The sequence below is a fragment of the Calonectris borealis genome, chromosome 1 (assembly GCF_964195595.1).
Source record: "Calonectris borealis chromosome 1, bCalBor7.hap1.2, whole genome shotgun sequence".
Classification (NCBI taxonomy): domain Eukaryota; kingdom Metazoa; phylum Chordata; class Aves; order Procellariiformes; family Procellariidae; genus Calonectris; species Calonectris borealis.
Window position 1 is genome coordinate 82,514,230 of NC_134312.1, and position 288,358 is coordinate 82,802,587.

Here is a 288,358-nt window from a genome sequence, read left to right on the forward strand (position 1 = left end):
ATTCCCCACTTCAGACCTTAGTGACACACTGTGGGCTTTTAGGTTTTTGGGCTTTTTTTCTCCTCCAGTCAGGGAGTACAGTAATTACAGAGTAAGACTTCATAGTGAGAGAGTGATGTTCTTGGTACCCAAACAATACTGGTTATGGCCCAGGCAAACCAAGTATCTTCTGCAATGCATATACACGTTCCTCCTGAAGCTGAATGCAAAGAAATTGTGTGATGAGGACAGGTTGCGTCACTTCTGTAAGTCCTCAGTACTTGTTAATGGGGACAGCTCTTACCTATTTACTCCAGCACTTCCACAGACCAACTTGACGAGAAAGCTCATCAGTAATCTCCCTTATTTCCAGGTACCAGAACTAATACATCTATTGTATTAGCTACAACAGTTAGAGTTCTTTCAAATGCAGAATTGTAAGTGGCAAGTTTAATTTAGTTACTGCTGCCAGGGATAAATTTAGCAGGATTTAAATTCCACTTGGTCTGGTCAGGCCATGGAAGACAAAATATTTTCCAGAGGGTTGTTGGTCATGGTGGAATCGAGTGCTAGTCAAGCAGTTTCACTGGGAAGTAATAATTTCTCAAAAAATATGAGAGGGAAAACTGTTAATTCCATTTGAATTTTTGAAAGACAAGAAATATTTAAACTTCTTGTTGAATTGAGTTAGCTTTTTTTTAATAACATTTAAAATTCAGATATAGAAGGTGTATTAAAAATAAATAAAAAAGCAACCCCAAACTTTTCATATGTTTGTGATGAAATCAGCAAGGCTTAAGAATAGGTTATGGGTGAAAAAAGTCATAGTTTCTCCAGCCTTAGCAGAAGTGTTCTTGAATTAGTGAAAAGCATGTATAAAAGTCCTGAAGGGTAGAGTGCTCCTGAGAAACCTAGCAGAAAAGGTCAGGAAATCAGGTGATTCTTGTGCAGTTTTTAGGTTGGCATCTGTAGAAGTGGAAGGCATTTCAGAGGACGTGGTCGCCATTGCCCCTGGGTCACGGGGAGGATGAAGAGCTAATGCTCCTCACATGAATGTCCATGTCACATGATTAAACGGGTCAAAACACCTCTCCATCTGCATGAATGGCTCCGTTTGTGAGCAAACAAAAACTCCCTCTGTGCTTTCAACTAAAAAGGCAAGTTGTATTCCTTTTTGAGAGGAACCAGGCAGATCCCTGCTTCTTCTTTTTTGCCATTCAGCTGTGGATTCAATACATATTGAATTGTAGGCCCTTTTTTCCCTTATTATTCATTCAAGACATCCTCTATTGCTGCACAGTGCTAGAAGAGCAGGCCTTCTGTGCATCTCTGTTTCTTCCCCTGTGGGACCACAATAACCCCAGGGAGAGAAACCAAGTTTTAATTGGCACCAGCCCCACTTACTGCAGTAGATCTGTGCCACCAGTTTTCCTCCATCCTCGCACTAGCTCCTTGTTGTAGCTGCCTCCAGGTATTAAGCTTCCTGACAGATGGATTTGGGTCACCCAGGTAATCAGCTGCACAGTAGCTCATCTGAAGCTGCAGATAAGCAACTCCTGGAACAAAAGCCTGCAACATCGGAGAGGACCAAAGAAAAGGAATGGACAGGTGGTAAAAGGCAATGTCTTCCTCTTCCCCTTACCATCACTGACTGTCCCTTTGTTTCCATTGGTGCTTTCACCCAGACTGACCTTTCTTAGCTCATGAAAGCTGACAGGATTGCAGCCTAAGGCTTCATGGCTGCAAGCAGATCTTCTAATCAGATCATTGTATAAGCCAGGCACCAGCTTATCTGCATGAGGAGGACTCACAGGAGCATCCATAGGGCAGCAATGGAGCCACAGTTTTCTGAATTTCTGAAAAACAGACACGCACAGCTAGTATTTTCCACCAGCAACAAAGCGGATCTGACCAACAGAGGGGCAAACATTCCTGCTTTCATCACTTCTACCTCAATTAACAAGAAAAATCTTGTGGATCTAAGTGTCTTAAGAAAGAAACAGACTAAAATAAAGACAACGGCTTTCAGACTAGAGCAATTAGTATTTTTCCTAAGGAACTCTGGATTGTTCATTGGAAAACTGCTTGGTTATAGGACCAAACTCATAGCAGACGTAGCTCAGTGTAATTGGATAAGCATAACTGTATATTAAGACTTTACACCAGTTCAAGAATATGTCTTATACTGCATGGCTTTTCTTCACCTTCCTCGGTTGCAATTTTGCTTTCAGGCATCTATGCCCATATATGAACTGAAATGGGCATACAATACATCCCATGAGAACTTATTGGGTTTTCTTACAGAACAGAGTTCTCTGGACTTCTGTAGGGTCTATATGTTATTATCCAGGCCTAACTAGTACCTGTATGTTCCAAGCAAAGACAAGGCCCTGTTGTGCTCAAGACCAGAAGGAGCTTCTTCCTTGAAAATCCTGTTATAGAAACAGACAAGTGGGGAAGAGCAAGAGGCAGGGACTATTATAACACCTCCCTTAACAGACTGAGAAGGTACATAAATTTTTGGCCTTGACCCGCTGGCATGAGAATCAAGCTGCTTCAGGCAGCCTGTCCCAAAAGAGCTGTCTTTCATCATACTGGTGGTGCCAGTAAGGCAATGGGCTCAGACTTCCTCCGTGTAGGTTTCGATTGCCTTTCACACAGCCCAGTTTCACTTAGTGCACCAGGAAAGCATTCTTTCCTGGCAGAAGTGAAGAACAAAATCAGGCCCATAACTAAGTAGTAGAGAGCTGTGCACACAAAACACTAGTAGTGTGCCAGCACATCAGACAGTGCTGTACATCGGACTGCTCCATTAACATTCACCAGCAGAATCCAGGCTTTGAGGAACATTGTTTTTCAACATACTTTTTGTATGTTGAAAACATATTTTTGTACATACTGCTTGTGACTCTTGATGCTTTGAGCTACCTTAGTCTTTGCCTTTCCACCAATGATTCAGAAAGTGTCCCATCACTTCAGAAGACCAGCTGGATTGTTGAACATGCTACAGGATAGATTTACAGGAACATTAAATGGATTTGGGGAGGAGTCTTGTATAACTTCTTAATTATTAAAATCATCTAATCTCTCTGCTAACTTTTACAGACTTCCAAGCACCACTCCTCTACAGCAGGTGAAACAATCTGGTATACTGGCATTATTTGTCGCAGCTCTGCATTATCAACTAACGCCATACGCAGGTACTTCAGGAAATACAGTGATGCCCAGATATGATTTTCTCTATTGGAAAGTGTCCTTAAAAATAGACTACAGACCCAGCTCCATTTTAACCAGCTGGATATTGCTTCCTCCTCATATTGCCTCCTGTGTATATTATTTATTACCTGAGCTAACCGTATTACCTGTAATAGACCCATCCTTATGGCTTATAGGAGCTAGTAATTTGAACCTGTGCAGGCAGAGCTTTGTCCACAGGGATCCTGGCACAACCTGGCTCTACATTCCTATACTATTCCAAAAGGGTATGCCTTTCTGTTTTAGCATTTAATTGGTGCAGCATATAATATGGATATAAAATAGCATAATTTTCAACAAGTTTTCATTCCCCTCTCCCAGAGGTAAGTGTATACAAAGCAGTAGGTTTGCTATCTGTCTATTTAGGGAGCAGATTAATCGGTTATAAAACATCAAGGCAAAAAACAGTTCAACAGTTGCTTCCCTTGGAGTATTCTCTGATCCCACTTTATTAGCAAAAAGTTACCAGGAGCTCTATGTGATTGCACATTGCCCTCTGCCAAGTAAGCATGAACTACATTGAGATCTGTGCAGCTGTGGACATTGGAGCAAAGCAATCAAGCAAAGAGCAATTTGTTTGTTCAACTGAATGGGGTGGTTATGCCACCAAAAAACATTGCAGGCACACCACCTCAAAACTTGTGTGCATGGGCTAGCATGCAAACAAAAGCCTGTATGAAGTAGCAACTCCCCGGCTAGACAGCTTACACACATCAACTGAGAACATTTTTTTTTTAAATATTTTTTTTTTCTTTTAATTTCTGCAATCTAATAGTTTTTAGATTAGTCAGTCCAGAAGATGTGGCATCCAGGTTGTTCCCTCTTTTATAACTGAAGGCAGTTTCTAAATGAAGTTCTGAGATTAACATCAGATACTAGCAGGGTAGGAAGGACAAGTATTTGATACCTATTGATACATTACTTACTTAGAAATCAGGAAATGCCATTCCAAAGGAGGGACTAAGAAGAGTGGCGTGATTTAACCTTTCCTATCTGAAGACATTATTCTATGTGAATAATAAAGCAAGTGCTAAAAATTATTCTGTAACATTTAATGTACTCGTCTTCCCTATATGCACATAGACAGACCTTATCATTACTTTTCCCCTTTTGTCAGGAGTAAAACGTAGTGCAGAAAAGTTTGACTGACCTGTATAAAGCTGTTCAAGATGGAGTCAGGGCTCCTGACCCCTCTCCCTTTTAAGTAAAATCAGGCATATAACATTAGTGTAAGTTACACATAAAATCCTCGTGTGGCACTTCAGTTGAGCCAAAGTAAACAGATGAACACAATCTAATTTCATCTCATTCTCTTTGGTCTGCCTATAGCTGTTTCATTAAAAGGGCAACTACTCAGTGAACATTTGTCCAGAGTTTAAACCAGCACATGTATTTCTCAGCCTTGCTGGGAAGGTTTTACAGCACTCAGCCCAAGTTTTGGGACACAACAGCCACAGTGCTCCCTGTATAACCTCTGTATCTTTGATAGCTTAGCCACAGTGCATCAGTATATCTCTCTGTGATACACACAACTGCTATTCTTGCCGGTCATGACACAGTGTGTGACCCTAATTCACAAGCTAGTAGAAACACTGTACTTTATTCAGTCATTGAATAAATCCATTTCCCCCTCTCACACAAAAGAAACTGAAGTAGTGTCATAAATGGGCTAAAAGAAAAAAAAAAAAGATTTGAACTCCAAATAATTACACTTCCCTCCAATTATCATCAGCCTTTCTCAGATGGGCAACTAGTCATCAACAATTTTTCTTCCCAGTACATTGCTTAAATTGTAAGGTTGAAGGCTAAGCAGGATCCATCACCTGTTCTGATTAGACAGTTGATTACAAGATAATCCCCTGAATATTTCATGCAGGAATGACAGTGCAGCATCCAGGCAGTAAGGTAACTTGAGTAGTTGAGATAGAGCCTTATAAAAAGGTTTCTGCACTTACCTCCTACCTGGAAGCACTGTAAAGCTTTGCAGATAGAAAGACACTCTTCCCCACAGAAACCACCTCCAAGATAGTCTAATCCTTGAATAACGTTTTTTTTGGACAGAGCTGGCTCTGTTGTAGAGCCCTGGTTTTGCAGTAGCTTTTTTTCTTCCACTCCTCCACTCCCCCTCCACTGCCTTCTGGGGAGTTAGGACAAAATATGCCTGTTGTTATGTTGCTTGTTGAGGCATTATGGACCAGCATGAAGACAAGATGATGACGTTCCAGCAAAGAGTTGCCATGGCCTCTCAGGTCATGGGAGTTTTGCCGTTTTCCCTCTCTTTCCTCCGTGATGGTAATCACCAAAACAGAAGGTCTCGCTAATTAGCTTCAGTTTGTGGTTTGCTTAAAGCAGGATCAAGCCAGGATGGAAATAGCTGCTAGTGCTGTTCACTACTTAAGCCAGTGCAGAAGCAGATAGTGCACATGATCAGCGTAGCCACATCCTATTAGCACTGACGCAACTTCCAGCCAAACCTCCAGGCAACATGGAAGCACACACGCCCGGTAAGTTTATTCTCTGCTTCATTGTTAATTGCTGCCTATGAAGTTGAATAGGTGGAAAGGGGGTGGGGGACAGAGAAAGGAATACTTTGAAAGGACTTCTGTATCTTCTTTCAGGACATTTTCAAAAAAACAAATAAAAAAAAGAAAAATCTGTGGCCCAGGTTACATACAGACAGTTCAGAGATAAAACACGCCTCAGGAGTGCAGCTGTGGGTCAGCGTTGTGATCCATGTGGAAAAGACAATCACCAGGCAAATGCCTTGTGCTGGACTTCTGCTGTTTCCATCTGCATTTGCCTTATTGCAATGCAACTGGGGGGAGCAAGCAATACCCTTTTTCAGAAGACAATGTACAGCAGTGAGCTTTCAGTTCCCATATGCAAGGAACAAATCTGCTCAGTGCATAAAACCTTCTGTGTTTGAGTTCCCAGTGTACAAATTTAGAATAATGTTCAGTGCTAATACTGTGTCAGTAGTACTTTACTGCTACAGCCAAAAGCTCTGTGGTTGTTTCCATGTTATCTCATTGTTTCTAGGACTGTAGCTCTGCTGTGAACTCCGAACTATCATGCAGCTCACTGGATCCTGCTATTTTTGTGCTCTCCCATGCAGTCCCCTTCCTAAAATTATTTGCATAGCAGACCACAGTGTGCAAATAGCTATTAGATTTAATGCCTACTACTGATCTTTGTTGAGTTATTCCAGGGTCCTTTTTCTATCCCTGATACTTCACTGGAGTTAACCCTGATATATACTTTATGTTGGAAAAATCAGGTACTTCCTCTAATGTTTAGACTAGGATTAAAAAAAAAAAAAAAAAAAAGGAGGGGAGTCTGTGAAGTTATACACACAGTTGTATATATGTATAGGTACAGCTCCATTAAGTCTTCATTTAATGCAGCCATTCATAAGGCGGTTCAGGTTTTTTTTTTATACCGTGTGGTTCCCACATCTATCTCCACAGCTCTACTCTGTTTCCTTCATTCTTGACCATTCACGTTCATAGTCTTCCACCCTTTAAGAGACTCTCTGGCTCATGGCATGTGCCAGAGGTGAGTGAGCATCTCCATTAACTCAGGTACATTTTTCCTGCCCCTAATGCCGGAGGTGAGGACTCCTGTGTATGAGGGTTTACCAAAGGAGCACAACGACAGGTTTTTACACTTGTGTCTGTGACCATAGCTATTCAGGCCAGTCAAAGCCAGCAAGAAGACGTGCTCCCCCTTGCCTGCCCCTGTCTGTCTGAGGTCTGCAAAGCTGTTGTTTCTGGTAGAGTTCAGGGACAGGTTGTCAGGACCCAGAGCGCATCGCCCTGTCTAGGTGTTTAGTTGGTCACATTGAAGAGTTTAACTGGCTGAGTCCAAGGCCAGCTCCTTCGCCGACCAGAGCTGTTGTGAAGAAAGCTGGAAGTGAGTTGCCCTCCCTTCCTTTGGGAACTGCTTTTAACCTGAGGCTTTACTGCTCGCCCCCGCCTGCACTACATCACAGCTGAGCAGCAGCTACATCTGCGCCCGGTCTCGGACCATCGCCGATTTGGCCCTGACCCAGAGCCAGTGGCTCTGCTTCCCAGCTTGACCTCAGACCTACCTTGTCACTGCTGTCTTGCTGGGGGATCACTGAGCTGTGTCCAATCCTGATCACTGTCTCCAGCCTTGATCCTGACCTGGACTTGCTGCTCTGCATCTGGGCTCCCTGTCAGCGGGGTCACTTACTGCTCTGCTCTATCATGCTCTGCTCCAGGCTCACCTTCCCCTAGGCAGCAGATGACCATAGGCCTCCTTTTCCCTAAAATGACTGTATGAGGATTGTTATTATCCTTTGTGCCAGTAACTCTTACTTTAAAGAATCAGTGAATATGCATTCACACAAAGGGCCAGAGGGTTATGGATGAGTCGCTCTGTTGACTGCATATTAACAGCTTCTTGAATCATTATAGTCTCAAGTGCATGGTGATATGGGAAGAAGCTCACCTTGTGCCAGAATTACTTCTTCTGCACAGCTCCACCAAACTCAACACAGCTACAGCAGACTGTGATTTCCTCCACTGTGTCTTCAAGACTACCATTAGTGCCTTTTAAGAATCATAGGAATTAAAGACAGACAAGGCTTTTTGGATTGTCTCTAATGCTCTCTAATGCAGCACGGTACAAATTAAAGCAAATTTCAGATTAGAAGGTATGAAGCCTGCCATGGAGAGGAGGAACTTAGAGGAAGCTTCTGGGAAATGAAAGTACAGGTGTGGCTTGAAGGAAGTAGCAAGGGTTAAGACAAGATCAGAGATGGGACAGTCCTGCTAAGGCTTAAGGTAGGCAGCACAGCCCCAGACAATTCCCTGTCTACTTTCCATCTTCATCACATTGTCCCAGCCATATGCCCTGGGCTAGCAGACCTCCTGGGGAATGAAATTCCGGATGCAACCATAGGGAGGAAGAAGTGGATCTAGAAGCAGAAAACATCGTTTTTCAGGTTTGCCACTTCCTACCTGTTCCCCCACAGCTGAGTTTCCACCAAGAGACACGAGATCCAAATTTGCAGCCTGAGGTTTGAGTGCTGTCCTGGTTTTGGCTGGGATAGAGTTAAATTTCTTCCTAGTGCTGTGTTTTGGATTTAGTATGAGAAGAACGTTGATAACACACTGATGTTTTTAGTTGTTGCTAAGTACCCGGTAGTCAAGGACTTTTCAGCTTCCCATGCTCTGCCAGGTGCACAAGAAGCTGGGAGGAAGCATAGCTGGGACACCTAGCCCAACTGGCCAACGGGGTATTCCATACCATATGACATCATGCTCAATATATAAATAAGAGGTGTGGTCCAGGAAGTAGCGATCGCTGTTTGGGCATTGCTCGGCGGGTGGTGAACAATTGCATTGTACATCACTAATTTTCTATATTCTATCATTATTGTTATTATTATTGTTATTATCATTTTCCCTTCCTTTTCTGTTCTATTAAATTGTCTTTATCTCAATCCACGATTTTTACTTTTTTTTCCCGATTTGGGGCGGGGGGGCAGTGAGCGAGCAGCTGTGTGGTGTTTGACTGCCTGCCGGGTTAAACCACAAGTGCTCGTACAGTACCTCTCAGACTGCAGATGGGAAGGGCAAAACCACCTATGAGAAGTCCTGGCTAATGCCTTTGACAGTCTGGGTGCATCTGCCTGTCTGGACCCTGTTCCAACATTCATTTTGAAATGCCACATCCTGAGCCCCTGGGACACTCAGCAAGGAGAGCCTCTTGGGTAGGAATCAGTATCTCAGTTGTGTCCATTTACATTTGGCTGTACATAACACTGTTTCCTTCTTCCTTCCCAGCCTCACGAATATGATCAGAGAAGAAATACTCGTTATAGAGAGAACTGTCTAACGCTGAGTTTAGTTATGGGACTGATTTTAGCAGAAACAGTTAAGTAGTAGGTAGAACATCTAAATAGTTCTTAAACCATCCTGAAGAAAGAAATATCAGGTATTGGAAATTTAATGGTCAAAGACTGTCTTTTATTCAAATAAAGAGTTTGAGAACACTGCACTAATCTAAATTACCTTTAATGAAACCTAGTGGACCTTTTCCTTCAAGTAATATTGAATAAAGAATGGATTCCTATGTAAAAAATTATTCCTAGACATTTCCTCTGGTGGTCTGTTTCCTTTAAGTTTGACCAATGCTTATTTAATTAACATGCATTCCCTTGTGTCTGAAACCCTTTTAATTGAAATATTAAATAATAAGCGGTATTTTGAAGAGACAAGGGGTGACAGCTTAAAAAAGAAAATTGCAGTGCGATGAAAATACTTGCATACTTATACAGGTGTGACTGGCTGTATTGAAATCGGCAACTCTAGATGTGCATGTTCAGAACTGAGAAGTCATTAGCTTAGTGAGGACCTAAAGAACACATGTATAATCACGGTACATCTTTTTATTTCTATATATCTCCTTTAAAGAAGATATGTTTACATAGAAACAGTAAATTCAAGTAGTCCTTTTTCATACCTACTTGGAGGGTGGAAGGAATAACAAGTTTGCCAAACAATGCTCCTAAATTGCAGATGTTTTGAACAGCCTTGCAGAGGAGTCTGTGTGAGCAGAGGTATACTTCTGACTATGGTGTCTTTCAGAAATGCAGCCCATTTCTGATACTTAACTGGAAAGAGAGGAAGATAAATGAAAGCAGGCCAGTGTCTGTGCCCTGAGTGGCCAAACCGTTTACAATGTATTCTGCAGGTGGTTGTCCTATGATAATCTGACCATCTGCACCACTCAGATCAGATAATTGGCTGTTACTCAGGATTTAATACAGAGCTCCTAATTAGGTAGACTCCCTTAATGCATATTTCACAAGCAGTATGGTCCTTTAATACACCCTCTTAGTCCTTCCACTTTTGGCAGCTTCTTCATCATTGCACTTTAGACAAGGAATTGGAAACTCCAATGGTGAGGTCAATCGGCGCACATACAGCCAACCCTTAAGTTTACAAAATGCCGAAGCAAAGGAGTGCAGGGAGACTGAGTGAGCAAGTAGATGATTACTGGCTGTGAATTGGAGCTGGAACTAGATCTGGTCACGGATCTCTGTCCTTGTCCTTGGAAGCCATTTACAACTTTTTACAAGAAGTTTGACTAGAGGTATGGCTCGCAGGTTATTTTTCTAGAATGAGTGTAATTCTTGAGCATTTGCTTTCCAGGTTGAATTCAAGATTCACTCTACTGCTGTTCTCTGGGGATCTGTATATATGTGTGTGTGCGTGTGTGTATATATATATATACACCAAAGCTATGCATGTGTGCATGTATAAAAATTTTTATATATATATATATATGCACATACATACATACATACACACAGCTTGTTTCTATCGATACTAATTCCTCTAGAATATTTACAGAATGAGAACATGTAAGGCCAGATGTTGTAAAGGCTTACAGGGTAGAATGAGGTCAGGCAGCATCTGAAGCAGAAGCCCCTGAGGCGCTGCAGAACCACAGGCAAGCACTGTCAAATGTGGAACTCATTCAGAACAAAACGTTTTGGTTGTCGGTTTGATTTGGGAAGATGAAAAGCTTTTGGGAGAACAGGAGTCTTCCAAATTCAGACATGGAAATTGCATTTCCATCAAAAAACTTATTCTGACTGGAAGTCCCTGACTGCCTCACCTGCTTACCAGTGTTAACCTCAGGTTCGTGACACAGTTTCTGAAGGTTGGGAAGTATAATGGAAATGAAATAATTTTATTTTAAATGAACTGCAGATTTTTTTCCTAGGCCCAGATAAAAGGACTGGGAAGAAAAAAAGGTCTTTAATTGACTGTGCAAAGGCCTTGTGAGATATCCCAGGCTTAGTCTGAAAATACTGGAGAAATACTGTGTGTAGCCTTTGGGAATGAAACCTTCACTTATTAATTATTTTCCTTGGAGTTTCCCTTGTGGCATCATTATGTGCTTCATTAAAGTAAACCAAGTGCAAGTCTCCTTGAGAGATCAGAAAAGGAAGACTGGTGAGTCAATCTACTGCATTGTTCAAGTGCTGCAGGACCCTAATTTATTATTGGTAGGAAACATAAGAAAAATCATAACATTTAGGGGTAAGGTCTGAGCATTTCCTTCTTTAGCATTTTACTGGCTCCTCTCTTAGCACATGATTGTGGGTAAGTAGATTCAGCCTGTGTAGAGGGCATAGAAGATTAGCAGGAGGACACAATGTCTGCCTTAGACTCTTGAAAAAAAAAAAAAGAAGGGATTCAATTAAGTAAGGGGGAAATATGACTTCCAGATTTTAGCAATACACACCCCCCCAAAAAAGAAAAAAAGAAAAAGAGAGAGACAAAGTTTTGCTATCACCATCTATAAAATGGATTCTTTTAGATTTTCCTTGAATTATTTGAAGATGCTGATCACTGCACAACTCTATAGGTTTCCTGCACACAGCCACCTCCTTCAAAGCTCTGTCTTTTGAGATGCAATGCAAAGTATTTCTGCAACCAGTTGGCTGTTTCTGTCACCAGTTGGCTGTTTCAGCAATGTGGGAGAAACGCTCTTCAATCACATGAACGCTAAGCAAGAGACACTGCTGTTCCTGCCTTCCCTCTTCCCCTGACCCCATCACCACGAGGAAGTTGTGGAGGAAACTGCTCAAATTTTCCAGCACTTTCTTATGGCAGAGAAGGGTGAAATTGCTTTCTCCATAACACAGTGCGGTAAATCTCATAGGGCAGCGTCTCCCAGACTGGAAAGTAACTATACTATGCTGTTGAAGATTCTTGTTTCCTTAGACAGAAGGTAAAGGTGGGAGAAAAGAACTGCAGCATTACTAGGATTGCCAAGTAAGAAGGCAAGAAGAGATAGTATGGATGAAGTGTCTCCCTGGATATATGAGAACTGATGAATGTTCCAATTATTTCTTCTTCCTGGGGAAGACAAAAGTCCTGACTGGAGAGGCATGGTGCTTTGTCTCTTTAGTGGTAGCGGGGCTAACTATGTGGGCAGATGGGTCTGCTACACCTGTATTTTCTCTCTGGTAGAAAACACTAATACCTGAAGGACCAAACCATAGTTTTTCACCCCAACAAGCTTCTCAAAGAAACTACGGGTAAAGATCAATCAACCCCATTTCAGTTATGGCACCACTAGAGGGGGGAAGAGTATGAAACTTTTGTATGTCAGAAGAGTTTCTGTACCCATTACTTTTTATCATAATTTTTTTCACTGTGCTACTGACCGTATGGGATTGACTTTCTGCATTTGCTACCTGTGACCAAGCATTCTTCTCATATTCTACTGTTGCTGTACTCTGCGCTGTGGCAGGTATATAGCTAACCGATGGTGCTGGAGGTGAACAGGGGCTGGTATGTAAGTCCCCACTCCCTCATCCCCTCATTATGCTGCATTGTGACCATGTAATTTGTCAATACAAGAGATGGGAAACACAACTAAAACTAAAGGGTTCAAGACATTAGTCCCTCAAGCCAAAACATGTAGGCATAAACCTAGATGTACTTTATGAGAATTTCACACCATTACATGTCCAAAAGTCAAGAGTTCTTAGTGGAGAATGACCATTAGTGAGAAATTTCTATCTGCACTTGATCCCACCAGATTTGGTCACATCACACTAGAACCGAAACACTGTCCATTTCAGGCCGAGTTGTAAGCCGTAAGCCAGTGTCACTCAGTTCGTTTGTGGTGATTTGGGTTCCATCTGGCATGAATGTTGCACCCAGAGAACCACGGCGCAGTCATTTAAGACACACAGCATGCTCATGTCCTGGGGGGTGCTCTAACTGCAAAGCACAGACTTTCCAGCTCCGAACCTCGTGGCTGAAGTGCAGGAGTACAAATGCTATTGACCAACCAGGGTAGTGCTGAGCCAAGTGCAGTGTTCTATTGCTGTTCCCCCTTCCCCAGCAGTTCACACAGGAAAGTACCTGCTGTTCCTCTGCAGCTGTATACACCCCTCTCCATTTACTGAAGTGCAACATCTGAAGTTGAAGAGTGTCTGTTAACTACCGTATTTCCCGTTCCTTTAGGAAACTATCTGCACAAAACCTGCTTTATATAACAATAATTTTCTCCCATTCTCAGACTTTCCTCTAGCCTCCTCACATCCAACTCTGAACAGACAGAAGACAGCAAAAGCAGCAAGAGATTCTTTTTCTGCATACAACAGCAAATACCTCACAGTTCCTCAAAACCGCACTTCCTTGCACAGCAGCAGGATCAATGGAACTTTTGAAGCACCGAGCTGTATGGAGTCCTTCAGCAGTTCTGTAAGTAGGATTTTATGTTCATTGACTTACCTCTAATGCCTTTGAGATGAGGAAGAGGCTTGAAGCAGGGTGAGCAAAGCATGGTGCACTCCTCCTGTGTGTTGGGCAAATCCACGCTGTACTGGGAAAAGTGACTATGCAAGTAAACTGATACTACAGCCTTAGGTAGTTCAGTATGCTCTCTTAGTGTTCAGCAAGAACTAATTGGTACTCCAGTAGTCTCACCAAGCTTTTCTTAATTGTTTACTTTAGCCAAAATCCTTCAGAGCAGGAATAGGGGGGTTGCTATTACCCCTAGTGTAGGAAAAGATCTTCAGGTTGATGACTAAATTGGCTACCCCTGTGCAAACCCTGGGCCAGCATCTGCCCAAGTGTTAGTGTGGGGTGGATTGGAAGGTGGAAGTGTAGTGTGGCTACGATCTTCAGAGCAGAGCTGTTGTTAGAGGAGAGACCTCTTGGGATATGTTTGTAGTGGCTGTTAGAGGACTAGAATAAAATTGTCATGAAATGCTGATCCTAGCTTCCCTTTTTCTTATTGCTTGGTGCACTGGCTACTTGTCTTGGAAATGTCAAGAAGCAATGAATGTGGGACTGAAGACACTAATTTAAATCACTGATTCTGACTTTTACAATGGTTGTGAGAGGGGAGGAGAGAAAGATCTTCAGTGACGTTTTGCAAATTGCAACTTATTTGTGTTCCTCCCTAATAAGGTCTTCTTGTGCTAGAATGTCACATGGTGAGGAAAGCAGTGCAAATTTAGGGCCAGAAAATGTCCTTACTGAAATCTGTGGGAATTTTAATTTGTTTTCTGTGCAATAGACACCCATAATAACGGGGATGCCACTTTGCTGCCGAGAGTGAAGAAAAGAGTCAACAGAGAGGGAGGGAGAGAGAGGCATTGTTTTATCTCCTCATCCTTTTACTCTGTGTAACTCCAGCAACATCAAATGTTGCTATGGTGCTCTCTCAGGTGGCAGAGATGTGGCAGCTGGCTATGCACAGGTAGTAAACAGGAAAACCTTAGTGACTTTTCATGTTCTCCAACCTCCTTGTTCCCTCTCCTGTGTTTTGTTTGTGCTTCTCATTTCTGCCCACACTCTCCAGTAAGGGAGGAGAGGATGCTTAGAGCTCATCTTCTCTGGAGTGTCAGTGACCTGGCGGTGGTGACATCATTACTTCTGCGCTGTATAGTGTGAAACTCTCTGGAAGGGAGACTAAAAACTGCAAAGGGTTTTTCTTCACTGTGGCAGAGATGGATCCAGGAGATCCAGGAGGTTTGCATGGACTGCCTGTGAGTACTACATGAAAATGTATCTAACTAGGAAATGGGGAATTGCAATAAAATGCTATCTCCCAAGCAGTTTTATATTCTGCAAGAATGTAGTGCTGAGTGTAAGTTTAGATATGCCTAAAGGGATTGTATATACACTTTACACATGAAGTGTGTGATAAGTGAAATGTGCAGAACAGATTATTTGGTGATAATTTCATGAAAGAATGAAAGATGTAGTATGCATATAAAACCAAGATTTATTTAGTGATAGGGTGACTGAAAGCTACTTTGTGGGAAACTAAGTGAAGCAAAGCAATGAAAAACAAGAATTTGGGAGATGTTGGGGGAGATAATAATATGCACATTTATATAATAACTTCAAAAATTCGTGTTGTGTTAAATGAGAAAATTACCATAGAGCATGCTTGGTTAACTTTGCATTCAGGACTACCAGTGCATGTAATGGAAGGGGAGGTAGGGAGAGAAAGAAATCTGTAACTGGTACCTGTCAAGATTTTACTCGTATAGCTACCTGTGGGAACCAGAAATGTCTGAAATTAGGTTATGAGACAATTGCTTTGGATCAAGTTGACCCTATTTGTTTGCTTGTATGTCATTCCCCAGGCACTGGAGGGCTGGTGTCACTCTAATGAATGACTATGTAGAGAGCTCTGTGAAGGCTTTTAAGCTACAGCATTGAGCTGGAAATGGTGGTTAGTAACAGTTTTGGAAAATATATGGGCTATCTTAGTGAATGAGAAGTGAAAGTGAATGCCTTACATTTGGTATCAGAGTTCACGGGTGCTGCAGAATTGCCGTCCAGGCAGGGGCATGATGGTGGGGGTCAGTACTGGAGCAGCTTCACCCCAGAAGGGTTCGGAGAGTGGAGACGAGGAGGCAGAGATGGTCCGAGGGGGCGACTGAGAGCAACATAGGCGATTTGAATTATTTTAGTCATTGATTCCCTTTTGCAGCGTTACTGGTCAGTTGCACAGTCTTTTCATAATATACAGGTCAGCTAGCATTGTTAGCCATCCATGGGTCATATCCCCTCTAATCCCTGGTATTTTCCAAAGCATTTCTGTCCAGCCCTAGCCTTCTTGCCCTTGTACTACGCTGAGGATCCTTCTGTTCTGGCTCCGATCTGTTTCTTCCCTTTCTTCCCACACGTAGTTTTCTGCTTCCTTCCCCTGCCCAGCTTTCCTCCACAGCACATCCTTTCTTATATCTCAATCTATAATGCGATCCTTATTCCCACTCCTCAATCCCATTTCAAACTGCTGGTGTCTTCTCCTGTATGGTCTGTGTATGTGTAGGACAGAGAGACAGCGTTGGTGTGTGCTTCTGCACCAGCCCGTCAGGTAGGTATCCCACGCCTTGGGATAAAACCACTATCTTTAGCCACTCTCATTTGTTTATGGTCAGAGGAGGTCAGCGTGACTTAATCTGGTCTGCAGAGTGCACGTTTGTAGGTCATACCTACCCCCGGCTGACCTCTAATTTTGACTCTGTGCAGCTTTACGTGCTTGTGTGGAGAGAGACCCCAGGCCTGGCTTCTTCTTGGGCTTTTTGGCTTTGTTGTCTGTGATACTCGTGTGTTTCTCTCCCAGATTATAAACAACTACCTGGATGGGACGCAAGGAGGGCCCGTGGACAAGGCATCCCTGAGCGGCATGCATTTCAGGGACAGCAAGAGGAAGGTCGACTACGTGTTAGCCTACCACTACCGAAAACGCCTCACTCGGCACCTGCCCGGTGTGGGCTCACCGGAGTCGACGTGTGGATCTGCCTCCTCAGCCCTGGTTTCGAACGGAGGGACCGGGAAGAGCCGTGCTGAGCCGCGGCGGCAGGATGGTGGCCAGCATGCCCCCCAGGGGCCGCCGGGGGCGGAGGTGATCGAGCTCGGCCCGCTGGACACCCTGGAGGAGGAGAAGCGGCTGCAGCGGGAGGAGTACGAACGCAACCTGGTGGAAGCGGGGCTGGAGATAGAGAAAGACCCTGAGGTAAGAGGGGGAGAGTTGCTCCTCACACGCGGCGCTGGGTGCCCTGATGGGTAATGGCCGCTTCGGTGTCAGAGGTGGCTACATGGAGGATGTAACCATGGCCGGGCTGTGCTGGCAGGGCAGCCCGGTGGTGACTGGGTGCCCAGAGCATGGCTGCCCGCTCTCCCTGCCGGCGAGGCAAGGCGGGGAGGCCGGGAGCCTGGCTGTGGCCATGCGTTAGGGCCCGGCCCGGTCTGCTTTCATTCCTGCCCTGCATTAATGTTAGCTGAGGGGCAAATCACACCCATGCCGACTCTTAAAAATAAGAAAATATGCTGCTTTCCTTTCCTTTCTAACACAGCCCCGCTGACTGCCCCACTGTCGCTTCTGCGGCCGCAGCAAGTGTAGGATGTCCTGGAGGTATGTCTCACGGCCAGCTTGAGGAGCTAATCCTGCAGACAGCTTGTTCCTGCTGAACAGTAGTTCAGTACTGAACTTCCCTGGGTCAAATGCTGCCGCCGTGGCAACACCCAATTAGGGATCTGCAGAAATATGTTGTACAAGCTATTTTCGTACATGCCCAAAATATGGCGTGAAGCCAAAAAGAAGATGGCGGGGGTGTTTCTGTATTGCTTGGTTCTTATTGCATGGGAAATACGTGGTTGTTGTTGTTTAATGCACTATTGAGTAGCAATTTCCATCTTACTTCAGTAGAAAACTTACTTCTTTATCTAAATGTTCTTATGGCTTGCAGTGAACACACTTTTCTTACAAAAAATTGTGTTTACATTTTAATATTGGTAAAATGAGAAAAGCTCTCAAGTAATTTGCTGGAATACGAAGTGCTGTTAAGACATTTCATAGTTCCTCAGAATAACTCGGTGATTTTCGGTGTGACTCTTAGCTTTCTTCCCAGCCATACGTAAGCTTTGTGTCATTTTCTTTGTTCCACCTACAAAATGAACAGCTCCTATGCTGCAACAGGAGAACCTCCCAGGCTTTAATGTATTTATTCTCACCACATGTGCGTGATGTTGGAAAGTGCTATGGTCGTATCAGCTGGGAGCTGTGGTTAGGTTACTTGACTGCAGCCAGTCGGTCAATTGAGCACGGGTCTTCCAAATCCAATGTTGATGCACTAAGCGCTGTGCTATCCCTTTGGACCGCTTTGAAAGCCACAGATATTTATATCCGTTGAAGAGAAGTCCCCACTGGGTTCTAGTTTTAGGTGCTCTATTGTTTTTGACACCAAATTTAAGAAACTTAGGGCTTCTTTTCAGAGGTGCTGAGAACTTACAGCTCATATTGCTTTCAGTGCAACCAGTCAACACTTCCAAAATGTGGACCAAATTGCAAATTGCATCTGAAAATTTGAGTCTAGCTGACTTGGCATAGCGTACGCACGTTAAATCACTGGCAGGAATAGAAAGAAATAGAAAGGCCTTTTGACTCTTAACATTTTCCTTGCTTAGTTTGCTGAGTTGCAGGTGGCTATGGGTTGTATTTCACTGCACAGCCTGGCTGAGCCATCCTTGCACTGAACAGAAAAAAGTGATCTCAGATCCTGATTCTTTTATGCTAAGCATTGAGGTTAAGGTTCAATACTGCTAATACATGACTATCTTACTGCTATGATTTTTATAACCAAATTGCATAAGCGCCATGAGAACAGCTGTTTTCAGAGGCTTCTTTCAGTTCTGAATTTCATCAGAACCTGAAAAGTCTAGCAGGAGATTTGGATTTGATTATTCAACTCATTACTTACCCAAAGTCCAGCTGGATTCAAATTCTGGTTCGGACCCCTTCCAAGTGATGACGTGCGCTCTTAAATAATATACCAAGTAATAAATGATGTCATAGAGAGCTGATCAAGAAAAAGCTTTTTGTCATGGTTTTCCTCCTGAAGAGGAAAAGGCTTTTTGTAAATGAACTAGAAAGTTCTGAGGAAATTGTTTGGTGACCAATTCTTTTATGGGAAAAATTAATTGATTTTGAAAATTACAAAAAATGCAATCCCACCACTTCTCTCTCTGTATATGTGTATGTACATAGTCACTCCAGGTTCCACCCCCCCCCCCCCCCAACACACAAGCTGTCTAATCAAAAAGGGAGAGTGTTTTTCTCTCCAGAATCTCCTGAGAAACTAGAAGGGACTATGCATTATCCTTTTCCTTTCCTGCCCAAGACATGTGGCTTTTACTTCCTTTTCTTTTTCTTACTTGGCTGTTTTTTTTCTCCTGTTAGTTAAACTCCTGTTAAAACATGCTGAAGCTGCTGTCTTTGTTATCTTGCTGTGAATTTCATAGAACATGCTGATCAGGCACATGTGATGGGTACAGCTGGCCTTATATGTTGATTAAAATTGTGTGTTGAGCTGATATGAGAACTTCTGATTTTAGTCCTAGGAAAAATATGTGTCTATAGATTCATTAAAATCAGAACAGTCTTAATCACAGCATGCTAGATTCATTAAAATCAGAACAGTCTTAATCACAGCATGCTGTATTTTTGGTATATAACACAGTGGACTTTCAACTAGTACATTTCTAGTGGTTTATGCTGAACATGCATGTTTTGGTTTTTTTTTGTTTCAGTGCTAATATAACAAGTGGATCTTTTTCATATAGTATTATTGGAAGTTGAGACATATTCTCTAATACATATCTCACTCTTGCCATATGTTCTGAACCAGGTCCTAAGATGAGCCTGATCTCCTGCTTAGAGGGCTGGCTGCAGAGGTAACTCAGAACAGACCTCTGTGCTGCAGCTTCTGTATGAGGGATTCCACTTTTGGATCCTTGGATTAGAGCAGGCCTTGGTTTCTCCACCTTATGTCACCTACAGTGACGGTCATATACGGTCTGGCAAAGAAAAATATTTATTTAAGAACAATAGGATATCCTGAACACAATCTCTTTCCCAAAACAGCATCAGTTTTCACTTGAAGCAGTAGCAATAGAAAGGAAGAGGGCAAAAGGGTATCTGTTATGTCTATGGTCCTCAATGACCATCTCTGTGCTGTCCTTTCTAGGTGGCCTATAGTAGCTATACAGCTAAAAAAATTACCTTTGATAGGGCCTATGTAGTTCTGGTTCTTGTTAACCTCACTGCTTGAGCAAAAAAAAAAAAAATCAAACAAAAAAAAAGGAAATAAGCCATTGTCCTTTTTTTACTGATATTGTGGGAGTCATGAAGGCTATATTCACTGATTAATATAGCTGGTTCAGCATTTAATGACTTCTAAGGGCATCTGTTTTCTCGTGGCTGGAAAGTTGCTTAGTCTATGATCACGGTTAACCCTACTTTGTAAAGACTGTAAGCTTGATTAGCCTAAATGAACTAAGCACAGCATTTTTTGCATCGGCCTACTCAGTCTACTAACTTCACAGGATATTGGAGTTTCTCTAGAAGATGCTTTTGTAGGCTAAATTCTAAATTTTAGGGTTCATCTCTAGGAACACAGGATAACATTATGACAGTTTAAAGATCTTTATTTCTACAACTGTCTTTTTCAAAAAGTGGGATTTTCCATGATGTTAATATGTTTGTTAACATATGATGTTAATATGGCTGTTATATGCTGAATAACTAGGGACAAACACCTTTCTCATTTGTATTGCCAATTCATTGTGTAAAAGAATAGAGACAAGAAAATAAATTAAGGTATATAATTTGTATGTGGAGAGGGGAGTATTACTCTTTTTTGAATATGTGGAAAACAGGCAAAATTATGGTCTGTCTCCGTATCCACCCAGTTATTATTTGTCAATTAAGGAATTTTTGACTAATTTTCAACTTCCTGTAACTTTCTACCATTTGTTATTGCTGTCCTCCAGAGAAACTTTGTTCTCTCTTAATATGACCTTGGGTTTTTTTGTTTTCCTGTTTTTAAACAGAGATATTAATGTGCATGTCCAAGACAAAGTGCACAATGAAGGCACTGGGTATGAAGTTGAATGTTACAACTTTTTCCTCTCTAACGTGACATTGAGTACCCATAATGATGAGTGGTCGTACTGAGATTTTACAACCTTCTTATCATGCTCCCTGGTAAAGTCATATCTGATCCATAGCATGTATTCATGTGTTATAACAAATACTGCCACCCTCAACTTTCAATCTTGATGTTCCGTGTGTCAGAGACCGCAAGTGGCAGATCAGGTTTAAGGAGCTCTTTGGCTGGTTATCTTCTCTTCAAATCAAAACATTTGGGTGGTCCAGTGTAGCCTGTGCCCATGAAAACGACTGAATTAGCATAATTTAGGGTTATGTGGAAGTGATATTTGCTGGAAAGAATAAGACAGAATAAGAAACTCCCTATTCACATCTGATGACAGCAGCATAGCAAAACAGACTACTGTTTTGCATAGTTTGCTCTGAGTAAAAATAACGTTTGCACCTGTGACTGTTCTGTTTGACCAGTCTACGAAGTTACATAAAATAAGCCTGGTGTTGGCTCTTGCATGTGTATGTAGAATTAACTACCTTGTATTTTACAATATTACATAGTGACTAATATAGACCCCACTAATACAGATCCTGACTTATGCTAATCTGCATAGTGTTAAGCATTTGCGAGATTTACTTTCTCTGCTTCAAAATAACATAGTTAAAAGTACAGTAAAACTCTTCTTCCAAGATATCCATGCCAGAACCCAGATTCTTTGACATGTCTTTGTAAACTGTGAAGGAATGGCAGCAGGTCATGTTTACCTTTGTGAGCTAGCTGCCAAAGCCGTGACAGTCATCTCCAAATAAACCCTATTTAACACTAGTGGCAGAAGTCAAATTTTGCATTAGATACACAGAGAATTGCCTGAGATAGGGCCACCTTAAGGGTATCCTCAAATATTCCACCTTGATTCCCAAGAAAGGCAATAAATACCATTGACATTGCAGGCAATTCTTGGGGTTTAATTTTTTTCTTTTTTTTTTCGTCCTGGGGAAACTGATTGTTGTGTTTCACCTAATGTGGAGCATCAGTAGTTCACTTAAATTTGCATTGTACTGCTGCTTTAATGACTGCAAATGCAACATGTACTGTATTCAATCAGTATTATGTATGGCAAAGCATAATAGGAATAGAATAAGAAGACACTGGAGATGCACCTTGGCGTTCTGACAAAGTAGGATCATTTTCGAGCATATTGGAAATGAAATGTACTTTGCTAAATAGCCTTTAGGAGGTGAAAATATCTTTTAATGGGAAAATGATGACAATTTTAAAACCATATGTAAATTTCCTCCAAGAAGCTCATCTAACTTGAATTTTAGAGCTAGCATAGTTTTAAGGATGTCTTATTAAAGTCTGTTGGCTACATTACACTTTGAGGCAAGGAAGTCCTCAATGTATCAGTTTACACAGTACTGTTGATAACAATGCTACTGATGATGGTGGTTGTGACTGGATTTTTCTGCTTGATATTCCAAGGCATGTTTTTGAATTTTTGTGTTAAAAAATAAACCAGCCCACTCTCAAACCAACCAACCACCCCTGCACCAACCTGAACCAAAGCTTATGGTACTGCAGCTAGATTTTATCTATGGGATTAAATTGCACTGTTTTGTCACATTAAGGTGCTCCCCATTTGCCAGTGGGAGAAGGCTTTATCTTTTATCTTCTGTCAGCTGTAAAGGACAAGAGTAACTAAAATAATATCACGGTAAATTATTCAATGCAGAGGGGCTTTTTCTTTCTCTGTCTCCTCCTATCCCCACCACTAGCCGAGGATATTTCTGTTGAGCAGTGCCGTCCATGTTCTTGCTATATGAGTTGTTTTCTTGGATTTGCTATATTCCCTAACATCACATTTATGTCATACGTAGCTTATTTTAATGTTAATATTTTTCAGTGTGAAAAAGTGGAATTCCAATGGCCAAGAGTTTAATTTATTTGGATAGACTTTTTTTTCCTTGACAATTTTTTTTTTTGGTATAAAATATTTCAACTTTTAGTTACAAGGTTATGGATATTGCTTAATTTAGTAGTAAATAGCAGCCTGAAAAAATGATGTCTTTTTCCAAAATCCGTCAAAGTGATTTGCGGATAATTCCAAGAAAAGCAATCTCATGCCCTTAGTACATGTGAGACATCTTGCAGGTACTCAGTGTGAATGTTATAGTTGTCTCAAAATGTTCATTCATCTCAAGTGCAGAGGAAAGCTTAATAGCTAACATTAATTTTAAAAGGATAGGGAAATTTAATATGAGTCCAAGACCTTTATCCATGTTAATGAACTCCTCCTGAAGCCAATGAGAATGCGTGCAGAGTAACGCAGTATTGGAAGCAGGTTGGGGTCTTTTGTGCTCTAGGTCTTTGGACTTTGTATTTCACTCTCTCTTAGTACAGCACTCGGAACAAGGCAATACTTCTTTGGGGGCCTCTTAGTGTACCCATTATATAAATATTTGATGGTTATTTTTCAACGACTCTAGTTACAGAAGCATTAATTAGCTAAAACCTGTTCTTCTGTATGTTACTTATATGGGGCTGAAACGTAATACACAGCTTTTATAAAATTAAAGTTGAACAGGCAAGGCAAGGTTTTCAGTGATAGTGAAGTGAACATCATGAAAATATAGGAAAGTTAACTATTTAAGAGGAAATTATGTCTCCATTTTAGAGAGGATTTTGGAGTAGCCCCATGGACGTTAGGTGTGGTTCAATCAGTATTAAAATAATGATTGACGATACAGGTGGCTAGGTAGAATGGCTGTGCTGTCAAAGCTGAGAAGTCCATAATATGAATGCTGTTTTTTAATGATTGTGTTGTGACTTGAATAGATGAATGGGCAGACAGACTCACTCTGTGTATTTTAATTAACATCCAGACACTTAATGTTCAGCCATTAGGTACTTCAGTCAAAATGGCTTCCAAGGGATTTAGAGAAAATTGAGGAGATGTACAAAAATTGACCTGTATGTTATCAATAACATTTATAGAGCTCTTGGGCCAGCAATGATAAATCCCATCAATTGTCTGCAGGTAGGGAAATGGAGGCATCAATATCTTGAATTTCAGATAGTGGTAGATTTGGGGTGTGCATTCTGGTGATATTTACAATGGGAGCTGGGCAAGAAGCATCCTATTTTTACACATACTATTTTTACACAATGCTGTTTCTATCAGACTTGCCTGGAAGAAATGGCAAATAGCCTCTCGAATTCGTGTCCCCATTTCACTGTGTCCTGTGTTGAGTTCTGTTACCTGCTGGAGGAGCTACTTCCATTTCTACAAACTGCTAGACAGACAAGAAGCCCACAGAAATGCCTTATACATCTCTGCTAGGGCATAGCAGGGAGACAACCGGACACTTGTAGGATAGGGAATGAAAAGTAACAAAATCAGCTGCTTGGCTTGTTCACAGGTGAATCCATGAAAACATTTTTTAATTATCAGTGGTCTTGTTTGCAGCAGAAATTTTAATCTGCAAATTAAATCCATGGAGACAATTTGAAAAGCAATACAGGAAGCCTTGAGGGATGCTGCACTGCACTGGTGACGCTGCAGTAGCCAGAGTGCCTGCAGAGGAGACTTGGATGCTGAAGTAGTGATAATTTCTGTAATTTGTTTAGGCCAGTGCAGCTCCAATAGTAGTTTCACAAAATTAAAGTAGTAAAATATGAGATAGTTTGGGGATTTTGGTCCTGGGATTTGTTGCTTTTCTGACCTTTTAAAGGACAAAAAGCATGCTGCTGTTGATTGGGGTGAGGAAGCAGCTCTTACAGGTGCTGGGTGAGGACTGCCCCAACTGCAGTACCTGCTGCCTGATGCATCTCAACCCATTCTTTGCCAGAAGAAGAAATCCTGGATTTCAGAGTTTCTGTTGTAGGGGAAACGGGACCTTCTTTGCTTTGCTGTCTCCAGGCAATTGCCTACTTTGTCTATAGCAGCAAACAGCCCTACAGGTATCTCTGATACCAAGGAAGTGATCACTTCTGCATTCCTGCTGATTGAGTAGCTGACGTATGATTTGTTATTTTTGGGAGGAATTGCTTCTTAGTCAGGATTTCACACCTTATGCAAAGGAAAGCAGAGAGGTCTGTCTGAAACTCCTTTCCGTAAGTGAGAGACGCTGAGAATTCTACCTGGGAGTGGATGCAACACTTTAGATAAGTGCTCCCTGTTTTTAATATGTTCCTTTTATAAATATAAACATTCCTTTATATACTGTTTTATGTTATAAAAGACCTGAGCTAAGATGGTGCTTCACTGTTCTTCCCTTGTGCTTTTTGGCCTGTATGAAAGCAGATTAAAAAGCAGTTTCTGTCTGAAAACTCTGTAACTGACATACAGAAACTGAGAAACAAGGACAACAATGAGAAACAAATTCATTTTGCTTATGTTGATGGGAAAAATAGGGAATAGGGTTTGTCCTTGAGTCACTTCTTTCTCTATGGAAGAAAAGAGTGGGACACAACTTCCAGTGAGCAGAGATAGCATTCTCCTTCAGAGCCAGGGAGAGCAAACCAGAGGTGCCATGCCTTCTCACTACAGGACAAAAGAACAGTTTCAAGTGAACCAGTAAGCAGTTTCTTAAAAAGGGATCTTCCACCTCTGCTACTTCTGTTTTGGCCTCTAATGCAACTGGCTATGGAAAAGCCTTGACTATCCAGAGCTTCTGGATTGTCATAGTAAGCATCAGTCCAGAGTTATTTTTTTCTCAGCTCACAAATCAGAGCAAAATCCAGTCCATTTTTATGGAAGTGACAATGAATACTCTTGAACGGTTTAGCTGGGGGCAAGGATAGAGAAGCTGTTAGAAATTAAAACTGGAATGTCAGAGAGAGAGAGAGAGAGAAGAAGAATAAAAAAACCCTGCAAGAACATGAAAAAGAAAGAAAAATCCTCTCAACCAAGCAACCAATGATACAGTGCCACCTGTGCCAAGGGAATGCCGTAAAGTGGCATTCAGCAACTTCTGCCATCTCAGATTCAGGAATAGATTCCAGCAGAGAAAAGACTAGGGGCTATCTGACCATGGAAATTAACTTTGAAGAAGGATAGGACTGTCTTATAGGGAAAAAAACAACTGTTCGTGTATGTGCAGAGTGAGGGGGTGGAATTTGCTACCCTTTAGCAGATCCAGGGAAAGGTAATGTAAATAATGACTCAGGCTTGTGGGATTGTTTTTATATGTTTTGGACTCTTTTAAGGTCTTCTTCCTTTGCTGATGACTCTAATGGTTGTCCAAATTTAAGTTATTAAAGGTCTGTTGCTCGTGACATTATGACTAGACAGGCAAGCATATTTCTCCAGGAAAAGAGCCACTATAGGGAAGGAATTATTCCCTTCCAGATGCACAAACCTTTTTATGGTGTTACATTTTAAAATGTTATATTGTACATGAAAGGAAGGCATTTTAGAATGAAAACTGTATTCATGTTCAAGCTGTTAAGTATGGATAGTGAAAGTGTCTTTTAAAGGAAAAAAAAAGTCATTTTCCCTTAGAAATCAGAGTATCCTCTTCAACACAAACTGTTTCTTAAATCCTTTGTAGACCTAAGTTCTAGGTAGGTGCTGAGCTCCATTCACTCAGTAGTAGTTTGTGTGGATGAGCACAGATTTAGTGGTGGAAAGCTGCCATAGATGGAAAGATTAGTTAACTGTCCCACTTTTACTGCAAGACAACAAGAATCTGAAAAAAGAAGAAAAAAAAAAAATATAAAAAGGTGGAGGGAGACGTGAAGAGCATGGTTCACTGCTCTATGTGCTGGGTCTGTATGGGAGTTGACGACGAGTCCAGTTTTTTTTTAAATTTGGACTGTGCTGATGGTGACTAGGGTCATCTATAGCTTCTGTAGGTTGGGGATGCTCTGTTATTTTCCAGCTGTCAAAGGATCTGTTTTGGCCACTGGAAATATCAGAAATACAACTCTTATGTAGTTGAACTCTTCTCCAGTTTTCCTGTCTATTTCAAGTATGGCACAAAGTTACTGTGCAAATTCCATGCTATCTGAGGACGACTCCTATTTGTGTCACCAGAGGTAACACTATGGAACCAAATGGTATTTCACTTCTTAAATTTTTCAGTGAAAAGGAGTGAGGGTTGGTCTGCATGATCCGATTTTAATGAATGGTTTTGCAGAGTGGTAACATCATTCAAGGAGAAACAGGAGAAATCTGAAACTGTGAAAGGTTTTTGAAAGCCTGAAGTATTTTACTTTAATGTAAGGATGAGTATGTTTGATGTTACCTAAATGGCAGCTTCTGAATGTTGTTCCTAATTTCAAAAGTGTTGAGCATCTAGTTGCTCTTAGCAGTGGGAACTGTTGGATGTATAGTACTTGGGAACACTGCAGCACTTCATGTTTTTAAAAATAGTTTCAAGAGGCTGCCTTTTCAGTCTGGTAGCAGTTGCATTTATGTTTTCCATATTTAAGAACAAATAGAAAAAAATCAATATACTGTCATAATTCATAGCCATCATGATGGCACCTGCATTGTTACAACATTATGATGCATTCACGCAACTGCTCACAGAAGTTCCTCTCTCCCTTCCACAATGACCGGCAGGTCTATATAGGTAGAGGTAGGACCCATGCGGTTCTGCAAGAACCAAGGTCACTTCCCTCTCTCCAGTGTGGTCTAGGCTCCAAGGCTGCATACTGTAGCAGACTGTCCCTCAAAGGGGCTTAGCATGATAAGCATCTAACATACCACAGGTTGGGACTTCTGGAAAAGAAAAGACCCTCAGCTATAGCTTAGTCAAACTGAGATTGGTTCCGTGTATTAACCATGGTTCTGCCAATACCTACGTCCTGAAAAAAAGGAAACTGTGGTACATAAGGCGTACAGGAGGTTGTAATCAGATTGATTTCATCTAGAAGTTGCTTTGCCATTCATCGTAAGATCTTTTAAATTGTAGGACAAGGCAAATCATTCCAAACTGTATCACATATTTGTTTCTGTTGTTCCAGATCGGCAATTACTTTTGCCTGAATAGAGCAACTAGGAAAAAAAATTTAGCAGAGTGGCATCAGGCTGTACAATTCCCATTAACGTTAATGGGAGTTAGGTGACTAAATCCCCATGCACAGCACGGAAAATTTACCCTTTGGGGTGAATTCTCTTCTTGATACATAGGGCTGATAACTGTGTGCACACTAGTAAGTCTCCCTTATGTATACAGGTATGTGCTCATGGTGATTGGCCCAAGAAATATTTATGGAAGAGCTAGATTTTGATTTCTGTGCAGTTATTTCAGGTTAGCATTAATGTAACAAGGATTTAATGACCAGAAACAAAACAGTTGGACAAAATATTTTTAAAAGCTGTATAGACTTTTATTTGTTGGGTTTTTGTGGGGCTTATTTTCTTTTCTTTTTTTTTTTTTTTTTTTTTTAATAGAAATGGTAGATATGTTTGCTTTAGCTCCATACTCAAGCTCTATCATCTAGGAATTAATTCATCAGTGCTGGCTTCTCTCTTCAATTCCTTGATCTCTGTAATCATTTTAGAGCATTATTGAATTCACTAAAAGAATTGAGACCGATACGTTTAAGGAAGTTCTTCAAGTGGAATTAGGTAGATGACCTTGGAATTTCATAAGATGTGTAGCAGTAAAGCAAATGATAAAGTGTATTTGAGAGAGAATGAGCTACTGGTAGTTAGAGGAAAAAAATGAAGCTATGTAGACCGATATTCCTTTTTATCTTTGGAAACAGCAATCTTTCTAGAAGGAACACAAAGACACCACTTAGAAGCATTCTCTTGAAATTGTGGAGGTGGCCATTACTTTCTGTAGGCTAGTGTCAACACTGAGTACTCTGGAAGAATAACCCATCTTTCTTTTAAGAGAAAGATTGTCTCTTAAACATTTACACATGTTCAGCTGCCACCAAACCCTGTTAGGTAATCAAGACAAGGTAGAGTCCTAAAGATTGTGTACCTAAGGAAGGTCATTGGAAAGCTACTGCATCCTTTCATTGTCCACACTCTGGATAGTGGGACCTAATTCTTTGTTACGTAGGCAGTACTTTCAGGCTTTTGCAGGACAGGTCAATGTGCTGCGGTGCTCTGTACCTCTGGCAAGCCTGCTTGCTTGCCACAGGTCTCTGCGAGTTCACTGGATAATGTTCACTCTCTACCTCTAGTGGCACCGCTCAGCTTTCACAGGTCAATGCATGGTAACTGCTTCACCTCACCAGTGCTTGACCTGGTCACCTATCTCTGGCCTCTGTGTATTCACCACTGTACCTTCACACCACTCTTCAGCAGGACCGTCTCCTATCCACCACAGGCCACTGCCCTGTCCAGGATTCTCCATTTCTGTCCATGATGCTCTTTCATCTTCATATCCTATACCTGTAGCAATCCTGTGACTCCTCAGTATGACTGTGTATTTTTTTTGGTCTATGTGAAGTCAGTCCTTTATCCTTCCCTGCTGTCCATCAGTTATGATCAGCCACAGGCCTACATGAATTCATCATGTCCAAGACATCTGCTTGCCTGTGAAAGTCTGGGGACTGTTGCTTAGGCAAGGACTTTGTACTTCACAACTGCTTGTCTCTAAAAGACTTCTGTGCAAAGTTTTGTTTCTCCCTTATTCTCTTCTGTTTTAAAGTGGCACCATCCTTAAGAAACTGCTCACCCAAAGCTGGCAAAGCTCGGCTTCAGTTAGGCACCAAAGTTTGCTCATTAGAGGACTTGCATTACTTTTAAACTGATGTGTTGCAGGAGGCATTTGAGAGCACCATGGTAACGGCGTAAGTCACAGCTCGCACCACAAGGGATCCCAGTTTGTTTTTCACCTGTGAGCCACGGTTCACAAGTGACTCTCCTGGAAAGTATTTGTTGGTTTAGGGGCATTGCGTCACATCTGGCCACCAACTGGCAAGTACTTCACAGAAAAGTCAGCATGAAGAATGTTTTTAAATGCTCCAAGATCCAGCTGTAAATTGTTGTTAATTTCCAGATCTTCATAATGCTCTACTAGCATTATCAGACTCACTCCCTGGCAGGAAAAAACCCACATATTGGGAGACCTGCTGGATTATGTTATTAAAGACAGCTCATCTCAGTATTAAAAAGTAGGTGTAGTTTATAATATAATGATTGGTAACCCTCCTGATATCAGTATAGCTATTCTGTAGTAATGTACTGTGGTCTTTGTAATTAATTCTCAATTTCCATTATTTCATAAAAGATGTAAATGTAATTATAATGTAAAACCAATTTTGTTAATCTTGTAGAATTTTAAGTACCACAAAAGACTAACAAACAGGTAGCTCTAAAATGTATTCCTTCACTTCTATGTGTCAGTGGTAATTATCAAAGAAAATAATTGCCCTATAATTACGGAGCACTCCAGTGTAATTAAAATGACAATAAGAACTGTAGCCAAGGGACTATATATCAAAAGCTGTATAGTTTAAGCTGCATTTGTATAAGCCAAATCCAGGAAGTGAGGCAATGGACATCATCCTGTTACCTGGACCCTTGAAAACAGATGGGAAGGTGGAAGAAATGCAAGAGTGAGAAGGCCATTTCCTTAGTACAAATCCAAGTGCTCTTTCAAGTAGAACAGGACAGGGTAAATTTATATTGCCTAATACTCTCCATTTCTGAGGTGAGTGCCTATATTAGCATATGTGCTCATATAAATGGGTAGTACCTTTGAAGAACAAAGCTCGTCCTGGCTCTCAGCTGCCTGCCCAGCCCCATCACCTCATACGGAGGAATGGCAGGGGCTTGAGGAGTTGCTGTTACCTCCTGCATGTGAACCGCTCCTGCAGCTTCCCCCCTTTTGGTTCCCTAAAGTAGCAGGACTTGTCTTCTGGCTCTCTCTCCTACCAAGTGAATGGCTCGTGAGGCCATGAAAACTGTCTGCTAGGCTCAAAATCTGGCAAGATTCATACCCATGTCAATACCAAAACTGCTGTCAAATGTCAGACTTTTAGAAGGAATAGAATACGACTCCCATGCCATTAAATACATAAGGATAGAGACAGGAATAAAACATAACTAGCCAAAAGCTATCATGGGTCTGAAGGTATTGGTGGGGACAGGACCTCCTGTCCCTGTCTTCCCTTGGCATACTGTCTGAGCTCCTTACAGTTCTGGTTTCCAGTTGTCATGTCCTTTATTGTTGAAATGTATTCTTCAAAACGACAGAAAAGTGGAGGTGAGAATTAGGTGATGCTAACTCTTTTCACTGGCAAACAGGTTTTCAAACATATAAATGCATTCATGTGAAAGGGAATGAGAATGAAAAATGGAAAGTTGTCTCTTAGCAGCATGTCTGTATTAATTTTACAGTTAATTCTCACAACTGAAAACCCTCTGTGCAGGTATGCTTCCCACAGCTTCTGTTCTTCACACGGTATTTTTTTTACCTGCACACACCCTCTGTACTTCTTCAGCTTTTCTTCCTCTCAACGAATTTGTGTCTTTATTCTGCCACTTGCCTGTAACAGTAACAGCTGTATTTATTATAGACTGCTTTTTATAAATTATAAAAGTTCAGTTGTTAATCATAAAATAAATACCAATTAAATTATTTATAATTTTATAGTTATTAAATGTTGTTTACCAGTCTGTTCTGTTCAGTTGATGGCAAAAGGTGCACTACTTCTGTAAATTTAATATTACTTTTCTCTAAAAAGCTGGGTTGCAAATATATTATGATTAGACATCGATGTATGCCTGTTAGGGACAGGCAGGCAAAGTGTACTGGAGTGAGATTTTAATGGAAAATACATTTATGATTGATCAAAAGTATTTTGGGATTCATCCCAATTCAATGATTAATTTGAGAGAGAAAACCTCAAAGTTTCAGAAAAACACACAGTTTGCTTTATCCTTTTTTATAAACTGCATTTCTGGTCTGTTTCAAAATGCTGTTTCAAGAGGAGATTTGCTTAAATGTTGTTCAAAACCAGATGTTTAAAAAATTAAAAGACAAAAGAAAAAAAAAATCAGACATTAAATTTGAGTCAAACAAAAGTTTTTCTTCTTGCTGTTAGTTTCATTTTTACAAGCATCTGAAATCACAGGGCAGGCTGATCCGAGTTAGGGATTCTGTGAATCTGCCCTCTTCTTTTCTGCCCTGAGCAGTGTGTCTTGCACATTCCTCTGTCTTGCAGTGCTGCCAGGAGTCGATCACTCAAGCTGTGGATCCAGTTGAAAATTAATCGCTCTTTAAAACTAGGATTTAGTTTTCAGGGAACTGATGTGGCTAAAGGATCTCACTATCCAGTTATATAAATGTGACTACTGGCTCAAGGGGGTGGAGGGGTGGGTGTGTGGCCACATGGCTAGGGGCAGGGAGGAATTTGGGACCACAACCTCCATAACTCACACCAGCCTGACTTAATGTGAGGTGGCAACCTACCAACTGCCAGCATGAGTTGTGAGCCTGCCAGGTGAGGTGCTCGGGTGGATCAGAGAGAAGGGACCAGTGATATTTCAGGCAGCTAAATTTCCCGGGAGGCTGCCTTAGAGAATAACAAAACATGATCTGGGGATGCTCCTGCTCAGGACTCACTCTTGGTGCTGCTCTCTGTATTCGCATACTGCTCTGTGGGAAGGCCAAAGGCGGCTCTTTCCTTTGGTGGGGCCAGGGGGAGAAGGTTTGAACGTCAAGGCAGTCTCCCTGGTGGGTCAAAGCTCAAGCAGGGGTTTCCAATTTGAGTATATATATATAAAACTCTGTGTATGTATACTGTGCATGTGTATATATATAACTCGATATTAACGAGTGGACTTAAAGGGAATTAAGGCACTTTTTAGACTTTCAGAGTTATATAAACTTGCGTATGTGTGTTTGTTCTTCTAGTCAAAAGGAAGCATTGCAATTAGTTGTATTTTTTTTTGTAAACCTTCTCTATAAATATTTGGAAAGAGCTAACACATGTTGCAAATATTTAGTTAACGGTCTTTGTTGAAACGAAATTTAAGAAAGCTCTAAAATCATAATATCCTACCAGTATTAAGAGGTCATTTTGTGTATGTGTGAATGTTCCAGTTGAAGCCTGTTTCAGCCAAAACATCTGTTCAGTTATCTGTGATTGATGTCTGAATTTTTTGGCAAAAGCCCCACTCAATATTTTTAATAGTGAATGATAAAGTTATATTTTTAATGTTTTAACATCATGTGCAGAAGTTATATAACCAGATCTGGATCTATGTGGTTACTGCTATTTATATTACTGTTAGGGTGTACGACAGATGAGAATCCAGTGTGTTCTGAATAAACACAGACGAAAAAGATGGATCCTGTATTACCAAGATTATCATTTGAGTCTAAGGAAATAGAACAGAGTAGCCAAGATAAATTGCAGTGGGAGTACAAAGAATCAGTAATATGTGCTATCCTCTCAAACTTGTGTAAATGAGATCTCTGTCTGACCAAAGAACTTTATGGTTAAAGATATTACAATGCATTTAAATTATCCTTGACCACAAATGCAGTATTTGTGTAATATAAATGCCAGTAAGGATATGTAGTAATGGAAGGCAAAGACACAATTTTCGGTATTGTTTCTCTAGTAAGCCAAAATATGCAGTAAATTTATTGTGATGCCTTAATCTGCTCATTTCTTATTGTTTGCCAATTACTGCTTAAATCTGCTAATTTTTTTGTGCTTGTTTGTTTTTCTTGCTCCCAGTTTTGCAGAATAAGTCTGAGTCTCTCATCTCAGAATACTCTCCCTACTGCATGCCAAGAACAAAAAGCATCTTGTGATCAGTACTAAACAGATAGATCTGGTGATGTCCCCTGCAAATGGACCAGAGTTTTGCTTGGGACAGCTATGTTTACTAAAGACTACCAAAACAACTAAAAAAAAAAAACAGGCAAAAAAAAACCAAACGCTTTTTTCTTTTGATCTCAATCCTGATACATTCTTTCTGATAAACTTAATGATATCGCTTGACGTGTGGTCACCTCTGAACCGTTCATATACGTTAACACTTATCCAGCGATGATAAGGACATGTGAAGACAGTGAATGCTGTAGCAGTTTCTGTTATGAGACCGTGTCCTAAGGTTCTTTCTCAAGAAAGGAGTCACTGAAGTCCTTAGGAGCACACCTTACTGAGGCACTCAAAATGTAGCATAATATGAGTTTTTGCTACAGGAATGACTTCCTGTATGTTCCGTTTGTGAATGCTCTTAAAGTGCCCACTTAAGATGCAAGCTTAAGTGTGTGACTCTATCAGGGCTTTAAAAATGATGGCTAGATTCTGCAGGCCTTAATAACACTAGTATAAAGAGATTTTTTTGCCCCACTGATTTCAGAAAGCTTTGACTTAGCGCTTATGAGTAGCTATCATGATGTATAGAAGGAAATACATTGGAGAGTAAATGCATTACAGGACATGTCTAAGGATTGCAGTGCCTAACCTACAGGAAAGATTTGGCTTGGGCATCCTTAACCTTTGAGCAACAAGCAGACCTCGCAGAACTCTCCTGAGAGTAGCTGGCTTTTGCTATGCAAGATTTGGGTATTCTGTTGCTGAACATATCTTCCCATTATTAAGTCACAGCCTGGCATAGTGTGTATGTCACATTTGTCACATTGCCTCCCTTTTCTGAACTTTTAATGTTTATCAGAAAATAATAGTACTTGCTAATACTATTCAGTATGGCAGAAATACAGGAAAAATATGACAGAAACATGCTGAAGCAAAGGTACAAAAATGTTCAATGTGATGCAATATATACATATATTTTAAAAAGGCTGTCTAGCCAGAGGTACTATGTGATTTTCCTTGAGCGTGCTGATGTAAAACAAGCAAAAAGATTTATGAAAATGACAAAATGAGGAGTACTTCTAATGAGGCATAAAATGGATTTTAAGATGTGGATGAAGGTACTTACTGCTATCAGTGTATAGCACCATATTTATTACAAAAATCTGGTAGTGATTTCCTGTAAATTTCAGTTTGTGTGATACCACCACGTTTGGAATAACAAATTTTACATTTTTGCTTTGCTAATTCATTTCCCTCAAGGCACAAAAAACTTTGGCATTCTATCAGGTCAATATTCATATCCTACATCCTATCTGCTAAGTATCTTTTTCATAGTTGGAAGTTAATGGCCCACCTGACCCTTACATCTCTAGAAGTGATTTGTTCAGCTTTCTACATAAATCTTCCTGTTTCAATGTCAACCCCAAAATAAAATCTTACTAAAATATGTTTTTGTTGAATGCTGTTGTGAAATGTATTGGAGAACCTACAACTTTATAATGTGTCAAGCTTTACCAAACATCGTTATAGTAACAACATTTGCTGACAGTTTATTCTTAGAATTGTAATAGAAACTGAAACTCACATTTCAGTTACAATGATTTGGCAACTGATTTTTTTTTTTTTTTTTTTACCTGACAGATGGCTGGTCAAATAAGCAATATAGCTGATGGCTAACCCCTCTTTAATTTTTGTGTTACAAAGGAGCAAATCGGCACTTGTAAATCCTGACTGGCTGCCTTTTTCTTTTTTCTGCAGAGTGACTCTAAATTTATGGTGATGGAGATGAAAGCTAAATCTAGCCTACATATGTTATGGCATATACTGAGCAGTACTGCTAGGATGGATGAACGCAGTATGTGTTGTAATAGGTTTTCTACTGATATCTACTGAGGGATTGTCTTTTGGACCATAATTTTTGGGGAGCTGAGATTAGCAGTAGAGATCGGAGAGATATGTGATATGATGACAAGAGTGTATTGAGGGCTGATTTTAAAAACTGTTTATAATTCAGCACGTTTTACAGAGATCACTAGAAAGTGCTGGCTAATTAAAATTTCTGAAAATCTAATATTGTCCATTTACTGGCTGATTTCAGTAGTGATTGTTATGCCCCTATGGGAAGATATTATTTTCAGCCTAGGTACCACATTAGCTGAGAGAGCTGGGTCTCTTAGAGCTCCAGAAATATGAACAAGGTATTTCTTGGACACTGATTCCCAGCCTGTTTGCCAAGCTTCTCATGTTAGGCTCAGCTGCAATGTTTTAAGCAATTATTTTTCTTTGCTTGATGATTTGCTCAGATTGCAGGGCTGCTGCTGCTGTTGCTGCCTTCTAATGATCTGCAGAGCCTGCAAGCATGCAGCAGAGCTTATCAGCTTGGCCTCCACACTTCATCTGAAGCATGCTTGTCCCTCACTGGCTGGGAACTGCTTCTCTAGGAAGTCCTTGGATACAAGGAACTAGTCCCAGAGTCAGTGTGGCTCTTTTATACCCCTGCTGATGATGGGCGGTTGGAAATGCAGTCTGGTTCCTTGCATTATGTGTGTTTTGTAGAAGAAAAAGACACGTTCCTACCTGAATTTAGTTGTCTTGTTTGCTGAAGAAGTACAAGAAATGCCATTGTACTCTTTTGCAATCTGTCTTTGCTCTTCCCCACACCTGGCTGTACAACCTAAAATGAAAAGCACCAGGACTGTAAATACAACATAACAATAGTCAAAAACATATCATTGTTGCAACTAACCACAGTCAAGTACTATAGTCTGGAGATGGGCTGAACTCCTTTAGAGAACACATGCTTTGAAGAAGTTTAAATTGTAATATTGTCAACATAGGAAAGGTTATTTTTTATACTCAATGTTGTGATTTTTTAGTGCCAAAATGTAGGAAAGAGAGATATACTCATAGTGACCTGTTCCAGCACCCACTTTCCCCATCTGTCCTGGTTTTGGCTGGCATAGAGTTTTCTTTCTAGTAGCTGGTATAGTGCTGTGTTTTAGATTTAGGATGAGAATAATGTTGATAACACAGGGATGTTTTAGTTACTGCTGAGCAGTGCTTACACAGCGTCAAGACCTTTTCTGCCTCTCACACCACCCCACCAGCGAGTAGGCTGGGGATGCACAAGAAGTTGGGAGGGGACATGGCTGGGACAGCTGACTCCAACTGACCAACGGGACATTCCATATCAGATGACATTGTGCTCAGCATATCAACTAGGGGAAAAGCTGGCCGGGGGTCTGCTGCTCAGGAACTGGCTGGGCATCGGTCAGCAGGTGGTGAGCAATTGCATTATGCATCACTTGCTTTGTATATTCTTTTATCATTATTATTATTTTCCCTTTCTTTTCTGTCCTATTAAATTGTCTTTATCTCAACCCACGAGTTTTACCTTGCCTCCATCCCACTGCGGGGGGAGTGAGTGAACGGCTGTGTGGTGTTTAGTTGCCTGCCACGTTAAATCATGACACCATCTAAAGTTAAATCCCATGTTTTCTAATAGACAATAGCTCACTAGTCTTTGTAGCCTTCAAATCACTTTTTGAGCATTGATGTACCTTGACTCACCCAGTCTGAGATCTTTTGGTTCAAAAGAGAAATGACTTTCTGAAGCAGGCATGGAGTATGCTGTACTTCAGTCTTGCTCCTGCTTATTCCTGTTGACTGCTACTGAGAACAGAACAATTTCCCTTGTACTATGTAAGAAGAGAAGTGTTTTTTTTCTCAAGGAACCAGAGTATTAAGACACATAACAAAACAGCATCATTAGCTTTCCTTTGGTTGATTGGTGAAGATGAAAGTATTTCTGGCCCTTAAGTCTCAACAATAAAATAAATTTAAATTCTTTTCCTTATGTCAATTTTTGTCTGGATTCGTTCTTCCTTCAGTCAGTGCTTGCAGATTCCAAATTAACTTTGATCTTTTCCCCTTGGTGATAAACCTGCATGGGCCGAGACTCAAGTGTGTTCAATTGTCAGGTCATAACCTTTAATGATGCCCCTCTAAATAGCTCTATTAACTTGGTGTAGCTGTGCCAAATTACATCATCTGACAGCCTAGCCTGATAGTCTCATTAAACATCAGAATGAAAGCAATTGTATCATAATCTGTATAATTTATTATAAACTAATCACCAGATTGTAGCATAACCTGAAGATAGAGGAACTGCTCAGTGGTGAGATTATGAACTAATGACAGCTCTTGAGTCCCCATTACTCTCTAGACTTGAGGCGTTGCAGAGTGTGATATGGTAGAGAACCCAGGCATGGTGTGAGCACCTAATGAGACACCTTCATCAGTCAGGTTCTGCTCCACCACCGAACAGAGAGCTGTTAACCAGCTCCTTTTTTAACTGGCATGGAGGTGACCCCTATGACAGTAGTGAGTCATAGCAACCTATAATCTGTCCAAGGGTGAGATTACTGTGTATTTTTTGGCTATGCAGTTAATTGAAGAAGAGATGGTAGTAGGAAGTAGGAGGTCAGATACTGGGGAGAAAGAAAGGCCTAAGGTCCCTCCTATTAGATTTGGCATAATTACCATAAAATGATGCTATCATTTGAGACAGTCCATCAATGTGTATCTAAGAGTTGCAATGGTAAAATGTTGAGGAAAAAATAAGGAACAGTGCAAACTTTTATGACGGTTTTACTCCAATGTTCTCCTGATGACAGCTACTTTCAGTTCAGGTAATTTCCCCCACTTGATGTAGTTTGTCCAGCTAGTAACCTTCCATGGATCTCTATTCCAAAGTCTGGTATAGTTTCTTCTTGAAACATCATACACTTTTTGCACACACAAAGTCTTTTGGCAAGACAGAGATACTACCCACTGCATTAATATCTGTGTTTTTTTGTTTATTATTTTGAGTCTGGCTCCCAATAGCTTAATCTGGCTTTGTCTGAGGCCCTTTAGTTCTTGCCCTGAAAGAGACAGTAGGCAGTCCATCCACACCCCCTCTCCTTATCAGGCATGATTTTATAGACTTCTACAATGTCTTCCTTAAGATTGCTCTTTTCCAGAATGAAGGGTCTCAGTCTACTCAGTGATTCCTATATAGCTGTCATAGCAAGGCTTTTATGGTGGTTGTTGCCCTCCTCTGAATCCATTTGTGGTCTAATTTATCTCTTTGGAGGTGAGGAGACAGGGACTGCACATTGTGTTCAAGATGTGGATACAGCATGGATTGCTATGTTTAAATAATATTTTTTTCTTAGTCTTTATTCCTTTCCTCGTGGAACCTAATGTTTGCTTTACTTCTTGGCTCTTAGAAAATACTGAGCTGATATTTTCAAGGAACATTCTGTTGCAACACCAAGATGTCATTACTGACTGGTATAGGTCAATTCAGAGCCCAGTATGTTATATGTGAAACTGGTTTTAACCCATGGATATTGCTTTATATTAATTTACATTGAAAGCCATTTGCCATTATTCAGGTTCTTACTCTTATAAAGCTTTTCTACAGTTTTTCACAGTCTGCCCTTATCCTTGCTGCCCTGAAAAACTTCATCAGCGCAGTTTGTCTTCTCATTGCTTATCTCTTTTTCCAGGCCACTTATGACGATGCTGTACGGTGCTGACTCTGCAAAACCCCTTGGGTGACTTTTTTTTCAGCAGTGCAGGATCTCCTCTTACCCAGTTTCCTGTTGTTTAACCAATTATTTATCCACCCCAGGACCTGTTGTCTTATACAAAATGTGTCACATGATGTTACTGTGCGACTGCCAGTGCTTCTTCCCCTTCTCCCTGTTTACATTGAGGCTGTAACTGTCCAGGGAGGTTATGAAACCCCCGCCAGCAAATAAGCCAGCCAGAACACTTCGATTATCTTCATCTTAATCTCCTCCCAGTCAAACCTCTGCAAATACAGCCAATCTTCCTTTTATTGCTACTAATCTTTGGTGAGAGACCTCAAAGGGAGATACCATCCTGGAAAGGCTTGTAGCATATGATTAGGAGAACATACTTAGTAAACGAAATACATTTGTACCGTCTGTTAACACTTTTAAATTAAAGAGAAGTAAACCCTCCAAAATATTTTTCCTAAGAATGAATTGAAATTTAAAATCTTTCAACACAAAATTGAATCATTCCTTGATCCCCAGATCAAGTATTGAGTGATGAAGCAATATTTTAAGGTGCCATTCCTCTGGTTTTCAGTTTGGTATCCTAATCACTCTTTTTTTTTTCCCTCCAATTTCTTTTCTTGAGAATGAGTCTGCTAGAGTGGGGGTTCAGTCTCTATTTCATTAATCCCTCTGCTGGTAACATGCCTGTTATCTGGTCTAAAAATTGGCTTCCATGATCTTGCTGCTTCATCTGGAAGATTGTTTAGGGTACATATCTCTGTGCAGATTAGTGTGTCTCATTCCCTCAAGAGGAATTACATTTTACCCTTTTTAATATTAACTCTTTGGCCTCAAGAAGTTCGTTGATTTTATTATTGATAATCAAGTTTGATATGATGTATTTTACAGAATATTGGCTTATTTGCTAGCTAATTTGGCACTGAATATAGCCAGGCCAACTGATTACATGTTTTTCCATTGACATTGCCAAAATACAGGAGGTGGTAGAGTAGACACACTCCTCCCTTCCTCTTTAAGGAAGTCTGATTTGGGTGGTTTTTTTTCAATTTTGTATTTTATTTTTATTTCTGGTATTCTTCAGTCTCAGAAGATGTACTGAAATTGTGATATGCTTTTGTAGCAAGAAATTTGTGTCATTGACATAGGAGAAATTTGCTAATAAAGTTATTCTAAATAAATAGGGAAGATTTTGCTGTACATTTGAAAGTCACATTTTTCACGCTGTAGTAGTTAGTGGCCATAGATGAATATTTGGAAAATAACCAGGAAAATGCACTAATTTTTAAATCCAAAATGTGCTTTCAGAAAGAATTAAAAATGAATGACAATCCTGACATATTTGTTACTCACCTCCATATAGGTTCTGCATTGAGTACTGCAGTAATGCAGAGGTCTGTGCCTTTCTTGTGTTTGGCAGACTTAACAATCTATTCTACATTTGTGCTTGAGTTTCTAACAGCTCATTTTGATTCTGTTGTGTGCCATTAAATATTTCCATCTTCTTCAGGGGAAGCATGCCTGTGCATTTAGGCTTCCTGTATCATCTTCCATTCAGAGACACTTTTTGTCTATAGATGAGTGGGAAGATTTTGGTTGGAAAGGTAGCAATGTCATCAAGAAACATTGCAAAGGATGTGCAAAGTCAACTGTTTCACTCCACAGTGCTTTATCTAAGGAATTAAGGTTATATAGTTTCTTTGAAAGTATTTTGGCCAGATCTTTCATTCCAAGGTGTTCTGTTCTTTGCTTATACACACTAGTATATTCTTTAACTGTTTATATTCAGAGGTGGGAGTAAGAGAGTAAAATAAACAGGACATTAACACCGTCATTGTTGGTAGAAATGAAGAAAGAGAAAGGCAAACTGTCAAAATGTGTAAATTATTGCAGCTTTGCTTAAGGTCTGAAATTTGGACTTGAGCATGTCTGCTTCGTATATTGTTGAGCAGCTAAAAATAAACCTAAGTCTGTGAACTAGATGGAGTTTACCTTTGCCATCATGAACAAGCCTGTGCTTTGCATCTTTGCACTTGTGCTATGTGTGACTGGTTGTCTGTCAGGAGTGGGACAATTTCTTGGAGCTGTTGGGGATTGCTGCTAATTATTTGTAATACTGTTGCAAAAGAATCTGCAGTCATTAATGAGGATCTCATTATGCTAGGCACTATACAGCCATACAGTAAGGTAAACCTGTACCCCAGAGAAATAATGAAAATAGAAAAGGGGAAGTTTGGCAAAAGGTAAAAGGACTACAGTTTTTGAAGGAAAATGTGAAAGTTATAAAATGAGTAATATGGCTACTGTCTGTAGTCATACACTCTTATTTGTTTACGGTATTATTTGAGCACCTCTCAATCTGTAACATATTTATGTTCACAAATGTCTTTTGATAGAGGGAAGTTCCATTATCTTGGAACTTAATCAGTGACAGAAAGAATTAAATTACCTGCCTATAATTACATAGATAGCATGAGTAGGGAATTGCTCTGGACTGACATCTCCATGTCAAGACATTCTTGGTCTTGACATCTGACCTGGACTAGTGCACTGTCCTTCCTTTTTATAATGTAACTGACATACACTTTGATATGCCTGTTTGCGATAAACTGATTTTGTATCTTGGATACAAAACATTAAGATCAGCAAAACGCCAATCCTTGTACAGATAGAGATTCAATACATTTGGCACAAAACATAGACGCTTTCACAGTCGCTGTCTGAATCTGGCAATGCTGTGTCATTCCATCATGTGCTACCCGTGCAGGGGGCCAACACTTAAGTATTTGGCTCAGCTTTCGTAAAACGTATGTGACCGGAGTTCTGTGATAGTAACAAGAAGTTGCATTTTATTTACACTATCACATCATATTGCTATTTGCCTCAATTTCCAGGGCTGGTATCAGGAGAGTAGACATTAATTTTGAACAATTGCATTTGCAGACGTGACTGATCCATTTGGTGACGGAATAAATGGGAAGATGATTACTTTTACTGAGCTACTAGGACTTGCCTTTTTTTTTTTTGTCTCTACAAACTGTCTCATTGTTGCTTTCCTAGTGTGGCTGGTATTACCAACGTCAGCAAAAGACGTCTGATTATATTAACTGAAGCCATTAGACACTTGCTGTCTGTACGTGTCTGGTATTTTTCTGTTTATTTAATAATCACAGAAGGATAAAATGTTTAAGGCCCAGATAGTTTGTCTTTTTAAGAAGGAAGTTTACATGCTTCAGGTTTTATAATTTATGCCTTTCCATTTCCTATGTATATTTTTTTTAAATCGTAAGAAAGATTAGCAGTTCTCTTGGACTCCCTTAGACAGTAGTTAACTATTTCTGTTAAGCTTCTTTCTACCCTTCAGTGTTTCTCTTTTCGTCCTATTAAGATACACAGCAGAAATCTATTTCTTTGGACAGGTATTTTAAAATAACTCATTTTCTTTAATGTAACTATATTCCTTTAATATAGGTTGAGTGATAAGTGATTTCATGATGAGGAAATAATGAGAAAGACTTACTAAAATGTAGCATTCAACAATGAATTTTGTATTTGCAGTGTTGCTATGAGCAATATGCGAACCACAAAAAAGTCTGAGGCTCTCCCAGAGTATAATTATTGGTTTTGCCCTTTTTGTTGTCTTGACTATGACTGACAAATATGATGCCTTTAGCATCATATGCTTTAGCTCATATTAGAGGTGTCTAAATAAACTGTTGAGAACACTTCTTGAGGTGACGTGGCTGACACATGACAAATGGGTTGTCTGAATGAAGTAAGGTGGGAGTCAAATTGGCCTAACAAATTAATGGCACTATGAGAAATCTTTTAGCTGGACACGCAGTACTCCACCTGTTACATGCCGTGCTCTTATGAAGAAACAGGACTTCTCCACAAACTCCTGTTGCAATAGAGAATGCTTCACGGTGCACCTCCTCAATCTGTGGCCCTGTCCCTGTCCCCTGCAAGGGCTCGAATTGAGAAACTGTGAACAGGAAGAGATTAATAAAAGCATGGTAATTGTGTTATAGTGGTTCAAAAATATCCCACGTTATGGTTGGACAACTGTAACTGTCAAAGTGGGTGAGAAATACAGATATGCCACTAACTTCAGAATGACAAAATTCTCACTTGATATCTGACTTTTGTAGAAACCTAAGTTCAATGACAAATCTAAATTTTCAGGCAGAGAGAGCTTTTCTACTTAGTCTAGCTATTATGCTTGTCTAGCCATGTTTCAGAACATTCAGCTTTTAGTTAAAAAGAATAATCACCTTTTGAGTTTTCACTAGACAAATTATAATCGATACGAGTACATTTTTTATATACATCTATATGAGAGCTTTCATAGTTATCATACATTTTTTTCTGCTATGGCCTTGATGATTATAAGTTTGCAATAAATCTTAGAGTTGATGCAGGTGCTAATGTATTTTACTGTTAAGCCATGAAAGATAGAAAAATTCTTCTTGGAGAAATTTGAATTTTATTCAGCCTATACATTTCCACTATAAGACAGAAAAAAATGTAATATAGACTCTGGTAAAGTCCTGCTTTAAACTACTAGGAATACATGATAGACTGAAAGAAATATCTGATATATTTTTCTTCATGTGCTGACTGAAAAGCAAACCAGACCTTCCAGATTTTCTTCCATTTGACCTTAATGCTGAGTTTTCCTATTGAAATGGGAAGGCCCAATTCAACTTTACAAAACAGAAAAGAAGCCAAGATATAATAATGAATAATTCAGAACCAACTTATTGAAAAACTTCCACTCTTGAAACTTATTGGAAGAACTCTGTAATATGGAATATAGATTTGATGAAAAAAGGATCATGAGAGCAACAAATCTGTTTGTCATCTGCATAGCAATACTTAGTCATTTGAGTAATATAATCAGGGAGTGCAATGATATAGACACAGAACAATGCAGGGCCAAGAATAAAGTCCTGTGGGATATCAGCTGTAAGTGAAAAAGGACTTGATTAAAGATGGCTGTATTAAGTAACAAGTAAATGGTCAGACAAAAATAACATTAGCCAGCACAACATGTTAAATTTAGTGATACATCTAGAGTACAATGAATATGCAATGGTGATTGTGAGTATTCAAAATAGAAGACTGACAGCATTTCATTAGAGCAAGCATTAAATTGTATTCACAAACACATGTACCTTGATCATTTCAGGTGATTAACCAAATGGCACTATTTAGTGGATGTCTCCAGTAGACAGCTATAAATCCACTCTGGCAATGAGAAAAACAAGTTCTAACTTTTGGTAATGTTTGCAATACAATAAGCACTCTGGGAATAAGTTAGTCAAACACATCTTCGCCAGTCATCATAATGATAATGACAAAAAGGGCACGCAAACAGACAACTGGAACTACTGCAGGTGAAGGCTTGGAAAGTGGGGAAAGGAGCCTTACCAGAGGAGTAGCTGGTATAGGTTTTTAGTTTTGTGGCTCAATAGAAAACCAGGTAGATAGTTTATCCCTTCAGGTATGATACGAGATTGACGATTTAAAATTCATTTAAAATTTCTTTGCTTAATTTTAATGTTAGGAAAATATGGGAAGATGTGGGAAACATGGTTCTAGTAACCCCAAGCTAAATATTCAGCAGTCTATTGTTCTGCACCTTTTGTTTACCAATCACCTGGTCCTGTTTTCCCTACTTTATTTGCTTTGCATTAGTCTTTATAAAAATGATCTCAATTTCCTATCGTGGGGTGATTTTTAAGGCTTTTAAAGATTTTTAAGGCTCTTATTCCTCAGCATCTGATATCACTTCGTGAACAGCACAACTTTCCAACATACTTTTGTTCAAATATACAAAGGTCATATTCTTCATCTGGTCTTTTCTCTCGAATTATCTGACTGATTTTATTTGCAATCTGTGTAGTCATACAAGCCTGAGCTGGAAACAACCAATTAGATCAGACTGTCCCTCTTCTTGCCAATGTGGAATATAGTACCCCAGACAGTGGACACATGCTTGATTTTAGCCAAAAGCTGAGAAGAAGCCTCCTGATCGTCACCCACTGAAATTTAAACTCTCATCTGTTATTAATATATTTTCAGCAAATGATTACCAGAACATCTGCTCATGCCCAGTAAATTTCTACTTCCTTCTCTTAAAGCTGACTTTCCCAGTGGACTGATGAAAGAGACATTCTGCACTCATTCTGCTCTTTAACATAACATCGGTCCACTGAAGAAATGTTAGCTGAAAGTGATGTAGCGATCTTTGTAGTTCATGTTGCAGCTATAAGAGCAAAATGATTGCAATAAGAATAGTAGGATTTCCATTTAACTCTTTTTTTTTTTTAAATCGGGAAGCATTATGAAACATTCAGCAAATGCACGTTTGGTGTTTACATGAAGTTGTAAGCATTTATACACTTTGAAAAGATTAAATACTGATTCTAAAATGACGATGCCAATGTGATATGATATAGCTTTATTTGGAAATTTATATAAATTGTATGCAACAATTGTATGCAATTGCAAACAAAAAAAAATCACTGTGGCTCAGAGGAGAGGCTTTTCTGAGGTAAATATGCTACAATAGTCTTTTAGATTTAGACATATGTTTAGACTGTGACTCCTATTTCTGTTTAAAACTTTTAACTTAAAGCTTTTGAGAAAGAGAACTTTCTTGGAGTTAATTTCCAACAGAAGATGCTAAGTTTCCATGGATATGGCCTGTGTTCCCAGCTTTGTAGGGTTATGCTGCTTCTTGATTATAGTGACATGAAGCTATGTCAATTAACATTCTTTCTCTAGACATATGCAACTGTTTGCACATATAACAGGCAGCTACTCACAGGTGGGGCACCTGAGTTTTGCATTTAAGCCCAACATGTAACCCAGCTATGTTTCTCATCAGGTTGGACACCCTGCTTCAGTGTTCTTGTCTGTCTTCTAAATTTCAGGATATATGAGGGAGTGCAAATAGATGTTCATGCTCCCCTGAAGGGAGGGGACTGTCCTGATCCTTACACACAAATGTGTGGAAAAATGCAAAGTGGCAGTATGCCCTAGCACCAAAGCCCCAGCATGCACACAGCATGCACACAAAGATTGTTAATCTTAGCGTTAATCAAGCCTTTAAAGTCTCTCCCTGTCCACTTCCATGTCCTTCCCAAAATATGTCCTCATATCCTCTTTCTAATCTCCCTCCCAACTTTTATTCTCTTCATCTCCATAGTAAGCATTCATCTGTATAATTTGCTGATATAATTTATTTGTGTGCATTGAGGAAAAGTCTGTACCAACATGGCTACATTTCATTTTCATGCTTTTGCCAGGGGTGCTGCTTTCTGATCTTTGTGTAGCCTTTGAGTGCCTTTGTGTAGCGCAACAGTGCTACGAGGACAGCACCCGCTCGACAGCCCAGATCGCAGCAAACTGGCTGTGCAGAGGTCCTCTTGTGTAGTCTCCTGCCTCTGCACAGCATAACCAGTTATTTACATAAACATTAGGCTCATGTGTCTCTTCAGAAGTTAAATTTGAATGTTTTGTTTAGGGTTGCTACTCCAACTGCAGATATTTAGGGTAATAAATATTGGGCCTGATCCCCTGTAAGGAACTACTAACCTGATGAAGTGTCAAGGAAATAGTTGGGCAAAACTGAAAATGGGAACCTAAAACAAAATCCTCCCAGAGCAGAAGAAATGTTTTTTCTTTGTTGGTTCAGATGGGCACAAAAGCCCACTAATGAAGTCAGATGACTTACAAAATATCTGAGTATGGAAGCTGTAGCTTGGCGGTTTCTGGTTCACATGATTCCAAAATCTGGAACTGTAGACTTCTGTCTTCATACACAGCTACACTGTGGGCAGTAGGTTAATGGATTTTAGAGCATTAGAAGATTCAGCTTTTAAAAAAAGGTCACATTTAAGCCCAGTTGTAACAGAAGTTGGTTATTCACTGTGATTGCCTGCTGTGCATGATTTAGTTGGAGTTGACATCTTGAAACCTTATTACTGTATTCTGTTCAATAATATTGAAATACGTTGTTTTCACTATCTTATGTTTCAGAATAAGAGCCAAGGATTGAGTTTTGTCCGTATACACGCGCCTTGGCAAGTACTTAGTCGAGAAGCAGAACTCCTTAAAATAAAAATGCCCACTAAAAAGGTAAGTATCTTCCATCTTCTATCAGCTAGTTGTATGACTGGAGAAGGGTAGATCAGAATGCTAGTTAAATGTATAGAAGCCCATAGAGTTACTTTATTTCGAAATCAGAGCAATAGAACTGCCAGGCTTATTCTTTCACATTACTAATTATTTTGAGATGATTTACTATTCAGAGTCAGATTTAAGATGGGATTTTCAAAGGGGATGTCAAAGGCCACAGAGGCAGCTGGCTGACAGACTGCGTTCAGAAGAGTGATGACAGAGGTGAGTTTTAAGGAGGGCTTTGAAAGTTGAGAAGGCAGTAGCTATTTGGATTTTTGTCAAGGAACTTTCCTCAAAGGTGAGGTTCAGTATGGGAGATAGTATGATAGCTGGTCATCGCCTTAAGATGTCTCTAAAGTCTGGGGATGCCGAAAAAGTCTTTTTTGGTGGTATCAATGACTTAGTGCATTCAGACTTGCCCATTGTCATTAAAACTTCGGCTCACTATCTTCTTTACAGTTGTAGTAGCTGAGAATATCTAGAGCTTTCAGCAGAGTTGCTGGCAAACTTTGTAAATTCTGAGGAGCAAATCCCAAAATTTGTGGTCCTGCAATGATTTAGCACACTGGGTATCAACTCCACTGAAGTGGAACTGCCTTGTGCTTTCAGTTAAGTGATACTCATCAATTGCACTACTGAACATGTATTTCATTGCATTGCCATCAGAATTAAATGACTTCTTTCACAGGGTTGTTGTTGTTGGTTTTTTTGTTTGTTTGTTTGTTTGTTTGTTTTCATATTGATTGTTTCCAATGAGCAAAAGCTTCAGTGTTGTTCACATCTTGTGGTGTTACGATCTGTGACTGTCAGGGGCTTGGCCAAGCCAATCTTGTGTACTCTTACTGTATTGTGTTTGCATCCCGGGGGGGGGGGGGGGAAAAGTCTTGTTACTTGTAATCAGTCTTTGAAAATGCGTAGGTTTTGGACAGCTACAGTACCTCTGTCCTTTCTGGCATATTGATGGATGTGTAGGCCCTTTCTAGAAATGGACCTACATATTCAACTCCTCTCTTTGATCCCTTCCCAGCTTCGTTCCATTTTTAGTGCCTGCTCATTTCTCCCTCCTTCTTCCCTCATGGGAATTTTCCCCTCCTAGCTTTTTGCAGATACACTGAAGCAAATTTTACACTATTTTAATTGAGGAATGTTGCCATCATATTGTTCTGAGTTAAGGTCTCCAGGAACTAATAGTCTTTAGTGGCCGTCCTAGTCACTCATGAACAGTTTGACATCCCCTTCTCTCTTCTGAATGGGAGAAGAAATGTACAGTAAATCATAAAGCCCTAAAGACACAGAATCATCTGGGGTAAAGACACTGACAAATTACTTCATTTAACCACTATATATTATACATTATTTATAGCATCCTTTTCTTTAAAGCAATAGATTTCAATGAACGAATCAGGTCTGTGCACACTTCATGTTGAAAGAGATTGCTATATAACTGACATTTATTGAATAGTATGACAAATATTCGAAGAGCAAATGGACATGCAGTCATTGATTAGGCAGTTATGCAAACAGTATTCAGGTTTGTACCCATAATTTGTTTTGGGGTGTAGAAGACGACGAAATGAAATATGTCTACCAACAAGGAAACAGATCTCAGTTTTCCTGAAAAGTCACCCTAGGGTAATAAGCTGTTTTGTATAACTTAAAAGTGATATGACATTCTTAAGGAGAAGATTGCTGACAACTCTTGTTGGCTACATTATTTTTCTATTATTTCAACAGCAGAAATAGAGCACTACCAGGGCACTACCAGAAAGCAAGCATGACAGGAAAACTATGATCATGTCTTAATTTTTTTGCCATTAAAGACAGTTGGAAGAGGAATTTCCTGTGAAGAAAACAAAAATCCACTTTGAAAAACTGAAATCTTGTATTTTGGGGATTTGGCAATACAAACTGAAAAATTCAGCCAGTAACCACTAAAAAGAAAATTCTGGTTTTGTTCAGAGAGACAAAAGGTTGTTTTCAAGGCACATTAGGTATTTTTTGTAATGCTATTTTCATTTATTCAAACATTCAATGAAACCATAAACAAAGCATTTTCAGTGGAAAGTATTTATCCACCTCTAAACATGATGAATTGGTTGCAAAAAATTTTTTTCAAATATTCAGTCTTAAATAATTTTTCAGGACAAATGACATGCTGGGAAAAGGTACTTTTTGAGCAATTTTAACTATATGTATATAGTTACATATATGGATATGACAATACAGTTATTTTTGATGAGTGAGAATGGGCCACGCTCAAATATGAGTGTGAGAAGCAAACAGGACCAACTGGAAGCATTGATCTGTTCCCAGAGCTATGATGTCTCTAGTATTAGTGAGACTTGGTGGAATGAGTCCCATGACTGGAGTGCTGGGATGGAGGGCCATAGGCTGTTCAGGAAGGATAGGCAGGGCAGTCACAGTGGAGGAGTTGTACTGTATGTAAGGGAGAAGTTTGACTCTACAGCCCTTGCAGTTAGGGATGATATGGTTGAGAGCCTCTGGGTGAGGATTAGGGGGATGGAAAACAAAGGAGATGTTGTTGTGGGTGTCTACTATTGATTGCCCATCCAGGATGATAGCACTGATAAATTATTCTACAGGCAATTAGGTCAAATTTCTGGATTGGTAGCCCTTATGGGAGATTTCAACTTCCCAGATATTAACTGGGAATACCATGCTGCTGTGATAAGCAAGTCTGAGAATTTCCTGAAGTGTGTTGAAGATAATATCTTGTCACAAGTATTCAGTGAGGCAACTAGGAAAGATGCCCTCCTAGATTTGCTATTTGAATAGAGAAGGACTCATGGGAGATGTGATAGTAGATGGCTATCTTGGCCACAATGATCACAACATGGTTGAGTTTTTAAAATTTTCAGTGTAATGAGAAAAAAGGTCAGCAGAGTTGTTACTCTAGATTTCAAGAGAGCAAACTTTAAGATACTTAAAGATCTAGTTAGCAGTGTCCCCTGGGAATCTACTTTTGAGGGCTTAGGGGTCCATGAGTGCTCGTCGTTTTTTAAGAACCACCTTTTAAAGCACAGGAGCCAGCAATTCCAGTGTGTCGTAAGTCAAGGAGGCGGGGCAGAAGACCAGTTGGTTGAACAGGGAAATCCTCATGGGGCTCAAGAAGAAAAAGAAATTTTACCGTCTCTGGAAGCAAGGTCAGGCTTTACAGGAAGATTACAGAGCTGTGGTTCGCATATTCAGGGAGCAAACACGAAAGGCCAAAGCTCAGCTATAGCTGAAACTGGCCAGTGTTGTGTCAGAAACAAAAAGGCTTTTTAAAGTATGTTAATAGCAGGAGGAGGTCTAAGGAAAATATTGGACCAATACTTGTTGAAGATGGTCACCTGACAAATAAGGATGAAGAAAAAATGGAGGCCTTCAATGCTTTTTTTCCCTCGGTCTTTAATATTAATGATAGACCTTGGGCTGCCTGGTCCTCCGAGTCAGAGGACCACAACTGCGGGAGGAGTTACTTTCTGTTTGTGGACGCTGAATTTGTAAGGGGCTATCTGTATCAGCTGAATGTTCCTAACTTCACGGGCCCTTATGGGATTCATCCCAGAGTACTGAAGGAGTTAGCACATGTTACAGCAGGACCCCTTTCAATCATCTACCAAAGGTCTTGGGAGTCTGGGGAGGTCCCCGCTGACTGAAAGCTAGCCAGCATTATTACAGTTTACAAGAAAGGTGAGAGGGAAGACCCAAGAAACTACAGACCTGCTAGTCTATCCTCAGTACCTGAAAAGATTATAGAGAAGATCATACTGTGTGCTATTGAAAGGCATTTAAAGGACAATGCAATCATCAGCACACGGTTTCATGAAGGGAAAATCCTGTCTAACTAATTTTATATCCTTCTAAATAACGTTACCTGCCTAGTGGATGATGGGAAGGTCGTGGATGTAATTTTTTCTGGATTTTAGTAAAGCTTTTGATAGTGTCCCTCATGGTATCCTTCTGGACAAGTGGCCCAGCTGTGAGTTGAGCAGTTACACAGTGTGCTGGGTGAAGAACCGGTTGAACAGCAGCGCTCAAAGGGTTGTAGTGAATGGGGCTGTGTTTGGCTGGTGACCAGTCACCAGCAGTGTTCCTCAGGGCTCAATTCTATGGCCGGTTCTGTTCAAAATATTTATCAATTATCTAGATGCAGGAATTGAATTCACCATTAACAATTTTGCTGATACCAAACTGGGAGGTGCTGTTGACTCTCTTGAGGGACAAGAGGCCTTGCAGAGGTATCTAGATAGATTGGAGCATCAGGGAATAATCAATAACATGAAATTCAAAAACAAATGCTGGATTCTGCACCTGGGATGGAGTAATGCCGGACACAAGTATAAATTGGGAGAGGAGTGACCAGAGAGCAGCCCTGCAGAAAGGGACCTGGGGGTGCTGGTCGACAGCAGGCTCAGTCTGAGCCAGCAGTGTGCCCTGGCAGCCAAGAGGCAAACCGCATCCTGGGGTGCATCAAACACAGCATAGCCAGCCGGTCAACAGAGGTGATTGTCCCGCTGTATTCAGCGTTGGTGCGGCCTCACCTTGAGTACAGTGTGCAGTTCTGGGCCCCACCATTTAAGAACAATGTTCAGGTACTTGAATGCGTCCAGAGGAGGGCAACAAAGCTAGTGAAAGGGCTGGAAAGAATGTCCTATGAGGAGGACATAAACCCATGTTTGCTAAGGTGGTCTGTGTTTCAGGAAAAAATACCTTCATATCTCTGGGAAGATCCCTAGCAATTCACATCCATCCGAATCAGCAAAAGCTAGGTCCTTGCACTTAAAACTGCCACATAACCGTGAGCCTGGCATCCTCGCTTCTAATGGCATATGTACATGTGCTGTCAGATCATACTAGTAATAATTACCCAGGAATAATTTATTCTGCCAATTGGCAGTAGGTAAAGGCCAGTCCTGCTTTGTCGGCTCCCTCTATTCCCAGTTACAAAGTCAAAATAATTACTCTGTCTTTCTGTCATCTCCCTGCAGCTCCTAGTTTAGTTAGTAAGGATGTTTCTTGTATTAACAATTCTGCACTGATTTTTCTTCTGAAAGTAGCTTGTGAAGTACAAGAACTTCTTTTTGGAACTGAAACCCTTATGGATTCAGGTGCTTGCTGTTATATGGGAATATATCTTCAGAGAAGGCGCTTATTTTAATTACAGATTTAAACACTTTTTTTTTTTTCATTGTAGTGGATTTTTGGCAGTGACATGCTAATGTACAATATTTTATTTACTCAGATGTATGAAATCACAGAAGAAGGGGGAATACTCAAAACGTTAAATGAAATATGGTGCAAATTGACTGAACCTCTGCAACCCCAGGTGCCACAACAAGGAAATACCAACATGAAAAGCCTCTCTTACCCATTTTCCAGAGAGAAAATATATTTGTGAGTACTTTAAATTGTGATGAGCAATGAAGAAAGCTATAACTTCTCATTTTAGTGTTGTCATGTTTTCTACCAGTATTTCAATCAAAATTCAGAAATTCATTGATATTTCTGGAAATCCTGAGGAAATATCCAAGCTGTCAGATTATTCCTGGATAACATTTCCAAGTGATAAAAGCGTATGTCTGCATAAAACTACATTTATTGAGGGCCAAGTAAATAGATCTAAAGTAAATGAACATGCATTGGCACTGAGTTCAGTTTCAGTGGATTAACAGAAATCTAAATTGCAGAGACTTTCTGCCAGTGTTCTACTTCCTTCTGCTGGATAAGGCACTGGAAGCAGTGCAACAAATAAAATATCTATGTTTTTAGCTTGAACTGTAAATATCCTGGAACAAATTCCTGATTATTTGGTTAAGGATATTACTGCCTGTTTTGAAAAAAGAAAGAGCTAGTAGAAATCCGATAATATTTTTCCTCTTGATAGATTTATTGTAGTAATTAAAACTTGGCTAATAATATGCAGATAAGGAATTCTTGACACCTGCCCTTTCACTCAGAATAATACTTCTGGGCCCAATTTGACATTAAACACTCCTTTTTTCCTCATGGATGTCTCCTTATATTTATGTCTGATAAATAAAATTCAGTAATAAATATAATGACCCACCATATCATTTATTGTCCTCGCCGACAATTTTAATTAATACTGAATACAAGTCAAATTGTTTGAGAGCAATAAACTGGGAAGGCTAATTTCACATATGATGATTTTAAGGTTTAAGGGAATGCATAATTCCAGTGGAATGGTTATTTGAAAGCAAGTGAAATGTTGACTGGTTAGACGCCTGGAAAAGAATAATGAACATCTGCATTAGACTAGTTGAAACCTAATAACGTAACCTCAGAATGTTATAGTGTTGAGCGTATGTTATACGGAAAAGATTAAAAGGTCATCTTGTGTAAACAATAGACAAGCTCCCCTTACCCGAAAGGCATTTTACGTTAGTTAATATTTTTACATTTTTATGCCCACCATCATTGCAATCCAGGTAGAACTCTGAATGACTAGGTCTTAAACAGCACAGTCTATTATGCTATACTATTTCATCTATATTTCCTTTAGACATCTGTTTTTCTTACTTGCTCTGGTTTCTAAATGAATTCTAAATCAGAATTTATATATTATCTTACTCATTGCTACATCTGAAAATATAACTGATTTTTTTTTTCTCTCAACGTTTTAGGTATAACATTAAAGACAAAGACACCTTTTTTGACAATGCTACCCGCAGCCGAATAGTAAGTAAACAAAAGCAACATATCATTGACTTCTTGTGCTGAATGGGATTTGCTTTAATAGTGAGTGTTGGTGACTACTTTGCTAATTTCATCAGTTTATGCATTTCTCTGTTTCTGTAAAACACTAAGGAGTCGTAAGTATGTAAGAAATACCCTTCCGGAGCTGCCCAGTGGTCCAGGAGTAGGAGATGTTATGTAAGGAAACACTGCTACTGACTCCTCTCCATTCTTCAAAGTTGTTATTAAGCCCTGTTTCCTAATCTTTAACTAGATTTTATTCCATAAAAGGACCTCCTCTACAATCCTATAGTAACTTCTTAGCTCCAGCAGTTCTTTGGTGAGAAACCTTGTATAATGTTCCTGAGATCCTGTTAGGTCTCCAGCAGGTTGATGAGGCAAGATTTCTCTTTACATATGCAATGCCAACTCCTCCCTCACATGCTACGTTCATCCATCCACACTTGGATTTCACAGATATAGCATACTTACTGATCACTTTGTGTGCATCTTGATGTTATACTTCCAAATGTGAAAACTAAATGTTTTTTTACAGTCAGATTTTGTTGTGATTTTCTTTAGTGTAAAATTTTCATTCTACCTGAAGTCCTTATACTTCATATAGTTTTATAAGGATGTGACACAGCACGACTTAGGGTACAAATGTTAGGGCAGATAATCCACTAGTAAGAGTTGCCATAGCATTGTTAAGTGTTAACTAGTGGCCTCAAGTCATGTATTTATATATGAGTGAAACATATGATTTAAATATATGTGCAAATGAACTCTACAGAAGCTTCTTATTTTAAAGTTTTGTTTTATTGCTAGCTCCATGATGAAAATGATGCTAAAAGATGTGTGTTATATCACTGTTCTTTTCCACAGGTACGTGAAATTTTGAAGCGCACATCTACAAAGGCCAGAAACAGCATGGGTAAGAAGGAGGGAAGATAATTATATATTTTGTTTTAAAAGGAATTGTTTAGGTATCTCACAGAATATTTATTTTTCTAGCAGAACACAAAAGTATGCTGTCACATTTCCACAAAAACCAGAGATTGAAACAAATGCTTTTTCTGAGGAATAAAATCAGACTTTCTGGTCCATGGTTTGGATAGGACATGGTAATGGGAGTTTGCTTTTCATTTCTACAGGTGCAGGGTCTGGCACATAACTTGCATTTCATGAGTTGTTATAAAATTTGATTTGATTATTATATGATCTGCTTTTGAAAATTCAGACATCAGCTACAATATGTTGTATTATTTCTTCCAGGAGCAGATTTTTCTTGCCATTTCAATAGAATAATACATCTTTCCAAGTTATTTTTATCACTGCAGCTTTAAAAATTATGTCCATGAACTGCATGGTGAAATATATGGCTTGACTATGACTGTTTTGAAGATATTGTGTTATACTTTTGGGGTAACAGTAAAATATTTGGAGCTTTTGTTTTCTTGAGTTTCAGAACATGTACAAGTATGCTTAATTTCTTTGCTCTGCTCTTTTCTTTCATCCATTGTGATATCATGACACATATGTCCGTGATGGCGAAGAAGTGATAGTATTTGTCTGGCTTGTTTTCTGAAAGTCCTTCTGTAAGCTTGATCACTTATGTGCAGATCACAATGTCCTAGGGTAATGTACTTGCAAAGAATACATGTGCTGTAGCAACAGATTCCTGCTCAGTCTTGGTGTAACTGTGCGGTGGAGCTGCAGTAACAGATTTCTTTGGTACAGCAGCTGGAGTAGAAAATAGGTTAATTTAGGTTTCCCTGAAATAGAGATTTTTTTTTTCCTTCTAATTATATGAAAAATAACCAAACCAAAATACTTTTTTTCAACCAAAAATACTTGGCTTTGCCCGGAACAAACATTTAAATTTATGATTATTACACTGTTTCCTTTAAAAGAATGAAAAGTTGGTTGAGAAAATGTCAGGCCCTCTTCATTTCTAAAACATTGTTTAGCAGGTGTCTGCTTTGTTAACCGTTTCCCCTGTGTTGATCTCCTGAAAGGCTCTGGTGGGGCAGTAGGGAGGATTTTGCTGGATTGCTCCAGCTGGCATCCAGGGAACCCTCCTGGTGACTGGGGAGACCATGCTTTCCCTGGTAGCTGTGCAGCCTGTGCAAGTAGATGTCTCTAGAGCGCAGGATTTTAGAGACAAGGCAGTGTAACAAGAAGACTGAAGTCCAGCAGGGACACTAAGCCTGTTGACGTAAAAGCCAGCCCCCAGAGCTGACACTTTCCCAAGGGATCCAGAGAGACTATGTGGAATCTGTTGAAACCCTTAAGACTTTGTAAGTTGTTGGGTTGAGAGAAAGCTTGAAAGAAGCAGTAAGCCCTACAAGGACACATTAGGAAGGGAAAGAGCACTTTACCAATGGGGTTTTTTTTGCCTCTTTCTTACTTGAATTTTTCTCTATTTTAATAGCTTTTTCTGGTTTATAGTGTAATAACAACTATCATTAAAGATCAAAGCACTAGCAGTGATTTTTCAGCCTTTTTTTTTACTCTAAGGTGAAAATACAGGCTGATCCACTTCAAGGTGGATCCACTTCAGGTCAGCTCAAGGTCCCATTTGACATGAAGCAAATATTTTAACCCTCCTGTCCTTCCCATCTTTCCGGCCCATACCCAAAACATGATTATGCATCATTTTTGGCCTAAATTCACTAATTGTTTTGGTCTTTAGAGATCCTCCCCCAAAAGTCCTATGCTTCATATGTCGCTAAGATTTTCCTTTCTCACTGGTCTTAAGACAATTCGTCATGAGCTGTTTAAAAGACTTCTTTAAGTATCCTGGTTTTAATCTTTTTTTTTTAAGATTCCATTGCTTATTTTGCACAAGAGGTAAGACAGTGATATTGGAAGAACTTATAGCAGTCTTTGGTTTTCATGAACATATGCTTCATAATATAATAGGAGGAAAATAATACTTCAGACACATTTTCTTCTTGATTTTTACATCTGTGTAAGGCTGAATCTGATTCCACTTCTATGACATTATATAAGGAAGGTGTATTTTCTTCTCTGAACCATTGTAAACTTTCCAAACATGGAATGTTTTCAGTAGAGGACTTGGCATGATCCAAACATGAATATTTCCCAATTCTATTAATGCATGTAGTGGTAAGGGTATTTTTCTTTGTACCAAGGAAGAAATTTATTGGTAATGCCTAACTAGCATCTCTGACAAGAGGGTTTTTCCCAAACATTTCAGAATGATAGTTGTGTAATTTGACTGTAGAATTTTTTTCATCCCTAAAGACAAGCTATTATTTTTTACCGGACATTGAAAGCAAAGATATCTGGAATAATCTACTAATCTTAACTTTAATTGACATCTTATGGAACGATTGTTTTCATGTGCAAAGACTGAAGACACAATGGCTATAAGAGTCGTAGGTCTTGAAAGCCAGTAGTGGTCTTGTGTATGTCTATAGGTGCTGTAGTCATTAGCTGGGGATTCAGTTGCTAAAGTCCTTGTAGCATGTGGTCACTGTGATAGTGCCATGTCCCTGTATCTTCCTGTACCTTTCACCAGACTTCCTGTTTACAATCTGTAGGACTCAGTAGTTTTTGTCCTGGTGCATCCAGCTTTCCAGCATAACTGTGGATTTGGTGAGCACAAACTGATTTGACTCCTGCGAACAACAAAGCATTGTTTCAAACTCAGAAGGATGTCCTTATGTATGGATATAAGGAAGGGTAGAAAACCCAGCACTTAGTTGAGTGAAAACGAGACCTGATCTAATATTAGCCAATAGAGAGTAAGGGTTTCTTCAATCACAAACTTCGGTGAAAATGGGTTTTTTTTATTGTTTGGGTGTGTCAGTGGCGGTCCATGGTTCTGATCATTGTCAAGCTTCAAGAAGCACTTCCCAGATGCTTTCCTCCTCAGTCACATGCCTCTTTGCTATCAGGATGAGAAAGTGGTCAAAACAATCTTTGTACCATACTAGTTCACTCAAGAAAAAGCACTATATGGAAATGAGCCTTTCTGTGAAAGCATGTTTTCCATAGCCAGTACTTCTAGGTTGGTATATACTCACCTTGACATGATTTTGAGTATTTTCAGTAATATAGCTCAGTCCCCCTTATAATGTCAAGAAATGAAATCTGTAATAATCTTTTCTGTTTAACTGTGCCTACCTGTTGACCATCTTAATTTTTTTTCTTTTAGGTATTGGCACATTAATAGCAAACAATGTTTATGATGCAGCATACCCACTTCATGATGTACGTATATACTATTAAAAATCTAGTTCTCTGATGATATCACTCAATAGCGCATATGTTTATTGCCTGTGACAATGAAAATATATTCGAAGTGTGTGATTCTAGTATGAAAACTCTTCCATAAGTATATTTTAAGTTGTGACCTAAAAGTAAAATCAACAATGTAGGAACAACTGAGCAAACTTTATTGAATTTTACCTGTTTTTACGTGTTATTGAATTATTTTCTTTCTCTAGGGTGAATATGAAGGCCAAAATGATGACATGAATGAAAGAAAGGTAAAATACATTGCAAAATTAATTTCATGTTAGATTTCATGTGATAAATGTGAATTAGTGTCCTAAATGTTGTCATAAAGCATTAGTCAGTGTTCAATCAAGTAAATTTTTTTACAAATGCATATATTTTTGCATTACTTATTTTCTTCTATTTCTGCATATAAAAATTTTTTCAAAAGACTTTTTATAAAGTCTTCTTGTGAAGTATTTCAGTGAATTTAATTTGATATTTACATCTTGAAACGCTTCAATTTTCCCTCTGCATGCATAGACAAGATTTTTCAACCTGTCAGGAAGCAAAAGTTGTTAAATAACTTATATGAATATTTTCCTTCCATAACCAGATGGTACTACAGAACAATGGTTACTAGAATAAAACATAGTTGCATTTTTCATTTGATTGTGCATTCAATTAAATGACATGCAATTTCTAAAAATCTGCTTCCAATTATTTTGTAGATAAAAAGTTTCTAGCTATCAAATGACTTCTGAAAACATATCACCCACCGTCTGCACAAGAGAAATGGATGCATAATCAAAAACTATGTCAATTCAGACTGTTTTTAATACATATACTTACCATTAGAAATGAGCAAAAACATTTAATTGCTGTAATCCTTTAAGAACCATTCCATATTGTTCTCTAATGTTTGCTTTTTTGTTTTTTCTTGTTATACAAACAATAGGACAGGAAATGAAGAGGAAAAATTGTGGGGAGAGAAAGGGGGGAGGGAAGAATGAAGGAAAAGAGAATGTTTGGATGTCTAAAATACTATACTAGAAATTAAATTGCATATATCTTTGGTGACTTGTAAACAATTTCATAAATGTTTTTAACTCTGTGGTATTACATGTTGGTATATACCATCTGTTGCTTGAAGAAGAGGTAAGAAAATGCCATTAATTTGGCAAAGTACAGTGTAGCAATTATACAAGAGTATAATTGCCACAAATGATGATTATTTGAGCATTTGAAATGAAGACTGAGTACATAGGTCATACAAATAAATTTCATTTCTCCAGTGCTGGGTTAGTAAAAATTTGAAAACATAATCTTCTTTGTAGTTTTTGGTAAATAGTGTTAATATTTAGCCACTATATGTCTTCATGTGCTGTATACAATTTAATTTAGTATATGAACCTTGATAAGCAAAAGAGACAAAGTTGGAAAACAAACTATAAAGAAGCTTGTATATTTTTGTCTGTTATTTTGAACTTTTTGTTCATGAAGAAATGCTACTTCTGCACTTGCAGAATTTTCTCTGAGTAAGTGATAATAGTGATACGGTAATGGACTCTGAAAGTCAGCTACATAATTTACTGACTTATAAGGCTAGCAAAATTTTTAGAGAAGAGAGGTAAATTAGTCAATAAAGGAAGATTGGGTACTGTGGAAAAGGGGGGAAGAGGGCCTAAAAGCACCCAGTCTTTTCCAGTGTCTGGAAAAATATTCATGCTAGTAGTTGTATTTTGTGCTGCCTTCTTTTTATTCTGCCTATTAGGCTCAGTTATGAAGTGTTAAGTATTAAAAACATAAAAGGTTCTTTCCAAAAATACTTCATTGATTATTCACATATGTCTCTGCTGCCTAGCCATTGAATCTGCTGTAGTATTTCTATGCATAACATCATCTGTTTTCTATCTGAATCTAATAGTCTCAGTGTTTAATTTCCTGAAAAGCCCCAATCAGGTTTAAAGGAAAGGGGGGCATTTTTCAGTTTTATTTTTCTCTGCCCCTTTTTATTTTGTCCGTTTTAACTATCTGTATCTTCCATTTCAATTGTCTGTTGTATAAGCCCAAAGAATGATGAACTGAGCCTGTCTGGGGTACTTATGCCAATAAGGCAGCACAAGTAATTAAGTTTTATGTACCAGTTCATAATATAAAAGGTTAATCCTTATTAACCCTCTTCAGGATTTCCTTGGAGAAAATGCACTGTGAAACAATACTTTTGTCACATCCTATGAGAATTAGAAATCTGCAATGAAACCCACTCTTTTCCTAAGACTGTTGATTGGAGTAAAGGAATCTCCCTATTTAAGTGTGTTTTCTGCTCTAGAAAAAATCTTTTTAAGAAAGCTATTGCACAGCAGCATGGTAATAACTCACCATGAGCATAAACACTGACTTGGTCTTTTCTAAGCTTCTAGCCCACTGGCAACTTGTAACCCTTCATTGCTAGCAATATGTTTGACATTGAGAAGTACACAAGAGCTTTGTTACCTGTCTGGGAAATACACTGTTGTCATATACTACAACAACAACCCCAGAATATTAGAAGCAGATTGGAAAGTATTATTATAAACTTACAGAAAGTACTGCTTTTAAGTGAAACTTATAAAATACAATAAATTATATTACAAAGCTCTTCCTAGAATTCCTTTCAATTTAATAAATATCATGAAAGGAAGCACATTCCAGCTTCCAGATTAAGCTTAATCTTGTAAAACTGCGGTGTTGAGACTGAGATTTAGTGTGGGCAACACACGTGAATGGAAAATATTCATGCCATAAACTCACCTTCAGTGCTTTGGAATCAGAATAACCAGTGTGATTCTGTAGTCTGACATAATGCCATAGCAACCTGTTCCTGAACCGACTGCAATTTTAGAAAGACCTTTCTTTTTGCTCTTCAAATTCTAATCTGTAACTACGTTCAAAACAGCTTTTAAGTAGTTCTAATAATTTAATAGCTTTAACTTTCTTGTTGTGTATATTTCAGTGAATGCATTTATTAGTATGATTATTTATGGAAATAAATGAAATTGTAGGTAATGCTGTGGAGTAATGGCAAGGGGTGATTTTGAATAGGTAACCACAAGTGTTCATATGAGAATATCAATATGGCAGCCAGGGCAATCCTCTTCAACTCCTGTTGAAGCCAAAGAAAATCAAACCTAGTCCCATCATTTCTTTCCACAAGTCCAAAGCATTTTGCAAGACTGTACTCTGTAACAATATTCTAAAAGCCAAGACTCCACACTCCTTGAATCTCATTGCCAAATTCCCAATTGCTTCAGCAGTGTGGGGTTTACTCCCTGACCTATGAACAGAACATACTTTATGCTGTATCTTTAACGCATATGCAGTGGCATAGCTCTGTTGACTTAAATGGTTGCAAGCCAGTTTCCATATTCTGAACAATAATACTTTGTTGGGTGTATGTTTGCAGGATCCAGGTCTTAATTGCTCACTTGATATTTATTTAGTTCTTTCACATACCATCTGCAGGAGGAGAGGCATTATAAACAGTAGAAAATTGTGATTGGAAAACCTCAAAACATGTCAAGATAACTCTGCAGTTACAGTATCTGAAATTTCTCCACACTTATTTTAATTGTGCTGTTAACTTCATAAGATGGTGTAGTGTGCTGCTAGCTGTCAAAATGGACCATCTGACAGATGCAACTACCGATAATTGCAAAATCTATATGTACTTTCTTACTAACATCCTTTCCAGCTCTTCCATACTTACATAATTCCATGTGCAATAATCTATTATTTAGTAGAAAAAAAGTGCCATCTATTTTGCAGATAGAATTAAACAGTTTGCAATCTAGTCTGCAACTAAGTTGATGAGTTCCACATATTAAACATCTTGAAAAACTCTGTATCTTACTGTTCTAAAATTACTGATTTTTACTATCTTTGGAGTTCCTTTTTTTCTGTTAAAGAAAAAAAAACCCTAAACAAATATTTAATTTAACTTCCCTGCAGAATATCCTCTGTATGTATCTGGTTGTGTATGCGTGTGCATGTGTTTCTTGGTTTGTGTCTTCCTCCCCAGCAGCTTTAAAACTTACTGCCCAATTCCAGCCAAAGTTTACAGAAGAACAGAAGTCTCCAAGATATTAACTCAGCAATTACATTGCTTCACATTAGCCACAATTTCCATGAGACAGTCAAGGGACTGTCAGTTAGTGCTCACAGCAAGGGAGGAACTGAAGTATGAGGTCATCTCTTGGAGTCAGCAGATATTCCACACAGAAGCTCGTTTTCAAAACGGTTTCATCACTACTCCAATTTTACTAGGAATGACGTGGTGCCTTATTTTAAAGGAGCTGACTGCACCTCTCATATGCTACTCTTTTTCTGGATCCCTCCACTTCTTTTTTGAAAATAGGGATAGAAGGTTTGAAACCTGTCTTTTTGGATGATACAGATTTATAATCTATAAATAGTGATGTGGTTAATTTAGTTTCATTTATCATCATATTCTGGTTATTTGTGTATTATTTTTGATGCATTCTGTACTTCAAGAAAGAGTTTTCAATGAGCATGTTGTCTTAGACTGCCTACAGTCTTGTCACAGAATAAAACTATGAAAGGAATACAAACAATTCAGGTGGTTCCTGAGAAAATTTTACTCTTTTGCACAGGACTGCCCTGATTCTTATTTTCCTCTGAAGATAAAATATGGTGAACAGTCATCTAACTTTGTTAGATCCTGTTGATGTTTCCTCTGAGCTTTCTTTGGTCTTCATATAATTCTGGAAAACTTCATTTTTGAATGTCCTTTCTGGATTATTAATAAATGCATACACAGTTATAAAATGTCCCGCTATCAAATTAACTCTTTTACCAAATTGTTAATTGCATGGTAATTTCTATCCAGCAGCTGGCTTTCACACCATAATTACCACTTTCCTTTACAGCCTCTTGTGAAAGAGTGTCAATGGCTTCTTTTTTGGTTTTGGAAGTGTCACATAGATCACAGCAATGAAAGAGGGAATGAGGAAGACTATCCCAAGTCCCTTGCCTATTGCAGTTGAGTGTATTGTGGTTAATATACCACAGGTCCTGAAATGTTTCCTTTTATCCCCAACTGTCCCCACTGGATTCCTCCCATCGTAAGAAGTTTCTGTAGGATCTGCGCCTTCCTTTGTACTGTCTGTAAGCTGTGGGTGAATTTGCATTTCCAACAGTAAACGTGAACTTATGTGTCCATGTGCAGCATGGGGAGAGAAGGGGCTTTTATATGGACTCTACTGGGTATGGTAGCCTCAGGAGCTGAGCAGGAGAGCAGGCTGGTTTTGCCACATTTGTTACCTCTTGGTATGTTTTTACGTACCAGTTTACCAGATTTGAATTCTTACCTCAGTTCACTTCACCCTGGACCTGTAAACACTGGTCAGTACTTATCTATGGTGTGATTCCAGACATTAAATAAATTACATCATAGAAGAATTTCACGCTGTAAGTAGGATTATTTCTAGCATCTTTCCAAAGATTTCCACAAGACTACAGCATCTTTTAATTTTCCTTTTGAGGCTTTCTATTTAACATCACTGTCTAATAAATGTGGTGAGGAGGGGGTAGGTATGTGGAGAAAGATGTGTGTACGCCATCCTCCATTGCTGGCTTGGTTGGAGTCTTTCCTAACCGTCTGAAAAATGTACTTGGAAGTCTGTTTTGAAGTATGGGAGACTGCGTTTTTTGGTACATATATTTTTAACTCTTAGAAGATGTTTGTAAAACCAGATGGGATCACTTGTGTCAAGTTAATTGTCTGTATTTTTTTTTTTTATTTAGTTGCTGTATCGAGAATGGGCGAGATATGGAGTATTTTACAAGTTTCAGCCTATTGACCTCATAAGGTAATATGGACTTGTATAAAACACTAAGGGACCTGGTTCTTAGCTGATGCAGATTAATTAAGTTCCTTCCAGTTACTTCAGCAAATGAAATCTTGGATTGACCAGAGCATTAAAAATAATGTTTTCACTGCCTTTCTGTAGCTCTGATAATAGTTTACTGTAACAAAAATACACTAAATAGTAATGTACCTTTGGTTTTGTATAGTGCTTATTCCTGGAAGAATGTCATACTTCAGATTTTTTTTAAAAAAACATTAATTCTTTCAAAAAAGAGGAATTTCCATTTACATTGATGAATTTTTATTGGAGAATATGGTCACAAAGTGTGGTGAGTAATCAGAAGCTGGTGTTCCCATCATGAATCAGTGTGAAAGTATTTGACAGTTTTGAAATTGATTTGATTTTTTTACTCCTGATTTTACAAGTTTTATTCATCTGAACACATCCATATGTGTTCCAAGTGTTTTTTTGTGTATTTTGAATTTTGACGTTACAAACATAGAAGAAGTTGGGCTTAAAATAAGACAAAACAAAACAACCATGCTTTTTAAGGAATTTCCACAATATCTCTACAAGAAAGCCAAACCAAACCAGAACAATTTTTGTTGTATACTATAAATACTGAGTAAAGAAAAGGAAATGTTTGTGAAAATTGCTGACTTTAAATATTCTTACATAAGATATGTGTTTAGGAATAAATGAACTGTGGGAAACAATAGGGGAAAAAAACCCAAAATCTGTTTCTGGATAATTTGTATACATAAGAAATGTGACATTCGTTAGCATTTATCTTTTGAATAATCAAACTCCAACTAAGCTTTATTATACAATCTGCCCCTACATGATTACCTGCAAAAGCTGGTGTTAGTAATACAGATAATCAATAATCTTTGTAAAATGTATTTATTATATTTCGAGCTGAAGTTGAACTACTGCATATAGTTTTTCAAAGACTTAACCATTAACTCATAGTGTGAGCAGAATTGCTTTTTATTGGGAGAGAAATGTTTCAAATTGGCAAATGGCAGCAAGACCATCAAATCTTACTGAGGTTCTCCAAGGCTTTGAAATTTCCACTTCTTTGCCTCAATGTTTTTGTGCAGGATTTATGTACTTTTTGAATACCAGTTATTCCAGGCCAGGCTACTGTATGGAATAGATAAACTCAGAACAAGATTACAACACCTGGTATGTTGTTAGTAAATATTACAAATGTTAAGTTAAACTGTGACTGGCTAGAGGAATTCTCAAGTTTTACCAGACCTGACAACTCAGCTGAATTAAAAATAGAGGTACATCTGCTTACACTCCATCTTCATTTGTATCTTGCTGTCTCTGTTATAATGTTTCACTATACTGATATGATTTCATAGAAATTCTGTGGTTTAAACTTCTGTGAGAAAGAAAAAAAGGACCAGACATGTGCAATTGATTCTCTGTTTTCAGAGATGATTTTTCTTGCTTTTATCTTCCATAATTTGCTTGACTGCAAGTTTGACTGTTACCACTAAAATAAATGTGTTTTTTATTTTCTGGGTAATGTTAGAGCTTTAGAGTATATATACCTGAAGAATTACTACCCTTTTCTTTCTGCAGCTGAACTAGGTTTTTGCACCTCTGTACCATGAGGGGGATTTGAGCTCAGTCTCAGTGTGGATGTTTATTCCCTTGGCAAACATCAACACCACTTTGTGGATTTTGATAATTTACTGTGATCCATATTTCTTAGATTGATTAGCTTATACTCAACTTTTTGCTGGTTATGGCAGCACTGTGTAACTTAACAAATTTATATTCAGGCTTTGATGGACAGAAGAAGCAGCGTTTATTTTGCCTTATATTCAAAGACTTTCTGACTGATATTTTCGAATACATTAACTGTGTTAAAATATTTTGCTTAAATAATATTCACATCCCCAAATTAATTAGACTTTTTAGTCTAATTTTTAATACAACTTGCAACAGTGCAAATCTTTTTAACTATTCCTGTTTCACCTTTATATAGTAAGAATGCAAATTGAAAGTCATTTTTTAACCAAAGTGCCTGTGCTGGAAGACTAGATGTGGCACTGTAGAATTATTATAAATCATTCCTGGTGCCTCAGTTCCTTGCTTCTGGCCATACAGTTGTTGCCAATTTCCAAGTGATTGTACACCAAAGCTAGGAACCACGTACTTGTTGTGCTCACTCTTGGCACAGACCAGGGATTCTCTGAGGTTCCTTCTAAGGTCTGATATCCTGAGGGAATGCTAACTGCATAATCAGTCGTAGAATATTTTCAAGTTCTTAAAAACGTCCAAATAAAGGACCATTATGATATCCACTGACAGTTCCATCCACCTCTGTGTCTTTGTTTGTAAAAGTATTCTGCTCTGGCTTTATGCACCTCTTTGGGCTATAGGGAAAAGCTGATTTTTTTGTAAATTAAGAAATACAGTTCTGAGTGAGGAGGGTTTACCAAATGAGAACACGGTGGGTGTTACATATTCCTATTCTACAGCAAAGCAATTTCAGTTAAAAACTTTAAGGGAATATATAGTACAGATGATGTAGATAGTACAGTGTGAATTGAGGGTTGATTTGTAAAATGTTTATAACACCCAGTCTCTCAGTGCACATCCAGAAATTAAATAACATTGCTTAAAACAAAGCCTGGCTAATGCAGTGCTTTATTTTCAAAATCATATCAATGTCTAAATATAGGCATATGAATTCAATTTTTGCCTTTCATATATGTCTATTTTCAACTCAGATGAAGAGGATGATGAACATTTTTTGAGAGGGAAATTGTGAAATTTTTGCTCACAGATATCTTAGACTAGAAGTACTGAAAACGGTTTACCTCGTTTTTCAGTCACCCTTATACTTGGAAGGCATGAATGATATATTAACAAGAGAATGAAAGTTGCAGCTGTAGGATGTGCAGGGCTTTAGAGGTTTGCCTGTTATAAAATACTTTTTTTTCTCATCCTAATTTAAGTATTGATTTCTACTAGAGAGGAGTCTCTTTAGTGTAGCTTTCTTGTAGGAATGCCCTTATCAACAGTAGTTCCTCTCAATCCTTGTAATGCAATTTAAAAGGTGTATAAAAGCATATCTGTGGTTCACTGTTTTTTTTCTATTTTGATGATGCTCTTTCCTCAAATGAAGATGAGTTCAAATCTAGTTTTTAGCAATTTTTGCAGTTAATGCAAAAATTTGAGAGTTTCTTAAGGGGTAACACTACTGTTGATGCAGAGACAGGTAGGACACTCCCTAGGAGTTTTATGAACATGCATAAAGAAAACAGGTTTTATGATTTTTTAATAAATGTTATAGTATGTTAATCCAAGTTTTAACTATGTGATTCTAGAATGAATTGGTTGTGAATAGGGACCTCTGGAGGTCCCTAGACTTACCCTCTGCTCAAAGCAGGGCTGGCTTGAAAGCCAGACCAAGTTGCTCAGGAATTTTGAAATCTCCAAGGATGGAGATCACACGGCCTCTCTGGGCACCCTTTCCAGTGCTGCACCTCACTCAGGGGGAAGAATTTTTTCCTTCTGTCCAGACCAAATTTTCCTTGGTATATCTTACAGCCATTGTCTCATGCCTTTTAGCAGTGCACCTCTAATGAGTTATAGCAGGTCAAGGAAACATACAGCAAGTATAAGAAGTGCAAAAGAATTCCTAATTAATTATATTTCTGGTTGAATGCAACCTTTATCACCTAGGACATCTAAATGACAGATGAAGTGAGTCTGCTAAGGTTACTGATATCATAAAGAGGTGGTTAACCTTCTGAGACAAAAGCTTACTTAACTCCTGGAAAATTGTCAAGTTATCTTCTTAATGGACATCTTGAAGCACCTGCAGATGGGAACCTGTGTATGAACTGAAATTCTGGACAGAGGACCATCATCACAGAGGGGAGGTCTCCTTCTGTTATCTTGTTATTAATATAAAATTATCTTACCCTAAGGAAGTAAAGCAGAGCTAGGTGCTTTTTTATTTGTGGTGGAGCTTATTTTAATATTAGTGCTTCTAAAAGGTCCCAGCTCATCAGCTCCTTCTAGTCCATCTCCTTTTTCATGTTTTCTTTTTTATTTCCTATTGCTAGGACTTCACCTAACTTGTTAATATCTAAAAGGCTACATTATCTATAGCATGATTACTTTCAAAGCTTCAAGTGCCTGTATATGCTTTTCTTGCTGTAAAGCCTAAAAAAGGGAAGACATGGTCATTGTAAAGATTAAGATTATGTATACAATAATTCTTTTTGCAGGAGTAGGTGGGAAAGCGTGTTAACCAAAATATTATTTATAGTGTATAGCATGTAAATCAAAACTTGGGAGTTTCTGTTACTCTAACTGTCTGCCTAATATATTTCTTCCTTCCTATTTTTAACTATGTTTTTCTTTTGTATGGAAAATTGTTTCAACTTTGTAATGAATTCTGGCCATTCACTGCAGTGTGCCCATATTGAACCTGCTCTTGACCGAAGAGTCACCAGTTCCCCCTGTTCCTGCATTTGAATGCTGTCTTCCTAAAGCAGAGCAGCCTGTAGCTTTCTCTTCCTGGCAGTTTTTAAAGCAATGACAGACCTATGATGTTCCAAAGTTTGATTATCTCAGCTCTGGATACTGTTGCCTTCACTTTCAATGTCCTGGGGCCTGTGTAGTGCCGTGTTCAATGTAAGCAATCAAGCTCCAAAAGTGTTCTTACTGGTTTGCCTTTTTTTCTTTTTTCTTCTTTCATCAATCTTCACCACAAAAACCAAAATGAGTATATCTGCTTGCTCTGCTCAGGATAGGGTAGTTTTAAAGGAGTGATAAAATAAGAAAATGGGAGTTCTGCTGAAATGGTGTTCTTATTGTCTTTAGAGATAAGTGTTGCTTCCTTGGCAAAAGTGTAGTTAAAGTCAATTTCTGGTACAGCATTCCTCTAACTGTGGCCGTCTATCCTGCTCAATACATTAGCAAATCACTGCTTCTTTCACCACTGTTCTTTGTATCCACATCTTCATCTCTGGAGGGAGAGCATTTGTCTCCACATACTGTCTAGAACTGCAAGAACTTGAAAACAAAGGTCCACAGTGCCCTCCCTAATTCCAGAGGTACACTCAAATGTTGTTCAATCGTTGTTTACGCTAACTTTGGGGTTATTGATCCTCAAAGTGCAGATTCTCCTGTATGTTTTAATTTCTCTGCTTCCCTGTCACTCTTCTGTTATTATTGTGAATTAACCTAACCAAATGTCTGATCCTTATTTTTTATGCAATGTAACCGCTTTGGCAGAAGGCAACCGTGTGATGATGTGTGGTTATCTCACAGGGACTGAACAACACTCTCTAATGCTTGCCACAGAGCTAAGCCTAATTAGTCCAAACTAATATTTTGGAGAGATATCTATACAGCGCCCCACTCCGTGGTGGGCTGGCCGACTCAGCAGGTCAGTTTTACATTTCTCAGATTTGCGACAAATATCTGTGTCTTTTCTGAAAGCCAGGTTTCAAAGCAGGGTGAGGCCTGCCTCCCACGTACGGCCAGCAGGCTGAGAGCAGGGAGCTCCCTTCACGCCCTCCCTCTGCAAGGCTCACGTGACTATCACCAGCTTCCATGAGGCTGCAGAGGGAAAACTCCATAGTAGATGTGCAGGGTAATACACACTTCCTAATGCCTGGAAAATAGTTATGGTACAAAATTTTCTCTCTGCTGAAGCAACTGCTAGGTCAGGTGGTTATTTACTACCTTCTGAGTAAGACATCGCTTACAGTGTGGGGTCTGTGCACTATTGCAATGAGGAGCTTTTCTCTACCTGATAGTTTGATTCCTTATTTAACAGAAATGCCTTTTCAGTGGAAACCAAGCGTGTTTCAGGCTTACCCATTGATTCTTTTCTTTTATAGCCCCTTTCCTTCACTGTGGGGTGCTCCTCATTTTTTGGGGTTCCCTTTCCCTTTGAGGGAGAAGGGAGCTTGCTTTCTTTTTGGGTATTAGTGATCAGTGTGTTTAAAGTGTTGTGCTTTCCCTCTTTGTCTCTTGAATTACTGTAGCATTCTTCTGAGAGGACACTGATTCATGGGATCCTGGAGAAGGTCCCCTTATGCCACGTGGGTAATTATGGTAAAACACAGTTCTTCTTCGTAAATAACTAAATTACTCAGTTCCCACACAGAAATGGGGGAACACTATGCAATTCTTCCCTTACTGTCTTTAGCAGGCATATCTTTAACATTCACAAAGATGCTGAGGCTATATGCAAGGAATTCTTTATTAGGGAGAGAAAACAGCTTTAAGCCTGGGAAAGTGCAGTAATCTAACAAACATAGCATTAAGTAGAAAAATGCTCATGAGCTCTACCAGTAACTTTGGCAGTAGTCCATCTAGCTCCTTTCCAAACCTCTGCTGAGAGCGTGCCTGAGGCAATAATCTGAGCATATCTTCTCACTATAACCCTTTTGCACTTTGAGTCCAACATCTTTTTATAGTTCCAAGGAACTCTACAACAAAGATTCATTCCCAACATGGGGTATGTTCAACTTAGAGTTCATCATCATTAAAGCACTAGGTACAGTGGGAAGGGCTATGCCAGCATCCACTCAGCCTTGATGTTGTCCTTTGTGCCGGTTTTTACAGCAGAGAACTTCCTGGAGGGAGCCAGAAGCAGGTGGGACCCTGGAGCAGAGTCCTAGCTGTTGAGAAAGGAACGCTTTCTCCATCATCATATTTCTTTCCCCTTTCCAGTGTCTGTGTGATCTCATTACCCCTCACGACCCCAGTTTATTTATGAATGGACTTTTGTATCATGTCATACATCCATTAAATGGACTGCATATTAGATGCTTGATACTAGGACAGCACTTTTCATCTGCAGTTGTAGGGAGTTTCCTCTCCACCCCTGGAACTTCTCATCACAGGGCTTACATGAGTGCTCCAGCCTGTGTTTATTGCAAAGCAGAGGGGTTTTGCTTATGGTGCATAAATCACTGAAATATTTGTATTGAATTATTCTGCTGGGTGGAGGCCTGTGACTGGAGTGAGATGAGTTACTTACAGCCCTGCATTTCATAGACTTTGCCAGTCCTATAGGAAGTGGTTCTCTCTCTGTTTTGGCAAGAACTTGGTCTTATTTATTGCTGCTTGTATGAGAGATGGAATTTTAAACCAGTAGGCTTGCATTGCATTGCTGAGGAAAACCAGATCCCTGCTTTCTGATAAACATAATTCCCAGGTTTCAGGTCACTGTCTGAGCACTAAGATCCTCATTACCATCCAGATTCGTCACCCTTTGGTGGGGTTTTCAAAAGCTAGATCTAGCAAAGGATGTGCACGTCTACATCAGGATTTATACAAAGCCAAGACTCTGAAGACTGAAGTTGTTGCTGTGCAGCTTCCTGGTGCCCTTGGATTATGTAGTTTCGTAGCCAGCTAGAGTTGAGTTTTATCTGTGTGCAGAACTGCTAAGTTCCTGATGATACCTAAACTTCACAGCCAGAAACTTACATTTCTTAATGGACTTGAGTGATAGGTCCCAATCCGTCAGGTGTCTTTGGAGGTCATATCAGTGTATTTTGACAGGAAATGAAAGTTTGTTGTTTTAGACTAGAGAAGCAAAAGCCAGAGGTGGGAGGCCACATTGAAACAAAAGAGAAAGTTCTGCACATTTTATATACATGCATACAAATATTCGTAGGCATCTAGAGATGTGTATGGCTGGGAACTGCAGGGAGTAGAAAACCGTTGCTGCTTTTGGGTAGTTCTGTTTATCTTTCTTGTAAAACTGCTCTTGACATCTTAATCTTAGTAGAAAGTTCTGGTTATGGCATGCTGGGGTGAGAGGAGGACCTTTTCTGACTCCTTGAGTGCTGACCAGGGGTTAAGACCAACCCTTGTAATCTGGTTTAAAGGTATACCCTAATATTAAGATGCTTTGTATGAGGATCCTATCTCTGTACAAAAGTTATATTAGAACAGAGCATAGCTTTGTCTGATCCAGTAACCTGTCTCCAACAGTGGACAAAACCAAGATGGCAAGGGAAGAGATTAAGAAATGGGCACCATGTAACAATTATCCCCAGAAAACACCTGCATAAAGAAGGTTTCCAACATGAGAAATCCCTGAACTGCCACAATCAGTACAGAAAGCAAAAACCCGAACATTTTAATGCAATATTGAGCAGGTGATTACTGCTGTTGTGTGTTAGTGTCTTGGTGGAATAGATGCAATTTAAGTGCTCAAGGATCACAAAATCACAGAATGGTTGAGGTTGGTGGGGACCTCTCAAGGTCATTTGGTCCACACCCCTGCTTGAACAAGGCCATCTAGAGCCAGTTTGTCAGGACTATGACTAGATGTTTTTTGAATATTTCTAAGGAGTGAGACTCCACAACCTCCCTGGGCAACCTATTCCAGTGCTCAGTCACCTTCACAGTAAAAAAGTGTTTCCTGATGTTCAGAGAGAACCTCCTGTGTTTCAGTTTGTACCCATTGCCTCTTGTCCTGTCACTGGGCACAACTGAAAAGAGCCTGGCTCCATCCTCTTTGCTCTTCAGGTATTTACATACCTTAATGAGATAAGATCCCCCTTGAGCCTTCTTTTCTCCAGGCAAAACAGTCTCAGCTCTCTCAGCTTTTCCTTTATGTGAAGTGCTCCAGTCCCTTAATCATCCTTGTGGCCCTTCACTGGACTCTCTCTGGTATGTCCATGTCTCTCTTGTACTGAGGAGCCAAGAACTAGACACACTACTCCCACTGTGGCTTCACCAGTGCTGAGCAGAGGGGAAGAATCACCTCCCTTGACCTGCTGTCAATACTTTGTCTAAAGTGGCCAAGGATACCATTCGCCGCCTTTGCAGCAAGGGCACATTGCTGGCTTGTGTTCAACCTGGTATGCACCAGGACCCTCAGGTTCTTTTCTGCCAAACTGCCTTCCAGCTGGGTGCCCCCAGCAAATACTGATGCATGGGGTTGTTCTTCCCCAGGTGCAGGACTTTGCACTTCTCCTTGTTGAATTTCACGGCGTTCCTGTCAGCTCATTTCTCCAGCCTGTCGAGGTCCCTCTGGATGGCAGCATGACCCTCTGGCATATCAGCCACTCTTCCCAGTTTTGTGTCATTTGCAAACTTGCTGAGGGTACACTCTGCTCCATCATCCAGATCATTAACTAAGATGTTAAACAACTCTGGACCCAGTATTCACCCCTGGGGTACACTGCTAGTAACTGGCCTCCAACCAAACTTTGTGCCACTCACCACTACCCTCTGGGCCCGGCCATTCAGCCAGTTTTCAATGCACCTCATTGTCTGCTCATCCAGCCCATACATCAACAACTGCTCTATGAGAATCTTATGTGAGACAGTGTCAAAGGCCTTACTGAGTCCAGGTAGGTAGACAATATTCACTGCTCTTCCCTCATCTACCAGGCCAGTCACTTCATCATAGAAGTTTATGAAGTTGGTCAAGCATGACTTACTCTTGGTGAAGGCATGCTGACTACTCCTGTTGATTTTCTTATCTTTAATGTGCCTGGAAATGGTTTCCAGGATTAGCTGCTCCATCACCTTCCCTGGGATTGAGGTGAGGCACATCAGTTCCCTAGGTCCTCTTTCTTGCCCTTATTGAAGATGAGGGTGACATTTGTTTTCCTCCAGTCTTCAGGCACTTCTTCCAGTTGCCATCATTGACCAAAGATTATCAAGAGTGGCCTTGCAATGACATCTGCCAGCTCCCTCAGCATTTCTGGGTGCATCCCATCGGGGCCCATGGAGTTATGGATGTCCAGTTTAAGTATTCCCAGACCTGATCCTTTTCCACCAAGGCTACATCTTCCTTGCTCTGACCTTTCTCCCTGATCTCTGGGACCTGGGATTCCTGAAGGCCTGAAAGGTAATGAACCAGAAACTCTTGCATGCATTTAACTTGCAGGGTGCATTTGAACATGTTTTGTTTGCCTTTCCACTTGTCACAGTCTCAGAAGTCTTGAGGATTAGCAGTTTAAATTTTAGTTAAACAAGAAAGTTCTCTAACTCTCTTATTGTCTCAAAATGCCAAGAGGTAACCTTTGCTATTTCAAGGTGCAGTAATACTGTGACTAAAAAAGAATTTATTATACTTGTCTTTTATTGGAAATTAGCCACTAGATGGTGTCTGACAGTAGTAATACTTACAGCGCAAGTACTTACAAGTACTTACTTGCTAAAGCAAATACATGAAATATTAATTCAGACTCTGTAGTAAGGCTTAGCTATATTAATTTGAAAAGCAAGAAAGCTTTCATGAAATATTAGTTATTATAAATCGAAGTTATTTATGAAAATAAGTCAGTACTCGAGCTTCAAACTCTGTTAACCTAGATGATGAAAACTGTGCAAATTATCTTGTGGAAACTGAAGATTAGAAAGTGATAATATATCGGTGACCTCACATTTTTTTCAAGTAAAAACTTGGGCAAACATCTCATTTGCAAGTAAAAAAAAGCCAGAAAAGCAAGTCATAATAGGTGATAAAAAAACAGGAAGAAAAGACTAAGTAACCTCCCTGCCAGTCTGAAAGAAAGGCTAATTCACTGTATCGTATTAAATACGTTAATCCTTATTTGTAGGAGCTTGTAGAGTTTATTATGAGAGAAAATGTTATATGTATAACTGAATGAATTATTTGTTTCTTGCATAGAGTGTCACTTGGTGTGCTGATGTGTTTATGAAGTGAAACTACTCCCTTCCTCATAGGTAACCTCTATTGACTTACGTTGGTATTGACTCAGCCTCAGGTAACCAGGCTACCTGCTGTGGTTTTTTAATTTGCCAGGTTTGGAGGGTTACTGACTTTTTTTAATGCTAAAGTATGCTAAAGAATAAAGTAAAGAAAGCTAAAGAGAGATACTGAGTGTACATAGGTTGTCTTATGCATGAGTTCTTAGAAGTGACGGGACAAACACTGCATTACTACTCTTGCTGAAAATGTCTCTCTTTAGTAAGGTGTGCTGTGGCCACTGCAGTCTCAGAGACATGTAGAACTTTTGTAGACAAAGAACACGACAGGCAAATCCAGACATCAACAGAATAATATAATCAGGCACTTAATACTTTCAAACACTACATAAGGTTAAGGACTGCTATGACTGCACCTAAAGTGCTATGTATGAGTACATTATTATTTTTACATTCCTGCAAATCACATTCTCTTCGTGTCTAGCGCTCTGATAAAAGGTCTCTTTAACCATGGGGATCTGGACACTTTAGGAAGGCCATGCACAAATCCAAAAATACTCTGTAGAAGCACTTTTATTCTCCCGTAACCGAGGGGAGAACATAGTTACAGTGCTTCTGACTAACCAGCATCATGTTGCTTGCTTATACAATCGGTAGGTAGTCAGCCTTAATTTCTGTCTCAGTCACATTACACGTCTACTTATTATGCTTCTATTGTTCTTCGTATTACAGTCAGTAAACAAAGGCTTTCTTCAGTTTATAATCCATCACCACAAACTATGCCCTTTCAGTTGTATTCTGACAATTTCTTGGAATGGAAGCAGTAAAATTTGTGAATCTATGAAGCTCAGTGAGCGGCTTGTTCTAGTTTTATTTCTTTATGGAGTAAGGTTTGATCTTTTGCTATTTTAAATTGCAGTTAATACACAAATTCTGTGGTTTTTATTCTAGATATTTTTCCCAGGTTTTTGAATACATTGGAGTTTGAGAACTTGAATATTCCGTTCCTCCACACGTTACCTTCTCCCTAAACAGTACCCTGTTACTGTGTTGAAGAGTACATATTTCTTAAGAGCCAAGAGACTAGGGGAAAACATAGTTCTACATCTAAGTGAATTTCAAAATTTCTGTTCTCTAAGGAGTTGCAATATTTTGACAGTGTTTTTTTGTCCTATAATGGATCACAAGTAATATTTCACAGTGCCTTGGAAGAAAATATATCTGTGGCTGGTATAATCAGACTTCAGGTACCATTGGAGGAGATGGCAAATATTTGTTAACTAATGATTTCAAACAAGAACTTTAACTAAAAGGCCTTGATTAATTGGCTCTTGTGGCATCTTGCTTCATTCTACTTTCAGTCAAGAAGGGTCAGATTCGTAATTTCTCTGTTGGTCTTTGGTGAATGCTCTCAGTCAGAAGCACTACAGATGAGACAGTGCATTAATTGCTAGAGAAAATACACGGGGTATGAAGTCTTTTATAGAAATCAAAAGCCAGGCTGTGGCTCTGAACTTGTTTCCAGGTCTTACTGATCTGGTACCAAGTGTTCCAAAGTGAATGAGGGATGTTTGCAGATATGGACACAAACATGAACATTAGATCTAGCTTTCAGCGTTTAGGGTTTGATTTAGAGTTCTTGCACTGGCTTATCAACTATTTTCACAAACACTCTCATAATCACTCTCTGCTGGACAGTCTTGATCTTTATCTCCAGTTTAGGGGAAGCCATGTGCTCTTACCTTGGGCTGAAGCTCCTTTCTTTGTTTTCTTTATGCAGAACCAGTTGGCCTTTCTAATGGACTTTTTCTTTCCTGCCTCAGACTCAGCTGCATTGTAATTTTGCTGAGGTTCTGTAGTTGTTTTTTTTCTCCTCTTAAAACTTCAATAAAAAAAGTTTTTCAGTCTCTTGGTAAGTTGTTCCAAGCGGGGGGTGCCTTCTTCCAGGAGCCTTTCTTGGCTTCCATATTGCTCCATTTGGTGCACTCTCTCTATATCTGGATTTAGCACTGATATGTTTCTTCCTGGGACTGTCTGGACAGAATATGTGCGTATATGCTGTCAGGCACAAACATGGTAGAAATCTCTAGGATCTCTGGATGCACAGCAGCGTCAGTGCTGCTGCTGAGCAGTAATTCCACCCAGGTGTCCCAGATGGTTGTAATAAATGCTTGAATCCTGCCCTGAGAAAATTTTCAAGTGGAGAAAAATGACAAATCCAGAAAAGTTTGGACATAGGCAATTCTACCTGGAGTGAAATGGTAGTGAAATACAGAAATGTTATGTCCTGTTCCTGATTCTGTTATAGTGACTGGGGTTTTCTCTATACTTCAGCACTCTTTCTGAAATAAGTCTACAGTTTTGAGATGGAAACTTCAATTTGGTGGGAACTATTATCTCAGAAACAAGGAAAAATCTCCGGTGTTCTGAACTTAATATGTGCTAGAAATTAGTTCTACGTTTGTAAGGGTAGTCATTGTTCTACCTTCGGTTTAATGGTAGACTTTCTTCTGGTGACAAAGTCCCCTAAAGGAATTAATTGTGTTCCTGACCCTCTGCCACAGGTTGCCATTTTCTCCACTGGTCTGTCACAGTTGTTCACAGGCTTACACTGTGAACTGGCTTGCTGTGGGTCAGAAAGGGAATGCACACCTTGGGCTGGAAGCTGGGGAGGGAAAGAAAGTTTTTAAACTGGCTCTGGTAGCAGAGATGTTCTGACATGAAACTATACTTTGAGAGGACTGCTTGTCCTTTCTCCCGACATTAGAAACACCAGAATTTTGTCCACAATCTGTGTGAATAGGTTTATTTTGAAGGCATAAGTAATATCTGTGACTTGTTTGACCGTTTGCACAGGGAAAAGCCTACCCAATAAGTAGCTGTAAATCAGCTTACTTTTGGATAGAAACTATTGCATAGAAACTGTTCCACTACCACAGGGGTAGTGGAATGAATTGTGGCAAACATGAAATAACAGCTGGCCTGGAATGGGGTATGGAAATCAAAAAACTGAAGAGTTTTGAACAGATTTCCCAGTTAGGTGACTCAGTGTCCACAGCGTCTTTTCCTCGCTTTTTTAACTTTGTTCCTGAACGACTCCAGAGTTCTTTCCAGCGTGTGTCACGCACCACATGCTTTATTCACATTCCAGGTATCCCACACTTGTTTTCACAGAGTCAAAAACTAAGTTTTTTTTCTTCTCTCTTTCTCCCCCTTCTCCAAATCTTAGTCTATTTATAAATCGCACAACTTGGCATGGAAGCACTGTGACCAACGTGCGAGCATAGAGTTTAATTATCAGTTATTCGTTTTGATGTTGGTTTGGCAACCAGACAGACAGAAGTGCATTGCAGATGTCTGGTTCAAGTGTTATATGGGCGAAGCAGAGGGAACTGAGTAAACATTTTCACTGCGTCCTTCTCAATGCTTCTCATTCTAACTCTGCCATGAGAGGGAATACATTTTCTACAGGTGGTGGTTGTTGTTGTCGTAGTTTTTTAATTCTGTTTCTGATCATTTGCTTGAAGTGCAACTTTTGTTCAGCTTCTGAAGGAGTTATGGATGATTTGGCCAAATCTTTCCTTAAAGACATGATTCTTGCTCAAAAGAACTTAGTTCATGGTAGCTGGCCATTTTACCAGCATTCAAAAAGTCTTCCAAAGTGAAAGGCACAAAATTTCACCTTGTATTGTAACAACACACAGAACAAAATGCTTGGCTGCTGCTTCTGATGGTAGCAGTACACATTCATTATCAAAGCCATTTGCCCCTTGCTTTGGATAAGAACTGCTGTCCTCATTGCATATGTGTATATAAAGGGACATTTCTGTACATTAGAATACAGCTAATGTGGAAATAAAGCTGATGCAATGCAGAGGGCATACTTTTTTTTTGTGGCGTTCTGCAGTGGGCCATCCATAAGCATACTTTGGAAAGGATTAGTCCTTAGCTTTGTCTGGATATATGTGAACCGGCTGTGAGTTAGCTACTGAGGTAGGGCAAAAATCTCATCTCAATTCTGCTCTTTTTCCATGCCAGCATAAATCATGAGTAATTCCTTAAGTGTAATAAGGTAAGACTGGTTTTATCCCAATGTAAATGAGAGAAGATGCCAAGTTCTTGGTGTAAATATACAAAAACTTGTGAAAATTCCCTTTCTTGACGTACATCTTACTCTACCCTTGAAGAACACATTTTTTTCCTCTTCATTCACTACAATCATCTAATTTTTTTCCTGTTAGTGTGAAAATATAAAGGGGCTAATATGTCTACATTTGAGAAAACTTACCATCCTGCTTTCAGAGTGAAATAGCATTGCAATTTGCTAACATGAAACTATTGGCTTAAGTAGGGGTGGATTGCTTTCAAACCTTGTAAAACTATGTCTGTGTGCCTTTCTTAAGAGATTTTTAGAGGGGTGCTAGAAAGAAACCCACATCATGGTATTCTTAAGGTCTGAGCCACAAATTGCTGAATCCAGCTGTGACTGCAATAGATGTTGTCACAGGTGGTCACAGGTGTTTGCAGAGGCTTGACTCCTATTCAGAGCAATGGGAGAACAGTTCTTCGGACGTGCCAAAAAAAGGAAGGAACATGTCCATGTCCTGTGTTTTTCTAGCTTGATAAACTCAGATTTGAATTTATCATCATGCTTCCAAGCACTGTCATTGCTTCTCCTTAGATTATTTCACTTTCTGGCACATTAGCGGACTGAGCTTGGGCACAGCAGTCCTAATTATTTTTCTTTTTCATAACAGTTAAGCCACAGAACATTGTGCAGTTTTCTTCTTGGCAACTGCTTTTTTCCATACTGCCAGGACATTGTTGAGCTCTTCTCACTTTCTCTTGGCATGGATGCAAATAGCAACCCTTTGCTTTATAGGTTACAGATCGCATTTGTCACTGGAAGGCTTAAAAATTCTAGAGGAAGCCTCATGAGCCATAAGCTTCAACTTCATTGACCTTGGTCAGCTGCTTTTTACTCTAATGCTTCTGGGATTTGAACACTTTCTGTGCTCATTTGTGGCCCTTTGTCAAAACAATAGACACTTTAGAACAGCTCAGATTGTGGACTGGTTTTCATGTCTGCTTTGACCTATTTGGAGCACTGTACTAGCTATGCATGTTGCCCAAGTCTGCAAATAAGGAAGGAGTAAGAAGACAGATAATCAGAATAATCCCCCTCTCCTCCTTTTTGTTCCATGTTGTCAGGATGTGTTCAGCGATGTTTGCCTTACTGTCAAATGCAAGGTATGTCACTTCCCAGTCAGGAAGAAACTTGAGAGCAAATTGAGTCTCCCTCTGTCCTGTGCTGCTCCAAGGCCATCGCTGCTGTATGTTGACTCACACAGGAGTCTTGAAGAAAAAAAAAACAACAAAAAACAAATGTGAAAGTAAAGAAAAACTACCACCTAAAAATCACCTCCAAAATTACCTGGCATGTGCCAGGTTACAGGGTAGTCCCACAGTATTCAAATTATATTTGTAACATAAATATTGACGTTTAATATTTTTAAACTATACTATAATATATAATATCATATTTCCTTACGTTCTATGCAAATGTGATAATCCGTTGTCCCAAGGTGCTTAAAAACTATGCAGTGGTGTGAACGTAGAGTTGCTAAGCTGATATATGTTGTTTAAAGACTGGTTACGGCAAATAGTATTCCCATTCTGACTTATGCAAGTTGTCTTCCTGAAACAAAAGAGAGTTACGTAGCTAATTAAGTTATTGCCATTCTAGTCACTCTGTCATGATTCCACTCATGCTGTTTGATACGTCACACAGTCTGTTGCTTATGATAACCTTAAAAATGTCAGGTGTAGGGGCTGTACTCCTTTCCCAGAAGATTCCTGAAATTTTCCTGGCTCTTGTGCTGGTACTCCAAGTTATGGCATCCCCTTATACTGAAGATAATGTTGTCAGTGTATCACCTTAAAGTGCTTTTATTCTGTTTTCCCTTTTATGATTGCATGTGCCCTTCCTAAAGGATAAGCAAGGTTGGTTAGACATAAGCAAATACAGGCACTCATGTAAGGCAACACTGAAATAGGCATGACCACACTGTCTGCTTTCCTATGTGAGAGCCTAGGAATGTGAATTTAGCTGCAGCTGTGATGGTGTGAGAACAACAGCAGGAACTGTAGTAATAAAAAAACCCCCACTGTTCCTTCCCTTACTCCTTTCATCTGAGCTGGAAACGACTTTGGAGGCTTGTCTCATTGTCCCATGGCTCTCTGCCTTGGTTGCACTCCTGCCCCTGTCTCTCCTGTGGCAGGAGCAGACTGGCCCTGAGACCTAGCTTCTGGAGTAGAAAATTTCAGTTTTGCTTATGCTGCTGAAAGGGCTTGAGCTCAACTCTACAGACATAGAAGTTTGTCATTAAATTCTGTCAGAATAGAATTATATCCATTGTTAAAAGGAATCCTGGGCCTCCAAAAATCTCATTTAACCATTTTCATTAGGAATAATTTAAATCTGGGGTGCTAAGCTTTGGTAAAACTTTCCTAGTGTGAGTGAATTCAGAATCACTCTCAAAGTGGGATTGTGCTCAGCCTTTATGAGGAACAAGTCTTTCTTTTATTAGACATGTTATCTTGAAATTCTTTTTGTTCTTTCTGTCACCACAGGCTGAATGTATGTCTCTCTGATTCAAATGCAATGTCATGCCGTGAGTGCTCTCTGTCTAGCTGCTTTCTGTCCAGCATTCCTCCATCTTATTCTCTGGCTTGTGAAATGTGTTGCTTTTTATTTAAATTTAGTCTCATTTTAGTGATGGTGAGTTCTTGAGCTCTCTGAAGCTCTTGGTGTTTTGCAATACTTGTAATCACTCCTAACAGTACTTTGGAATGATCTGTGAGTTTCGTGTATGTTTAGTTTACTTCTTGCCGTGTGATCCATGAAGATGTTGGGCTGAGTACGAGCACATATTTATCAACATCTACAGTGAACTTTTCCTCAGAGCAGAAACAGTTTCTTCAAACCAGCTGTCCTGAGACTGTTAATTTGTCAAAAATATTTATTCTTTCTGAAAAGCCAGTGCTAAGTGTGCAAGTAAACCTTTCCTTCTGTAACGGCAATTCAAGATTACTAGTATTTTAAGATACCAGAGGATGTTGTCAGTATGTTCCCATAGACGTCATTTCCATGACTCGCACCAACTGAATCTAGGAGGACTACAGAGGCAAAGAATGATGGCATATCTAGATACTCTTCTGAGGAGCCGAATCCTTTCCAATGATTTGTGCTAAGCATTTGTGTGAAATTCTGCTGCTCTTGATGGAAGTGAGGGATATTTTACTGACTTCATTTGTGAGATGCAAAAGCCGCAGTCTTCCCTGAGCAGATATTAAGTATGTATTATAATGATACAGGACTGTCTTTAACTTCTTAGAACGGAGAACCCCAAACTGCCCAAATTGCCCCCTTCATTTGGTGATGCTGTCTTCAAGATACCCAGGGTTTTCATCCATGTCTGTGACAATTAGTATTTTAACTTTCAGGGATTCTTATGAAGCTGTAAAACACATTTGAAAATTATATCCTTGACACAAGCTTTTTTTTTTTCTCTCTCTCTTCTTTTTCAGAAAGTATTTTGGAGAAAAGATAGGACTTTATTTTGCATGGTTGGGTTTATATACAGAATTCCTCATTCCATCTTCAGTAGTCGGGATTATTGTATTTCTTTATGGATGTATAACCATTGAGAGTGACATTCCTAGGTAAGCTTCTCTGTGATCAGTAATTCCTTACTTAAAAATTATAAGACTGCTTTTTGTTTGTAATCCTTAGTGAGACTAATTGCTTTTAACATGTCTGAAGAGCAGCGATGTATCATTAACAACCCTGTAAGCATTAGAAATACACATGCGTTGAGTTAGAAAAGACATTTGAATGACATATACATTTATTTGGCTGTTCCGTATTGCAGCTCCTGAAACAGAAATGTTCAGTGATTCTACTGCATTATTGTAAATTTTTTTTTTATGACATCCATTTGCTTTTTATGAATGGACATATCTCTCACCCAGAAAGACATCACGCAGAACTCACTGAAGTTAATGCAAATACACTGTTCTGTACTCTTGGATTACTTTGGTCTTCTTAGTAAAATCAAGCTATTTGCACAAGTAAGATGAACAATAGTTAGCAGATTTAGCATATTTGGTATCAGCAGTATTCTCCTTCTTGACATTTACAAAAAAATGTTGAGTTTTGTGCTGTGTGTCCTGAGGGTTTTACACTAAACCAAAACTGCCAAATTGTCAGAGTGATGTTAATGCAAGCTTCTCAGTGAGAAAAGGAGCCTTCCTCTGTGTTATCTGTGTCTGACTTCTGGTGGAGACAGGATACTGGATTACTAGTACTGCTAGTCACACTCATGGCAGTTCCTGCATTCTCTCAAATTAATTGGCAACTTTTAAAGTGGATCACTGCAGTAGGACATTATTACTGATAGGTAAATGGTGAATAACATCACAACTGAGTCAGGGTTTGTTTTCTTAGCTTGATCTGAACGAATCTTGATGGGCTATGCTTGTCTGTGGGAAAGCTTGTGCTAACTTTTAAACTTAAGTGAGATTTATGGCTAAGATGTATCTGCAGCACCCTCTACTGCCTTTTGAAATAGAAGAGAGCTTTACTTTCAACATATGATAGCTGGAAACAGCTGTATGCCTTTGTAATGATATAATATTAAACGTATTGATACTACAGTTTGAATAGTTCTTTTTTCATTTGAAGTCATAGAAAAAATGCTATTTAATGATGGTCAATATAGGAACAATCATAATCACAATATGACAGCTACCAATGAAGCAATGTTGCAAGTCTTTCCTTAGCTCACAATCCTGGCAAGCACCCTTGAGCTTTGCACTACTCAGTTCACCTGAGTAAGACTGTGCATATATGAAGGTCTTTCACATGCAAACCTTATGAAAAAAACAGAAAGCACACTCAGCACTGTCGAGTAGGGTTTGGCTTGTAAAAGAGATAGTGATAATGATTTTTTAAAGATTTTTAGAAACTGAGTAAATACATATCAAATAAGACTATGAATTAAAATAACAACTTTAAAATAAAGATTTAAAAATCTGTAAGAAAGTCTCTTATCTCACATTTTCCAGAGGACAGATGAACAAATGCTATAAGCTGAGGGACAGGATATACAACTTAACATCTGAATATATGAGGCAGAAGTGGAAGTTTTCTAGTTTTTATAACACTTACTGCTGGGGGGGGGCAGGGTTTTTTTTTCCTTTTTTATTTTTTTTTATTTTTTGAAAATTAGGTTAGCACTCTGTATTAAAAAAACAAGGAGCTATAGAGACGAAGGATACCACATCCATATTCAGCATTCAAACTTGAGAACCCTGAAATGTAAAGGTATCTGATTTCCTGAAACCACTGTGCACACAATACCTGAACACCCTTAAAACATATTAGTAGGGGTGCCTAAAATAATTGCTCACACTTGAAGAACTTAAGCAAAACCTTACAGCATGTGGTGGTACAGATGAGAATTGGTGTTAAACCCCTATGCTGGGAAAACAACCATTGCTTTTATAAATACCTCACAAATAAAATGTAGGGTAGAGGTGAATCTCAAAGTAAATGTAGTGAAATATAACATACTTGCTAAGAACAAGACTCTTGGTTAGTGTAAGTCTTTTAAATTCAGTGCACGTATGTCAGTTTATAGCAAAACCTAGTGTAGCTTGCAAATGGTGTTGCAGATTTTCTGTCTGTGACACAGACCAACCAACATGCCTGGGTGCTGGTTCTGGCTTTTATGCAGGCTTAGATGGCCAGTCCTGATACAGAGAGTAGCATGGTATTTGATATGGATTTTTGTGCCAACATGTTAAAAATGTGTGTTTTGTCAAGGGCACAGAATTTCCTTTACAGCCTCTTCAGAATTCTTTTTCATTAATTTAAATCTGATCAGTATCAAATCATGTAACTGAGTGTAGAGATGGCAAATTCCACTTTGATTGTGTTTTAATTATTTTCTTTTAGTGTGGTTAACCTCAGTCTTCAGTTATGCAGTTTTCACTAATTCACTAATACAGCGTAGTGATTAGATTGGTTGCTGTGTTGCATTGTTTTTCTGTTGGTAAGGTGCCTGTAAGTATTTTAATATTCCAGCACATGGCAATGTGCCTTGAAGAGACACACAGCTTCTGTTCTTTGCAACTTCAAGCCACATATGTTGCAAATACCTTGTAATAGCTATGAGGTGCTGCTTACTATCACTACAGTACATCCCCCTTTTCTGAGTAGCAATACCCTAAGAACTTGTGCACTTGTCATTCGTAGTAAAGAAATGTGCGATCAACACAATGCCTTCACCATGTGCCCCCTGTGTGACAAGTTCTGTGATTATTGGAACCTCAGCTCTGCATGTGCGACCGCTCGAGCCAGCCACTTGTTTGACAACCCTGCCACAGTCTTATTCTCCATCTTTATGGCCCTCTGGGGTGAGTACTGCTTTGCATGTTAACAGTGTCATTTGATCTTTGGACTACTGACAGAAATGAAAGCTGCGAGGCACAGACGTACAATCTAGTAGCCTTACATATAACAAAGTGCTATTAGATTGTGTGTGATACATACGACTTTATGAAGCTGGCAAGCCTCAGAGAGCCAGTGAGGGGCTGTCTGTGCTGAGACTGGAGAATGCAATATTACAAGGCTTTCTGCTGTCAGCAAAAAGCTTTGGAATAATTGGAGAGGAGTTGGGTAGTTCAGGGAGGAAAAATGTGTCCTTTCTCCCTCTACTGCCTTGTTTAATGGTACTTCTAAGCTTTGACGTGTTTTTCTTCATTTTCTATCAACATGGCAAGTCCCTTTACACCTTCTGCATTTGGGGCAGGAATGTATTTGGGGATTGGTACTGTGCAGGCAACTGAAAGAATTTAATTTAAGCACAGAGTGCACTTCCATGTGGGACAACTTAGTCACATAATTTTATCAAAACTTTACGGGATTTCAAGAACAATGGGACTATTATTGTTTTAATTATAATATGTTCTAAAGTATTCCATTTAAACAAGCTTGGTTTTCTTTAATGGCAAATATACCCTGTCTCACTGAGGATATCAAAACACTTCATAAACACTAATGAATGTATTGTAGTATTACTCTTATTGTTTCTGGCCTCACCTCTGCCCTGAAAAGTGTGTGTACTGTGGTTGCGTGAATTATTGCTGGTGTTATGCCCTCGTTCACTCTACATCTTGTTTATTGTGAAAGTTAAAGGTGTTATTGCTACTGTAAAATGATTTTTTATTTCTCTATTCACTGTTCACAAAGTGAAATTTTCATTCTTAATATGAAACTGAGCAAATATACTATTGTACTATAGCCATCCCTCAGCAATCGGTGTGTAATACTTTGCAACCCTATTCAAATTTTACAGCTTGTTTTAGAAATGACTGATTGGTAGCTTGGTGTTGGATATGGATAGCATAGTGTTTTTAAGGAACTTGCAGACAGAACAAATCATGGAAGTAAGAAGTTTTCATTTACCAGTTCCTGGAAACCCTTCGGCGGAAATTAGAAAACATGTAAGCACTATGATGGAGAGAAATAGCAAAGGATGATGAATTTATAGACTCTCCCAATAACTTATTTTCCTACTTCAGATTGCTGCCAGTTACAGCGTAGACTGGCAGATAAGGTGTCACAGTTTACCTGCTGCCATGAAGCATGCAATACACTGCCTTGTCCAAGTTTCAGTGTAGCTGTTTGAACAGCATGTGTATGAATGACAATTCATTTACTCTTTCATACGTAAACAGTATTTTCCTGACAGAGAATCTGTACTGTAAACTTGCATCCATGCAAATGATCATTTCCATGCAGCCTCATCCAAAATAGATATATTTTAATATTAGCAATGCAATGTGCAAAGCAAAATGTTGCTATATCCTTGCACTAAGATAAATTAGTAGAATCTGTAAAGGAACAGAAAGGAATAAAAAGTTCCATATGCATTGCTTTTAAAAAAAGGCATGTAAGAATAACAACATTCTTTCTGAGCTGTAGCCCTCCTCCAAAAAATGTTTCCCACAGATTGGAAAAGTCTGTTCTTGGGACCATGATAACTGAGCTTGTCAGTGCAAGCAAATACAGCCGTCATATACGAAGAACAGCAAAGTGAAATAAAGTATCCTTTACTAACTCTGCCCAGCTTGCCTTTTAAGTATTAGATTACACCAAATTTTGCTGCCTTACTACTAGGAGACCGTACTGGTTATATCTAGAGTTCATTCTGCTGAATGGCAGACCTCCTTCACACACCTAATCAGCTTGCCTCACAGTATCTTGAGTAAATGTTGTCTGAATGCTTTTCGTAGGATATAGTATAGTGATGTGGAAACTGGCATGTCTTATGACTTACAATTGTATACTTAAAAGAGCAAAGTATGGTAATTTGAGCTGGCTTCATTTCATGATGGTGTTGGGCACAAGAAGTCTTTTATCCTACTTGCCTTCTCCCATTCTGTAAAAGGCAGATGACTTACTATGGTTAATATTGTGAAAGGAATCATGTTTTTGCTAGCTGATCTTGATCATGCTAGTGTCATACTTAATGTCAGTGGTGTTCTGGGATGCTGAGTTTCAGCTGTCAGATGTGTTTATTAGAAGAACAGTTGAATATAATGAGACTGTTTTTCTGCTAGTGTAAGTCAGTGCAAACTTGCTGATTTCGGAACAGCTACTGCATCTAGCCAAATAAATTCTTACAGAGCTAAATGTGGAACTGACTTTTTGAATAACAGGAAAAAATGGAATGAGTAATAGGACCCTATAAAGTAACCAAATGTTTTTGTATTTAGGATATCTGAAAACGCTTGAGTTTTCAAAACATGTTAAATATAGCTTTTATATGTCCTCTCCTCTGTAAGGAAGGAGAAGAGATAGCAACTTAAGTGCTTAATTTCTGGATTTACTTTCAGTGTACTGCCAGTCCGGTGTTTAAATTATATTTATTTCTTACATTATGGGAGGATACCTGTGCTGAAAATATTTGCAGCTAACTGTTGGAACAGATTCTGTCTTGGAAGAGTCCGGTTATTTTAATAGCAGTCTAACTTTTCCCAGTGTTACCTTACAGCTCACACCAAGTGTAGATGCAGTCAAAAGAAGCTGGATCTAATTCTCCACTGTTGTGTGTCTTGTGGAGCTATCTACAAGATGTTCAAAGTGCTGTAAATACTGCTGTGATCTAACAATGTTTTTACAGTCCCCTTTTCACCAACTGAAAAGGTGAAATGAAGCATAAGAAAATGGAAAACAGTGCCCAGAGTTGTTTATAGGTATAGCTTTTATTGGTATAGTGGTTTTTTTTAGTTGGTATATACTGGTTTAGCATTGATATATATCTGAAAATAGATGTCCACAAGTCAAGAGTAAGAAGTACTATTTCTAATAAATCCCTAAGTCCATAAATCATGAGCAGCTAGGCAAAGGGCTATCTAGACGAAACAGCAATTACGAGAGGAAGGTCAGGAGACTGCAAATATAAGACAGGACTACAACATCTGTTCCTTCATACTAACAAAAAAGGAAAAGCAGGAGACTGAACTACTGGCCAGTTCTTTAGGACAAAATCACTGTGTCTATGCAGGACAAAAACATTCAACTGTACCACTATAATATATTTCAAAAGAACATTATTTTCTACATATTACTGAGGGTCTTAGTTTACATATAGATAGCAATGATTTATTTCAGTAGCAGGCTATACCTTCTTCACATGTTTCTGACCAATTAGAAACACTGAAACAGCGGAATCTGTTGGGCCAGTTGAAGTATTACAGATTAATATTTAGACCTAGATTTTATTTCATTATATGCTTTGTATTCATGAATTATAGAATGACTCAATGGTAAATTAAGAGAGATTATGTTCTTGGGGTGGATATCAGCAGATATGGGTTCAGTTCCAGTCTCTGACAGGAACTTAGCAGTGCCTTTGGGCAATCCTTGTTGTATCTTTCTGTATTTTATTTGTAAAAAGACAGTAATTATTGTTTCCATGCCTTGCTTGTGTTCTTTCTTTAAAATTGGGTGTGGGGCTGTTTCTTAGTGCTTATTTATCAAGGGCCTAGCATAATGGGATTCAAATATCAGTTGGGACTTATAAGTAACACAAACATTCACCATAGTGCATTGGATTTATAATTTTAATATTTTTTTTTTTGTAAAGCTACTATGTTCCTTGAACAATGGAAGCGTTTGCAGATGAGATTGAGTTACTTCTGGGATTTAACTGGACTGGAGGAAGAAGAAGTAAGTTTCCTCTCCCTGTGTTAATTTACTGTATAAATTATTCTATATTTGAAGATATGTATTGATACTTAGATTTCTCATGAGTGTTCTCCAGCCCAATGCAGTTCATAGCTCTGTTTTTCTAAATTACTATAACTGATACAGTTTTGAGTACCAATGTATCATTAAAGAAATCATCACCTATATCTTACTGGTCAGCACTCTGATTTTGATAATTAATGTTGAAAAGGATTATAAGATAACAGCAGATCATTTTTTGCTGAGAATGCCCATATGCCATTGTACAGAGTGTAATAACAGAATGATACAAAATAAATACTTTGTCATATAGATGCTACTTCATAATGTATGACAAAAGTTCTCTGTGACGATGACTGTAACGTGTCAGGGTAACATAAATAATGTTTGCATCCAGGTCTGTGCTGCATCTATGATGCCATAAGTACAACATCCCAAGCTCTAGGTACTCACCCACAGAGCTGTTGCAAGCAACAAATGGGGCTGGTTTCTTGACAACAATTTTTAAGTGCTTTGTAACCAGCCCATGGGTCTTCTAGCTGCGCCTGAGTTGACCTAAAAGTGAGACATACTTGTTTATTAGTATCGACAATGTCCCTAAATTTGTTTTTAATTCTGTTCTTAGGCATTGTTTCACATGCCATGGCCTATGGTCTGTTTAAATTACGGACTCTCAGCAGAGGATTAATTTCTAACTCTGACTAAAGACAGTGCAGTTACTAGAGCTAAATGTCATACTAAGAACAGGTAGACTTTGGAGCTTCTATTACATATCCCTTAGCAATAGATGCTGACATGGCTCTAGAACAGGGTCATATTCAGTAATTCAGAATCGCAGCAGTTAGATTTTCTTTTATTGTTAATGGTGAGCCAAGTACCTGTATGGAACAATTCGGTGTGTCTTGGTCTCTTCATTGACTTAATAAAATGTGGTCAGGTTCCTGAAAGGTGAGTTGTAGGCCTACCTTGGTTTGACGGGAGGATTTAAATCCATTTCTTCATGTTCCAGCACAGTTCCTTAAAGAACAGACTACATACAAGTTTCCAGCTCAGCTCAAACAGGATGTAGAGTGCAAATAACCTAGAAGAAAAGTAAGCTGACATCACGAACTTCATGATGTAGCATGGTGATAATGTTATTCCACTTTTGTCTATTCCTCAGATAAGAATCATTGGATAAAATAAAAAAATAACCCTGAGAACAGACAGCAGACTCCAGTATTCCTCTTCTTCCATCACTATCCCAAAATGCAGCCTCTAGCACTCTCTTTAGCTTAAGGGAGACATCCCAAGTATTCCTTCACTGATGACTTGACTACAGCTTCCCCTATTTTGACTCTGGTTTCTCAGCTTTTTCACTACTCTCTATCCAGTTATTTAGTGGATGATGCTTACGGTATAACCCAGTTATAATGCAGTTTGTAAGTTGTGATGCAAACCAAGTGCATCAGCACATCAGAAATTACTGCTCGTCCTATGTGGAATGTCATACTGCCACCTGGGAGAACAGCAATTTTGTACTAATTACAGTACAAACTGAGAGGCTGGAGAGCAAACTCTTGGCTCTGCAGCATACTTGATGAACCCACCAGATTTTACTGCATTTCAAGTTCATCATTTGCAGTACAAAATCCTAAGGTTTAGCTCAATATTTGCAAAATGCTGTGAAAGAATCTATAGATTTGTGAGGTCCTGTGATGAAGAGCTCTGAAGAGGTAAAAGTTTGTGGACAGGAACTGTGGGATCAGCAAGAATCCTTTGTTTATGACAAGTGAAGGAGTGCCAGACACATCTCAGCACAAGTTGAAGAATTAGGAACGTAGAATCATAAAAATAAGGCTGGAATGGACCTTGAGGGGCCATCCCTTACGCATGGTAGGATCAACTCTACTTAAATCATTATGAAAATATGTTTGTCTAATTTGTTCTTAAATAAATCCAGCAGTGGAGATTTCACTTCCTCCCTAGGCAATCTATTCTAATACTTATCTATCCGTACTGCTAATAAGCTTTTCCTAGTGTCTAACTTACATCTCCTTGCTAAATGTTCATTTTTTTGTTGTTCTTTCTTTCAAAGATAAAGAGAAGAGATTACCTCTGTCCTCTTTTCAGTAAAATTCAACATAATATCATATCTTTCTATCACACTTTTTTTTTTTAAGATGAACTAGCCTCTGCTTTTTCAGTCTTTGTTCTTAAATAATTTTCTAGATTCCTGTTTATTCTTCTTCCCTTCTGGACATTTTCTAGTTGACCCAACTCTTTCTTGAAGAATAATGCTCAAAATGGATGTGTCTCTTGACCTGTCATCTTAAGCAAAAAGCCATGCACTGTATCATCTTCTGTCAGCTTTTGGTACTTCAGCAAAAATGCAAAAGGTAGATCAGGTTTTGTTCACCTTTTATTCAATAGATTCATAAAGATGAGGATAAATTTTTCTCTAAGACACACACTGGCACCATGTTTCAGTAGTGGTGAAGTCTTTACAAGTGTTGAAAATTATGTTGGAAAATGGAAAATTGTGTCTCATCAGGTTAGGCCAGAAGGAACTAGCAGTGGAATGCACAGAATCACTTAATGTAGCAAGAAGGAAAGGGACAAGGAAGAAGTTCAGAAGGTTTAACCATTTTGAGACTAGGTGGGGTTAAGTTATTTATTATCGCCAATTTCTATAGAAAGGGAAGTTACGGAGAAAACAGGGAGGAAAACAACCATAAAAGTTGAAGAGCTGAGAAGTACATTGTGAGAATTATATTGAAATAAATGCCTTCAGTGTAATTTTTGTGGACTCTTGACTATAAAATTTTCAGTAAAATTACTTTCTTTAAACACACTGGACCAAATCGTTTTCTTCAAAATAGTCACACGAGAGATTAATTTAGTCCATTTATTTGTAAATATCTTGGCAACAGCAGTCTGAGAAAGCAGAATCCCTAAGGCTTGCATGCATATTTGCAGATGGCAGCTGTACAGACTTAGAGGATTTGCGTTTGTACATCTGAAATCCGCAAAAATAATAGGTAGCATTGGGTAAAATAGATAATTGTGTTGAAAAGCAATAGAGCAACTGGTAACTAAATGGGAGAGGGAAAAAAAAGAAACAAACCCAGACCAGAACCATGAAAACAGACAAAGCCTTGTTAATACCATGAATAAGCACTCAATGTGTCATGCCACAGATGTGTGTTTGTGTAGCCCAATCAAACAGGTTGTGCATTTGTTGGTTTTTTTTTTCAGTTTGTGTAATAAGGGATATAGACCATCAAAATAGCAGGAGTAGAGGTGGGAGAATCCATACCCTCTTCTACTTGTGAAGGAGCTGGTGAAGAAATACTGAGGGACTCTAATTAATGATATGGGGAGTGGAAACTATTGGCTTCCCATAAATATTCAGAAACTGTATTTCTAGGGCCCAGGATGTTCCTGCTTTAGGTTTTCTAGGTGGAAGAGATTTTACCTCATTTTACCAACAGTCCTGTGTAAACTGAAATAGAAATGCAATTATAAAAGATGAAATCTTAGAATTTGGAGCAGAACTCAGAAGAATAAATGGACAGAAAGTCCAAACTAACTGAAATGTCAATGAGTGGAGGTCTTGTTATTGTTCAAATAGTCATGCTCTTATACTGTTTCAGTACAACAGGGAGGAACTTAGGTGTCTGTCTTCATTAGAAGTATGTCTCGTCAGTTACAATTTTAAGTTAAAATCCTCTCCTCTGTAAAATGTTTGCAAATTTTTTTTGCAAACTGTAGTTCCCAAAGTCTCGTTTCTCCTTTTACTATTTGATGACTTTAAAAAAAAATTTATTGAACCCTTAAGCAAAGACTTTAAGATACCCTGTGGATTATTGCTGAGTTAAGATAAAGTAATAAGGAAGGTAGATTGGGTAATACAGAATTAAATAGCAAGCAGCCTTGGTGACATGAAATATGTTTACAGATAGAATAGACTATTTCAGTTGGAAGGGACCTACAACAATCATCTAGTCCAACTGCCTGACCACTTCAGGGCTGACCAGAATTAAAGCATGTTGTTAAGGGCATTGTCCAAATGCCTCTTAACATTGACAGGCTTGGGGCATCAACCACCTCTTTAGGAAGCCTGTTACAGTGCCTAACCAACCTCTTGGTAAAGAAATGTTTCCTAATGTCGAGTCTAAACCTCTCCTGGCGCAGCTTTGAACCATTCCCACGCGTCCGATCACTGGATCCCAGGGAGAAGAGATCAGCACCTCCCTCTCTACTTCCCCTCCTCAGGAAGCTGTAGAGAGCAATGAGGTCACCCCTCAGCCTCCTTTTTTCCAAACTAGACAAACCCAAAGTCCTTGGCCGCTCCTCACAGGACATGCCTTCCAGCCCTTCCACCAGCTTTGTTGCCCTCCTCTGGACGCATTCAAGGACTTTCACATCCTTCTTAAATTGTGGGGCCCAGAACTGCACACAGCACTCAAGGTTAGGCTGCACCAATGCTGAATACAGCATATTCCATTCTCTCCCAACTCGATCATGGTTTAACTCCATCTTCTCTACTACATTTTCAAAGTTTTTTTGTGATCTGATTAATTTGATGTTTTCAGCTTGTCTTCCACCTTGCAAATTATAGGAGCAGACTCCTTTTCTGAAGTTCTAACAGTGTCTACTAAAACAGACAGTATAAGACATTTTTGTTTGCTTAAAAAACAGAGGAGTGAAAAGCAGACTCTAACAAAATAAGTGTGAATTCACAGCTTAGTCCTCTCGGGAAAAAATAGTTGGTAATGGTAAAAGGAGAAGGTGTAGCTACAATATTTTGTGTTGTCTCAAATCTCTCCTTTCATCCTCACTACTTCTCAGGTTTCTTGTGCCAATGAGATTTTTGTTTGGGTTATTTTCCCCAGATGCATTATCTCACATTTTTCCCATGCCTATTCTGATTTTCCTGTTGGGCCCATGTTTCCAATTATTTTTGATCTCTTTATATGTTTTTTTTCCTACCTTTTCTTGGGTTTCATCAGTCCTTCCAGTGCATCTTCTGTCACCTTCATGAAATTCCTGTTAACACTAATTATTTAATGATCCTAGGATAGCCCTGATCTTCTGAATGAGTCCTTTCAACATTAGATTTAAGTGCTATGTTTAGGAGGATGAGAGTTTTATTAGGATAGTTGGGGAAGGAATGTTGAAAAAAGGGTATTATCCCTCAGGCATTACGGGAAACTATTTACTACCAGCTGTTGCTCTATTAAAAAATTACACATGAAGGCACACTTTAAACATGTTTTAATTTGTAAACTGTAAGAACCAAAGCAGGTGATAATTCCTTTGCTTGCCAAGAAATTGGTAAAGACATATGATTACATTTTTTTCATTCCAAGACTGTTGATCCAGAGATATGCCACAATATTCTGGGGCTCTAGTTAATTTCCCTCTTTTGTTTCTCCACTATAATTACCTCCTGTGTCCTTTCCAGGACTGAATTTTCTACAAGCCTCAAAGTTGTTTGATTCCTCATAGGTAGTCTTGATTCCTCAGGATGTTGTGATGGGCCACTCAAAGGCTGGGTCACCTCAGGTGGCATGAGATCTTTCCTCCTGCAGTCCCCTGAGTTCAGAGAGGAGGCTCACATCTTCACGTTTCCTGGTGTAAGCACAGAGGTGGGCAGTTGCTTGGAGTGTGAAGCTATGGAGGAGGAGCTGGAATGGGCTCTTTCAGCCTGCGCAGCCCAGCTCTCTGCTGAGGTTGTTGTTGCCCAGGGCATGGTCATGGCATGGACGATGGAAAATAGGAGCTACTGGTAGAGGAAAGGAACAACAAAAGAGAAGTCTTGCTTTCCAATAGTTCTCTGTCTTGACCTACGACATCCTGTACCTTTATTTAGCAGGGTGCCTCTAGCAACAGGGATCATCTCTAGGCCTTTCCTTCTTTCTCTCCTACTTCCCAGTGACCCAGGAGATCCAGGTGGGTAAGTGGGGTTTGCCAGCAACGTGCTTCTTGCAGAACAGGCAAGATATGGAGTGAGGGTAGGGGATCTTGTACTGCAAGGGAGTGTGTGTTCTGAGGGAGACAAGTATGAGGAGAGGCCTTCTCCTCTCCCAGAGTCTTTCTGCCTTTTTCAGGTCCCACGAAGTCGCAATACTCCGTGTCCCAGCTCTCTCATACAAAGATCTCTTAGACACCATTGTTTTTTCTCAGCTCCATTTTTTTGCTCCTCTGTCCTCCTCTGTTGCACCTAACAAAATCAGTTTTCCTGTACACTGAAGGTGTCTTGGGCTGATTCAGTATTAGGTAAATTACACACCTTGACAGCCTCCAAGATTAACCTGCTATTGGTGTTAACAAGGAGATCAGAATCTGGTCCTATTTAAGAATAATACTTTGTGATATTGTTTAATGGCGCCAAAATTGCCAATTGTTTAAACTGAATGCAGAGTTTCAGAACTCAACATATTTCAGCAGTCAGAATTGTTTCCTATTCTTTAGTTTTGCTTTAGGCTTTTTTATTTTGTTTAATTTTCTTCATTTTCACATGCATATGGACACTTATGAGTAGTGCAATGTTGATGCAAACTCGTGCTTATAAAAACTCTCTCACATTACACCTATATCAAATATGTGATTATGTGGTGTGGGTCAATGTTTTATTGATACAAGTTTCAAATGGCCTTGCTTTATTCATTACTTTCCAAAAGCACATAAGTGTGTGTTTTTTCCTAGATTCATCCACACCTATCTGGGTCAGAGCTATAGAAATAATTCTAACCCTTGGAAAACATATGCACTTTTTTTTGATTCTGGATCTTGACTTTAAATCAGTAAAACACCACTGACTCTTTTTAGATCTCATCTTCCTGCTTCCATCCTACTCTGCTACTTCTACTGCAAGATTAAATTTCTTCTAGGGAGTGTAGAAAGTTTTTGCTATTTTTGTGTGTTTATTTGTGTGAAAAGCTTCTGATCTGTAGCTTGCCCATTAATAGTTCGTTACACAATAATGAAATTCTCACTATCTCTGAATATATGCCTATCACAGCATTTTTAAATATGAGTGCATTAAGATAGACATCTTGAGCTGAGATTTTCAAAGGAGTCTGAAAGTTAGACATCCAGATTCCATTGGCTCTTCCATAGAAGGTGGGTGACCAGCCTCCTTAGATCTAACAGAATAAATGCATCCAAAATATAAATTCAGGCACGTGAACTCTGTGGCACAGTTTCTATATGTGTGTAGAAATATTTTGATTTGTGTAAATCAAACCCCTTCCTCTCAGTTTAATGGGGGATGTGATTCTCTCTTTTCTAAAATTCATTGGTTTTGCTGAGGTGATTGTCTATGGATTTGTTTACCTCACTTTATAAAATTAAGCGACTAGGTTTTGTTTTTCTTTTTTTTTTAATGTATTGGCTATGTTATTCTCTGAAGTCTGTGGAAGATCTAGACTCACAGGGTGAAGCTGTATAAAATGCCTCAATAGTTTACTGTTACCACTAGGTAGAGATCCCATCTTTACTTCTGTGCCGCTAATTCTAGTGTCTCACCCATCACCTGGACCTACTGACTAAAGCTGTGGAGAAGACATTCCAGAAATAAAGTGGACAGTGTTTGTGGTGGAGGGGACCAATTAATTAGATAAGTTTTCACATAGTATAATTAGGGCATTGGGTAGGGGAAGAGAAGGATGTGTGGGTTGGGAAAACCCTTTTAGCAATGACGAGCCACTAAATCAGTTCATCTGTAGCATGCAACTTCATCTATAGATTGCAGCTGCGTAGCAGCTTAAGCCAATCTAACTCCACACTACCATAGTGCTACTATCCCAGCCATGCAATCTTGTTCTTCTTCTTACATGCATGCTGGCAATCACACGACTGAGGGGTGAACAGTTCAGACAGCTGATACAGCTGAAGGTAGCTGGGGCTATGAGGGATGGGAGTTTTTATCCTGGTCATACCATGCAGCTGCATGTGCACTGGTGTCAGTGTAAGGACAGAAATGGAAATGTGTGGCTAGTGCAAGGTGAAATTGAGTTTGAGAGTATGGGAGCCCAGGCTTAGGTTGGTTTATGCTGCCGTGAAACTCAAGCCATTAAACTCAAGCCTCAAATATAAAAGCTTTTGACTACAAGTTCAACATTTGTGTTTGCTTCAAATAAGTTGTTTTCATGAACATTCCTGTCTGTAAATCCAGTCATTGGGATATTTATAGGAAACAATTAAAAGAGACACTGGTATGGCTGAAACAAATTAATAAAGATTGAACAAATATTTGTGGTCAGAGATACATTTTTAGTTCAGATTAGCTGTAGTATCTGTATTTCTCCACATTAGAGAAGCGCCAACGCTCTAATCTGGATCATGGTTCAACTTGAAAAGTTCACAAAGGTTTGGAAAGACAGTGGTGTAGTGGTCAGAATATACACATTCTGGAACCAGAAAATTCTGGATATTATAAAAGATTTTGTTAGCTTCCGTCTGATGTATATGCTTTAAGATGTTCTAGGAAGTATGCCTTAAAATGCTATATAGAGTCACATTGCTTTTACCTAGTAAGGCAGGTTGCCTGTAAGCCATGGGTTCCAGGTGCACAGAGGCTGAAAGGAAGAAAACTCCAGGGAAATGAAAATTCCAGAAATATCGTAAACAGACAGTGCTAAAAAAATACTATTTCATAAACAAAAATCCGATCTGATATTACCTGGAAGAGAGTTTCATGTGTGGCAGAAAAAGTGGGATATTTATGAGGCATTCTTATTAAAATGGGAGAGACTGATAGAGACTTTGAGATCTGGCAGGCTAAAAACATTCTTACCTTATATTCACTTATCTATCTCTAGTAAGGGCAAGACAGGGAAATTAATGACATTTGCAGTAGTTCTATCCATGGGATTGATATAAGTACTATGTTGTAAGTTTGATTTAGCATTGAACTTTGACAGCTACTTGACCACTCAATCATAGATCTAAAACCTATGACCTTTGACAAGCTGTAACAGGAAGAATCTACAAAATGTTTGCCTCTTTCATGCATCAGTGACCTTTTTTTTTAACCTTCTCTCTAAGTTTCTTGGGATCACTGTGGTGTATAATGTGCAATACGTAGTCTTGGACCAATGACAAGTTCAAGGCCCAGTGTCTCATGATTTTAATCTTGTTTAGAAGAAAAATACCTTTTCCTAGTTGGAGGAAACTGTTGGTTTCTAACCTTGTTAATTTGTAGGATATTTTATCTTGAGACCATAATGTTATGATTTGTGAAACAGCTATTTTAGATCAAACTTAAAGGATTTTGCAGTGTTTATTGTATCTCTTTTTGTGAGAGCTACAAATCTGTAATCCACCCAAAGTACACTCAATCTTAAATATTGACAGAGAAAAATTTCCATAAACACACTCCCCTAAAGAGTGCCTCCACAGCCAAGTGTTCCCACTGTTACACATTATCAGACAAAAAAAGAGAACAGTGCCCAAAGTGTAAACAATCCATTCTTTAAGAACATTTCTTTGGAGAAGGGGTTCTATGCTTATATAGTGGCTACAGTGATAGGGTCCCAGTCCGTGACTGTGACTACTCGATACTACCATAGGACAACTGAAAACAATAAACGTGACAGTGATATGCACAGACATTTTCTAGAGACCAGGTAATATTTTATCAAAGTTAGAGCAATAAGGTAAGGTGGAAGTTGTTGCACTGACAAGCTGGGTAATGCCCCATTTTAGTGGGCTAGCATCCAACTTTACAGCTGGATTTCTTCTTTATGTTTGTCAGCTCATTTGTTTCAGCAATGACTTATCATGCAGTAGAATAAATAATTTTAAGCAAAATTTTCAATACCATAGTTCAAGGGACATCTGGCTTCACACAATTCCACTTACTGATGTAGGAGTATTTAAATGGGTTAAATTTGAATTGAATAATGAACAAAAATAAATGATGCTATATTCTGCTACAGTTACCTACAAAATGTGATATCTTGACATTGCAATGGCAGCATCTGGTTGTTTGGTCTTAAGAGCACTTAAAAATCTGAAGCCATATTTCAAATTTTAGTTTTGAGGGTGATCCTCCGAAGCACTACTACTGGTCTTGATCTATGGGGGCAAAGGCATTCATCTATCTATCTGGCAAATATATTTCCATAATATACCTTGTGGGTTTTTTTGTTTTGACTAATTCAGTTTCATGTTGCTTTACAATGCCTTTGATAGCTGAGTTCCTATGTACTTGTACAGTGGCTTTTGTCTTTTAGCATCCTTAAAGTTGTCCTAATGTTAGATAACTTATTCAAGCTTTTGTTTTAATTTTACATAAATCATATTTATTGTGCATGTGATCTGGACTAAAAAGATTGTGAACAGCTACCCGTGATCCCTTCATACGTGCTGAGATATAAAAGTACTTTTCCTTGGATGAGCATCCCATTACTAGGACAGTCTAAACTGATCATTGGTGTGAATGACAATCTCTTCCTTAGCCTTCTCCCCCCACTCCCCACCATGTCATCATCAAAAGAAATAGAGGATTTTAGACCTTGGTTTGTAATAATTAATCCTCTTGCAGCAGAGAACAGCTGGGCTCTCTGTTCTGTTTATTCCAAGTTTCCATCTTGATTTAGGGCAGCAGATGGATCATTCCAGTTCTCATTTGTGGAAACCTTCCTTCCTACCAGTGTGCACTGCTTTGCTGCTCTGCTTGTGTTCAGCGTATTAGGATAAGGCTGTTCAATGAATTCTCGGTGTTTCTTAGACATTCCTTAAAGTGTAAAAATGAAGCAGTGGGTTGGCTTATTTTTTACCGATAACTCCTTCAGTCTGTTAATCTGGGATAGTTTCTAAGGTTCTATTTTTAATTAGCAGCCCAGATGTGTTTGTCATGCATGCTTTGTAAAATTCCATTATCACTTTCTTCCTAAATCAAAGAGAAATTAAGGAGACATCAGTTCTCTTTATATATTCTTATCGAAATGGATCATTACCTACACAGCCTTAATTTGCAATGTATTGTGGATACACATGTTGTATGTTTGAGGCAAACCCTGGAGACCATTCTCAGGGAAAATTCCCACTGACGTCAATATGAGTTTTGTCTGAGTAAAAATTTGATGATTTGGTTCTTTGTTTTCAGGATGGGAATTATCGTTTTCAACTCTGAGCACTCATTTGGCCTCAAAGTACCTTGGCTCACATGGTTTTCAATAAGTGTCTGGCAGCTGTACTGGCAAACTTCCAGCATCGTGGGATTCATATTTATCCCTACATGGACATTTGGCCTTCTTCAACTCATTACAACTATTTCTAGCTTATTGTCCTAAGTGTAGAACTTTTCCCATTTTCAGACAAAGAATTGATTCTGAATCACACTCTTTTTACAGCAGAGTGGAGTTGTTCCTTTACATCCATCTATATATGATCAGGATCAAGTATCTCTAAATCTGTATTGTAAAGAATTGTTTCATGCAATATACTCATAAAAAGAAGATGTAGACACACGCATTCCAGGAGGCGCTGTGGTCTGTTCAGTCAAGGGTAAGATGACTTGGCAGATTCAGTGAAGACAGATCAACTAATTTTCCAATCCAGATGTAGGTGTATGAAATGCAGTTAAAAGGACATTGAAATGTCTTACTAGGAAAACTAAATATAACTTGACCAAATTTGAACAATATAGTCACTCAAAGCAAAACTGTCAATAGCAAAAAGTAAGTTACAGAACAATGTTTTGCTTAACATTTGATTTTCTCGCCCTGTTTCATTTCAAGCCAATTTTCAAAAGTTGCTCTGGCCTCTGGCAGCTGCCCCTAGTGTCCCAGAATGTTTTACTTAGCAGAAAATAAGAAAAAAGGAAGAAAGCCAATTCAGCTTTGCAGGTGCTCCCATAGTGTGATGAGATCTCCTCAGTTTCTTAGAGCTTCATTTATCTCATTTCCCTACTTTCATCAAGCTGTCTCCTCTCATGTAGCCATCCATGCCTGATGCCTTCATCCTTTCTTCATTTAAGTCTAAAGATGCTTCTTCCGTGTGACCTTTGAACCTTATCTAAGGAAGAATGATACAAATTAATGTAAATCAACAAGCTAGTGAAAACTTACAAAACATCAAGATACATGCATTGACCACAGCATCTTTAAACACTTAGTGTTGTATCTTTGTCTTTCCTTTCCCCATCCTGCTCACCACCATTTTTGCTACTAATCAGCTTTATTGATGTCAGAGATTATCCGTGCCTCATTATTTCTTGGAGTTCCACATACACTCATAGCACTTTGTAATCAATAACAAGAGTGACCCTTGTGACAAGAAGCGCTATAGCGATTCCTGAACGTCATTCATTGTGGTATTGATTTTTATGTGAGGCATAAGTGTGTCACACTTGCACCATTAGAACATGTTTTATTAATTTGAATAGTACATGAAATTACAAGTGTAAAACAAGCTGTCATGCTAGCAGTTTCATTATATTTGTTTGGTATAGCATCGTAGTGTGAGAGTCTCAAGCCGTACTTGAGCTTTAGAGGAAAAAAGTTCCCTCAAGCCTCCCATGTTAGTACCTTCTCCCTGGGAGCAGTAGAATGCATTTGTGGGCCTTTAGGTCAGACATACATATGACTTGTTCATAGAGTTCAAAAAAATACGGAAATATTCATTTAAGGCAGTTATTTAAATGATAGCGTGCTCACATACCTGTTCAATGTGCCAGGAAAATCTCATGATCGGGATAAACGATACATAGAAAGTCTCACTGCGTCTATATACTGGTGTGCAACAGAGAATGCTCAAGATGGTGTCTGATGTAGTGAAAATGTTACAGATTACAGAAAATGAACAGCACGTATCCCCAAGGAAGACTGCTGAAGTTCCATGCAACCCCCATTCTATTGTCCATGAGGATTAATTAATTTTTTAAAAAATGGTTTTTATTCTTTTCACGGCTATCAGATTCATTAAAAAGTGTTAATAAGTCGATTTTGTGACTGGGCTGATAAGCTTATGTTCTAATTATAGTAAGGATGGATGGTATGTCCAATGCCATAGAAATAGCCTTTTTGTGGGAGGCATCAAATGCAAATTCCAGGCTCTGAATGAATTCAGAATTTGGTGGAAATGAGGAGATACATGGCATTTGTCTTTTTTATGAGCTTCTCTCTTTAAAATCTTGGTACGTTTGTGCTAACATGCTTAATCTATGCTGTAATTTGGAAGAGAAAAATATAATTTGCAAGCAAACCTTGAAAGGTTATTGACAGAGGAAACTGGGCCAGATCCGACAGCCCAAGAGAGGCTAGGCAGCCACAGCTCCATGTCCCCAGGTCCAACCTGTTGTGAGGCTAAGCATGTATTCCCGGTAGGCATACGTACAGAGAGCACACATATACACCACATATGTGCATATATATACATGGCCAGCCACACAGATCACACAGACAGGCACACACAGCAGGCACACAAACACAGACAGCACAACGGCCTCATTCTGCTCCTATCCCTGGCTGAGCAGGATGGAGGTCTCCTGGTGAGAATACATACATGCACATACGTACAATGCGGATCCCCCCAGCAGCTCGGCTCACTCAGTCTGCCTGGTAGCTGCCTCTGGACCCCAGTCTCCCCCGTTGCTGGCACCCAGAGGTACAAGCCCGCACCGCTACAGCCCCTCTCCCGTTGCTTACTTACACACACATCCTCTCCCCCAGAGCTGGCTGGGACTGCCCTGGTCCCCCAGCAGCCAACACATCCTGGTCTTGACCTTGAAGACACATATACATACACACACATTCCAGTGGGTTGCACTCCTAGAGACCCCAGACCCTGTGGTGTCTCTGGCATTTGGCTGGGACTCCCCTGGTCCCTCTGATAGCCAACTCCACCATGGTCTCACCCTTAGAGGCTCACACCTCCCTGGCTCCCAGGCACTTCACATACTTGCCAGCTGCTCCAGCTTGATCTCCACCAGCACTTAGGTACTCAGTCTCACACCTGCACTTGCTCCAGTTGTGGTGGTCAGACCCCATACAGACCAGCAAACTATTTACATGTGACCGGTCCTTTTTATCCCCTTATCCTTCTGTTTTTCCAAAGTTTTTCCTCTCCGAGTGATCTAGATCCCTCCCTTCCCCACCCTTGGTTCCTCCCCTAAGCATCCTGTAATAAGTCCTTTGCAATCTCTAACTGCTCTTCCCCTGCATCCCATAATGTATCCCATACTTCTAGGCAGTGATCCCCCTAGTCAAAAAGGTGCTGTGGTGTTGAATCACCTTGATGGCTTGGATCATGAATAAGTAACCAGAATTTTTTTTTCCTTTCTCTTAATTATAATCACACATTTGGTTGTTTTTTTCCTTTTCCAGGAGCATCCCAGACCAGAGTATGAAACCAAACTGCTGCAGAAAAAGCTGAAAAATAAAAACATCACAACAGAAAATTCAAATGAAGTAAGATGCAACTTACATTTTTCACTTATATTGGATTTGTGTTTCATTATATTTTGATTATCTTTTTGTCTGTCTCTGATGGATAGTTTGCAAAAGATACTTTTTGGTGCTTTTCATCAGCCTTGTAAGTTGCTTGCTAGGGGTCTGGTGTTATGCAGCCCTGCAGTGCCATTGAAATGCTTAGCGGTCATCACTTTGCTAGCTCGCAAAGTAAAGCAGTTTGCATAGGAATATGGTTGACAGGTCGTTCAGGATCTAATCTGTAGAGTGATGAATGATTAGTAAGATAATCAAACAGGAATTCTTATAGCAATGATCTAGAATTTCAGTACTTTGTGGATAATAAAGAAAACAGCTTTTATTACAGTGATTTCATTTGCATAGGTAACATTGGCATCTTTAGTCATGTTGCAGTTACACAGTTGTGAAGTTTTGATAGCATTTCCAGTATAAATGGAAAAATAATAATTGGTATATCATTTTTAGATTGAAGTGTGTTTAGGTTTTCTGTGGCTATTTCAAACCTGAGAACAAGCACTTTTTTTCCCAATCCCCTCTTGTAAAATGCTGATTGAGGTCTATTTCCTAAGCACTCATAAGTCCCTGTAGACTTTGTCCATTAAGCTTGGTTAACCATTGCTTATTCCCTGCATGCCAGATGTGCCAGAAAAGTCATGTCCAGTTTCCAGGTAGAAGGAAACAGTTTAATTTGATTAAACATTGAGAGACAGTATCTGAAGTGGTGAATACTCCAGTTTTCAGGTTTGGTCCAACAAATTTAGCCTTGCAGCTTGTGAAAGAAGTTAACTTTCCCTTTCTTCTGCTGATCACCATCCAAATTGTGAAGTGTTTCCAGTGAATCTTTCATCTCAGTGAGACTGCCTTTCACCTGCTGGGCCCAACCAAACTCCACAGAAGATAATGGAAAGATTTTCAATTACTTTAATGGGCTTTGGATTTTGCCCAAGATGAGCAGGGACTCTCACGTAGCAGTATGGGGAGGTCTTCCCTTACACATTAAACAGTTGTTTAGGCCTTCCAAGTGAGGGATCAAAGACTGTAAAAGACGGATAAAGCAGCTGCTGCCGTTCAGCTTTTTCTGACTTAAAGTAAGTGAAATCTGGAAACAAGTCAATGATTGATGCTGTAGAATGTTAGACTTTTGTAGTCATGAGACAGTGTTATATGATTATCTTGCTTAAATGAGACACAGAAATCACAGTATTAGAAATTAGAAATTAATTTAAGATAAAAGAAAGCTATGAAAAATGCTAAGAGCGTAGGTGGAAAATGAGGAACAATGTAAAGATCCAGCACTATAAAATTAGAAAGAACTCCTTTCAGACACCAAGGAGGAAAAGCTTTCCTGGAATATTTTTTCTCCGATTACTTTTTGTGCCAATGTGGATAGAAAAATAACACTCAGAAAGAAAATATTTCCTTCAAGTTTTTGGGGCATTTGTATGCAGACTTTCTCCAATGTCCTTATAGGAGACAAAATCCTATTTTGGAAATTGATGTAGGCATTTTGAACTGCAAAAATTATTTTTAGTAATAGTTAATTCTGAAGTAATTTTGAAAAAAAAAAAATTTTTAGTTCACTGAGTCATTTAAGTATTTTCTGGAAAAGTTTCCCAGAGTCATCTCAATCTCTTTTCTAAACTTCATTAAAAAATAAAGTATACTGACATTTGACATAAAACAGTTGTTCATAGGGAGCACAGAGTTATTCATATGGCAGAACATTTCATTTAGGTTGATTAAGGTAAATTTCTAACAAATGCATTCATCCTGCGACTTACTGACTACCATCTCTCCCCAAATTACTGAAGTATATTCCAAACTTCTGAGCAGTTTTCTATCAGTCAACATTTTGTTTACTAATTCTGTTGCAATCATTTTTTGATTTCCCTCAAAATCTTTTCAGCAAACAGCACATTAGTCTGGGTTTGGAAGATGTGTTCCTTAGTGGTTTGTACCTCAATGTCTTATGATATTACGAGGGCAAGAAATGTTTGTGTGATACCTGCTGAAGAGGGGAAAGGCCAGTTCTTTAATTGAACTGTTATGTTTAATGTAACTGTGGAAATGTACCATTACATTTTGCTTTGGAAGATCCTGAAAAGTTAGACGTTAAAAGTGATGAGTATTTAAGACTGCAATAGTTCTTCTGCCTAATTTTTAGAGGTTTTAATCTTTTCTTTTTCCTCCTTCAGATGGCTGTATGTTATACTCATTGCAAGACCATTAGCTCAGGAGCTTTTGCATGGCAGGTTAATATTAAGGCACAGGTTTCTGTGAGGTCTCTGGCTCAGCACTTCTGTCTTGTTGGGTGGAAGCCAGGGTACAGGATTTTGTCATATTAATAGTGCAGATCTAGTGTCTGGACAGGCATCAAAGTAGAGCTCTCTCTGTCGTTAAAAATTCAGTCCTCCTAATTTCTTGGTTTTGTATGAATATACAGATGCCTGTGAGGTCTCAGTCTTATCATATCTTGGTTGACAGTCTAATGTCATGGCATAAGTCTCTGTGAAGTTCTCACCTGAATATTTTTAGCTAACTAGTGTAATTTAAAGGCATATTTTTTAGATGTAGCTGGTCAACAACTTTAGTGTGCTGTGTTGATATCAAAGGAAAGGCTCTGGCACCACTGCCTAAAACTTCTCATTACTTATCTAATATGAAGTCAGAAATCTCCAGTTCAGCAGCTGTGGCTTGTTGGGGTAGAAACGATGCCAAAGCTGTGGCTATTGTGAGAATACTGATTTAGAGCTTACTTAAAGGCATATATTTCTATAAAATTACTGGCTTGTTTCCAGTATGTTAATGCCTCTGTTCTGGTGAGGATGTGACTAGTTTTATGGCAAGAAACTGAGCTTTTATGTGAAAAGCTCGGTGTACAGTGCAATTTTTTTTTCTTGCCTTACTCCAACAAGGAGTCCCTGTGAAGCTAATTGGATTATTTTTGCAATGAAGGGATAGATGTTTGATTATGGGCTGGTTTTGTGATTGCAGAAGAAAATCAACACCACTTACATACTCTCTTAAATGATAACTTGGGAATACCTGTTAAGAGGAAACCTACTTCAACATACAGGTTTCCCTGTCTGCTGCTGAATTCATTAACTTTAATGAGTGTGGAAGATGCCCAGCACCTGTCAGGGCCAGTAAACATATGAGTCACTCTACCTAGGCAACAAATTCCAAATCAGCTTGATGAGACTTGCAATAGAAAGTATTACACATCTAATGTATTACTTGCCCAATGGGGTTTGTGTTATAGAATATAGCTTTCATACAAATACTACTTAGGGTATTTACGCTACTGTAGTAAGCAAAGAACAAAATTTCAGCCTACACCACCCTGTGTCATTCAGGCTGTTTTAATAAATATTTTATTGGTTATTTTGAGAGTAGGAAAGAAACTGTGAGGCCTCAGAGTGCTTCACAAAAGATTGGTGTGAAGTTACTCTTACAATAACACCCTAAGGTTCTACTATTTTAGAAGAGAATTCATTTAAAGCTAAAGGAGTTGAAACATTTACATGAAATGCCTCAGGTTAGGTAGCAAATCCATAAACAGATAGTACTTATGAATTATGACATTCATTTAAAAGTATGACAAGTTCTAAGGGACTGATTCTGGAAACCTGAAGTAATCTGGCTTATAATCAGTAGCACTATTTGATTCTTTGTGGTTACATAAATAAAGGCTTGCAATGTAGAACTTCTTGATTCATGTACATTAAAAGGCTTCTTTGTCCTTGCAGCAGAGATGAAGGCTTATGTGTACATACATGAATGCATGTGTCTGATAATACATTCATGCAAATATGGCAGATACAATTTTTGTAATAAAGAAATTCATATTATTTTTTGTTGTTCTTGTTTAATACACTACAACATTGAAGATGTGGATAGAAATATTTAACGAATAGGGTAAAGTTACTGTATCTGCAGAACGTGAACTAAAAAAGGCGTTGGATATTTGTAATCTTCTGACAAGTTGTTCCTCTCTCTGTGCAATAGTAATGTTCTCAATGGAAATGCATGCAGATCAGGAAATGAACATTGGTCTTGTGCCTGAAAACATGCAGATGGGGCTAGATCCAACTCTCACTGGAGCTGATGGAAAGAAAGCCTTCCATTTCTGGGAGAGATGGATCAGGCCCTGACTCCTTTTCATTAAATGTCCAGCTGATCTGGCAAACATGATGCAACATCATATATATTCTTATCTTTCCTATTTGGCAGGAAAATGAAAAACTTATTCTACATATTTCTCAAGGAAAATTGTCTTTATAGAAAAAAAGGGCTTGTCTCTTGGCTCATGTCCTTACTTGGAGCAAACCGTGGGAATAATAGAATCTGGCATTCTATCTTGCCTTTAATTCATTTTAAATATGAAAGTGGCAGAATAAGTTATTTAAATTGTTAATTCAGCTGGTAATTGAAGCAAAAGAAAGAACTATTTCTTTCTGAACCATTGTTTCAGTTACCAACTGAATTAAAGCAAGCTGGGTTAAAGAGGAAGGTCTCTAGTGTAAGGATGATACAGGTAAATATAAAGTAGAATTGTACATTGCTGATGAATACTTTATATATATATTTTAAAAATTTCAGTATTGCGAAACATGAAGGAGTAATTCTTGCTACTAGTTAGTTCCCTACCCAGTTTTACATAAGCAAATCTCCCACAAGGCCTAAGAAACACTTCAGATGTTGGAGCCCACCTCTTTATTAAGCAAGTCTTTGATAAGATTAACTAAAGAAAAAAAAATCTTTTTTTATATATTAGCTGTAACTCTGTAGAAGAAACCAAGACAATTGATCATAAATACTAATTTAAACAATCAGAACTGTAAAAGAACTGTGAATAAACCCAGAGTTCCTTAATCACTAATATTGAGAAAATATTTTTTTAACATTTATTGGACCTTATTATTAATGTGACAAAAACACTAATTTTGATCCAGTATTTCTTAAATTGACCAGTGTCTTTCCAGCCTCTTTCATTGCTTTACTTTGACAAATAGCTTCACTTTCCAAGCATATGGGATAGTAAGAGGAATATGTAATAACTGATCTTTTTTTTCCTTTTCAACTTATTCCTTCCATCATCAACTTTTGAAAATAAAAAATGGAGAATTACTGATGATGAATGAGAACACTTACGATGATAATCTTAAAGAGAGATCTCACTCTCTTTATTGTACCAATATTTGGTTGACTAGTTGGATCAAGTCACATTTGAAGGGTAAATGTTATAATTCCAATTATTTTAAGGTGAATTTGAGTTCTGGGTTACACCAGTTTTCATAAGCAGAATTTGTGTCTTCAAAAGACTGTTGACATGGACTTCCAGTTTGTTCTTATTTAGATGTGTGGGTTCTTTGACTATAGGGTGTATGATGTGTATTCAGACCTCTTCCCTATTGTTGTCTTAGAATTTGGTTACGTTTGTATGGAGTGGTGTACAAAATGCAGCTAAAAATGTCCCACTTGCTCCCTGTGTCTCTGAAAATCTGAGGCGGGATTTTCTCATTTGTATCAAATAAATGAACCCAGTGTATAGCCACGGTTCTGTGCTCCAGTATTTAGAATTATATTCCAGTCAGCCTTCAGAAGGAGGCAGCTCTTCCAATACCCTTGGTATGAAGAAAGAAAATGCTTAGAAATATACTATCATAGAATAATTCAAGTTGGAAAGGCCCTCAGGATTTTATCTAGTCCAAACTCCTGACCAAAAGAGTGTCAGCTATGATATCAAACCAGGTTGTTCAGAGTATTATCCAGTCAGGTCTTGGAAACCTCCAAGGATAGAAATGGTAAAACCTTTCTGGACACTGCCTGACCACCCTCATAGTGTAAAAGCTTCTCATTATATCCAGCCTGAATATCTCTTGTTTCAACTTGTGCCCATTGTCTCTCATCCTCCCAGCATGCACCACCGTTAAAAGCCTGGCTCTGTCTTCTTGATGACCTCCTTAAACAAGCTGAGCAAGCCTTGTTCCTCAGCCTCTCTTCATGGGACAGTGCTCCAGGGCTCTCTGCCTGACTCACATAAGTTGAGCAATTTACTTTTTCTGCTGGAGGGCCCAAAACTGGACACAATATTTTAGATGCAGGCTAATGAGTGTTGAGAAGCAGAGGTAATCACTTCCCTTGATCCACGGTTTAAGCACTGGTTAATACAGCCCGGGATGTTGGTGGCCTTTTCTGCCAGGGCACAGTCCTGGCTCATGTTCAGCTTGCTGTCTACACAGACACGAAAAGGCATTTTCAGTAGAGTCTGTACTACTGCAAGGAGTTTTCTGTTTCAAAGGCAAGTCTTTGCATTTGTCCTTATTGAATTTCATGAGGTTCATATAGACCTGTTCCTTCAGCCTGTCTAGGTCCCTCTGGATGGCAGCCATGTATTTGAGCATGTTGACTGATCTCTCTCCAAGCTGATGTCATCTGCAAACTTGATGAGCAAGCATTCCATCACCTCCTCCATGTCCTTCTTTAAAGATGTTAAACAGGGTAGTCCCAGTATAGACTTCAGCAGTACTCCAGCTGTTACAGGTCTCCCGGTAGAGTATGACTCATTAGCTAGCTGGACCCTCTGAGCCAGACCATCCAACTTGTATTTTGCTGAAGTCAAGGCAAATGACATTGACAAGTCTCTTGTCCACAAGTCTAGTCATTTTCTCACAGAAAGAAATCAGGCTGGCGTGACATGATTCACCTTTGGTAAATCCGTAATGACTGCTCACAATCACTTCCTTCTCCTTTATCTGCTCAGAAATGGGTTTCAAAACCACTTTCCAAGGGACCCAAGTGAGGCTGAGTCCTTGATTATCCTTTTGTCCTTTCTTTGAAAATGGATACAAAATTGTTTTTTCTCCAGTTCTCACGGCCCTTTCCAGATCTCAGTGTCCTTCCAGAGATGATAGAGATCAATCTTGCAATAACATCAGCCTGCTCCTCAAGCTTCCATTCCTCTTCTCCAAAGTTATAGGTAAACGAAATCACTGCTTATCTTTTGTAAAGGAATAGATCATTGTTGTTTTGTCTAGACATCAAAATGGTGTTTAACTAGGAATACTGGATGCTTTTTTATTCAACTGTTGGAGGCTGAGCAGTGCAGATCAGAGCCAGGATTTTAAGAAAAAGGTATCTAATGCTCGTGAGACTCTGCCAAAATAAAAATTAGTGGTCTTTTTCAAAAGAGAGCTTTGAACTTAGAAACAAGAGAAGGCAGGGCTGCTGTTTGTTGGTCTTGTTTGTTTTACTTATTAAGATTTTGATTCAAGGAAACATTTTTTCTAGGGCACTACTACAACTTGCATTTTTTAATCGTGTAAATGGGACTTCAGTATACGATTAAAGTTAAGCACATGCCTCAGCATCCTGAATACGGGTACAATTAAGTGCTTTCTTAAATTGAGGCCTAAGCTTCTTATTGACAACATTAAAGATGATGCAGGTCTCTTTCCTATTAAACTGAATGGAAAGACTCATTCCTACAGGTTCTATTCATCAGTACTTGAAATTAATGAGAGTTCTGCCTGAGTGAGTAATAAAGTATTAGTCCTTAAGTCTGCAGGTACTGCAGATGACTTACTATCACATTGCACCCAGTCAAAGACTATAATAACAGGTTAGAGGGTTACAGCAGTGTCTCAGGTTGAAAAATAAATCTCCGGAAGTCTGCTGGGTTTTAATTTAATGCAGATACTTGAACTTAAGAAAAAGTAGAGTATTTTCGCTTTCCTGCGTGCTGCTGACAAACTCCTGTATCTTGGAGTATATTTTTTACCTTCTGTTGAGCATATTTATAGGGTAAATTTCATGCTATTAATCTCCAAGGTCAAAACAGAAGCCCAGATTTGGGACAAAATTTACACAAATTGGCTGTGGAAACAACAGTCAGTTAAGCTAGTTGCCAAGAATTTTTTTATTTGATGCATACTGCAATCCTGTCTACAATTTTAAAGAAATAAACTGCATTTACATTAAATTCCTTTGGGCATCCGTCCCATGAAGATTGAAATTCCACATACTCCAAGCTTAAAGAGCTAAAGAAGTCAGTTTGAACTGCTCAACTTTTGCAGCTATTACCATGCTTAATTGAAAAACTTCCCTGCTGATCTGCTGATTTTCATGATTCACTTAATTTAGGGATAAGATGGCATTGTGTTTGGAAGCTCCTTCACACTGTGGTATTTAATGTAATAGATAAACTTGAATTCTTACCAGGTTATTCAAATCAAATTTTTTTCCTATTCATGTCAACTGGGTATTGTACAACTGATTTTAGTAAGAGTAGACTTTTAATTATTAATGCACGATGCCAGATTCACTGCTTCTTTCAATATCTATTGTTCATGTAGTGAAAATATAAAGCTTGTTTGGATGCATGGACTAATTTAACAACTTCCAATGGCATACTCCAATTCTAGCCTCAGAGACTGGAGCATAGCTAATGATATAAATAAAGATGGAATATTACCTTTTTAAACAGTGAAAAGATACCTCTAGTGTGTCTCCTCTTCTGTTAAGGAGTCCACTGAAAGATGATGGAGTGGTATGTATGTATGTGCCTTTAGCTGTTCCTTTGTAGGTAAGGATAGCTATTCAAAATTCAACGCTCCACATTGTTTTCTTCTATTCTTGAAGTTTCATGAAGTCAAACCAGAAAATCAAAGGAGGACATTACAAAGCTTTTACAACTGTGTAATGCCAGAGTGCAAGAACAGTTTTATAGTTTACTACTATCTTTACCCCAATTGCCAAACTTAGCTAAAATCTTACGATTAAAATCAGTCTCATGTTTAAAATGGCCACCTTAGTGGCACGGCAGTCTGTATAATCCCTTCCCCTCCAGTCCCTCTCCCTCCCAGACAACAGTAAAGATCATCCTGCTGGGTTTAAAATGGGATGGTCCTTTGAACATCAGTCTGGAATCTTTCCTAACCCATAGAGACCAGTTGCCATCTTTTCTTTGCGTATCAAATTACAGTGGCTTAGAGAAAGCATAGACAACTTAGTGGACCAAGTGTTGCACTCTGTTTTGCTTCTTTTGGTCCTGATTTTTCTGTTCGGTGCTTGATTTTCCTATTGAGATTAATTGCCTGAAAAATAGGTCAGACCTCATTTCCTGAAATAACTTAAATACCATTTTGAAAGTGTTGATACTTGTCTCTTACATTGCAAATAGAAAAATTAACTTACTTTAGTATTTGAAAATATTTAATATCTCAGTGTCGTGGTTTAACCCAGCAGGCAGCCAAATACCACACAGGCGCTCGCTCGCTATCCCCCTGCCCAGTGGAGAGAATCGGAAGGGTAAGAGTGAGAAAACTCATGGGTTGGGATAAAGACAATTTAATAGAACAGAAAAGGAAGGGAAATAATAATAATAATAATAATAATAATAATGATAGAATATACAAAATGAGTGATGCACAATGCAATTGCTCACCACCCGCGCTGACCAATAACCAAGTAGCGATCGCTACTTCCTGGAATATGCCTACCATTCATATACTGAGCATGATGTCACATGGTATGGAATACCCTGTTGGCCAGCTGGGCCAGCTATCCCGGCTATGGTCCCTCCCACGTGCTGAGCATGGGAAGCTGAAAAGTCCTTGACTATAGGGAACTTAGCAACAACTAAAAACATCAGTGTGTTATCAACATTCTTCTCATACTAAATCCAAAACACAGCACTAGGAAGAAATTTAACTCTATCCCAGCCGAAACCAGGACACTCAGTCAGACTGCTTTGTTTTACAAATGCTGTATCAAAAATACAGCCTCAGTTCTGTCTTCCAGTCAATGCATTACAAAAGCCATCCTTAAGTCAGGTGACTTTTTTCTCTTTTTTTTCCAGAATTCTGGGCCCACCCAGTGAATTCAGTTCTTACATCTGTTTCCTCCTCTATTGTCACTCCCTCACTGCTTGGTTTCAGCCTTTCCTTCCCTCCTTCCTTCCAGTTCCTGTTTTCTGCAGCTCCTATCATGGCCTGATTGTAAATCAACGGAAAGGAATGGAAGCTCTTGGATGGCAGGGGTTAGACAGTCCTATGACTGCTTTGATTTCTGATAGGATCTAGTTTGACTCCTCACTAGCCTGAAGACTAGCTGTGGACTGTGTGCAGAGGGGCCTTAGTATGTCCATTGCCTTGTCCAAAGCTGAGTATGGTGACAATGGTAAAATTATACTAAACTAAAGTTCTCGTAGAGGAAATCCAGCCCATCTGTGAGTTCCCTAGAAGGGCTCAGTTAACTGACTCCTACTGGTTTCAGGTGTAATTTTACCAAGGCCAGTGATCTAATAAAACATTGAGAAAAAAATTAATGCAGTTTCTCTGATCCATAATGCAGCATACTATTGAAATTTCAGGTTTAAGATGTTCCCAAACACACTCTGTAAGCAAAGAGCTTTTTTCTATTTGAATTTGTTGTGAGATCAATATTCATCATTACTATTACTTTCCTTGTTGTCCTTGTGTGTGCAACTCATACCTAGGCAGATCAACAAGCAGATTTTACCAGGCCTTTTGGGATAGTGGATTTGGGACAATGATAAGGTATACTACCTTATCAATCCTTCCACTTGATTGCTAACACAGAAAAACTGTGGTTTTATTTACTATAAATTATTATTTAAAATAGTTTATTGTGTTTATTTATGCTTATCTGAAGGATATCTTTCAAACACTATGCAAACCATCATTCTTTATATGGAAAGAGACTTGGTCTCGCTTGACAAAACTGACACTGAATAACAAGAAAATTAAAATTAATGTGATCCTCTTGGGCATTATTTAAAGGGGAAAGATTATCAAATCCAGACATGAGGAATGGATGTTCTTAATTTGCAGATAAAGCAAACACTTAAAACAGTTTCAAAGAAGAAGTCTTTCTATAAACATTGAACATAAAGACATTATTGATTTTATTTTTCTTTTCACTGGATCTGTCGTCAACTAACTGGTACACACAGAGCAAGGTGCACTATGGAAGTATCCTTGCAAGATTGTGAGTCGTAGCGCCAGGCATTATGAAGCAAAACACCAACACCCTAAATAACACACTGTTTCAGATATATTTCTTAAAATGGTCTGCTATCATGGAAACAATACTGACAACAAATATGCCATATCCAATAAATGAAAAATTGTCTGCAAATAAAGTTTTTTACTGCAAGGTAATCTTTGAGAAATGAAGGGTGTCAATTAATGAAGTATGCTGTATTGAAAAGCTTTGGGAGTTAAACAGAGAAGAGGCTTATCATTTCAAAGTTTTAAAAATTATTGTGAGTTTGCATCCAAAAGCATGCATGAAAAAAATACTAGGAAAGGACTCTGGACATAATTAGGCTTAATCACCTCAAAAAAGGTATCAGACATTAGAAGACAGCTCACAATGATTAAGAAAGTATTTTTGTAGCTGTAAAGTTGGAATAAAAAGTTGCAAAAAATAATTCTGAATTAGGCTTTTAAAAAGAAAGTTAAAACAATTGAAAGGTCTTTAAACATACTCATAAAAAAAACCCCACAAAATAACTGACACATCTGTGTAGTAAAAATGAGATTCTGATTACTGAAGACAATACTTTTCCTCTAGTATGATGATGATTTTAACAGAAGAGACAAAGGCAGGAAAACTACTTGGAAAAAGGGAATGGGAGGATATCTGCTGTATAATCTATATTTAAATTTGCACCAGCACAGGCTAGGGGATGACTGGCTGGAAAACAGCTTTGCTAAAAAAGTACTTGGGTGCTCTGGTGAACAAGCAGAACATGAGCCAGCAACGCGCCCTTGCAGCAAAAGCCACAGCCTCCTGGATGCGTTACAAAGTGTGTTGCCAGCAGATTGAGAGGGCATCCTTCTTCTCTACTCAGCGCTGGTGATACCGCAGCTGGTGTGCTGTTCCCAATTCTGTACCTCCCTGTACAAGGAAACGTGGGCATACTGGAGTGAGTCCAGTGAAGGGTCACTAAGTTGATTAAAGTATTGGAGCATATGGCACACCTTTCTATGAGCCTTTGAGAAGCTGAGAGCTGAGATTGTTGAACCTCAGTAAGAGAAGGCTCAGGGGGGATATTATCAGTGTGTTCAAATACCTGAATGGGAGGGATTCATGAAGATGGAACCAGCCTCATCTCAGGGATGCCCAGTGAAAAGACAAGAGGTAATGGGCACTGACTGAAATACAGGAAGTTCCATTTAAACACAAGGAAAAACTCTCTTACTGTGGGTGGTCAAACACTGGAACAAGGTTCTCAGACAGTTTGTGGAGTCTCCATCCCTGCAGATAATTAAAGCCTAACTGGACACAGGCCTGAAAAACCTGCGCTAACTGATCCTGCTTTAAGCAGGGTATTGAACTAAGATAATCTCCAGAGTTCCCTTCCAACTCCGGCTGTTGTGCAATTCTGTGAAATGCATGAAAGACATGATCTAAGCAAGTGTAGACAAATTAGTTTGACCACAACAGGCACATTTTGAAAGAAAATTTAATTTGAGCTTTACTAGAAGTACTTGAGAAACGGGACAAAATGTAACAAAATGTAATGGGTTTACTAAAGGCAGGTTAATAAACCATGGCATCTAAAGTGGTGTCTTTTTTTAATGATATAATTGGTTCCCTAAGGAAGGGAAATGTAGTGTACTTCAGTAAACTCACATAGTGTTATGCCACAAGGGGAATATCACATATTTAATAGGTTATAAATCAATATATTTCACTGGAACTGACTGGAAAAATGGTTATTAAAATTTTCATTAAAAATAAAAAAAAGAAAATCTTATTTTTAAATGGTTAATTTGGCAATGTAACTACAGCACCTTCCAGCCACTGCTCTTGGGTGCTTCATGCCTCATTCTTCTCTGCTGTCCTTCATGATCCCTTTTTTCTTTTTTTTAATGAACCAAACACAGAGGACAGTGTGCTGTGAGTAAGGAGGGCAGCTGCTTACTCAGTTAAAGGAGAGAGAAGAGCGTCTCTCTGTGGGTACCTGCAGAGGGGGAGTCCTGCACGGCCTGTAAGCCTTCCTAGTCTTGTTGCTGGCAAACAGCAAGGGGTTCATTGCATATCATTATCACTGCAGGGCTAGAGGAGATGATCGCACGGCTTTTAAATGTTTACAGAACTATCTGTGAAAGAGATGGGATTAGAACTCAGTCCATGTCCGTTTGGTCTTCTCTCATTTATTTCTCTGATTGCTTTTTCACCGTTTGAATTTCAGGTGGTGTACCATAGGGCTTTTTTCACTTTGTTGTTGTTGTACCTTCTGATCCTAATATTTCTTTTTTCCCCCTCAATCTGCTTTTCCACACAAACCTGCTGAGTCTTTCTAAGTGTATGGCATGGCTTCTTTTTCTTTCTGTGCTTCATCTTTCCATGTGTTTAAGTGCATACCTGTTGATTCATCCAGGTGAAATGACATAAAGTATCAGGCCATGTAGTGGAAAAAGTGTCATGCCGAATTTGTCTGTATGAACTTCAACACGTATTTCCCCTCCTCTGTATCTTTAAAGGAACTTAAAGATGCTATAGAGTTGGGAATAGCTTGCTTTAAGAAAGCTAATGTAGAGAATGTGGGAAACTTTGCAGGTGATCTGATCATTTTAAAAATGTCGGAGGATCTAAAGCTCTAGAATGTAGGTAAGTCCTGTTCTTGACAGATTTTTTTTCCTAATGGATATGAAATAACAAAAATATTTGTTCCTTAATTATTCCTACCCCAGGGTTGTTCAGTTACGGAAACAAGCACAGCATGGCCGGGTTCTGCCACTCTGTTCTTCAGGATTTAGAAGTCTCCCATATTAAAAAGCCAAGTTTTCATCTACTTTCAGTTATTCCAGTATGAAATTAATGTTGATGAAAATTAAGCCCCTTTTCACCTAAGTGCCAACCCACAGAATATCACAGACTTTTAAGACCACTTTTGCTGGTTAGTTTCTCCCTATGAAATGGAAAATCTAGAGCAGATTCAGAGAGACAAAAACTGAATCAGAAAAATGAAGTCAAGCACAAATTTGACTAGATTTTTTAACAGGTTGTAGAAGAAAGGAAGTAGACAATTGCTATTTTGGTTAACTTCCAGAATGGCTAAGATTGAATAACTAATAAAGTGTATATTTAAGCATAATGTAAAAATTACATTTGGATTTTTATAAAATAAAACTGTATTTTCCTAGGTTTGACTACGTGGTAGGACATGGTCTAAATGGGTTTTCATGGGAGCTGGACTATTACCAGCCTGGGCAATTAAGGTGCAGAGTGAGAAGCAGGGCTAAAATCTAAGGGCAGAAAAGGATATCATGAAAGAATAAAAATAATCACAGGCTTTTGAGGAAAAGAGTAATTATGGGCAACTTACAGAACTTAATTGCTATACATTTAGGAAACATAAGGCCAAAAGCAATGTAGACTGAACTTTTCAAAACCCATAATTATGTAAGTAGTGAAGCGCGAATAAAACTTGCTATAGCATTCTCCCACCCCATCTCCTTGTGCCAGTTTTTTGTAAGGAAGAAAAGAAAAAAAACCTCATAGGTTGTGAGGCGGAGGGGAAGACTGCGCTCTAGCTTGTTGCTAGTTGTTTTTGTCATCATGCCATGATGCATTGTTACAGCAGTGGAACAATATATATATTTTGTCTTGACTAATAGTGCCAAAACCAAGCTTTGTCTAAGAGCTCTTTTGTTATGCGACTCTGATGTTATAAAGATTGTATTTTTTTTCCTTGCCTGCCCCCTCCTCCACCTCTCCCCACACACTTTTTGTTTTTTTGTTTTTTAGTAACATGGGGTTTAATGTAGTCACAAGGAATAAATACTTCCTTTCCATCTTGGATTGACTTTTTCATTGGTGAGTGCATGATGTGTTCCTTCATCCCTTCCCATTCTACATCACAAATCTCTGCCTTACAAGCAGTTATGCATGCCTGAAATCTTATGCATGTACATAAACATTTACTGAACCTGATTTAGAAATAACTTAATGCTTGGTCTTGGTTTAGAAAGCACTTAAAGAGTGTTAAAACTTAGTACAGTTTCTCTTAGATCTGGTGAAAAGACTATAATTACAGATGTGTTATGAAGACTGCTTACATGCTGCTTATTGAAATGTAAGTATTAAATACAAATTAAATAAAAAACTGGCCTGCAGAGACATGCTGACATGAAGCAGTGCAGTTGATGGAGAAGATACACATCACTGGTTGCAAAGATGAAACACCCGCTGGACCTAAGAGGTTCTGTATATGAAATATAGATTTTGGTATTAGTTTGGCTAAGCAGAGTTTACAGTTTCTGCCATTTCCTTTGTGTGGAGTCAAAATGAACTAACCACTGAAGCTAAGAGTAGCATTTATTGTCTTCAGAATAAAAACGTTAAATTATATCTAGGAATTGCATAACGTATACATTGACAAACAAGCAAATATAAGCTGTAACCAACAACAAAAAAAAATTAGCCTGCTCATAGTAAATTTATGTGCATTTCCTCTAGATATTTCATTTCTTTCGATTGTAGTATCACACAATTTTCATTTTAGCCATTTGTTATAGGTGGGATTTCTAATGTTGGGTCTAGTAAAGTTTTATCTATTTTCAGTAGCTTACAGCTGTATAAAACAGTAACTCTTCAGGCCAGAATTTTGTGTCATGAATTTCTGAATAGATTTTGGAATTCTCAACTTCTGAATGTCCAAATTTTCAACTTTAACGTACACTTTGATGTAATTCATTGGACAGAAGCATAGAAACTGCTTATGTGGAACAATCTCTGTCTTAAAAATGCATATGCTGAGTCTTCTTCTACTCCCTAATTCTTATAAAGCATAAGTTCACCTTCACTCTTTCTTCACCATTGCTGCAACATAGGCTGGTACTGGCCTGTGTTTGCCATGTGTCTTTTAAAAGTGTGAGACACAACCTTTTTGTGTCATAAAGTTTATAATGGCTGCAAACTAGAAAGCAGAAATGAGACTTTTCTAAAATGCACTTCTAGCTTGTCCATTGGTGAAAGATGAAGCTACCATTGCAATTCCAGTGCAGCTATTCGCAGTTCCAAACATTTCAATAGCATTTTTAACATTTGACCAAAGTTTTTTGTCCCTAAGACATTATCAGATATTAATCCTTCTACTCTGCTAGATCCTGGTGTGGCCATTCAGTACAAATAGGAGTCTTAGCGTAGTTTGTGTAGGCTTGAATTTTTAGATCTGAACTTTTAATTCTCTGGCAAATTGTAACAGCACTGATTGTATCTGCTTATTATTATTGTTTTAAACAATTCTCTAATTCACATTCTTATTTCTTGCTAGTGGCCAAATAAACATTGTTTTAAAATTTGTGTCTCACGGAAGGTTACAATTTCAGTGTAGTACTGTCTTTAATTTAGGGCTAGATTGTGTAATTATTAGTGAAGTGTTTTAAGTTTTTCTGATGGGCTTAGAAGCACAAGTTAAGCCCTTGCTCTGGAAGGTAATTCTAAACATCCTGCTGCCCCTCTCTTGGGTAGTTATGACTGATTTTGGGGCAATCATTGCAGGAAAAAAAAGATAATGGGATGTGGTGTTTAAATATATTTCAATTGCATGTGCAGCTGGATTGCCTACAGTGTTAGCTGGACTGATGTGATGAATCACTTCTATTTGTCTAAATATTTTGTTTTATGGAAGAAGCAGTTATGACATCCTAGAAGAAGTCCAAGGCAGAAAAGCCTTAGGTGGTCAAATTGTTAGTGGTACACAGCTATTCTTCCTGATACTCACTTAAAGGTATGCCCAAAAGAGTATGAGGCATTAGCATAGCTCTTCATTTCATGGTTCCTAGCTGTTCAAAAGATTGTGAGAAACTGCTGGCTGTTGGCAAAGAGAGCTATCATCTTTCATATGATACCTAATGGCAAGATCATTTCAAATGGGAAGTGGGTCAGCCAGCTGCATTCAGAAGTGTTTGGTAGGGAAAATAATCATATTGGGGTTAGGAGGCTGCTTTAAATCCCTGGATGGCTTTTGGTGAAAGTATAGGAGGTAGAAATCTTAGGCAAGCAAAATAAAACCCAGCCAGCCAGATGAAACTTAAACAATGAACCCTGGCAAGCCTACCCTGAAAATCTGGAGAGTCCCAAGTTTCTCCAGGTTTCCCATTTTACTCCTGGAGCTTTGTGCAGACACGGTGCTGTTCTGCATGCACTCAAGCTAAATGTGAAACAGCCCTTAGGAGTGGCCCAGTGCAATAATTTAGCAGTATGCAGTGAAACTCACTAAGCATTATGCTCTATTTCAGTTGAAAAATAATTGGAGTCCATACAGCATGCCAAAGCATTTCACTGCCAAGCCAGCCAAGTGTGTTGGCTGCGGTTTTATAAGGAAGAGAAACCTTGGGTCACTACCAGATGCTGGTGGAGCCCAGGTATTCACCAGAGGTGGCTGCTAGGAGATGAGCTGTTGTGGAGGATGGCACATGCCTCCTACAGTCTCAGAGGGTCTACATTTGGGCTGTTCTCAGGAAGGGATGCTGCTCATTGATCCACAGGCTTGAGGTATAATACTCTAGTCACAGCTGTCAGGAATGCAGGCCAGAGGGTAAACTGAATTCAATTAGTTTTAATTTTATATATGACTATGTTTTCAAAAGGGCTTAACAAGCCAATAGCTCCCACTGAGAATAGTAAAAGCTGTTGGGAGTTGAGTACTTTTGAAAATCTGGCCAGCTGTGCCTTTTCAAAACACATCTCTAAAGTTTTCTTTTTCAAGGACTGAAAGAATGAGCTCTTCTCAAAAATTTGTACCTGAGAGGCAACAATTGGAGCAGGATCATTTTTAGGGTGCTTTGGCCTTTCTTTTGTCTGGCCAGTGATTATAGCCCTATGAGGTGAAGACGTACCCACATCACTGACAGGCTCCAGAACCATTGAGGAGAGGTGGTTGGGATATTTCCAGGGATGAAGTGTCAGCTCTCCTATGCCCATAGGTAAGTGTAATGATCAAAGCTCACCTGTACAGCCTCAAAGTATCCCTTCCAGCCCTATTTCAGGGTTCTGTTATTTCCACTGAGACCATACAGGGAGGATAAACTATGGGATTGAGTGCTCCTCTCTATAGAAATAAATGGAGGGGGGAAGGCTATGTTGTCTCTCTGCCTTTGATACCTCATAAAAAGAAGAGAAAATTATTTCCTTTGAGAGACAACCTAGGGAGCACTGTCTGAAGAGCTATTTTTTGATAATATAGGGAGCAAGCAGCAAGTATTAACACTCTACCCGAGCCTGTAGAAAACTATGGGGTCTAATGTGAGATGCTGCCCAGCATTACTAGCCGTGTTATAATTTTTTGTTTGTTTGTTTTCACCTCTTGCTTTGAGTGTTTGATGGACAGAAATTGCAAGTGCTCAAAATGAATGACTGCTTTTATAAATACTGCCCCAGGATAAATGTCCTATTATTTTCAAATGAGTAGTTATAGTTTGAAAATAGAGTTAAAGAGAATGCAGCTATGACTAAGCCAGCTGGGTCCCACGTACATAACTCTGGTGGGACAGAGTGGTAAAATGGATTATCAAGCAGGAGGCAGCTACAGCAAGGAACAGCAAGCTGCTAGTGGGGAGCACCTAGGGTTTGTCACATTCCCTTATCTTCTCAAACTTGCATTAGGGGTTATGGCCCAGGTGGGCATTAGGAATTCAGGAAACATTATGCTATCTAGATGCACATGTTATCTACTCCAACAGCAGTGTCAAAAATGCTAGGCTATATGTGTTGTAAAGCTTCTTACTCCCTGCTTTTCTTCTGTCTGTGATTATGCATCTTCTCTCACCTCTGCTGAGAAACTGCTGCTGTAAGTAACTCAGCTAAAGAGAATCCAGATTAAAAAAAATACACTTCAGTAGTTATGCTCTTGAGTCTTGAACATCTTGAGTATGGTTGCAGCAAAAATATGTCACATTTAAAATGCAGTCTTCTGTGTGGATTTGCCTTATTGATGGTTCCCTAGAGTAGGATTTATAATGTCCTTTTTTTTTTAAGTGAGTAGTTTAAGGAATATTCATTCCCCCTCCCAGCTACTGCACTCTGCTTCTTTTGTTCTGTTTTGTTTTGTTGGAGCCTGGTGCTGAAACGCCTTCTGATGGTGAACTAGTAATGAACAGTCAAAGCAGTGCACCACCACAGTAGCAAGAAAGCAATACTTCATTGAAGAAAAAAAAAACCATAAACCTGGTTGTTTGTTTTGGTTTGTTTTTTCTTTTGAGGTTATGAGTTGCTAGATTTTGCTTTTGGTTTATCATATTTTATCATATGGTGACCTCTAGAAGAAACAGGCCAAGCAGGTGCTAGCTAACACTTCTAGGATGAAAGGGATTTTTTTGTTATTCTGCAAAAAAAAATTCTGCTTGCATTTTGGCCTTTTAGTGAATGAATAAGGAACATTTTACAAAAAGGTAAACCAGACCAACTAGAACTTACAGCAAAACCTAATGATAACAGCAAGGCCGCTCAGCTTCACAATGGCTTGATAAGACTTTTATTTAACTCCGTACTGTTCTGCCTTATCTTGCACTGTCATCTGTGTAGAAAGCCTCCCCGAATATGATATTCCGTAAGCATGTTCAAAACGGCCCAGTCATCCTAACATCAGAGCAGCTTATTCTTTTTTTACTTTCTTGAACTCATGTAGTTTTTCTATGGAGTCCAACTGATAGTCTCTCTTCCCGCTCTTTTCACACACACGTGCACACACACACAGACACAAACACACATACCATGAGAGTGTCAGGAGTTACCCAGGCTGCCATCATGGTCTGAGGACTATTTGAGTGTTATTCGCATGTGCAGAACAAGTTTAAAGCTACCAATAATTAAATATACAGAGGTTAAAAGAGAAAAGGAATAAAATAATTCTTTAGCTTACCGTAAGTAGATTATGCCTGATTTATTTGGTATCTGACGTTGGAAACAGAACATTTAGAAACAAAGAAAGTTTGAGAGGAATCACCTACCTGAATTTGATATGATTCTGCGTGGGAGATTATAATACTGAACAGATCTAGAGAAATAGAGAAATTGTAATATGTGTGAATATATTGAAGGTTTTATTGAATGGAAGTTACTGGTGGAGTTCCAGATAGAGAATTTCTGGTGGAGTTCCTAATGGAGGTTACTGGTAGAATTTTACATTCATTATGAGAAAAGAGGATATCTTTCTCTAGAAAACTCTCTGAACTATTGAAGGAGACTTTGTCTGGATGATGAGGGCTTAGATGACTAGGGATTAGAAGCACACTTTTCTGTTGCCTTTTACTTCTATTTTTGCAAGTATACATAGGTAGAGCAAGTTCACATTGCTACCATTTTCATAGCATTTTTCTCCTTGCACATGTCCAGTTGCATACAAAGCAGTGGAAAACCCAGTCCCACAAGAGGAAACAAGTTTAAGAGGTATGTAAATGGGGTTGTGAAAAAATTAAGTCTGCTTTCACCCAGGATAATCTCCATGAGAGATAATACATTTTGAGACATATCAGATTAGTACTTAAAGGTGCAGAAGTGGTCTGGCCAAAAACATAGAAAAAGAAAAGATCGTAGGTGATAGCGGTCCTTATGGAGGAGAGGGTAGACTATATCAATATAGAAAATCTCAAATCTGTAACTATGCAGAGCTTAACTGTTAAGCAACTTTTTTTTTTTTTTTCTGGGAACGGAGCTCTATCACAAACTTGCAGAATTTTCGCTAGGTCATCCGCTCTTTAATTTAAGGTGTTAAGGAGGTGGGTTGAGGCATGGGACTAGGGATCATGTCAGAACCAGTGAGCTGCCTCTTGTGAGGTTCAGCTTAACAGAAGCAGGGACGTTGTGCTCTGAAATGTGTCATATATATCTGAAAGAAGGATGTGCTGATAATATTCACTGTATAGGACTATGGTTGACACAATTAAAAGGTCCTGCATCTGAAACAAAGAAGTTGCAACACAGACCAGCAAGAAAAAAAAAGTTAACTCTATAAGAATATAGAATGCGAGATGGTTAGGAAACATGGTATGTATGCATTTTTACTGTTTGATATCATGCAGGAAACTTCAAAACAGGCAGAAATACATTTACCACTTGAGGGAAGTACTGTACCAGCAAATGAGATAAGGAAGATCCTGCTTTTAGAAACTGGCATATCACAATATTGCTGTGGTTTTCACAATGTGGCTAATAACATGATTGAAAGTTGCTCGAAAGTTCTTCAGCCAATTAGCATTATCTTTTCATTATTAAATCAGCAATAGCTTGTAGATTTAATTACCCCATTTTCATTTCTAAGGCTAGTACTTCATACTGACAGATGGCAATGCATACAATAAGTTTTATGTGGTGAGGAAGAAAATGTTTTATAGGGAATGTAAAAAGCTCTTACGGAATGGAGAGGTATTCCTTAATTGGGTTGTATATCATCAGGATTTTAATAAATTTGATTAAGGGCTTGATTATGCTATTCCTTTCTCCAGAGCCCTTACTGAAGTCAAAGGGAGAGCTACAAATGGAAAGCTTGCAAGATGAAGTCCTGGCATGAGAGCACATTATGGAAAGCTTTATCCTAGAAAGCAGAAACATAGCATCTGTATTTATCACAGTATTAAAATTAGATATTTATGAAGAGTTTTCAGGGTACTAAAACCATCATTATCCATATATTAGAAGTTGCTGGCTTTACCTTAATTGTTCAGTAAGAATTACTCTATAGCCAAAATCCATCGAAGTGAGGGGGTATTGTTTTCATTTCACCTGACTTTGAGTCAGATTGTTAGAGATGGTGATTGTACAGCTGCTATAACTGTTACAGATTTTCATCAAAAATAGCTTATGAACAAAGAGCGTTAAAACTTGAAGATTTTCAAAAGGGTTTTGCATGTGCATGATTTTACCACCAGAACTAATCTTGCTAACGGGGTAAAATTAACCAGATATAGAAGGAATTAGATCTGTGAGTCTTAAGGATTGTGTCAAGACTTGAGAGCTTCATGTAATTTACTGAGCCAGTTTATTTTTGATGAGGAAAATGGCAAAATCAATATGCATTTGATTTCAAATGTATTGATTTCAGATTTTCCTTTAAAAGTTAGTTAAGTAAGCTTTTTACTCAATGGCCTTCCTTTATAGGGCTGTTTCTGAGAAAGTGGAATTTTTCAGAAGTAGAAGGCAAGGAATAGTTCTTCTTACTAGTATTTTATGTCTATATTTTAAAAGGTTTTATGTGAAAAAAGTGTTGGCAGTGAATTGTCTTGGAGTTAAATGCATAATTACCTTTTTCTGTATGTGAACATTAATGAACAAGTTTGTAAGGATCATATTCCATTTAGATCATACAAGTGAACACTAAAAAGAAGCCAAGTAATGCTTAACGTCATAATGAGTCTTGTTTTCCATTTCTGTACTGAAATCTCCTTTAGATGATTCTACTATTGGAAAGGTTAAGCTGTGTTAATGCAAGGTGATGTTTGTAGCATTGACGTTCTCTCACTGAATGACTGCACAATCCATGCTTAAAAACTATGTCAGGGCCCCAGAAATTTAAAGTAACCTGGGTTTATACTGTATTCTAAGGCTGAATAATTAAATGCATGTTTAGTATTCAGTAAAGCTGAATATATGGCTTTATAAAATATAAAAACATTACTAAAGTATATTTACTCTTTTCTGGAACACCCAATGCATCTTCTTTGTGTCTCAATGCAAAATAAATGCTATATCTTTATGGACTCATAGTAAACTGGCTTGCATATTTATATGCTGCAAAAGTTTATTTTGTCTCATAATAACCCCACAAGTTAAAATTGGAATGTTTTCTTCATATATTTGGTTAAATACTTCAGACTCTAGGTAGACTTATGGTGAAGATTGCAAGAAAGCTAGGTGATTTGTTTCTCATGTAAACATTTGCCAAAAGTCCCAAATTATTTGCCTTATCAACCCGTTAATGAAATGTTTTGGCTAGGAAAGGGTTTTATGACTGAATTCACAAAAATGCCCTTGCTTCTTACCTAAGTTCTTATATGCCAGTTAACAGAGATGACAACAAAAATTACCGTATTTATTAACACGGTATTAATATTAAGTCAATATAGGTTGGGTTTTTTTTCAGCTATTCCTATCAAGACCATGAAAGAAAATGGGTAACATGTTAGTGTTCAGGTTCAACTCATCTATTTTATATCATGGAATTACTTCGTATTGAAAAGGGAGTATTATTGCCTTCCACTGACTACAGTACAACCTCCGCGTATTAGGAGATGTAGCTTTAAATGTGTAAATCGAGCAAAGATTATCCTGAGGAAAATAGCGTTCTACGATACACATCCTGGCAGTACTTTTGAGTGGTGTGGCACAAATAAGAACAGTGGTTCTTAGTTTTAACTATTTACAGTGGCAAAACCACCAAATTGGTATCACTTTTAGTTGAATGGTACTCTGCTGATTTGTTGATTTTTCTCTTCTTGTGTATTTAAATAAAATAAAGGTGTCAAATCTGTTTTGCTTTTGCTGTGGAGGACATGAGCAGAGATACCAAAGGAGTCTGTGTAGAGAAGTGGGTTTCTCCCTCCGAAGACTGAACAATTTTTTGTTGAAGTGAACTAAAAATTAACATTCTCTAAAAACAACATGAAGAATATGAAAAAGTACAGCTGATTTTTACCACTATCCATTATGTCTAATTTCTGCCATGTCTGGCAAGCTGAGGATAGAAATTTTCTGTTAAGGAGGCAGGCATGTGTAGGTTGCAGTTGGGGCTGCTGTATCTTAAGAGGCTTCTCAGATGATCTCCTTCAAAAAAAGTTTGTCTTTTTCCCATGTGCCGTGCTGGCTTCCAGTTTACCTATTATGGATATATGGGGGGGTGTAAGCAGTGCAGTTCTCCTTATTATCTGAGTCAGAGAAGAAAGACTGATTTTCTTCTAGCTGCACATAATTCTTTTTTGCACTACTAAAATCTGTTCGTCTTGGTGAGTCTGAAGCCGTACATGAGCTTGTAGTCTCTGATGGTGATCTGCAATAGGGTTTATGGAGTTGCTCCATGACTGTGCTGCTAACATTTGGTTAGCACACCTCTTGTTAGTCAGATTTTCCTTAGAAAGAGGTAATTACTTTATCTTCTTATTCTGCAGACAGTACTGGCTGGTAAAAAGAAATAAAATCCTTTTTTTCTTGTACGGAACAGTAGGGCAACCTTGAATAACATGACAAGCTTAGGGGAAGGTGTTAAGACCTTTCTAAATTTTAATGAATGACTGTTATTTGTGTTGTGGGCTGGAAGAGAAGGGTAAACCTGAGGAAAATTTGAGATACTGGGGGCTGAAAGGAAGACCAGCTGCCTAAGATGCTACTGATAAGTCAGTGATCTGTAGGAGATGGTACGGTGCTGTTTGAATCCGTGGAGCTACATAGGTGTTCCCGTGTTCTCCATAAGCAATGAACACAGGAATTTCACTGAGGAATATCATTGGGGAAGCCGCTTAAGCCTTGCTTGGTAAACTTGTACCTGTTACTATGTTTCTGCCTGTTTGGAGAGATGCCTGAAAATAACTTTTTGGATTTGTTTGTGATTAAAGTATAGGGACTTGGGGAGGCTATAGCCACGGGAATCATAAAACTTAGAATGAGAAGTGGAGATGTATGTAATAATTGTAGCAGAAGCAAGAACAAGATGAATTTGGCTTATAAATAGGGGTCATGATAGGAAGATTGAAAGACAGGGTATAAATGAGCCAAAAAATGACAAATCTGTAGTCAGGTGCAACTTCAGGATGTCATTTTCAGAAACAACAGTGTGCTTTCATACGGCTCTAATTTACTTGTGTTGTTGTGAAATTAACAGCAGAGAAATGATGATGAAAACAGGAGGAATACCACTCATGACTTAATCTGCCTTTTACTTTCTATAAGTTTCTATAAGATGGAAGTTTTCATTTAACATTGAGGGAAACACTTCCTTTTAATCTCCTTAAGGTCCATGGATGATTTCAATATGAGCTGAGCCTCAGGTAACAAGTATTCAAGACTTTTTTGCACAACATCATGCCTAATAGCTGGACTAAACTTAGTTATTTTGGAAGGAATATAGAGTGAAATATAAATATGAGAGGCAGAGCTCAGATCTAAGAAAAGTATGATCTCTCTATTGCAATGAAAGTCATAACAAATTGTCTAGTGTCAAATTGCAACTATAGAAATAATTTCAATACCCCAAAGCTCTTTCATGCAAAGTGTAATTTATCATAGAAATGGCTACTAATAAGCTTACAGCTGTATTTTCAGTAACAGGTAAGGGGATGATAAAAATGACAGTTACTTGTACAACCTTGATTGTCTTGTGAGTAGGAATAGTGTTCATTCACATTGCCTTCTGCAAACAGGAAGAACAGAACTCCCACCTTTCTGGAAACCTGCTGCTGGCCTGCTATTTGGGCTTTTCTTGTTGTTGGAAATGCATATCTGATAACTGGCCAATCAAGACTGCCTACAGTGTTAGACACCTTGTCTTTCACTAGTAGAAGATGCAAGCAAAATACTATACTACGGTATGAACGTCATCACTGGAGAAACTGAGTATAAAAACATTCCCTCATCGTCGAAATGCTTTTTCACTCTGCATGAAAAGCCTGATTTAAAAAGAGCCCTGCTATCATATCTAAAGAGCATTGGGATACCTTTAGAAATATATGCTTGTGCATATGTGCTCATGAGTCAGCATGTTTGTGCATGTGTGTGTATTTGTAGGAACAGGATATGCGCTTTTAAGATGGTTCTTGCCTAAGAAGAAGAGTTGGCAGAAGATCCCTTTTTAAAAATACTCATTTGTTTCCTTGAGGTTGAGACCATCCCTGCTGTTGTAGCACGCCTACATGTGCCATTCTGAATCTAGATGCTGTCTCCAGATCCCTGCTTCTGGCAAATGGAGTTTGTATTTTACATGTATTCAGGCACATACTTACGTTTCTGCTTAAGCATGTTGTGCATGCCATTAGCCTCACTCTGCTTGTCAAAACCGTGATCATTTCACCACAGAGTTCTCCACTGGATGTAAACTCCAGTAGTAATGAATGTTAGAATTATGTGAGGAATATACTGGCTTTCCTGAACTTGCAGGTTCCTATCATCATAGATAATATACGTACATGCAAACTGTAATTGTCCCAATAATTGTAATTGTCCCAGCCTGTTCCTGAGTCATATAAGCAACCATTTCTGAACAAGAAATGATCTCTGTTAAACTAATATAAATGTGGAGTAATTCACAAGGCTTAATTGAAAGTTCTTCTAATTTACATATGTGAAACTGAAATCAAAATCTGACCCACTGCATATGTTGCAGTATAAGAAAAGAAAGCGAACCCAACAAAACAAATTTGTCAGTGAATAATGAAGATTTCATTCACATATGAGCTTTACACTTTATGCCTTACATTCTTCAGTTTTCATGTTCTGGGGGAAGAGTTTTCTTTAAAAAAAGTCAAAACCAAATAAAACCACCACATGATTCTGAATTTCCAGAATTGTTTATACATGGGGAGTGAAGACTTTAAATTTTGATCTCTTATTAGTAGAATATTTTAATAGCTTGAATTAAACATTTTTTTATTTCTTATTTAAACTGACATTATCCATATTAGCTCTTTCACTGATAAAAATCCAGTCAAGTTAGGAAGGTATGCGGTTACAAATCCAAAGCTCCACAAAAGATGTTCCCAATTCACAGGGTACGCTTTAATGATACACTTTATATTTGGGTCCAATTAGCAGGCATTTGCCAGATACAGATACGTCAGTAATTCTCTACTAACCAGGGACAGGATATGGACATATGTAATCCTGGAAAGTTAGCAAATTATGTCACTTTAATAATTGTTTCTTAATGCATTAAATTAAGGCAGAAGGAGAGATGTATGAGATTGAAATATTCACCTTATAACCAGACTTTTCTGTATTACTTAGGTAGAGGAGTATCAGATTGCTAACCATTTCCTGAATCAGTTTTCTGAAGCATATTCTCTCAGAGAGATAACTCCGCTGTGCAGAGGTGATTCCTCCAATACAAGATTATTCCATCAATTTTGAATCATATGAGCAGTTCTGACAGAAGGGGTCAGCTCAGAAACCTGCACTAGTTTATTCTTTAGTGCGTTTTTCTAGCTAACTACTGTGCTTCATTTTGTGTGTTGGGTATGCTTTTCTGGTGTTCTTATAAAATGAGTAAATATGTTTGGTTACTTGTACCAGAAATAGTGCACTTACTTAGTAGACCACAGACCCCAGTCTATCTGATTATGTGTCTTTTTTGTACCAGGACCTGTTTTCAAATAAATGTGGGTTTTGTTTTATTCGGTCACGTTAATGGAAGTCAAGGAGTACGTATATACTTTGATAGATATCAGCATATGTCTACATTTCTGCAACATAATGGTACACTCCAAATCAATTAATGTCACACAATACAGTAAAATATGATCGATGACAGTGACAGGCTTTTTTATTTCCACTGACAGTAACTATATGTATCGTGAAATCATGCCCTTCGCTTCATTGTAAGAGAGGATCCACTGTTTTATGTGGAACTTTATTTCTCCTGATCTTATATGTATAAAAAAGTCTCATATTGCTGATCCCTTTATACTGCTAATGGCGTTATGCAGCTGCAGCATTAGGTCGGATACTTAGACCTCCATAGGGCACCTGGACCTCCTGAATAAGTCATGCTTTGATGTGATCCTTCTGTTGCAAAGAGTGATTGTGTTGGAGAGCATTCTCTGTGCTATGCCTCCTCATTTGGGAGGAAAATTATCACTGGCTGCTCTGTATTATACAAAAAGATATATTTACAAAAGTTTTCATAGCAAGTATCACATCTGCACTGTGGGACTGAGAGAGATTTCTAGTACAGTTAAGCAGCTCCTTGCAGTTACTGTTACACTGACAGGCTTCTATTTTAGGTAACTGCTATTTTGATGTTCCATCCCTGTTATTCCAGAGGGTCTTGCCCTGCCTCTTTGCACATGGCACTGTTCTTGGGGCAGAATCACTATTTCTTTCTCTTAATTTATAACTAACGGAATGGAATTTCAAGGGTCAGAAACAGGTTTTGCCTTTAGAGGTATATAGAGAAACGCCCATTCTGTCAGCATAAGAATATACATACGTGTGATTTAAAGATAATTTTTTTTCTTTTTTTTTTTTTTCCAAGCAGAATAAAATAGCTTTGAACAAAAACCAAGGACCATCTTTTGTTCTAATTATAATATATATTTTCACTTTCAGTACTGCTTTCAAATACTCAAGGAGAAGCACAGACCAACTGTAACTCCGTATTCAATAGCATTCAGCACCAGTTTCAGCACTTACGCTTATGAGAAGTTGGGATAATTCAGATTTCCTCCCAAGCCCTGATGCATTTAAAACTTAAATGAATATTGTTAAATTGTACATTTTGACATGAAAATGACATACAAAATGCCAAAAGACATTTTCTATTCTCTTTTGTTATATAGTCACAAAGAAAATGTAAACCAACTGTAGATGCTTTACTTGGAGTAGTTGGCTCTTCCAGTAACAAAGATAACAAGGACCTTGACAGCAGTCTTTGGCAAAATGGAAGAAAGATAGAAAAAACAGAGCACACATGGCCCAGATCTTTTCATCAGGAAAGGAATGTTAAAGAATAATTTGAATTTCTGATGTGCTATTTTCCTTTATTAAAGTAGAAAGTGTGAACATATTCAGAACAAATTGATGTGTATTTAGAAGCATGGTGTCACCCTTTGGCCCACATGTGGAAAAGTGTCAGAAGCCTTTTCCCATTGTCCATAACTCAGGGGAGCATGTAGTAATCTGAGTATTGACAATCTGTGAGCTAATTTCTGTTTTGCCCAAGTGTATGAATGCAGGGTGAGAGATAGAAACCAGAATGAAACTTCCTGTGCTCTTCAACTCTGATTTTAGGTGACAGCTGTAATTCCTTCATCTGTATTCCCGAAGCACATGGGACCTCCGTGTCAGTTTCCCTGCAGTTTGTCTCATTGAGGACCACCTCATTAAGTCAGGCTCAGTTGTTTGTAAAGAAGCCTTTTAATAGTATCATCTGAAACACACACACAAAAATCAAATTGAAATATAGAGCCCAGTAACACCAGTACAGCAACGAAACACACTCATGAAAATAGTTTTCCATTCCAAACTTTGGGTTGTAAAGGATGTACTCCAGTGACCTGGCTCCATGCCCTGCACTTCAGCATCTATAAGAGTCATAGCCCAGGTTCAAGCCTTGAAGGAAGGGAGCAATATGTTGGACATTCCAGTGCTAAGAAGTCACCAGTAGCATTCATATGACCTACACGCTGTTAAAGACAGTATGGTGAAATGAGCTGCTGGGTCAGCAGCAACACTGGACCCAAAATATATTCTAATCTTCTGTCCATGAAGGATCAGCATCTTCAAAATCCTCCAATAAATTTCCAGGTTTATGAACTCTTGAAGTTTTATTACATACCTCAGAATATCTGATACTTTTAAAAAGCCCAATTTCCTGAAGTCATGTGAACAGCTAAGAAGCATCATGTTATTTTTTTAAACAGTTACTTTTAGATATCCTGATGAGGAAGAAAATGGGGAAAATAGTGAAGACTCAAAACCCAGGAGAAAAGTAAAACAAAAAATTGATAAAGTCAAAATTTTGTAGTTTTTAGAAAAACTGACCTGAAAGTTTTGAAAATTTGGATTTTCTAAGATTACATTTCTGTACTAGTTGCTGGTCTTTCTTCCTGCCCTCCTATCAGGTTCTTCTAAATCCGTGTTTAACCATCTCAGAGAACACTTGTCCGTAGCTGATAAGAGCTGTGAATGACCCTCTCAAAGGTTGCTCTCTGGCATTTGCTTCATTATACTTAAGTTTCTATATCATGGTCATTTCTTTATAAGGCCACACCTCTTGTCCCTCTCTATCAGTTTCTCGCCTCTTTCCCGGTATGTAATGCTGCTACGGAGACTGCTCCTGTGCTCGAGCACTCTGTATGTTTCTTTGCCTAATGCAAATATTTCTGCATAGGTGTTAAACAGCTCAAGTCTCTGACTTGTGCTCCTGCGCTCAGCTTTTACATAATTCTATAGGGAAGAAGCAGAAACAAATCTAGTACAATTGAGAAGTGTAATGATTAGGCAGATTGATGAGCAACTAGCTGATACTGTGAAAAGAGACTTATTATTACAATTAACATTTTGCTGACTCCACACCTTTCCTATGTCAACCATTAAGCATAGGGTACATTTCTTTATTAATACAAGTGTTATCAAACTATTAAGCGTGGACTAAAGATTTGCTTCAGATGAGGTATGATATCATAGTTCACAGTGCTCTTTCCAAAAGGTCATGAAATGTATCAATTATTGTGATGTGTATGAGATCTGCAGCAGAGGTTCTTCAGAGGGTTAATTGTTACTTTAGCCTACAGATTCTGCTAACTATGAAAACGTAAAAAAAAATTAAAGAGATGCTTTCAGATGAGTAGTATTAATCTGTGGCTATCCATCTATATAATGGCCAAATGGTGAACAGAGTCTAGGCAAAGCGTGGATCCCCCTGTATATGGGGAATCAATAGGAGTCCAAACCCCACAGACTAGCAGAACAGGATCTGATACTAAGTATGCAAGAGAATGAAAGCTGTGTCTTTCTGCTTTTCTGGATTGTAATACATGGGGAGGAATATGATTGCGACACAACTGAGTTTTCTGCATATCTGCTTATGGAATAGCATGATGTGTCCCTGCAGATAAAGGATTTGTCTCAATGTACTCCTTTTGAGTTGTATCAGTGATTGTCATTGAACATAACTTATCTTGAGTGAGCTACTGGATATTCAGGACTTTCTGAGTTCAATTAGAACTTGCATTAACAGAATGAGAGTTCTGAATTATTAAATAGTGCATGTTATATGAAACAGCTACCAATTTAAAACATCTGAAGTTAAACACAGAAGTTCCAGTTCTCTCGAAACAGTGTTACAGGTTGGAATTTAAATGTAATGACTGGACTCCTCTATTCAAGAGTACAATAATGAATTTCAGCCATAGTGGGGCCTTTGCAGTACCATTTTTAATATGACATTAATATGGGCATTTTGAACCCACAGAACTTAAAGATCAGCTTTATCATTGTATGTTCCCTCTCTCTGTATTTACAAGCATCTGGCAAGATGTTTCTTCTTAATATAGTTATGATAAAAACGTAATACTTGGTTTTTCATTACTATTGCATGAGGTAGACTTTTTGCTGTTTTTCTCTCAAGCTTCTCTATACAAATATGGACATATATTGTGGTGGTGCAGAGACTACTTTTCTATTCTGATAAAAACTGAAAAAGATTTTCTGAGAAAATATGTCTGGTTTTGCAAATGCTGAATTTTTGCTCAGTATGTTGCCACCGTACATACACTGGTTTGGGAGAAAGCCTTTGCAAGTTTTCCTTCCCTTCCTCTTACCCATTCTCTGCTTACCAAACAGGCATCAGGAAGCAATTGACACATCTGAACAGCATTCCATAATGTCTCATCACTTTTCTATCCAGATATAAACATCAAAATTAATACAGCTCAGGGCCATACTACCTCTACATTCTGGAGACCTAGTCAAGGGCAAGACAGTCTTTCACAAAGCTAGAAGGCATGAAAGGACATAGTGCTGCACCAGTGAGTTTTGGCCTGGGGTTCAGGTAGGAACCACCTCGGATGCAGTGGTCCTCACAGTTCCTCATTGCTTTTTGAAGTGGTTATTTCGTTAGCAGCTGTTGAAGCGGGTGGAGTATGTTAGATGTAGTATGTCTGCATGCAAGCCATCACAGACTGCAGGTCTGTCAAGCCTTTTTTGCAGGGAGCTGAAGTAGTGAGCTGAAGTAGTTTTTTGTGTCTTCAATCTCAGCAAGTATATACTATGTAGAATCTTACCATTACCAGTAGGAGTCATTTGACATGACAACATATGACATGCATGATAAGCATTAACAGCAGGGTATTCACAGAGCACGAACCTCCAGAAATCGCCCTGTGACATTTTCCTTCTATAGACACCTGTTGGTACTGTGTTGGAAGAAAACTGAGAGCAGAGCTGTTAAAAAAATTGTAGAGTTGAAACCCATCTCCACTGAAAAATATTGTTTACTGAAGCTATTTTTTGTAAAACATGTTTTGATTTTAATGAAATATCTTAGTTCAACTTTTATAGAGTGAGGAGTTTCCAACTGCTGTTATTAAATGAGTTTTTCTTTCAAAATGCAATTTATGTTAGAGGGTTTTTAAAAATAGAATAAATCAAAACAAAATATTTTAAGTTGTTGACGTAAAACTTTTGGTACATAGTAATTAAAAACACTTTTGAAAACAAACACTTTAGCTTTTCACCCTAATTTGGGACATATCTCCCTCCTTTTTTCTTTTTCTGAAATGCTATAAAGCTTTCATTGGAGAAAAAAAAATCACTTATTGCCATTTTTAGCTCACTTAAATGCCTGTGAAGCCTAACTTTTCATTGCCACCTGTTCAGAACAGGTCTCCTGACTCCTTTTTTAGATTGAGATTGACTCTCTGGTCCATCTTCTTCATTATTCTTATCCTTATGCTCTCACCGAGGTTACAGGAGAAGAAAAGGAATAGTTCGCTACCATCATTAAGATTAATTTTAACTGACATTTTGGAAACAAACAGAATATTTTACAGAACTCTATGTCAAAACACCATCCCTATCAATGAGAGATTCCAGTCTAAGATGAATGCTTGAAGAGAACCTGTGAACACCATGGACATGTGAAGAGGAGCAGTGAGAAAAAAATAGGAGTAGAATGCCTGTGTGTTGTAGTGGAACCAATGATTCTGTGATTCTGCGAATACAGTAGGAAGACTGGGCAAAAGAGGGAGCAAAGATAGAGACCTTTGCAAAGAGAGGCAGAGGCTGATATCTCCAAATGAAGTAGGATCTGATAAGGAAGAGTGAGGTGTGTGCTGGAGGCTCTTTAAGGTGAGGTCATATAGCATATATGGAGAAATGGGACCAGAAGAAGAATGCTAAGAAATGCTGTAGACAAAGTCGTCGGTAGGTTTTCTGGGAGGCATCACTGCATAGATGCCTGCTCCTCACTCCAGAGAAGTCTTCTGGTGGGAGGCAGGGCAGAGAAAATATCTGTCTTGCTAAAGAATAAGGCAAGAATGGAAAAATATGCACTCCAGAAGTTCTGTGACAAAGGGGCCTCATGGTGTCTGAGTTATTTCTAGTATAGCAGAAATCCACAAGGCTAGAAATTATGACAGAGTTTCTTTTGTAATTGCTGGGGAAACATCCCACCCACTCATTGTCCCCAGAGGACGTTCTGGATTCAAAGGGTGGCAATCCATACTGAATAGCATCTCTGAATAACTTGTTTTGCATGAAGAATAGCCACCTGGCATCCCTGGAGGTACTGTCAATAGGATAATTCAGCAAAAGAAAAAGGGGTAGATGTGGATGGTGTTCATGTAATTTGTCTGAAGAGCATCCCCCTTAGATATGTCAGGTTCCATGTTTTGGGATAGTAGAAGGAAAGTGGGAGCTGAAATTCCTTGCTGGGCCTCTGAAGGCCCCAAAGTGCAATGTTGGAAATTTGGACTTGTAAGTTTGAGTTCACTGAGCTCACTAGCCTCCTTTGAACCTGTCAGTGTTGTATCACTTCCAGACCTTTGTAAACCAGATTTCAGGGTTCAGTTCACCAACCACACACAGGCCATGCCGTGCAGGATTAGTACAGTGTTAGTTTTCACCTCCTTAAAATACAGAACAAATAGTTCATTTATTGAGCAAACAAGCAAACTTTTCTTTTGGCTGTTTCTCCTGCTGCCTGATGAAGCTCATCTGTGGTGAAATAAATATTAGACATAAATCCCAACAGAAGAAAACACATATTTTCTTAATAATTCTGCACATTTAGTCAAATTATTTAAAAGGTTCCAGATGCTTAATCTGTTGCTAATTTGTTCATTCTTATTTGGACTTAAATGAAATTGCTGTATTTCTGAAGGAATGATTCCATCTTGTTATTCACAGGAATATATAGTCTTCGTTCTGTTATAATCCTATAGGTTCAGTTAGGCATTTCTACAAAACATGAGAAAAATGGCATTGATTCATTTTAAGCAATAGATGATGCAATTATAATACCTCCATCTATTTGCAGTTGATGAATTTTGCACAGTGCCAATCCCATGAGCTATGTAAACTGGTAGCAGCACAACTTCACAAAAAAGGAAAGCAAGAGTGCATGTACTATGTATCTCCTCAGGATTTCAGGGAACTTGAATTAATTGTAGTAGTAGATTCAGCTTTAGTTGTCAGATGTATCTGGGGCAAGGATACTGCATTATCTTGCATAAAAGGACCAGAGAACAAGCTCCAAAAGTCAGAAAGAATACATTTCCAATCTGAAACCATAGCCCACTAACTAAACTCACCGACTTACATATGTGTGCATGTATTTGTGGGGCTTGATAGGAAGGCTTCATGCTCATAAACCCTCTAGGTGAGCATCATCACCTTCAGCATCTCTGTCCTACAGTTCCTGAGGAGTCATGGGCTAGTGAAAACTATGGGATAAAGGGAGAATTCAGGTCCCTCAGAAGAAGAAGGAGGGGAAGCTTACTCAGCAAACACAACTCCTAAAGCAGGAGCTGATGTCTGAGAAATCAGACATTTCCTTTATTCCCTCAGCCAATGCCAGATAATAAAGTTTTGTGAGCTTTCTGATTTGGATGGTTTGTAGCTTGTTGGGCTCATATTACTAGGTCTGAACCTCTGGGTAGTCATGGTTGTGTTTAGGACATGGAGCTCTGAGGCCCCTGAGCAATCATTTCATTAGAGTGGTGTCTAGGTTGGAAGACTGTGTAGACCTTCTGTTTTTTGGCCTGATATCAAGTGACAGCATGCCTTAGATCATTGATTCAAAACCTTGGCTTATTGGAAGGCATATTTGATTGCCTGTAAGGTCGTCAGCTCTCCTTGCTTGCTTTGTTGTTGTCAAGGACACAAGTTATATGTCTGTTGGGTCAGGAAGTCACACTTCCCAGTTGGATGTCAAAGGACAGACAGGCCACTGTTGGCTTTGCTACTTATGTCATATGAAGATAGATTTTGCTGGGAACTTGTGGGTTAGCAGCTCTGTTGGGTTCCCTGCTATGGACAAGTGAAACTAGCTTCGTGAGGTGCTGGCTCAGTCAGTCTCTTTAGCTCCTTGGTTTTGTGCCAAGGTGCTGGCTGCTGTGAAGTTATTGGTCTAGTATATCCAAATTTCCTAATTATATTCTAGGTATAGATTTCTGTGAGGTAATCATCATATAATAAATACCTTCTTTCATTTAATAAAGAGCATGTCTTCAGTGGCCAGTGTTCCATTGAAATGGTGCTGAGATTGTTGCATTTGCTCACATGAGTTAGTGTGTGGATACATGATGAGATAATCACTTATTTATGTGTGGTAGTACCTCTACTCACATCCTATCAGTAACTGCTGGTAATGCCTTTAATTAATTTTTAATTTCTCTTACTGGTAATTTGAGATTTATCAGCATTTGATATTTTTCTGAAGAACAAGAAAAAGAAATAGAAAAAGTTCTCAGTAGTTTAAATGAGTTTACGACCACAAAGGTCATAGGCGTCACAGAAAAAAAAAAGCAGGAATTAAGCTTAGAATCGAACGCATGAAGACATCTAGTTCCCCCACTGTACTCCAAAGCAGGACCAATTATACTCAATGTCATGTTTGCCAGATGTTTCTTTAACCTGTTCTTAAAAATCTTCAGTAATGAAGATGCCACAGCCTCCTTAGGGAACTTGTCCCAGGCCTCACCTGGGACTCGCCTGTTTGAAGGATTGAAGGATTTACTGTTCGAAGGATTTTCTTCATGTCCAGTCTAAGTCTTCCTGTTAGTAATTTAAGCCCCTACTTACTTTTTACCCATATCAGCAATAGGCATGAAGACTGTTCATCTATTTCCTTTACATAAATTTATTTTAAAATACTTTTTTACTTTGATTTTGATATAATCTGATTTCCTCTATTACCTAAGTTATATAATTTCACTAAATGAATCCTGCAACAAATCCATAACAACTGATCAAACTAAAACAAATAGAAAATTATAGAAAAGCGTATGGCCTTGATTTCAAAACTGCAAATAATGGAGAATTCCTCAGTATTTCTAGATTCCAAAGATCTTTGTTCCTCCTTCCCTTGTCTCTGCAGGTGTACCAGTGAACAAGGCATGTTCTATCAGGGTGAAAAACAAACATGCCCTTTGCCTTTTGAAAGAGGCCAGGCACGTGTAATGAAACACGAGTGCGAGGTCCCTACACAAGTTCTCTTCTGCCCCTGTACTACCTTTCCTCCCATTAACTCACGATTGAATGGGATATTCAGAGGCTGACTATACTACAGAATGAGACAATTTGAGGAGACTGTTTATTTTGGTACTATTTTGTCTTATTGGGGAACATAACTTTTGTGTGTGTGTGTATGTAATGATAATATGAAGCTCCAACATTTCAATGAATGCCTGTCACAGCTCTGGTTGCCCAAATCACAGGCCACTTAACTGAAACTTCGTCCAAAGACAAACCAGCAATGTAGGTGGCATAGGCCACCATATCTGTGACCTTAATTTCAGCCACATATCATATGCTAGTCAGAGAAATGGGACATGTAATAGAAGCCTTTATATCATATTTGTGTCAACAGAGGATTCCCAACAAATCCCTGCAATTCTCCCTTGGACAGAGCCTACCTTGAAAGTCTTCCAGCAGTCCAGTGCAAAGTAGTTGCAGCAAATGAGAGGATCAGTCTGCATATTTCTGGGAACTTTGAGGAAATACTACATCGATGACTTCAAACTGAATGCTGTTTTCCAGAGAAACTGTTGCTTAACTTTTGTTGAAATTTGGTTATAACATAGGGCTTAAATGCAAGATTCCATATCACTCTGAACGCTTTGTGGTCTTTGGGATGTAGTCAGGACAGCGTCAAAATAGGAAGAGATGTAGATAAGCATTGTTTATGTGGCAGCGTTACATTCTTCTGTGTGGAAGGTGTCTATTTCTCCTAAGTATTTCTGTCCCTGTTCCCACAGCTTAGCTAAATGACCCAGTTTATGAGTAATCTTAGTGACAGGATCTTGTCCACTTTCTGTGACAACAACAGAAGTTCAGAAAATCTTCTTAGTATGGGGACTTTGAGCAAATTTCTGAGGGGAAATGGAGCATCCCAAATCACCCTATTCAACTCATGACTCTTTCCAGAGGTTCTCTTGGTGGCCTCATATCCAGTCATCTTGGGGATCTTTTCTGTAGTTCTAGAAATAGCACAGGTAGGGTCAGCTCAGGTCTGTGCTCACCCAATGGTATTTATGTACCCATACTATTCTTGGTCTCTCCTGTGTGTAAACAAGTGCCATAAATGCCACCTCATCCCTTGCTATATGTGAATACCAGACTTCTTCTTTTCCCAATGCATTAGAGAGCTGATTTTTTGCATGCCGCTCACTTAGTTCGCTCTGTGGAATTCAAGTATGTTGAATTTACTTCCATGCAGATTGTGCATGCTTTAAAACATTCATCTCTTCACTACCTGTGAGGATGACCCAAGTATAAATTACCACCATTTCTATTCTGTCCAGATTCATTTTCATACAGTAACTCATTGCTCTCCAAGAATCTATTTAATATCACTTTTTTCTTTGCTGAGCATTATTGCTGTTTCTAATTATTTTCCTAGTTGTATCAGCCTTAATTTGTTCTGCTTGAATCTCATTCTATTTCATGCTTGTATTTCTGACTTCTCAACAGCCCAGTATTTAAGTCTCTGTCCTCTTCACTATTCACAACCTCTCCTAATTTAGTATCATCTCCAAATTCAATTGACATGACTTTCAGCCATTGCTATGTTAAATATAGGACAAACAGTATACTGATCTCTGACTAGATACTACATTACAGTTTCATGTATAGATTGCCACTACTTCCAACATTTTTCTGGTATGGGACTACAGAAATTTATTTTGCTGATATATCTACTCCATTTTTGTTAACAATAGGAAAGAATCAGACAAGCATTTTCAAGAGAATGAAATGTGAAACATTGATTCCTACTGTTTCCAATTTTGCCAACTTGTTTTATATTAAATCCGACTGGGGCATTTCAAGGCAACTTTCAATAGATCTACATTTTACTGCCAACTACCAACATAACTATTTCTTAAAGAAAAAAAAAAGGCAAATGATCTGGGATGCTGGTGGGAAGGAGCTCCCTGGAGATCTTTATGCGTTTTCTATACAGTTTTAGCACATATATACAACTTGAATAAATATTACCTAATTCAGCCTAGTGTATGGGTAGTTATAATTTCCGTGTTTGGAAATCAGAAAGAATTTGGAATTAGAGTGCTAGGAACTTTTGCTCTCCATCTTATATTTAGATCTGGGAGATCTAAACAACTTTGTATGAAGTTGTTGTTGGCTTAGTGGAAAGCAGTTAAGATGTGCTTGTCAGCTTTGGTCTAATATCTCTACCCCCTTGCGTTGAAAAAGAAAAAAAAAACCGACATCAAAAAATCAAGTGACCAGGCATTGTGATTTGGTGGTTTAAAACTTTGGGAGCACTGGGAAATATTCTATTTCATGAGAAGTGACTGCCAATTTTATAGTGTCAAAAATGTATATAATTTACAAAAATAAGTTTATCATTGAATTTACATTTTGGAGAGAAAAAGGCATGCAACACATGTTTGTAGATTGTGTGCAATCGAGTGTCAATTTTTATAGCATATTCAAATGTTAAAATACAAACTCAATTAACATTTTACAGCTGGTAATAAATGCTCTGGAGTCAGGGAAAGAATCTAGCATAGCCACATCCCCTTTTAATTCTTTCCCTGCTTCTCAAACATTTCATTACCAACTTAAAAATGTTACTAAAATTTATACCATGTCACTCTCCTCTGCTGTTGGTGTGATCATTCACAGTTTGTGTAAGCTAAATTTGAAATTGCAAAGAAAGGAAACCGATAATGTGTTGCATGCCTTTTTCTCCCACTTTGTGTGGAGATAAGTGACTTCACATGGTGTAAGACAATGGAGAATCTGATTTTAAGTGTGCAATGCCAAAGCCTTGGGGTGAGATTCTGCTTTATTGAAGTCACTGGGACTTTTGCGATTGATTTCACAGGAGCAAGAATTTCAGCCTAGATTCTTCAAGCTAGGACACTGGCCCAAATTTGGGCCAGACAAGCTTCAAGGAAACATAGAAAGGACATCTTTCCTCAGAGTCTGGCACCAAATACATCTCATGCAGAACTGAAATCATATGCTCAGTTAAATTTTTTAATTATGTTTGCTTCACATTAAGGGAACTAATACATGTAGTTTAGAGAAGTAACAAGACTATTAAATGTTGCTAAGAGACTCCCACATAAAGAATTGTAATTCGAGCTTTGAAAATTGCAAAATTGCCAACTGGCTTAGTTCCATTGGGCCCAAGTTGCTTATATTAAAGTGTATAACAGTGACTAAATGAGTGATTTTACAGATAAATTTCAGGTAAACTGTTATCTGTCTGAGGCAAATAGACTTGAAGTTACAAAAGATAACATAATTTTGGACCTTTTTATATTCTAGGGAGAAATACTGCAAGTAGTTGGGTATTTGATTGTGTAACCGACACCTTTTAAAAGCACCTACATAGAAAAGATAGTCCTATACTTAAAATAATTTACAGAGAGAAACTTTTAAGCTCACTGCCAATGTTAAAATGGTACTGAATTATGGGAACTGGTAAAAAGCCTCCTTTTTTCTGAAAAATTACACTGGATACATTGTTTTAAAATGTGCTGCATTTATTATTCCATTAACTTCTCCATCATATGTTCACAGTTTACATGAGGAAGTGTGAAACCAGATTGACTATTAGAGTAATGGTGCTCTGGATTTCAGGATACAAAGTGGTTGCAAATCCAGTTAACTGCAGGACAATGTAAGGTAGTGAGTATTGCTGATAATTGATTTTTTTCCTAAAGCCAGACTTTGAAACTCACCTTGTTCTCCCTTTGTTTAATGTGCCCAATAGGTCCGTGTCTAGTCAATATCAAAGTGTATTGAATTGATCTAATCACACAAATTAAAGTAGGCACATGTCTGGTTCAGAATCTGTCTTCCTTATGCATGACTGTATTTATATAAGCATATTTTAAAGCTATGTGGCATTCCTTTACCTTCTTTGAGAAAGTTCAGGAGTTACACTAAAAAAAAAATAATTAAGCAGGTGACATGAACTTAATTTGCATTCCACTACCATCTTCCCTACTACGAGAGACTTGTGTACCGCTGTCAGTCAGTTGCTTTGGAAATCCCACCAGATGTCGAAGTGTATTTGTACATCTGGCCCTTTGCCTTCTCAGGATCAGACTCATTATGATTTATTAATCATCTACAAAGAGCATTGATAAACAATGAATATTTATGACTACAGATGTAACCCTATTGTTTGCGTAAATTATAGTGTTTTTCTGGTAATGTTCTGAATGGCTTCAAGTTTACATAAATAATTCATACTTGTAAAGCCATATGTTAAACTGTCATTGTAAAAAAAGAAGTGCTGCCACTTTTCACTTGAACCGTATGTAAATATCAGGAAGTTGATTTTAAACAGTGATATAAAGACTAAGCACCTTTAATGCCATTTACACAATAATGATTGCAATATGCTACAATGCACTAGATGCATTAAGATGAGTATCAAAGGCAAAATAAGTTTTAAATACTGCAGAGAAAGGAACCATTTTTATTTCTGAATAAACTACAGTGTATTAAATTAACCAAGTCTAGCTTTACAAATTTAAATTACAGTGATAGCAGACCTCCAGCCTTTTGTCATTATTTCTAAGTAAATGAAGTAGCCTGAAATATTCCCCTGAAACTACTGCAAGGAACATTAGTTTTTTGTCTTTGAAATAAAGGTAGAATTTTCAGTAACATTGTCATGTGTGTATGCAATTTTGAGATCTTCTGACCCTACCTGTCTACATACCCTACAGCTAATAGTTATCTCCTGATACAGTCTAGGTACATGCTGTTAGTGCAGAGGGAAAATCAGTAAGAAAACTTATTGGCATGTTGCAGCTTACCCTTATTCCAGCAGTACTGGCATGGATGGGCAAATGGCCACATTCACCGTGCCTTGGAGAACTGTGATAATAGATTTCATCTATGAACTGTAGCTCATATCTCAGTTCTAATTTAATAATCAGAGCTAGTTTTTGTCAAGGTATTCATTGCATACATGTGATATACATGCACACTTCTCTGTGTGTGTGTATAAATGTCAAGTGGTATATAAATACACATACACATATATACACATACTTTGAGAAAGTTCAGAATATAGTGTTAAGACTGATAAGGACTAGAAAGTACTTGGATTAGCAGATCCTTTCCTCCATTCTGCCAGTGCCTCTGTTGACAGAGAAGAGGCTGGTGTCTTTTTTTCTGCCAGGCTTCCTTGTGCTCCATGCCTGGAAGTATAAGCCTCACCTAACAGTAACCATCACATCATATGTCTGGTCCTGTGGAAGGGATGTGCATGCATGTATCTTGAGGTACAGGGACTTGGCTATTCACACATGCTTTCATAAGCCTTGTTATGTGAAAGGCCAAGTGAGTGGCCTATGTCAGGGTTGTAGCCTGTGGGAGATTTGTTTCCAATCACATTGCAGGGGAAAAAACACAGCTGTGGGCTTGACAGATTGTTCCCGTTCTGACTGAGTGGTCTAAGCTAGCAGAAAAGCCAAACGGTGGCCTGATCACAGTCTATGAGAACCTACAACCAAACTGAAAAATCTGCCAGTAGATGCTCTTAACTGACAAAGTTGCAGCAAAATGCCAAGACTGGAAGATGCAGATAGGTAAATTCAGCCTGGAAATAAGCCATACATTTTCAATAGCTAAGATAACTAGCAACTGGAATGACCTAATCAGGCTTGTGACTGACTGTTCATTACAGAAATGCTCAAGCTGTGATTAGATGTTCCTCTAAAAAGAATGTTAGTTAAAACACATTTATTAGCCTTATAGAAAAGTCACCTCAAGGAAGTTCTGTAGTTACAAAGGAGACCAAGACTGGATGGTTAACAATAACCTTGCTTGACCTTAAATTCCATTAATTTCCATGATCCTAGTACTGAGCCTTGCACACACTTCTCATAGCTCTCTATTCTGCATTGCTTCTGCAAATGATTTAGAGTGTGTCCATTAAACTCCACTGAAAGCTATCGGAGTGTCTGTGCTATTCTGCATGTTTCAAAGACAGCAAAAAGTTTTTAATTAAAAGTTTTGCAGTCCTTCAGCTGGCTCCAAATGAGTCCTGGCAGTTCATTTTCCATGTGCAAGCCTGAAACAGAACATTGCTCACAAAACAGAGCCATCTTTACCGTTAAAATGCCCTGACTGCTTTCTAAGCGAGTAGAAAATGCTGTTCTCTCTTTTAATGAGTTTTAAACCAAAAGCTCTTTCAGATTCTGTGGGAGTGTGAAGGTAGAACTCCTAGGGACAGATTCAGACTGGGATAGACACAGGCGTTGGCAGATGTCCAGGGTGGCAGTGGTTTTGTCTTTCCTCTTAGAAGTTTGAGGGCCAGTGGCCCCTAATACCGGCTGGAACAGTCCCATGAACTTGTCCGAAGAGCTTCTTAGCTGTAACTACCACCGTGGGCCACTGCAAGATCCAGAAATGCTAATGTGCCTTGATTGTGCCTCCATTTGTGTCGCCTGAAATCAACTGTCTTCCAAAACTGCCTGTGCTGCAGGCTTTTTCTGGCTCTTAACTTCTTTTAACCTCTGAATATCTCTGAAGTATCCTTTTCTTTATGCTAGCCTTTAACTTATTTTGTGCCCTTTCTTTTATTTCATAAAGTAAAGTTATAGGGACACTTTATTTCAGAAGAAGCTCATTTCATTCCTTGTCTTGAGCCTGCAATACACATGGAATATTTTGGGTATTACTCAAATACAGAAGAACTGTATTTGATACCACAATTCTTATTTCTAGATGCTCATTTGGACAGCACAGTTTTTACACAAATTAAAGCTTTTGTTTCTACTAAGAAAAATGCAGTTATAAAAATGGCGTTTACTTTTTTGATGCTTCCTGGACATACTTAGAGATGAACTTCTGGATTTTGTCATCGGAAATATAATTTTGCAGCTTTCTGCTCTTGCTAGCTGTGCAAGACCTTAGGAAGCCAAAAGAGAGGGGTCCTGAATTCTGTTCTTCCCTGAGCATCTTTTACTAAGTTCCAGTCAATTATTGCAGCTCTGTGCAAGTCCAGTGAAGTCATTGGGGTTGCCCAGGTGCAACCACTCCGAAAAGCCTGAATTTCAGAACTGAAGTTACAAAGCAGGATGCAGAAGAGAGAAAGTATGTTGCTTTACTCCCCAAGTGCAGGTTGAGCTGGCATGGCCGATGGTTAGAAACACCTGCTTTGAGAAGGTGTTCTCTTGTGGGAAAATATAAATAAATAACTGAAATACTTGTGATCTGAGCAAACTGGCTGTGGTTTAATTCACAGAGTAACATAGAACTGTTTTCACAAAGCCACTTGGTGCTGTCCAAGTGCAGTATATTTCCAGGTTTCCACAGCTCAGAGGCCCACCTGAGGATGCAGACCTGCACATAGAATCATAGAATCGTAGAATCATAGAATCATACAGGTTGGAAAAGACCTCTAAGATCATCGTGTCCAACCGTCAACCCAACACACCATGCCCACTACACCATGTCCCTAAGGGCCTCATCTACACGTCTTTTAAATACCTCCAGGGATGGTGACTCCACCACTTCCCTGGGCAGCCTGTTCCAAGGCCTGACCACTCTTTCAGTAAAGAAATTTCTCCTAATGTTCAATCTAAACCTCCCTTGGTACAACTTGAGGCCATTTCCTCTTGTCCTATTGCTAGTTACTTGGCAGAAGAGACCAACACCCACCTCGCTACAACCTCCTTTCAGGTAGTTGTAGAGCGCGATGAGGTTTCCCTTCAGCCTCCTCTTCTCCAGGCTAAACAACCCCAGTTCCCTCAGCCGCTCCTCATAAGGCTTGTGCTTCAGGCCCTCCACCAGCTTCGTTGCCCTCCTCTGGACACGCTCCAGCACCTCCATGTCCTTCTTGTAGTGAGGGGCAAGAATGTTGGATCTTTGCCATGTTAGGTAACTTATAAGGAAATAAACCATCCAGCAAAACCTAGATGGTGCTCAATTTTTTTTTTCTTTTCTGATTTTTTTTAATTTTATTTTTTATTTTCTAATAGGAAAGAATTGTATTCCTGCATGGAGCACATTCAACACCACATTAAATATTAAAACAGGAACACATCACTACACCCAGAACAACAACTATTTTTTCCTCCAATACAATTGCAAATACATCACTATATTTAAAGAAGCTGAAAGAAAGATTTTAAAATATATGTTTTAGTTTGTCTTGTCCACCACGAAAATATAATCTCTATCGTGAGGTTTTCTGTCTGCATGTAAATATTTCCCTGCAATACAGTTTCTTTTGGGGGATATTCCACAGTGTAACATATCTGTCATTGAGATTGTTCTTCAGATGATCAGTTTCGTCCTGTTATGTCAATAAATGCATACATCTCTTGGACTGCTCCAGATAGATTCCCTTCCTGCTTGCCTGAATTTTCATCAACCTTCAGAAAAGCTTTCCTACCCCTGTCTAAAATCTAGGCTATGTTCTGTAATGCATGTTATTGATTATAATGGGCTATGTGCCATATCCTATGAAAAATCTACGAATGAATTCCACTAACTTAGAATAAACCACACGTGCTGCAGTGTTCAAGTGTAATATTTTGATTGCAGACAAGGTGTTCTTGATACCTCACAGTACAGTCTTTCAGCGGCTAGATGGCACTATTGCCAGAGAGTAGAATCAGGTGCGATAGAAAATACCAAGTGAATTTACAGATTTGGTTTTCTTAGCAAGAGCCGTAATAGAAAGTAGCTTTCAGCTGCCTACTATATTGATTTAAATTTCAGAATTTGGTTTGTGCCATGTATGCTGTCTAAGCAACTCAGTAATATTTTCATCCAGCTTTTTCTTTCTTCTCATAATAGCATAGCAACTCAGGCATGTTGTTCAGATCTCCCTTTGGCTAAGTGCTACAGAGGATGGCAAACTCATGGCAAAGTCACCTAAGGTTAAAGGAAGTACATGCATGAAAGAGAAAGCTGACTAGATGACATACTGATCCTCTCTTCCTTCCTTTATCCACTTGTCTTTTTCCATGCACACCCTTTCCTCTCTCCTCTTTCTAATTTCCCCCTTTGTGTTATTCATTGCAAGAAGAGATTGGGAAAGCACTGCCAAAGTGTCTGTCACTCCACTGAGCTCTGTTCAGCCTGCATTGCCTTGTTCAGTGTTCAAAAGCAAACGTGATTTTCCTTATGCCGTTGCACCAACACCATAGAGGTACTGGGTGCTGGTGCCCAGGCACTGGTAGCGGTGGCTGCCGGGGTGGCTTCTGTGAGGAGAGGCCGGGACGGCTCCAACAGACTCACTGCAGGGCACAGCTGAGCCCCTTGGCAAGATGGTGGCACTTCTGGGAAAGCGTGTGTAAGAAAGGGTAAAATGCTGCCTGGCAGCGAGGAGAGAGGGGAAAAAGTGTGAGAAACAACCCTGTGAGCACCAAAATAACAGCCAGAGGAGGGGAAGAGGAGCTCAAGGTGCCTGAGCAGAGATTCCCGTGCCACCCCTGGAGAGACCACAGTGAAGCAGCTATTTCCCTGCAACCCATGGAGAGGGCCCCCATGGGGCAGATACCCACACTGCAGCCTGTGGAGGACCCCATGCCGGAGCAGGTGGGTATTTCCTGAAGGAACTGCAGCCCATGGAGAGACCACAGTGGAGCAGGTTTATCCTGAAGGACTGCAGCCCGTGAAGGGACCCACACTGGAGCAGAGGAAGGAGGAAGGAGCACCAGAGAGGAGCTGTTATGGACTGACCCCATAACCCACTATTCCCCATCCTCCTGCACCACTCGGGGAGGGAAGTACAGGAGTCAGGAATGAAGGACTGAACTTGGCCCTGGGAAGGAGTTGGGAGGGAGGTGAAGTGGAAGAAGTTTTTAGTTTTGTTTTTATTTTTCACCTTCCAAAACTATTTTAAATAGTGATAAATTAAATTAATTTTCCCCAAGTCAAGTCTGGTTTGCCCATGATAGCAATTGGTAAGTTATCTTCCTGTCTTTACCTCAACTCACAAGCTTTTACATCTTAATTTCTCTCCCCATTCTGTTGAGGAGGGAGAGTGTGAGAGCAGCTGGGTGGGCATCTGGCAGCCAGCCAAGGTCAACCCACCACAAGAGAAAGGACTATTTTTGTCCTGTTCAGCAAGGTAATTTTTTTTGGAGTCAGTCCATATTTAATTTAGTTATTCCCAGTAATAAATTGAAATTTTAAGAATCAGTTATGCTTCTAAATCTTTATTCCAGGAACTTATTTTATTGAACTCATCAGGCACAAAGTGCTTTTGAAAAACAATGATTTATGTAAAACAAGTATTCAGGTGCTAAAGCTAGGGCTTCCAAAATGACGGGTGATGCTAGACGCCTCTGCATTCTTAACGCACATGCTGAGATTAAAGAGGGCAAACACACTAATAACTGCAATCCTTAAACTCTCCTGAAATTGGGACCCTTAAATGGATTAATCCTAACGTCTCTTAATGCCTAAAAATGTAGGTTTAGGCACACCTTAGCTTCTGATATTAATCTCTGAAAGCACATGTCAATCATCGCTCAATTTTCCTAGTTTTTATTCTTCTTTCCTGTAACTATCCAGTTCTATTTTACTAAAAAAAAAAAAAAGGGGGGGGGGGGATGTCTGCCAAACAGGGCAAATAGCTATTTCTTTTTCATAATGGACAACTGTTTCTTAAGGTATTCCCTGATTTCTCAGTTTTGTAAATTGCTGAGGTGTTATCGGGAGTCTTCGAGCATGTGATTTTTTTCTTGACTTTGAAAGCCAGTAGATCATGTCAGAATCCTGGCTGATGTTTCAAAATACAGTAAATGTCTTACATTACCAGAAATACTGAACAAAAAAACCCCAAACATGAAAAACCTTATCACTTTGCCACTTGGGATTTGGAGAGCATGATTCATGATATGTGAAAGTTTGATCTTGATATTATGACTTTTTATTTTCCAAAATTCTTACTGGTAGAGAGTTTTTTGAAATAATTTTCTTGGTCTTTTTTGCCTCTTCCTGGCCCTTTTTGTATAAATCACAATTTTATCTTTCCACCTCAGTATGATTATAAAAGATTTTCTTCTTTCCTTTAAGTGCTCTGGCTAGCATTAACTCATTCTGCTGTTTTACTTCTTTACTGTTTTTCCCCTAGTGAAATTGTTAGACATGGTGTCCTTCAGGCCTTCTTGGAGGATAATCACTTAGACCTTCTTTACGTCCTGTATATTTGCTGAGTGGTAATAGCCAAAATGAAATTAAATGCATCTGTGCTTTCACATAAATGCTTTTTAAAGTAGCCTTCCAGCTAAATGATGGACTCCATTTATGTACTGTATGGAGTATTTATGTACTGCATGCATTGGGCCAAATTATTTGTGCTTCTGCTTGGGTTTGCTATGGCCCAGTCCTGCCAGCATTCTCCCAAAGGAGACAAGCTTAACTTGTCTGTTCGAACAGCTGAGCTGAGAAGAGGAGATGCTGAGTAATAACTACCTCCCACAGTGTTCGAGGCACCACCACAATGGCAATGGATGTGTAGGCAGGATCATGTCTTTGGTCTAATTCCGCATCCCAGTAAACTCCATGAGAAAATTCACGGCTGCATTTCTGCACTTGGAGCATATACTGTATTCCTAGTGCTACTTTGGGAAAGCCTTTTACAAAGGCATAATACTCCCAGATATTTATTTTTATCTGAGGACAATTGTGCCTTAGAAATGGTTTATTTGAAACCTTTGACCTGAATTCTAATCTGATTTAAAGTCATTTAAATTCGGAATAACTCCAGGTTAACTCCAGTGTAAGTGAAGTACTAGTTCATGGGATAGCAGCGGTGGTTCACAGAAATGCAAACAGCAGCTGGCTCTGTGTCCTTAGTTAATTTGATTATATAGTTTTAGTTTAACTTAAACAAAGTAATGACCTTATTATTATTTTAAGAAACCTATTTTGAGAGGAGGGAATCATATTTCTTATATATATCCACTTTCAAATATCTTTTTTAGATGTACACGTTGCTAGAGAGGGAGTTAGGTTTGTGTGGGGAGAGTAAAAGCATACTAGATTTCACTGATCACAGTTGCTTTAAATTATGCAATGAAGAGAGAGATGCTGTTTGCACATGAAGAAAACGAGGTTGGCAGCAGAGATCACAGAGGGGGCTTGCCTTTGTAGTTTCTCTCTTCTATAGACCAAGTACCAGAGGAAGGACTGGGGTGTCTTTGCAAGAGCTACCTTAGGGGCCACATTTGGCTAAGGTAACCATTAGACAAAAAATCTGGGTTCAATGGTAGTAAGCATTCTTTTCATGATTTCTGTCTCAAGTACTATTCTTCTGAAGTTTTACAAGAAGCAATTAAAAATAAATGGTTGAATCTTGCTTTGCCTAAATGTAAATTAAGGAGAATGTCAGGGCTTTCTCCTGATATTATGAGATTTAGTAAGAGCTGAATACATATTTTCAAATATTAAAACCATAGTTACATGTGATATTTTCTGATTTTTGCAGATATTTTCTATATCTCTTATTCACCCTTTTACTCCTTTTTCTCTTAAATTAGTCAGCTTTAAAACATCAGTGTTCTAAATCTTATAACCATCTTCAAAATTACAACAGGTTTAGGGGAATTGAGAATGTTTTTCAATAACAGATCTTACTAACTCTAATATTTGCTATTGTACAGTTCTGTAATGTCTGTTATTTTATCTTTGTGTTTTGTCATAGGATGAAAAGGAGAAGCTGACATGGAATGACCGTGTGCCTGGATATGCAGCAAACTTTGGACTGATTTTATTTATGGTAATATAATCTGCTTTTCTGCACATTTATTAGGTGTGAGAAACTTTGCAATGAACATCTTGAGTGGAATCCTGAATTAGTGTTCTCAAAGATGCTAAAAATTTGAAGAAAGCTAGGGTTATAACCTACAGTTTGTGAGAAATATGTCCCCTACTTGGAAGACTCATAGAGCTCAATGCCTACCTCCAGCTTTATTCTCTTTTTCCAAAGGCTGCTTATGAGACAGCTGTTGGCTTGATGACTTGCTGTTATGACAGCAGCTCGTTACTAGATGCTGTCTCTCCCACAGGGTTTCTGCTCCATCCTTCATTATCTGATGAAGGGAAGCCCACTGTGTATTTGCTTGTGTGCACAGTATTGCATGTGCTCTGTCAGAATGACGTTCCAAAGTGTTGAGCCTACTGAATAGATGGCATATAGGTGAAATAAATCTGTTGCTGAGAAGTATGTGTCCAACACACGTTCAGGGGTGGACTATACCGTAGTCAGGGAAGACCATGGTATACAATCCTCACTTGAGAACAAGAATAAGGTGTGCAGGTCAGCCACCTATAAAGTGTGGACACCACTGTCCTAGCGAAATTTCCAACAGACCATAAACACATCATCAAGCTGCTAGACTTTGTAAACAGCAATAGGAAAGCCTGGTTAATAAACCTTAAATTATATTGTCAAGGATCCCATTATCTCTCCGGTTACAAAAATTACTGAATGAAAGCATGTATTCACATATAGAGCCAACACAAAATGGCAATGAAATATGCTGATTTACACCACAGGAGCATCTGGCATGGGAAATTTACTTAGGGACTAAATTATTTTAAAATACCTAAGTGTATTTCTAATATACTGGAATTTACATATACTGCAACAGATGTCCTGTGAAGATTTAATTTATTTTTCTGACAATCAAAAACATTTTATATTCACATTGAAGTCAAATTAATGTCTGCATTTTAATAAATATATGCATATATATTTATGAAGATATATGTATTGTGTATTAAGTATCTTTTCTGTACATATTAGGTGTGTCATTCATATATATAAATGTATGTACTTAGAACATTTTCAGTGAGTTTATCGTCCTGAGGCCATACCAAGCATTTGCTTTTTAGACAGAACCTCTAACTGGCATCAGTTGGGACGTTGCTTAAAGCAGAGTATACTGAGTATGACTAAGCATATAGCCCCAATTTAGCTTTTACAAGTCATTCTTTTGCAGACAAGGTGCTTACATGTGCTCTTGACTTTAACCGCATGTTTAAATCTCCCCTAAGCATGAGCTTAAAGTGCTTTCCTGAGTCATAGCTTATGTATTACACTCCCTGCTTACTATAACTTCTCAGAGATTTATAAAGGTAAAATGTAGAGCTTCAGTTCTTTAACTTCTGTTAGTGACTAGTGGAACTATGCTGGCTTTCACCATTTGGAGAAGTGGCCACAATGTTTTTTTTAGAATATTTTGAGCATTAATAAGAGGTAAGCCCCTACAGGAGACAACTTACAAACCATGCATGAAATTCAAGTCAGCTCTTGATGAGGGAGAGCCAGGTCTCCTTTCCCATGTGCAGATTACTCTTTACTGTATGTAATGTTTCTTTTTTTTCTGCTAGATTAGTTAAACAGGAATTGGAAACTAAAGTTTACTGTCAGCCTGTGCAATAGAATTGCACTGAGGAAACTAAATAATAATTTAGTTATTATTATTCACACAGATTAATTTTTTTAGCTGTAAGCACTACATACATAATAGGTGATGACATCTTGAATTTACATGTGCGTGTACACATATACAACACACAGACATAGAAGACTCAGACACAGATACGCACGTGTTGCAGTTTCTAGTGCTGCAGAAGTGATTGTTGAATTCTTAATACTACCTTTTCCAGGCCCAAAGAATCTGGCGGCACAAACCCATAGGTATTTTCCATGAACATGTCTACGTTGCTATAGGATGATGCTGTTGTGTTCTGTCCCTCCTTCCCCCAGCTTTACATGCTATGCTTTCCCTGATGATTCTTGAAGCTGCTAATGGTTTTCTTATTGTAAAACCTTTTCTCTTTATTTTTCATTTGCGTACTTCTTTTGTGTACTTCACTTTTGTGAATCCTCTTTCAAGAACTGTGTTGTATTTTTTTCTTTCTGGCTTTTCTTCTGTCTTTATTAAGCTAGGTATTATGTTTGTTTCTTTAAAAGTGCAAGTTAAAAAAAATGTTGGATTTGGTTCTCTTGCCCAATCGGTCTTGATGTTTTTACACCACCAAATAATTCCAAGGATTATTTTACACATTTACAGATGTTTTAAAATCTGGTCACAGTTCTTTTGTTGTACACAAAGCCTCACTTGACTGCAGAGGAGGCAGAAGATCCAACCTTAATTTAAGCAATGTCTTTTGCAGGGATTTTAGAACAGAAGTTCATGAGTCTTATTTTTGCCCAGTAAGACTAGCGGTAGCAGGAGGTCTAGGCTCAGCTGGGCATATCCAAGTTTGGTTTGTGTGTGATTAGTAATAACATATGTCACAGTTTAGAAACTCCACATTTAGAAGGTACGTGTTGCGGCAAAGATTTCCGAGTATGTGATGAAAACGTTGGTAGCTGCTGGAGGACAGCAGGATGGCATGGAGCAATGCCATCACTGGAGCCTGTCTTTGGGTTCGTTGTGTTTGGCTCAGTCAGAGGAAGGAAGAAAACCAATTAGTTTCATGGCACAAGAGTTTAGCCTGTTCCTTCTTTTGGACCCTATTGCCCTATTCTTACTCACATGGCATAATACTTGACTCTAGAATAGCCCCACTGGGGAGCCAAAGAACTATTTGGACACTAAATTGTTATCCTACTTGGATGAAGGTATCAGTCTAGCCCACGGGGTTTTATAGCTTCCTTCTCAGATCTAGTATGCTTTCCTGTTTGTCTTCATTCATACCAGGCTCAGTAGGTGACCTTTTCTGCAGCCAATTTTCACATCTGTTTCTAAGCAATTCAGTCCTTGACAAACTAGTTTAGATACTCAGTGAAGAAACTGTCTGCCATAGTAGGGGATAGAACTGGCCAGATGAAAAGTTGACAGTGACAACAAAACCCAAAGTAAGCACCTGAATGAAACGTGACCATCTGATCTGGAATTTGGGCAAAAGAGGTATTGTAAAGAATGCGAGAAATGCTGTGAAGGTACAGGAACCATTTCCTCCCAGTGACTGTCTGGGGAGTGAGAACTATGCTCTCAGTTACTGTGCAGTCCTACAAGCCCTCCTCAATTTTCTTTTGTTGCTGGATGCACAGATAATGAAGACTCCTAAAGGAGTGTTTTTCCATCTGTGTCTAAGCAGCTTTTTAAAAACGGCTGGGCAACAAAGGAGTTTCTGAAGCCCTAGTGCTTTTGCAAAACCAATATCTTTGTTCTCGAAACAAATAAAACATAATTTTTGGGTAACTTTGTATATCTTGCTGTGGCACTGCGTGAATTGAAAAGGCTGCAATAGTGCAAGCCTCTGATAGTATCTCATCCTCCAGTAATCTTCCTCCTTGCTATGGATCCCTTAAATCATTCGGTCAGGTTTAAGAGTTTGCTATTCCACTTCCATGACCTGAAATTTCCTCTTTCTCTGTTTAGTCATGACTGTCCTTGGTGACTTCTTCCAATACTGTTAAGATATCATTTCTAAGTGGAAGCTTGTGATGGAGATAGGTGTCAATGGAGGCCCAGAGAGCTCATCATCTCCAGAATGATCCATAAAAGTTTACTTTGCTGGTTTTCCTTGTCCACCATCACAGTAAAAATTTCAAAGAAATCCACAGGGGAAAGAAACAGGAAAAGAGTATTTGGAAGGTGATTATGAGGAAGGAATCTATGACCCAAACTAAGAAAAAGAAAAGAGCTTAAGGTGACTGTAGAGGTGGAAGGTGAAATAGATTACTGCCAGGTGGTGCTTTTTTGTTTTCTCTCTTTATTGGGGGTATTACTCTCTACTGTAGTGGTCGCTTCTGCAATGGGCAAGTTAGGTAAAAGTTCTGATCTTTGTGTTCCTGCACCACTTCTGTCACAGCAAGAGCTGAGCAGGTAGTTGAACATGAATCAGATTTTTGTCTGCATGTTTGGTAGGTAAATCAAAAGGAAAAGATAAAAATAGGCAGACAAATTGAACTGTTTTGTCAACACGATGAAAAATACAAAAGGAAAGGAAATAATATTTTATGCCATTTGAAACGATTTCATTCAAAGTGTTTTATGTTTAGACTTTTTTCTTTAGACCAGTATTTGAATGAAAAATATTAGCATGAAGCAAAAACTCATAATTCACCTACATTTCATTTAAAATCAATGAAACATTTCTTTAAAAAGTCAAAATTAGATGTTTTCCTAGATCTAACATTTTATTACTATTTTCTCACAAAACATATTTGTGAATTTCATCTGATATCTCCAGAAGTTTCTCCAAAATGTTATTTTTTAGTATTTTTACTAGTTCTCCATTAAAACTAAATGTGCCCAGTTTTCATCTTTGGCCTTTAATATAGCTCTGATTCTTGTTCTAGTTCTTTTGCAATAGTACTTTTTCATAAGACAACCTTCCTCTGTATACAGGAATTCAATAAACTATTGCTGGGTCATTAAAAAGAACTGTTAAATTTCCTTAAACCTGCATTATGAATCTGGGCCCCTAGGCCCATTGAAATAATTGCAATAGTCTAATCTTTCACATTTAGGTAGTCTCTTTCATCTGAGGATCTCAAGGTGTTTTACCTAAAATAATGAATGTACATTGGAATTCTTGCTAAAGGCAAAAATGGAAGAGAAAAATGTACCCTCTCCCCCTTTTCTGCCATGGCTATGAAAATTTGCTGGTTTTTTATTGTTATTTTATTGATTTTTTTTCATTGTGGGATGGGGATTTTTGAAACCAGAATACCACAGCCCTGTGAAATTAAAATTCTTCTTGTGGGAACTTGACCTTAAGTAGCAGGGCTGACTTTCCTCATCCCATGGGTCAAAGCCAGCCCATGAAGGATGCCAGGATACCAACAGATTTCTGGGACAGAAATGTCAAGTGAAGCCCTAGTAATCCTGTTTAGGCCAGTCTTAAAAGAATAATAACAAGGGAAACTTCTGTTGTTTTTTTTTTTTTTTTATTTGTGGCAAGAGTTGAGCAAACACAACTGGAGAGTAAGATGCCACTTATGCTGTGCAGAGGTGAAGCTGTTTTAGCCAGTAAAGCCTATTTACTTGACTGCACATGCATGTAGGCCTTTCAGTCCAAGCCATCTGAACCAGATAAAAGACCTTGCTTAATATCGGCATTTGAACACGAACTACCTGAGTTTCACCAGTACTGCATGAATAATGTGTGGAGAGAACATGCACATCATCAGGAATTGTTGTGCCAGTTCAGAGTTCTACATCCGTTTTCTTCATTATGTCCCGGTTAGAAAGTTTTGAGTCCTCACATTTTAATTTGATTATCCTCATATTATTGTTGCTCTAAGAAATAACCACACAATGCCAATTCATGGAACAAACCCAACATATCAGTCAAAGCTTCTGTTTAAATGCTAGTATCAAACTTGAACTAATCTATCATCTGTACATTTCTTTGCAGATTATGCTGACGTTTTCAGCAGTGTTTGGTGTGATTGTGTACCGAATCACAACAGCAGCAGCTTTGTCATTCAGCACAAATGAGACAACCAAGTCAAATGTTCGAGTGACTGTGACTGCAACTGCTGTCATCATTAACCTCGTTGTGATACTTATACTTGATGAAATTTATGGAGCTGTTGCCAAATGGCTGACAGAAATTGGTAAAACTATCTCACCACATTCCTCGTTAGTACATTACATGTATTGACACGAGACTATGCAAGGAGGTTCTAATAGGAATATTTCCCACTGAAAAGTGCCAGTGAAAATATTCAGGCCTATGGGGTAAGATGCTCAGACATGCCTCTATGAACTAGGGGTCTAAGCCACAACATGCAGTGTGCCACTAATAGGACTAATTAGCCTGGCCATAATGCCATGTTAACGCAGCTGTGCTATTTACAGGATCTCAGCTGCTATTTCTGCATTGCACTGGCTTTGTGCCAAGATCCACTTATCTAGAGCTGGTTGAGAATTTTTGACCTGGTATATATTTTGATATATATCTTTACCTCTAGGAGCTTGGTTTACTGAAAGTCATTGGGTTGTTTCAAAGATGCTGCTGGCTCTGGCAAAGCTACACTGGCAAATGCTTACCATGTTAGTTTGCTGATGTGATTTTTACCAGGTCCTTACCACTCAAAAGATGTTTTTGCCATTATAGGGGCATGTCTGCGCTGGACTTTTTTATAATAATATCTATTTCTGTTAAGGGTTGGATTTTTTTTCTTTTTTTTAATGTCGTCGTATTGTTACAAGCCTGGCAATGTATTTAAGTCTTTTAAAGGTGAGTCATTCCTTTGACTACTACAGGGGTTTAGACTAGAGTTTTGTTTTGTTATATACATTAGGTCAAAGATGTTTGCTAATAGGGGTTTAGGTTGGGGTTTTGTTTTGTTATATAAATTAGGACAAAGATGTTAGGGCCCCTTATACGGCCCTAACATGAGATTCTTGTAGCTGTCATTAAGTTTTGTTTCCCACATTTTTATACATCACCTCTAATTCTAGATGCTTCGAAGTCTAGGAACATAAAGTCAATTATTCAAAACACTAAAAATCAATCAACAACCACAGATGTCTTTAGCTGTAGCAAGTGTTCTGTCTGTCAGTTTTGGGCATCTAAATTTAGGCATCCAAATTAGAAACTTTTTGACAATTGGAGCCTGACTCAATCATTTGAAATTGCAGATTCCCTCCCTGTAAAACCTACAGTGATGTGAAACTGGCCGGAGCTAGCAGACTTCAGATTAAAACCTTAGGAACTCTGAAGACTTGTCCTATTCTTACTTTCTCAAGATACTTTCAAAGTCACAAGTGAAAACATTTCTTTTATTCCTATTTTTTTAAGAACACCATGAACTAAGGGTTTGTAGCTGTCATAGTAGCGGTCCAATGCTGAATTTTTGAAATATGGTCCTGTGGTTTTACCAGTCAGGATAGCCTGATAGTATAGATTAAATTCATAAAGTGTTTGAAAGAAATGAAGACAAAGCAATTAATTTTCACAAAATGTCATCATATGGGGTTAATTTGTTTGTTTATTTCTGTTTTGCATCAGGCTTTGGGCAGAATGTAGCAGAGTTACAGAAATGAACTCTGTTCTAGTGGCATAAGGAAGCTCAGGCTTACTGTCCAGGCCAAAATTGTACCCAGATTTTCAGCTTTCATATAACTGACAAGCTGCTAACTGTGTGTGACCTGATCAATTCTGTCCACTGCACCTGCCCAGGTAAGAAAGGGCACAGCTGTTAAGGCATGACACTGCTGTGTGGAAAGAGCAGGAAGAGATGAAGGTGAGGCTTCTCCTCTCTGGCAGTTATCAGAGCAATGGATCTGCCTCAATACCTGCTGGATCAGTGCTTGGGGGGAAAAAAGTAGTAGTTTTGTTGTAATCGACACAAAGAGCTCGTATGGGATGTACTAGGACTCCACGCACCTCTTGTGGATGCAGCAAAGCGAGGCAGTGATGTCCCCTTATCACAGGTCAGACCAGCAAAAGTGCAGATTATATCCTGGTATTCTCAGGTTGAATAGGTCATCTTCAGTAATCAGGTGGTGTCAGATTTGACCTACAGCTCATTTGCTCCCTTGTAACTTCCATCAGGTCAAGGAAGAACCAGTCAAACGGGGACAAAATCAAAACTACTTGTGTTTGTGCCTTATGAAGGCAGTAACTCCTTCAGTGAGCTAAGGCCCATGCCACAGATATCTCAGCTCATTCTCTACCTGGAAGGTTTCAGCTGCCTAATTTTGGTGTAACATGCTGCACAATCAACCATATATTATGAGTGTATCGTTTTGGGGGGGGGGGGAGTTTTCTCTCTTACTAATGCAACTATTCTGACTGGATGCATTTCTTGTGTAGCAGACTCCACTAGCTAGAAGAAAAATTCTATGCATGCCTCTATTGGTATGGTATAGTATATCTGAGTGTGGGGAGGGAGTGAAGTGCTGAGTGAGTCTCTGGAACCATATATGGTGTAAAAATTTTCATCCAGAGGCTGAGCTCATCTTTGTGGGAGCTCTCCATAAAGCAAAGGCTAGGATTTTTCTCCCTCAAATTAAAGGCTGCACCGCTGTTACTCGATATTCGTGTTGCCCTGAGCTGTTGTTCTGAGGATCTATCCAGCATATGGGGTCATCTACAAATTGTTCAAAACCTTTGAAGGTTTAATTAAGCTTTTCTATATGTATAGGTTAATGATGGCTTAGGGCTCATCAGATTGTGTGTTGACCTTTTATGAAAATATGGTTCAAAGTATCACAAATAAATCTGGGCAGTGGGGACTCAGAGTTTTGCTATTTCTTTAGTGCCTAAATAAACACCATGCTTCTTTTGTAAGAAAAAAAACCCAAAGCAAACAAAACACCCAAACTGTGCCCCAAAACAAAACTGTACAAGTACAGCAGTATTTTTAATGAGGTCCTTAAAGCCAGAGCTCTGGATCTACCTTGTTATTTCACACTTCCATTGTGCTACAGAAATTCAGTCAAGAACACACCACAATGAAGTTATCTGCTCTCACGTTAGTTAACAGCTCGGGATAAGCAAGGCAATACAAGAGTTTAAGCCATATAGAAACTTTAAAAGAGGATCCTACTGTCAATTTGAAAAGCTTCTATCTTATACTTATGTGTTCTGTTGCTAGAAAATTTCCATGGAAATTGGAAATAAATCTGGGAACAGAGTAATGAATACTGAAAATGTTTAAGACACATTTTTATAAGTTATCTAAAGAAGTCTAGAAATGTAGAATATATATAGTGAATGGAGAAGTGTTAGTAAAAATGTGCATTTATTTTGCATGGCAATTAACAATTCACTTAATGCCTTATTCAGAAAGGTACTGAGTCTTGTGTTTAGCGTTAAGCACATTAACAACCTCATTATAGAAAAAAAGGTTAGTGCACACAAAGTTAAGAAGATTTTTAAGGTGTTTTTTTCTGGATGAAAGTCTTTGTACTTTACTTTCATCATTCATGAATTAAGAATATTAATGCTTTGTTATTTCAGTTGTGTAACTGATATGTATATTAATATACATATGCTTATATACATTAAAGCCGCTTTTACTGCTTTAGCTTTATGCAATTGAATATCAAGATCCAATTATTTTTTCTTCAAACTCCAGATCGCTAGTAGGAGAACCATGTAAATATATAATAATTATTTCTATCTATTATTATTATTGATAAGAATAATAATATATATATTATGTTAATAAAATGTATTTAATTATATTATATATTTAGTAATATAATAGATGTCAAAGTAAATGACAGAGGAGGTCTGTGCTAAGGTTTCACAGATGTGGCCTGAAGTAGAGGAAGGTGATGTGGTCTGCACAGGTCTCTCAGCAAGGCAATGAAAGAGACGGGAAAAGTGAGGTATTGTCAGGTCCAGGCCAGGTGTCATGATCTGTTGGGGTTTTGCCATCAGCATATTGGATAGACAGCCAAGAGCAACTTGGGATAAGGTGTCAGAGACCTATCAGATAATCAAGTTCATTATGTTGTCATTATTAATGTTTCTATCAAAGAATCTTCAATTTCCATCTGGAAGTTTGGAAAGACTCTCTGGAAATCAGGAGACAGTGACAGAGCTAGTGTGTATTGGTACAAATTAAAAGTACAAAAGGAAAAACAGTGTGAGCTCAAAGTTTGCAGTTTGGTTTTGTATTTGGGGATATCAGAGATGTTTACATATTTACTAATTGATTTCTCCGGTTTGCTTCCCTCCTCCACCCCCAGAGGTACCAAAAACAGAGAAAACTTTTGAGGAAAGACTGATTTTGAAGGCATTCCTACTGAAGTTTGTGAATTCTTATGCACCAATTTTTTATGTTGCCTTTTTTAAAGGAAGGTAGGATAAATGTCCTTTACATATAGATATTTATGTATATAGGTATTTATATGTATATATATGTCTATCTTAGTGGATCTGCATTTAAAAATGGGCACAAAGGGCTACCTAACTCTCAGACTGGCCACCTTCACCAGCTATGAAAAAATATCGTAAACAGAGTTGTCTAAAGCTTGCTTTTGAATGTCAGGGCATGGTGAGTACTGTCCTATCTCTCTTCTAAGTAGAGCATTGTTCTGAAATGCAACCATTTTAGTTTTCTTTCTAAAATAAGAATAATCCACACCTCAGAAAAGAATTCCTTTTAGTTAAAAAAGGGTGTTGCATTTATGAATGAATGGTAGTGCTTACAGGTCTTCACTTTCCACATTTTAACAAATTTTTCTTGAAGCATCATTTAGCAAAGAAAGATTTTCCTGTTTCATTTAAAATTATGGAACTAATTTATCTATTACTTTTTCAGTGTTTTGCACTATTCACCCGTATCAAGTTAAATTAAGAAGTAGTTATAGTCAACTGGAAGTTGCATGTTTTGGCAAATGAACTGATTGACCAAAAAGCTAATTCAGCTGTCCTGCTAAATAAGTGTGACTTCCTATGGGTTCAAGATCATTGTCTTTTGGGACCCAGTTATCCACATATAACACATGCTTTTGAATGGGAAGCTTAAAATGATTGTTTGCTCAAACTTTGGCAAAAATGTTTAAAACATCCTCTGCATTCTGTTTCATACCATTTTTCTGTTCCTTTGCGGGGCTGTAAAGTTTGTTAATCTATACTCTTCACTAATCCTATTCAGCATCATTGATTTAAGAATAAATTTTAAGAAACATTTTACCAGCAGTTGTAAATATTGTAAGACATCAATGGAAAATATCACCAATTTCTTTCTTTTTTAACAATTTTTTGTGTGTTTTATGGTTATAATAAAGTCAATCTCACTGTTTCTCCCCATGTAGTCAGAAGAGCCTTGACTGTGTATAGATATGTAAATAACTCCATTCAGGGCATTACTCAGATGCAAGAGAATGCGAGTTAGGATATGTGTTCCCACTTTTGTTTGTGATCTCTAATCAAGAGAGAGATTATTATTATTTTTTAGCACAGAAAAATATTTTATCAAAATTATTTCATCAAGATGTAGTAGAAAAACATTTGTAGAGGCCTACTACTTTGAAATAATTTCAAATATTTGAATTTGAATAGATGTTGAGTCTTTTAAAATTCATGTTGAAGTAGCTAGTTTTGAAATATTTTAGCTAATATGAATGAACAGTTATGATGTTAAAGTTAACTTTTTTCATATTTTTATATTATTTCATATCTTGTTATTGCTTTCAGATTTGTTGGCCGTCCTGGTCATTATGTATATGTGTTTGACGGTTATCGAATGGAAGAGGTAAGTACATATGAAATTCAAACTAAAAAATCCTTAACAAAAAGAGATATGCGTACAGTGTATTTCAGTGGAGTGTAGACAATAAGGGAAAAATAGGAAACCTGTTAAAACAAGATGTTAAATCTTCAACATAAATAGACAAACCCCAAATTTTCCATCTGAGGAACCTGTATTTTCTTTCCTTCTGCAGTTTTGAGTACTTCACGGTCTTTCTTAGGTGAAGCTTCACCATTTCTATGCTTTACAGCTGGGCACTAAGGAGCAAACATTACACAATTTGACTGAGGCCCTTCGGAAACCTACGGCAGAGCTGGAACTTGAATCTGGCTTCTCATTCTGTAGATCACTAGAAGTCTAGCAACTTTAATAGCCTAAAAAGCTATAGCCATTTTGTGCTAAACCTGTAAACAGTTTTTTTTTTTTTTCAAAATTCCTTTTAACTGCTGCGGGTATTCCCTTGAAAATCGATAGACTTACTCAAGGTTTTACAATAAAGCTTACGCATAAGTCTTTGCAAGATTGAAGACTTTCTTCCCCCTTGGGAGACATTAGTTTGGAAGAGTATTGGTGATATTGCATTATGTTTATTACATTGATTATATAGTAAATATTTTAAAAGGAAATATAGTAGCCCCAGGGCACAGTAAGTTATTTCAGAGCTCTGCATATTTTCCATAATACAGTTTTATGAGTGGAGATGAAAAACCTTGTTAAGCATACAATGGCAATGATCGACGAGCTCTGTGCTCCTGTGCAAATTGGTGGCAGGGGCGATGGGCACATATAGATATCGGTAGCTCTCCCAAGTGGGTGATTTTAAATTAATTCTCTTACTCCCTTAACACTCTACGGTTTTGTTTAATTACAGTGTGCTCCAGGGGGCTGTTTGATGGAACTCTGTATTCAGCTGAGCATCATTATGCTTGGAAAACAACTGATTCAAAACAATCTGTTTGAAATTGGAATCCCGTATGTATCCCAGCCTTCTCCATTACTATGCGTTATTCCTAGGACACAGTAAATTAAAGGCTTGATCCTTATTCAACTGAATGGGACTTTTGCCGCTGCCTTCAGTGGGTTCTAATTGAATGTGACGATAAATCACATTTTTGGTTGTGATGAAATGATCTGGCTGTATTTTATGTTGAATAATTGGCTATATCTGCAGTAAATGGCTTAAAGAAAGTGATTGAATATATCAAATAATTGATCTAAATTAATTTTAGAAACCTGGGAAAACAGGCAAGGTAAGATAGATCTCTTGGGAAGTTTTAGAGAAGCTTTCATGGCAGTAGTATTGAATACAAATTAGTATAAAGTGGAGGAGAGATGGCGTGTAGAAAAGCAATAGCTCATAAAAGATGTTAAAATGTATTATTTGATCTATGACTATTATGGGTTTACAGATGAAGTCCACACATTTCTAAGGGGCCTGTATGTCAGTATGATGCAGGAACTAGAGTATGGGAGAGAAGCTGACATGCTGCTCAGTGGCTGTCTGCCTCAGGATGCTTAGTGCACCGTGTCTCCAACCTCTGCTCCAAATACAGCAAGAAGTCTCTCTTGGTCTGTCTCCAGTGTCAAGGGGATCTTCAGGCACTGAGAATCCACTGAGAATGTCCTGCTCCTGCCTCTTGGGAGGTTTGCTCTTGTTTCTGTTAACTGAGTCATCCTTGGTGGCAGGGGTCTGTGAAATGTATTAGATGAAGGGTCTGGCTTAGATGCAAGCCTCAACTCCACTGAAGTTAGTCAGAATCTTTCAACTCTGGTGTCAGTAGCTTTTGGATCACATCCCTAAGGAAGGTCTTGAAGATGCTAACTAGAAACCAAGATGAGTGATGCTTAGAAGATTATGAAATATTTTTAAAATGAGCCCTTTTTCTCCCTTTTCCTAGCAAGAACTTTTTTTGGGGGGAAGTAATTTAAATAGAGAGAAAAAAAAAATTCTCAAACAAATCACATGTGGGTTATGGATGGTTTCATTATTCTTGTGTCAAAGTTCAATAGGGAGGCCTGTTTTCTGTCTACATCTCATTGAGTTTACAGTTTATTTTGAGAAAAGGGTGGTAAATCATTCCCAAAATGTCTGACATGTTGAAGGTTTAAAGCTTTCTCAGTGTAAACCTGATGTGACTTTTTTCCGTCTTCCAAAAACTTACTGCTACTGGACTTTTTTAATGGGGATTTTATGATGTTAGAAATACTGTATTTATTATTTTTGACTCATGAAAGCAGAGGCTGATCCAGTCCAAACAGAAAATTCCTGTCAAATTATTTCTCAATTCCCTCACTACAACTTTTGGTGCAAGAATGTGACAATTTCATCCCATTTTTCTCCCTCATTTCTGCTCCCCCACCCTTCTGCCAACAACCTATGGTGGCCTCAATTTTTAAAACTGAATAACTGTTTAAAAACAAACATACTTTCATCCTCTCCTTCCCAGAGAAATACCTCATTTCAGTCACAATGCTATCTTGTCATCCTGAAATAAGCACATCTGGCTTTCCTCTGCTTGTCTGCATTCTCAAAAAAATTACGTGTATATCTGTAGGGCTCGGCCCTTCTCACCAGACCTGTTTGCACCAGGAGAAGCACAGTGCTTTACTGAACACTTAAGTTAATTAAATCAGAGTTAGCCTTCTATTTCTGCATGGACCACTCTACAGGTTTGGACTAGATCCTTAATGGTACTCTATTCTACCTCATCTACACCACATACACAGGCACACAGACACGCTTTGGGTACCGATCAATCGGATTTTCAGAGGGCTGTGCATAGGAATGGACACATATAAATCCAGACCAAAAGGGTTTCCAAACATGTATGTGTTGCACAAGTAGTAGTTTTGGCATGTCTGTGTCTCACACGTAATCTACTATGTCTATACATGCTGTTGTTCGCAGATGTGACAGATGTATAGATAAACATACCCTCACTCTCTGCCCTCTAGCCTTCTCGTCTGGCTTCCTACTGTATCCTATTCTCTCTGTTCTGCTACCTGTTCTCCTTGGTAATCTCTTACAGTCAGCTCATCTCCTCTGTTAGATCATCCTTTTTCTACCAACAAGTTTTTTATTTTCCTTCCCAGGATATCTCTGTCTTCATCGGGCCCTTGTTCTATTTTCCGGTGTCTACTTTTGCACAGGCTATGCACTGTGATGAACAGTCCTCCTGTGGGAGAAAGATAGATTAATCTTTTCTATCTCCAGTTTCAGCAGCTGCATTTTTTTTTCCTCTTGCCTTGTGCCTCTTTGGAGGGAATGAAAGTCAGAGTGAATAACATGGATTCTTCCATTGGCTCCCTGTATTTTCGCTGAGGGCAGAGTACAAGTGCCGCAATCAACCTTACCCATATGGAGAGGCAGAAGGGACTATCGTAAACGGTCATTTGTTCTTCATAATCTGGAACTGCCCTTTATATGTCTGTAACATGGAAGTGTATCTCTGTTAAATTATATGATGACCCAGGTCAAAAGAATTTTCTTCCTTATTGAAGTCTTGGGATTTCAGGATTATTTTCAGAAAACCTTTTGATTTCATTCACCATAAAACCCAAGGCATTTTAATTGCTTTGCAGAAGATTACAAAGCCTTATTCCCATTTGCTGTCTCTTTCCCTCAAAAAATACTAGTAAGTAGATGATAGACTGAGTTTATAAACAACAGCCATCCATTATGTCTCTAGCCCCCCAAATGTTGCTGCAATTGGGAACCATCATTCAATGTCTTCATTCTGGCTTATCCGCAGTGCTGGCTGAAGAGTTACGGGGTTAAACTTCAGAGGGCAGCCTTGCATTGTTTGGGGTCATTGGGACACATCCTTGCTTTTTCCTTCAACGTTTCTGGAGAAACTGCTGCACAGCTATGACAGATGTGACTTGCTGGTCTTCTAAACCTTTCTGTGATTTCTTTTTCAATTTCTGCACCCAAGAATATCAAAACAGCTAGGTAAATGCAACAACAGCTGAATTATGGAAAACTAAGCCTTCTTGAATTGAAATGCGTGTTCTGTGGGAATGGAATTCACAAATTTAACAGATGTAAATATGCCACAGTTCACTCAAATGTGTTACGTACTGTAATTCTTTCACTGTTGCTACAGGAATTGACCCTAAAAGGCTGCAGGGCTTGAGAGCTTTAACCTAGAGTTCCTTTAAGTCTCTTTTTCTTCAGCTCTGTTTTTCTGAACTTACTGAAAAAAATCCACGTGGTTATTTTATTACTCTTTGACCTTGGTGATAAACCCTTAGGGTGAAATCTTGGCCCTATTGAAGTCAATGGCAAAATCCCATTGACTTTAGTGGGGCCATGATTTTGATCTTTTTATCCAACATCAGTTTCCATCACTTACTTGAAAATGTACTTAACTATGCTGGCTGAGAATACCACGAGTTAATAAAATCAATTTAAAGACATCCTTTCATAGCTATTATCGTTTTTGTTGCTTTTCACATTTAATAAATTATTCTTAATTAATGGGGTGGTTTTTTTGCTTTCTTTTTTCTTTCCTGTTTTTGGTTGTTGTTTTCTTCTGTTTGAGAAATCAATAAATCCCAAACAAAACTGAAACTCCTGTAGAATCCATGAGGTCTGAGTGTGTCAAGAAAGCGTGACTATACCATAAATTTGTGGAACAGGATGAGAGATTAAAGTCTTTTTGTTCTCCCCTTGCCTCCTTCTTGTACCCCCTACCCGTGAATATGAGAAGGTCTCTCTTTATGTGAACAGACTGTAGGAATATGACTGAAGAAAAGCCTGGACGTTCAGTGGTCCTTCCCCAAAACAACAAACAAAATTAGAGGCAAGGACACAAGAGTGAGTCACTGCACTTCCTTTTCTCTAGACGCAAGTGCTCCAGCTACATCAACCTAACAGTCTTTTCTCCTTGAGCCCTTTTCTATCATGCTACAAAGGAAAGAGCATCAACTGGAAAGATAGCCTTAAAAACCACCTGATATAAATAATCATTAATCCCTGGCAGCTGGATTCTAGAGGGGTTTCTGTCTTTTCATGTAGAGTCTCCATTTGCATCTCTGTTATAGCAAGTATTGCCTTGGATACTTAAAATCCAGTTATTGGTGACCGTCACAGGTGATCTGCCTCTGCAGTACCCAAAGGCATTTGTTAACTGAGAGTCTTGAGAAATTGGTAAACTGATCCTCAGTTCCAATCTTTCTGGCAAGCTCTGGTGGAGATACATCATGAGGACTGCACAGCCACCGAAGACACAAAGACTTGTGCCAACAAAATAATTTTCCTGCATCTGTCCTATTTCAACCTGCCTCCCAGCTGCCCTGCCTCTCCAGCCTCCAGACGTTCCACTCTGTCTCACTCCACAAATTTCTCATTTTTCCCAAGTCACCTTCATGTCTTATCCTAGATCCCCCAAATCCTGCTACTCCTTTTCCTGCTACTGTATGAATAGAGCAACTGTTGAATCATCTGTCTGGTTTTTTAAAAGGAGGATTCATTTAAGTGCACCATGTGCTTGCAGCCCGGCCAGGATCACTTGATTTTGATTTCTCTCTCCTTTTCCTCATCTTTTTTCTCAAAATCTTGTGGGTTCTTCAGGGGTGGGGCATTTTCCTGTATGATTTTTTGCTTTCTTCAGATGCTAATTACCTTGCATAATGGGATGCTTGTTGGTTATATTAGGAATTACAAAGAGCATAATTAAACCATATTTCCCACCTCTTATCTAACACAGCAGTTCGGTGCCAATCCCTCGTGAGAAATTGCAGCATCATTTTTAACTGACCTAGACACAGCCTTCTGAGAAAAACCTGTTCTTCATTTTCTTTCTCCCTGATCCTACATTCATTCTTCCTTCATGCTATTCAGTCTCCTCAAGAATGTATCTTGCTTTTTGATATTCACTGGCAAAAGGACCAGAAATGATGGCTATTCTACAGTTCTACAGATTTCTCTGTTTGTCCAGATTCATGGCTACTAGTGGGGTCCTGAAACTTTGCTGCATGTGCCTCTCCAGCACAAAGTTTCTCAGAGACTCATCCTGAATGGGCAAACCTATCTCTTTCTCACTGGTGGGACTGCCTGGCATGCAGAAATCAGAAGCTAAAATAGCTCTTGATTATCATTGTCTGTCAACTTCGTTTAAAAATGTTGATCTAAGTAATTAAAAAACAGGTTTCACACAAGTGCATTTAAAAAGCTTACTCAGTTTTAATAACACAATCATATGTGCAGCTATAGAGTTCTGCAAAACTCATTTTCATTGCCCTACTGCTATGTAGCTGGAGAATAACACTGTGCAAAACCCTGTTCTCTGTTCCTTTAACTTTCTGACACATTTCTGTTTGGTCTGAAACTTCACATGCTTGGATATGACACAAAGGTACATTTTTAATGGAAAATTTGAAAGAATTAGTTTGGCTTGCTTTCAGTTAGTGATCCTTTAAAAATTACATAAAAATAAAAATAAGAACACTCTTCAAAGCTTAACTCAAAATGGTTAAAGGTACCACTCCTCATGCTGGGCTTATAGATAGCCAGATGAAAAATTAAAAATTATTCTGAGTAACTGAGCCCTGGATTTAGTGTATTCCCAAATAAACATTAAAAACAACAACTATTGTTTTAGTTACTGGGTTCTCAGGGGAGTTATGTGTATGCATTAAACTCCATAACTCGACTCCGTGGTGCTGTAACCAGAGGATTAGATGACACATGTACAGACTTCACATCTAAACACACCCAAATTTTATCTCAACTGCTGCACAGTGACAGCAAGATGCTCTTCAATCTCATCTGCCCGAAGAAATGTGAGGGACAGTTATAGCTCATACCATTTTATTGGAATAGAAATCAGCACTCTCTTGAACTTATTGTTCACTGCCCTCTGAGAGTCCTTCACATTAGGAAATTAATTGGGATATGCTGGAAGAGCATCCTGGGAATTCTTTGATTGTTTTAAATCCTGCCCCCAGCCTCCTACCCTCTGAATACTACATCACCTCTGTCACAGACAAGTTCCCTTGATTGCCATAAAAGCAGAGGGGGGGGAAAGGAAATTTTAGTGTCTTGAAATGGCTGAGTTTGCATGATGTAGGAGCTAAATGTCTTTGTAAGGATCCATCTAATTCTTTCTTGTGAAGTATTTTAAGTGTCCCCACCCTTTTTACTAAAACTGTGTAAACTGAATGTTCTGAGTACCTGAAGTATTTGGTTAGCTCCAGTATAACTGGGTATTGCCAAGGTACTGAGGATGTTACCATCAGACTTATGAGCTACATCTTAGCTGCACCTAGAACAAAAGCTGGAGTTGATCTGCTGACTTTTGCAGCTTTGTGATCCTGGATTGACAGGGCCTGATGCAGTCTAGATCTGTTTTAAGAGTGTCTGCCAATCCCCATTTCCTCCGTACTGGTGGTGAAATTGAATGGGTCCTGTAAACACCGGTCGGTGTAGAAATTCTGCAGCCACTGTGGTCATTTCCAGGCTGTTATAGAGCCTTGTGCTATGTGGTGACACAGTGTTCCTGTGTGGCCCAGTGTATATTCAGGAACAAAGCAATAAACTTACCCAGCAAAGCCTTTAGTGTGTTCGCCAGCTAGCCTTGCCCTGCTACTTAAGTTAGGGTCTGAGAAAGTGGTTCTGCTTAACTGGAGGTACAAATGAAAACCCCTACCATTTCCCCATATGCTCCTGTCTCCAGGCCACACACCTCTAGTTCAAAGGATTTATAGCAAGCTGTGGGGGAAAAGTTTGTGGGAGAGCCCTGCTTACACTACTGGGAAAACATCACTGGAATTAATCTGGATTTTCACTCATATGGCACATATGTGAAGAACTATAAAATAATGTTGTGCATATTTGTGAAAGATAAATTTCGTCTGCAAAATGAAGACATACAATAAATATAAATCTTGATGTTTTATGCTAATTCAAGTATATTTCACTTCCTTGATTTTGAAGAAATATCTCATTCTATTGCATTTTTCCACGGGAATTTCTCAATGTGTAAAATAGCATGAAGTTATTGATGCGCATGCATTTAAAATGTCATCTGTGGGGGGCATTGGGAATACTTTACTCTTCTTTTAGAGATGGATGAATTTTACTCTGGGATTACACTACTTATGAAATTCATGTATTTGTCAGGGAGTGAAATTTGTATCCCCATCTCAGTGGGACAGTGATTGATACTACTATTCCTACTGAGGTCCAAATAATTCATTAAATGTTTCAATTTTGATGTTAGTAGTTATAGAATTCTGTAGTTTCTAGTGGCTTAAGAATAAACTTGCAGAGAAGTTCCAGTGAGTTCCAGTTCTTCCCTGGTGAGTTCCAGTATGGGTTGCATTGTGGAGTACTGAAGAGGCTGTTACTGCATATATCCCAAGTTACACTTTTCTAGCAATAATTTGTTACTGAATCCAGAGCAACTAAGGTAGGATTTCTGTTTGTGCATGTCAGGAGTGATACACCTCTCTGAGACCAAATTCTACTGCCCTCGCTGAAACTCTCTCATGAATCTTATTCTCTCCATTAGTTTGAACCCTATTTGCACGTTAGGTAGAAGCAAGAGAACTGTGTTTCCCCGGGACGAAAGACCATTAGTAAAATTAAGACATTGCTTATAGTTAACATTTCATATGTACGTATTTTATTATTTTTATTAGTTGTTACATCATTTTGGTTAAAAAAGGAGTGCTTCCCCTTTAAGGTTCCACAAGCAGCATCTTTTCTTGTCTATTTGGATAAACTCAGGTATATGTGCTTGTGAGAAGAGAGCACTGGAACTTGAAGAGCTGCAGGTGTTTTCTGGTGGTCACAGGGCTGGCTTAAGTCAATAATATTCATTTTTAGAGTCCTAAATGTCTTTGGACCTATCAGTATATATCATACTGTGTTCAGTTTTGGGCCCCTCAATACAAGAAGGACATTGAGGTGCTGGAGTGTGTCCAGAGAAGGGCAACGAGGCTGATGAAGGGTCTGGAGCACAAGGCTTATGAGGAGCGGCTGAGGGAACTGGGGTTGTTTAGCCTGGAGAAGAGGAGGTTGAGGGGAGACCTCATCGCCCTCTACAACTACCTGAAAGGAGGTTGTAGCGAGGTGGGTGTTGGTCTCTTCTCCCAAATAACTAGCGATAGGTCGAGAAGAAACGGCCTCAAGTTGCACCAAGGGAGGTTTAGATTGGACATTACGAGAAATTTCTTTACTGAAAGAGTGGTCAGGCCTTGGAACAGGCTGCCCAGGGAAGTGGTGGAGTCACCATCCCTGGAAGTATTTAAAAGACGTGTAGATGAGGTGCTTAGGGACATGGTGTAGTGGGCATGGTGGTGTTGGGTTGACGGTTGGACTCGATGATCTTAGAGGTCTTTTCCAACCTTAATGGTTCTATGATTCTATGATTCTATTATTCTAGTATCTTGGAGACACTTCTTTCTTTGGTGCTGCAGATTTATTAGCAGAGGTGCTCATTTCCTTTTGCTTTGAACAACAGGCAGTTTTTCTGCTAAAATGTTCGTAAGTCCACCAGGTTTAGGAATCAGTACATTCTTACACCCTCTTTGGCTGGCAATATGTCAGGTCATTTTGACCTTAAAAGTGTACTACATTGGAAGTTCCCAAGTTTCATGGTGAGGGAAAAGTGCACCTGTGCTAGATATGTGGTGTGAAGGCATCACATAACCTTCTGGTATTTTGTTTGTTTCTTTCTTTCTTTCTTGAGGGAGAGCTGCCCAGTGTGTTGTTTTTGAGAATATTACTTATCACTAATATTACTTAGATCCAAGGTGCTTGAGCTTCAGGAAGATGTCCATTCAACACGTATCTAGAGAGAAACAGCTATTAAAAAGTACCGGGTTCAATTCCATTTTAACAGTGTTATGCTGTTGTAACTTTCCTCTTGACACAGGAACACAGGAACTGCTGCCCCCAGCAGCCTGTCATCTGGCAATAAGCAGCATCAGAACTTCAGAGGATGTGTAAACTAAGCCTGTGGGGCACCAAAGTAATGTGATGTACATTTTGTGTTGCTGAGCAAAGACTTGGGGCAAATCTTGTAGGGAAAAAAAAAAAAGAGTTGGTTCAGTCTGAACTTTTGTTCCTCAGGAAGCTGAAGAAGCTCTTCAGGAAGCTGAAGGATGAAAGAACTGAGCCAAAGGAAGTGGACACCAACCAATCAAAGGACCCTCAGCAATGGGATCTTGACTACATCTTGGAACCTTTCACTGGACTGACTCCAGAATACATGGAAATGAGTAAGTTTTCTGAATTCCCTTTCCCTTTCTGCAATAACCATAGTTTTACATAGGACCGATCACCGTATATCATATGTCTGTATGTCATTACTTGGCATGATAAAGGGGGAAAAAACCCAGAACACTTGTAGCTTTGCAGAAATTACATGCAAGACAGCAGGGCTATGAGACTACTGCATTACCAGCATAGCAACAAAGATGAGTCCTAGTGTCTGTTAATACTTACACTGTGGGAGTCCAATGTTCCCAGCTGAGAACAGTGCATAGAAACCATACAGCCACAGAATCACAGAATGGGTAAGGTTGGAAGGGACCTCTGGAGATCATCTAGTCCAACCCCCTGCTCAAAGCAGGGTAAGCTAGAGCAGGTTGCTCAGGGACTTGTCCAGTTGTCCAGTTGGGTTTTGAATATTTCTAGGGATGGAGACTCTACAACCTCTCTGTGCAACCTGTTCCAGTATTTGATCACCCTTACAGTAAAAATTTTTTTTTTAATGTTTAAATTGCATTTCCTATATTTCAATTTGTGCCCATTGCTTCTTGTCCTGTCACTGGGCACCCTTGAGAAGAGTCTAGCTCTGTCTTCTTTAATCCACCCAAGAGGTATTTGAACACATTGGTAAGATCCCCCTGAGCCTTCTCTTCCTGTGGTACAATAGTCCCAGCTCTCTCAGCTTCTCCTTGTACGTCAAGTCCTCCAATCCCTTAATCATCTTAGTGGCTCTCCACTGGATTCACTGCAGTATATCCATGTCTGTCTTGTACTGGGGAGCATAGAACTGGAAAGAGCACTCCAGATGTGGTCACAGTAGTGCTGAGTAGAGGGGAAGGATCCCCTCTCTTGACCTGCTGGTAATGCTCTTCCGAATGCACCCTGGAAGGCTCTTGGCTTTCTTTGTAGCTATGGTACATTGCTGTTTCATGTTCAACATGCTGTCCACGAGGATGCCTAGGCCCTTTTTTGCAAAGTTGCTTCCTAGCTAGTCGGTTCCTAGCATCCACTGGTGCTTGGGGTTATTCCTCCCCAGGTGCAAGACTTTGCGTTTTCCTTTGCTGAACTTTGTGAGATTCCTCTTGGACCATTCCTCCAGTTTATTGAGGTCCTTCTCAATGGCAGCACAACCATCTGGTGTAACTCCTTACAAAATTAAAATCTCTCATTAATGTTTCAAACGTAGTAAAAATATGTAGATTCCAAAATATAAATATATATTTTCTCATAGAAGTAAGTTACCCTTTACAACAGAAATCTGTAAGAATATCTTTTTAGATGACTTAGTTCATGACTGAATGTTACATGGTGTTGAATCATGTACACAGCATTCCCAGCTATGCTTGAATTAAAATCCACACACATATACAACAGGAGAGAACCTTCAGCCTATAAGAGCTTCTTGGTCAGCTGAAAGAGACAGTGGAATGGAGAATTATCATTCACACTCATGGAGAGATGTGGCATGCAGGTATTGAGTTGGCCACACTTTCTAAGGAAATCTAGGGCACACTTGGGAATTATTTCTAACTCTCCCACCTTTCATAACAGTTCTTTAACCAGTATATTCTCTAGTTTTTTAAATAGCATGTGCATACTTCCTCTGCATGTGTCACCCTTCTGCAGTGACTGACGTCACTAGTGGCATGCACTGCTGGACATTTGGTCATCTTTCAAACCTGTGTAAAGTAGGAGAAAATCCATTAAAGTCAATAGTATTCTAATTTTGTAAAGCTGGTGCCCACAATGTATATATCGTCTATCGTGTATATATGTGCTTGCTGTTTTTCGCAATTACTTAAATTGCTGCTAAGCTATGGCAAAGATCAGTACTTTTTCAAGGTTGCTCCACAGTTTGCTTTTCCACATTAAAGGAGATAAGTATGTTGGTGGAAACCCAGATGGAACTGGGAGCAATTCTTTCTTGAAGTAGCAAGATGCCATCAATTATATATTTAGTAACCACACCATCAGGGAGACAGCAGTTCCTGATTTCCACTAGGTGGGATCCAGAATCTGGATCTGCTGCTTCACAGAAATACCTCTCTCAAGATGCAATGTCTGTCAGAGTGGAACTGTATGCGCTCTTTATTATCTGCAAGTGTGGATTGCTGACATCTTAGTGACTTGATCCATCATTTGCGTATCATTAAAAGACTCTCTGATTTAGGATCTGAGGTCAGTGTGTCCACTGTAAGTCATTTAAGACGTATCATTAGAGTGTTTTCTGTTATCTGGAAGTCAAGAGTCAAGAAAGAAACTTTAAAGAACTGAGTTTGTTCAAATAAAATATCATTAGTAATTTATTTTCATTTTAACATGTTTAGCACTGTGCCATTGTCCTCAGTAGTTATAAGTTGGAAGTCTGGTGAATCTTGATTGCACTTTACTCAAGAGAAAATGTAACTCCATTACCCAAAGTTGTGCTGATACTTATGAAATTATGTTTGAAATTCTGAGTACAGCATCTGGCCTGTATAAATGGATACAGAGAGCAAACCCAACAACTAGGCATTTTTGGTGTAATTCTGCTTTGTAGGGAATCCTCTGTTGCCTCCGTTCAGCTTTCACTGAGATCGTTTGATCACGTTCATCTCCATGCATCCACTTATCAACTGCTCCAGCAGGAGCAGGTCAAACACTGGGATAAAGAGGTGCACTACAGATGAATTAGCCAAGGACAAATATCAAGCATCTGATAGAGAATTCCAAAGTGAAATATATACATGCCTTCTTTCTCATTCTAAAGTGTGTTTGTTATAAACTCCAAGGAGTATCTCCATGACTCAACAGAACCCAGGAGGACAGAGATGCAAATAATCGCCAGATAACTCAGTCTTGCAGCCCTGGGACACAATCCAACTTCAGCTGTCCTCAGGGAAATGAACCTGAGAGGAAGCAGCACAGGGATGCTAGGGAGTAAGTAAGAGGCCAGGCTCTTCACACCAGATGCAAACCAAAATTGGAGCGTACCCTTCAGCCTCAGCCCTGTAGCTGCCTCATGAGTAGACCCTGGAGAGGCAGGGGAGGAGAAAGGGGGAATGGTATGGGTAGGGGAGGAGGAAGAAGAGAAATAATTTAGGCAAACCCAAGCTTTAGGGCATAAAAGTATTCAGGTGAGAACCACAGCTTGTCAATGGGCATGTTATCTAAAACCAGACGTCTGTTAAATATTGTATGTGACAACTCCTGTTTTAACAAGCCACTATTCTCAAAACATTTGAGAGAGAATGCATTTTGTGACAAAAAAGGTGAATACCATGTGTGGTGTATATATATATATCTATAGAAAGAGCTATATTGATTTATAGATATAATATATACTATATTTATAAATGCATATATGGGATTTTATATAGTGGTGGATTTATGTAAATATATAAATATGTACGTGTACATGAGGTACTTTATATAATGGCAGATTTGGGGATCTCTTTTATGGATATGTTTGTGGATCTGAATCTTGCCCTCTGTAGTGCCATTAAGTTGAGAAAAAGAAACCCTCACGTACCATCATCTCCCTCTCAATTGTTTCAACTCATCTTAGGATCTGGCTGTGTGTTGCAGCCTCTACTACCTTATCCCCTTCTGCACATTATGATATTTTGTTGAAAAATTCTCCTTTAGGATCAATTTTTTCCATGCATTACTTCAGCCCAAGATGATTTTTCCTCCTGAAAACTTTAAGCAAACTTCTTCGCAATTTTTGAGTTAAAAAATATAAACATTTCCCCTTGTAAATATTTTCATATGTTTTTATGTTCAGGCATAGCTCAGAAATGTCTGCACTTTAACATGCAAAATTTCCTTGTTAGCTAGTTCTCTCTAAGGATAAGGACCTTTAGTTATTGGTAATAAACAAACAGAACAAATACAACTGTTTATAAATATTTAATTTCTTGTCCTTGCACATCTGTGGTAGTTGATCTTATTCATTCTGGGAGCTAAAGCACGAAATCAGTTGCAGCATGAATAGCTAATTACAGCGAAAGCCACGGGCAGGGTAAGGAGGAACCAGACTTCTTCCCAGTTATAATGGGCCAGAGACTGCTGAGTACGCTCTGTGATAACCAAGAAGTGTGGCTGGCTGATACAGAAGCAGGATGGAGTCTTGAGCGTGTTATGAACTAGAATCCCACTTTCCAAACATTATGTACCAGTGCTTTCTCCTAATTGTAGTTGGACCTAATGCAAAGCATCCAGGTGTGGGAGGAAGCTCTTTCCACTCTCCATTACCTGTGGCAAACTCCCATAGCATCTGTGATGATGCCATCATCCTGATTCGAGATGTTTGTGTAGGAGATCAGCCTTGATTCATTGATGAGGACACCACTTAGATGCAAAGATCTGCCTTGTTCAAGTGACTTGTAGTATCAGGGTCTAAGCTACTGATGTTATAAATCACTGGACACTAAGCCTGTATTTTAGATTAGTTCCTTGTGCCTAAATGATAGACAATGTTGAGTGCCTCATCCTGCAGCCATTCAGGGATAATTAGATAGATGCCCTGCAAATGAATGGATGAGTTACTAATCTAAACATTTGTTTACAACAGGAGAATTAGCTTCTCAAGTGAAGAGAATAGCTCACTGAGCCTTGTAGTGTGCCACAGGGAGCTATGCCCTGCCCGTGGGATTCAAAACAAATGCACAGCAAGTGAAACCCAAGCTGCACCTCCCCAGCCTGCTGGTTGCCCCGGGTCCATATCACTGCACTCAGCTGTCAGATTCACTGCAGAGTGACTCAGACCACCCACGCCGAGAGGAAGCACTTTGTGCGGCTCAGCACTGAACCTGTCAGCTGGGATTCTTGTGAAGGGCATCAAGCTGGAATGGCGAGGCAAGAGGCAGTTCCACAGCTTATTTACCTGTTTTTCTAAATTTGATTTGAGAGGGGGAGGGAAGGGAAGCAATGCAGCAAGTACAGAGGAAGCTTTTTTTTTTCCCTGAATTGCTTAAAAAGGCAGAATGACTGGGATGTAAGAAGATGTATGATATTAAGGAGAAGAGAGAAATCTGACTGCTGTTTCAGAACTTAGTTCTTAATTTTCACACTGATTTACTCAGGCAAGCTCCCACTGGTATCAGTGGCTATCATCTGCTCAACCAAGAATGAAGCAGCTGAATAAAAAAATGTAGACTGGGCTTACTGTAGCCTTTGGGTTCCTCCGTCCAGACAATGATGGCGTTTCATGCAGAGACAGGCATGGAGAGATTATGTATCCATGTGTGAATATTCACTACATTCAGGTTTGTCCTGCCAGGATGCTCCTACTCTAACACCACGCAGAAAGCCTCTGACCAAGCTGAGATTCTCGACTTCAGGTCTGCCATTCGCTAGGCTGTACCCTAATCACAGGCAGTCCTTGCCTTTTGTACCTATGCAGAGTTTCTTCTACTAATTTCTATCAAAAGGGTTGACATGTGCCCTTTCTGAAGGAAACCTGGAGTCTGACCCTCTCACGATGAGGCAAATCATATATTCTCTTTGTATTCCCTTATGAAGCAGATTAGCCCTGGTGAGGCACCACTTGTCTGAGGGATAGTGTTTGGACCAATGTCAGGATGTGTTTTCCAGTACGATATGCCACAGGCAAAGGAGTTTTTGATGATAACTATCCCACTTCAATTTTGGAATGGCCTTTTATTCTGATTTATTATACCAGGAAGCTTGAAGCCTTGTAGCTGAGGGGCTGTAGGAAGCTTTCTCATCATTTGGACTAGATGTCGTGGGAAGGGGAAACGATACTTTCCGCTGGTCTGTTGACTTCACATGCCTCCTCCCCATTCACAAACCCATTAATTCGCGGAAAGCTCTCTCTGCCCCAGGAAGACATACCCAGAGAAGTAAGACTACTTGTCATTTTGCCCTTTTAGACAGGAAAGATGATATATTGAGGCTTTGGGGTAAGAACTTGTGATGCTAGGATGTTTCCTGGCCCTAAATAAAGACTCAAGGATTTTCTCAAACTGAGGCTTTAAAAAGATAATGAAATAGGTAGGTAGGACAGAGTTGGGAAATACAAGGCAAAAATTTATATACTTTTCATAGATAAAATCTCCTATTCATAAACTGTAATGCGAGTTTTCTTGAAGAATTGTGCTGCAATAGTTCTGAATGATTGGCAGAGAGTAGGTAGCTGCAGCGTGGAAGCAAGACATTAGAGCAAATTCAGGGCAGCCGATGGTAGTAATGATGGTTTCATGGATTCTGACTCTTGCACAAAGTTGTATTTCAACCATTATTAGTTATGAAAGTGGAACATCAAACTAGGAGCAGGTCCAGCAAAATCAAGTACATGACTTTGATGTAACATAGAGCAAGCATCAAGACCAAGGCATTTAGTTTTAAGGTAAAAGCCATATATAAATCTAAAAAAAAAGAAAAACATAAGAGCATAAAACCCGAAGTCTACAAGTCAGGCAGACTTCCATTGTCTTCAGTGGCATTTTACAGATACTAGTAATGTGGAAGGAAGAGGCCAACACTTCACTATGGCAAATAAACTCTAAGTTTTCCTTTGGGGAAAGCTTTTGTGGGTCATTTCTTCAATGGGCTGAACTCTGAATCTGATTTCAGTCAGCAGACTGTGCTGAATTTCATTCTTGAACAGGCCTTGTCAGTCAATAGCATGTCAGCACATAGTTTTGATTTGCACCAGTGAAATTTCTGATGACTGTTTGTTTTGATATTATTAACTGATACATATTTGTATTTCTTAGCAGACAGACTCTTAAGCAGAGACACTCTTAATGTTCCTGAGTGATCAGAAAATTTTGCTCAAGGAATCCTGAAACATAAATTGTCATTTTTAACATGTGTCAAATTTGTCATTAGTACTTTCTGTTTCTAAAATTGTGCAATGACTTTTGACCCAGCCCAATATACCAGACCATATCCATTCCCAAAGTAGGTAGCATGTATAGCAATTTCCTCATCCAGCTGGTAGCAAGTTTCCAACATGGGTAACTAGCCTGCAGTGACAGGAGTTGGCAAGAAATTGATGTTTAGAGTAGCAATAAATATTGCTAATGAAACAAACTTTCTAAAATCAGCTCCAAAACCAGCTAAATGATGCATGTGAATGTGTGAAATTTATGCCACTGTTTTCTTGAGAAGAAACTGACATCAGCAATGACTTTCAGATTCTTATTTCATTCGATCTTCCCTTCTCTAACCCCTCTAAGAGTCCAAGATTCGTGTGGCAATTAATTGAAAACATTTTTTCTCAAAGAGAAATAATAATAAAGGGTTTCAATATCCAACTTCTGTTAAAAATCAATGGCAAAACTCCCTTTTGAATTTTGAGAAGCAAATGATCAGATCCAATGTCTGTAGCTACCGACTACCATAAGGATTAATCTTAGAGGTTTGGAAGAATTTCCCCTAAAGCAGGAAAATCCATCAAAAAGGCAATGTGTGAGGCAGCAAAAGAAAAAAAAAAAAAAGAATCATTGAAGAGAAACCTGCATTTTTCTATAATCTCTATAATGAGGATGGATTTGAAAATACCAACTGAGCCTGTTGTGTGTAGGCTTGTTGCATACATTTATTACCAAAGAGTAGTAAATTATACCTTTTCCTTATTTTCTCAGCCAGGCTTGGCTGCATATTGGAACGTTTCTTTTTAGGACTTGGAAAGTCGCTTAGTGCAAGAGTGACTCTTCCATTGTTTACATCCAGTAACACATGATCCTATGGCAGATATTATTGATACAGAAGTAAGAAAAAAAGCAACAGAATCATAAACAATTACCTTCTCTCAGGTTACGTTTTGATGTAAGAGATACTAGGGTTACTCACACTAGTCAGTGTGTAAATTTGGTAGAACCTGAGTGATATTCACTTTGCAAGGTTTTATGCTGGGACCTGATTCTGTATCCCTTACACAAGAACACTAGACAGCACTCTCCAGATCCATAATTTAAAAGCCTCGATCTGTGCTCTTAATCGTAATTTTGGAGGCCAGAGTTAGAGGGACAGCATGTGCTCTGTCTGTCTTCATTGGGTTTGGGTTCTGTTCAGGCCCTGTGCACAGAGGAACAGCTTCTGTGAAAAGTGGACTTCTGAGAAACGCTGTGGTCTGAAAGACTGCTCTTGATGCTGTTTGTCTTTTACAGTTTTTGTCTCAGGGCCCAGCCAGCCTAAGCCTGGATGAGATGTTGCAGGTGTGGCATCAGGTGTTGAGAATCTCATGGGCTGGTTCGGAGGCCTTTCCCTCTTTCCTGCGTAAGTCAGACAGTAAAGGTGACTTGTCCTGGCCACCAATAATATGTGGTTTGGGTTTTTTCGCTCATCAGAAATAGAGTCTGTGTCACTGACAGAACATCTAGCCTCCTGCTTTGATACCCCAGGAGAAGGCGTTATTTCCCATGTCCTTGACTTCCCCTTATACACAGCATTCAATCATTTTGTTAAGTAGCTTGTGCCATGACGCTAGGTGATGTTCATGTCTCCAGGCTGACCTACCAGGCAAGTAGGAAAGCTATGAAAGAGGCTGGATGTCCAGAGGTCCAACTCCTGGCACAGGTCTCTTTAGCCTTTTGTCTCAAAGCAGAGGAGAATAATCACTCAAGTCAGGTAGCTCCTGTGTGGGATCAGAGAGTTGTATGTGACCACTAGAAGAGCTTTATTTGGAAACCTTGTGGCATAAGCATGAACGTAAAAAGGGTATTCCAGGGTTGCCATCATGTCCTCCAGCCAAAAATAGGATGTCTCAGCGTCAGCTGTCCTTCATGGAACAGTCTTTGTGAGTGCCCTGAAAGTATTGTAAATGTTTCCACCGTGACTGGACAGGCGTCCACAGAACTCCAGGATGCTGCGACTAGATTGCTTCTGGGACCTGAACTGTACGGCAGGGATTCTTCTCTTTTTAATCCATGCAGCTTTGTTGACGTATTTGTTTGTACAAATACTGACCGAACTAAACAAGTACCTTTAAGTTACTGAGGCTCTTCACAAACTGCTTGTTTTGAGTGATTGTTTGCTAGTTTACTACACAAGACCATCTAAATTATGGCACGCTTGGTTTTGTTTTTGGGTTTTTTTGCCTGCTTTTTTCATCATTTACACTTTCATAAAAAGGAGGCTAGAGGATTGAAGAGATTTCAAGATGGCCACACAAACACTTCTGGCACAAAGTTTTCTATGAAGATATATTTACACAATTGTCCAGAAGTCCTTTGCATACCTTGACCATTCTTTCATGAACTTGAAAAAAAATTAAACTGCATTTTCCCAGGCAATGAATAAAAGGAGCTGCAAACAACATCAAAGCAAATGCGTGTGTGTGGTTTATATTTAAAGCATTGCAAACATGTCTTTTTTTTTAAAAAAAAAACAGAATCCTTCCAGCATTATTGCTGCTAAATTCACTTAAAACCAAATAAGGCATATTTTGGCGCTATATATTTTTCTAAGCATTTCACAGTTTTTTGGGACATTACTCTAACATCTGTTTTTATTTCCTTGTTAATTCTTTTTCCTGACTCTGAACATAAAATATTCAGGAAAGTATGATTTCAAGGATACGATGTTTGTATGCTTTGAAAAAGCTCCATCTTAGTGTATGTTAGGATATACTCTTTATCTCAAAGCAAAACAATGAAAATGAAAATAAAAAGGCCGTATATATAATACAGACATAATACTTTATTGTGCAAATATATTGTCACTGAGAAGAGAAAAGCAGGAATGTCAGTTAGAAGACTTGCAATCTGCACACAAAAAAAGATGCATGCAAGAGAGGATCCTGGAGAAAGCTGTTTCATCAGTTAGTTCTAGGTTGTGACAACAGTGCCTAAGGAAATGATTTTAAAGTAAAAATTTGTGATACGTAAACCGCTGATTTTCACAAAAAGTGCAACAAATTCCTCCCATAGAGGAGAGAGAACTTATACAGGGATTTGCCAAAAAAGAAGCCACAATAAATAGGGCCTTATACACACCAACCTTTTTTCTATACTACTACCTATTTAATTCTGAAGTGTAAGTCAAAGTTAGATTTACTAGTTTAATCTTATTGGAATTACTGCCTTTGCATTTGGGCAGCATGCTTTTCGGTCTCCTTCCTCTTCTTCTACTCTTCATTAGTTTTCTGGGGTAATAAATGTCTCTCACTTCCCTGAAGTATTACTTTAAAATGATGTAGCATTTTTACAAGGAAATGATCCAGTCTCATGAGTAACATTCACCACTGATGCCTCCTCCCTTCCATGGAAGATGCAGACTTTTAGGCAATTTGTTAATTCCTCAGTACCTTGGAGGGGAAAAAAAAAAAGTCAGCCCTTTTCAGATTCCAATTGTATCCAAATGAGATTTACCCAGATGAGGTAGATCCTGAAGTGCCCCTGAAAGAAGGGGGAATTAAGGATACTCTGCCCACCCAAAAACTGAAACAGCTTGCTTGGAGGGACTTGATTTTCTACTACATTATTCCAAGCATCTCTAGAGCACTGAGAGTTGTCAGAAAAACACAGTCTGTCAGCATTGTGCTTTTGCTGGGTGACATTGGTTCCTTAGCTGCTTAGAAGATAATTTGTTTGCATAAAGACAGGTCACCCTATGCCCTAGAGAAGAGGCATAATTCACTCAGAAAACAATGTAGTCTTTTTGTTTATATCATTATACTATGGGTGCTGAGCGGAACTCTGTGATGCTAGTAGTCTAATACTGGGAACAAGATGATACAAAATGTGCCATCCACTTCAAAGTGAGAGGGTTCTCTTTGGTTGATTGGTTGGTTGGATGTTTTTTTTCCCCTGTGGAAGAAGCCAGGCTTATTAGTTGTGTATCTGTTACACAAGCAAGTATGGAGAACTCAGGAAGTCTGTGCTTCACTGCACTACTACTTGTTCTTGAGGACCAGTGGACTAGTGCTTTCTTTCTACCAAACTACTTTACTTAAATTGCAAATCCAGCAAAAAAAAAAGTGACAATAGCATTCTCCTTTGCTAGGACTTAAAGAGGAAGATTTCTAACTTTGGAGGATATCAGTGACATAAGGAGGGATGAAAATGCTATATGACACCACAGGCTCATGCATCCAACAAAGACACTTATTCTGTTCATGCTCTTGACAGATTGCCACCGAGTTTTCCAAGGGAAGCTGGGAAGAAACAGTGACACCTTGTAGATTTTCTCCTCTTGCTTGCTTGTGTATCATTTTCCTTACAGGCAAAAGGACAGGGAAGAACAGCACAGTCTTAATCAATTAATTATGTATAAATGCAGAAGAATACACCCCAAACCCTTTGTCCTTTATTAAATTTATTATTTACTTTGGCTTGTGCTTGTGCTACAGACTAGAAGCATTATTAGAAACATTGATAAAGCATCGTGACAAAACTTTCTCTCCTTCAAAGCCTTGCTTTGTGATATTTATTACTGGGACCACATTGCGAAGTAGACTTTTATGGGTTTTGCAACACACAAAGCTCATCAACGATTTGCTATCATCTGCATTGACCAGCTCCCTTCAGAAGATATCAAAAAGCATTACATATTTCTCTTCCAGTTATCCAGTTCGGCTTTGTCACACTCTTTGTTGCCTCCTTCCCTCTGGCACCTCTCTTTGCTCTTCTGAACAACATCATAGAAGTTCGGCTTGATGCAAAAAAATTTGTTACTGAACTGAGGAGGCCAGACACAGCAAGAGCAAAAGATATAGGTAAGTAATGAAAAAACATTACAGTAAAAATAACACCAAAAATTGAATAAGGAAGAAGAAAAATGATAGTGAATTCATTAATAAATTCTGGTTTTCACTTACAGGAATTTGGTATAACATTTTGAGTGGTATTGGAAAGCTTTCAGTTATCATTAATGTAAGTATTTGGTTACACCAGTTTCTAACCATGATCTTGGGAGCTTAATTGTCCCTCCAACATGATTTAAAAGTGAAGTCTAATTTGCTCAATTGCTATAAAATACAATAAAGTCTAAATTATCCAGCTCATTCTTGTGGAAGTGTAAAACATGATTTAATTACAAATGAGATGACCATTCACTCATCTCATTCTCTCTATCCTTGTGTTACGTAGGGCAGGAAGACTAATTCGTATAAGAACAACCAATGAAGGGGATGTAAGCAGGCAACCCCAGATAATTGACAAAGATCTACTTCTCATTCATACCCATGCCTTTTTCTGTTACTCTGTTATTATAACTGTTGGTATGAATAAAAAAGGATGTAAATATAACATCCTAGATTCTAGGAACAGAAAGTCCTTAGCTAGATAGCATTAACATTTTTTCTGATATATACGGGTATGGTTATATCCCTAAACATTATTTCTCCCACAAAGTGAGTATTTCTGTAAGAGTAGCTCTTTTTTTTTGAGTTGTGTTACACACACCCAAGGTACAAAACCTTAATGGAAAAATACATTCTTTCATAGAACAAGAATGATTACATGAACATAATGCATGTCTAGAATACAGATATGTTATGTTTATTGTTCTACATGTATTCCCTAAGTAAAATTTTCCTGTGTATGCTTTAAGATAAAAAAGACTCATGTCCTAGGAGTTTAATCATAATACTATCTAGTGGGTTTTTGACCCACAGATCATAGAATCATAGAATCACTTAGGTTGGAAAAGACCTTTAAGATCAGTCAGTCCAACCGTAAAATATCAAAGGTATCAAAGCACTTTAGAAAGGCAGATGATTGTCACTACTGAAGGGAAAACTTGCGCAGAGGTGTTATGCAATTTATCTAGTACAATAGCTTCCAGCACAACAGCACTCTGTAGCAGTATGTAAGCTATCATTACAACTGGGAGAACTATAATGCCTGCAGAGAAGCAGTGTTGTTTGACTTGAGTGGAGCATTGTTCACTTATGGCTTGGAATTTTCCAGGATGTAAGGTAGGAAATCTGTGCAGCCCTGCACATACCCATAATTTTGCTGTCAGGCATAGATTTCAGGTTTCCAGCACCGATCTGTGCTGGATGAGCAAAACTCTGCAGCTTCTCAGTTTTATCGGAATACACTTTGCAGATTTATGATCCTTGGTTATTTTCTGTGTCAAACAAACTCTGAACATTTTTATTTCCTGGGGATTCCATTAAAATATCAGTTAGCTACTTTTTGTTGACAGAAATGTAAATATGTGCGTACCCAATTTTAAAAAATACCGAATGCCCCGTTCTGCTTCTCCATCTGAATAATATTGATGCAGAAGAACTATTTAGCAAAAAGTAATTTTAAATGAATCTAATAAATTCTTACTGATATGATCTAGATACTTCTGTGTCTGATTAACTTCACAATTATACCAGTTTTATACCAGCATGAGATCCACCGATGTCAGATATGTAAATCCTGATGCAGAGGGGAAAATGGAGGATGACTACCTTACACTCAACTGGTTTATCTCAGATAACACTGTGTAACTACACCAAATTATACACCAAATTATACCAGCTAGCTATTATGTCTTGCTGTAGTTTTTTAAAACTAGTGATAAATCTCCTAATGGCTCCAGGAATGGAAAGAGTTGGAGAAATGTACAGTACATTAATTGCTTTTGCTACTCTATGCTCTAAGAAATATTCCACTTCCCTAACTGCAACCTTCCCCTAGAGAGACAGAACAGGTTACTGTGCATTTATATAAGTATACGTTCTGTACCAGGTCTGGCCATTTAATTCCCACTTCATCACCATTCTAAACTTACTTGAACGTAAAAATTATCAACTGAATTAATCTAATCTGAAATACGTTAGACATAGATTCACGACGCTGTCGTTTGGTTGGTTTTTTTTTTGTCTCTCAGGCTTTTGTAATTGCTGTCACATCTGATTTCATTCCACGCCTTATGTATCAATATGCATACAGTCAAAATGGAACCATGCATGGCTTCATCAATCACACGCTCTCATACTTCAATGTCAGTCATCTCAAGGCTGGAACACAGCCAGAAAACTCCCCGTTTTCACAGGATGTTTTATTCTGCAGGTAAAGTACTTCTAATGACAGTTTGCATAGTCAAAGTAATTTCTTTGGGTCCTTTGTCAGACAAAATTTTTCCAAGTGGGAACTGATAATATTTGTCCTTTTAAAAAGGTGGTTTTAAGAGTACAGCTCTTAGAGTATTCTCACTATGTTAGAAGGTTCTTAGAAGGGTTTTTCCTGTGCATTAAAAGGCAAAATAAACAATTTAGGCAGACTTGCTCAAATAAAAACATCCTTTCTTTCTTTCTTGAAAGACATAACTTTCATTAAAAACAACGAGTTTTTAAAATGGACACCCACTAATTAGAACCAGGATTTCTGTATTAAGTTCAGTGTTTGCTTGATGAGATCTCAGTTTTCAATATATTCTGCCCATCTTTAAACCTGCACCATTCCCCATCTACGTGTCTTATATTTCAGATTCTTCTTTTCACACTGCAGAAACAAGACTTGACTTCCTTTAAAATATGTCCAAAATGTCTAGTCCATTGCTCCCATAGATCAGATACCTATGGAGTAGTTCCAGTTTACATGAGAAATCACTAACATGGTTCCAGGGCTCTCAAAGTAATCTTGCTTTTTTATAAAAACATGCAGAAATTCAAAGAGCTGTTCTAAGGCAGTACAACCCAAGGCTGTTCAAAACTCAGCTCCTCAGGCCAGTGCTATATTCAACAGCCTGCCTCACCTTCCTTTTGGACTCCCTTAAAATCATACCATGCTTAGCCTCTGCAATGGCAAGAGATCATCACAAAACTTGCTCTTCCATTTTCTTTGGAAGGAGAGCCTTCATTTATATGTTTTTTACTACACACAGGTCTTTAATTGGCCTCCTTTGTTTTGATGCATAGTATATATGCATATGTTCGCTGTCTTTTTCTGATGCATGGCAAGGTTTTTGAATCTAGTACTCCTGATATTTGCCATCTGAACCTGTCCTGGTTCTAAAACTAGTTTCATCTGTCTTTCCCAGTCTCCTTTCTCAAACTCAGGTCTTCACTCTCATGCTTTCATTGTGTGGTTTTACTCTGAGATCAAAATTTGGCTAAGGTGCCAAAGGTGAGATTCTTGAAATCTATCACCATATTCTCTCAGCATCAGTGTCAAAGCAAGGGTACAAAATCAGTTACCAAGCAGAGCAGAATGATGAGACAAATCTTCCAAGTGACATTCATGTACCACCTAGCATCAGACTAGTACTGGTTTATTGAATACTCAAATACTGGCAGAAAATACTGCTAGTATTGTAGATATTGTAAATATTAAGTAGTGTTTTCTGGTTAGAGCTTCAACATTCTTCTTTCCTCCCATTCACTTGAATTCATTGTCCTTGATAAATCTGTATTCAAAATACAAACAGATTTCTTCATTATCAGTTCCAATGATCCCTACATTTCTGCATATCTGACATTCAGAGTTTCTTAAAGACATTGTATTTACAGAGTAGATAGAGATGGCTAAGGCAGCTCGAAATTTTTTATAGGGTTACTGTTAAGTTATGACTGTTAGTCTCTTCCATAAATCTGCAAGAGCAGCTCTCAGCATGACATAGAAGGCTTGTAATTAAAGTTAGTTAGGACGCCCCTTTTTGTCCTACCAAAATCTTTGTCTTCATGTTAAAGTTGGGGAGAGAAAATATTTCAAAGAAATCAAACATTTTGATTAAAAAAAAACCCAAACACAACATTCAATTAATTTTAAGTATTTGCTGATTTTACCCTTCTAAAAATAAATTACTTTAGAAACAAGCAGCCACTTAAAAGCAAAGAGAGAAATTAATTTTGTAATTATGCTTCTAACAGGTGCTGTAAATTGCCCTTCAGAACAGTTCGCTTCTTTTCACTGATTATTTAAGGGATCATATTCTGGCTAGGTTCCTGAAGTAGCCAAAAACCTCCCCTTGATTCTAAATGACTGCACATTTCTAAATGTAGACTACATACCTATCTTCCACGAAATCAAGGGTTTTTTCCATTCTGATTTTATTAGGGAATAACATGTTTTGCTCAAATAGCTTCAGAAGAGGTAGATGGAAGTTCTTCAATGAGGCCTACAAATCAATACTCATCTTAGACAATATATTAAATATTGTAATGTAGTCATTTTCAAGAAAGAAGTCTTAAAGTTGGCATTATTCAGTGTAGTTTGTGCATGTTTATATCCTGCTCCTGTGCAAGCAAACTTTAATCATACTTAGGATCCCACTGATTTTAAGCAGAGTATTTATGTCACCCAACTATAACCCACAAAAATTATGCATCTCAGTTCCTTCACTGGAAGCAGAGTAAACACAGAGAGAAATCTGGCCCTCTAACTCAGGCACTGCTCTTGGGACTGCCTTTGGGACGTACCTACCTTCTTACCTCGACTACAACGGAGGCTAGATGAGTGCACGGATAAGACTCCTAACTTTTAAGCAGGTAAAGAGAGAGCATATAACTCAGCACAGCCATGGCCCGGTGTCAGGAACTTTGTTAAAGGAATCTCTGCTGCCTCCTGGGAAGCAGTCAGATGAGAGCTGAGGGCAGACAGAAAGGAAAAAATATCTCTCCAGTGCTTAAAGCTGCATGCTGTGCTCTACCTGCTGCTTTGCTTGTGGCAGACAGGGTAAAGCACCTTAAACCCGGGGCCTGTCCTCTTTCTTTTCTCAAAGTGTTGTTCCCTGTGAGCTCTGCTATTCCCCATTTCAGTATGTTGCTAGGAGTTATTTCTTAGTATAATGTTATGTGTGAGAGTATGCAGCATCTCCGTACTTTCTGATAGACTTGTAAGTCTGTGAAATGCTTTTCTGCTCTCAGTTCCTAGCGCTTTTTAATTTCTATCCCCAAATCAGCTTGTGTTTTCCTTCAACAAGCATCTCCATCCATATGCATCTCCCACTTCACTGTGTCTTTGCTACTTTCACTTTGCTACTGTTTACCTGCTCTCAGTCACTGGCCTCTATTTATGGTGTATGACTGTCAGTGTATTTGGAAATGTGTGCATTAACAATGGTGATGAAATGCACTCCTCAGATGAGCATGGATTCAACAGAGCCAAAATATAGGCAGAAGGGAACAATCCACACTAGGTATAAAAGTGGTCCCCGCCTAATAATATCAAGTCTCTGCCACTAAGAAAAAAAAAAAGAAAAAATGGATTGCAAACAAGAAGCATATACTAAATGTTTGGCCGTGTATTAATCTGAATGAGAAACAACTATGAGAGCATTTCTATTCCATTACCAGGAAACAATTAGGAAAAGATGTCAGCATCTACATTCACTGTTTCTCATTATTGCTTGCCTCATTTGAATCTTATCAAAATCACAGCTTTGGACAGAACTATCACTGTGATAAAATATGGGGTATCTAGCTTGCGTCCCAAGAGACAAGCAACGAATACTGTCCCTTAAGCTGGAACTAAAATCTGTTTTTCTGTTTCTGGCAAATATGTTGGGAACAAGCTGACCTCTCTTATTTTAGATTTCCGTGACCTCTGGAGATAAATGTGGTTACAATAAGCCTACATTTTGCTACTTACGGGCATTGCCAGAGATTAAGGTATCTTAAAAATAACCATAACAAGCCAGAAACAACTCTCCCACCGAACACCCAGATACATTCTTTGAATATTTTGAGCAGCATTTTCTACAATGTTGTGAACTCTTTGACACTGCTTCCAAATAAACATTGCTGTAACGCCATTCTGATGCATAACATTAGTTGTAATGATTCTTTTCAGAGCAAAATGACATTTGTGTAGCTGAAGGCAAATTAAAAGCAAACTTTGCTAAGTTATGTGACATTTTTAGCCCTTTTAATCTTTAGAATCTGATATGATAATAGAGTACCATTGCATGCATGATGATCACACTGAAAAGAAGAAAGCAGCAGATAGGGAGTCATTAAAGGCACTTTTCCCTTAACACAAGTCTGCTCCAATATTCAGCAAATTTATAAAGTGTCTTTGAATGAAATAATTTTCTTAATGCCCTGGGATTCATCTCATCTACTCCCAATGATCAGTGGTGGATTCTAATGTTTTTCCCTGAACAATTCTTGTATACTCCTACATTGCTGAAGCACTACTTCCCTGTGATTCGGTCATGTTTTCTTCAATTTCTTGTCCAAAGACCAGCTGAAAAAGGAAATTAAACAGATCAGCTTATTTAGAGTGATTCGCAATTCCACCTACATACACATTTTGGTTTTTCCTACCAGTGTCTCTTTTTCCCCACACAATATACTTTTTAAATATACTTGCATATTTCTCTTAGCTGTGCCTGCAGTTCAGTTTTGTCCAAGTCTTGCCTGGTCCTCTCCATCCATCTTCATTTCCCCAAAATAGCTCTACTCTCAGTGTGCACTTTTCTTTTTTCCCCTCAAAACTTTTCTGTGCTCTGTTCTTAAACCACATCATTGACTACTTCATATTCTTGTCCTTTTTCAGTGGAATTGGAGTTGTTAACTATTTTTTAAACACAATAGTCTTTGGACCACCAGTTGTTTGCTCTTCCTAGCATACTGCTGAATTTAACAATGAAATTTTTTAACAATGAAGAATTGAAGAGGTGAGGGAAAAGATGGACTTTTTAAAAAAGAAACTACCTGTAGAATATAGTGGTTCGAAAAGGCCTGGGTTATTGCACTTTGAAGTCCCATGTGCCATAGAATAATTAAAAAGGGAGGTGGGGAGGAGGCCCAGCTACCTTGTCTGTAGCTCTGACAACATCTCCTTTCCCCATAAATCATTTGCTAGTGCTCTGTTGGATGTAGATTCAGGCATCATAAGCAGTGTGATTTCCAGCTGAGCCAGGAGAAATTTCCATGGGGTCTGATGTCCTGCCACACTTACATAGTTTGTGAAGCTCAGAGTACATTAAATGGAAAACCCACCACAGTTGGTGACCCTTGCAGGTGAACCTGGGCTCCGTTTCAAGACTGGGATTGATTTACGGTGCTAGGCGAAAGCCACAACAAACTCAGTGGTTTTCCTTGGCTTTGATGTTCAAGCAGATTAAATTCAAGGCAACTGATTCTGGCCCTCGCTGCAGCCCTCGTACACGGATTTGAGAAACATGTGGGAGTCCACATTGTACAGAAAGGAACTAGAGGGGGATTCTCACAGTGCAGGCACAGCATAGGACCAAACAGGGATCCCATGTAAGACAGGACGAAGAGCTGGGCTGCCTCACCACTGAACAAAACGAATAATCCAGGGTCTATCAATGCCCAGGTAGTGCTTCCATAAATTAATACAGCCCCCCATTTAAAGTTGTTTTCTCCTCCTCTCCCTCCTCCCTCTCCCCATTGTGGGTTGTACCTTGTGTCCTTTGTCTCCAGAAGGTGCAGCACAGAATTACATCCACCAGTTCAGACTGAATTTCTGGAGGCGGGGGGGAGGAGGGGATGTAGGGGGTGTGTGGATTGTAAATGTATAATTTAACATGCAAAACCATGTGGATAGAACCTGAAGGTAATTTTGGTAAGCACACCTGCAAGCTGAAGCTGACAGATTTTACATGTGAACCTTCTCCATTATCCCCCGATGGAGGCTTTTCCACAGTCTAATGAATCTTACTGTCAGGGAGGGTTTTGTGGTATTCAAAACAGATTTTCCCTTTCTTAATTTCATCCCATTACTCCTAGTCAAACACTGTGAACAGCACTAAATTATCCCTTTCAGTCCTAAGGGCACAATTTGTGCATGGTTATCATGTCCAACTGTGGCTGTTACTTACCAAAATGGAGCAATACATATGCGCTTCTTTAATCTTTTCTGGTGAGTCATTCTCCTCGCCCCCTGGATTGTTTTGCTGAATTGCCTTCAATTTGTTGCTATCTTTTTCTTTTCCTTTTTTTTTTTCTTTTTTTCCCCTCTGAAATCCCCACATCTGAATGGCTGAATGCAGCATTCCGGGTGCGGCTTTACCTGAGCTGTTCAGAGAAGGGCTAATACCCCCCAGCACCATCCTGCCTTTTGTTTATACATCCACAAGTCATACTACTGTCCTGCTGCCATATTTCAAACTTGTGCTAACTTGCTGGCCCCTGTAAGCTCCAGGCTATTTTCATTGCATTTTCTTTCAAACTTTATCCTTTCAAAGATCCTTCAATTGTTTTATTTTTAATTATTTTCCATTTCCCCAGATTATTCTCATTGTGTTTCCTGTCTGTATTTCTTATTGCTTTCTGTGTTTCCTGCTATTTGCAAAACTTTCCAATTTAGGAGCATCTGTGACTTTTATTAGCCTGTTGTTTACTTCCAAATGATTGATGATAATACTAAAAGCATCAGTCTTTACACTACACCACTAAGGCTCTGTTTTATCCTGTCTAAGGCCAGACAGTTAATTTAGGAAGTGCCTTTCCCATGGCTCCCCCTGTCGTTAATGCAAAGACAGGAACCACCGAAGTGTGAGTCAGATTTTACGTGGGCTGAATTATTCCCTAAATTAGTCAAGGTTTAGGTGAGATGAATGCAGGCTTGTCTCCTTTAGTCTGAAAATGCCTTGGACTATCTCTATGCTTTAATTTCAGCACTTTATTCCCTGTACACTAAGATCAATTTAACATTAACAAAAAAAAGGGGACATTTGTAAATCCTGGAAAATCTGGAAATTTCCAACATTAGAACAATGTTCTGATTTTGGTTACAACTATGAAAACCAGACTAAGCTTGTTAAATTCAGTGGAGATAGTCCAGCTCTAATTCTGGAGTTGTATTTCATAATAGGGGTTGAAGTAGGAACATCTGGAGGATTTGATTCTTTAGGTTTTGTGATTGAAGAATCATGTTAATCAAAGCAATTGGCGCAGGAAGAGATTGCTGGAACTGTGTGATAACTGAGCTATCTCTATCGACAGGTTCAAAGACTACAGAGAACCACCTTGGTCCCAAAATCAGTATGAGTTTTCTAAACAGTACTGGGCAGTCTTATCTGCTCGTTTGGCTTTTGTTATTCTATTTCAGGTAAGTCTGTTGAGTTGCTGCAATTTCAGTCACAGAAATATCGTAATAAATGGATTGAAATGCATGTGCCAAAGAAGCCCATGTCCAATACAGCTTTTCTGTTTGCAAATACCCAGCCTGATGTGCTTGCACCCAGCCTGCTGAGGTGTCAGCGGGCTGCAGCCCAAGCTCTCCCTTCGGAGCACTGCGGCACGCCTCCTCAGCGGAGATTTCCTCTCCCTTCATGAAAGGGAAGCCCCTGGCACTATCAGTGACCCCCAAAATACCCTAGGGTCTTGAACGTTTCGGTTAAGTGGACTCTGTCAGCTTTTATACTCTCAGGGGCACCACTTGTAAAAAGCACATAAATGTTATGTAGGCCTATGAAATGCCGTTCTTTACCCAAAGCAAGAAATAAACAGAAGTAATAAATCCTCCAAGGTCTTTTGCTACGTTCTACAAGTAAATGGAGTAAATTATCCCCAATGTGGAGATTTCATTGGCAAGGGATTTGCTATCATGGCTATTATTCCTTCTGAATGGCAGAAACCTTCTGCTCTCCTCCATGATCTGGGATCCCTCCACAGTCAAATTGGGCCCACCCCTCATATTGAAATCTGCCTATCCTTTCTCCTCAACTACCAAATATTCCTAATTGTGACTGTGAGTCTTGCCTGGTTTATATTGCCCTCTTCTGCTTCTTTGCTCTGTCTTCAGTAATTTTCCACCACTGGCTGCAAAACATTTGAAACCAACTGGTTATGCTGGGCTTCAAATAGCCTGCCTGTTGTTCTGCCAGAGTACATTCCCTGGTTAATTAGCTCCATTGTCTCAGATGGGCACAGAGGGTTCATGCTAGTAGCCTTGTCAGCAAACGTTCTCACACATTTCGAGGCATTACACAACACAGCAGTTTTCAAAGCATTATCATGATAATATAAACCCCAAAGCATAATTTATCTATAAATTTCATAAAGAAGCAAAACTTTTTGCCCAGTCTGCTTCCTGCCTCGGTGTTATGAGTATCACCTGTAATGACCTTGACACTTGAGGTTCAGGGTTGTGGCTTGCACGCTGCGGTAGTGTAAAAAAAACCTGCTTGTCAGCAGACAGAAGGATTTGAGGACAGGATGACCACGAAAGTTGTCTGCTGTCTGCTCAGGCCACATTGGAAACACATGGGTATGATTGTGTTGGAGGATGCTTTCACTGATGTTGCCCTCATAGTAATGGATTCTGAACTCACTCTCAGTGAGTTTGATGTTGAGAACTGAGCACCTTTGAACGCCTGTAAAGAATAAGGCTGTTTTAGCTGCTTAGGCCATTAATCATTTGATGAATCCAAGTCCTTTCCCGTCTCAAACCGAACTGAAGCATGTGTTTAATTCAGCCACTCCACTGAGGGGGAGTTTTGCACAAACGTGAGCTGTTTCTTGAACTAAGGCCTTACTCAATTGCTTAATACTACATGCCATCAGCAAAATATGTCTGATACCTGCCTCATAGCTATAGCAAAGGTTTGGTTTTGCTCTAGTGGGAGTATTTTGGATTTTTCGTACTTGCTTCATGTCTGCTGCTGTGTTTGCAGAACTTGGTGATGTTCCTCAGTGTTCTGGTTGACTGGATGATTCCTGACATCCCCAAGGACATCAGTGAACAGATCAAAAAGGAGAAGAGCGTGCTTATTGACTTCTTCCTGAAGGAAGAGCATGAAAAACTGAAGCTGATTGAAAGCTTTATCACACACGACAAGCAGAAACTCAAAAGTGGGACCAAAGGCAAAAGGATCCGGGCTGCCAGCTTCTGTCAGTTTAACCAAAGTCAGAAAGGCAGCTTTGCCTCCTTTAGCTCACAGCACACAGAAGTGTGACTCCTTAGGGAAGGGTAACATACTATACTTACCTCTGCAATACCTGCTTACTGTGTGACGTGATTCTGAACCTGGATCAAGGGAGGGAGAGACAGTCAAGGGAGAGACAGGGAGCAAAAAGCAGGCTTCTTTTGCTTCCTTAGAAACTCCATATGCAAGGGTCTCCATTACATTTTATATGCTATGCAGGCTGCAGCATTTTCAGACTTTATCCGTGCGAAATAAGGGCTATATTGCGGCTGTAGCTGGTCCTTGTGGTGATGCGTGTGAGTTGGGTAGGCACACAGGAATTCTCCTCGCTCGTGCAGTCTCAGCAGTAGGGCCCCAACCATCCCTCTTCCTGCAGACACCCTGTGGGTCATGGGGAATAGAAGGGACACTCTTGCCCTAGTATCTATTTTTTGGCAGATCTGACCGACCACAGCGAAGTGCGCACAACTTATGGTCTCACGGCTTGTAGCTGCCAGCAGATGGTTTATAAACATGTGGAGTCTCAAGGAGTCATTGTGCCTTCCTAACGTACACTGCCACTTGGTGCTGTCTCTGTAGAGCATGCAGGGCTGTTGTTAAGGGCACAGAGCTGTGGGAGCAGAAGGAATGAAAATCACTGAGCACTTTCATGTACAGATATATTGTGTTTTGCTTAGCAGGAGCCTGAATGTATGTGCTAATGAGCAGAGAGGCCACAACATATGCATCAGAATGAAGTAAAGCTGCTAGAACTAGGCAAGCTCATTGTTATTCATTTTCCTGAACAAAAAAAAAAAAAAAACCCTGCATGTTTGATTCTCCTCTCACTTAGACTGGGAATTCAGCCAGTATCAAGAGGAATCGCGCCCAACACCAGTGGGAAGCTGATGAGTGAGAATGGAATCAAGCCCTGTAAATTATGTGGCATCTTCATGTACATTGCACGTAAAGTAACAAAAGTTGCTGCTGTTGTGCATTTACTGTAAAGAAAAATATCTTGCAGAACTGCATTTTATTGGAAGATAAACATGTTCACTAACCAAGCTTTAATCTACAAGCATTTAATGAATAACTTTATTCTGTTATGAATGAAAATAAAACTTTCTTAAAAAATCCGTTTCTTTAGATTGCTTTTTAACATTATAATGATATTTTATATATTTCTGAAGCCTAAGAATTTCATTGTTCCCTTAGAAGGAAAGATCTTTTTCTATAAGTATTTTTGGTAATTTAATGAGAGATCTGAAAATAATTGTGTTTTTTTTCGTTCAGTGCTTAAACTAAAGAAAATGAAAATGGGAGAACTGTTTCAGGGTGGGCTGAAATGAAAAGCTTCAATCTGGAGTTTCATTTTTAAAGTTTCATTTAGGGCTATTTATACCTTCTGTATAGTAGATCAGTTTTGAAATGATAACGTCAACTTGAATAAAATTGCAAATGTTTAACTTTGTGGAACCAAAAGTCTGACCTCTCCAAATGTTTTCTTCTTTTTCCCTTGTCAAAAATAATTTGCTGAATTTTAAATTAATTCAGAGAGAGTTCTGCCCCCTTCTGTAACTGTTTTTTTTTTTAATAAATAACAATTCGCTTGTATTTTACAAATACAGTTGCTAAATGTGAAAAAATGTGTAGTATTACAAGGTTTCTCCTTTTTTTATATATACATTATCTAAAACAAACTATTTGAAGAGATTCTGACACAATGTACGGGGTATAAACTATATATATGGTGTTTCTAATTGACTGAGATAGGTAGGAAAATTGTAGGAAAATAGCTGCCTTCTTATATACAATTTAAGCATTTTTTTTAGTATAAATACCTCATAGTCATCTGTGGTCATGTGAACAACATCATTGGCAGGCCCAAAAGCCATGTTATTGCATTTGGGGAGGCTGAGAGGATGGGATTTGTATGACCAAAACATAGCTATTAAAATTTACGTCGGTTCCCTCTGCAGTCACCAGAGAGAGAAAGGCACCACCATCCTTTCTCGACACTGCTGTCTGAGGTGGGCAGATGAACGACCTCAGAGGATGCCCGTCTCCTTCCCTGCACTGCAGCGGGAGCCCGATGTCTGTCTTAGATTGTGCGCTTGGGCTTTAGGTTGCAGAAATCCAGCACCTAACCGCCCAAGTCAGAGTGCTGAAGATGTTTAGATTAGTGAATGAATTAGTGACTGCTAGGTTCCCAGTTGATTACGCTTGTTTTGTTTTGTTTTAATTTTGCTAGGTGCTTAAATGAATATCTTTTTTAAGAATTCGGCTCCCTGCTGGAAATCTGTGACAGGGCTGAGACATAAGCCTTGGTTTCCCCCCTCTAAGATTAACATTTAAATGAGGGCACTGTATCTCCTCAAAAGCAAATTCTTTCATTTTACTATATCAAAAGACCAACAAGCCCTGTCAGGTATTCCAATGTCTAATATATCAAGGCCGTCAATATTAATGACATCTGTTCCCTCATTTACACTAGAGGGTATTCTGGTGGTGGATTTGGGGGTTTGGAGCTGTCTACGTTTGTTGTTTACAACCCTAGTTGATTGAAACGCAGTTTTCTTCACTCCAGAATGCCTCTAATGGGGAGAAACATTATGTTTCCAAACAGTAGAAATATCAATCTTGCCAGACCTATCATAATGCTTCCTTTATTTTTCCAGGTATGTGGGTCTACATGCAGAAATAGATTTAGAAAGAGGCTTACAGGTTGCATGGCACCCTCTCTTCCAGTGACTTGTTGGATGAAGGATATTCAGAGTTAAGGCTCTTCTTAAAATAGAACCACTTTTGTACATCCTCCCTCTACCCAAGAAATACCCTCTTGTCTTTTTAAAAACTGTGAGTCACTCAAAAACGGTCAGAAAAATGCTATCCCGAAGTTGAATGCATTAGGCTGTTGTTACACAGAATTTCCATAACAAGCAGCTGAAATGCTTGCTGTGGTGAAAAAATGATAATGTGTTTCTAGATTTCCTAGCAAAAGGAACTAGAGAAGCCAGCAGACGTACACTGATGCTCTGAAAGTTCTCCTGAGGTTTATATATTTCACCCAAACAAGGCTGGGAAAGCGGCATAGCAGCAATCACGGCTGATGTCCAGATAGGATCTACTGTGATATCACAAACAGGACAGACAGCTCAATTATCTTTATCTGTGATATGGTTTCTATTTTTCTCTTAAACTTGAGAGTTTCATTCACTGAGAATTCCTGCATGTTTGGTACTTGACTCAGGTGCAGTCCCTGGGGATTGCACCCATTGTTACATTTCTATGGCAACCTCTGGATTCTCCTGACACTGCTTCCCATCAGCTCCTGTAATTGTAGATCACTGATTGGGCATTCATTCATTCCCAGTTTCTAACTTATCTCTTTTGGACAAAGCAAGACTTTATCTGATCCTTTTTTATCAGCATAATACTTGTAAGCCTACCCACAAAGTGCCCCCTTACCATAACTTGTGTCTCAGAAGCAGAGAATGACTGTTTCAAGAGACGTGCGTGGAAAGCTCTCTCTAGGGAAGAAGAGAACAGGGATGCAAGCAGAAACACAAAGCAGTAATAAAGCCTGTGAGCTATTGTCATTCCTTGCTTTAGCAATGAAAATGATCTGAAATCTTTGCAAAAGAAAGGAAAAAAGTAAGCTCGGAAAAAAGTAAGCTCAGAAAAAAGTTTGCTTAGATATTCCTGCATATTTAGTTCAGAATTTCATAGCCCTTCAGATTGCTCCAACCCTGAAGCAAGTAAAAAGCCCAATTAAAACAAACAAACAAACCCCCACATCCCTTTGTATGTGAGTAGCTAATACCACGCTGGGTGCTACACATAGTCACAAAACACCAAGTACACACTCTAGGCTTCATGTGGAGTCACGTTAACAGGAATGTAAATAATTGCACATCAAATCAGAACAGTGAGAATAGGAAGTAACAAAACGGAGGAATGAGGCTTGTATAAAGCCTTAACACAGAAATAATTGGATGTAACCTTGTAATTATCAGGCAACGTAAGGTGTGTCTGCCTCTGTGGCCAGCAGAAGCTCATGACGACTGAAAGAGTTTGCTGCTCCATGTACCACAACTTCTCCTTTGGACTGTTGGTGCACGGTAGTCTCAAACAGCTTGAAGAAGTTATTCAGGAGAAGAAATTGACCCAGATTGAAGGGGGTCCCTGCTCTTGAGTCATGCTATTTTACAGAATCCTTCTGATCCACGCAGCTAGATCAACCCTCTCACGGTGGTTATCTCTAGTTTTAAAGAGGGCTTTCAGGAACTGGGTGAAGCTGCAGAAATGTTAGCCCTTTCTGTGATGCTTTCTTCATGCAGACTTGCCCATTTTTTTAATCATCAGCACTAGATGCCTTTTTGTGATGGGTATCATCATTGGCTTTTCAGTCCTCAGCATTCTCAGTATGTAGAAAATGTTGCTATATAGACCTCTTCTGCAATTTGACCTTTCAGGACACTAAAAACTAATGAAATGTAGTCCAGGAAGAAAAGAGTAGCCTATGTGGAAGTATGTCTGTTAAATTATTGCTTGGAAATATCCAGCTCAACATGCACAATATTTACCACTGTTAGCAATAAACTCTTCTGACTACAATAATATAACATCTGTTGCTGTTATGCAGTCTCACCCTTTAATTAGGCACAGATGGTCTTCTTATTCCCCGTCTGGTCTGCTTCTTTTGCTTTTGAGAAGAAAATATAAGCCAGTTTTGTTTGTTTCTTGCAGTCTGTTTGTTGCCAGTTTCTTGCAGGTAAATTCCTCCACACCATATACCGGTTAAGACATTTCACATGCCCAGTAACACAAGATTTTCAGATATACCAGAAGAAAGTGCCTTTATTGCACGTAGATGTATGGAGAGAGGAGGAGGATGTACACCTGAACTCCCAGTTCTTATCTTGTAAAGGACATTGGTACATGGTTCATCTGAAAGGCCCGCAGGCAATGGAGGTTGAGGTATATTTCTAGCATGAAAACGAGTATAGATTCTGTATGCCCTACGTGCAACGTTTTTGAGGAAGGTTCTGCTTTAGTTATTTTCTAAATGTGTTTCAACACTTCCTAAATCCCTCAGTACTACCAAAACTCTGAATATTCCCTACAGTTCCCATCCTTTACCCATCATCTGCAAATGCACTCAATTATTAATTGATTACTAAATTATTAATCATTGCATTAATTAACAGGCTGCCTTACTGCCTCTTTCACACCGCCAATGGAATTGTTAAAATTAATCAGATTCCCTAACAACTCCTGAGACAGCCCGATAATATGCTTTATTCATACATAATGATTTAATGAAATCTTTTTATGTGTATTTTCAGTCTGCTTGTCAGCACAATCCTGCAGCTTTACATTTTCTGATTCTTAAGGAAGTCACTAACAACGACTCTTCTTCTCACACGTACAGCCTTTTCTAAGCTATTCCCATTGATGTCCTAGTTCTACAGATACAGTTTTAATGAGCAAAATGATTGCTAGCATGGGATTATGTTATGTCTGCCTCTAATGTGGCCACCTGAGGCAAGATCCCCAGATTCAAACCTCACTGGAATCAGTGGAAGTCTTTCTTTTGGCTTCAGAACCCCCTTGTTCAGAGAGCATTTCTTCTGTGCAACTCTGCATGCAGCTTTCAACCTAATGTAGGGAAGTTAGATAGAGAAATGTGATAGCAGTGAAAAAATGTGCATCCACAGCAAACCCTTCCATTGCTATGGTCTTCAGTGAGACCCACTATGCCAATGCTATGGAAAATGTGGGCAGTCAGCAGTTTGCGATTTGACCCTACATTTTCCTGACATTGGATCACTCTTCAAAACTGACTAGCAATTTTGTCTACGTTCATACTGACGTCTTGTTAGGGCTGGCTTTAGTAAAGAACAGTTATCACCCTGTGCTTCCATGTGGCATGTATTTAAGGCAGACACAATTACAATTCACTTTTGAAAACTATAATCCTTGAATTTAAATATATAAGGAATTAAAAGAATAATTATTTTATCGATGCTATTCTGATGAAAAAGGAGGTGGTACACAATACTGTTATAAATAATATAAGACAGGTAAGAATCTAAGAATACTGATCCATAATCTAGTTAGATCTATGTAGGTTATGTAAGAGACACAAATTCTGGGGACAGGATGCCTGTTATCCCACGCTATAGTGTTCGATTTCCCTAAGTTCAGGGAGAGAATAAACAGGGAAGCAATGTGATCCATCAACTTGGAGAGGCTATTGCAGCCCTGTAGCTGAACCACGCATTTTTGGGAAAGACTGTTCTGAGAATGAAAGTTGTGCCTTTTAAGCAAGAAAGAAGCCAGCCAGGGAGGTGGAACCAGGGGACCAGGAGAATAGGCCCATGAAGCTGTGAGAATGACGCTGTTCTTGTTCGAACAAAGGTTTCTGCATGCTGTTTGTTGGTAGGCACGTGCTTTTCAGAACTTACTGATATCATATTCCAGTCCATAGCCTCATCCTCTGCTGGAGTTCCAACTATCATAATGGGATCAGAGGAAAAGACTCACTAGTGCCAGTGTTTCTAAATTTGACTGCATAAAATGGCTTGGTTCATTCAGTATAAATTGTTATTCTTTCATTGACTACTAATGCTAATATTGGATGATCCTTGACAAAAATACTGATATTTCACTAGTCTTAACAGTTTCACTTGAAATTCATAGATAGGGGAACAAACTGTTCTCTGCTTAAAGGGAAATTACAGGAAGAAATCCCAGCCCTATCTGAAACTGACTCAAAAGATAAAGTCTGTTTCTTGAGTGATTCCTGACTACTCTGCTGCATTTTCTGCACAAAAGACAGCGGAAATTCAAGACAAAAACTGTGGAGGTTTTAACTGCACAAATACAGAGAGAACTTCTAACATTTTCTACCCAGCACTTAAACAGAAAGTTAGCCCTAACCTAACAAGCCAATTCTTAACAGGATTGTTTTCCAAAAACTTTTCCAGTAGCCACTTCTTTAAATAAGGGACAAACAAAATAAAGTTATCATGAATCTTACAGATGTGGTGTAAACTTTCCTCTGGCATCTAGTGTTTTAGCTCCTTTTCCATCAGTTTTGAAGCTTTTTTTATTATTATTATTTTAATAAAGACAGTTACATATGACTGATACAATTCAAATCTCAACTAATTCCACAAAACCTCGTTTTGTTGATGCTGGGAGAAGGTTTTTACTTCTTGTTGTTGTTTTGCTACATCTAATCTTTTGAGAAACAACCACATATTTTCATAAGAGTTTGGAAACACCAAAGTCAGTAAGAATGTGAACCTGTGAGGACATTTAGATCTAGAAAAGTATTCTTACTGTCAGGGCTCTGACTAAGAGCCTGAAAAAGGGGGAGATTTAGTTTACAAAATGTGCATTTCATTATAAAACTGAAATAAATCAACTGTAAAGACTGGATTAAGAGGTTTCTTTTTTTTTTTTTTTAAGAAGAAAATATACTCATCGTATGGTTTGTTCATTCAAATGCCGTGTAAAACTGGTTCCAGTAGATGGAGCAAGAAAGCAGAAGGAAAACAATGCCACATACCTAGGGTACTCAACAGAGGTGAACATGTTCATGAGTCAGGACGTGAAATACATACACGTTCATAAAACACGTCTTAAACCATCAGAGGAGAAAGCACTTCAAAAGCTACTCCATGGATTCAAGTTCAGTCAGAAATACTTTTCTTATAACTGACATTGACAGGAGTTTTTCCTTGGAATTGGCTTAGTAGATGAAGAAAAATAACCACTTGGGATTTTCTCCAAAGCCAAGAAAATAGATTAATTATAACTGGTTTGTTATTCTCTTGGCTTTAGAGGAGATTAGGACAGCTTAATCCTTCAACAAAAGCTAATGCTGTGAAGAAGTATTAAATAAGACAAGCTTTACATATCCCAAACGATCTTCAGCCTCTTATTTTCCACTGCCTCTCTCTTCTGACTCTGCATGTTACCTTGTTTACAAATGGCCCGTGCATCACGGTGAGCACCACGTGCTGCAGGAACCGCGGCCGGAGGCCCCGCACAGGCGCAAGCCCGCTGAGCCGCAGCTCCTGGGAGACGCGGCGGCACCTCGGGAGCCAAAAGAACGCCAAGATCTTCATTTGGGATGAAATGACTGTTCTTTTTTTTTTTTTTTTCATTTCCCTTCCTCCCCCAAGTTATCATCTTCTAGGAAAAAAAAAAAAGAACACTTGTTTTGGTGAAAATGAATGAGAAGAGCTCTCACTCGAATCAATGATGTTTTTTTTTTAACCGGGCCTATTTATCACAGAAGCCTCCGGCAGCCGGCCAGCAACATCCGCGAGGTCTGCCTCCCGTCACCCGCCCAGGAAGCCTGTGACGCCCAGCTTAAGGGAAAGGGGAGCATCTGCAAGCGCGGCTCCTTCCCCTGCTGACAGTGAGGAGGAGGAGGGTCTCCTTCCTCCTTCAGGCTCGGGGGACGTCAGCCTCTCTTCTTCCTGCTTCTTCCTTAACTCCTAAAACTGAAACTCAGCCCTACGTGATCATCTCTAAGCCCTATGTGGTCATCTCCACCGGCAGGTATTTTCTATGCAATTTCCATGGAAATCTTTTGACAGCAATGGTCAGCTTGACCTCGCTTTCCAGCTTCATCTCTCTGCAGTTTCCTGAGTTTCTTTGCCAAAATTAAGCTGAACAAGCCATTCTGAAAACTACATAAAAATTTGTGGTTAATTTCCTCAAAAAAAAATTTAGGAAAAAAAAAAAAACAACAAGAAAAATATTGCAAAGATGCTAAACTCCTTTAAAACTGCCTCCTTTTTAAAAGGCGTTTTCGATGGAGACTTTTTGTCTGCCTGTGCTTGTCAGATGGGAGGACCTGAACTGGGGGAGGTGCTGGTGCTTGACTGCAAGGCTGCTTCCAAGCCGTGGCTGGCCCGGCTGCGACCGGCGATTCAGGTGGAGCACGTGAGTAGTGGAAATTTGGCTCCTGCACTGGGGCTTCCAGCCCAGGGCCAGCAGCAAACCTGCGTGGGTGTCAGGGGTGTTGCGGGGAGCCATTTGTCATGTCCTTTCAGTGATGCGCTTCTGGGGCTGCCTCAACTTCAAGGTAGGCCACTGAGATTTCTGACCCTACGGACAGATGTATCTACATGTGAAGTCAGGCTTGCATCAGCTCCAGCATAGAAGGGTCTGTGCCTGTAGTGCGTTATAGACAGCAGTCGTGCTTCCTGCTGCAGGTAACCCCAGCAGGTTTGTACAGTTTCCTATTTTCTCTTTCTTTTGATAAAAAAAAGTCAGCTTTTCTACCAATTTCTTCTCCTTCATTAGATTCAAAACCCTGGGAAAAAGCAATGACTCCCTTGTCTCCTACAAAACGACTCTTTACTCAGGTGTCTCCTCGAGGTCCGATGTGGTCCTCCAGCACGTGTCTGCCACGAGCACAGAGAGAGCTGAGAGGTCTGTTCTCCCCTCCGGCTGCGTCCAGAGCAGGGCGTATGAGAAAGTCAATGGAAATGTATAGGGATGTTCCCACATACCAGCCCGTGCTCCAAGTGCATATGCAGATATGCATTCGTACGCATTCATATACTGCAGGGACAACACGAAGAGTGTGGACACCTGATATGAAGAAGTAAACACAGCTCTCCTCTCCACTCTCTTTCCCTCCCCCTTTCCCTTCAGTAAAAGTAGAAGACATCTGAGTGACGAGAGCCAGCATATCAGCAAAGGAAGCGAGCCAGGGAGACGGGAGACTATGCTCACATAGTGTTTTGCAGCTGTCGGCTGCCACTGCAAGGACAAACAACTGCATGGAGACCTTCCCAAGATGTAAAGGACCATGCCTTCTGTCTGGGACTCAGAAAGCAAAACAGTGAGCCAGAGATTTGTGTGATGAACAGAGAGATGTCTGACACCACTAATTGGTCAACATTTGTAGAAGAGTTTATGTCTGGACATAAAACACTTTCCATTTCAAGTTGTCGCATAGCTACTCGTGTCAGTCATTTGGGCATCACTGTCTTGTAGAGCACATCCTAGCAGAGCACTGATGGTACATCTTGAAGAAGCACAAGGGGAAAGCTACAGAACAAGAAGTCTGCTCTGAATGTCTGTAAATAATTTTTAATTAATACCAACTTGAAAAAAAAATGTTTTGCTTGTAGATGCTTTGTGACAGGAAAGGGTGGGATTTGTTAAATAAATAATTCCTTCTGAATTAGTCACCAGGTCTAATTAAGAGATACCAAAGGGACAAGGAATCAGAAGAGCAAGTTTAAAGGAATATCTAGCTAAAACATAAGATAAAAGTAGTAGTTGAGAATATCAAAATAAACAGCGTGTGTGAATGTTTTTCTTGGGATGAGCCAAGGGAAATATTTTCCTGGGGTTTGGCCCATACAACATGTAACAGATGAAACCAATCTGGTTGCTCTTTTGAATGAATTACATAATTAGTGGATAAAAGGATGGATAGTTGATGCTAATGCGAAGTCTGAATGTCATTTGAGCAGTAATACCTTGTAAATCCTAACGTTTGGGGACTGCCTTATCTTACAATTACCTTTCTTTGTTGCTGGTGTAACTCCTTTGACTGCAAGGGGCTCACACCTGATTTCACCTGTTTGAAAGAGGAAAAGGCTCTTTGATTCCTGGCAAAAATTTTAGATGTTTCAGCCCTACTGGCAAGACTGCATTTGCTGGGGGATTTTCTCTTCATTTTAAAGAGAGATGCAATTATCATCTCTAATGTGATCCTGAGGAAATCTATTAGTCACAGTCTTGCTCTTCAAACCATCCAGGCAGCCCAGAGGATCCTCTGCCCTTATGATGTTGCTAACAAGGTTCGCCTAAAGCCTAAGGTTTCATTCCAACAGCTAGTAAATGGCTTAAAACATGCATATGCAGAAGGCAATGCATGGCTTCTCAGGATATGAAGACCAGACACCCCTTTTTAGTGACCACCTGTTCTTCTCTCTCAGATGCTGGCATAAATCAGCTGCATAAACAAAGTGGAGGTGAGAGGAGACTCTCACTCAAAAATCCGATAAGAAAATCCAGATCCCATTCTCTCTGTCTCTGTTGAGACACACTCCCTATCTGTTCCTACTCCCTTTCCGTGTAAACCTGGGGTAACTTCAGTTAACTCTGAAGAACGACTCCAGCTCTATAAATAAGATAAAACAAAACCCAAAGTGAAGATGAGATATAAGCGTGCAAAACACCTGTGTAGCACTTGAACATTAAATGCAGAACAGGCTACAATACAACATTGCGCTTAGACATGAGTTTCTATTAAAATACAAAATTTACTTTTATCTGCAGTACAGTTTGCTACTAACAGTAAATCTGTACTGTTACTGAATTTTCTAACACTCTTGTTCAGGAAGGATGCTTTTTAGTATGTGCTTGTGCGTATCCGTGTTTTGTGTGATTCCCAGACACAAAGCTACATGAAGCTGGGAGGAGGTTTGGGAGCCTATACCAGCAACACTTAAATAAAAGATGTTATAAAACCACTGTAATGATCAAAAAAGCCATGCATTTCAAGCCCAGGAAATTAAAAAGTTACCGTTAAATATAAAAGAAATCCAAGAATGCTAATGGAAAAAACCCAATTAACCCATCTTCAAAATCTTAGCTCTGCTGGAGAAAAAATATGTATAAGACATATTGCATTTTAAGACAATTTCTCTTAATGTGAACACTGAAATGTATTAATGATAATCATATGACTATTGCATAAAACTATAATTGCACAAACTTGCACATTCTCAAAAAAGTCATTCTGTACTTAATATAAGAGTGAGAACAGATCTGCTGTGGCTTAACTCAAGCATCCATTTATGAGAGTGATGGACTGTATTTTAAAAGTCTGTGTATAGAGACAGAGGAAGGAATTGGTTCTCAAAACTGAAAGTGAAGCCTACGTAATAAAATAGGACTAGAAATACCAGTAATGCATGGTAGCTGTTTCTGTCTCTGCCCAGAAGGACGAGGGCCAAAAGGATATTTTGTGTCCAGCCCTTCTCAGCTGAATCAGAAACAGAGCTATCCCACATTACTGAGATGAAAAAAGCACAAAAAGGCACAGAAAGATTTTTTTCCTTCTCTTTTGCACATCTGCCTTGTGTTATCCCCAGAATCCCGATGTCGGTGCATCTGAGAAAAGGAGTTGGAGAGTATTATCTGCACTAATAGAACTGGACATTGGCAGGTGGGATGCCAGGGGTGTTGTATGTGGCACTTTGGGGACAGTACTGCTTGTTGAAAGGGTTCTTGCCTGGAGAAGCCTATCTTCTACATGCAAGGAAGTTCAATATCTGATTTTTGGCATTGTCTCTGCTGTAAACATGACAGTATTGTCCCATCTTAGGCTCTACAGATAGAAGTTTTGAAAGCAAATGGCAACATTATTTTTTCCTCCTCCCTACTCCTCTTGACACATTTAGAGGACTTAGCTCTATTTCTCAAGCTACCATTTCTATACATGTATACTATGTATACATTAATACTCTGATATTCTTGACAGAAAGTGTAGTATAGGTCAGATCCTTAGCCTGGGGCAACTGAAAGAAGTCTACTGTTGTAAATGCGAGTAAGAAGGTTTAAACCAAAGAACTCTCTTGTCTTTATCTCAGATCCTTTAGTCTGACTTGCTTTTGTTCCCCCCCCCCCGCCCCGTTTCTCCCCTCTCCAAAAAAAAATACAAATTATTAGAGAGAAATGTAAAATGTGGATTGTTTCCTCCTCTGCCTTAGAAGGTTCTCTGTAAAATGTTACATGTCCCACAAAAAAAGATTCAGAAATGGTGTTGAGCGTTATATCGAGGGAAGGAAGTGTAATTCCAGCCAGTCCTTGAGTTGGCTTGGGATCTCCTTTCAATATTAGCATAACTTGCTTTAAAAGTTGGGACCAACTCTCCCTTTGCCATGTGTGGTATTACTCAAATGAATCTACACTCAACTCAATGTGTCGAGGAAATAGGCCTTTTAATCCTGACTAAATGCACAGTAAATATATTCTATTACATGGTAACTAGTTACGGACAAATGCTTGATTGTGGGTGGGTTATTTACTTATTTGTGGTACATGTCAAAGGATGGGGTAGGTTATTTACTTATTTATTACATACCATAGTTATCACATGCATTTGAACCTTTTTATGTTCCTTTTGCATTTCCCATTACTGTCCGCTTTTGAATGTTTCTCCCAGGATTTTGAGTAAATAGCTAATAGAAACAGGTTAAGCCTTTGCACTGGTAGTATAAACTCTTCTACATCTGCCAATTGATCTGGGAACATAATTTACAGCCATAAGTGATACTATTGAAATTAAATGCAAGGAGACTGTGTGCCTGGCTGCTGGAATATGACAGGCAACTCACTTTCCTCCTTTTCATTTAAAAAAAAAGTCTCTACTTTGACCACATGTCCATCCGGTAGAATTATGGTAGAGCTAAATTCCCAGATGTAAGTGTACTGCCTCCATCATATGTTACTACTGACATTCAGCACTGGTTATCCAAGCTTTCATCTCTTCATCTTTAAAACACTGCCATCTGTTGTTTCCAGACGGTTCAGTCTTCTGTTTATCCAAAACTTTGTTCCAGACCATATGGAAAAAATATCTATTTTCAATTAACCATCATATTTTCTTAAAATATACCAGAATGATGAGAAAAAATAGGCATCACTTACGCATAGATGTTCATGAAGGGGATGATAATTTATTACGAACTGTAGTTCCAAGATTTTGACCGTGTGGTCATTCAGTACACAGATACCACAAAAGCTGGCCAATTTTGTAATAATACAAACATGTTTTAAGCATTTGAATGCTGATATCATAGATAGATTTAATTGGTACTATTATATTGATCCAGTCATTTCTACTGGAAACTTTTCTAGCTAGGCAATTTTCAGCATTTTTCTTTGGTGGTCAATAAATTTCTCATGTCTTGCTATAGGCTATGAGTAACTTCTTATTGCAAATTTTAATCGATTCCATAAGCTACTGTTTAAGCCATGCAAAACCCTTAGATATTATATTAAGTCTGTGATGCTAGGAATATGTTAAAATGTTGTAAGAATGGGAGATCACACTGCCTACGCCTATGTGAGCAAGCAGTACCTGCCATGGAAGCAAATTAGCAGAGAGAAACAGTGAGTGCTGTAACCCACCTTACACACATTTGAGAAGTGGGTTCCTTCAGACTACTTCCAGTCCTGTTCTCCGGACTGAATGTCTACTCATGGCTGGAGCCCTTTAGGTATAGTTCTGGATGCCTCTTCCAGGTTAGTTTCCTCCAAAAGTAATCCTGTTTGTGTGCTGTGAGACCATACTGCAGTGTGAACCAAAGTGCAGTAAGGAGAGACAATGAGGACATTACCTCCAACACAGAGCTGAAATGAAGGGGGTAAAATAAGTCAGCAAAGGTATTCACCTAGGAATCCATTTCAGTGAGATCAATGCCCTCTTTTCTTTCCTGAATCTGAATTTCTGATATAAATAATTTTCAATGCTAAAAGTGAAGGAGATACCATGCTTGGGCAGAAATAGTTTTCTTCAGAACTAAAAAAAATATAAAAGGATGCTATTCTTAGGAATGGACTATTGCATGCCATTCCCCTGTTCAAAGGAATATTTAAAATGAGAAGTTGAGTTTCCATTCAAAGCCATCCTCTTTGAAGCAGGATAAAGGCCTGCCCTTCCATCCTTCAAACAACTGCAAGATTTTCTCCTCCTGAGTTACAGTCTTGTCCTCCCAGCCGCCCACAACCACCAGCCTCCCCCAGATACATGCAGATTATGAGCTGTGTAAAGTGACCCAAGTTGAAACTAAGGAGGAAAACAGGTGCCAGGTGGCCAGAATATGTGACAGTCACTGGTAAAATCAGAACAGAGCTATAGTGATAAAGATGTGTGTAAAAATGGGGAACAGATGCATCAGGCAAAATGGGGAACAGACTCAGGCAAAACACCCAGACAGAGCATGCTTTTGATTGTCCATTTGTATAAAAGAATACAGGCTTTAGCTCCTGGTTTAGTAAGGCAAGTGCATGGCAGTAGGAAGGAAAGCCACCTCTGTGGATTTTGAGACAAAGTATTATAAGGGCTGAAGGCAGGATGGTACAGAACTGCCTGGATCTTTTAAGCTGTTCTTCACCTCTACATCTACCAGCTATCAGTGCAGGCAGCCAGGGAGAAAAAGAAAAGAAAAGGTGATGGTACAGATGTGGGAAACCCTGTAGCCAAGATCAAAATCTAACTGCATATTGATAAAATTAATGTGTGTTATGTTTAATTAATCAGAAAATTAGCAAGCCCAAGTTCAACACTGAATCCTTTCTGGTAGCTAATTGCATGCTGCTTCTCAGCTTGAAACAGTGCCAGATAAATTTTTTGCCCATCACTTGTGGTACTTCATCCAATTTCCATCCACTTGAGAGTGCTTAACTGTATATCCACTGCAGTTCTAGAAAGGAAAATTTTGTAAGTGCGTGCTGTGCAAAATGTGCTACCTTAGATGTAAGTCACGGAGAATCTAGTATCTTCCTCTGTCCATTTATATTATTTTTTTAAACGGTCAAAAGAATGCCCTACCAGGTGAACAGTTAGAATGAGCTTAGGTTTTGGATTTCCAGAACCTTTAACCTCTCTATGCCTTTGTATAAAGCCCATCACTGTAGAATATCATGTTTTCTATCAGCTCACTTTACGTCTCATGAGCTCATTCAGCCTCCTCCAAAACTACTTGCTCTTTAAGTCTTCAGTGTTTATATCTTAGTGTCAGGGAAGTGGAGATCCTTGAGTGATATTTCACATACCCATTTTTGGGACAATTTTTCACTTGTTCTCTGGCAGCAGTGATCTTAGCCTGTAAGTATGTTGTGCTCACAATCAGACAAAGTCCTTGCCATGAGTTTACAACCAAGAAGCAACAGGGAATGATAACAAAAAACCACATTTTTTTCCCCACAGGAAACTGTAGGTACAACCCTATGATGCAGTGCCAGGCAGAGGTACCCAAGCCAGCTCTGAATGGAAACACGTAGATATTGGGATCAACAGACCATGTCAGCTCAGTGCTTTAATATTGTGTTTGTTAAGGAACAATGGCACAAATCAGAGAGCTTGCTAGAGGGTAAGAGGCTGAGGTAGGGGCCCAAACTGTCTTAGAGAAACTGTCCTCTAATGTTAGCCACATTTTGCACTGGCAGCACAAGCAGTGTGCTTCTTTAATAAGAATATGTTTTCCCTAGCTGCAGAGACTAGAAAGAAGCCATAGCATAAGAGTATCAGTCTATGATCTTTCTTCACTGTTTTTCCTTTCCTTTGGTAATTCGAAAAATGGCATATAGTGGTTGGGCTCCTCTGTGACTTTTGCACAGAGTTTTCCTTTGGAGGGGAGAATTATTGTTCAAAATAATTATACAGCCCCAAACTGATTACTGCCCATAGATGATCTAATGAGGGACACATTTTTTGCACGTTCCTGCTATGACAAAGAGCATGCTTCGCCTATACCCTTCCCAAATACCTCACTCTGCTCCCTGAAGGCCTTCCCACTGTTCTTGAGTATCAACGCTAACGTCATTTATATCCCAGTTGCCTCTGAAGTGGCAGTAGGTGTTTTGGTGTTCACAGGTAGGAAAGCTGAAAACACAGCAGTCATCCACTTTCAGGGCACACGCCCACGCTCAGGAAAGCCTTGCGAAAGAAATTGAATGGGTGAGTCTACAGTCAGGCAGGGCTGGCATCAGGCAGCACTTTTGATTTTGAAAATGTGTTGCCCGGAGGCCAGGAAACATGGTGAGGTCCATGTTACTTTCAGTCCTTTGGAGATTTAATGTATTTACTATTTGCCAGTCTCTTGGTACAGATAGTTCATGAACACACATGCAGGTCTGCTGAAAGAGCTGCATTGCCCCTGGGTCCTGTTCCTATCAAATATATGAATAATTAATTTTCCCTTTGTCCTCTTATTTTCCTTCATGTACTTTCATGACACAACTTTGGTGACTATCACCAATCTTTTCTACCTTGGCTCATCCCTCTTGATGGTTGAGTCATTAGATTTCCATTGTCTACCTGACACAAATAAATAAAACATCTTTTCAAAAGGAGCCTTTCTCCAGGGCTCCTGTTTTGCCCAGTGGTTTATGACTGAGACATTGGCCTGGGAAGCACAAGTTACACCTAGCTGTTATGAGAAGTGAGAAGAGTCACTTGAGGATCAATTGACTTACCCCCATACAATCAAGTTCTGCTGCCTGGAGATGTTCTGGACTATTGGAAACATCCTCATGGGGCTGTCTGATTTGTCACAAGTCCTGTGGGAGACCTGTGCCTTTCCATAAGGACAGCTGAGAGTGAGCTCGGCTATGCTCGGAGAGCTCAAATGGGCAGAGACAAGTGCATAAATAAGGCAACTGAATCAAGACATTGGTCTCTCCTTTTTGCCCAATTTTCTATCTGCACAGTGCTGTAAATAACACATTTTGCCCTCTGCGTCAGCTGAGGACTTCTTGGTAATATGTCCAAAACTTAATTTTACTGCCTTACAGGTGAGAAGAATGGCTGTTTCTGCCATAGGAAGAGAGGGAAGGGAAGAAGATGAGGGAACTGGGAGGAAGCAAAAAGGAGAAAAGCCCTGGAAATCTGGGTTTTCCAGACCTGGTGCCACAGGGGATGTGAAATGTATAGGCATGGTGAGTGCTGTTTCTCTGCGGGGCTGATTCTCCCACAGCAGATAAGGCTACGCAGCAGAGATGGAAGGAGGAATTTAAATGATTGCCCAAGTACATCACCGCAGGTAACAGCCACCCCAGGAGGAGAGTGGGTATTTGAGAAGCTTGTGGGTATGTGCATGCCTATGGGATTTCAGTCAATGTAGTTCAGTATGGATGTGAGCCGGGTGGTGCACAGGCATGGATGATGAAAAATCTGTGACATTTGATACAGAAAGCTGAGGGAAAGAATAAGGGGAGAAAACTTTATAGTCAAATACTCCATAAACAGGAGAAAAATGATGAGATGAAAGATTCTGTGAGTGTTCTCTTTAATGAACTCAATCACTGATCAAGACTGAAAATCAGAGAGGGTCAAGCTGTATTCGCTTTTTTTCTAAGTCAAACTTCTAGCTCTCCAGAGACAAAGGAATACGGTTTTTGTGGCACTGGATCTTAGATAATTTGGTAGTTTTGGCTAATTCCACGTCTGTCTTTAGGCATAAAAATATTTTTAGAGATCTGCTGGCCATTATCACAAGGTGTTATTGTGGTCTCAAAGTGACTGGACAAATGTGACATTTATTTACTCCACAGATCTCCTAACCCAAGGGACAAATGTTGGGCTTTGGCGGACCCAAAGAAATAGACTTTCAGTGTCCTCATGGCTGTGGGGAGTCCAGCTGGGCAAAGGAAAGAAAATGTCAAGTTTTGGGGAAATTTGAGAATCTGGCAAAGAGGACTGGGGGCTTTGGAAGCTGGGGCTGGTCCTGGTCTGCTGCCTATCTTGTGGTATGTCTCAAAGCCTCCGATTAACTACTTGAGGTATCTAAGTGTGACTCCCATTCTGCTATTGGCAACATGAAAATAATTCATGGACATAGACCTCCTTGCTGTTAGTTGTGTGCTGGAAACACCTAGGAGACTAGTGGTTAGTAAAGTCCCTTTGTATGAAGTACTTTATATGCTGTACTAATTTAAGACTCCCTTTTGCCTGCACAAGTATGTATGACAAGTGGAATTCATTGCTGCAGGATGTTGTTGAGGCAAATGTAATGTTAGGGGAAGAGAGAGAAACATCACATGAAACTGAACTAGGTTTGCTCTGGCTGGTGCATCCCTGATAGAATTTTTAACTTAGCTACAGGACAAAATATAGCCATTCTTCATGGCAGCTTGAATGATGCTATATCAAAAATTGGAAAAAGCCAGTGTGAGGAGAAAACCTTGCAAGAATGTCAATCTCTGTTTGTTTAAAGATAAAACTCGTCCAGTTTCAGATTCCAAAATTTGAATAGTATTATGTTTCAAAATGTAAAATGTAATAAGGGAAAATACAAGGGTTTTATGGTAATTCCCACCTCCTCTCTCAGCTGCCAACTCAACATTCTTGTTAAGTGCGTTTTATCTGAAAAATATGAATTTGTGCTGAGGGTGATACTCTGTCTGGAAACAAAATCCACAAGCAGGGCTGGCAGTTAGGTAGAACATCTTTTTTACTGTAAATGCAGTATGTATCTGTGTGTGTGAGAGAGAGAGTTTGGCTGTGACTTAGAAATAGGCAATGATCTCAGAATATGGGAACACTGTTCAGCAGAATGAACTATTCCTCTGAAACCTTCTTCTGTGTCCTGTGACAAAAGAGTGCATTTGGGTATGGTCACTTCACAATGATATCCTCAAAGAGGCAGAACCTTGTCTGCACTAGGATCAACCCAACATTGGCAGGAGACATGGGCAGCCTTGTTGAGCAAGTCTCTGCTGAATAACCTTATGGCCTTACCCTCATCACTCCGCGTCATTCCTTTACCCTCACTTGTGCTTTATCCCCTGGCCCCTTTGTTCTGTCTGTAATTAGTGTGTCAGCCTTTCAGGGCACTGACCACATCCCCTTATCTCTGTGGAGGCTTTTGTGACCTTAACATAGATGGAAGACAATGACCTCTCTCATAGCATTGCTTTGGAGGATTTTGGCGATTGCTCCTTTCTGATCTAGAGTACATTTAATCATGTAATACATAGACTTCCATCTGGTTTGCATATCCTGAATAAGCTGCTGAAATGGGAGGGTTTTGTACTCAGCTGCATTCCATGCAAGGGTTTTGTAAGCTTTGGTAGACTGATTAAAGAGGCTATAACCCCTCTCCCTACCTTCATTATGGCAAAATCCAGTGGAATTTGCCTTGGATGAAACCAATAAGCTTCAACACTGACTCCTTTCTACTAAAGAAAAATAGAGCACAGCAGAGAGGTGTGGGAGGTGAAGGTTTTATTCCCGGCCTGGTCACTGATCTCCTGTGTGACCTTGGGGAAATTGCTTCACCGCAGTAGATCTCATCCTATACTTTTTCTCTCCTGGCTATTGAGATTTGAAGTGCTTTTGGGGCAAGGATTGTTTCTGCATGCTTATGAAGTGGCTCACCAGCCCTGATTCTGGTTGGGATCTTAAGGCCCTTTTGTAACATTCCTAAAATAAGAAGATTTACTGACAGGAGAAATAGCTTCTACTGACAAGAGAAATAAGTTCTAATATAGATATGGACATGAAGGGACAAACAGAAGAACAGCAAAGCTGTGAGGCAGAGGCTGTCAGTTACCATAAACAGTCATGTTACTTTGACAAAAGTTATAGAAGTTTCACAGTCTCCTCACAAGCAATTCAGCTGGTAATAAGACATTGCATTAAAAAAAAAAAAAAACAAACACCACACACACAAAACTCCAAACGGAAGCACCCACCTTTTTTTGATAAACAACTTTCTTTTCTTGAAATATTTGCTTTTTGTAACTGTGGTGGTGAAATAAATGTATTGGCCAGTGCCACAAAAATATCTAACTAAATATTGGTAAATATTAATTATACAAACATTTCTGTCACACACAGCAGCTATAATCAGGATGGAAGAGGTTAAAGTTCTCAGAAGACTGTACTATTTTATCAGGTTTCTCAGGGTTACTTAGGGAAGTTATTTAGGGATTCTCCTTATAGGGAGATTATACTTTAAAACCTTTTCATGCAATGGTCTGAAACAAATCTCTTAACAGAAAAAAAGGTCTCAGTGCCCATTAGATGTTGGAGATAATTTTGATACAGGCTGGAGAGTCAGTTCTATGCTGTGTATCTCTAAACAGAACTTTTAATGCTTGGATCTTGCAACTGATTGCATAGGCAAAAATTAGTAAGGATCTGCACTCTTAGTAGGGATCTGCACCAGTTGCAAGACTGGGATCTCAGGGAAGAGCTAGTAGACAAACCTACTTAAACAGACGTGGCGATACCACCGCCTAACAGCCATGCAGCCAGAAAACATCTGTATTTTCAACTGAGCATCTAAAGCTAGTTGCCTGCCTTTCCAGAAACAGCCCCTAATCCTATTTATGACCCCGTGACTGACAGGCATCTGCATTCCAGACGAAGTACAGAAGAGTTCTCAATTACAGGAAATATGTAGAAAGTTGCAGCAGGTTATTTGCTCATTAGACTTCCCCTCAGTGACTGTGGGAGTGCACGGTATGTTGGTAAACCCTCCTGCTGCCGATCATTTGTCTGTCATAATGTGATCAGCCATTCATTCATAATGAAAAGCTAATGCCTCAAGAGAATCCAAAGGTTGGAGTTCAGCTTGGCTTCTTAAGAAGATAAAAGGGGCAAAGCTAATTCTGAACGGATGTCATTTGTGTTTCCATGCGGCTGTGTCTGCTTTCATCTTTTTTTAAAACCTGTCCAAAGCTGCAGCCCTTCTAAGTGTGTAAGGATTTCTTAGTGTCACTGAACTGCCTGATAAAGGGTAGCAGGAGTTTCTCCTCTCTCTTGGTGTCTTCCTTTGGGAGGAATTAGCTTCCAGAGAACCAGCTGATGGAGCCTACCAGGCTCTGTTCTCTGCAGTCATGTAGCAATGTTCAGTTCTAACACAGTCTTTCTTAATTGTACATCATCCTATTCCCACTTCACAGGTGGGGAACTGAGATATGGAGTCAAGGTCATCCATCTTGTCATTGCTGTATTAGAAACTCAGTCCCCCGTTTCCCAGCTCTCTTTACTGCTGCTTTTCACCCATTGGAGGCATGGGCTAGAAGTGGTAATTTGACGTGTTTCCATTACGATTTCTAGAAAGAAGGAATGAAATTTTGTTCCTTGTGCTGACTTGTTTCCTTAGTGATTACAAAGTGCCATATAGTTCTTGTGTGAAGATCCTGTGGACATGGATGGATTATAGGAGATAAGAGAATGAGGTAGGACCTCTGTATGACTGCAGAGGTCTTCTTCAGAGAGAAAAGGCGGAGTCTGTGCAACTTAAATTTCTTCCCCAGGATGAAAGGGTGAGTGAGAATGAGACATTAAAGGAATGGACTGGAGAACTGGTTGCATGTAAACAGGGCTGAGTACTCTATAAGACACTGAGGCAGAACTCTCTTTCACCATTCCCAAAGAGAGTAAGTTCATCAGAAATGTAGTCTCCAAGGCACTTTTCTTCCTGGCCATCTTCCACCGATATTTCTTCCGGCAGCAGTGCTGACTCAAGTAATTCCTCTCTTTTCAGGTGCTGGTTGTGCAGTTGCATGGCTAACTGGACTGCAACACTGAGCAGGGCTGTCAAAAATTTCTTTTAAACTTTGAGCTCCTCTGCCCACCTCACTTGGCAGGCCCGTAGATATCTGTTGGTGGTACAAGAAGGAGCGATGTGCTTGAGCTGGCACTTACAGTGAGGAAACGCTCACAGAACCGTACCAGCACTCTTTCTGGAGTGCTAGTATGTCCTCGATGACTGTGGTAGATATCTCCCCCTTGCCTCAATGCACTGCATGGTCAGGATTTCAAGAGGATTCATTATTGTCTCTGCCATGTGGCCAGAGGTTCATATTCAGCCTTTTTTACAAGAAACTGTAGTTTGATTGCCTTTACTTTTTCTGCACCAGCTCATGCAGGGGACAGTACTGTGATTCTGCTGTTCCCACTGATATGACTATTGTATTTAAACATGCTGATCTGGAGTGTCAGTGTGGACGAATGTGTCTGCAATATCAGACGAGTCTGCTCTGGTTGTTTGATACTGCAGCATAGATGGAAGTTGATACAAAACATTTCTGATCCCTAATGGGTATACAAGTACAGGAGCATTGGATAGTTCACGTATGGGAGCAATGGATAGTTCTCAAGAACAACCTGCACTGGCAGGATGCAGAGAAGTAGGGTATGCATTCACAGGTAGGATAAATTACAGATCATTATAACGGATAATGTGATCCTCCATGTGCATACACGCTTCACAGTTCAATGGTGTTTTCAGTTGAAGCTAATTGGCCTATCTTAAAGCCTCACATGCCAAGCATCTGAGTTAACTCCAGGAAAGACATGCCATGAGTGTGTGCCCATTTCAGACACGAAAGACTTAGGGGAGGCACAGCAGAAATGAGCTGTGAGTGCATGTGTAAATAATAACAGTGTCCTTTTCTTTCCCCCTGTCCTAGCACCCATTGCTCTGAAAGATTCTGGACACCTTGACAAAATTTAACTCAAATAATCTTTTCTAACTGCTCAGTGTGTCCTTAAGCAAACCTTAAACCCACTGCAGAGTTAGGCAAGAGAGGAAATAGCAAATCCTGACATCTCCTACACATGCAGTGCCCAGAGCAAACACACAGAGACAAATTAGAAAGAAACAAAAACATCTTGAACTTCTCCTTGAAAGTATTTGCCACAACTGGACTTTGGCATGTGAGGAGGAAAGGTTACCAGCATCACAGGCCACTGTAGATGAAACTATTACTTTACCAGCTAATTCAAGGGTCTTTGACCTTAGCAAATATTCTTTTGTTAATGCAATTAACTTTTAAATAGAAGTCTCCAAATGAGTGGGGTTTTGTTCTTGAGCATAGCCAGTGTAGTGAAAAATGCAATTCCGTAATCCTTGATTTATTCAGTAAAATCAGGTGCAGTTCACCAAAGAGACTCAGCATCAGAAACTCTCAAAAAACTCGGTTTGAAAAGCAGAATAGGTGCAGGAGAAGAACAGGAGTTCAACTGCATTTCGCTGCTGGGAAGCTGCCATGGTATGTTTAACATCTGGGGCATTTGCCCAGAGTAAAGATTTAAAAAAAATCATTAAACTGTGCTTCAGGAGATATTCCCCACCTATATCCCTCAGGATGGTACCTAAAACACCCTACTACATTGGGCTACAATCAGGCAAATATGCTGTGACTCTCTGTTGCTCACAACAATCTTTTTTGCATAAATAACTCTTCTCCTGAATATTTATACAGAATTAAGAAGAGGAACACTGTTTTCCCTTCACTGTCTCCCCTCTTCATTACTCTGTAGCCTAACAGGTATGACCTTTTCTGTGAGATGCTTTTGGGGTGGGAAGAGGAGTAATGAACCCTTGTTTTCACATCCTGCTTGAAAGCTGTATGTACTTCATGAGATACTGGATGAAAACCAAAGCATACCTTCCCATGGTGGTTTTTTGGCTCTAGTTCTTCCCTGCCTTCCCTTTTTTTCCCAGATACTTCACATGAAATATTTCCTGTTGGGTCAAAGAGAACAAGTCATGTATTGACTGAAAAGGACTTCTCTGTGTATTTTCACATAAGAGAGAGGACAACATTAATTCCGACTCTGCACATCAGAACCATCAAATACTAGAGTAATTCAGTAAGATAACCAAATGGAGAACAATTAGTCATCCATAAAAGATTCCCAAAGCCCTGGATGCACTCACGGGCCTTTGGGTAGTACTAGATTTTTAAAAAAGCAAAACAATGGGATTTTGGATGCTGTGGTTCTGTAGCTGGATCTGCTGCTAAGCTTCCTGGTGTCTTCAAACAAGTCACTTCACTTACCACTGGCTGTTGAACATAGGTCTGACTGCTCCAAAACCAAAAAACCCCCTGTCTAGACCAGTAGTCCACACTGAGTGGTGTCTCAGTGGATACTCTCGGAGATGAAGAAGAAACACAAACATTTTCCTTGCTTCTGGAGACATCATGACCCAGAACAGACATCTAAGCCATTGTGCTAAATATCTGTCAATAGGGCCAGCCTCCATGAATAGTTTTCATATATGAATACACCTATGGGTTTTGCCTCGGTGATATCCTACAGCAATGAGTTTTATAATTCAATGTAATGGTGTGGAAAAGTTTTGTTCCTTTCCTGCCACCTTGAGTCTTTTCCATTTAATGTATCAGGCTTTTATGTTTGTGGAATGCCTTGTGCCCTGGATATTAGTTCAGATTCTGAGGCCTAAGGTACTACTAATAAACATTGAATGACTTGTTTAGACAATGAAAACACCAGCTCCTCTTTGGTGTGACTAAAGAGAAAAGAGCCTTTGAGTCAGTAGTCATGGCAATGGAATACAGAAAATTTCATGTAGTTTCGTGAAAGTGATTATTCCTCTGAAATCTGCTTCAAGAGTAACATTCTTCATTTAAAACATTAAATCTGGCATCCTTACACAGATCAAAGTATATCTCATCTTGCAAGAAGTATCAATGTTCTCACTGGCTGTGTATATACAAGCACAGCCCGAGGAGCAGCCAGGAGCATGGCGTGCTCTAAGATGAGTCCTGTGGCTATGCGGATGCCCTATATGCTTACAACCTGTCTGGGTCCTTGTCTGATGTACCCCCTTACCTAACTGAGAATCAACACCCCATAAAGCTGTAGCCGGCTCATTTGGGATGTGGAATTACAGGTGTTTCAAAGGTGGTCTCTGACTGTGCCTGGGGCTACACTTTCAGGTTTGCTGACTACTGATAGATAATTGGATCTTGGTAAATTAGATGTACTCTTAACAATACTGTAGGGATACGCACATTAAAACCGCTCATGGAGTACAACTGCTTCTCAATGGTGAATTAAAGCAGTTCAAAGTGACATTAAACCTATGTTAGATTAAATAACTTTTTGTCTCTTGACCTGAACATAACAGTGCTTCAGATAACTATATTTAGGCAGTGGAAAAAATTCATTGCCTATAACTAACATTGTTTACAAAATGCTCTAAATAGGACCATTTTCCATTGCCAAATTTAGACTCTTTAATTGAGTAGGAAAGCCAAAAGCCCTGCAGAAGTCCCCTTATCATCTCTCAAGCTTGGCCATCAGAAGAGACGAACTGTTATGGCAATCCTTTGTACTTGTTCTTGGCTTGCATCTTGACCCAAACCTTACCGAAGCCAAGGAGAGTCTTTCCATTGACTTCCACATTACCAGGAACTGGCCCAGTGATCCAAGATGTGCATACTCGGTTGTTTCTTTTCAGGCCTAAATATTTGTTTTGACTTCTGTCCTGGTTTTGGCTGGGATAGAGATAAATTTCTTCATAGTGCTGTGTTTTGGATTTAGTATGAGAAGAGTGTTGATGACACACTGATGTTTTCAGTTGTTGCTAGTACCGTGCTAGTCAAGGACATTCAGGTTAAAAAAAAACCCACAAGCCTTGGGAGGGAGCACAGCCAGGACAGCTAACCCAGCTGGCTAATGGGGTATTCCATACCATGTAACGTCATGCTCAGTATATGAATGGTAGGCGTGTTCCAGGAAGTAGTGATCGCTACTTGGTTATCAGTCAGCGTGGGTGGTGAGCAATTGCATTGTGCATCACTCATTTTGTATATTCTATCATTATCATTATTATTTTCCCTTTTCTGTTCTATTAAATTGTCTTTATGTCAACCCATGAGTTTTTCTCACTCTTACCCTTCTGATTCTCTCCCCGTTCCACTGCGGGGGGGAGAGTGAGCAAGCGGCTGCGTGGTATTTGACTGCCTGCCAGGTTAAACCACGACACTTCCAAGGGGCAGAACATACAGGATATTAAGCAGAACTTTGATTGAAAACCTTTACAGAGTATCTTCATCTTAAGAGTGAAGCATATGTAGGTACTTATGACCTCTGTTATTTTTGGGATGGTTTTGGCAGTTCTGTGCACGGTAAGAAGGAGCTGAACACTCATTCTCTGTGCTGAATAAATAAATCTTGACCACAACAATGTTACAGGAAAGTCATTCCAATTACACTGTAATATCTACCAAAACAGTGTCATGGCTTGGAAACAGAGGTATCCAAAACCGATAGTTACATATGATTATGGTCATGATTGTTTTATAAGTCCCTTGGGGAAAGGGGAAGAGGAATCAAACTGAAGTGGTGAAAGTTAGAATATGCAAAGTGGGAACACTTCTTCTGTTCTGATAAGTGTGCACATGATGAGAAGGCAGAAACGTGGTCTTCTGAGGTGTAGTGAGAGGGGCAGTCCCTACATCCTGAGCTAGCTCCCTGCCCTGTCTGACAGGGATACCACTGTCTCTTTCCCATGAAATGCTAGGAGTACCTAACTTAAAATAAATAAATAAATAAATTCCAGGTGAATTCCTAGCCCCCTTACAACAAATAACAAAGCTTCCATGGATTTCTATCTTTAAAGAGAGCATAAATCATTGTGTCTCATATCTGAAAAATTTTCTTATCACAGAGATGGACAATGCTAAGACAAAAGAGAGGAAATAAAACAGATGCAAAATATTAGCTTAAAAAGGATAATTAATTTCACACTTCTGTATTTCAGGGAAAGTTATAATACATGTGAAAATAAGGGAATTATTATTTATTGCCCATCTGTTATGAAAAGACTACTTCTACTCATTAGGATACTGGAGGATTCCTCACAATTTTAAAAATGTATTTCATTTTTATGCATCAACATACGAAGACTTTTACAGAAGTTCCATTTCAAGTAGCAAATGAGAGGTCTGATCCTACAAAATCTCCAGACATCATTTTAAACCTGTGAAGAGTGTCGCCATATACTGTTTTTGCACTGTGTGAAGCTAAGCACATGTGTAAGTCTTCATGTAAGTGGAGCCTGAGGATCTTGGTTCAGACGACTCTTCTTTTTTTCCACTTATGTTCTTGAAATTATACTTCAGCGCTGAATTGAATAGAATACACGACCATGACCCCAAGTCCATTTAGGTAATAATAAAGACATTCTAGCAAATTTTTGTTTGTTTGTTTCAGGTGCCTTTCACCATTTATATAAAACATATAAGAGATAAAATGTTTGAGTCACTCTAAAACTGGGACTTTTTGTCAATTAAGACTTGACACAGGGAGGCTAGTGCCCAGCTGGCAACCAGTATCCAGGCTTCAACTGGACTTGAATTTTCCTAATTGCCTGTACTGCTGGTAGCTGACAAACAAGGACATAACCGGCAGTGTATAAGCTGCATGACAGTCATTAATTTCTTCTCATGAGCCAGTGTGTCCCCAGAGACTTTTCTCTTCTATCAGATCATTGCCCTGTAAGGAATGGATTTAAAATGCGACTATCTGGGAACTTTGATGTATGCCCTTGAAGAAAAGCTCTTTCTTGTGGAATACTAGAGACTAATGTTTCTTGTCCTTCAGCCTCTTCCCTCCTCTCATCAAACATCAGATACAGAAAACAAGTGGGTAAGCTCCCTGCAAGCAACTGCTGTTTCTCCAACTCGGTGCTTTCTCCCAGGAATGCAGACAGGAGAAAAAATGTACAGCAGTAGACCTGCACTCTGATTTCATAGATGTGGGGGTCTGAGATCAGCCCTGCAGATCTAAGAGCAGGATTTTCCCTTTGGTCTTTGCAACTTGGCGGAGTTCTTGCTAAACCACTTGGCCTGTATATAAGAACCTAATCCATGACGTCCTGCCGTGCAGCAGGCAGCCTGAAGTTTCTTCTCCACAGAGCTTTGACTTACTAAGTTTGTTAGAACAAGTGGCTAAGTCGGAATGGACACTGCCTTATCTAACTGATTGCATTTGGAATGGCTTCATGCTTCACAGTGCTTTACAGATGCTTTTTTAGAGAGTTTAAGCAAAAGACAGCTACCAGAGGATAAGCTGTTTCTGAAGACATTTGGCTCTTGCAGCTAATTCATTTGCCAAAGAAAACTCTGTGTTCCAATTCTGTGAGAACCACTGGAAACATTTCTCCTGCTGTTGTCTGCTCTGCTCTGCTTTCTCAAGCAAGTGCCTATTGTCTTCACTAGACAGGAAATCTCTTCTATAGTCTCTCTTTTTTTCTCCATCAGGGCTGCTTCTTTTGCTTCCACACTTTTCCTTTTGCAAGTACAACAGCTTTCTGCTGCCAACTACTTTATCTCCTTCCTTATCATGATGCATTTCAGCCAACAGGCTTTACAAAAACCTTTTTTACCTTTGGAAATAATAACAGTGAAGAGGCAATTTCACACAGTCTAAAATAACCACCAGATAACTGTATGCTAAATAGCACATCCACTTTGTGTAGAGCATTGCCTGACACATCCCTGGCTGCAGGAAGCTGCACACCAGGCATCAGTATATATGTGTGATATAAGCACCTAATATGGGTTATGATAGAATTTGATACAGCAAAAGATGAATTTTTAAGCTCCAATACAGTAAAAAAAGTATATGCTTACTTACCAAATTCTTACATCTACATATATTCAAGGGAGCACAAATCCTGCTTTTAAAGAATTAAACCAAATTTTATAGCAAGCTATAAAGTGAGTTGTTGTATCAAAGCATAGTTGTATCATGGAATAATCTTATTCTGCCTTCATGTCTAGGGACACACACACTGTGAGTTGCTTCATGTTAAAGTAATGAAGAAAAATATTTTAAAACTTTTTCCCTCTCCAGCTAATAAATCTTTTGGTACCTAATTTTTTAGGAATATGTCTCTGGAAAGGGCAGTCTGGCTCAGAAAGCAAAAGGTTTCAAACTCTCTGAAGTTCCTTAGCCCTGTTTATCTGCTACCTCACCCAGAGACATTTGAAATAATCATTGGAACATTTCCTGTCTAATTTTCTTATCCCTGCATGGTAAATTCTTCCCACCTGTATTAATGCCTTACAAGGAACCTTTGTTTTAATGGCAGGGTATAAAAAAGTCCCCTTAAGTGATTGCCTTTGAATTCCTATTATTAAAAAGTCCTGAGACGATAAACCTTACTTCATTAATTGATTACAGAATACATGAAGTCTTACCCTATTAGTAATGTTTGCCTTTTGTAATAAAAACAAAATACAGGTTCCAATTGCCACGTGTTCAACGTCCATCACCCCACCCCAATATTTTCAGAGTTGTTCTTGGGTGTAGGATTCAGCTAATCTCATTCTAATGCACATTATCTTCAGAGTTGCTGCTCCAGAGTGAACAAAGTATAAGAAAAAGCAGGTTTGGGCCCAGATATTCATTAAGAATCCGATTTTAAGTTACATCTGGCAAGTTTTCATGACATGTTAATAACATGTTCTGAATCATGCTAATGACACACTGTAAAAAAGCTACAACCCACACAGCTACACAAAATGTGAAGTGGGAACTACTGGGACTAAGCATAGGGAACTGCAGTCTGCTATCACCCTGATTGAAATGACTGTGAAATAGTACAAATTAGTGGTGTAAGTAAGAGCAGAATGAGTCTCACAACATTTCAGGACATTTCAATTAGTGGTGAAAAAACTCACCACGTTTCCTGAAACATACTGTGGCAAATGAAACTTGCAAAGCAATTCCTCTGGTGCTGAGATGTTTGAGAAGGTCATACCCTCTTATGTCTGGAGGCAATCAAAGATGAGTGGTTTATGAGTTCTGTGCAAGTCAGAGTTATTGCATATACAGGGTTTTATTTGATGATATGAATTTAATGAAGTTTTACAAAGTAAAATATCTCCAATAGACTCTAATGTTGATTTCATATTTATGGAAACCTGAGCAGAGCATAGAGTAAACACAGTGACAGGATGAAAATGATGGCATTGGGAAAAATGCTAAGATTAGCTTCTAATCATAGGGAAAAATATGCAAAAAAACCAGGGTTTCAATTCTGTCAACATTTAACTACTTATATTATTCAATATAAGCAAATAAATCCCATCAGCAACCCAATAGCTGCATCCCTGTGGCCATATAAAACAGTCACTTCAGAGCAATCCCGAGTCAAAATTTGTTGCCTATTCATATCACATAACTGCAGAAATACCCTACTGACTGTCCCGAAGTCATGATGCCACCTGGCATGCCTGAAAGAAAACCTCAGATACGTTGTTTAGGGTGTCTTTGCAGTGCACAAAGGGCTGGGCACACTGTATGGGCTCCAACTGTCCTATGCAGGCAGCCACGCTGTGATGATCTTGGGCAGCGAGGATAAGAGGGAGCTCTGCTTTGAAACCCTCTGATATTGCTTCGGTGTCTCCTGCTTTTAAAGTCTCCTTCCCATTTAGGTCATTGTAAGAGTAAGTGCTAACACTTGAAATGCTTATTAGTTGTGAAAGTCACTGAATGCTGCAGGTGAGGAAAATGTTATAATTGAAAAAATTATAATTGAAGCAGAGCACAGATATGCATAAGGTCACTTCGCCAATGGTAAGCCTACAAAGATACCCGTGCCCTATCATTGGGGTGTTTCTGCTTTCACTTCAGAAATATCGACCCTCTATTGACTGCATCTCTGTGATTCAGTTATAGAGGAAAGGGGAGTTGTAAATCAGTAATTGAGGTTATTTTCACTTACTTTGACCAGTCCAAAGTGCTTTTGAACTGTTTCAGTTAGACAGGGGCCTATTACGGGTATTACACTGAATAAAATACAAATATTAGAGTGAATACCTGAACAAAGTTTGTTGCAACAATTTGAGATTTTTTAGGGCACATTTTAACTTTTTTTTTTCTTTCTGTACTCCTAAAATGTATCTTAACAGTATTCAGTGATCAGAGTAACTCACCAAAGGGAGAAGTAACTGTGACCGTACCCCACTCCTTTTGTGATAAAGCTGTAACAAGCACTATGCTAGAGCATCGCCTTCCTGGGTAACTTTTTGTATGTCAGTAAACACAGTCCTGCAGACTTTATACACATGCTTAATTGTTTGTACAGGAATACACAGACTGAAGTCAATAGGAGTACTCATATGCTTAGAGTTAAGGACATGCTTAAATATTTCCGGGACTGGGGCCTGCCTTCTCCCAGTGGAGAATTATGCTCTTACACAGGCTTTTCCCCCAGTGTGCTTGTATAAATCTGGCCCTTTAAGTTTTACAGAGCCGAACTGCTCCAGTCTTACTGTAGCCATTTTGCAACTGCTGACTGCTGGGTGCCTGTTCTGCCTCCTAACTGGTTAGTACCTGTTATGCTTTTCCACAGCCCTCTCCTTCTTATCCCTGCATCTCACACATGTGATTGAAAAGGTTCATCCAGCGGTAAGTCTGACTTTTCTTTTGTGTTTGATCATGGTGAAAATGCTGTAACACATCATTTGCTAGTATTAAAAGAATGTCCATAGCCTTGAAAAATTGTCTCTATTCTTTAGCCAGTACTGAAGAACAGGGTCTGTTCCAGTATGCAGCACTTTGCCAGATTACATTGATTAAGCAGTCTTCTGTAGGCTCTTTCCCCTGCAATTTTAAGTAATATTTTTGTTTTTCTCTCTAGCTCAGGCAGCTTACTGCTTCACTGTCATTGGTAAATACTTAAAACAGGTGCAAGACAGGTGCCCTATTTATTGCATAAGTACATTTCATTTTGTAGTATTCTTGTATTTGAAAATAAAAGGCAGAGGTAGCAGCTGAAGGTGGTAAGAGGCACGGTAGCTAAAAGATATGCTACGTCTCGAACAGATGTCAATGGATGCCGTTCTCAGAACTCTATCATGCATTGATTCATCAAATAGTATCAGTAAATGTTTCCACCCTTGATATGTATCGTATTATGTCAGCTAAAAATCTGGATGCCACTGAATGCTTTAGAACTAGTTCCTGAAGAGTAATATGGAATAACACTGGGATAATAAGGATACTGGAATAATAAGGATATTGGAATAATAACTTTGGAATAATAAAGAATAGTATTTGCAAATATAAGGAACTAAATTTGGAAGCCTGATTTCCATCACAAATCAGAAATTTTAGTAGAAAGAACTGACGGGCTTGTCTACAAATTAGTGTTAGACGAAGCAGCAAGGGATCTACACGGTCTTCTTGTATGAATGCGATTAGTCTGCAGGAAATTCATAAGTAAGCTCAGCAAGCTAACCTTCTCTTCTGGCATGCCAACACCTCATCCCAGGGGAGTATGTGAGTTGTAGCTACTACGTCATAAAGCAGTCAGTCATTACGCTGCAGGATGATGGTCTTTTTCTGCTTCATGACTCTTCCAAGATTTGCAGGGGATTTTGGAAGCGCTGATAAGACTGTAAGATAAAAACTGTAGAACTTGCCAGTGTTTTGCATTTGTCATGTACCACAGATTGAAAGAAAAATTTAAGAGCTGTAATAGTGGGGAACACTGAGCTGGCAGAAAGAGGAGTGTGGAGAGGCAGACAGTATCAGTGACTGTGTCCTGTGCTGTTACAAAATGTGATGGTTGGGAAGTGCAAAGAGTGTTTTCAGCTCCTGAGCTTGCAGTCTCCTGCAAGTGACCTGTGGTCCTTCTGTGATGCTTTGAGTGTTATCAGTGCTTGCTCTCAAGCAGAGATGTCACTGACAGGTGAATAATTAACTCCTTGCAACAGCCATAACAACATCTTGCCTGCATTGCATCAGTTGTACTGCTGAACTGAAGTGTGCATGAGCGCTGGGCAATTAGTCTGAATGATAATATATTTCATGTCTATGCTCTACATTGGGTCAGCCACTACAGTGGTGGCAATCCTAAACTGTAGGGCCAGGAGTTGTCCTTCTAGCAGTGGAAGTGGTCAGGCTGAATGCTGGGGCAGAACCGGAGTGTTCATCCCTAGGAAATGCCCGTGGGCTTTGTTAATGACTTCAAACACCATCGGCAATGGAGGCTGCTTTTTCATCATCCTGCCTTTGGTGCAGGTGCCGTCGCAAGATTTTCCATGGACTCGCAGTCCAAATGTTGCCTTTACAGGCAGTAGAAAGCATTATCTGGTACAGAAGAGACGCCTGTTTCCAAGTGCATGCAAATGTGTTTTGATGTGCTGCCTTCCTACTCCTTGGCTTGTGTTATGGGAACAACATCAATATAGTGGGAAATCCTTTTAAAACGTCTAATATTTCATTGTTACTTTGAAGACTGCTGCGCTGGCCTGTGGGACAGAGCTGTGTTGCCATCTCGGAGGAATGCGACCCTGCCTTTCTCCACACGAAGCCGTCCTGGCGGAGGGCCTGGCAGGGCCTATTTCTGATAAAGCAGACGGTGTCTTTCCATTCAACCACCTTTCAGTCAACCACCGAAGAAAACTTTGTTCTGCCTTGCTGTACAGCTGTTATTTTACAGCTCTGTGTTCCCAGAGTAAGGAATCGGTTATATTTTTAACTTGCAAAATGTCTTTCCCATTAGCGCTTTCCCATTTGATCTGCGTGGGTGGCCTTCAGCTTCTTGGCCTCAACTATTTCTTAACCTTCGTCAGTCTTCTTGCTAGTTTATCCTGTCCCCTGCCCAGCCCAGAAATTGTTGATTGTCTTGTACCCAATTCGTCATCTCTATTGTAAACTGCACATTTTTATTTGAGGACTGGCATTTTGTCCCCACTGCCAAATGTCCAAAGAAGTTGTCTCTTCCTCCCTTGCTCTCTCCCACCCTCCCTCTCTCTCTCTCCCTCTCTTTTTTTACAGCCTTTGAAGCTGTTTGCCCTGGGATTTCCCATCTCCTATGTACGTTGTCGCATGACCCCTTTCATTTTTGGTCAGTGTTGACAGCTTTAACTTCATTTTCAGAGCTCACACTTGTGCTGAAAATATCTGGAACTTCCTCTTCACAGAGCATCTTAAGTCAATGTGCTGGTCTTGTGCTTCTCAGTCCATGCCACTTTCCTTTACCTAGCTGGGATTTGCAGGTAAGAGGTACTAGGGACAAGCCTTCCAGCCCATGGGAGGCTTCTGGAATTGCAGAGCACAGTAAGTCTGTTAAAAAAAAAAAAAAAGCACAACCATCTCATAGTCAGTCTAGCACCAAGGGCAAAAGGAAATCAATAAGTATATAAATGTATATTTACCTGTGATGAACTATTATATCTTTCATTATTTTAAGGGAAAACTTATTTCTTTATGGGCTAAATTCATTTTTTCTGAGCACTTGACTCTGACAGTGCCAAAAATCTCTCTCAATTAGCTCAATCCCCTTTCTCCTCATACATAGCTCCTACTTCTAATGTCAGTGCACATTGGGCCAGAAGACAAGCAAAGTGGTCTGCAAACGAGATTGTGATCCTGACAGAAAAGGAATATATCCTCATTTGTCCCTCTTTTTAAGTCTGTGATGGAATCCATCACTCCCTAAGACAGGGATGCCCAGCCTGCAGCATACAAGCTGTTTCCAGCTGGCCAAATAATTCATCTCACAGTCTGGTTTTGGCCACCTTTCCTTAGAGTCCCTGGGTGACAGACTAATAAATTAATCTGGAGAACTAATTAGGAAGGAAAGGAACAGCAATCTGGTTTATGCTGAGTAGCACCCTATAGCTCAACTTTCATTTAGAATTCGTTGGCTTTTTTTAGAGAATCAGTTGTTTCTTGTGTCCGAGATGGTAATTTTTTCTTTAACTACATGACATATAACCTCATAGACTTCCCGGTATTAGTTTTGACAGTTGCCCAGCCCCTCCAAGCAGCAAGGAAACACAGACACTTCCATCCAGAACCAGAAATTAACTGTGGAGGGGAGAGAGATGTGAAAGCAAGTGTTAGAGCTACCTTAACAGCAGTTTGTCAGCTTCAGTGACAGCTATTAGTCCTTTTCTTTTAACACCTCTGGATCTCCACAGTGAAGGGTGCTCACCTATGCTGGCAGCAAGGATAACATTAAATAGCATTTAAGTCAAAAGTGCAGGAAGGAGCCACGTAGGAAGATGTAGAAAGGAAATAGCCTATGTACTTTCATTATCCCACATGAAGTTTAAGCACATGAGACAGAAGAGGATGAGTGTTTGGTCATCCATTTCTCCCAGTGTCTAGTCTCCTCTGCTGATAAGAACCATGAATGTCCCGGGATCTCTTGTCATGGTCCTAACCAAATTCTGTGTTCAATGTTTGAAAAGTGTCCTTGCCCGTTTCCTCCAGCTGCTGCCAATGAAGTAGTGTCTGTGCTGGAGTATTTTGCACTGGGTGGGGAGGAGATCTCCAAAGTGCCGCATTAACAAGTGCTTGCCTTTCTGCTCCTAAAGAGCAGGTCATGCATTCCTCTTCCAACAGCCATCGAGAACTGTGGCTGAACAACTGGGCACAGAAGTAAGTCTGCACTGAACATCTGCATGGCGCTCACTGCCAGCAAGACAGGAGGCTGGCATCAGCTATTTTTAATGTAAATGGTGGCACACCACTGCTTGTTTCTAGGATATGTTTGCTAGGGTTCCCCTGTTGGTGATAGCAGAGGATCTAGATTTAAGGACCTTTACATTGACTTCATCACTTTCGTAAAACTAGAAGTTTTATGTGTGAAACTGGAACAGGGGCTGGGGGCAATCGTGTTGCACAACTGATGTCTTACTTTGTCAGGCCACTTTAGGCCTGACCCACTTCCCTCTAGAAGGGATGCATGTGTTTTGGCCCCACAGCACCTAGTGAGGGACCTTGATGCAAAGTGCTCATGAATGTGAACTGGGGTGGCCAAACTGCAGATGTGTGTCCCACTCTCTGCCACCCAAGTTATAGCAACAATCACTTCTAATAGTGGGAGCAATAAATTTTTTGGACTCTGAGTTTAAGGCAATACGGAGCCCAGCTACCAACAGAAGTGGAAAGGCAAGAAAACAGGACCTGTTTTGCATATAAGACACTCCACTTGTAAGTGGATGATGCTTAATTTATTCCCTTTTGGATACAATGTACATTGAGCAAAGCAGTATGAGAGGGCAAAAGTGCTCATCCTTGCTTGGGGTGACTCTACTCCTAGGTCTCTTACTATGTAGGGAGAAGAAACGTGACTTCTATGCCGAGGAACCTTTTAGTCCAAATTCTAGATAAACTGTCTAATGCTGGAGGAATCCCTCAGCTTTCCATGTGTTTGCTTTAAATCTTCCGTAAATTGCTGGAGCCACCTACAAGGGACTCGGAAGGGCTTAGGACCTCATTGTAGCAACTTGCTTAAGTCTTGGATAGGCTATATTAATGGTAGGAGGGATAAATCCAGAGAAATTGCAAGGAATTTTCTTTGGGCATGTGACTAGAATATTTATCTGCCGCTGCAGCAGCCTTCTGAGCAGCTAAATGAGTAAGAGTCACTAAGCAAGGAGAAAGTAATCTCAAATTATTACCCAAAGTATTTTATTTTCTCTTTCCTCAGCACCTTTTAGAGAATGCTGCTACCAAACCCCTCATTTGAAGGGAAGTGTCCAACTTGCCTTCAAAGAAGTGATGTGGGCACCTAAGTCACTGGGGTGATCTTGATAATTTCACCCCAGGTCTAAAGCTGTTTCTGCAGTTACCCACTGAATGACTTCTTCCCCCAGTTCAGCACATTTCCAGTTATCTTTGCAATGTAATCCGTATTCCTTTTCCCAGCTCCCCATCCAGGTGACTGCATTCATATCCAAGTCTATCTGAATGACTTTTTCAAGTAAGAATTTGTGAAGTACTGCCAAATGCTTTACTGCACTCTAGATATTACTTTATCTGCTAATTTTGTTCTTTGATTTTAAAAAAAAGAAACGATCAGTTTTATTTGGTGTGTTCTTTTCTTTATCCTATAAATCCATGGCATTTTATGGATCATGGTTCAATTACTAAGCACATAATCCAGGACCCAATGGAAATTTATGGAGCTTTTTACAAACTTCCATGGACCTTGGATAAGGTCTTAAATGTTTACAGATTACTTGTTGTGCTTTTTTTTCCTAGGAATTTTAAGCAAAATTTATGGAATGGGAACTACTAGGATTGCTTATATTCTTGTTCATTTGTTTTTTTAGTGAATCGCTATTATTTCCAGTAATAAAATCACTAAGGAACCTTATTATTGCCCTGGTCCATAAAAACATTTGACCATACGCTTAGCTTTAAGCACAGGGTTAATCTTGCCCACTTCAAGACAGCTATTCTTTTCTTTAAAACTGGGCATATGCTTAAGGGCTATTTTGGATCAAGACCTATGCAAGCAGGCTGAGTGAACTAAATCCACTTAAATGCATCCCAAACTATAGAACTGGCTCTCAGTAAAACCTGACCGTGTATTTTTTTTAAGAATGAATCTATAAACCACTCCCACAGCCAGATGGACAGAGTGGGATTACAGGTTTAAGAGAGGAATTTGTTAGGAGTGGTTACCCTGATTATTAACAGAGATCCACTAAATGTTTTAAGCATGAAAATCTCCCTGACAACAGAATTTCATCTCAAGCTATTATATTTTACTTTCATGGGAAAAGAATGGATTTTACAAGGCCCTTAGAGAGGGATGAACCCTATGAGGGAAAAAAAAAAATATATATTGCTATTATCAAAGTCCAGCTGATCTTTTTTTCTTAAGATTACAAACGTTTGGATTTTTTTTTCCTCAGCTGTTGTTTCTCTCTCCTATTGTTGTCCTTGTTAAACTCCAGTTTTGGCTTTCCAGTGAATTTCTTGGTATCAGCTTCTGTGTTATTTGCTGTATTCACACCTCCTGAGCTGTAGTTCTTCACTTCTGGAGCCTGCATGGTTCCTCCTGAGTAGGTCATTGCTTGGGGCAATGGAATATTTAGTAAACACTTCAGGAATAATAGATGACCTTAGGGCTGACAGAAGTGGACACTTCAGGTTATGTTTAGGGATTGTAAAATCTTTGGCATTTATGCAGACTTATGGAAAAGCAGATGAAGAGAAAAATCTCAAGAAGTCTTCCAAGCCCACAAAGTCAAGCTGTATGCCCTAGTCTGCAAATCAAGTCATTACTGAAGGCTAGTAAAGGCTACAAAATTCAGGATGTGATACTTACCCAGAATGAATCTTTTCAGTTTATTTCAGATGGTAGTTCTGGAATGTTTCTGATGTAGTTAAAGTTATAATGTTAATTATACTCAATGTTTGCTTACTGAAAAATGCTTGGGAAAGCCAAAATGTGAAGTTTCCAGTGAATTAAAAAGAAACTCAGGTGGGCACCTCTGTTCAGCAGGATTGGGTTCTTTGTCTTAGCTGAGATTAGATTGTTGTTGTCTAAAGCAGTTTTGTTTCTGAACAAAAGCATCTTCACAGAGTTTGTAGTGTGCACACGCTATCTTAATTTTTCAGTGTTTCTTGTGTTGACAATAGTTGTGGATTTCAGAACTTAATTCTGAATGCCAGTAACTGCAAATCGAGTTTTTACTTCTTTCTCATCATTTCTTCAAGGAAAACAAGGCCCAATAAAGTTACATCTGAAGCAAGAAGTAAAGTTAATTTTGAATGAGGTGCATGGTGGTTCTCAGGGGAGACAATTTAGCTAGTGCCATGGAAAGCCCCTGGGTTTATCTGCATTGAATCAGTCTGAGATCTGACAACAATTTCCCTCCATGCAGGGCAGATGTGGTTTAAAGCTGCTACAGCATAAAAGCGTAGGCCCCTTGTAATCTATCACATTAAATAATTCAATTGGTATTCATCATATAGCTGCGCAGGCAGCACCTACATAGTATACAGAAATTGGGAGTCTGATCAAGTACAGAGCTCACCACCTGCTTTAAAATGTCACAGGCATAATTCCAAGCTTTATTGTATCAGTAAAAACTGAGACTAATCCTACTGAAGTCAGACATTAAACCTGCGTGAGATCAGAGTAGAGTTATGTATTTATTAGTTGTGTCTGTGGTGGTTCCCCCTAAAACTATATGGGTGACTTAAACACTTTACATTATTCAGACTGACTTTTTCTGTACATTCTGGATGCAACAGGTCCAAGCCATGGCAGGATTGCCTTCATATTTCTTAAACTTGATTTACAAAATGACAGCATGGATTCTTCGCCTCAAAGATTCCATGGGAGGAGTTGAAGGACCTGTCCCAGGATCAATCTGTGAGATGATGGAGTTGACCTCATGCTCTCTTTGCCTGGCTGTTGTGAATGGGGAAGTGTGTTGTGCACCTATACTGCTATTGCTCTCCATTTTTGTGCCACTGACACACCCCAGTCTCCATGGCATTTAGAAAAAGAGAGGAAGATGCCACAGAGACTGCTGAGTCCCTCTCCTCAATCCAGTCATAGTGTATCCCACCCACATATAAATGCTCCCTGCAGCAGGATCTATGTCAGAAGACTTCCTCACATATTTTTGTAGTGAACCACTAATGTGGTAAGGGGAAAACTGAGGGGAAGATAGATCACTGAATGAATCTACTAAAGGAGAATTTTCCTCTTTCTGTCTAACTTCTATTCTCCAGCGTCCTCATATCCCTCTGAGAAAACGACATGCAGCAGGCCTTTCTCAGGAACCCGTGTCTTCCATTTCTGTGGAAAAAAAACAACAACAAAAAAGCATGGGAGTTTGAGACAAAACTGTTCCCATGAGAACTCCCTTTTGCATAATTGCCGTTATCTGATTATGGTGGGAGAAGGGTTTTTTTCACCTTTACCCCCGCCTAGGACAAGTACCATGTCCTGATGCCAAGTCTCAGGAATCTAAGATGGCCGAGATTACTGACCTAGGGGATATGTGCCTCTGAGTCAGATCCTGAGATCAGGAGGATCATGATGGTTGTACAGTCTATTTTATGTGTTTCAGGGGTCTGATTTTCAAGGAACCAATGTAATAATTGTTGCCCCACCCATCCCACTTCTTCTACCCTTCAGCCCTCCAGTCAGCCAGGTTCTACCTCCTCGAGATTTCAAACGTAGGTCCTTGTGATATCATGGTATAGACACTGTGACTGTGGCAGCTGAGCTCTCACTCTCTGGAGAATGGAAGAATTTCCTCCTGAAAGTTTTTTCCTCAGGACATAAATTCAGGGATCATGCTCTGACCTGTGATTTGGCTCATATATTGGAGTTATGGTGTATGCTCTGTCAGTGATGTAGAAATGAACAAATTTCTATCTATCTTCTGAACTTAATGGGAATCACATTTAGTAGCTTTGTGCAATAACAAAGATTAAAAAAAATTGCACTCCATATGAGCAGTGGGCTGTGTCCAATATGAATCTGACTCAAGGTATTTGTAATAATTGACAAAAGCTGCCATTCGATATTTTAAAACATATTTAATCTCTGAGCCTGAGAAGCAGATTCTGTCACTGTTGCACATTGGTTTAACTATCTACTGTACAAATGTGAGACTTAAAACTTTTACATTGCCCAGCAACTTTAGACCAATATTTCTGCTCCATTATCCACAAAGATTGCACACTGCAAACATCTACAAGCAGTAAGTTGAGGTGCTTATTATACAAAATACCATGGGTAAAACAAAACCAAGATTTGTATTAAAATTCCTTTCTCAGACGCTGAGAACATAAATGGGAATCAACAGAAGTTATTTACAGTGCTAGACACAGTATTTTACTGCATACTTCCATTTACAGGTTTTTTTTTTATTTCTTTTGTAAATTGCTGCTAAATATATGTGCACTGGTCATGTCAGACAGTTCAAAACATATTTTAAATCCCTGGAACTAGACAAAGAAACGAACAATTTTTATGACACCAATGTTAAAACCTTGGCTTGTTTTGTGTGGTGGGTAATGCTTTCAACTTAGGCTCCCTCTTATGCATTCAATTCGGATTTAATACCTTCTAAACCAAATTCTGCCCTCACTTAACAGCTTCATAGTCCTAAGCGCTGACAACAGGGGCTGCATAGGTCTAACCGAGAGCAAGACTTCATCATCTGTGCTCAGTGAGCATAGGTAATTCCTAATCAATGCAGTAGGATTGACCCCAATTAATAGAGGTTCGTTTTCCTTTTAAATTAATGTTTCAGACAATCTAATGGTATTTCTTTAACCCTTATCATAGCAGGAAAGTCTTTCATCTGAGGTTGAACAATCTTTCTCCCTTGCTTTCCTAAATCTCTGTAAGTTGTTTGCCACCCGACAGCTATGACTCCCTGTTTTTTTCAGCACTTTTACTTTCCTTTTCTCCCACCCTCCAGGGAAATATTTTTGCTTAAAGAAAAGGATCATCCTGCCTTCTTTCTTAGCAACTTCCCGCGGACACATTAGTGTTTTCTGTCAAATGGTCTCAATGTAATTTACAAATAATGGAGCTGGTTGATCAATGATGCTCTCTCCTCATTGTAACAGAGGTAAATAGTAACAACATGCTGTGTTTTAGAGAGGGGACATGCTGCAACCACAGCACCCTTTTACAGAAGGTCCATCCAGATTCGTATAAGGCATGCTTCTGGGCAGGCAAAAAAAGCGAACTGAGAAACTGTCCTTCTGTCAAAGGTCTACTTGGCATCTCAACCCTTGGACACGCAGGAAGCAACCCTTGATTATGCAGACCTTGATAACTTGCAGCTCAAGACTGAAAGCAGAGCAGGATATTTGGAAGGCAGATGTAAAGATGGCATAGGGCTGCCTCACCCTCGTTTTGCTCCTTGGCCGCCGTGCACACAGCAGCTCCTCAAGCATGATTTAGAGCAGCCTGGTCATGATCTCACCTAATTGTGTGGCTAACGGCTCCAAAATAGGACCCTGTGATCAAAATGTCCGGAAACATGAGGTCATGACATCAAAAGACCAGTTCCGTAGTGGAAGTATGGCTTTCAGGTGCCGCTGGCTTCAAAGCTCAGCAGTAAAACAAGGGAGAAATCTATATTTGGGGACCTTCATGGAAAGCATTACCATTTGCTGTTCATCAGAGGTACCAAAGCAACTAGCAAGTACAAAGGGGGAAAAAAAAAAAAGGAAAATTATCCAGCTCATGAATGTAATAAGTTTCAGGAAAAAATACATTTTTTGCCACAGAGGTTAGTTAAATAATTTAACTGGGAATGTCATTGCTGAGCTCTGCAATAACGTGCACAGAACTGCATGGACCTACAGTGGTAGCGAATGGCCGACTCTCCCAGGAAAGGTTTTGTTATCCTTATATTGCTTGACTTTTTTACACCACATCTGTGCTTGCTTCGTCATTCTGCCATCTGCTGTAACAAAATACAGGCAAAGCATTTCAGAAAACAACCCCTCCACACTTTAAAATGCTCCAACTCGGAGCACAGCCCTTTACTTCTCACAAGCTGTAGTGCTTATTATCCTCTCCTCCTCCTCCTCCTCCTCCCTCGCCCCCCCCCCCACATGCATGATGAATTACATACGCGTACCAAGCGTGGAGAACACAGAATCCCATTGATTTTGCCACAATGTTTCTATTAAATGAAATGAATGTTTATGCGCTTTACTTCGCTGCGCAAATGCATTTGCTGAAAGGTCAGAAATAGCAGGTCATTATCATTAGATTTTTAATTTTGGAACTCCCAATCAGACTTGTTTCCTGTTTGGTATTGTCTGCAGATACACAATGTATAGCTGAGCGAAAGACTCTCATTGCTAAAGCATTGAAATAACAGAGTATGAGCAGAGTGGTTTCGAGCACACACTCTGTAAAGTCCAGTCAAAGTTTCTTCCTGGTGCAGCCGCGCAAATCTCTTGGTAGCAGTAAACTTGCTGCACAGACTTCATTCCTGAACACATGTTCAAAGGTGATAAAATAAATGCAGATGGTTTCCCAAAACCTCAGTGGAGCATTTTTTACTGTTACTAAATGGACTGTAAAAAAACTAGGGAAAAAATGGAGAAAATACAGTTTGACACGGACAGGCAATTTCAGAATAGCATTCAGTCGTTTGGGAGAAAAGCTAAATAAAATGTGTGTTTATAATGATCTATTGGCAAAATAATATTGACACAGCATCTGAGCTGCCTAATGGGAGTGAGTTTTAGAATACTCAAATTAAACTAGCGCTGCGAGCTGAATATTTTGCTTAATTACTTAACAGACATACAAAAAAGTTGGATAGCAACTTTGAATTCATTGTGCCATGACCGAAGTTGACAATAAAACCATCCCCGGCTACAGTGAAAACAGAATTAGGCCTTAACAAATTTATTACAGGCTTTGTTTACAAACTTGTTACAAAATTATACAGCATCTTATTGTGTACACAGGATTTACAAGAACGCGTAACTGATGTGTGCGATTGCTCCACTCTCTGGTTGAGATCTGCAGGTTTTTCTTCGCCCAGGGCCTGATCCAGCTTCCACTTGGAGAAGGTGAGAATTTTTCCATTGACTTTAGTGGAAACTGGATCAGATCCAGAGGGTAACACTTCCGATCATTGTTATACTGGGGTGGGAAAGAGGCAGCCGATCTAATAACCTTACGCACCACGCTTCTTTCTTGTTTAATGTGTTTCAGATGACGGGCATTGTATTTACTCTGATACATTTTTGCTGGCCACTTGTAAAATACTTGGTGCATTGGTGAAGTTAAGAGTCAAAGACCAGTTCCTGTTACTGGATTTACAGTGGAAAATGACAAATTGTTTTCTTTGAACCTATAAAGAATGAACCTCCCTTGATTTTCAGTGAGCAGAAATAAAGGCATTAGGATCGACTCCGATGTTTTTTACATTGCTATAAACCTACATTTTCTTGCCTGTCTTCAATAGAATTTCTCTGGATTTACAGTGATGTAAACAGGCGTGGCATCCACACTGTATGAACAAGGTAGTTTCCAATTAAGGGGGGTCTCTAAGCAACAGGGACTAACCAAGCTCAGTGAGTTTTCTTACTTCCTCTTCTCATATGGGGATAGACCTATCTGGCATAGTGAAGCATGGGGATCTCTAAAGTTAATGATCCATGAAAATATTTGTTCTCAATTATTCACAGCATCTGAAAATGATCTTTATTTGGGAATTCAGGGTGTAAAATTGGGTTTTTAACTTGCAAAAATTTTCAGTGGGACGGGACTCTGAAAAATGTGCTTGTACCTCCAAGCTGAAAAATTAATGGGTAGGGGTTATTTTTCCCCTGTTGAAACTTAAACTTTCCTGCTAGTAAAACTAGAAAAACTTCTGTTGAGGATTTTTTTTTTTTTTAATGTTTGCCAAGGAAGGAGAATGCGGGAAGAATTCTAGTCAGATCTATCACATACTGAGTTCCTTGGTATATTACATATTCTCTTTCCTTTTAACAATTGCCTTGGTATTGAACCTCTGAAGTTGTTATTGCCTGAAGCAAAGTTAGGGTTCAGTCCTCTGAGCTGGTGATATTTTCTGGGAGGTAAATACCCTGGCCTCATGTTGAAAATTGAGATGGTTCTCAAAAACTTTGTTTATGGCCTCCCCTGCAGAATTATACCTACACGCTCCAGCGTGGCTTTCAGAATCACTGCTATTCCAGTGCTTGGCCTTATGAGCAACCTGTCCAGCTCTCCAGTGGTTTTATGATGTGTAACGCTCTCTGTAAGGAATTAGGGGAGACCACACAATTTGCTGCCTTTGATGACCTGTGGCAGATTTGAAGTTGGTTCTCCAGTAGTGAAAACTCTATGAACAAAGGCATCCTGCAACTTTGGTTTTGAGCTTCTGATCTCATTGTCATTTGCGATGCTGAACACGCTACAACAGTGAAAGCCGTACTGTAAAAGCCTAAGACCACTACAGCTGTAATGCTCTTTGAATGGCTGGCATTTTTCAGCCCTGATTGTGTGTTAAGATCTAGCTAGATAACATATGCAGTCCAATCTCAATTCTGTTGCTGTCCATGACACGACTCATTTACTTTTATGGGAGTGGGATCCCATCCAGGGCATTATACAGCTAATGTATAATAGACTATCTCTTCAAGTAGTCTAATTATTACTCTCCCCAGTGGAGCTACATGACAATACAAAGAAGAGTTTGAGGTATATATATGCTAGTACATTTGTCTGTCTTAAGTAACAACTCACCTGTATAATTGAAGAACTTCATTATAACTATAGACTACCTGGATTTTAGTCACCATACTGCTCAAAAAGATCTATTATTTCATGTCCCTATGAAAGCTACCAGGTTTGTTCAGCAGTTCTACACATTTTTCCCTCTGTGAAAAACGGAGAATGGATTGCTGAGGAGAACAGCAGCTTCAGGCGAGTGTGTGGCTTTGATATCCATGCCAGGATATCACATCTTTCTTTACTACAATTTGCAAGCCAAGGGCTCTTTTAATGTTAAGACACCACCAGCTTTGTTTCTATTTTAAAAACTCAGACAGAGAGGAACGATGCAACAATGCAAACAGAAGATAATTGATCCATGTGAGGAGGAAGAGGCTGATCACAATAAATAGTAAATTCCAAAGAAATCATCTTTTATGTAGTATATTAACGATCAATTGAGATTGGTTCTTGGCTTCAGTAAGTTTCTGCTACAAATATTTTAGATTTTTTTCATATTTTTTCTACGACGAACTGGCAGCATTAGAAACAGTTGCAAAACAAATGTGCTTCAAAAACATAAATGAAAGTTGGCGGATAATTAGCAGTCATTCTGAAATGCTGACAGAGGGAAAATGATCATTTCACTGGCAAAACTGGCATAATACACAAAAATTGTATTTTATGGCTACTTGATGCCTGTGACGTTGACATCATCTGCAGGCTACAACACGTATTTTGGTCCATTTTTGTTTTGGCGGTGAGGAGTCAACACTGCACCCAATTAAATATGAATGTATAGATTGGGGAATATAAATATGTACACAACTCTTGACATTGATCTGATTTTTAACAACTTTACTAAATGACAGTCACTGGCTTGACAATACTGAATGAGAAATACTGATTTTACACAGATTTTACAGCAAGGTTACGGTATGCTGCCAACAAGCAGTGTCACAAACATAGTCTAAAAAAAACCCGGAGTTGCCCATAGCAGAGGCACACACCCTTTGCTCTTGTTATTGAGCGAGAAAGCTTATATACTGTAGATTTGCTGAAGTTTAATAAATAAGGTCAACTTATAATATATAAAACAATATAAACATTTATATGCTACATGCATATCATATAATTTAAAGTAATAATTTATATAGCAAAGAGATGCAGATTTATGTTCTTCCTATTTTCCTTGATAACGCGCACACGCAAGAGGTGTCTATTCTTATCCATCTCCAGCCTACCAGTTTATTGTTTTCTGAAGTCAGTGCTCTAACGTAAGTTTGGGATGTCTTGCATTGGGAGTTCCAGTGCTTGTCATCAATGCCACGACAGCCATTTTTTACAGGCTTGGCTTCTTTACACCTTGTTTCATAAAAGTATTGCTTAACTGGAGAGTTGCCTGTTTTAATTTCTCCCAGCACAGTTACCTGGTGTCCTCTAATGTCGATGGCAGACGATTTGTCCGTGACCCATAAACTTTCACTGTCACAAACGGAATATTCCCCTCGGTGGCTCTTGTGCTCTGCGTACCTTTTCCGCCGGGAGGTTCTGTTCACCACCACTGAATTTCCAATATAATCCTCCATGAGGTACAGCGGCGGCGGTTCCAGCGGTGTGTTGTCACTCAAGAGGACTCGGGGAGAGTTGTAGCGTCTCTGCTGCCTTAAGAGGTCTGTATCCATTGAGATAACTGGCTGGAAGTCTGATTTCACATTTTCATCTCCATCCATGTCTTGCTGAGTGTCTGCTTTCTGCACTGTGTTTTGATAGTTTTCCTTAATATCTACCACCTGCTTAGAAAGCTTGTTTTTCAAAATGTCTGCCTGAATAAGTTTAATAATAAGAGAATTTATTGAATCTTCTGGCAAACTCCTTTGATCCATGTTGGTAGATTGGATGCCACGAAGATAAGCGAGAAATATCACATAAAACAAGATGGACATCACCTTGTTCACCTGTAAGATCTGCAAAGAAACAGAAAGGCAACATTAAAACAATTATATAGGGAAGTTTACTAGATGCTGTAGACATGAAAATTCGGTTTTGTTTTTAACATGTCTTACATCTTCTGCACCTTATAGATACAGATAGGCCATGTGTTTCTTTTAAGATAATTTTTCATTATATTTATAATGAATGTAACTGTTTTCTGACTTTTTTTTCAGTGTTTCATCTATGTTTCATGCACTTTTCAGGATGACCTCACTTTTCCTCTTTCCATGTGTAGTGGCAGATCTGTCAGTTAGGTCCTTTCTCTAGGTAGCTACTCTTGGGATAGTATGTCCAGGTCTTGGCAGCAGAGAGAGGCCAAGTTACTTTCACAGAGTCTATTCCACAGCGTGGTTCAGTTTCAGAATTGCAAGATTATGCAGAGTAGCAGATTATTTAATGGTGTAAAATGAAGAAGCTCTGACTTTGCTAAGTGTTGCCAATTTTTGCGTGTTGACATGTCATGGATCCCTCAAATTCCTATTCATCAAATGGCTTGTGTTTAACGTCACCCTAAGAGCATCATCATATACTTGGAAGTAAATACTGTGTTTCAATAGCTCTTTCTCTCTCTTTCTCTCTCTGGTGCTGTAAGGCAAAGTATTCTTGAAGGAAAAGGGTGCAGTCAGGCAGGAAAGTGGGGTTTCTTATATTTTGAGCTTCAGAAAGCAGTAATTAGACTTCTGTAATACAAGTGAGAAGTTCAGATGGATCCAGAGACCATTTTGTACTGGTTGTTTACAGGGTTGGGGCCTGGTTTTTTTGATGTTTTTAGTGAAGTTCCTTCATTACATTTATATGAAGTGGAACAAAACTGATTGTAGTTAGAAATATTCAAGGACAGATGAAGGACCTCCCACCCACCCCGAAACTGAAGAATCCTGTTCAAAAAGATCAAAATGAACTCAAGATCAAGATTTTGAAAACTGGACATAAAAGTGTGCTGCTTCTCTGTACTGTATTTTGCCATGAAGTGCTCTATATGCATTCTTTTAGTGTCCTTATAATTCTAGCTGTTGAGCATCTTCTAGAGGCTGATTTGTCATTTCTGGCTAAATCTTTCTGTCATCCTGTTTGTGTAGTTAAGAACTGTGAGCATTCATCTAAGGAGGTGGTTTTTTTTCTTGGGAAAACCTGTATATCTTGTATTTGCACTTATATTTAAATGAAATTAATTTTCAATGTAAAATACTAAATCATGGAAGCAATCCATTACTTCAAAGCACACCCCTTTTAATGAAATTTTTGCACAAGTAGTGGATTGAAGGAGAAAATATTAAACTCATGTTAGAGTACTCTCATGTCATGTGGGAAATCTGGCTGTAGTACCGCTTCAAGTGACTCAAAACAGTCTTGAACTTGATTCTTCTGCACCGCAAACATGTCCACTATGTGTCAGACCACTAGCACCCTGGGATGAAGACACAGAGTTAGAGAACACAGAACAGATGGAGCTGGAAGGATCCTCAGGAGACCATCTAGTCCAACGCCACTGCTCAAAGTAAGGTCAGCTAGAGCAGCTTGCGCAGGGCTGTGCCCAATCAGGTTTTAAATATCTCCATGGATGGACACTCCACAACCCCTCTAGGCAAGCTGTTCCAGTGTTCGACCCTCACAGTAAAAAACAAAACAAAACAAAACAAAACAAAAAAACCCAACCCATGTTTCAGTATTTCCTATATCTCAATTTGTGCCCGTTGCCTCTTGTCCTTTCTTGGGACACCCCTGAGAAGAGTCTGGCTCCGTCTTTTTTACTCCCTCCCATCACGTATTTCTACACTTTGATAAGATCCCCCTGAGTCTTCTCTTCTCCAGGCCAAACAGCCCCAGCTCTCTCAGCCTTTCCTCCCATGTGACAGATGCCCCAGTCCCTTAATCATCTTTGTGGATTCGGTCCTGTATGTCCATGTCTCTCCTGTACTGGAGAGCCCAGAACCAGACACAGCACACCAGATGTGGCCTCACCAGTGCTGAGTTGAGGCGAAGGATCACCTCCCTCAACCTGCTGGTGACGCTCTGGGTACTCTGTGTTTTTCCCAGAAGAAATGGCAGAGAAATCAGACCTCTTAAACAGAAAATGTTCCACTTCTTCAAATCACCGTTTTCTGTTTAAGAAGGCAAACCATTTTCTATTCAAGAAGGCAAAGAAAAAAAGAAAAAAAGTTTTACTGGAGAATCCTTTATCTGCTCTAAGCAAAACTCCTTTTAGCAACAGTGAGTCCCCACTTCATAGTTTGGAACTGCAGCAAAATCAGAGCTACCCTCTGTGGATGTGTGATCTGTCCTTTTATGGACAAGAAATGTGTTTTCTCCATTCTCAGTTTGTCACAGTATGAGTTCACCTAAATCTAGACTGTTGCTTGCAGCAATGTTATGCTTTGGAAAAAAAAAATCTAAGATTTTCAGTTACCATACAATTACTGTCATACCTAAACAAATACTAACTTAATGTAGATGGATCTCAGAGCCCAGACCGTGCTGTATATAAAGACCTCTTCGTGCACAATTTGGTCTTCCCTCAGTAAATTATGTGCTTTTAAAAACAGTAAGAATATTATAAAACAGATGTCATTCAGCAGATTTCTTACAGCGTTCAGAAGGGCTAACCCGCACGCAGTATGACACACAAGTCCATAGGATGGTGAGCAAAGCTCTGACAACGCTCAGCTCAAAAGCTGAAAGCATTATTCATGCCAACATGCAGCTGCATGTAATCACTGGTCTGCTTAGTTTCAAAACTAAGTGGCACTAGCAAAATACACAAGTTGGAGCAGGTGATGAGGTGGGAAAAGTAAGACTGGAGTTCCTGCAGACTCTCTTTAATGTCATGCTGCACACAAAAAGGAAGGGCTAGGGACCTCAGAATTAAAGCAGTTCAAATGAACTATTTTTCTCATCCATGGAAGAATCCCATTAATGGAAAAAAATGTTTAAAAGTATTTTTCTGAACCTAACGTAAGACGTCTTGTGGATTTGGTGGGAAGGGTGTTAAATTACTCTGAAATTTGACTTGTAGTTTGATTTGTACTTGGCAAATTATTTGCTGCAAAAGTAAAAATGTTTCAGAACCAATCTTTACATTTTTCTGGGATGTTTTGGTGTGCAAAATTTGGAAAGAAAATGCAAACGCTTGATGAGATTACAGTTTTCAGGGAATTCCTCCAGGACAGTTCACCTAGGACGTTCATAAGTGGCGTATTCAGAAATTCCAGTCCATGACTTGAAATTGTCAGGCTGCCTGTGGCGTCCAGAACCTCAGAATACACCTAAGGCACTAAGAGAAAACTGACCCAACTTCCAGACTCCCGGGGCCCAGGCTTGTACGGACCTTAGCAGAAGCTGCTCCAGCACAAGTAACAATAGCTCCTTCTTCAGCCTTTTGGACAATGGTGCAAAAATCCCCCAAGAATTTAATCCCTCACATCAATTTTTCTGTTCTCTCATTAAAAGTTCTTAAAATTAAAATGATTAATTTCAGGTAGAAAGACAGATTTTGTTCAAGCCAAACTTTTTCTAGTTAGCTGTATATTGTGAAATATTTTTGTTGTTCTTCAAGGTTCTTCTTGAAATTTTCTGCTTGTAAATCCCTGAAAAGGTTCATTTTAACTGTCTTTGTAGACTGTTTATAGTCAAGTAAGTGTGATGAATGGTCCTAGAAATGGACACTGTTCACACTCCTACAGGAAGTACAGACTAGGTTACTATACTTGGGGCTTGGGTCCCAAGTAAGCATAGGCAAGCATTTCCATGGTGACCTCAGAATAAGAGCACAGCCCAGCAGCATGCTCCCTCGTCCAGTGTCAGCTGAAGTAATGTTATTAGATATAAATAGAGAAGACCATAATTGGTGACTGTGTCTACTTCATTTCTGCTTGATATCTATTGGGCTACAGTATTAATGCTGGTACCTGAGCTCAGTTTCTCTTTCCACGGGCTGTCAGGTCAGCTGTGACACACAGCCTAGTCAACATTAAGTTGTATGATGGCACATGACTTAAATGGGTCTTCAGTATATATTGGATATAACAACACATCCAGTATAATCTTAAATGGGTCTTCAGTATGTATTGGATATAACAACACATCCAGTATAATCATCTTACTGTGCAATACCTACTACATACCTGTCCTAGAAGCCATGTGGTTGTAGAACAGTTTAGATAGTGTGAATCCAGAAGAATTGATCCAGCACTTTCTCTGGATTCACATCAAAAGGTATCCCTTGTTGACCTATCTGTTTATGGCAAACTCATCATTTGACTGGGGACTCAGTGGCTAGACGTAATGGTAGATTACTCATCTCACTTTGTGCCTGTGCCACAAAGACCGTAGGCAGCTACCTAGTGTGGGCATTAGCAGCCTGACAAGGTCTTGCTGCTGGGATATCCATTCCATTTTCTGTCTCTCTCCTTCTCTATCACCCAAGTCCTTTTCTATTCCATATATTGGGAGTTCAGCAAGGGCTGCTGACATATTCCAGAAAGCTGTTTTTCCTGAGCCACTGAGAAGCTTTGGAACAGCTCTGCTTTTGTGCTGTGCTATTCTGTGTGCCCTTCTAGATGTTGGGATGCACCTTTGATGCTTTGAGCTCTTGCTAGAGGTAATTAAAAAGGGGGCAGAGGGTGCATGGATCTCAAATCAGCCTTTAAATGTGCTTGGAAAACACTCTACTATGTGCAATTTGGAAAAGCACCGGACATCGAGATAGGAAGACGTATTAGTCTCTTTGAGTTGGTCCCTTTGCATAGTGGTAGTGCCCCCTTATTCAGAGATACTATCCCAGCTTTCAAAAATGATTGCACACATGGCAACAGAAGCAAAGATGATCCTTAAAGGAACAAGGAGTAGAACTAAGTGACACTTAGGCATTATGAATGGTCCAGAGGGTTTGTGGGAGCACACATCACAGCATGGCAGGAAAACCAGCATATCCTGGTAATACAGAGCCAGCTGTTAATTTGCACTAAACAAGTTTGACTTAGAGATTGCTGACATTTGTGGCACAGCGGGTAAAAACAAACACCATAGAAAAGAAAAGCTCATGCATTGCAAAGTTGTTTCATCTTTCAACTGTAGCTTAGTGTTACTCTATTTTAATGGTTTGTATTCCTGCCTATCACTGCAGTGTTAGCAGGGTATTAATGCTGTCTAATCTAGGTTTCTCAGGGAAGGCCTAAATTTAGGAGAAATAAATAAGCTTACCTATTGCTTCCATCAAGAAATTAAATCCCCAATAGACTCTGGCAATTCACTTTCTGCTCTTTTCAGACTCAACACTTTACGTAGTGTTGGAAAGCTTTGTTTAGTTTTGTTTTGTTAATGGTGATGTAAAAAAAAAAACCTGTATTGCTTTATTTTGATCAGTCTCTGTACAGTCTACCCAGCTCAAGAGCAAAGTGTCATTTAATATGTTCTATGAAAATAATGAAATTCTAGTACTGTGAGATACTGCCTAAATATTTACTTTTAAGTCATTGCGAAGAGGAACTGGAATATAAGGAAAAGTGACTGGTGAATTTTACATTCGGCATTGTAATACCCGACATGATTTATGTAAGTCAGCTTGAAGTATTTGGCACTTTCTGAAAAATTTAAAAGCAGCTTTTGTTCTTCAGACCGAGCAACTAATGATCATTTGTGGTGGCTGACAGCTTATTCAGGCTTTTGCCAAAGACGACAGTGTAATTATTCTCATTGCTTGCTAAGCACTGTTTTCACAAACTCACAGAAAGCAACAAGTAGCAGAATGTCTGTTGATTCCCTCATCCTAATAACTACGTTGAGAAGACATGCAGCCCTTCTCCTCTGTGCTTAGGGGGACAGTGAAAATGTACAGAATAAGAAAAATATCACTGCATTCTGAATATTCAGAAAGATGGGAGTATGAAATAATTGCATATGAAAATTTGCACTGTATTTCAGAATAGTAATTGACTATTTGTACAACATGTGCCTGTAGAAGGATTTATTAAGGTAGATTGTTGCGGAGTGCTGAATGCCCCTAGAGATGCTATGACCCTTCTGAACATTTCCACTTCTCAAGATACAGAAATTTCAACACATACGGATTGAAGCTAAAGTTTTCACAAAAGCCAGACCCACTAAGAAGCTGAAGAATTCAGAGACAAAATCAAGTGGGACTGAGTTATGGCAGCTCTAAGCGTTAACCCTCCCATCCTCGGGGCCAACCAAACCATAAGTTAGAGTGAAGGAATTTGAAACTAATGCATTCCTCTTGCAGATGGGCTGGAGGATGCGGCTACACACCATATCTGAGGATGAGGCCAGCGAAGTTTCTTAAAACCCCGCAGCAGGTCAGTTGCTTTTAATCATGCATTACTCAAGACCATTTTCAAAAGAGAAGACACATCTGAGCACTGAGCCCCAATAGCTTCCAGTGAATGGTATATACCTAATCTCTTATGGAAATGGAGTTCAGCCTGCTGAGTCACTGACATTTCCTTTTCCTCTTTAAATGACTGGCTGAGCAAAGCACAGCAAGACAGCTGTTCATCCAAGTATGAAAAACTCATCTACACTTTGAACCAATCTACATTACTATTTATGATTATCGTTGTGACCATGACCCTACCAATCATTGAGGACAGCTTTCCCGACTGGTGACATCTTTCTGAGAGACAGTTTTGTGATAATACATCTGCTGCAAGGAGCAATCTGTTTTCTGAACGGTTAAATGCACTGTGTAGAACTGCAGCAGTCCATTCAGCTGATTGCAACGGCATGTGTGTCTACATTTGATCTTTCCACAAACATATCTTTTTGGAGATCAAAATGTGATCGCCTTACACATACCTGCCCGTTTCCAAGAGAAAGGTCAGGAGCAGTTCCTCGGTGCTTACCTCACTACTTGGAACAGCAGCTGCTTCTCACACCTTGTGCAAAGTTAATTCTGTTAGGTTTTGGCTCCGCACCTTCCTCCCCCGCCATCGACATCGTCTGGAATTCAGGGCACTCAAGACCCCCCCCTGGAGGCATTTGACACTCCCCAGCATCCTCTAGCAATCCCACCGAGGGACTCGACTATTAATAATGTCCGGTACAATATCAACCACACTAGTTACATCCCCAGGTCTATAATCAACTACAGAAGTAGGCAGGCTTTCCTCAGTCACAACCAGGTCTTTTTCTATTTTAATTCCTTTCCTCACTGATATTTTTGTGACATAATGTTTATACCTGTCTGTCTCTGCCCAGACTGCCATAGTGTAATTTTGCATTACCCAGTTGACTAATTAATCTGCATATTGAGAAGGTCAGGGCAAGAGTTTGGGAGGCTAGGATCCTGACTCCTCTGATTTGTTGGAAGAGTTTTGTCAAGTCAAAATCTCTGTTCATTACTTTCTACATCTGCAAAGTAAGGAACTCTATGGAATGGTGTTGGGGTTTTATTACCCTAGATATATACCCGGACATCCTTTGGTTTCTCCCTCAAAGAGCTGGCTGCTGTTACCCTACTAAGAGAGCACAAGTAAAGATCTCCTCTCTCCACACAAGGCACGATAGCATTGCAGTACAATGCCCTGCATGCTGCGTGGGAGATGCCTGTCTGTTTTGAGAGTAACGAGGCATCTTAACAAACATATTTCCATAAATGTTTTCAGTGTAAATCATCTTCTGGTTTTTTTTTACCATTCTCACGTCACCGGTGTTTGAGCACTCCATAAACATTCATGGTTAATACCGACAAAGTAGGAAGGGTGCCATTGTTCCCATTTTAAAGAGCAGAGACTGGAATACACAGAAGTCAGATGTTTGCAAGGTCATACAGGTATTCTGCTGCAAGTTGGGGAACAGCCCCTGAGTTTTCATGTTGCACTGCCTGGATCAGGAAAGTCCATCTGTAATGCTGTATGGAAGTTTGATTGATCAATGACAAGCATGAAATGCAAGGAAATAAAAACCATGTCGTCTGAGATGAGCAGTCAGCCGCATCTTAGTAATGACAAAGAATTAAAACCATAGTTGGGTAAACAATTTCCACAAAAGCTGAAGTATTTCTACATATTATTCACTGTGTAGCTCTGAAAACTGTCCAAAGTAACAAGAAATCTAAGGGTCATCCTTAGCTAAATCAATAAATTCCAATGACTTGACTAGACCTGTGCTAATTTTACAAAACCAAAAGATTTGCCCAGAGCTTTGCACTTGCCTTTTTTTTTTTTTTTTTTTTGAGAAGTCATTTGCAAACAGAAGAATAGAAAGCACCAGTACTAAATCATCGTAGTGGATAATTTAAGATGATAAACTGTTTGTGTGTTAGTTAATCTTTTCATTACTGTTTGTTAATAGCAGCAGGGCCAAGCAGCAAACAAATTAAATTTGCAGCTGATTTTGGAGGGGATGCAAACAGCAGTGAGCAAAGAGAAATACAATCTCTGCTGGGGAGATGGAGACATAAAATATTGGCAGAAAATTACAAAACGAAAGTCAAAATACAAATTACAAGCTAGCATGCTGGGGGAATAATGGTATTGAAAAATGATATGCAAAGGGGAAAAGAAATTTAGAAAGGAGCAATACCTGATCAGACCCAGGAATTAGCTAAAACTTGGAAAGGTACAGTATTTAATAAATGCAAATACTGAGGCATTGCATTGCAGAGCTAGGAAGGAATTGCCACTTTTTGTAGCACAGCATAAAAATCAGGAAAGCTGCTTGAAAGTTAGAAGGTATAGTCATACAAAAAGAAAATTAGCAAAGGGCAGCAAAAATTACTAGAAAGACTGTATAACAGACCTTTGAGGAAATTGCCTTGAACGTGCAAGCCTTTGCTATGAGCTGACAGAAAGGGCATGACAGCAAACCTAGTGCAGAGATCTGGAAAGTGTAAGCATTCGTGAAAGAGGGCATTCACTTTGGGGTGGGGCAAAGGAGTGCAATCAGGAAAAATGGGATTAAACTAAGGAAAGGGAAGTTAAGCTGATCATCAAAAGCAGTTTTCAAGCTCTGCAAGATGTTTGTAACAAGCCCAAAGCCACACCAAAGAGGCCTGGTTTCATATTTCATTGCAGCCCTGAAACTCCATCTAAGTCTTTTTTTAAAATGGTTTGAAGATCCATTAACATTTCAAGTCAACCTGGACCTACTTTGGCTCAACTAGGGCTGATTAATTGTTTTGTATTAAAGTCAGGCAATAGTTGCAGTTCCTCTTATTTTTGTCAGAGAGATGCTTTGAGGGCTTCAACTCTCCATAATTAAAGTTGAGAGCAGTCCTCCAGATGAAACTCCCTTCTTTCGCTCCCCACAATTCCAGGGGGTTCAAGCCTGGCTTCTGGATATATCAGAGGCATGACTATATTTGGTGTATGTTTCTGGAAAGAGCAAGGGAAGCCATGGAAAGGGTTAAGGTGAAGTGGTCCACATTTATAACAGATTGCTATAGTCATTCTATTTTTAAATGCCAGAGGTGGGTTTTTTCTAACTTGGTAGCAGGAGGAGAAAGGGAAAAAACTCTCAGATCATCAGCATTTTGCCCCTCTCCTCTTAGACTATGAAAGAGCACCCTTCTAGAGACCCTGTGATGTAGAATGATCTGATGTGTTTTTACGTTTACATTCCCACTGGACAACACATTTTGTAGGAAAAAAAAATCATAGAAAAGAATTGAGAAGTTTTTAAAATGCTATTTTTTAGTTTTTCTGATGTTAAGAAACTCAAGAGGAAAACTGTTTCAAACTGTGAATTTCAAGATCATTGTTTTGCTGGATTTTACACTGAAAACAAAAAGGTTTCTGTTTTGTTTTGGTTTAGAAACTGAAAACTTCCTCTTCCATCTTTTTTAATACCATCCCATTTCTTTTTTCTTTTATGACGAGAGGAAAATGGTGAAATCAAGCAAGCAAACAAGAGACAACAAGGGTTACAGCGTCAAAAATGTTAGAGTCTCAGTACAAAAAACCTTGCATCCCTAAACCTAGTCTATGGGTACACCTCACACCCACAAGGAAACAGAAATACAGTAATAGGGAATGCTAGTTAGAAATGAAATTAGCTTTTTTTTGGTTTGAATAAAAAAAAATTCCTGAAGAGAACCTGAGATATTTCTGTTGAAAATAGAGCATTTCTTTGGTTTTCTGACAGCTCTACTGTGACCCTTGAATACAGATGTTCGCCTTGAGAGTAGGAACACTCTTAGGGCAACACTGCCTCTTAAGAGGCCCAGTCAAATTTTTAAGGTACCGTTTGCTTAGAAGGAACAGCACTGCTGCTTGCGAGTTTCTCCCAAGCACCAGGTATGAGCCTTGCTGCGCCTCCACACGCAATGCACTGCCACCCCGGGTGTGCTCCACGGGACCGGGATTGTGGCGAGCCACGGCGCAAGAGGCTTGGTGGGGAAGCCCCGTTTCATTTCAGCCAAAGCTGCACCTGTGTTTGCTTTGCAAAAGCCCGTGACTCTGGGTTTCTTTAAAGCCGTACAGAAATACATCCATGGCCACTTCATGAATCAAAGTTGGCTTTCTGAATTGCCTCTCCCTGTTCCTCAAAGGTTCACGAACCTCCAAATAGAAAAGACTTGTTACACAGGCAGGTGCAAAGTATCTGATGCAGAGTTCTCAAGAACAGGACTCTAGGCCTCACACAAATACTTTAAAACCACCAGCAGGACCTCACTGAATTCAGCATGAATTGGACAAAGTTTTTGCACAGTAAGGGGTGCAAGGGAATGTCAATATGGCTAGATGTTGATGTTTGATCCTTATTTTATCATACATGTAGCATGCAACTGAATTGTTTGCATCAGGACCATAGTGAGAAATTAGCATTGCAGTATATAAGTAATACCTTTTCCACGGTCTTTGCACAGGTGCAGTAGCTTGCTTGCAACTAGCTTAATATTATATTTTTAAAGTCATTCTCAGAGAAAAACAGTCTTGTATTTCTGATGAAATACAGGTAAGGGTTTGGGGGGAAATATAAGGTTAGAAGCTTGTTTATTTGCATAAAATGTAAGCCTTTAGATTAAAAAGAGCTTGTATGCCTGTCTATTCTGACAAGCTAAATAAGCTGGTCTAATATGAGGGATCACCTCTCCCAACAACCTTGCTCAGTTTTACACTGAAATCATGATTGTTTTCTTAGAACTGCTCCCAGCTGCACAGTGAGACCCCTGAATCCTTCTTATGGAGAAGAGCTCACAGATACAATGTGTGCCCATGAAGGACTGTTGTGCTTTTTCCCATTGCATCTGAATCTTTAAAAAAGCCATTGCCCATTTAGAGAAAAAAATCATTCTACTAATTGGCATTACTTTATAGCAAATTGTTTACATGTAAGCCTGTCCTGAGGGTAAAGACTATTCCGGTAAATCTAGCTACTCTGCATTTTTTTCCTTGTAAAAATTTGCCTGAAGTGGAACTTTGCTTGTGAGTCCCTTAGTTCATCAATGTTCATGTGGATAAAATTTCCAGTATGCAGTTCTCCTTGAGACACTGAAGTTTGCTAATTTTAACTCTCAGTTAACACTTTGCTGTGAGTTTGACTATGTTTAGGGGTTAATGCTCAAGGGTGGTGAGAGTATTCTGGTCCCAGTCTAGCAGAATGCATGTTTTTTAAGCTTTTGAGTTGCCCCACTGAAATGTGGATTGCTCGCTCCTTAAGTTCATGGTTGAATGCTCTGCTAAACTGCATCCGAAGCGTCTGCTAGTTTGCAGAATTGAGCCCTACCTTCCAAAATCAAAGTCTGTGTTCTCCTATTACGCTAATGCAGGCTCTGCACCTCTGCCAGGTCCAAAACCCATCTGAAAACTGCCCTGGTTTTTGGAAACCACTGTGCTTTTCTTATCTTTCGATCTAGATGCCATTTTGCTGTTGATACACAATGCCTCCCCCCTCCTTCTTGCCAAAAATCTTTGAAAGAAGAATTTTAGAACTGGGAGTACTTTAACACATGCTGTCTCTAGCCAGGCATATGATCTCCAGACATTTGATAGAAAAGCAATATTTTAAACTGGGCATGGGAAGGAGACAAATGAGATGTACAGCAGCTGGCCTTGCCTCTCCTTATACAGTCAATAACTAGAATGTCTTTTTAGATAATTTCTTTCCTCTTACAGAAGAAATTCTGGTTATGAGAAATTTTATCTATAGAAAGGCAGGAATAAAGTAACTCTCAGGGTATGGGAACTAGGAATAGAAACAGTAGTTTTTTAAATAGACTTTTGTTCACCTCTTTTCATATGCACACTTTATACATTTAATGAAAAAATCCTACTAACATCTGATCACCACAAAGGTTAGTTACATCATTGGATAATTGACTCACAGGTCAGATACAAGCTATGGAGATGCTGCTGCAGGAGTTTACTCTTTTTGCGAGAGATCAGGTGTTCACTGCTGTTAGAGGCAAGAAATCATATTTGGACACACAACCCCCACTGCAAGAGCAGGTGCTGTGAGTGCATAAGAGCTAAGAGTGGGTAAGGGAAGGCTGCTGGCAGTCTTATTGCAAGCATGGCAATGCTGCAGCATGAAGCTTTTTTGCATAATTAAGAATGGCTTTGGTAGTCAAGTGCTTTTGCTGTTCTTTTACAGTTCGGAAATTAAAGCCCAGAGACGTTATGTGAGTTTTCCAAGGTTATGCGACTTTTCCGAGGTTATGCGAACCCAAGATCATGTGAGAAGAGAAAGAGAGTGGGCGTTCAGACCCTCCTCTCGTGAGGTCTAGGCTGTGGTTAGTTCTACCCACTGGACAAGCATCTTCCTTCTGGTTCTTCCCAACACTTTGCTGGCCCCAGGCAAAGTCCATTGGGTCAGCTGGCCAAAATCAGAAGTACTTCCATGCCATATTTCTTCCTATTGAAGTGGTAGCAAAGGGAAACAGTCCTTACTCTAGTGAAGTCAGAAATAACTGGGAAGCAAGCAGAGGGAGGGAAAAGGATGTGGAAAACATCGCCAAAGGTGTCCATGGTTGGCTCATGTAGAAGATCTCAGGTGCCTTGAGGAATTAAGAATAACTTGGAATCAGCCTTAAAAAAGGAGCAGGCCAATGTAAATCCGCTGTAACAGTTCAGTAGTTTTCCCCAGGAACCAACAGAACAATCAAGGGAGAGATTTTTAATTCTGCACATAGGAAAAGCTTGGTCCCAGACTTCAATTTGCACAGTAGAAATCCCTGATTAAAAAGGAGCCAAATGCTGTTGTGCTTCAGGAAGTGGGAGAATTAGGGATGCTTACTTTGGACGACAGTGTAACCTTACAGTGTAGCCTATACAAGGGGAGATGCACAGCTGCATCTCCCCAGGAGCAGAGTACAGAATATATTGTGAGTCAGAGTCACAGTTCCTCCCTATCTTCCCTCCACCACCACACTCACTCCCTTTGCTCTGCTGCAAGAGTCAATTACTTCATCCTTCTTTTTTTTTTTTTTTTTCTTTTTTTTTCATGGAGCAGTTTACTCTCCCATGCTCCCAGCCAGCTACTTTGGCTAGCAAGGAAGGGGAGTGGGGTGAAGCCTGGGCTCTCTGCACTTCTGTCATCCTAACACCCCCTCTCCACCCACTTCCTCTCAGCAGGGAGTATTGGGTGAGCAGTCCCTGGTCTCCCTGCTGCAGGCAGAGTTTCATTGAGCAAGCTGAACTGGAACACTCATGGGAACAAAGCTGGGGGGGAGAGGGAGGGACAGTCCTCCCTCCCTCTTATATTCCTGTCCGACTAGGTACTGGCCCTGGCAATGTGTGGCGAGTTTAACCTAGCAAGTGTATTCTGTGCAGATTCCGAGTTAAAGGCCCATGTTAAAATGATACAGGATATTACCAGTGCCAGAAAATGGGGGAGCATGTTCACTGAAACCTGTGGAAGACCAGCATCTCCCTAACCTGATCTCAGTCTGTTACTAGAAAATATGGAAGGGAGCCCGTTGCAAAAACAAAACAAAGCAATCACATCCTTAGGAACTTTTGGGAGGCAAACATATGGGGAAACTCTTTACCAAAGGTCAGAGGTCAGTCAACATCTTGGGATAACTGGATGTAAAGGGGATAATAAGTTCTCAGACTTTTTGACAATGGGAACACAAGGAGCTTTGCTGAGCTACAAGCAGGAGTAAAGGGCTTTTCCAATGGAAGGCAATTTTTCCTGTGGCTGGCACTGATGGGAAATCTACACATACTCAGGAAATATCTCCTGTGCCCTCCCAGAAAAAGGCAAAAGCACACACATACCTCTTTTCTGTCCCATGCTCTCATCATCTCACCCTAAACCTACATCTCTGGGCTGAAAGCACATCAAGGCTCAGAAATGTCTTCCTTGACCATGTCATGAAGGCCTTGTTAGCATACATAGGGGGGTACAGTTTGTGGTTTCGAACTTTCAGTATAGCTTTGATTAAGATACAGGTGAGTGGAAAGCAGAATAGAACCTGGTAGGTCAAGACTGGGGGATTCAGATCCTCTGGACTATGGGACTTAAGTGCATGTGCAGAGGTTGGATTTACACGCAAAATACTGTGCTAGAGTTATTTAGAAAAGATAAGACACATATTTTGGGTCTGCTAGAAATTAAGGAAAATTGCAAAGAACATTTATTCCCATTTTAAATTATTAAATGGTATTATGCTTGGAGACAATTGTGTATATGCAACTCTTAAAAATTAAAGCTCGAGGCCAAATTCTGCTTTTGGTCACGCAGAAAGCAGGCGACTGTAGACTGAGTTGCATGTAACTGAGGTCATAATCTGGCATAGTGTCTGAGCTGGCTCAGTTTTCTATTAAGCTAATGTCAGTACTAGTAAGCTGTTACAAGGAAATCCAATAGGGAATGGGTCAGGTGTTAATGCTCACAACGAATATGATTCCAAATAAATTGGAGGAATTTAGGAAACAATGCTGTGCCTTATGATTAAGTTGCTTGTTTACATTTGAAATAAATCAATTGACTTGATGGTGTTACTTCAGATTTACCTTGATACAAGTTAGAAGAAAATGTGACTCTGTGTTTAGAATATCTTTCCATGTCAGATCTTTAATAAAAGTGAAGGAAGGAAGCATATGGAAATTTCTGAACAACAAGGTGGTAAAACCAAACTATCTTCTTGTCTTCTTTTCTGTGTTCTCTGAACAAGCTGAAACTAAGATCATAATTTCTCCAAATTCTTTCCTTTCCCTTAAATTTGGGGAAAACATGAGTCTATGATGTTGTTAAACTCGGAGTCATCTTTTTTGCTGGGTCAGGTGGTCTACAGCTATATGAAAGGAAGAAAATAACATTACTGCAAGAAAGGGGGCTAGTTTGTCTACACTCTAGTGAAAGAAATACCTTAAAATGCAAGTATAATTCCACAAAAATATATTGTAATTTCACTGCCTTCTTCCTAACCTGCAATTTTTGGCAGTGGAAAAGAGAGTTTTATTCACAGTATGAAGACAATGGTCTCTCAATTTTCTTTTATTTGTTTCTAACTGAAGAGAAATTTTCATACTACAATAAGGTTCAGCATTTGAAATTAAAGTTCTGGATTAATTTTCAAAATTTTTCTTCAATTTCAGTTCCAAAACCCCACAATTGCGTTAAGGGATTTAAACCCCTTGCATCACTGAGGGTTAACTTTAAATCCTTTCCAGTGTGCACACTGAAGGCAAATATCCATCCTGCCTATCTGTGCTGAGTTGTCTAAATGGTATGCTTTGCGTTAGGTGAGGTAAATATGCACCACTGTGAATTAGCTATTCTGAGACTGTGATTGAAATCTGGTTTCTCCTACAGGCTGAACGGGTTCAGACGAGAGGTTGCAATTCTGGCCTGGTTTTGGCTTTTCTCTTTTTCTATTTAGTTTAGTCCTTGCATCTGTCTTAAAACATAATGTCACAGGTTGGCACTCGATACACAGTAATCAAAAAAGCACTGTACCTCTTTAGCCCAACATGTAATGCAGGAGACAGTTTCTGCGATACCTAGCGGGGAGGTTGAGAAAGAACTTGTTCAAGGAACTCAAGTACAGCAGGATAGGACCAGCAGTACTATAACAAATTGTCCCATGGCTTGTTCTGGTGATTGCTTGCCGGTGTCTAATTCTAGACAGACTAAGCCATGAGAACATTTTCAGGACACGAAGTTTTTCCAGATATGTAAAAAGAAGTAAAGTGCTGATTTTGTACTAAAAAACCTTCACACTCATAAAACTCCTGTTGAAAGCAAAAGAGACCAGAAAGAATGAAGATTTTAAACCATTACATATTGAAAGAAAATACATAGCCATTAACATTTTATTAGCTCTTGCCCTTTGTGTTCTGGGAAGGCAAAATTGCAGTCCTAATGAAGACAAAACACACTAAATCCCACAAACGCCACATTTAGGAAGGGGGAAAGAAGAAGAAATAATGCTCATCATAATTTCCCTTCAGGATGTAGATAATAGTTGACTACCTTAAATAAATATATAAAAAAATAGGAATTGTATTGCTTGTGAAGCTTCCACGGTTGGAAATTTCCTTATGCAGTTCCCTGTTGTTTTCTTTCTTGAAAACATTCATGCTCCTTGCTTTGGTTACTCTTTAGGGTAACATGTTCCATATGTTACATAGCCTTTGTATGAAATAGTTTAGACTAAATTCTCCTTTCATCCCTGTGACCTAATTTTAAGGTCTTACTGCTGTGGAAGACTAATCTGGATCAGTTTGATCAGACCCTCCTATTTTATAAATGTCATTTAACTCACCACAACTTTTTTCCCCTTTCCATAACAATAAGCCCAACGAAGTCTTTCTTTGTAAGTGTTGCTATTATAAACTCCCTTAAATTCTACATCTAATTGAACAGTGCTCTCTGACTCAGTTCATTATTATACTACTTGCTTTCATTCAAGTGAATTTTTAAAGTAATGCAAGACAGAAGCTTATTATCTTCATTTTTCTTGGTTGCTATTCTCTGGAGTAAATGCCAAAGGGGTTTTTCTATGCTTCGCATACAACATAAATTTCTTCCTGGGCAAATACTCCCTTTGATACTTTTTTCTTGGAATAAATTGCATTTAGCATCTTCACAAGCATTATTTTCTTTATGCCTTCCCATCAGGCTTCTGTGTAAGAAATACATGCATTTAAAAATTGTCCAGACTGTTCAGTTCACTAGCTAATTCAAGAATTCTCACTGTGGACTCTTGATGTTCCCTGTGCCTCACCTCTCTCTCTAACACTAGTTTAGACTGGGGGAAACTCCACTGCAGCTGATGCAATTAAACTTGTGCAAACCAAGCACAAATGACAAAAGAGGGAACCTCATCTCTTTCCGATTCTGCTCTCCCAAAATTCACATTCTTCAAATATTCAAATCTATAATCCTGATGCAATGTTTTTTCAGTGGGTTAATCTGCTTGCTATCAGTTTAGTTTGTGCTTGTTCTACAGGTGGAAAAAAGATCAAAGAAACAGTTTTAAAATGGCCCACATAGAAAAGTTGCACCAGTTCAGCTATGAAATTTTGACTGAGCCTATCTCAAAGATGCACTGTTTTATAGCAGGATCAGTCAGGCACTGCACTACTTCTTCTTGCCATCGACACAACCATATGGGCAAAAGACTCTCTGAATTTGTCCTGGCAAAAATGGATTTTTACTCCTTTAGTCTACTTTGCTTGTGGAAGGTAGCTATATCTATACAAAGCACGATCGTGCCTCTGGTGGTTGTTGCCTGCAAGGAGTACTGGGCTGAAGAAGTCAACCCTGCAAACACTCAACTGTAGGTCTGGGCCAGATCTGCACTAGAGTCTTTCCTGCAGAGTTCTTTTGTTTTTAAAATAAAAGTCTCTGTAAAACAAGCTCTACCTGTACAGCACTGACACAGATATGCTGCTTGTGTTGTATAGCTTATGCTTGGGAAAGGGCACGGCTCTGTTGGTAGCTAAATCCCTTTTCTTGTCATGTGCTGTCATCCCATTAGAAAGTTTTGTTGGCAGAGGCAACTGGCAGAATTGTGGCTCTAGACAACCCCTTCTGTTCTCCTCAACTTTATAAAACTTGTGATTTGGTATCTTTATAGTATTTACGTTCATGACATTCCCATGAAGTTGGACTGTGCTCCAATTATTCCTCTTTTGCAGGTGAAAAACTGTCTGGCAAAGAGACAAGCTGACCCATCCGAGGCCCGCAGGAGGTCTGTAGTATGACAGAGAGTTGGACTGAAATAAGCCAGTGTAAGCAGCAGCCAGAGCAGCTTCTGGGTTTGGACCTGTTGAGATATTGCACATTGAGCTCTCAATGGCTAAAATCAGTCTGCAGTAGTACACTTCCTTGAGTAGTACCAATAATAAAGTTTATTTTACTGTAGCTTAGGGTCCTGTGGTTGGATTCTTTGGTATCCCAAAAAGTCAAATTGCAACTGAAACTCCTGCTGCAGTTCGGATGTTCTTAATGTTTTATGCTGTGTGGATTGTCTGGTACCAAAGTCTACAAGTTTCTCTTTCTTGGCCGGCCTTCCCTCAGTGGGAGCACTAAGATAGCACTCTCATCTTTTCTCTCTGTCCATCTGTTTCCATGACCTTTGTAAAAGCCAATCACCTTAAGATCCTCTCTCAACAATGGCCAAGCTCAAAACTTATTGGGAGGGACTTACGAACAGTCACACAGACTGTATCACTACATCAGCTTCATGTATTACAGAGATTGCCAGAAATTGGGTGAGATGGGCTATGTGTTGCTAAGACATAGAGAAACACTTCTGGGTTTTGCCTCATTATCATTGTTGTAGTGTCTGGGTCTCTGTAGCACACAACCATTATTCCATTCTCTTTGCCATGCCCCTGTTCCTCCTGATGTCTACTCCACCAATAGTCCTGAGCAACAGTAAAAAATATTCCTCTTTGCCATCTCGGCAGAACGGCTTCCAGAGAGAGGGATAGGAGCTGCAAAACATAGGTGTCTCTTCCCATTTGCTAAGCAGGTACTTTCTGACTCCAGAGAAGTTCCTCAAAACCTTAGCCCAGGTGGGCAAAGGAGACCAGGCTTTGAATGCAGAAAATGAAGCAAATTAGCAGGGAACAATTGAGGTTTATACCTCTACTCCAGTTCTTGAGCTGATGTATAGTCACTTAGAGTTCGGCAAGGCTGAGATGGTGTTATTTAAGACATACAGAAGAAATTGGTGTTAGGATCTTAGTTACTTGTATTAGAATTTTTCTGGTAGTGAGAGAGTGGCAATCAGACATACCCTCAAACACGATTTCAGATGCACCACTTCTGTGGTATTCAGGAATAGTGCACATCTTGCAAATAGGCTCTCTGACATAAATAAAGATCAAGAAGTCAAAGTTTATATCAGGATCTCAGTTTTGAACTCAGCATGCCATGGTATGGAGAGCCTGTGCTTTGATTTAACACTTTAATTCCAGCTTGAATGGTGTAATAATCACGCCCTGCACAAATTGTTTTTTTGGGTATTTCTGTTCTATATCATTATCTTGATTTGTTTCTATAGGACTTTTGACTCAAAGCCCTTCATGAAGGGCTGAGAAATCCTCTCTTCACACTCAACAGAAATGTCTACTGCAATGCTAACTTTTCTGTGTAGACTGCAGGACCCTGTCAGCCTGTTTAAGCCCAGAGAAAAGCTCATGTCACAGACCAGTCTTCTTTAACGTAAAAAAGAGTAGAATATGCATTTGAAAGAAAAGAAAATCTAAAAAAACCCCACCAAATCAAAGTGCAGTCATATACTCTGCTGATGAGGAGAGTGTAGGAATCTATATTGAGTAGAATTGTACATAGGGAAGGAAACAAGATTAAACACACAGAACAAATAAACAAAGCAAGTGGTAACTTCTTCTTAAAGCTAAGTCTTGGGATTGCAAAAGGTCAAAAATGCTTTAAATCACTGGAGCATGTTTCAATTACAAAGATGAGATGAAATGAAATGAGGTTTGAAGTACTATTTAAAATTGAGGAGAGGAATCCCAAAATCTGAGAGAGTCTCAAAGAGTTAAAAGTCATGAATTTGGCAAGAAAAAACATGAGTCAATGTCAAAAAGTTTACAAGTTGACCATCTGAAAATATTTTGGGTTCAACAGATCAAAACAGCTTGCTTGACTTGAACTTTAAAAGAAATAAACAAACAAAAAATATGTTTAGAAACACAAATTGTTTAATTGTTTGAAGTGAATAGGCTTTCCTTCCACACGGTTTGAATTTAATTCATTGGACTTTTCTGATTCAAAATATTTTCAGGAATTTGGGAAGACTGGGATGTATGGTGTGGTTGTTACAAAGTGAGAATCTCATCTGATTGCTAGATACTAGCAAGTCAATGATCTGAAGGATAATATCATTACAGTGGAATCATAAGAACAAACAATATTGTCCAAAAGACGTGAGGGAAAAGTATTTAAAAGCCTTGGAAGTCTTTTTGTCTAACAATACTGGCATCAGAATTTTGCCTAGATGGCCAGATCATCTGTAGTATAGCATCACTGACTAGTATCATTACTCTGGCTTGCATCACTCTGAGGATCTGGGCCTTAACTGAAAATGTTCCAATGTTTTGTGAAACAATATCATTCAGTGAAAAAACCCGACAAACCTTGATTGTCAGCATGTGTCATGCAGGAACTGTTTTATGGTTTGGTGCCAGTGTACTTTTTCACCAGTTCTGAGATTGACAAATTTATTTCTTCATGAGAAATTTAAAAAAAACCTCTCCTCTCCTCTCCTCCCTCCTACCCATCTTTGCTCTTCTCCCAGCTGTCATCACTGTTTACAGTTTGAGTAATCAAAAATACATTTTTACAAGTACAGCTTACTACTGTGTTTTCTGGTATAGACTCCCCGAGAGCATGTCTGTGATTTGAGCACCCAGCTACAAACATTGTCAGCCTTTCCCCTTCCCTGCCTTGTTTTCTTAAGCCACGTGTTAAATCTTTTCTGTTGGATTCTGAGCTTTGTGGGATGGAGACTGACGTCTCACTTCATGCCTGTACGTGACCTCTGTCAGACCTTGAGCACTAAGCATGAGGCTCCTATCATTCCCGAGCAGGGAAGGCCAAACCTCCTGTCTTTATCAAACACCGCTGTGGCCTCTCTCTCCTGCTCTGTGAACCTACACGCTGGATTAACTGAGGTCACGGAGCAGGAGAGACGTCATGTGCCTGCGTTGCAGCTGAGTATTTCACCTCATGGGGTTGCGTGTGAAAGCAGCGTTAGGAGAAGATTTTATTTTCAGCTGCAGCCTAGTGCTATGGCCCTTCTCGTGACTGGACATGTGCCCATCGGACAATCCCAGAGCATCTTGGTTGCTTGCCAGGCCCAGATGCCAGAAGCATGTCCCCACTTCCTCTCTCCTTAGATGATGAAGTCTGCGGGGTCTCATTCACCATAACTCAGAAAAGTTGTGTCTTACAGAGTCTTGGGGCAGTGAGGCCAGATCCTGATGAAGGCCTCCAGATGTTATTGCAATAGCAATAATAATTAAAAATCTACCATAACTAACTGAATAATGTACAATAAATTTAAAATCTGGCTTTTCTACAGTCTTAGAAATAATGCTGCAAAGAAACATCTACAGTCTTATCAGAACTGGCCTTTAGCATCATGCAGACTGTATTTGTGGCTTTCCGAATGCTCATGACTTCAAGTACTGCTGAGGCCAACTGAAGGCTGACAGTTCCCAGAAATTTTGCAGGATTTCTTCTCAGTGTTCAAGTAGTCAGAAATGAGTGTCCGGTGGTTAAGGTCACTAACCTGTGTTCAGTTCCTAACTCCCCTGGGAATTGCCTTTATAAGTTTGGGAAAGACATTAAGGACTTGTTTACGCTGCTAAAATTAACGTCATTTTTTTACTGTAGCATTACTAATGAATGTGTAGCTGCCACAATGTTATACCAGTAAAGACAAAGCATGTTAGTTTTAGACTGAGATATATTTGCTGAAGTTGACTCTTAGGAGCACAGCTGAAGTTTTTTGTTTGTTTCGCCTTCATTGTGGTTTTGACCTTGGGTAGCTAGAGTGCATTTAGTGGTTCTGAAATAAAAGAAGAATGCAGCTTTCTGAAACTACTTTTCTACCTGTGATATGGGAATGATAGTACTAATTTGCTTTGTCTCAACGATAGTGTTGACTACACTGTAAAAACTGAGAGACTCTATTTGTTGTGGGAGCTGCTGTGGGAGATGAAGACAGCTCTTGTACCCAAGGATCCCTGGATTTATTCATGTATGGGCAAAAATATATTTAGATATTTGTTTCAACTGCACATTTCACTCATCTGTGTCACAAAAACTAAAAATAAAACCTAGGGAAAGATAGATTATTGCTTGCCACTATTTTCCCAGCTGCAGAATATCTGTAATAAAGGTTTACATGAATATAGCTGTAATTGATATTGCTAGACGCAGACCTGGTAGACTCATGATTGATGTAGGCAGTGATCACGTGGTCTGTGGGTAGCCTGAACAGTGCTTGGGAAAGGTGTGAACTCGCTCATCCCCCACCTCCAGAGGGATACTAAGAGTGGTTTTTGCTCATGGTATGGTAGATCATGTATTTGGGCTTGTTTATATAAACCGTGGTACTGATTTTGCTAATAAAAGTTATCCATACACTAATTTTTGATCACAGATCCTTATTTGGTTTTACATAAGGCCATGTAGAATCATTTTCAGCTAAATCAAAATGTGACCATCTTAAGTCTCAATATGTGTTTACATGACCACATGAGTAGAAACAATGAGTATTGACTCCTTTTTGTTATCGGTGAGTAAATGTTTGTGGTGATCACAATAATATCAATTAAGTTTTCTTGTGGATCTGCACCTCCTACACATAGTGAAACCTCACAGTGATGACTTAGCCAAAATGTGAGTTCAAGAAAGAACATAAACCTGTTCAATTCCATTCAGTGAGTCATCACCTGTGGAAACAAAGAGGAAAAAACAGCATCATGGGTAGGATTTTCAAACTTGTCTAAAGGTGCTCACTCCTTCAGTTGCCAAAAGTGTTTTGGTGCCTTTGCAGATCTCAGAATGGATTACCAAAGAGCTTTGTAACACTCTGGGAAGTGACAATAACTTTGGAGCCCCTGTCCTTTGATGGCCTTTGAAAAATGGCTCAACATTTTTAAACAGTATAGATATTTGAGGAGTATTAATGAGATGAGTGCTCTGCCTCTACGCTCTGCATCTACCATCTGGACAAGTCCTGCTTCTGTGTTGTCTGACAAAGACGCAGCTTTCCTGGAATGCGGAATTGATAAAAACTAGAATCCGGTATGATATTCCCTACACAGATAAACTGTAACACTATGAGATTTAACACGTGAAGTTTGTGTAGAACTACATTCTGCTGATAATTTTGTTCTGGAAAAAACAAATGTGTTTCTTGGTTAGTGTGTAGAATCACTGCAATATGTTTCAGAAAGTCCTTTCCTCCAATTTTCACACTAAATTCACAGGAGAAAGCATAAAAGTGGCTTCTAGTTGCTAGAATTAAAGTATGTTAGTGAAGAAAAAAGGTATCACCCTAAAAAATGGACATAGAGAAGTGAATTACAAGTATGAATACTGTTAAGTGGTCATAGTTTCACTGGTCCCAAAGGCAGACTGTCCTTGTTCTCCTTTCACACAGGATACATGACATAGTCAGAGACTGTGATCCTGGTTTTTTTCTTAATCTTTTATGCCCTTTGTATTGGTGATTGGTTTATAATGCCAGAAACATGAACTATATAATGCATACCATTTATGCAAAAAGAATTCCAGTTAATGAGCATTCATGCACTTTGTTAATATGCTTTTCGCTATTTTCGGGCTTCTAAGCAAACAGCTGTATATACCGTATGCAGCACATTTCAGGACCAATCCAGCTCCAGAAGAAGTCAGTGGGAGTCTGTCTGTCTCCTTTTGGTGAGATGGAATTGGACTGATAAAGCTGAGAGAAACACTAGGGAAACCTTTGGGAATACTTACTCAAAATTACTTAATGAGTCAGGATGAAAATACATGATCCCTCTGGTATTCTCTAATCTTTTGTATTTTCAGTAATACAGTATGCCAAGATACTGGAGACCAGACTTTATCCTCTAAATCCACTATACCCACAGCTATACCAAACAGTGGGGGTTGTCATTTCTTTACATCATTCATCTAAGTACTGTGTCGAAGAGATGTTAGTTCTGGGAGTTGAAGAATGAGGTCACTCATGGCTCCTCCACCCTTTTGGTCCCTGATACTCCCAGATCTGACTACATTCAAGATGGCACAGATCACTAGTTTGTGAATAAATTAACTATCCAGTGCAAATAGTCTTCTGCATATCACATTCGTCCAAATCCTTAGGCTCAAGTCTAATTTCTGGTACTTTCAAATACACTCACACTAACTCACATCATTCCTACTTTGAAAGCCTGGGAAGCCTGGGAATGTATCTGAATCTAAAACCTTGACAGTCTATAGATATATGAACACACTCTTGATGTCTTTGCCTTTCCTCTTTAAAGCACCACTTTTTTTTTCTCCAGAGTTAACATACTCAGACTCTAACTTTTTTCCCAGTATTCTCCCATTAAAATGGCAACTTTATGACTGTCTGTCACTCTGATTGGAGCTTGACCGTTTGCTGCAATGTCTGGCTGGTGGCTGACCCACTTCACACCCTTAAATCATGCAGCAGGGACTTCTGAAATAACAAATCAGAGTCTCATTTGCTTGACAGCCATTAGTTGTGACTAAACCATCATAGCAGTGCAAAAGACAGTGCGGCACAGCACGAAAAATGCTGCTTTATATTTGAACCATCTGGAAATCAAGGACTTCAACAGATATGAATGAAAGTTTTCTTTAAAAAGAAACATACAAGTCACTCCAAACAGTTATCTTTCAAAATAGTGCCCTGAGTAAGAAAAGACAGCCACTATGCCTTGCAAAGCTCAAAGAAAATAAGAAGACCTAAGTAAAAATGAAGTTAATTGAAGATGAGTACTGAAGAAACCCAGTACAAACAAAACAAAAAAAAGATGTAATTCTGCCATAAATAGATCATGCTAATTAGGTACGTATAATATTTTAGACTTAACAATAAAGGATATTCATCCAAATGCAAGCAGTCATAACAACTAGTAACATTTTCATTAAAAACAGACTAAGCCCATTATGCTGCAAAAGTGTAATTAAATGAATTTCAGCAACTCTATACCTCTTCATTTTTTTTGGACTGGGGCTATTTAATAAGCCAACATCATTGCAACTGTTTTGTGTTTTTAAAAACACAAAGCCAAACTACTAAAGGAGAAAATCTTTCTTAGAAACAATTCTTCAGTATTAATTTTTACTTGCAAATTCAGTTTTCCAGAATTTACTCTGTATGTAGAGGGGTGGGCTGCTTTTTGCTGTAGTTATTACACTGTGTGTGCAAGAAGAGACTATTCTCTTAACAGAGAGAGTCTGAGCATTTCCAAATTTCACATGCAGCTTCATCTTTATGCTATACTCAGAAGTGAGATGAAACAGATTTAGTTGCTTTAACTCCTGCACTTTCAAAGGGAGTACAAATGTTCCTTGTGTTTTCTAAAGATTTGTATTATCAACGATTATCAATCTTCTGTTTTATTTTTCACTAAAAGTGATTGTAAGAGGGTGGGTCAAATATCCCAGTAATCCTGTTCTCACACACCAGCTCTGGGATCGAACAGAATTTGCACCTTCTAAAGTGATTCCATCTTGCAGCTGAAGGCTGCATTGTCTGGGTAGACCACAACCCAAGGGACTATAGAAGTTTCTCTCAACATTGGCAAATCTTCAGATTTCTCATCCAAGGTTCTTTTTTACATTGCCTTCATTTGACTCCAGTTGGCACACCAGGAGATTACAGGCATTAAGTTTCGCCTCGCAGATCATAATAGCCATAAGGCCTGTATTTAATGAAGTGACTCCCACCTCAACAGAATGAGACTGCTTTTACTATATTATTATGATAATCAACAATTAAGTTGGCATTTGCCAGCCATAACCACAGATGTCTTCTTTGAAGTGTGGGAGAAACAACACTAATGTCAAATACCACAGTGTGGGAACACTTGGCATACACCACCAGCATAAGAAATCGAGCATTTGGCCATGCTCCTGGAAGATACTGTGATTGAAGTGACATAAATATATAATTAGGAGAATCCGTACATCAACAAGAGCTGCACCCACTTTGTTGTAAAAGTGATGAGGAAATCACAGCATTTTTCGTTGTTCTTCACCTCTGCTGCCATGGAGGTATCTGAGACAAACACAGTATCTGACTTTGATGTTAAGAAGGCTTCTGAGAGGCCCTCTTTTAGCTTTGAGCTCTACATGTACAATAAGCAGAGCCTCCACAGCAATGCCTTTGAGCAATGAACCACCTTTAAATCACAGTCCAGTAGTAGTGTTCATATTTGGCTTGTGTATGTCTTGCTCAGTTCCAGTACAGTAAGTTCAATAGGCTTGGAGCTGAACTGCAGTACAGCCATTAATCAAAAACCCTATAAAATTGAGTTCCAGGAATTTATAAATACATAATACAAATATGAGCTGTGGGATTTTTTCTGTAAACACTCCATCTCAGCAATGCTTCATGTCTCCCCAAGCACCATAACTTCACCAGCTAACGTAGCTTGCTCTACCTCTTGATTTCTATCTATCTGGCTCAACAGTGTTGTCTTGCTTTGTATGCCTGCTTTTCAGTTCACAGTCATTGTGAAGAGGAGAGAGGAAGAAAACTGTCACCACCACAAAAGCCTGCCTAGTTTTTTCCATGGGACAAGCAGGACATGACCCCATAGGTCTGTGATCAACTGCTTGCGTTATTTTTGGAATAAGGTGGACAGGACTGGATCCCTCCTACCCACATGTCAGCAGCCTGTCCATGAAACACCAGAAGTTCAGTGTAACTCCAAAGTCCACCAAAGTCCTTAGGAATCTCTCCATTAACTTCATTCGCATTGGTCTATGGGATTCTAACGTTTTCACTTTAAGAGTGGGTAGAAAAAATTGATTACTTTTTCTTTGCTTTCTCTGAAGGAATGTTCTCTCTGTTTATGCTTTGCTTTTATATGAAAACTCCCTTTCGTCTCCTTCACTGCTATTCTGCATTAAACCCCCCATTTTTAGCTGTCATAGAGGGAAGTCTGACACTAGAAAGTGTTTCCATTGGTTCCATCTCCTACTGTGACCACTTGACCCGACCTTCTGAAATGCTGCCAAGTGATTATTTTGGAGAGGGTTGAAAATGGAGATCACTTTCTTTGCCTTACAGGAGTGACCTGCAAAGGACTTTCCCAGTGAATTAATTTGCTTTCATGTATTCTGCAATGCTTTGTTTTGTCTTGTCTTGGGCCAAACTGCACTGTGATGGCATAAGCACATGTTGGTCTCTGACTCGAAAAGCCCTGTAAAGTGGAGAGACTTGAGTTTTCTTGTAGGTGTTGGAGTTTTTTATTTTTTGCTTTCAGTTTGGCATGAAAGCACATCTCAGTAATTCATAAAGCACTGAAGATATTCATTGTAGCCTAAGTAAATGGAAGTAATGTTTAATTTTTCATTTTTAAGTGGTGATGCAGAACATAATACTGCATATGCAGTTTACAAAGCTCCCACCACTAGCATTTGGACTCCATTTTAAACTTATAAATCATAGCTAAGTATAGTGCTTGTTTGCGTTTGTTAAATATTTCCTTCTTGTTTGTTCTTATCAACATCCAGTAATGATATATACATATGTCATGCAAGACAGTAAATATGCAGAAGTTCCAAGGAAAAGTTCAGTGCCATATCTCTGCTGATTAATGTGTAAATGTTTGAAACTAGTATAAAAGCTGGAACAACGATAACCTTTAGCATAGTCCAGAGGAATGAACACAGAAGATAAATGTGATCCTATGGAAAGCGCCACAGCAAAACTTACATGCCACCCAGCCTCCACTTCAAGGACTCCAGACAATTGTGTTCCCTAGTCCTGTTCATTCCCAGGTGTATTACACTCAGTCTGGGAGGCAGGAAATTGCATTTTCATCTTTATTCTACCGCCAGCTGTAAGCTAAACCCATACTTGAAGGCTGTAGCAACAAACCCATTAAGTACAGGAATCTCCCGCCACTGTGCTCGTCAGTCATTTTCACTCTGTGCCTCTAGATAGATAAACAGATATTTATTTACAGGGAAGTGTCTGTGAGCCAGAGAATGGTGCTCTCTTCATGTCCATTTCTGAGTCTGTGTGATTTTCTTGACTGGATCTTTTTCTTTTTGAGAACTCTTGGGCTGCTGCAAGAGGAGAGAGAAGCGTGTCTCATGTATGAGAATGTGTTTGCAAATTTATGGTTAATAGATGACACAACTTGCACAGAGATGCTGTGATACGTTATTTCAAGTTATGCATAAATGTCTATTTCTGAATTCATTGTCTTTGTAAACTCACTGGGAAGCAAAAAATAATAGATTCAAAAAAAAAAAAAACCTAACAACCAAAACAATCAGTTTAAGTTTGCTGGATTTCCTAAACTATAGGAAGTGAAAATGGCATCTTAGGCTGCATTAGGCTACAAGTTATGCACTGATCTGCCATGTTAATGATAAAATACATGCCTGCGTGCATCTGTTTATCAAGACGAGGCTACTGAGATTGAGAAGGAATGCCCCTGTATTGCCCTTGCAGGTCTCAGCCTCAGAGTAAAGGTAAGTAGGAGGCAGGGAAGGATATCTCCATGCTGTACAGCACTAAGGGGACACTGTACTTCAGTGTGCTTTGGCAAAGCTGGGGGGAAATAGTTCAGTATTTACACATTTATGCATCATTGTGTAAGAAAAGCCCAAGATATCGTACTGATTCTGTACCCATGCTGTGTATGGGCAGAAATCCAGGTTTGTCAGCCTGACAGAGAATAGATTTAGCCCTGAATCTGCCTGTCTTACTAAAAGTTATTGAGATCTAGTAAACAAAATATATAATGATGGTTTCAGAGCTTCCATGAATAATTGTGTGCAACCGTGTATAATTACAATTATCAAAAATGTCCTCTGTTTACATAACACCTCAGTAGATATGCTGATTTCTCTGCTGCCTCTATAGATACAGCACCATGAAATGCAAATGCTTGCATCTTGCTAAACAGCAACTAAAAAACACACTGTGAAAGGCTGGGTGTGGAGGGAGATATTGGCCAAGAAAATCATCGCCTGGGTTTATAAGGAAGAGCGTAGAATCTTTTACATCTGCATGAGATATGGTTACGTGGTTACATTGTAAGAACAACAAAGATCAAGTAAGAATCCCAAACATACTTCAAAATTAATAACAAACTGAAGTCATCTTGCGGGAAAGGTAAAACTGGGATGAGCATTAACCACTTCTTAACAATAGTCATGGGTAACAATTCTAACTTGCAGAAAACCAGCTAGCCCTCTCATAGAAGTCTAGCACATAGCAGGTGTTGAAAATGGAAATGCAATTTCCCAGCTAGGCAGACATCCAATATTTATGAGCCAAGTCTGTGGAAATAACAAACTGCCGATAGGGACAGAATAATTTAGTGGAAAATTGAGTAAGTTTTCCACTTCAAGAAAAACTGTCATTCACCTTGTGTCCGATCATACTCCTACTAGTGTCTGAATGTACTGTCTGGTGCTGAAGCAATCATACAAGATACTAACACAAAGACATGAGTATCCTCGTGACTAGAGTTGATCACAGCTGCTTAGTTATCTGGCAGAGCCAAGTGATGAACGGATGAGAAAAAGACAAAAAAACCCCCACAGATACCTGAGAGGGAAAACAGTCTACTGACTTGCGGCAGCACCTCTAATACTTCCTAGGCAGTGTTTAGAGTCCAGATTAAATGTCGTCTAGAGTTGAATTTATAGTCTGATTTGACAATGTCGCAATCTTGTCAGATTTGTTTTGAAATTTCTACCATGTTTGGTGGAAATCTTTCATGAGCAACAAATGCTGCTCTGAGATTTCTGGAGCATGGGGATATGACCCTTGCACTTTTGGACTGAAGTCAGAACCAGAACTGCAGAACTAGAATGGCTCTGGAGAACCAAGTCTTGAACACACCTCCTGCCCAGCCAAAATCTAAAGACGCTTGGATTTGCTCTGCAGCTATAAGGGGGAGAATTGATAATTGCCAGACGGAGGGATCTGTGCCTGTCAACACTCCTAACTCCTAAATTTGCTTGAGAATTTCCTGTCTCTTTCTGATAAGACTCCTGTCTCATTTTGGCAGACTACCTACATCGAACTGCCAAACTATGCATAATAAGTCATGTTTCATGGGTATTTGCACAAATCTGGATACCGCTGGCACCACCACACATGGCCAAGCTATCACTGGATCAATGCAGAACATTAAGGTGTGGAGAAATGAATGAATATGTCCGAAAAAGGAATATATTCAATGTATTTCCCTTCTTCCTTCTGTCTGAAACTCACTGTTAGAGGACTAGTAAGGAGCTTAGGCTCAGGCTAAGCTCTAGGCATAATAGACCATAAGTGCGACCAGTGTGGTGGAAGTGCCCATCGCTGGCTCTCTGTAAAGGGTGAGCTTCAGTCTTTGAGAACTGTTTTTAAGTGGATTATGACACCCCTGCCCCCACCCCAGTGTTTTTGTTATTCAGGCAGGCATGCCAAATAACCTCCACTAAGTGACTGCTTTTTTTGAGCTGGAACTCATTCTTGGACAGTTTGTTGTAAGCACTTGGTCAGAGTCACAGCAAGACAATTTGGAGCCTGTTTTGGCAACCCTTCATCCTCCCTTCCCTCTTCTTTGGGCTCCTTCCAGCTGCTGCCAGCAAAGACTCCTGCATCCCCAGAGATCTGCAGGCCCTCCTCTTGGAGAAGGGCAACAGCTCTAGCATGAGTCCCTTTTGGTGCCTCTCCGAAGTAGCGGCCCTGCTTGCCCTGTCCCTTGGTTTGGCTCTATACATACTGCTTAAATGTCAGGCTGTGCTGCCAGATGCATCACTCACGTATGGAATGGGTTTGTCCCACCCTCTCCAACAAACACTCCACTTTCAAGAAGTCCCCATGCAGATACTCATTTTTACAAATTTGCAATAACCACTCTGGGCTCAAAGTCCAAAATTCCTTTAAAAGTGAATGAACTTGAAGGAATGATTATGGAAAGCAAAACAAAAAGGAGTACTGAACACTGACAAAACAATTTTGATAGCCAGGTTTTTTTCTGTTCAAGAAAAAATGATTTTATTCTCTCAGACTGTACATATTTGGGTTTTTTTATTTATTTATTTTTTTTAAATAGATGTATCACATATAACCTGAAACTACACAGGTCAATATAAACGGCATTTTTATATCTAAAAAGCAAGAAGGGTCATATCAATGAGTCCACAAATATTACATTCATGGAGCTTTAGAGACGGAGGCCAAAGAGAGCTTTGCAACTGATACATGAAAGATGAAGTCTGTTCCAACTGAAATCACTCAAAAATTTTCTGTTCATCTGAGTGAATCAGCTTATACCCCAAAAGCTGAGTATATAACAAATTAATGGAAAAGTATGAAGAAAAGAAATTAACCTAACCCAAAGAATAAAAGAAACAAGAATGAATGAATGAATGAGTGAATGAATGACAGAAGGCTGTGCTAGGTTTTAGCAATGTGTTACTAATAAGACCCAACGGAAGATTATTAAAACATGCAGTACCTAGGTTCTAGCAATAACAGCTCATGAAGTCTTCCTTAAAGCATTCAAACTAGTTCAATGTGAATGCATTTGTGTGGATGTGACATTGGCAGACCACTGCCTGACAAATTCCCACCCCAAAATATTTGTAATGCAAGAGTTCAACATGAAAACATGTATCCCAGTGAGTTGATACTAGCAGAACTTAGGGATTTAAAAAGATGTGAACAAGCTGATCTAATTCTTTTTAAATCATCCAGGGCTTCTTTTGTGGCAAACACTAACTGTCTATCAACTGGTATCTTCAGCCCATGACTTGAAGACTCTCACCCAGTTATATGGGATACTTAGCTGGCGTTTGTTTGACAGATAAAGTCCCATGACAAGATCTCACACTATAATATGATACAATGTGCTGCCTCCCAGGTAGTAGCTTCTTCTTTGGGATGCATGCAATTGGGAAAAAATGCATGCCCATGCCCAATGAGAAGGGTTGCATTTTTCAGATTCATGCCCTCCTACAATCATGTGATAAAAAAAATTTACTAACTTAAAGCTGTGTGCTAGTGCAAGTTCCAAGCTGTTGTAGGGGAAAGAGCCTGAAAGCTTTGGTCCCACTTTTCTCCAATAGCATGATTATGAACTCTCATGGACTGCTGAGCCCTCTGAAACAGCTGTAGTGATCAGGTAGTCAGACAAGTACATTTCTTTTCCAGTACCAGGACGCAGAGCAATACGCAGCACCACTGTGAATCTTTGAACACACTAGGTTTACAGAGGCACTAAATGAGACAACTGTATGAACTGGGTTATCAGCACTGAAGCTCTTAGTCTGGGCTATGATCAAGTGCTTCCAGTACTGTGACGTACAATGAAAAAAATGAAACAGGAGAACAGATTGACCCTGTTTATGAACTAGAGGGTAAAGCCATCTTTGAATTATTTGGGGGCAAGTAAACATAAGAAAACAAAAAAGAATGAAGAGATTGGTGCTTCTTCAGAATTTCCCAACTTAGAGACAGTCTGGACTGACCCCTAGTTGCTCCTAAATAATTGTAAAAAACTATGTTTGATCACAGAATAAACATATAAATATTTAGTGGAACAGAAATATTCTTTAGCAAAATAGGTATTGTCTTACACTGCAACTCCCCCTGTGCATTCCACTGTGCCTGTTTAGCCTGTTTTACTAAAGAAAATTGCCTGCTAATCACCTCCTAGTAATTTTTAAATTTGCAAGTTTATTTTAACCAAATCTATAGAAGTGCAAAATTCTCAAAAATATTAAGTTCCTACAAGTTTTATGACAACTGGTGGAAGAAGACACTCAGGTTAGTGAGTGTCTTACTCAAAAAGAGCAAAGTGTTGCAAGCTCTGTAGCTTGTAGCCTGTGAATTAGCATAGGCAGCGCTCTCAAGTAGCTAAAGCACATGCTAACTCCTGCCACGCTAGTAGTCAGAGAACATGGAAAAGAGATAAAACACTGTGTAGGTGCTTTCAGGACAGGGAGGTGAGAGCAGGAGAGTAGGAGGAAGCTGAAGTATTGCAGAATGAAAGGGAGTGAAGCTCAGGGAAGGAGTACAGGCACAGGACACAAGTTCATAAGAAACCAGGCTTAGTTCATGTAACTGCCAACAAACAACTTGTTTTGGTTTAGTCTTTGTTACTTGGAAAAGAATTTATCTTAAATTCAAAACCAGACACTCATATACCAGAAGCAGGTTATGCACACATGGACATGTTGGTAAATTCATAGCATGCTTTAAATTCACACTTTAGGTTTTACAATAAAAATTTTTTTTTTTTTTTTTTTTTTCCCCATGAACAAGAACTTTGACTCTATGGGAATTAGATATTGGCAAGAACAAGTTTAAAGAAAAGTTGAAACAATTTTGATTGTGGATAAATTATTCTAATTCTGTAGTGAAGACATAACCATTATACTAAATTTGTATGAACGATGACATCTAGGAGGGAAGACAGCAAAGGTTAGAGTTACTTAAAGACTTTCATGAAATGGGAAGGCAAGTAAACAAAACAGTTAAAATATCATCTGGTGAAGATCTACAAGTCTTCTGTTTTGAAAGCTGTTGAATAACATCAAGGTCATGTATTCAGAATCCAGATTTAAATATAATTTAATTCAGGACAGCTGGAAGTATCAAGCCTGTGCTCCTGAGAGGTGTCTTTCCCTATAATTGGTTAGAATCATTTTGCAAAGGGTGTTTCTTTGTTTTTATCAGTGAGACGTAGTCTAAATTTTGCAGCTTGCTTTCTCAATTGCAAATTCCACTTCTCTAATATATGTTGTAGTGGGACACTGAGTTTGAAACCTAGCAAGCCTCTTTCGCTTCTAGATGAGGAGGTGTCTGCATGTATAAACTCTTTCACCTGCTTGCATCCTTAGATGAAATATGAAATTAGGGACATAAATGAAATGTGGAAATGGCTGAGAAGCAAAGAAAGATGGGAGTACCAGTAGGAACTGCGTCTGCTAAAAAAACATGACTGCAGTCACACTTATAAATGCAGGAGGTACTCTCTGTAAAATTTGATTCTGCCAAGAAATAAAGGAAGTTATAAATGAGTTAAAGAAAGAATCATAATTGGGAACACCCATTCGGTTGGAGAGGAATTGTGAAAGAGGTTTTATTTTCATTCTTAAAACTGTACTTTTAGGATTTCTGATACAAATTGTGATGTCACACCAGTGTGCTGTTGATATGAATCATTAATCTCATGACAATGTTCACAGCCTTTCCCTCAAAAAAAAAAAAAAAAAAAAAGAAAGAATTAAGATAACCTTACTGTTAACTGTTTCAATTTTAACTGAAAGCAACTTTTAAGGGTCAAAATCAGCAGACATTTGCTTTGGCTTTGTTCTTTCACTTTATACTGAAATGGCAACAGTGATTCCAGACACAGTAAAATCTCTCAGAAAGAAGCTGATTTTCTTGAAAAGCACAAAAAAGCCCTAATGTAGGGGAGAGGGGAGGTGATTCTAGCAGTGCCAACAATAAGGGAAACACTAATTTAGACCAGTCATTGCTGTTTTCACCACCAGATTGTCTCCACATGTTCTAAATATGGTGAGGTAACACAGTGGTGATATGGCTGATGCCAGTATATCTACAGCACTCTTCAATGAAGAGTAACAAGAGGGAGGAATTTTCCATCCCCCTCTATTTTCTGCCCCCATCACCAAAGAAAATAACACAGGTGACATTCATAGAAGATAAGTTTTTGATTCTGATGTTGAGAAGCTCATTAACTTTCCTCCACAACTGGAACCAGACACAGCGGAGAATCTATTTGCAGCGATACAACCATGTTGCATGGCAATGATGCGGTGTGGGTTTGCCTGTTTCTCTCAAATCAAATTGTGGATTAATACAGACTGAAAACTATGCACTAAAGGTTAAGGCTTGGTAGCCAGGTGTGGTCAGCAATACTAGAAATAGAACTGGTGAAAATTTCTCATTGTGCTCATGTAAAACATTCTTTCTGTACAATTTATGATTCGGCAATATTTTTCTCATTTTCACCATTAAACCTTAAATGTTAACAGTAAACACTTCAGTCCATGTGATTGCATCCAATGAGATATTTCCTTTATATTTTCTTAACAAACTCAACACATTTTGTTTCCCTAAACTCAATAGCAAATTACACAGCAATTCTCTGTGTACAACATTATATTGTAGCAATTTTATTCATAGACATGGCTCTTCCTTCTGGGCTGAGCTCCCTGAAGGATAACATCTCCAACAGCTGGTTTATTGAAGTCCCTCAGATCAAACTGTTGTGGTGAACCTTAACTGTAGGCTTATATGGCGCACTACTGGAGATGTAGTTTGGAAGTCTGATGCAGCCATTCTTTTTCTGTGCCTCTAAACAGTTTCAAAAATACTGAGTTTAACCATTAAAAGCTAATTTCAATTTCTATCTTTCTGTGAGAGGAATGAGGGGATGCCTTTTCCCTTAATTCCTTTCTCTGTCTGAGTTCTGTCTAACCACCATCAAGGCACAGTGCATTGCAGTTTCAAAAATACTGAGTTTAACCATTAAAAGCTAGTTTCAATTTCTGGCTTTCTGTGAGAGGAATGAGGGGATGCCTTTTTCCTTAATTCCTTTCTCTGTCTGAGTTCTGTCTAACCACCATCAAGGCACAGTGCATTGCAACAGGAGAAAAATGAGAAAAAGAGTGTATGTAGAGTATCAAGAGCAGAAATAAGATGATGAGTGAGAAAACAGAGATACCAAAGGTCCTCAAAGAGCCTAACCTTTCCTGAAGTCAAGCAGAAGACATTCAAACAAGAATTTGTCTTCTCACAAACATAAAGAATGCTATTGAAAAAGAACATGAGCAGCAATTGTGTCTTTTGTGTCTTGGGGGCTTGGTCAGAGATCAGATTTGCTTTATACCATGGCATTAAAAAAGGAAAAGCAAGGCAGTTACCAATCTGTGGTAAAGAAATTTTGAAAGGTATCAACATCATATAAAGAAAAAAAAAATGGGGACAACACAACATAATGGAGACTTTTTCATTCAAACAAGCAATTTCAGGGGAGCTTGTCAACCCTATCCGCTCAGATGGTGATGGGTCACAAAGGCGTCAAACTGAGAAAAAAAAATATTACAAACTCCTGATGTATGTTTAGGGGGAAAAAAAAAAAGCTATGAAAAATTGCCAGGCTGCACAGCAGAAACAAAACAAATTGCATGTTTTGGAGGGAAAGCAAGAGAAGGCCACAGCTGACTGGGTTACCAAACCACAAACCCATAGCAACATGCAGACACAGGAGAAAATTGAGGATGACAAGCAAAAATTGACAAAAGGCAATCAGAGCCAACTTGTAAAAGAAGCATAAAGGATTGCATTATGCATGGAAAAAAGTACCGGTTTATGCAGCTCCAGCTTTTGGAAGGAATTGTTTTGCAAGTAAGTAGCAAAATTGTTCTGCAAAAGATGGCAAAACAGGGTTGAGGATATTTACCAAGAAACTCAGTGTGTATGTGTTCTGCATGGTTGAAGAAAAGAAGTAGTATTGATTGGAACTGTTGAATAGCTTTTTATATATATTAGCTGGAACATTACCTTGAATCCAAATTAAAACTTTCTGACTTACACATTTTGCTTTTGTGCCCAAGTTTAATTGAAACTTGAAATGATGGGAAAGCATCAAGGAATGTTATGATGTTATATGATGGTGTTTTATTCCAAGGTTGTCCCTAATTTAAGTTAAGTTAAGTTTTAAATTTAAGTTAAGAGATACTGTACACACAAGTGGAAGATGTGAGACAGATGCAATATGTTTACCTCAAAGGAGAGTAGGAAGATTGAAACACAAACAAAAAAATTTTTAAAAAATGGAACTCACACCACCAATGATGGTGATTTCCCAGAACTTAGATCCACGGTCCAAGGTTGACACAGGTTGTTTATTCGTGTTTTCTGGAGGAAAATATATTTTTGGGGGTCTGTATTACTAGTCTTATTAGTATGGAGAAGGTATATTATTTGCTTAAATGTCCTTCAGTGGAAAGTTTAAAGCTTATGTAATCACAAGATTAAAACCAAAGGCATTGTGAATTTTCATAACTGTAATGTAAAAAAACCAAATAGAATATCTACTCAGATAAGGAACAGGACATCTTCAGTCTTGTTCTATGTACAGTCAGTGCACATATATATATGCACATATATACATATATTTATATGTATTACATATACACATGTAATTTCCAATACCTAGAGCAGAAAAGTCAGTGGATCATACACCATCAAGAGACTGAACAGAGCTATGATGGATTTTAGGCTTCTGATTTCCCACTCAAAGAAGATTTACAGGTGCTCTATTTGCATTTCAAATTGTTACAAAAACAAGGTCCAAATTACCCATAAATAAATTCTAATTAGCATAATATTAAAAAATTATGATACACATAATGGACTTTAACTGGAATCCAGACTGCAGCGTTAAATGTAGTGTAGGAAAGACCAAGGCACAGAATTTCCTGTCATATAAGAGATAAAACTTCAAATTAATTTCTTTTGCATTTCTATGCATAACTCTGTAGTTTTCAAGATAGTTGAACAATTACATGACAAAAAGATACTGAAAAAATGGCTTTCCAAAAGTATTTATCTTTAGCATAATTTAGCCCTGTTGAGACTAGGTTTTGATGTTTATAATTGGCAAAGGTGGGCTGGTGCTGAACAAACTTGACACCTGGCCCTTTTCATACTAATCTTTCAGTCTTTCCAGATGGCAGAGTTTACTTCTGTTCCCATCTGTTCTTTTTCAGTAAGAAAAAGGAAGGAAAAAATGAAATCGCTAAAACATTTCATGGCTTTTAGAAGGATCTTTGAGATTCTTTTCAAGTCCTTTATTCTGGACCACGTTCCTGTGGAAGGCTGGTGATGGCACCTACGATTATTTGCTCAGATCAAAGGTAAAATGCCAGGTTTCATTTTTCAGGTTTTGCCTGAGATAATTCATCTGGACGAAATTCACGGATGGAAAAATTGACAGAGCAGGAGTCATCACATCAGCACATACTTGCAAAAAGAGTAAACAAAACAAGCAAGCAAGCAAAGAAACAAGAGTGGTATCAGACTTGCGATTAGATAACATTTGATGCCATCTAGCAGTAGACAGCTCAGAGCAGAATTTCAGATGAAATTTTGCTAGTTCAGATTTGGAAAACTGCTTCTACATTAAGAAAACATTTTGTGCAGAAACAACGGTTCTCATTTCCCTGGTTATTTGCAATAGTTTCTCTGTTGAGTTCTCAGGTCTTGACTGTGATCTAAATTTTCACTGCCTCAAGATGAACTTATTCCCTGGGGGTCCATTAGGCTTCTTCCATGTAAGTGGGGTCAGAATTAGGCCTCTGTTAAGCTAGTTATCTCCAGAGCTAGCAACTGATTATTCAAGGAAATTCAGCTGGAGGATGATAGAAGCTGATGGATGGGAAAAGACAGAAAAAACCAAAGTGAAATCCATCAATGGAAATCTGCCAGGTAACCAGGAAGTCATTTTGGATGCTACTTTGTAGTCTATAAGTTTCCATGTGTTACTAAAAAATATCAGTTAATCTGGAGAAAATTCAGAAAGCAATTAGAATAAACAAGTTTCTAGGGATATTTATGAATAAAAATTAAAATAATCAAATTTATGGACCTGGCTGAAGAAGGCTGTGGTACCCATGTGTGCACACATTTGAATATCTTAAATAGCAAGAAGCTGTCCGTACCTTTCTCTTGCCAATGATCTGGCACAGTTTCTTTAGAGGAACGAGAAGATTTCTGACTCCAGTCATCCTAAAAGAGCATGTTGTCCTGAGGGAACTGGAAGAAGGCTGTAGCTTAGTTCACATGCCCCACCAAACAGTCTGAATATCTGAGAGGAGCCTCAGCGTGTTTGCAGGGACATGGCAGAGCAAGTGGCTGTCTTCTGCGTGGCAGAGCCTGTGCTCGCGCTGCAGGCACTGCAGGGTGCCGGCTCACACAGTGCTGTCTCTTCCGCTCCACCTGAGCCTCTTTACACATGGGGATGTCTTAACACCAATCTACAGAGTGTTTTTGGGCAATTTGTTTCTGGAGAGCTTTGCAATGCCATCCAAGCAGAAATAAGGCTAGTTATCCTGGTGCAGTTTCGCTAATTGATTGGAGGATTAGGAGGCTCTCCTTGAGCGAAGTGCTGTATTGTGTAGGCATGCCAATTTGTATGAAGTTGCTTTCTGGATCTCTGTCCAGGTTGCTCCAGGCTATAGACATACCTCAGTTATCTTTGGGAGATGCTGCTAAGCCTTTATCTTGAAAAAGAGCTGTTCTCCAAGAACAGATTATTTATTAAAATATTTCTGTTATTTTCAGAATTGATGCTGTTTATTTTCACTTCTTCCTCAAAGAATACCATCATAAGAAGTGACCACTAGAAGTTAACTAATGAAAAAATAAAATTGAAACCAAACCTCTACTCTAAAAACATCTCTTGCCAGCCGTCCTACTGCCACCCACGACTGTGTTGTTGCTAACAACTTTTACATGGAAAAGCACTCAATACTGTAGTAATGAGTGGCACTCAAGTTGGATGAGGGATGGTATGAAGATTTTAAGTAGAGTGATGGAAGCACAGTCACCTGATGAATTTAAAATTAGACATGACAGAGCTTTGAAAAATATGCTATCTGGCTGGCTGGGATCTTAGGACCACAGACCATATTAGGAGATATTTAACTGTACTAGGGGATGGATTTTGTTGGTTTTAATTCTCCACTTCTGAGGAATTCCACTTGACCTCCCAAGCCCAGCAGCTTTCAGAGTCCCCTGTGAGGGGACAGTATCATGCCCTGGGTTGCTCCAGGTCAACAGGTTTCACTGGCTTTGTCCTTGTACTTGGTCTGTGGATGGCTGGTGTCTCTAGCAGCCAACAGACGGGTCAAAGAGGAGACAGGGTTTTGAGCGAGGGGGAAGCCTGCCAGGTTTTTAAACTTCAGTGTCCAGGGGGACTTAGTTGAGATTTAGTAGAACAAATAGGGGAATGGTTTGCAAATTCCAGCAAAGAAACGGATTTCCTACAGTTTTTCCAATCAAGTGTATCAGTCATCTAATATAGGCATATTCTCTTCCCCTCTCTGATGTCTGTGATTCAACATACTAAAATGCTTTGGATTTGCATCCATGGTTTTTAAAAAAACAAACACCAAGACTCAAATTTAAGGTTTGATTACAGTCTCACTAATTTTAGTAGGATGGGTGCAACTGAAGTCAGAATTTGGCCTGCAATCAGGTGGATTTCCACATTTGCTCAGCTGGGGACTCCTGCTTCTGTGTAAATCAGAAATAAATGTATTTGGTTTAGTGGAGGTGCTGGTGTCAAACCTGTCATCAGAGGTGGAGTCAGTAAAGACACAATCTGAACCAGAGACACAGAGAAAGATTAAGGTAAACAAATTAACTCACCAAAGAACAATTAAACCAATCAGATTTGCTAATGGTGGTTCAAAGGACAGCAAACACTGAAAAGTCACCAGCTTTTATTTCAGAGGAATGAGGCAAATGAGAACAAATTATGAGAAAAAAGCAAAATGAATAGGAAGATCTATTAGTAGAAGAAAGACAGAAAAAATGAGAAAAATTAGAATATTTCACTGGACTTTAAAAACATATCTATTTCCCCAAAATGCAAACTTTTCCAAGGGAAACCACTCCCTAGCAGATGTGAAAAGTAGCTTTATCTTCCCAGGGCAAGATTTAACTCCATGAAGTTTTTGTTTGTTTTTGTTTTGCTTTGTTTAAAAAAAACAAAAAAAAAACCCCAAAACCCCAACCTCATCTTGTAGTAGTATTTAGATTGTTTTGCTTTTCTCAGAGCCTGTAATTGTTACTCTTTCAACACAAAAGCTAAACATCGTTCTTGAGTGTTTCAACCTTATAAAGGCAGTTTGAATACAGAAAATGCAACCTCTCAGCAGAAGTATAAAGTCTCTCTCCAGATTGCTTCATGTGTAGCATTTGTATTAATAAATTGATTCAACATTTTTTCTAAGTACATATAGAGCCCATCCAGGAGGAAAGACATACTAAGGCAATACTTCCTAAAGGTGTTCTCATATGGTGAGATATTTGCTATCTCTCAGAGTTTCACTATGTAAAATTGTCTGTTGCAAATCATGCCTGCTAACAGAAGCAGCCAGACTATACCAGCCACTCTATACCACCAGTACACACTCTCTCCAGGGCTGACTTTCAGGTGGCATCTATACTAATAAATAAAGCAGGGCCAGAACATGGTGTCAAGCACTGGCATGCAAAGCCTGCTTCATGTAGGCTGCACATAAAGTGCAGGTGCCACACAGAAGAACTGAAGGATGTGTTTGGCAGATGGTGGTACTCACCACACACGCCCAAAGCAGAAAAGGTGACTCTTCATTAACACATAGACTTGTAAAGTATAAGTATTCATATTCTAATTTATAAGGCCGAGAATATTTAAAAGAGTTCTAGTTTGTAGGACTTTCAGATCCTCATAGTATAAATTAATTGTGCTTCTATTACTATCGATGCTAAAACTTCCATTCACTCTGAAAAGAAGTGTCAATTCTGTTTTTGAAAATCCTGCTTTCTAGGCCTTAGGGCCATCAGGTTCAAAAATTTGATAGCCCTCATTGGTACTAATGCCAAGGAGTTTTTAACTACAGCTGCTTTCAACTTTGGCTATGTCTGAAGAAGCTGCTAGATAGCCCCTGTGAACAGGAGATGTTTTAATAACATGCATTCCTCATCACATGAAAATTTCTTTTCCTTATTTTTTTTGAAAAAGAAGTATATTCTGTCCAAAGTCTTGAGGGATCTCACTTCTTCCAGTCTAAGTCAGCTGTTTTCCCTGTGTTACTTAAGAAAATAAGAAAGATCTTACAGAAAGAACTGAAAGTGGAGGGCAAGTGGGTGGGGTCCTTGGTGGTCAGAAAGGACGAGGTGGGAGCACTGTGAGCAGCCCGGCCCGTGAATAGATACTGCTTGTGTGAGCAGCAGAGCTGAGGTGGAGAAGGAGTTACTCAGCACGCCGGTGTGACGACACGATGCCTGACTCCCTGACAGGAAAGCAGGCAAAACCTTGTAGAAACATTCCAAGAGGGCAATGAGTTGGTCAATGCAACAAAAAGCAATTATACGGCAGTCTTACATGGCCTAAAAGAAGGGCAAGGACAGTGCTAGGAAGGCCAGAAAGAGGAGGACAAAAAAATAGGGTGCAGTGTTCTTGCAGCGCAGTCACATTTTGACCCCTCATCTTCCATTCACACACATGCATGCATGCATTATCCCCACACATATGTACATTCAGCTTATACATGTCTCCCATCTACTCTGCAAAACAAACCTGGCCTGAAAACTGGATATAAGCCATAAAACAGGATGCTGGTGAATGATGACTATTAAGGCTGGGGTAGTCTTTTCAGTTGTGTCTGAGCAGTCTGAAAGCATTAAGGGGTACAGCTGCAGAAAAATAAAACAGTAGAGAAGGAATGGGCTGCAAATGGATAGAAAGGATGGAAAGGATAGAAAAAAATTGTTATATAGAAAGTGGTTAGAAAGTGGTTAGAAAAATGGGCAGAAAATAAGAGACTCAGAGTAGAAAAGCCCAAGATAATAGGTCTAGGGAAAATCAATTCAAAGCACCTATATTAAATGTCAGGGAGGAAGTTGGAAAGGCGTAATATTGGAAATCAGCTAGCCATGATTTAAACAATAAATTAGGCTGGATTTATTACACAGGGGTTCATTTATAGTAGAAGAGAGAAAGAGAAGAGAGAACTAGAGAGTGCAAAAAGTCAGTATAATTACAGAAGGCACATGCAAATGCAAGGTGGTATCAGACAAAGAGATGTAAGAGGTCTTCCTGTTTTTGGAATGTCACCTTTACTCCTGGACGTTCTAGTGCCACAAAGATGTGGAAGAAATTGAGGGAAGTCAGAAAATTGAAAAAAGCATGATAAAAAAAAAAAGAAAAGGCTTAAATTAAGAAAAAAAAATCATATGCACTCTGTAAGACAAAGAATGGGATTAAACAAAGAACAGCTCATGTCAAGTATTTGAGGAGTATATTTAGTAAACAGCAAAAAGGAAGGAAAGTTGCTCAAGATGTTGGAGAATCTAAGTGAGAGAACGTGCAAATATCAATAAACAGCAAAGAAAACCTATCCTATAGAGTTATCTGCATCATCCATTTAGCAAGTCAGTCATGTAAAATAAGACTGCAAATTGTTTGAGAAATGATCAGAGGAAATAGTTTTGTACTTATCATAGCAGCTGAAAAAAATGAACTGAATAAATATTTTCCAACTTTTGAATGTACAAATCCAGGAAAGACCCCCAGCACATGAAATGGCATGTCCCTCTTGATGACCATGTTTTTGTTACCTAATTCAGAGCAGGGTAAAGTTTCTCTTTTGCTAAGATGGTTTCACTGGACTTTATTTTTGCTGCTACCTTGCAGTTTGGTTTTGTGCATACTGCTTACGTGCTAGGAGTGGGTAGGAACTGTGAGGAATGGTAGAGAGAGGACACACAGAGACATGTTTCCACATTCTTCTAAAGCATTTCTTAGATATTTCTGCTGCAGCCTTTGCATCTAAGGAACATTTTTTTGACTCAGCTGACTATACATTATCTATTTTATTCCCCTAAGGCATCAGTTTTATCATTATCATTAGTATTTCTGAAATGAAGCTCATCACAGATCTCAATACTTAGTGG

The 288,358-nt window shown here is 39.2% G+C and overlaps 2 protein-coding genes across 2 annotated transcripts; one reads left to right on the plus strand and one right to left on the minus strand.

Annotated features, from left to right (window-relative positions):
- Positions 1-16,443: 16,443 nt before the first annotated feature.
- Positions 16,444-198,008, plus strand: ANO2 (anoctamin 2). Its single transcript, XM_075162780.1, has 26 exons — positions 16,444-16,773; positions 47,092-47,190; positions 52,481-52,632; positions 53,883-53,937; positions 54,820-54,868; positions 58,121-58,176; positions 58,413-58,454; positions 63,988-64,052; positions 82,332-82,466; positions 85,063-85,223; positions 88,961-89,047; positions 95,100-95,107; positions 103,383-103,466; positions 132,756-132,768; positions 147,580-147,590; positions 152,551-152,625; positions 158,229-158,430; positions 162,524-162,635; positions 163,977-164,034; positions 164,903-165,003; positions 174,113-174,261; positions 185,769-185,921; positions 186,026-186,078; positions 188,036-188,217; positions 195,063-195,168; positions 196,736-198,008. The coding sequence occupies exons 1-26, from the start codon at positions 16,444-16,446 to the stop codon at positions 197,015-197,017; spliced, it is 2,820 nt and encodes a 939-aa protein (XP_075018881.1). The 3' UTR covers positions 197,018-198,008.
- Positions 198,009-243,345: 45,337 nt separating this feature from the next.
- On the minus strand, positions 243,346-244,448 carry NTF3 (neurotrophin 3). Its single transcript, XM_075165940.1, has one exon. The coding sequence runs from the start codon at positions 244,446-244,448 to the stop codon at positions 243,675-243,677; it is 774 nt and encodes a 257-aa protein (XP_075022041.1). The 3' UTR covers positions 243,346-243,674.
- Between the last annotated feature and the right edge of the window lie 43,910 nt (positions 244,449-288,358).

Bases quoted from the DNA above. Each gene is read 5' to 3' on its own strand.
- ANO2 (XM_075162780.1), top strand. From the start codon at position 16,444: ATGCATTTCAGGGACAGCAAGAGGAAGGTCGACTACGTGTTAGCCTAC. The intron at 47,191-52,480 runs GTAAGTATCTTC...TTATTTACTCAG, and splicing joins TAAAAATGCCCACTAAAAAG to ATGTATGAAATCACAGAAGA. The intron at 164,035-164,902 runs GTAAGTACATAT...GTTTAATTACAG, and splicing joins ACGGTTATCGAATGGAAGAG to TGTGCTCCAGGGGGCTGTTT.
- NTF3 (XM_075165940.1), bottom strand. From the start codon at position 244,448: ATGTCCATCTTGTTTTATGTGATATTTCTCGCTTATCTTCGTGGCATC.